General features: G+C 43.6%; 2 protein-coding genes across 2 annotated transcripts; both read right to left on the bottom strand.

Annotated features, from left to right (window-relative positions):
- Positions 1-4584: 4584 nt before the first annotated feature.
- Positions 4585-23012, bottom strand: ZBTB24 (zinc finger and BTB domain containing 24). The gene is made up of 7 exons (XM_038760877.1): positions 22991-23012; positions 20238-20916; positions 19984-20151; positions 18041-18124; positions 15081-15164; positions 11734-11815; positions 4585-5639 (listed from the first exon to the last, which is right to left on the bottom strand). Exons 2-7 carry the CDS (start codon positions 20896-20898, stop codon positions 5099-5101), a joined length of 1620 nt encoding a protein of 539 aa, XP_038616805.1. The 5' UTR covers positions 20899-20916; positions 22991-23012; the 3' UTR covers positions 4585-5098.
- An 18588-nt stretch (positions 23013-41600) lies between these two features.
- On the bottom strand, positions 41601-235964 carry AK9 (adenylate kinase 9). The gene is made up of 38 exons (XM_038761300.1): positions 235951-235964; positions 233456-233590; positions 224568-224631; positions 221116-221168; positions 220920-221016; positions 216694-216806; positions 215361-215540; positions 208354-208479; positions 200198-200272; positions 198471-198572; positions 190126-190265; positions 189559-189739; positions 181301-181445; positions 177931-178047; positions 174522-174673; positions 168643-168799; positions 165434-165548; positions 153802-153878; positions 142886-142987; positions 132724-132930; positions 128824-128954; positions 122076-122288; positions 115944-116204; positions 111551-111675; positions 108026-108245; positions 102439-102504; positions 90520-90732; positions 88921-89139; positions 83945-84158; positions 80663-80864; positions 78318-78464; positions 73938-74158; positions 70396-70592; positions 66876-67045; positions 62462-62560; positions 62278-62380; positions 48898-49012; positions 41601-42228 (listed from the first exon to the last, which is right to left on the bottom strand). Exons 2-38 carry the CDS (start codon positions 233570-233572, stop codon positions 42026-42028), a joined length of 5439 nt encoding a protein of 1812 aa, XP_038617228.1. The 5' UTR covers positions 233573-233590; positions 235951-235964; the 3' UTR covers positions 41601-42025.
- Between the last annotated feature and the right edge of the window lie 6637 nt (positions 235965-242601).

Below are 242601 nucleotides of genomic sequence, written 5' to 3' on the forward strand. Positions count from 1 at the left end.
TGAGCGCTTCCCGAGTACGGAGCACTGTACTGAACGCACATTTTGTGGTGGGCAGAGAATACGTCTGTCCTTGGCACACAGCGCGTGCGCGCGCGCTCAAATATACCACCGATGGCTGCACGATAAAATACTATAAATGGTTTCATGCACCAGTTGAGGTATTTATTGAGCGCTTCCTGTGTGCTGGCACACAGCACGTGCGCGCGCTCAAATATACCACCGATGGCTGCGCGATAAAATATTAGAAATGGTTTCACGCACCAGTTGAGGTGTTTATTGAGTGCTTCCTGTGTGCGGAGCACTGTACTGAACGCACATTTTGGGGTGGGCAGAGAATACATCTGTTCTCAGCACACAGCGTGCGTGCGCTCAAATATACCACCGATGGCTGCATGATAAAATATTAGAAATGGTTTCACGCGCCAGTTGAGGTATTTATTGAGCGCTTCCCGTGTGCGGAGCACTGTACTGAACGCACATTTTGTGGTGGGCAGAGAATACGTCTGTCCCCGGCACACAGCGCGTGCGCGCGCGCTCAAATATACCACCGATGGATGTACGATAAAATAATATAAATGGTTTCACTCACCAGTTGAGGTATTTATTGAGCGCTTCCCGAGTGCGGAGCACTGTACTGAACGCACATTTTGGGGTGGGCAGAGAATACGTCTGTCCCCAGGACACAGCACGTGCGCTCAAATATACCACCGATGGATGCACGATAAAATAATATAAATGGTTTCACGCACCAGTTGAGGTATTTATTGAGCGCTTCCCGAGTGCGGAGCACTGTACTGAACGCACATTTTGGGGTGGGCAGAGAATACGTCTGTCCTTGGCACACAGCACATGCACACGCGCTCAAATATACCACCGATGGATGTACGGTAAAATAATATAAATGGTTTCACTCACCAGTTGAGCTATTTATTGAGCGCTTCCCGTGCGCTGGCACACAGCGCGTGCGCGATAAAATATTAGAAATGGTTTCACGCACCAGTTGAGGCAGAGCATTGATCGGAGCACGGATTTTAATCGTTCTTACGATTGTGCGATTTTGTGCGGTGGGAACACAATCCGTGTCAGAGGAATGAGGACACATCCCGGGTACTTCGGGCGCCACGTTTCCCCGCAACTTCCGTAAGGATCCGACTGTGGATTTTCCCGTTGTCACCAAATCGCTCCCGGTGTTCCTTTCCCGGACCGTTGCTTCCCAACGCGACGAAAATCCCGCCGAGTTCCCCGGCGGTCAACGGGGAAGGTCCGTCCCGCACAACGGAGCGCCGACTGCGGGCTTCCCGTTTCATCCCGTTCCCGATCAATGCTTCCAAACGCGACGAAAATCCCGCCGAGTTCCCCGGCGGTCGACGGGGAAGGTCCGTCCCGCACAATGGAGCGCCGACTGCGGGCTTCCCGTTTCATCCCGTTCCCATTCAATGCTTCCAAACGCGACGAAAATCCCGTCGAGTTCCCGGGCGGTCGACGGGGAAGGTCCGTCCCGCACAACGGAGCACCAACTGCGGGCTTCCCGTTTCATCCCGTTCCCAATCGACGCTTCCAAACGCGACGAAAATCCCGCCGAGTTCCCCGGCGGTCGACGGGGAAGGTCCGTCCCGCACAACGGAGCACCGACCGCGGGCTTCCCGTTTCATCCCGTTCCCGATCAACGCTTCCAAATGTGATGAAAATCCCGCCGAGTTCCCGGGCGGTCAACGGGAAAGGTAAGTCCTGCACAACGGAGCGCCGACTGCGGGGTTTCCGTTTCATCCCGTTCCCGATCAACGCTTCCAAACGCAACGAAAATCCCGCCGAGTTCCCGGGCGGTCAACGGGGAAGGTCCGTCACGCACAACTGAGCGCCAACTGCGGGCTTCCCGTTTCATCCCATTCCCATTCATCCCTTCCAAACGCAACGAAAATCCCGTCGAGTTCCCCGGCGGTCAATGGGAAAGGTCCGTCCCGCACAACTGAGCACCGACTGCGGGGTTCCCGTTTCATCCCGTTCCCAATCAACGCTTCCAACCGCGACGAAAATCCCGCCGAGTTCCTCGGCGGTCAACGGGGAAGGTCCGTCCTGCACAACGGAGCGCCGACTGCGGGCTTCCCGTTTCATCCCGTTCCCAATCAATGCTTCCCAACGTGACGAAAATCCCGTCGAGTTCCCGGGCGGTCAATGGGAAAGGTCCGTCCCGCACAACTGAGCACCGACTGCGGGGTTCCCGTTTCATCCCGTTCCCGATCAACGCTTCCAAACGCGACGAAAATCCCGCCGAGTTCCTCGGCGGTCAACGGGGAAGGTCCATCCTGCACAACGGAGCGCCGACTGCGGGCTTCCCGTTTCATCCCATTCCCTATCAATGCTTCCAAACGCAACCAAAATCCCGCCGAGTTCCTCAGCGGTCAATGGGGAAGGTCCGTCCTGCACAACGGAGCGCCGACTGCGGGCTTCCCGTTTCATCCCGTTCCCAATCAATGCTTCTAAATGCGACGAAAATCCCGCCGAGTTCCTCGGCGGTCGACGGGGAAGGTCCGTCCCGCACAACTGAGCGCCGACTGTGGGGTTCCCGTTTCATCCCGTTCCCAATCAATGCTTCCCAACGCAACGAAAATCCCGCCGAGTTCCTCGGTGGTCAACGGGGAAGGTCCATCCCGCACAACTGAGAGCCGACTGCGGGCTTCCCGTTTCATCCCGTTCCCATTCAATGCTTCCAAACGCGACGAAAATCCCGTCGAGTTCCCGGGCGGTCGACGGGGAAGGTCCATCCCGCACAACTGAGCGCCGACTGCGGGCTTCCCGTTTCATCCCGTTCCCTATCAATGCTTCCAAACGCGACGAAAATCCCGCCGAGTTCCCGGGCGGTCAACGGGGAAGGTCCGTCCCGCACAACTGAGCGCCGACTGCGGGCTTCCCGTTTCATCCCGTTCCCAATCAATGCTTCCAACCGCGACGAAAATCCCGCCGAGTTCCCGGGCGGTCAATGGGAAAGGTAAGTCCTGCACAACGGAGCGCCGACTGCGGGGTTTCCGTTTCATCCCGTTCCCAATCAACGCTTCCAAACGCAACGAAAATCCCGCCGAGTTCCCGGGTGGTCAACGGGGAAGGTCCGTCACGCACAACTGAGCGCCAACTGCGGGCTTCCCGTTTCATCCCATTCCCATTCATCCCTTCCAAACGCAACGAAAATCCCGTCGAGTTCCCCGGCGGTCAATGGGAAAGGTCCGTCCCGCACAACTGAGCACCGACTGCGGGGTTCCCGTTTCATCCCGTTCCCAATCAATGCTTCCAACCGCGACGAAAATCCCGCTGAGTTCCTCGGCGGTCAACGGGGAAGGTCCGTCCCGCACAACGGAGTGCCGACTGCGGGCTTCCCATTTCATCCCGTTCCCAATCAATGCTTCCAAACGCGACGAAAATCCCGCCGAGTTCCCCGGCGGTCAACGGGGAAGGTCCGTCCCGCACAACGGAGCGCCGACTGCGGGCTTCCCGTTTCATCCCGTTCCCTATCAACGCTTCCAAACGCGACGAAAATCCCGCCGAGTTCCTCGGCGGTCGACGGGGAAGGTCCGTCCCGCACAACGGAGCGCCGACTGCGGGCTTCCCGTTTCATCCCATTCCCAATCAACGCTTCCAAACGCGACGAAAATCCCGCCGAGTTCCTCGGCGGTCGACGGGGAAGGTCCGTCCCGCACAACGGAGCGCCGACTGCGGGCTTCCCGTTTCATCCCGTTCCCAATCAATGCTTCCCAACGCGACGAAAATCCCGCCGAGTTCCTCGGCGGTCAACGGGGAAGGTCCGTCCTGCACAACGGAGCGCCGACTGAGGGCTTCCCGGAGTGATTTTATCTCATCCCGTTCCCAATCGAGGGATCGCATCCGCACGTCGCACCCGACACGGTGACATCCGCGCGGGGCCACCAGGACTCCCCAGCTCCTCCGGATTTTTGCGGAAAAATCGCGTTCCCGATAATTCAAGGAGCGCGGCTCCTTCGCCACGGTTCCCGGCGTTAGGGAACTCGGGCCTCGGCCAGGAATTGTTCCAAATTGGAATTACGGTATCTTGGTTTTTTTTTTAACGTCTGTCTTCCCTCCCGGTGCCGAAGCAGCGCTACTTATTAAGCGCTTCCTAAGCACTGCGCTAAACGCCGGGAGAGAGGATATCGGCGGAAATCGGTCCCAGGCCCCGTCCCCGGCGAGTTTCGCGATTCCCGACGCGGAAAGGGCGGTCCAACCGAGGGATGCGGCGTTTGCCGAGTTGGATGGGAAATACACGACGAACCGGAATCACGCCGCTAGAAGGACGGTCAGGCCGAAGGGCGAAACGGGAAATATCCGACAGACGGGATTTCATCCGAGAGCCGGTTCTCGGACGATAATCCCCGCGAATTTCAACGCACGCTGCCGACGGAAGTCCGTGCGATGGCGTTCCTCGGCACACCGCGGGTTACCGCGGTCGACCGGCGGTGCTCCCCTTCCCGGGAAGCCCTCCGCGCGTCCGGGACGGGAAGCGTTCCCCCTTCGGAAAAGCGGATGATGAGTGGTTCTCGAACGATAATCCCCGTGAATTTCATCGCACGCTGACGACGGAAGTCCGTGCCATCGCGTTCCTCGGTTACCGCGGTCGATCGGCGGTGCTCCCCTTCCCGGGAAGCCCTCCGCGCGTCCGGGACGGGAAGCGTTCCCCCTTCGGAAAAGCGGATGACGAGCGGTTCTCGGACGATAATCCCCGCGAATTTCAACGCACGCTGACGACGGAAGTCCGTGCCATCGCGTTCCTCGGTTACCGCGGTCGATCGGCGGTGCTCCCCTTCCCGGGAAGCCCTCCGCGCGTCCGGGACGGGAAGCGTTCCCCCTTCGGAAAAGCGGATGATGAGGGCGTTTTAGAAGCGCTTACTAGGGCTGTCCCGCGTGGGGCTCCCGGCTTAATCCCCGTCGTCCGGATGAGGTCGCCGAGGCCCGGGGAAGCGACCCGCCCCAAGTCCCGGGGCCGAGGCGGGATTTGAACCCGCGACCTCCGACTCCCGAGCCCGGGCTCCTTCCGCCGAGCCGCTTCTCCAAGTCGGCCGGCCGGCGGACCGGACCGTCGGGGCGGCCAGCCGGTCTACGGCCGGGCGGCGTCCGGCTCCCCGGTAAGGTGGATGGCCTGGAGCGTCGCCGCGTCGGGCCGACACGGCTCCCGGGTCGGCTCCGGGGGTAAACCGAGGTCTCCTCCGGCTACCGCGATGACGTGGAGCGGCCCGGGCTGGGCGCTCTCCGGCCGGGCCGAGAGGATCAGAGTCCGCAGCTGCTCCGCGCCGGGATCCGCGCCGGGATCCGCGGCGACGAGGCCCATTCCCGGCCCGGGACCCGGCGCGAAGTCCGTCACCAGGAGTTGGATCTCCGGCTCGGCGGCGGCCAGTTGGTATTCCTGGAGCTGGAGCCCGTTCCGCGCCTCGTCGGGATCCCCGCCGCCCTCCGGGAGACGCCGCTCTTTCCCGTGGATCTTGCGGTGGGCCTTCAGGTTGTCCGGCCGGGAGAACTGCACGTGGCATTCCGGGCAGGAGAAGGGCTTCTTGCCGGTGTGCAAGATACAGTGGCGTCTCTTGGCGCTGGAATCGGAGAAGGACTTCCCGCAGATTCCGCACGAGTACGGCTTTTCCCCTCTGGAAGACAGCGGTTGGGAGGGAGACGGGAGGAGGAGGAGGAGAAAAGGCAGAAAGGGATCCCGTTATTCCTAAGAATAATAATAATAATGATGATGATGATGGCATTTGTTAAGCGCTTACTATGTGCCGAGCACTGTTCTAAGCGCCGAGGAGGTGACAAGGTGGTGAGGTTGTCCCCCGGGGGGCTCCCAGCCTTCACCCCCATTTTCCAGATGAGGTCACTGAGGCTCAGAGAAGTGGCTCGCCCAAGGTCACACAGCGGACGTGTGGTGGAGTTTTGGTTTTCTTTTGTTAGGACGTTTGGTTTGGTTCCCCGTCTCCCCCTTTTAGACCGTGAGCCCGCCGGTGGGTAGGGCCCGTCTCTAGATGTTGCCAATTTGTCCTTCCCAAGCGCTTAGTACAGTGCCCTGCACGTAGTAAGCGCTCAATAAATACGATTGATGAGGAGGAGGAGTCGGGATTCGAACCCATGACCTCCGACTCCAAAGCCCGGGCTCTTTCCACCGAGCCGCGCTCCTAGGCCGTGAGCCCGCCGTCGGGTTGGGCCTGTCTCTAGATGTTGCTGACCTGTCCTTCCAAAGCGCTTAGTACAGTGCTCTGCACATAGTAAGCGCTCAATACGATTGATGAGGAGGAGGAGGAGGAGTCGGGACTCGAACCCATGACCTCCGACTCCAAAGCCCGGGCTCTTTCCACCGAGCCGCGCTCCTAGGCCGTGAGCCCGCCGTCGGGTTGGGCCTGTCTCTAGATGTTGCTGACCTGTCCTTCCGAAGCGCTTAGTACAGTGCTCTGCACATAGTAAGCGCTCAATAAATACGATTGATGATGATGAGGAGGAGGAGGAGTCGGGATTCGAACCCATGACCTCCAACTCCAAAGCCCCGGCTCTTTCCACCGAGCCGCGCTCCTAGGCCGTGAGCCCGCCGTCGGGTTGGGCCCGTCTCTAGATGTTGCCGACCTGTCCTTCCCAAGCGCTCAGTACAGTGCTCTGCACACGGTAAGCGCTCGATAAATACGATCGATGATGATGGAGGAGTCGGGATTCGAACCCATGACCTCCGACTCCAAAGCCCCGGCTCTTTCCACCGAGCCGCGCTCCTAGGCCGTGAGCCCCCGTCGGGTTGGGCCTGTCTCTAGATGTTGCTGACCTGTCCTTCCCAAGCGCTTAGTCCAGTGCTCTGCACATAGTAAGCGCTCAATAAATACGATTGATGATGATGAGGAGGAGGAGTTGGGATTCGAACCCATGACCCCCGACTCCAAAGCCCTGGCCCTTTCCACCGAGCCGCGCTCCTAGGCCGTGAGCCTGCCGTCGGGTTGGGCCCGTCTCTAGACGTTGCCGACCTGTCCTTCCCAAGCGCTCAGTACAGTGCTCTGCACACGGTAAGCGCTCCCCCCCATCTTACCTCCTTCCCTTCCCCACTGCACCTGTACATATGTATATCCCGGCTCCACTAATTGTCAGCTGTGTGACCTTGGGCAAGTCACTTCACTTCTCTGTGCCTCAGTTATCTGTAAAATGGGGATGAAGACTGTGAGCCCCTCGTGGGACAACCTGATCACCTTGTAACCTCACCAGCGCTTAGAACAGTGCTTTGCACATAGTAAGCGCTTAATAAATGCCATTATTATTATTATTATTATATATGTTTGTACATATTTATTGCTCAATTTATTTATTTTACTTGTACATGTCTATTCTATTTATTTTATTTTGTTAGTATGTTTGGTCTTGTTCTCTGTCTCCCCCTTCTAGACCGTGAGCCCACTGTTGGGTAGGGACCGTCTCTAGATGCTGCCAACCTGTCCTCCCCAAGCGCTCAGTACAGTGCTCTGCACATAGGAAGCGCTCAATAAATACGATTGATGATGATAGGAGGAGTCGGGATTCGAACCCATGACCTCCGACTCCAAAGCCCCGGCTCTTTCCACCGAGCCGCGCTCCTAGGCCGTGAGCCCGCCGTCGGGTTGGGCCCGTCTCTAGATGCTGCCGACCTGTCCTTCCCAAGCGCTTAGTACAGTGCTCTGCACGTAGTAAGCGCTCAATAAATACGATTGATAAGGAGGAGGAGGAGGAGTCGGGATTCGAACCCATGACCTCCGACTCCAAAGCCCGGGCTCTTTCCACCGAGCCGCGCTCCTAGGCCGTGAGCCCGCCGTCGGGTTGGGCCCGTCTCTAGATGCTGCCGACCTGTCCTTCCCAAGCGCTCAGTCCAGTGCTCTGCACACAGTAAGCGCTCAATAAATACGATTGATGATGATGAGGAGGAGGAGTCGGGATTCGAACCTATGACCTCCGACTCCAAAGCCCAGGCTCTTTCCACTGAGCCACGCTCCTAGACCCTGAGCCCGCCGTCGGGTTGGGCCCCTGATGTTGCCGACCCGTCCATCCCAAGCGCTCAGTACAGTGCTCCGCACACGGGAAGCGCTCAATAAATACGACCGAACAAATGAGTGGCTGGGAGATTCCCAGACCGACGCGTGGCTCGGCGGCAAGCGCCCGGGCTTCGGAGTCGGAGGACGCGGGTTCAAATGCTGACTCTCCGCCAGACGACTCCCTTCGCTTCTCGGGGCCTCAGTTCCCTCATCTGGAAGATGGGGATGAACGCCGGATCGCCTCGGCACCTCCCCGGCGCTTACAACGGTGCTTTGCGCATAGTAATCAATCAATCAATCGCATTTATTGAGCGCTTACTGTGGGCAGAGCACTGTACTAAGCGCTTGGGCAGTCCAAGTTGGCAACGTATAGAGACGGTCCCTCCCCGACAGCGGGCTCACGGTCTAAAAGGGGGAGACGGAGAACAAAACCAAGCATACTAACAAAATAAAATAAATAGGATAGATATGTGCAAGTAAAATAAATAAATAGAGTAATAAATATGTACAAACATATACACATATATACAGGTAATTTACAGGTAATCTAAAAGGGGGAGACGGAGAACAAAACCAAGCATACTAACAAAATAAAATAAATAGGATAGATATGTACAAGTAAAATAAATAGAGTAATAAATATCTACAAACATATACACATAGATACAGGTAATTTACAGGTAATCTAAAAGTGGGAGACGGAGAACAAAACCAAGCATACTAACAAAATAAAATAAATAGGATAGATATGTACAAGTAAAATAAATAGAGTAATAAATATGTATAAACATATACACATATATACAGGTAATTTACAGGTAATCTAAAAGGGGGAGACAACAGAGAACAAAACCAAGCATACTAACAAAATAAAATAAATAGGATAGATAGGTACAAGTGAAATAAATAGAGTAATAAATATGTACAAACATATACACATATATACAGGTAATTTACAGGTAATCTAAAAGGGGGAGACAGAGAACAAAACCAAGCATACTAACAGAATAAAATAAATAGGATAGATAGGTACAAGTAAAATAAATAAATAGAGTAATAAATATGTACAAACATATACACATATATACAGGTAATTTACAGGTAATCTAAAAGGGGGAGACGGAGAACAAAACCAAGCATACTAACAAAATAAAATAAATAGGATAGATATGTACAAGTAAAATAAATAGAGTAATAAATATCTACAAACATATACACATAGATACAGGTAATTTACAGGTAATCTAAAAGTGGGAGACGGAGAACAAAACCAAGCATACTAACAAAATAAAATAAATAGGATAGATATGTACAAGTAAAATAAATAGAGTAATAAATATGTATAAACATATACACATATATACAGGTAATTTACAGGTAATCTAAAAGGGGGAGACAACAGAGAACAAAACCAAGCATACTAACAAAATAAAATAAATAGGATAGATAGGTACAAGTGAAATAAATAGAGTAATAAATATGTACAAACATATACACATATATACAGGTAATTTACAGGTAATCTAAAAGGGGGAGACAGAGAACAAAACCAAGCATACTAACAGAATAAAATAAATAGGATAGATAGGTACAAGTAAAATAAATAAATAGAGTAATAAATATGTACAAACATATACACATATATACAGGTAATTTACAGGTAATCTAAAAGGGGGAGACAGAGAACAAAACCAAGCATACTAACAAAATAAAATAAATGGGATAGATATGTACAAGTAAAATGAATAAATAGAGTAATAAATATGTACAAACATATACACATATATACAAGTAATTTACAGGTAATCTAAAAGGGGGAGACAGAGAACAAAACCAAGCATACTAACAGAATAAAATAAATAGGATAGATAGGTACAAGTAAAATAAATAGAGTAATAAATACGTATAAACATATACACATATATACAGGTAATTTACAGGTAATCTAAAAGGGGGAGACAGAGAACAAAACCAAGCATACTAACAGAATAAAATAAATAGGATAGATATGTACAAGTAAAATAAATAGAGTAATAAATATGTATAAACATATACACATATATACAGGTAATTTACAGGTAATCTAAAAGGGGGAGACAACAGAGAACAAAACCAAGCATACTAACAAAATAAAATAAATAGGATAGATAGGTACAAGTAAAATAAATAGAGTAATAAATATGTACAAGCATATACACATATATACAGGTAATTTACAGGTAATCTAAAAGGGGGAGACGGAGAACAAAACCAAGCATACTAACAGAATAAAATAAATAGGATAGATAGGTACAAGTAAAATAAATAAATAGAGTAATAAATATGTACAAACATATACACATATATACAGGTAATTTACAGGTAATCTAAAAGGGGGAGACAGAGAACAAAACCAAGCATACTAACAGAATAAAATAAATAGGATAGATATGTACAAGTAAAATAAATGAATAGAGTAATAAATATGCACAAACATATACACATATATACAGGTAATTTACAGGTAATCTAAAAGGGGGAGACAGAGAACAAAACCAAGCATACTAACAGAATAAAATAAATAGGATAGATAGGTACAAGTAAAATAAATAGAGTAATAAATATGTACAAACATATACACATATATACAGGTAATTTACAGGTAATCTAAAACGGGGAGACAGAGAACAAAACCAAGCATACTAACAGAATAAAATAAATAGGATAGATAGGTACAAGTAAAATAAATAGAGTAATAAATATGTACAAACATATACACATATATACAGGTAATTTACAGGTAATCTAAAACGGGGAGACAGAGAACAAAACCAAGCATACTAACAGAATAAAATAAATAGGATAGATAGGTACAAGTAAAATAAACAGAGTAATAAATATGTACAAACATATACACATATATACAGGTAATTTACAGGTAATCTAAAAGGGGGAGACAGAGAACAAAACCAAGCATACTAACAGAATAAAATAAATAGGATAGATAGGTACAAGTAAAATAAATAGAGTAATAAACATATACAAACATATACACATATATACAGGTAATTTCCAGGTAATGCAGGTAATTTCCAGGTAATGCAGGTAATTTCCAGGTAATGCAGGTGATTTCCAGGTAATGCAGGTGATTTACAGGTAATTTACAGGTAATGCAGGTAATTTCCAGGTAACGCAGGTAATTTACAGGTAAGGCGGGTAATTTACAGGTAAGGCGGGTAATTTCCAAGTAATGCAGATAATTTCCAGGTAATGCAGGTAATTTCCAGGTAATGCAGGTAATTTCCAGGTAATGCAGGTAATTTCCAGGTAATGGAGGTAATTTCCAGGTAATGGAGGTAATTTACAGGTAATGCAGGTAATTTATAGGTAATGCAGGTAATTTACAGGTAATGCAGGTAATTTCCAGGTAATGCAGGTAATTTCCAGGTAATGCAGGTAATTTCCAGGTAATGCAGGTAATTTACAGGTAATGGAGGTAATTTACAGGTAATGGAGGTAATTTCCAGGTAATGCAGGTAATTTCCAGGTAATGCAGGTAATTTACAGGTAATTTCCAGGTAATGCAGGTAATTTCCAGGTAATGCAGGTAATTTCCAGGTAATGGAGGTAATTTCCAGGTAATGGAGGTAATTTACAGGTATATACAGGTAATATACAGTTATTATTAGTATTATTATTATTAGACGCGACTCGTTAAATGCCGCCAAGGCCGTACCGGTGGATTCTGATGTGCGTCTGGAGGGAACTTTTGGCCGTGAAAGATTTGCCGCAGATTTCGCACGTGAATGGCTTCTCGCCTAGAAGGAGGAAGAAGAGACGGTTTCCGGCGTAAATCGGAATTCCCGTAAACGTTCAGCTCGCCGCCGACGGCGAGAAAGAGACGGTGAGCCCGCGGGCCGGTGGGGACCGTCTTGGACTTCCCAAGCGCTTAGTACAGTGCTCTGCACACAGCAAGCGCTCAATAAATGCGATTGATTGCGGTTATCAATCAATCAATCGCATTTATTGAGCGCTTGCTGTGTGCAGAGCACTGTACTAAGCGCTTGGGAAGTACAAATTGGCTATCGCTACTGCAGCGCGGCCCGGCGGGGCGAGCCCGGGCTTTGGAGTCGGAGGCCGCGGGTTCAAATCCCGGCTCCTCGCCGGCTGGGTCTGCGCCTCAGTGGCCTCATCCGGAAAATGGGGGTGAAGACCGGGAGCCCCCCGTGGGGACGACCTGATAATAATAATGATGATGATGGCATTTGTTAAGCGCTTACTATGTGCGGAGCACTGTTCTAAGCGCTGGGGAGGTGACAAGGGGATCAGGTGGTCCCACGGGGGGCTCACAGTCTTCATCCCCATTTTACAGATGAGATAACTGAGGCACAGAGAATTATAACAATAATGATGATGGCATTTATTAAGCGCTTACCATGTGCAAAGCACTGTTCTAAGCGCTGGGGAGGTGACAGGGCGATCAGGTGGTCCCCCGGGGGGCTCACAGTTTTCATCCCCATTTTCCAGATGAGGGAACTGAGGCCCAGAGAAGGGAAGTGACTCGCCCCAAGTCACCCAGCTGACAGTTGGCGGAGCCGGGATTTGAACCCGTGACCTCTGACTCCAAAGCCTGGGCTCTTTAATAATAATAATGGCATTTATTAAGCGCTTACTATGCGCAGAGCACTGTTTTAAGTGTTGCGGAGGTGACAAGGTGATCAGGCCGTCCCACGGGGGGCTCACAGTTTTCATCCCCATTTTCCAGATGAGGGAACTGAGGCACAGAGAAGTGAAGTGACTTGCCCAAAGTCACGCAATGATAATGAGTAATAATAATAATAATAATAATGATGATGGTATTTGTTAAGCGCTTACTATGTGCAAAGGACTGTTCTAAGCGCTGGGGAGGTGACAAGGTGATCAGGTTGTCTCACGGGGGGCTCACAGTCTTAATCCCCATTTTCCAGATGAGGGAACTGAGGCACAGAGAAGTGAAGTGACTTGCCCAAAGTCACACAATGATAATGACGAATAATAATAATCATAATGATGGTATTTGTTAAGCGCTCACTATGTGCCAAGCACTGTTCTAAGCGCTGGGGAGGTGACAAGGTGATCAGGCTGTCCCATGGGGGGCTCACAGTTTTCATCCCCATTTTCCAGATGAGGGAACTGAGGCACAGAGAAGTGAAGAGACTTGCCCAAAGTCACGCAATGATAATGACGAATAATAATAATAATGATGATGGTATTTGTTAAGCGCTTACTATGTGCCAAGCACTGTTCTAAGCGCTGGGGAGGTGATCAGGTGGTCCCACGGTGGGGGCTCACAGCTTTCAACCCCATTTTACAGATCGCCTTGTCACCTCCCAGGCGCTTAGAACGGTGCTTTGCACATAGTAAGCGCTTAATAAGCGCACCTGTATATATGTTTGTACATATTTATTACTCTATTTATTTTACTTGTACATATCTATTCTATTTATTTTATTCTGTTAGTCTGTTTGGTTTTGTTCTCGGTCTCCCCCTTTTAGACCGTGAGCCCACTGTTGGGTAGGGACCGTCTCTATATGTTGCCAACTTGGACTTCCCAAGCGCTTAGCACAGTGCTCTGCGCACAGTAAGCGCTCGATAAATACGATTGATTGATTGATTGATCGATCGATTTGAAAGTTCGTCTTCCCCAACTAGACTGTAAGATCCTTCGGGGCCGGCAACTCGCCTACCTCGTCTAGAGCAGCAGCGTGGCTCAGTGGAAAGCGCCCGGGCTCGGGAGTCCGAGGTCCCGGGTAAGCGCTCAATAAATACGATCGATTGATCGATTAATAAATGCCATCACCATCATCATTAAGTCGAGTCATTTGGCCTTGAAGAAAGTCATCCGCCTCCCTTCCCGGTGCCGGAAACTGGCTTGTTCGGAAGTGGCCACGCTCATCACCAATCGTCATCAATCGTATTTATCGAGCGCTTCCTATGTGCAGAGCACTGTACTAAGCGCTTGGGAAGGACAAATTGGCAACATAGAGAGACGGTCCCGACCCAGCAGTGGGCTCACAGTCTAAAAGCTCATCCGTAGCTTACAAAAAAATACGGCTTCTAGGAGCCTCGGATCCCAAAACGACGGGCGGGATGAGGTTTTCCCGCCCAGGCATCCCATCGCTCCGCCGCGCAAACCCCATTTTCGCCGGCCGGTTTCAATCAATCGTATTTATCGAGCGCTTACTGTGTGCAGAGCACTGTACTAAGCGCTTGGGAAGTACACACAGAGACAGTCCCTGCCCAACAGCGGGCTCCCAGTCTAAAAGTCTAAAAGTTTCTGCCAATTCCGGCCCCCGGGCGCGCTCCGGAAATAAAAATTCAGCTCCGGCGGCGGGAAGCTTGCGCAGAGGGGGTAGGTTAAGGAGGCAAATGGGAAAAGTTCAGGTCGCCGCGATAATAATAATAATAATAATTGGCATTTGCTTCCTATGTGCCAAGCCCTGTTCTAAGCGCTGGCAGGGTGATCAGGTTGTCCCACGAGGGGCTCACGGTCTTAATCCCCATTTTACAGATGAGGTAACTGAGGCCCAGGGAAGCTCCCCTCCTCCAGGAGGCCTTCCCAGACTGAGCCCCTTCCTTCCTCTCCCCCTCGTCCCCCTCTCCATCCCCCCATCTTACCTCCTTCCCTTCCCCACAGCACCTGTATATATGGATATATGGTTGTACATATTTATTAACTCTATTTATTTATTTATTCATTTATTTCACTTGCACATTTCTATCCTATTTATTTTATTTTGTTGGTATGTTTGGTTCTGTTCTCTGTCTCCCCCTTTTAGACCGTGAGCCCACTGGTGGGTAGGGACCGTCTCTATGTGTTGCCAATTTGTACTTCCCAAGCGCTTAGTACAGCGCTCTGCACATAGTAAGCGCTCAATAAACACGATTGATTGATTGATTGATTAAGCGACTTGCCCAAGATCACACAGCAGACACGTGGCGGAGTCGGCATTCGAACCCAGGACCTCGGCCTCCAAAGCCCGGGCTCTTCCCACTGAGCCACGCCGCCTCTCTGTCCACGCGGGCGTAGTGGACGCCGCTTACCCGTATGCGTCCTTAGGTGCTTCTTTAACTGGGAGGCGTCCATAAATTTGCGATGGCAGTGGTTGCATTCCGGGAGCGCGCGGCCTGGTCGGGAAAAATATAGAAGAGATCTCAGTGCGCGTGTGCTTCCGCTGCGGGACGGATCTGAGTTCAAAGAACCCCGTTAATAATAATAATAATTATTATAATAATAATAAAATTTATAATTTGTATTTATATTTTTATATATATTTATTTATATTTATAATAATAATAATTTGTTAAGCGCTTACTATGTCATCATCATCATCAATCGTATTTATTGAGCGCTTGCTATGTGCAGAGCACTGTACTAAGCGCTTGGGAAGGACAAATTGGCAACATCGAGAGACGGTCCCTACCCACCAGCGGGCTCACGGTCTAAAAGGGGGAGACAGAGAACAAAACCAAATATACTAACAAAATAAAATAGATATGTACCAGTAAAATAAATAAATAGAGTAATACTATGTGCAGAGCACTGTTCTAGACTGTGAGCCCGCTGTTGGGTAGGGACTGTCTCTATATGTTGCCAACTTGGACATCCCAAGCGCTTAGTACAGTGCTCTGCACACAGTAAGCGCTCAATAAATATGATTGATTGATTGATTGACTATATGTTGCCAACTTGTCCTTCCCAAGCGCTTAGTACAGTGCTCTGCACACAGTAAGCGCGCAATAAATACGACTGATTGTTCTAAGTGCCAGGGAGGGCTCAGTGGAAAAGAGCCCAGGCTTTGGAGTCCGAGGTCACGGGTTCAAATCCCGACTCCGCCAACGGTCAGCAGCGCTAGTCCCCATTTTACAGACGAGGTAACCGAGGCCCAGAGAAGTGACTTGCCTGAAGTCACACGGCTGACAGTTGGCGGAGTCGGGATTTGAACCCACGGCCTCGGACTCCAAACGCTGTGAGCCCGCCATGGGACAGCCTGCTCACCTTGTCACCTCCCCGGCGCTTAGAACGGTGCTTTGCACATAGTAAGCGCTTAATAAATACCATCAGGACCGTCTCTGTTGCCAATTTGTACTTCCCAAGCGCTTAGTCCAGTGCTCTGCACATAGTAAGCGCTCAAAAAATACGATGATGATGACGATGATTATTACAAGGTGATCAGGTGGTCCCACGGGGGGGGCTCCCAGCCTTCACCCCCATTTTCCAGATGAGGTCACTGAGGCCCGGAGAAGTGAAGTGACCTGCCCAGGGTCACACAGCGGACAAAATACGATTGATTGATTGATTGATTGATTGATTGATTGAAGTGGCAGGACCGGGATTAGAACCCAGGCCCGCCCGACTCCCGGGAGCAGCTCTATCCACTGGACCACGCCGCTTCTTCTCACTGAAGAATGAGAGAGGAATGCTTCTCCTCTGCACATAGTAAGCGCTCAATAAATACGATTGATGATGATGATTGAGACGCCAATCAATCGTATTTATTGAGCGCTTACTATGTGCAGAGCACTGTACTAAGCGCTTGGGAAGTACAAATTGGCAACACATAGAGACAGTCCCTACCCACCAGTGGGCTCACAGTCTAAAAGGGGGAGACAGAGAACAGAACCAAACATACCAACAAAATAAAATAGGATAGAAATGTACAAGTAAAATAAATAATAAATAGAGTAATAAATATGTACAACCATATATACATATATACAGGTATAGACTCCAGAAGCTAAACCGAGTAACCGTATTATTAATAACAACTGGGGCCTTTGCGAAGCGCTTACTACGGGAAAAAGCACTGTACTAAACACCGGTACCAATCAATCGTATTTACTGAGCGCTTACTGTGTGCAGAGCACTGTACTAAGCGCTCGGGAAGGACGAGCTGGCAACATATAGAGACGGTCTCAAGTATCGCGCCGATGATGATCGCGTTGGACACGGTCCTTGTCCCTGGCTCACGAGGGAGGAGGATTCCATCCCCGTTTCACAAAACAGGACACCGAGGCGAAGTGACCTGCCCAAGGTCACGCTGCGGACGGGCGGTGAAGTGGGATTTGAACTCGGGCCCCGTGGGTCTTAGCCCCAAATTCTTTCCACCGGACCACGACGCTTCCCTTTCCGTTTCTTTTATTCACTCATTCCATCGTATTTATTGAGCGCTTACTGTGTGCAGAGCACTGGATAATAATAATAATAATAATGACGGCATTTATTAAGCGCTTACTATGTGCAACGCGCTGTTCTAAGCGCCGGGGCGATACACAAGGTCATCAGGCGGCCCCACGGGGGGCTCCCAGCCTTCATCCCCGTTCTCCGGATGGGGTCACTGAGGCCCGGAGAAGTGAAGCGACTTGCCCAGGGTCACCCGGCGGGGCCGGGATTCGAATCCGCGACCTCCGACTCGAAGGTCCGGGCTCTTTCCGCCGAGCCACGCCGCTTCTCTGCCGAAACTAATTTAGCGACGGAGGAGACCGGCTCTCTCGCATTCCCGACGGCACGCGTTTTTAAAATCGACATTTCATTATTTACACACCACTAATCCCAGTGGGGTCAGGGGACCTGGCTTTTAAAGCTTTCCAATTCAGCACGTCCAAACAATAGTTATAATAATGGTATTTGTTAAGCGCTTACTACGTGCAGAGCACCGTTCAAAGCGCCCGATCTTCTTCATACCCATTTAGGCCTAAATTTCCACCCATCGCCACACCGTTATTCCCGTTTCCGAGAAGCAGCGCGGCTCAGCGGAAAGAGTCGGGGGTCGCGGGTTCAAATCCCGGCTCCGCCGACTGTCAGCTGGGTGACTGTGGGCAGGTCCCTTCACTTCTCTGGGCCTCGGTTCCCTCATCTGGAAAATGGGGAGGAAGACTGGGAGCCCCCCGGGCGACCACCTGATCACCCCGTCACCTCCCCGGCGCTCAGAACGGTGCTTGGCACATAGTAAGCGCCTAATAAATACCATTATTATTATTATTATTCTCCACCTTCCTCATACCTGTATGAACTCGGTAATGACTCTTTAATTGCCTCTTCTGGCTGTAATATTTGCCACACTGATCACAGGTGAACGACTTCTGCCCTGCAAAAAATAAGAAAAAAAAAATATGGAGAAATTACCAAAAGCGGTAAAACTAAAGATGACCGTTCTACCGATACTGCGGAAGACATAACTGATCCCTGAAAACTACGGCTTAAATCAAGATGCTGTGAATTGGAACCAACTGTCACGTACAGGACGATGTTATAATTGCAAATTACATTTAGTTTATACATGCACACATATACATGCACGTACACGTATACGTAAACATATGCATATAAATACACATATTTATACATACACACAAACACACACATGCACGCACATACATACATACATACATATATACACACACATGTATAAACTATATTTAGTTTTTATGTGCACATGCACACACATATATACATGTAAATATATATACATGCACATACATATACACACATATACGTACACATACACACATACGTATAAGCTAAATTATATTTAGTTTATATATACACATAGACACATACATACATACACATAAATATATATATACACATAAGCACACATATATACACATATATCTACATATCCATACATTTATACACATATACATGCACGCACACATATATACATATATGTATAAATTATATTTAGCTTATACACACACATACACACACACATATGCATACATACATATATACACACATGCATAAACTATATTTAGCTTATATGTGCACATGCATACACATATATACATGTAAATGTATATACATGCACACACATATACACACACATACGTATAAGCTAAATTATATTTAGTTTATATATACACATAGACATATACATACATATAAATATATATATATATACACATAAGCATATGTATATACACATATATGTACATATCCACACATCTATACACATATAATGCACGCACACATATATACATATATGTATAAATTATATTTAGTTTATACACACATACATATACACATATATGCATGCACGTACACAAATATGTGTATATATATGCATATATATATACACACACACATACATACACACATATAGAATTTACAATGTGTAATTGTAAAGAATAACGTCACAATGGAGAAGCAGCGTGGCTCAGTGGAAAGAGCCCGGGCTTTGGAGTCAGGGGTCGTGGGTTCAAATCCCGACTCCGCCAACGGTCAGCCAGGGGACTTTGGGCAAGTCGCTTTGCTTCTCCGGGCCTCGGTTCCCTCCTCTGGAAAATGGGGATGAAGACTGGGAGCCCGCCCGTGGGGCCACCCGACCACCCTGTAACCTCCCCAGCGCTCGGCACAGAGTAAGCGCTTAATAAATGCCATTATTATTATTGGGCAAGTCACCTCATTCCTCTGGGCCTCAGTTCCCCCATCTATAAATCGGGGATGAAGACCGTGAGCCCCCCGTTGATCAGGGACGACCTGATAACCTTGTATCAGCGATTGGGAAGCGCTTAGTACAGTACATATTTATTACTCTATTTATTTATTTTACTTGTACATATCTATCCTATTTATTTTATTTTGTTGGTATGTTTGGTTTTGTTCTCCGTCTCCCCCTTTCAGACTGTGAGCCCTCTGCTGGGTAGGGACTGTCTCTATATGTTGCCAACTTGTACTTCCCATAGTAAGTGCTCAATAAATACGATTGATGATGACGCTCTGCACATAGTAAGCGCTCAATAAATACGATCGATGATGATTGGGACGTAGTAAGCGCTTCATACCGTTATCACTGCTAATAACGATGATAATAACAGCATTCCTTAAGCGCTTACAACGTGCAAAGCACCGCGCGTTCAGCCCCGCCGCTTCTCCGGTCACCGCGCCCTCCGAACCCGCCCCGCCCTCTCCGTGCCTCGTTTTCCCCCCCGCTCGGCCCCGTACCCGTGTGCAGGCTCATGTGCTCCACGAGCGAGTGCTTGGTGGTGAGCGCCTTGCCGCAGACGGTGCAGGCGTACGGCCGCTCCCCGGTGTGCATCCGCGTGTGCACCAGGAGGGAATGCTTCTGGGAGAAGCCCTTGCCGCACTCGCCGCACTGGAACGGCCGCTCCCCTGCAACGGAGGACGGGGAAAATCAGCCGGCCGGGGGCCGGGAGAGGCGGCCGGCGGCCGGCGGCCCGCGGCGGCGGGGGGCTCACCCGTGTGACTCCGGCGGTGGACGGCCAGGAAGTGACGGTACTTGAACACGCGGCCGCAGTCCTCGCAGCGGGCGCCGCCGCCACGCCGCCTTCCCGCCGCGGCGTCGTCGCCGTCGCCGTCGCCGTCGAGCTTATAGTCCCTGAGCCGGACGGAGCGGCGCGTCCTCCTCCGGCCGGGGCCGCGGGCCTCCCGGTCCGGCTGGGCCCGGCCGGGCCCGGCGTCCCCCGGCGGCCCCTTCCTCGGCCGCCCCCGCTTGCCGCCGGGCCCGCCGGGCCGGGCCGCGTAGGCCTCGGCCAGGTCCTTGACCTGCAGCAGCCGGGCGGCGGCCAGGACGTGGCGGCCCCGCGGCCGGCTGGCCCGGAGGCAGCCCGTGTAGACGAAGTCCAGGAGGAGGCCGAAGGCGTCGGCCGGGGGGCCCTCCAGCGCGTAGACGGGCCGGGCCGCCTCGCCCTCGGCGGCGAACAGGGCCGCGAAGTAGTCGCTGCTGGCGGCCAGCAGCGCCTTGTGGGCCCGGAAGGGCACGTCCTCCACCAGCAGCGTCACGTCGCACAGGAAGCCCCGCCGCCGCTGCTCCTCCAGCCCGGCCACGATGGTGTCGCGGTGGGCGCGGGAGCGGATCACCACCGGCTCCTCCGGGGCGTCGCCACCATCGCCTTCCATTCTCGCCTCGGTCGCGGCCTGAAAACACGGGGGGGGTCATCGTCGATCGTACTTAGCGAGCGCTTACTACGTGCAGAGCGCTGTGCTAAGCGCTTGGGAAGTCCAAATTGGCAACGTATAGAGACGGTCCCTACCCGACAGCGGGCTCACGGTCTAGGAGGGGGAGACGGAGGACAAAACCAAACATACTCACAAAATACAATAAATAGAATAGAGATGGACAAGTAAAAAAATCGTATTTAGCGAGCGCTTACTGTGGGCAGAGCGCTGGACTAAGCGCTTGGGAAGGACAAGTCGGCAACATCTAGAGACGGGCCCGACCCGACGGCGGGCTCACGGTCTAAAAGGGGGAGATGGAGGACAAAGCCGAACATACTCGCGAAATAAAATAAATAGAATTAAGGTAAATAGAGTAACAAATATGTACAAACATATACAGGTGTGGGGAAGGGAAGGAGGTAAGGTGGGGGGGATGGAGAGGGGGACGAGGGGGAGAGGAAGGAAGGGGCTCAGTCTGGGAAGGCCTCCTGGAGGAGGGGAGCTCTCGGCAGGGCCTTGAAGGGAGGAAGAGAGCGAGCTTGGCGGAGGGGCAGAGGGATTGGGGGCATTCCGGGCCCGGGGGATTGATCATCATCAATCGCGTGCAGAGCACTGTACTAAGCGCTTGGGAAGGACAAATTGGCAACATATAGAGACAGTCCCTACCCAACAGTGGGCTCACGGTCTAAAAGGGGGAGACAGAGGACAAAACCAAACGTACTAACAAAATAAAATAAATAGAATAGATAGGTACAAGTAAGATAAATAAATAGGGCAATAAAATATATGTACAAACATATATACATATATACAGGTGCCGTGGGGAAGGGAAGGAGGTAAGATGGGGGGGATGGAGAGGGGGACGAGGGGGAGAGGAGGGAAGGGGCTCAGTGTGGGAAGGCCTCCTGGAGGAGGGGAGCTCTCGGCAGGGCCTTGAAGGGAGGAAGAGAGCGAGCTTGGCGGAGGGGCGGAGGGATTGGGGGCATTCCGGGCCCGGGGGATTGATCATCATCAATCGCGTGCAGAGCACTGTACTAAGCGCTTGGGAAGGACAAACTGGCGGTCCCGGGCTTCAGCCCCATCTTCCAGATGAGGTCACCGGGGCCCAGAGAAGTGACTTGCCGGCTGACGGGCGGCGGAGCCGGGATCGGAACCCGCGACCTCGGCCTCCAAAGGCCCGGCTCTTTCCGCTGAGCCCCGCTGCTTCGCCCTCCCGTGTAAGCCGTTCGATCGTATTTATTGAGCGCTTACTGCGCACGGTCACTTGACTGATTTACCCTATTCCTTCCTTCCTCCATCCCCTCCATCTTACCTCCTTCCCTTCCCCACAGCACCTGGATATATGGATATATGTTTGTACGTATTTATTACTCTATTTATTTATTTTACTTGTACATATCTATTCTATGTATTTTATTTTGTTAGTATGTTTGGTTTTGTTCTCTGTCTCCCCCTTTCAGACCGTGAGCCCACTGTTGGGTAGGGACTGTCTCTAGATGTTGCCAATTTGTACTTCCCGAGCGCTTAGTACAGTGCTCTGCACATAGTAAGCGCTCAATAAATACGATTGATGATGATGACGATGATGATTCATTTTACTTGTACATATCTATTCTATTTTATTTTGTTAGTATGTTTGGTTTTGTTCTCTGTCTCCCCCTTTCAGACCGTGAGCCCACTGTTGGGTAGGGACTGTCTCTAGATGTTGCCAATTTGTACTTCCCGAGCGCTTAGTACAGTGCTCTGCACATAGTAAGCGCTCAATAAATACGATTGATGATGATGATGATGATTCATTTTACTTGTACATATCTATTCTATTTTATTTTGTTAGTATGTTTGGTTTTGTCATCTGTCTCCCCCTTTTAGACTGTGAGCCCACTGTTGGGTAGGGGCCATCTCTATGTGTTGCCAACTTGTACTTCCCAAGCGCTTAGTACACTGCTCTGCACACAGTAAGCGCTCAATAAATACAATTGATTGATTGATTGATTTGAAAGTTTGTCTTCCCCAACTAGACTGCAAGATCCTTTGGGGCAGGGAACTCACCTACCTCGTCTAGAGAAGCAGAGTGGCTCAGCGGAAAGCGCCCGGGCTTGGGAGTCCGAGGTCACGGGTTCGAATCTCAGCTCCGCCACTCGGCAGCTGGGTGACTCTGGGCGTGTCGCTTCACTTCTCTGGGCCTCAGTCCCCTGATCTGGAAAATGGGGATGAAGACTGGGAGCCCCCCATAGGACGACCGGATCAGTCTGTATCCCTGCCGGCGCTTAGAGCGGCGCTTTGCACATAGTAAGCACTTAAACCATTCTATTTATTTTGTTAATGACGCACATCTAGCTTCACTTCTATTTATTCTGATGACTTGGCACCTGTTCACGTTTTGTTTTGTCGTCCGTCTCCCCCTTCAAGACCGGGAGCCCATTATTGGGGAGGGACCATCTCTAGATGTTGCCGACTTGGACTTCCCAAGCGCTCAGTACAGTGCTCTGCGCACAGTAAGCGCTCACTAAATATGATTGAATGAATGAATGAATGAATAGGGACCATCTCTAGATGTTGCCGACTTGGGCTTCCCAAGCGCTCAGTACAGTGCTCTGCACACAGTAAGCGCTCAATGAATATGACTGAATGAATGAATGAATGAATAGGGACCATCTCTAGATGTTGCCGACTTGGACTTCCCAAGCGCTCAGTACAGTGCTCTGCACACGGTAAGTGCTCAATAAATACGATTGAATGAATGAACAGGGACCGTCTCTAGATGTTGCCGATGGACTTCCCAAGCGCTCGGTACAGTGCTCTGCGCACAGTAAGCGCTCAATAAATACGATTGGATGAATGAATGAATAGGGACTGCCTCTAGATGTTGCCGACTGGGACTTCCCAAGCGCTCAGTATAGTGCTCTGCGCACAGTAAGCGCTCAATAAATACGATTGGATGAATGAATGGAGACTGCCTCTAGATGTTGCCGACTGGGACTTCCCAAGCGCTCAGTACAGTGCTCTGCACACAATAAGTGCTCAATAAATACGACAATGAATGAATGAATATGGACCATCTCTTCATGTTGCCGACTTGGACTTCCCAAGCGCTCGGTACAGTGCTCTGCGCACAGTAAGCGCTCAATAAATATGATTGAATGAATGAATGAATAGGGACCGTATCTAGCTGTTGCCGACTTGGACTTCCCAAGTGCTTAGTCCAGTGCTCTGCGCACAGTAAGCGCTCAATAAATACCACTGAATGAATGAATGAATAGGGACCATCTCTAGATGTTGCCAACTTGGACTTCCCAAGCGCTCAGGACGGTGCTCTGCGCACAGTAAGCGCTCAATAAATACAATGGAATGAATGAATCAATAGGTACCGCCTCTAGATGTTGCCCACTTTCACTTCCCAAGTGCTTATTACAGTGTTCTGCGCACAGTAAGCGCTCAATAAATATGACTGAATGAATGAATAGGGACAGTCTCTAGATGCTGCCGACTTGGACTTCCGACTTGGACTTCCCAAGCGCTCAGTCCAGTGCTTTGCGCACAGTGAGCGCTCAATAAATACGACTGACTGAATGAATGAATAAATGACATTATTATTATTATTATCATTATTAGTCTACTCTCCTAAGCGCCTAATCCTGCCACGATCAACAACAAATTCTATCGATTAATTGATTGACGGGCTTATTAAAGGACTCTGCACCCAGAGGGTGTAAAATAAATTCTATTATTACCATCCCACTATTAGCCCCTAATATTCAAACACCACCGACAAGGATCGGCCGAAAACTTGGGTGGCAACTGGAATAAACACCCCTACTCTCGAACGTCCCCATTTTAAGTATGCCCCTCATTGGGCTTCCCAAGCGCTCAGTCCAGTGCCCTGCACACAGGAAGCGCTCAATAAATACGACGGAATGAATGATTGTCTCTGTTGCAGAACTGTCCTTCCCAAGCGCTTAGCCCAGTGCTCTGCACACAGGAAGCGCTCAATAAATACGATGGCATGAATGATTGTCTCTGTTGCAGAACTGTCCTTTCCAAGCGCTTAGTACAGTGCTCTGCACCCCGTCAGCGCCCGATAAATACGATTGAATTGGATGACAACAACTGTACAACTGGCAATTGTATATGTTGCCAACTTGTCCTTCCCAAGCGCTTAGTACAGTGCTCTGCACCCAGTAAGTGCTCAATAAATACGACTGAATGAATGAATGAATGAAAGAAAGAAAACGTACAGTGCTCTGCACCCACTAAGCGCTCAATAAATACAATTGAATGAATGAGTGGATGAATGAAAATGTATTGAGTGCTCACTGGGTGCAGAGCACTGGACTAAGCGCTTGGGAAAGCACTGAGTCCAACTGCAGCAGCGTGGCTTAGTGGAAAGAGCCCGGGCTCTGGAGTCAGAGGTCCTGGGTTCAAATCCCGGCTCCGCCGCTTGTCGGCTGGGTGACTTTGGGCGAGTCACTTCGCTTCTCTGGGCCTCAGTTCCCTCATCTGGAAAATGGGGATGAAGACTGGGAGCCCCCCATGGGACCACCTGATCACCTTGTCACCTCCCCAGAGCTTAGAACGGTGCTTGGCACATAGTAAGCGCTTAACAGATGCCATTTATTATTATTATTATTATTATTATTATTATTATTATCCCAGCTCCACCACTTGTCAGCTGGGTGACTTTGGGCAAGTCACTTCAATTCTCTGGGCCTCAGTTCCCTCATCTGGAGAATGGGGATGAAGACTGGGAGCCCCCCGTGGGACAACCTGATCACCTTGTCACCTCCCCAATGCTTAGAACAGTGCTTGGCACATAATAAGCGCTTAACAGATGCCATTTATTATTATTATTATTATTATTATTATTATTATTATTATTATCCCAGCTCCACCACTTGTCAGCTGGGTAACTTTGGGCAAGTCACTTCACTTCTCCGGGCCTCAGTTCCCTCATCTGGAGAATGGGGATGAAGACTGGGAGCCCCCCGGGGGACAACCTGATCACCTTGTCACCTCCCCAATGCTTAGAACAGTGCTTGGCACATAGTAAGCGCTTAACAGATGCCATTTATTATTATTATTATTATTATTATTATTATTATTATCCCAGCTCCACCACTTGTCAGCTGGGTGACTTTGGGCAAGTCACTTCACTTCTCCGGGCCTCAGTGACCTCATCTGGAAAATGGGGATGAAGACTGTGAGCCCCACGTGGGACAACCTGATCACCCTGTCACCTCCCCAGCGCTTAGAACAGTGCTTGGCACATAGTGAGTGCTTAATAAACGCCATCAATATTATTATTACTATGATTATTCTCTGGGCTGCTTAATAAATGCCATCATTATTATTATTCATTCAATCATATTTATTGAGTGCTTACTGTGTGCAGAGCACTGTACTAACCTGCGCCTCAGTTCCCTCATCTGGAAAATGAGGATGAAGACTGGGAGCCCCCCGTGGGACCACCTGATCACCGTCACCTCCCCAGCGCTTACAACAGTGCTTTGCACATAGTAAGCGCTTAATAAATGCCATCATTATTATTACTATTCTCTGGGCCTCAGTTCCCTCATCTGGAAAATGGGGATGAAGACTGGGAGCCCCCCGGGGGACCACCTGATCACCTTGGCACCTCCCCAGGGCTTAGAACAGTGCTTGGCACATAGTAAGCGCTTAATAAATGCCATCAATATTATTATTATTAATATTATTCTCTGGGCCGCTTAATAAATACCATCATCGTTATTATTATTATTATCCTGTGCCTCAGTTCCCTCATCTGGAAAATGAGGATGAAGACTGGAAGCCCCACATGGGAGCACCTGATCACCTCCCCAGCGCTTAGAATGGTGCTCGGCACATAGTAAGCGCTTAATAAATGCTATTATTATTATTATTATTATTATTATTATTCTCTGGGCCTCAGTGCCCTCATCTGTAAAATGGAGATGAAGACTGGGAGCCCCCCGGGGGACCACCTGATCACCCTGGCACCTCCCCAGGGCTTAGAACGGTGCTTGGCACATAGTAAGTGCTTAATAAATGCCATCGTTATTATTACTAATATTATTCTCTGGGCCGCTGAATAAATACCATCATCGTTATTATTATTATTATTATCCTGTTCCCCAGTTCCCTCATCTGGAAACTGAGGATGAAGACTGGAAGCCCCATGTGGGACCACCTGATCACCTCCCCAGCGCTTAGAACAGTGCTCGGCACAAAGTGCTTAATAAATGCTATTATTATTATTATTATTATTATTATTATTATTATTATTATTATTCTCTGGGCCTCAGTGCCCTCATCTGTAAAATGGAGATGAAGACTTGGAGCCCCCCATGGGGCCACCTGATCGCCTTGTCACCTCCCCAGTGCTTAGAACATTGCTTGGCACATAGTAAGCGCTTAATAAATGCCATCGATATTATTATTACTAATATTATTCTCTGGGCCGCTTAATAAATACCATCATCGTTATTATTATTATCCTGTGCCTCAGTTCCCTCATCTGGAAAATGAGGATGAAGACTGGAAGCCCCCCGTGGGACCACCTGATCACCTCCCCAGGGCTTAGAACAGTGCTTGGCACATAGTAAGCGCTTAATAAATGCCATTATTATTATTATTATTATTATTATTCTCTGGGCCTCAGTGCCCTCATCCGTAAAATGGAGATGAAGACTTGGAGCCCCCCGGGGGACCACCTGATCGCCTTGTCACCTCCCCAGTGCTTAGAACAGTGCTTGGCACATAGTAAGCGCTTAATAAATGCCATTGATATTATTATTACTAATATTATTCTCTGGGCCGCTTAATAAATACCATCATCGTTATTATTATCCTGTGCCTCAGTTCCCTCACCTGGAAAATGACGAAGAAGACTGGAAGCCCCACGTGGGACCACCTGATCACCTCCCCAGGGCTTAGAACAGTGCTCAGCACATAGTAAGCACTTAATAAATGCCATCATCATTATTATTATTATTATTGTTATTATTCTCTGGGCCTCAGTGCCCTCATCTGTAAAATGGAGATGAAGACTGGGAGGCCCCCGGGGGACAACCTGATCACCCTATCACCTCCCCAGGGCTTAGAACGGTGCTTGGCACATAGTAAGCGCTCAATAAATGCCATCGATATTATTATTACTGATATTCAACTAATAATTACTAATATTATTCTCTGGGCCGCTTAATAAATACCATCATCGTTATTATTATTATCCTGTGCCTCAGTTCCCTCATCTGGAAAATGAGGATGAAGACTGGAAGCCCCACGTGGGACCACCTGATCACCTCGCCAGGGCTTAGAACAGTGCTTGGCACATAGTAAGCGCTTAATAAATGCCGTTATTATTATTATTATTATTCTCTGGGCCTCAGTGCCTCATATTATTACTACCATTATTATTCTCTGGGCCGCTTAATACAGACTGTGAGCCCCCCGTGGGACCACCTGATCACCTTGGCACCTCCCCAGCGCTTAGAACAGTGCTTGGCACATAGTAAGCGCTTAACAAATACCACTGTTGTTATTTTTATTATTATATTATTAATATAATATTATATTATTATTATTGTTACTTTACCTCATGGTATTGTATGTCGCTTTGTGTATTTAATGCCGTGAAAAGACACGGGTTAAATACTATTATAAAAGAAACTCTCGTACGACGGCAAGCAACTAGGAAAGCTTGTAGGCTTAGGAGTCTCGTGTCTCCCCCGGCGCCTGTGTGACTTTGGGCGAGTCACTTCACTTCTCCGGGCCTCGGTTCCCTCATCTGGAAAATGGGGATGAAGACCGGGAGCCCCCCGCGGGCCCACCTGATCACCCTGTCACCTCCCCAGTGCTTAGAACAGTGCTTGGCACATAATAAGCGCTTAATAAATGCCATTATTATTATAATTCTCTGTGCCTCAGTTATCTCATCTGTAAAATGGGGATGAAGACTGGGAGCCCCCCGTGGGACCACCTGATCACCCTGTCACCTCCCCAGCGCTTAGAACAGTGCTTGGCACATAGTAAGCGCTTAATAAATGCCATCATTATTATTATTCTAATTCTCTGTGCCTCAGTTATCTCATCTGTAAAATGGGGATGAAGACTGTGAGCTCCCCGTGGGACCACCTGATCACCCTGTCACCTCCCCAGCGCTTAGAACAGTGCTTGGCACATAGTAAGCGCTTAATAAATGCCATCATTATTATTATTCTAATTCTCTGTGCCTCAGTTATCTCATCTGTAAAATGGGGATGAAGACTGTGAGCTCCCCGTGGGACCACCTGATCACCCTGTCACCTCCCCAGCGCTTAGAACAGTGCTTGGCACATAGTAAGCGCTTAATAAATGCCATCATCATTATTATTATATTTCTCTGTGCCCCAGTTATCTCATCTGTAAAATGGGGATGAAGACTGTGAGCCCCCTGCGGGACCACCTGATCGCCCTGTCACCCCCCCAGCGCTTAGAACAGTGCTTTGCACATAGTAAGCGCTTAATAAATGCCATCATCATTATTATAATTCTCTGTGCCTCAGTTATCTCATCTGTAAAATGGGGATGAAGACTGTGAGCCCCCTGCGGGACCACCTGATCGCCCTGTCACCCCCCCAGCGCTTAGAACAGTGCTTTGCACATAGTAAGCGCTTAATAAATGCCATCATCATTATTATTATAATTCTCTGTGCCCCAGTTATCTCATCTGTAAAATGGGGATGAAGACTGTTAGCCCCCCGTGGGACCACCTGATCACCCTGTCACCCCCCCAGCGCTTAGAACAGTGCTTTGCACATAGTAAGCGCTTAATAAATGCCATCATCATTATTATTATAATTCTCTGTGCCTCAGTTATCTCATCTGTAAAATGGGGATGAAGACTGGGAGCCCCCTGCGGGACCACCTGATCGCCCTGTCACCCCCCCAGCGCTTAGAACAGTGCTTTGCACATAGTAAGCGCTTAATAAATGCCATCATCATTATTATTATAATTCTCTGTGCCCCAGTTATCTCATCTGTAAAATGGGGATGAAGACTGTGAGCCCCCCGTGGGACCACCTGATCACCCTGTCACCTCCTCAGCGCTTAGAACAGTGCTTGGCACATAGTAAGCGCCTAATAAATGCCATCATCATTATTATTATAATTCTCTGTGCCCCAGTTATCTCATCTGTAAAATGGGGATGAAGACTGTTAGCCCCCCGTGGGACCACCTGATCACCCTGTCACCCCCCCAGCGCTTAGAACAGTGCTTTGCACATAGTAAGCGCTTAATAAATGCCATCATCATTATTATTATAATTCTCTGTGCCCCAGTTATCTCATCTGTAAAATGGGGATGAAGACTGGGAGCCCCCTGCGGGACCACCTGATCGCCCTGTCACCCCCCCAGCGCTTAGAACAGTGCTTGGCACATAGTAAGCGCTTAATAAATGCCATCATCATTATTATTATAATTCTCTGTGCCCCAGTTATCTCATCTGTAAAATGGGGATGAAGACTGGGAGCCCCCCGCGGGACAACCTGATCACCCTGTCACCTCCTCAGCGCTTAGAACAGTGCTTGGCACATAGTAAGCGCTTAATAAATGCCATCATCATTATTATTATAATTCTCTGTGCCTCAGTTATCTCATCTGTAAAACGGGGGTGAAGACTGAGAGCTCCCCGTGGGACCACCTGATCACCTTGTCACCTCCTCAGCACTTAGAACAGTGCTTGGCACATAGTAAGCGCCTAATAAATGCCATCATCATTATTATTATAATTCTCTGTGCCTCAGTTATCTCATCTGTAAAATGGGGATGAAGACTGTGAGCCCCCCCGTGGGACAACCTGATCACCTTGTCACCTCCCCATTGCTTAGAACAGTGCTTGGCACATAGTAAGCACTTAATAAATGTCATCATCATTATTATAATTCTCTGTGCCTCAGTTATCTCATCTGTAAAATGGGGATGAAGACTGGGAGCCCCCCCGTGGGACAACCTGATCACCCTGTCACCTCCCCAGCGCTCAGAACAGTGCTTGGCACATAGTAAGTGCTTAATAAATGCCATCATTATTATTATTATTACACTTCACCTCATTGTATTGTATGTTGCTTTGTGTATTTAATGCCGTGAAAAAACACGGGCTAAATACTATTATAAAAAAAACCTCGTATGACGGCGAGCAGCTAGGAAAGCGTGGAGGCTTAGGAGTCTCGTGTCTCCCCCAGCGCTTAGAACAGTGCTTGGCACATAGTAAGCGCTTAATAAATGCTATCAATATTAATATTATTCTTCTCTGGGCCTCAGTTCCCTCATCTGGACAATGGGGATGAAGACTGTGGACCACCTGATCACCCTGTCACCTCCCCAGCGCTTAGAACAGTGCTTGGCATATAGTAAGTGCTTAATAAATGCCATTATTATTATCATTACACTTTATTTACCTCATTGTATTGTATGTTGCTTTGTGTATTTAATGCCGTGGAAAAACACGGGCTAAATACTATTGTGTCTTCCCCAGCGCTTAGAACAGTGCTTTGCACATAGTACGCGCTTAATAAATGCCATCAATATGATTATTATTCTTCTCTGGGCCTCAGTTCCCTCATCTGGACAATGGGGATGAAGACTGTGGACCACCTGATCACCCTGTCACCTCCCCAGCGCTTAGAACAGTGCTTGGCACATAGTAAGTGCTTAATAAATGCCATTATTATTATCATTACACTTTATTTACCTCATTGTATTGTATGTTGCTTTGTGTATTTAATGCCGTGAAAAAACACGGGCTAAATACTATTGTGTCTCCCCCAGCGCTTAGAACAGTGCTTTGCACATAGTACGCGCTTAATAAATGCCATCATTATGATTATTATTCTTCTCTGGGCCTCAGTTCCCTCATCTGGACAATGGGGATGAAGACTGTGGACCACCTGATCACCCTGTCACCTCCCCAGCGCTTAGAACAGTGCTTGGCACATAGTAAGCGCTTAATAAATGCCATTATTATTATTATTACACCTTACCTCATTGTATTGTATGTTGCTTTGTGTATTTAATGCCGTGAAAAAACAGTGGCTAAATACTATTATAAAAAAAAAACCTCGCATGACGACAAGCAGCTAAGAAAGCGTGGAGGCTTAGGAGTCTCGTGTCTCCCCCAGCGCTTAGAACAGTGCTTTGCGCATAGTAAGCGCTTAATAAATGCCATCAATATGATTATTATTCCTCTCTGGGCCTCAGTTCCCTCATCTGGACAATGGGGATGAAGACTGTGGACCACCTGATCACCCTGTCACCTCCCCAGTGCTCAGAACAGTGCTTGGCACATAGTAAGCGCTTAATAAATGTCATTATTATTAATATTATTCTTCTCTGGGCCTCAGTTCCCTCATCTGGAAAATGGGAATGAAGCCTGGGAGCCCCACCTGCTCACCTTGGCACCTCCCCAGCGTTTAGAACAGGGCTTGGCACAGAGTCAGCGCTTAATAAATACCACCATCACTATTATTATTATTATCCTGTGCCTCAGTTCCCTCATCTGGGAAATGGGGATGAAGACTGGGAGCCTCCCGTGGGACCACCTGCTCAACTTGGCACCTCCCCAGCGCTTAGAACAGTGCTTGGCACATAGTAAGCGCTTAATAAATGCCATCAATATTAATATTATTCTTCTCTGGGCCTCAGTTCCCTCATCTGGAAAATGGGAATGAAGCCTGGGAGCCCCACCTGCTCACCTTGGCACCTCCCCAGCGCTTAGAACAGCGCTTGGCACAGAGTCAGCGCTTAATAAATACCACCATCACTATTATTATTATTATTATTACCCTGTGCCTCAGTTCCCTCATCTGGAAAATGGGGATGAAGACTGGGAGCCCCCTGTGGGACCAAAGTGTATCCCCGCTCAGCGCTTATTATAGTGCTTGGCGCATAGCTTGCTCTTCACACATACCACCATTATCATCATCATCATCATCAATCGTATTTATTGAGCGCTTACTGTGTGCAGAGCACTGTACTAAGCGCTTGGGAAGGACAAATTGGCAACGTATAGAGACAGTCCCTACCCAACGGTGGGCTCACAGTCTAAAAGGGGGAGACGGAGAACAAAACCAAACACACTAACAAAATAAAATAAACAGAATAGATATGTACAAGTAAAATAGAGTCTCATCATCATCAATCGTATTTATTGAGCGCTTACTATGTGCAGAGCACTGTACTAAGCGCTTGGGAAGTACAAATTGGCAACGTATAGAGACGGTCCCTACCCAACAGTGGGCTCACGGTCTAAAAGGGGGAGACGGAGAACAAAACCAAACATACTAACAAAATAAAATAAACAGCATAGATATGTACAAGTAAAATAAATAAATAGAGTCTCATCATTATCAATCGTATTTATTGAGCGCTTACTATGTGCAGAGCACTGTACTAAGCGCTTGGGAAGGACAAACTGGCAACATCTAGAGACGGGCCCTACCCAACAGTGGGCTCACAGTCTAAAAGGGGGAGACAGAGAACAAAACCAAACATACTAACAAAATAAAATAAATAGAATAGATAGGTACAAGTAAAATAAATAACTGTACTAAGCGCTTGGGAAGGACAAGTTGGCAACATCTAGAGACGGGCCCTACCCAACAGTGGGCTCATGGTTTAAAAGGGGGAGACGGAGAACAAAACCAAACATACTAACAAAATAAACAGAATAGATATGTACAAGTAAAATAGAGTCTCATCATCATCAATCGTATTTATTGAGCGCTTACTATGTGCAGAGCACTGTACTAAGCGCTTGGGAAGTACAAATTGGCAACATATAGAGACGGTCCCTACCCAACAGTGGGCTCACAGCCTAAAAGGGGGAGACGGAGAACAAAACCAAACATACTCACAAAATAAAATAAATGGAATAGAGATGGACAAGTAAAATAAATAACTGTACTAAGCGCTTGGGAAGTACAAATTGGCAACATCTAGAGACAGTCCCTACCCAACAGCGGGCTCACAGTCTAAAAGGGGGAGAAGGAGAACAAAACCAAACATACCAACAAAATAAAATAAACAGAATAGATACGTACAAGTAAAATAGAGTCTCATCATCATCAATCGTATTTATTGAGCGCTTACTATGTGCAGAGCACTGTACTAAGCGCTTGGGAAGTCCAAATTTGCAACGTATAGAGACAGTCCCTACCCAACGGTGCGCTCACAGCCTAAAAGGGGGAGACGGAGAACAAAACCAAACATACTTACAAAATACAATCAATAGAATAGAGACGGACAAGAAAAATAAATAACTGTACTAAGCGCTTGGGAAGGACAAATTGGCAACATCTAGAGACAGTCCCTACCCAACAGTGGGCTCACAGTCGAAAAGGGGGAGACGGAGAACAAAACCAAACATACTGACAAAATAAAATAAATAGAATAGATGTGTACAAGCAAAATAAATAGAGTAATAAATATGTACAAACATATATACATATTACACATGCATATTATATATGTATACATTATACATGTATATATTATATATGTAATTATATATGTACATATTTTACATACAACTATATATAATAATTATCTATTATTATATTATATAATATGAATAAAATATATAATTTATATAATACATTATATATAATTATATGTATGTATTATATGTAATCATATATAATTATTATATATTATTATACTATATAATATATAAAAAATATATAATTTATATAATACATTATATAATAATAATAATAATAACAATGGACCTCACTCATTCCTATTTCCGGAGCACTTACTGGGGGGACCAACTGGGGCGTCCAACGGCCTTTTGTTGCCCCCCGCCCGCCCCGCCCCCCCACACCTGCAGCGCTCAGTACAGTGGCCGGCACCTAGTGGGCGCCTCCCTCCCGCCCTTTATTGCTCCCAATGGCCGCCCTTCCCTCCGAGCGCTGACGGGGTGCGGCGCACTGTGCTAAGCGCTCGGGAGAGCACGGGGGCCGACCACCGTGGCTCGTATCCCCCCCCCCCACCCCAAGCGCTCAGTACAGTGCCTGGCACGTAGTGAGCGCTTACCAAGCGGCGTCTTCACCACCAGGAGAAGGACGAGAGAGACGCCTCAGGCCGCCCGCACCGGAAGTCCCTGAGGCGGCGACGGCGCCCGCCCTTAGCCCGACGCGCTGACGTCACCACGCCGAGCGTCACCAGCCCGGATGGCGACCTCCCTCACCCCGACGTACTGACGTCACCACGCCGAGCGTCACCATAGCGGCCTCCCTGAGCCCGGCGTGCTGACGTCATCACGCCGAACGCCACCAGCCCGGATGGCGACCTCCCTCTCCCCGACGTGCTGACGTCATCACGCCGAGCGTCACCATTGGCCTCCCAGAGCTCGGCGTGCTGACGTCATCACGGCGAACGCCACCAGCCTGAATGGCGACCTCCCTCAGCCCGACGTACTGGCGTCATAACGCCGAGCATTATCGGACCGGATGGCGACCTCCCTCACCCCGACGTACTGGCGTCATCACGCGGAGCGTCACCAGCCCGGACGGCTACGGCGGCCTCCCTTAACCCGACGTGCTGACGCCATCACGCCGAGTGCCGTCCGTACGCCCAAACCTGAAGTCCCTGAGGCGGCGACGGGCTGCCTTAGCCCGACGTGCTGACGTCACCACGCTGAGAGGCATCCGCCCGTTCATACTGGAAGTGACTGAAGCGGTGCCGACGGCCACCCCCCCCAACCTTAGCTCGACGTGCTGACGTCACCACGCCGAGCGCCATCAGTTCGCCCAAACCGGAAGTCCCTGAGTAGACGTTGGCCTCCCTTAGCCCGACGTGTTGACGTCATCGCGTCGAGCCTCATCAGCCCTCCTGCCCATACCGGAAGTGCCTGAGGCGACGGCGGCCGCCCTTTGCCCGACGTGCTGACGTCATCACGCCGTGCGGCACCAGCCCGCCCAAACCGGAAGTGCCTGAGGCGACGGCGGCCGCCCTTAGCCCGACGTGTTGACGTCATCACGCTGAGCGCCATAAGCCCGCCCAGACTGAAAGTACCTGAGGCGACGGCGGCCTCCCTTAGCCCAACGTGCTGACGCCATCGCGCCGAGCGTCATCATCCCGCCCACCCGCCCATACCGGAAGTGCCTGAGGCGACGGCGGCCTCCCTAGGCCCGACGTGCTGACGTCACCACGCCGAGCGCCATCAGCCCGCCCAAACCGGAAGTCCCTGAGGCGTCGGCGGCCTCCCTTGGCCCGACGTGTTGACGTCATCACGATGAGCGCCATAATTTCGCCCAGACCGAAAGTACCTGAGGCGACGGCGGCCTCCCTTAGCCCAACGTGCTGACGCCATCACGCCGAGCGTCATCATTCCGTCCGCCCATATCGGAAGTGCCTGAGGCGACGGCGGCCGCCCTTAGCCCGACGTGCTGACGTCATCACGCCGAGCGCCATCGGCCCTCCTGCCCATACCGGAAGTGCCTGAGGCCACGACGGCCGCCCTCAGCCGACGCGCTGACGTCATCACGCCGAGCGCCATCGGCCCTCCTGCCCATACCGGAAGTGCCTGAGGCGACGGCGGCCGCCCTTAGCCCGACGCGCTGACGTCACCACGCCGCTCGCCATCCGCCCGCCCAATCCGGAAGTCCCTGAGGCGACGGCGCCTTCCCTTAGCCCGACGTGATGACGTCACCACGCCGGGAGCCTGCCCACGGAGCGCGGAATTATGCTACTTACTGAGCGCCTCCCAGGAGCCAGGGACTGTACTGAGCGCCGTGTGGGCGGGGCGGGGGGGGTTCCCACAGTCTCCCTCCCCCTTTTACTGATAAATGAATGAATGGATCAGGTACATAATAATAATAGTAATAATAATATCATCATCATCATCAATCGTATTTATTGAGCACTTACTATGTGCAGAGCACTGTACTAAGCGCTTGGGAAGTACAAATTGGCAACATCTAGAGACAGTCCCTACCCAACAGTGGGCTCATTAAGCGCTTACTATGTGCCAAGCTCTGTTCTAAGCGTTGGGGAATAAATAAATAAATAATAATAATAATAGTAATAATAATAATGATAAATAATAAATAAATAAATACGATTGATGATGATGGGGAGGTGACAAGGTGATCAGGTTGTCCCACTTGGGGCTCCCAGTCTTCATCCCCATTTTCCAGATGAGGGAACTGAGGCCCGGAGAAGTGAAGTGACTCGCCCAAAGTCACCCAGCTGACAAGTGGTGGAGCTGGGATAACAATAATAATAATAAATGGCATCTATTAAATGCTTATTATGTGCCAAGCTCTGTTCTAAGCGTTGGGGAATAAATAAATAAATTAATAATAATAATAAATAATAAATAAATAAATACGATTGATGATGATGGGGAGGTGACAAGGTGATCAGGTTGTCCCACGGGGGGCTCCCAGTCTTCATCCCCATTTTCCAGATGAGGGAACTGAGGCCCGGAGAAGTGAAGTGACTCGCCCAAAGTCACCCAGCTGACAAGTGGTGGAGCCGGGATAACAATAATAAAAATAAATGGCATCTATTAAATGCTTATTATGTGCCAAGCTCTGTTCTAAGCGTTGGGGAATAAATAAATAAATTAATAATAATAATAAATAATAAATAAATAAATACGATTGATGATGATGGGGAGGTGACAAGGTGATCAGGTTGTCCCACGGGGGGCTCCCAGTCTTCATCCCCATTTTCCAGATGAGGGAACTGAGGCCCGGAGAAGTGAAGTGACTCGCCCAAAGTCACCCAGCTGACACGTGGTGGGGCCGGGATAACAATAATAATAATAAATGGCATCTATTAAGCGCTTACTATGTGCAAAGCACTGTTCTAAGCACTGGGGGAGGTTACAAGGTGATCAGGTTGTCCCACGTGGGGCTCACAGTCTTTATCCCCATTTTCCAGATGAGGTCACTGAGGCCCAGAGAAGTGAAGTGACTCGCCCAAAGCCACCCAGCTGACAATCGGCGGAGCCGGGATTCGAACCCGTGATCTCGGACTCCAAAGCCCGGGCTCTTTCCACTGAGCCACGCCGCTTCCATACTTTTCTGCAACTTGCCAGCTTGTCCTTCCCAAGCGCTTAGTACAGTGCTCCGCACACAGTAAGCGCTCAATAAATACGATTGATTGATTGTAGTCTTACTAGGCAAATAGGCGAACTGAATCTCCTCCCATTCAGTGAGAATTCATACCCTTCTCATACCATCTCATATAAATGCCATCGTTATTTTACCAGGTTTTAATTATTTTTCAGCGTTGGCGGAAATGAGTTGTTTGACGCGACTGCAGTTGAACCAAATCGCTTTCATCCTTCAGTGGCATCTGAAAGAGCCTGGGCGACTTACGGTACGGAGTTGGCGGTCACGATCCCTGCCCGCAACGAGCTTACGGTCTAGGGGACGGTGAGTTTCCTTCCTTCCTTCCCGAAATCTCTATGAAATGCCAAGGCCAACAATTTGTGCAAGTTATGCACCACCTGCCCAAGTGTTGGTGTTTTGGAGAGTTGGAAAACCATTTTCTAGGAAACCATTCTCTATGAAATTTCAAAGGCCAACAATTTATGCAAGTTTTGTACCACCTGCCCAAGTGTTGGGGTTTTGAAGAGTTGGAAAACCATTTTGCGTAAAGGCGAATTGTCTGATTTAGAACTTGTAAAACGTCTTCGCTAACGCGGGGCCTCCGCTTATTGAAAGAAAGCTTGCTCACAGCCTAACTTACTCAGATTTTCCCCCTAACTTACCTCCGTCCCCTCCCCACAGCACCTGTATATGTGTTTGTACAGATTTAGTACTCTATTTGTACATATTTACTATTCTACTCTTCCTTCCTGAAATTTCTATGAAATTCTATGAAACGTCAAAGGCCGACAATTTATGCAAGATATGTACCACCTTCCCAAGTGTTGGTGTTTTGGAGAGTTGGAAAACCATTTTCTATGAAATTTCTGTGAAATTTCAAAAACCAACAATTTATGCAAGTTTTGTACCACCTTCCCAAGTGTTGGTGTTTTGAAGAGTTGGAAAACCATTTTGTGTAAAGGCGAATTGTCCGATTTAAAGCTTGTAAAACGTCTTCGCTAACTCGGGGCCTCTGCTTATTGAAAGAAACTTGCTCACAGCCTAACTTACCCAGATTTTCCCCCTAACTTACCTCCGTCCCCTCCCCACAGCACCTGTATATATGTTTGTACAGATTTAGTACTCTATTTGTACATATTTACTATTCTACTCTTCCTTCTTTCCTGAAATTTCTATGAAATTCTATGAAATTTCAAAGGCCGACAATTTATGCAAGATACGTACCACCTTCCCAGGTGTTGGTGTTTTGGAGAGTTGGAAAACCATTTTCTATGAAATTTCTGTGAAATTTCAAAAACCAACAATTTATGCAAGTTTTGTACCACCTGCCCAAGTGTTGGGGTTTTGAAGAGTTGGAAAACCATTTTGCGTAAAGGCGAATTGTCCAGTTTAAAACTTGTAAAATGTCTTCGCTAATTCGGGGCCTCCGCTTATTGAAAGAAAGCTTGCTCACAATCTAACTTACTCAGATTTTCCCCCTAACTTACCTCCGTCCCCTCCCCACAGCACCTGTATATATGTTTGTACAGATTTATTACCCTATATGTACATATTTACTATTCTATTCTACTCTTCCTTCCCGAAATTTCTATGAAATGCAAAGGCCAACAATTTATGCAAGTTTTGTACCACCTGCCCAAGTGTTGGTGATTTGGAGAGTTGGAAAACCATTTTGCGTAAAGGCGAATTGTCCGATTTAAAACTTGTAAAACGTCTTCGCTAACTCGGGGCCTCTGCTTATTGAAAGAAAGCTTGCTCACTGCCTAACTTACTCAGATTTTCCCCCTAACTTACCTCTGTCCCCTCCCCACAGCACCTGTATATGTGTTTGTACAGATTTAGTACTCTATTTGTACATATTTACTATTCTGCTCTTCCTTCCTGAAATTTCTATGAAATTCTATGAAATTTCAAAGGCCGACAGTTTATGCAAGATATGTACCACCTTCCCAAGTGTTGGTATTTTGGACAGTTGGAAAACCATTTTCAATGAAACCATTCTCTATGAAATTTCTATGAAGGCCAACAATTTATGCAAGTTTTGTGCCACCTGCCCAAGTGTTGGGGTTTTGAAGAGTTGGAAAACCATTTTGCGTAAAGGCAAATTGTCCTATTTAAAACTTGTAAAACGTCTTCGCTAACTCGGGGCCTCCGCTTATTGAAAGAAAGCTTGCTCACAATCTAACTTACCCAGATTTTCCCCCTAACTTACCTCCTTCCCCTCCCCACAGCACCTGTATATATGTTTGTATAGATTTAGTACTCTATTTGTACATATTTACTATTTTACTCTTCCTTCCTTCCTGAAATTTCTATGAAATTCTATAAAATATCAAAGGCCAAAAATTTATGCAAGATATGTACCACCTTCCCAAGTGTTGGTGTTTTGAAGAGTAGGAAAACCATTTTCTAGGAAACCATTCTCTATGAAATTTCAAAGGCCAACAATTTATGCAAGTTTTGTATCACCTGCCCAAGTATTGGTGTTTTGAAGAGTTGGAAAACCGTTTTGTATAAAGGCGGATTTTCCAATTTAAAACTTAAAATGGCTTCGCTAACTTGGGGCCAATGCTTATTGAAAGAAAGCTTGCTCACAGCCTAACCAAAATGGGGGTTAAGAGCAGGGATCGAGTCCAACCTTGTATCTACCCCGGCACTTAAAACAGTGCTTGGCACATAGTTAGCGCTCAGTGAGTACATTATTATTAAAGACCGTGAGCCCATCGTCGGGTAGGGGCCGTCTCTCGATGTTGCCGACTCGGACTTCCCAAGCGCTCGGTACAGTGCTCCGCACACGGGAAGCGCTCAATAAATACGACCGGATGAATTATTGTTATTACAGGGGTTGAAAGGAGTTGGGGGAAAGGAGGCCGGAATACGCGGTCTCTTCGAGTTCAGGCGGCGACGGGAGCCGGAAAACGAGGGAATGACGACGTCCGGAGGATGTGACGGGGCGGAGAGGCGATGACCCTTTATGGGGTGACCTGGGCTGGTTTGATTCATTCGTTCAATCGTATTTATTGAGCGCTTACTGGGTGCAGAGCACTGTACTAAGCGCTTGGGAAGGACAAGTTGGCAACATATCGAGACGGCCACTACCCAACAGCTTGTTTGATTCAGTCAGTCGTATTTATCGGGCGCTTGCCGTGTGCCGAGCACCGTGCTAATAATAAAAATAATAGTAATGGCATTTATTAAGCGCCGTTCTAAGCGGCGGGGAGGTCACAAGGCGATCAGGTCGTCCGACGGGGGTGGCTCGCGTCTCCGTCCCCGTTTCCCGGATGAGGTCACCGAGGCCCAGACAGTCGGCGGAGCGGGGATTTGAACCCGTGACCTCGGCCTCCAGAGCCCCGGCTCATCCATTCTATTGATTTTAGTTTGTTAAAATGTTTGGTTTTGTTGTCCGTCTCCCCCTTCTAGACCGTGAGCCCGCTGTCGGGTCGGGCCCGGCTCTAGACGTCGCCGACTTGTCCTTCCCGAGCGCTTAGCCCAGTGCTCCGCACACAGGAAGCGCTCAATAAATACGACTGATTGATTGATTGATTGATTGATTTCCACGCGGCGCTTCATGGCCGGGCGTGCTCATCTTCTAACCCCCCGAAATCACCGAAGCCGGTCGCGAACCGAAGACGAAGCCGCCATTTATTGAAACGAAGGCGGGGGAGATGCGCGCGGCCTTTTCGGTTTTACAAATCAGACGGGCCGGAGGCCTCCGCCCCGACTCCGGTTTCGAACTCAGGGCGTTCAGCGCCCGCTCTTAGGGTCCGATTAAAGCGGCGGCTGACCGTCTCCGATAAAAGCAGTTCATCCGTCTAAGAGCGGAACAAAGACGGCCAACGCTTACGGCGCTCTTTGGATCGTCGGCGGAATTCACGGGAGAAGCGTGAAATTAAATTAAATTAAAGGGACGGCAATGAAAACCAAAAAATTAATCCTGTCCCTGGAGATGCGGCGACCTCGGTGGTCGGCCGACGCGCTCGTCCCCCGAAGATTAACCGGAGACGAGGTCCGCGTTTCTGAGGGAGAAGAAAGTCCTCAATTTATGGTCAAAATCAATGGGTCTGCAGTGAGGTTCCTTGTACTTGAGGCTCATTTGGGTGCCGAGGTACGTTATGAGTCGGCTCCACTCGACAAACTGCCGCAGCTTCTTTTTATACTTCGTCCGGGAATATTCGGACCCTCCGGGGTTGTGCGCTGCAAGAAACGAAACGGAAAGCTCGAAATCCGTCTGGTGGCGGGCGCTTCCGGTGGAATAATAATAATAATGGCGTTTATTAAGCGCTTACTACGCGCAAAGCACTGTTCTGAGCGCCGGGGAGGGTTAAAAGGCGAGCAGATGGTCCCCCGGGGGGCTCGGACCATAAACCCGCTGTGGGCAGGGATTGCTTCTCTATATCAGTGTATTGTACTTTTCAAGCGCTCAGTACAGCGCTCCGCACTCAATAGATACGATTGAATGGATGAATAGATGCACTTGAATGAATGAATGAATGCGCAAATGCCGCTTCGTTAAGCGTTTACTAGGTGACAAGCAATGTTCTAAAGGGTGGGGTAATAATAGTAATAATTACGATGATGATGGCATTTATTAAGCGCTTACTACGCGCAAAGCACTGTTCTAAGTGCCGGGGAGGGTTACAAGCAAGCAGGTGAGTCCCCCGGGGGGCTCAGACCATAAACCCGCTGTGGGCAGGGACTGCTTCTCTTTATCGGTGTATTGTACTTTCCAAGCGCTCAGTACAGTGCTCCGCACTCAGTAGATACGATTGAATGAATGAATAGATGCACTTGAATGAATGAATGAATGAATGCGCAAACGCCGCTTCTCCATGATTATCGCATTTGTTAAGCGTTTACTAGGTGACAAGCAATGTTCTAAAGGGTGGGGTAATAATAGGAATAATTATGATGATGATGATGGCATTTATTAAGCGCTTACTACGCGCAAAGCACTGTTCTAAGCGCCGGGGAGGGTTACAAGGCGAGCAGGTGAGTCCCCCGGGGGGCTCGGACCGTAAACCCGCTGTGGGCAGGGACTGCTTCTCTATATCGGTGTATTGTACTTTTCAAGCGCTCAGTACAGTGCTCCGCACTCAATAGATACGATTGAATGAATGAATAGATGCACTTGAATGAATGAATGAATGCACAAATGCCGCTTCTCCGTGATTATCATCGCATTTGTTAAGCGTTTACTAGGTGACAAGCAATGTTCTAAAGGGTGGGGTAATAATAGTAATAATTATGATGATGATGATGGCATTTATTAAGCGCTTACTACGCGCAAAGCACTGTTCTGAGCGCCGGGGAGGGTTACAAGGCGAGCAGGTGAGTCCCCCGGGGGGCTCAGACCATAAACCCGCTGTGGGCAGGGGCTGCTTCTCTTTATCGGTGTGTTGTACTTTCCAAGCGCTTAGTACAGCGCTCTGCGCTCAATAGATACGATTGAATGGATGAATAGATGCACATGAATGAATGCGCAAATGCCGCTTCGTTAAGCGTTTACTAGGTGACAAGCAATGTTCTAAAGGGTGGGGTAATAATAGTAATAATTATGATGATGATGGCGTTTATTAAGCGCTTACTACGCGCAAAGCACTGTTCTAAGCGCCGGGGAGGGTTACCAGGCGAGCAGGTGAGTCCCCCGGGGGGCTCAGACCATAAACCCGCTGTGGGCAGGGGCTGCTTCTCTTTATCGGTGTGTTGTACTTTCCAAGCGCTTAGTACAGCGCTCTGCGCTCAATAGATACGATTGAATGGATGAATAGATGCACATGAATGAATGCGCAAATGCCGCTTCGTTAAGCGTTTACTAGGTGACAAGCAATGGTCTAAAGGGTGGGGTAATAATAGTAATAATTATGATGATGATGGCGTTTATTAAGCGCTTACTACGCTCAAAGCACTGTTCTAAGCGCCGGGGAGGGTTACAAGGCGAGCAGGTGAGTCCCCCGGGGGGCTCAGACCATAAACCCGCTGTGGGCAGGGACTGCTTCTCTTTATCGGTGTGTTGTACTTTCCAAGCGCTTAGTACAGCGCTCTGCGCTCAGTAGATACGATTGAATGGATGAATAGATGCACTTGAATGAATGAATGAATGCGCAAATGCCGCTTCGTTAAGCGTTTACTAGGTGACAAGCAATGCTCTAAAGGGTGGGGTAATAATAGTAATAATAATGATGATGATGGCATTTATTAAGCGCTTACTACGCGCAAAGCACTGTTCTGAGCGCCGGGGAGGGTTACAAGGCGAGCAGGTGAGTCCCCCGGGGGGCTCAGACCATAAACCCACTGTGGGCAGGGACTGCTTCTCTTTATCGGTGTGTTGTACTTTCCAAGCGCTTAGTACAGCGCTCTGCGCTCAATAGATACGATTGAATGGATGAATAGATGCACATGAATGAATGCGCAAATGCCGCTTCGTTAAGCGTTTACTAGGTGACAAGCAATGGTCTAAAGGGTGGGGTAATAATAGTAATAATTATGATGATGATGATGGCGTTTATTAAGTGCTTACTACGCGCAAAGCACTGTTCTAAGCGCCGGGGAGGGTTACAAGGCGAGCAGGTGAGTCCCCCGGGGGGCTCAGACCATAAACCCGCTGTGGGCAGGGACTGCTTCTCTTTATCGGTGTGTTGTACTTTCCAAGCGCTTAGTACAGTGCTCTGCGCTCAATAGATACGATTGAATGGATGCACTTGAATGAATGAATGAATGCGCAAATGCCGCTTCGTTAAGCGTTTACTAGGTGACAAGCAATGTTCTAAAGGGTGGGGTAATAATAGTAATAATGATGATGATGATGATGGCATTTATTAAGCGCTTACTACGCGCAAAGCACTGTTCTAAGCGCCGGGGAGGGTTACAAGGCGAGCAGGTGAGTCCCCCGGGGGGCTCAGACCATAAACCCACTGTGGGCAGGGACTGCTTCTCTTTATCGGTGTGTTGTACTTTCCAAGCGCTCAGTACAGTGCTCTGCACTCAATAGATACGATTGAATGGATGAATGGATGCACTTTGAATGAATGAATGAATGCGCAAATGCCGCTTCGTTAAGCGTTTACTAGGTGACAAGCAATGTTCTAAAGGGTGGGGTAATAATAGTAATAATGATGATGATGATGATGATGGCATTTATTAAGCGCTTACTACGCGCAAAGCACTGTTCTAAGCGCCGGGGAGGGTTACAAGCAAGCAGGTGAGTCCCCCGGGGGGCTCAGACCATAAACCCGCTGTGGGCAGGGATTGCTTCTCTTTATTTGTGTATTGTACTTTCCAAGCGCTCAGTACAGTGCTCCGCGCTCAGTAGATACGATTGAATGGATGAATAGATGCACTTGAATGAATGAATGAATGAATGCGCAAACGCCGCTTCTCCATGATTATCGCATTTGTTAAGCGTTTACTAGGTGACAAGCAATGTTCTAAAGGGTGGGGTAATAATAGTAATAATTATGATGATGATGATGGCGTTTATTAAGCGCTTACTACGCGCAAAGCACTGTTCTGAGCGCCGGGGAGGGTTACAAGGCGAGCAGGTGAGTCCCCCGGGGGGCTCAGACCATAAACCCGCTGTGGGCAGGGATTGCTTCTCTTTATCGGTGTGTTGTACTTTCCAAGCGCTCAGTACAGTGCTCCGCACTCAGTAGATACGATTGAATGGATGAATAGATGCACATGAATGAATGCGCAAATGCCGCTTCGTTAAGCGTTTACTAGGTGACAAGCAATGGTCTAAAGGGTGGGGTAATAATAGTAATAATTATGATGATGATGGCGTTTATTAAGCGCTTACTACGCTCAAAGCACTGTTCTAAGCGCCGGGGAGGGTTACAAGCAAGCAGGTGAGTCCCCCGGGGGGCTCAGACCATAAACCCGCTGTGGGCAGGGACTGCTTCTCTTTATCGGTGTATTGTACTTTCCAAGCGCTTAGTACAGCGCTCTGCGCTCAATAGATACGATTGAATGGATGAATAGATGCACATGAATGAATGCGCAAATGCCGCTTCGTTAAGCGTTTACTAGGTGACAAGCAATGGTCTAAAGGGTGGGGTAATAATAGTAATAATTATGATGATGATGGCGTTTATTAAGCGCTTACTACGCTCAAAGCACTGTTCTAAGCGCCGGGGAGGGTTACAAGGCGAGCAGGTGAGTCCCCCGGGGGGCTCAGACCATAAACCCGCTGTGGGCAGGGACTGCTTCTCTTTATCGGTGTGTTGTACTTTCCAAGCGCTCAGTACAGTGCTCCGCACTCAGTAGATACGATTGAATGAATGAATAGATGCACTTGAATGAATGAATGAATGAATGCGCAAACGCCGCTTCGTTAAGCGTTTACTAGGTGACAAGCAATGTTCTAAAGGGTGGGGTAATAATAGTAATAATTATGATGATGATGATGGCGTTTATTAAGCGCTTACTACGCGCAAAGCACTGTTCTAAGCGCCGGGGAGGGTTACAAGGCGAGCAGGTGAGTCCCCCGGTGGGCTCACGGTCTCAATCCCCATTTTCCAGATGAGGGAACCGAGGCCCAGAGAAGCGAAGCGACTCGCCCAAAGTCACCCAGCTGACGGGCGGCGGAGCCAGGATTGGAACCCGCGACCTCGGACTCCGAAGCCCGGGCGCTTCCCACTGAGCCACGTTGATGCGGCGGCGTCTCCGTCTCCAGACCGTAAGCTCCTTTCGCCAGCGACTCGGGAGGGAGAGGACCCGGGTGCGAATCCCGGCCCGGAGACTCGTCTCCGCGGCGCCGCGCTTTCCCGGTCTGTAAAATGGGGACGCGGTCCAACGCCTTCACACCTCGACCGTGAGCCCCACGTGGGCAGGGATCGGGTGCAGACGGAGAACCTCGTATCTCCGCGGCTCAGTGGGAAGAGCCCGGGCTTGGGAGTCCGAGGTCGTGGGTTCAAATCCCGGCTCCGCCGCTCGTCAGCTGGGTGACTTGGGGCGAGTCGCTTCACTTCTCCGGGCCTCAGTTCCCTCATCTGGAAAACGGGGATGAAGTCTGGGAGCCCCCCGTGGGACCACCCGATCACCTTGTCCCCTCCCGGGCGCTTAGAACAGTGCTTGGCACATAGTAAGCGCTTAATAAATGCCATCATCATCATCATCATTATTATTACTATTATATTATACTAATACTATTATATTATACTGTTATAATATGCTATTGAGAAGCAGCGTGGCTCAGTGGGAAAGAGCCCGGGCTCTGGAGTCAGAGGTCATGGGTTCGAATCCCGGCTCCGCCACTTGTCAGCTGTGTGACTTTGGGCAAGTCACTTCACTTCTCTGCGCCTGAGTCACCTCATCTGTAAAATGGGAATTAAGACTGTAAGCCCTCCGTGGGACAACCTGATCACCTTGTAACCTCCCCAGCGCTTAGAACGGTGCTTGGCACATAGTAAGCACTTAATAAATGCCATCATTATTATTATTATTATTATTATTATTATTATTATTATTACCCCACCCTTTAGACCATTGCTTGTCACCTAGTAAACGCTTAACAAATGCAATGATAATCACAGAGAAGCGGCATTTGCGCGTTCATTCATTCATTCAAGTGCATCTATTCATTCATTCAATCGTATCTATTGAGCGCTTACTGTGTGCAGAGCACTGTACTAAGCGCTTGGAAAGTACAATACACCGATAAAGAGAAGCAATCCCTGCCCGCAGCGGGTTTACGGTCTGGACGGGGAGACAGGCGTCCGAGCGAGCAAACGGGCATCAATCGAAATAAATAGAATTAGAGATATTTACACACATATATAGATAGATATAAATAGGTAGATATAAATAAATATATAGCTAGGTATAAACATATATATTATATAGATATAAATATATATAAAATATATATATATATAAATATATATATAAAAGTGCCATGGGGCAGGGTGTGGCCTAGCGGATTGAGCCTGGACTTGGGAGTTAAGAGGACCTGGGTTCTAATCCTGGCGCCGCATCTTCGAGAAGGCTCGAGAAGCAGCGCGGCTCAGCGGAAAGAGCCGGGGCTCTGGAGTCAGCGGTCACGGGTTCCAATCCCGACCCCGCCGCTGGTCAGCTGGGTGACCTGGGGCGAGTCACTTCGCTCCTCTGGGCCTCAGTTCCCTCGTCTGGAAAGTGGGGGTGAAGACTGAGCCTCCCGTGGGACAAGCTGATCACCTTGTCACCTCCCCGGCGCTTAGACCATCATCATCATCATCATCAATCGTATTTATTGAGCGCTTACTAGGTGCAGAGCACTGGACTAAGCGCTTGGGAAGTAGAAATTGGCAACATATAGAGACAGTCCCTACCCAACAGTGGGCTCACAGTGCTTTGCACGTAGTAAGCGCTTAATAAATGCCATCTTTATTATTATTATTATTATTATTATTATTATTATTATTATTATCACCGTCCAATAACTAATACTTTATTTGGCAGTCACCCGATCCAACCGCGGCGATCCGCGTTGGGCCCGCGAATACGTATCCACGCCAACCCCACGCCGCCATTTTTAGGTCGCCCTGGTGACTGCCGTTCTCCGCTCCGGGCTAATCCCGAAACCCTTCACTTTGGAATTTTCATCTTCATTCCGACGGCACCCGTCGCGCGCTTGCGACGTGCCGGATGCGAAACGGTGGGATCGGACACGGTCGCCGTCTTCATCCCCGTTTCACGGCCCGCTCGGAGTCGCCCGGCAGGCGGGCGGCCGAGCCGGAATTCAATCCCGGATCCTGCCGGGCCCGTGGCTTATCTCTTCCTTACACGTGGGCTCTCTCCAGATCTTTCCCCTTTCTCAGTCCAGATTAATATACACAGCTGACGTCGCCGGGAACGGCCCACCTTGGAAAACTACAACGCGGCCCGTACCTTTCAGGTGGAAGGCCACAAACAGGAGGGCGGACTTCCCGACGCCGTGGAAGGGCAGCTTGGGTTTTAAACAACCGACTTCGTTCAGGGCCTTGATCAGCGATGAGGCTACGCCCTGCGGAGAGGAGGGAAATCCTTAAAACCGGCAGTTGTCCGGTGGCCGGAGAGATATCCCCCGTTCCCCAATCCCGACGCTTATCCCGGCCTAGACGGGAATCCGGAAGCGCGATCCGTGCCGGGAGCTGCCAACGCTTAGGCCTCGTCCGGTGGCGAGGGTTTCGGGCTCGGTGTGGCCGGGTCCCCGCGTCCTCGGGGAAAGGTCTGGACCCTTTAAGGCCTGCTTGGGGTCGTGGGGAATCGGGCTTCTGGGGGTCCGGGAATTCGGGGTCCCCGACCTGGTGTGAAGCCTTGATCTCTCACATCAGGAAAAATAAGATTTTTAGGTCACATTCCTCTCCTTTCTCTCCTTTCTTCCTTCCTCCCTCCCTCTCCTTCCTTCCTTCCCTTCCTTCTTTTCTTTCTTTCTTTCCTTCCCTTCCTCCCTCCCTCCCTCCCTTCCTTCCTTCCTTCCTTCCTTCCTTCCTTCCTTCCTTTTCCTTCTTTTTTCTTCCTTCCTTCCTTTTCCTTCTTTTTTCTTTCTTCCTTCCTTTCTTCCTTTCTTTCTTTCTTTCTTTCTTTCTTTCTTTCTTTCTTTCTTTCTTTCTTTCTTTCTTTCTTTCTTTCTTTCTTTCCTTTTCTTCCTTCCTTTCTTGCTTGCTTTCTTTCCTTTCTCTCTTTCTTTCTTTCTTTCTTTCTTTCCTTTACTTCTTTTTTCTTCCTTCCTTCCTTTCTTGCTTTCTTTCCTTTTCTTCCTTCCTTTCTTGCTTGCTTTCTTTCCTTTCTCTCTCTTTCCTTCTTTCTTTTCTTTCTTTTCTTTCTTTTCCTTCCTTTCCTTCCTTTCCTTCCTTCCTTCCTTCCTTCCTTCTTCCTTCCTTCCTTCCTTCCTTCCTTCCTTCCTTCCTTTCCTTCCTTCCTTCCTTTCTTGCTTGCTTTCTTTCTTTCCTTTCTCTCTTTCTTTTTCTCTCTTTCCTTCTTTCTTTTCTTTCTTTCCCTTCCTTCCTTCCTTCCTTCCTTCCCTTTTCTTCCTTCCTTTCCTTCTTTTCTTTTCTTCCTTCCTTTCTTTCTTTCTTGCTTCCTTTCTTTCTTTCCTTTCTCTCTTTCCTTTCTCTTTCTCTATGCCTTCCTTCTTTCCTTCCTTCCTTCTTTCTTTCCTTCTTTTCTTTTTCTTTCTTTCTTGCTTTCTTGCTTTCTTGTCTTCTTTCTTTCCTTTCCTTCTTTTCTTTTCTTCCTTCCTTTCCTTCTTTCCTTTTTTCTTTCTTTCCTTCTTTCCTCTCTTTCCTTTCTTTCTTTCTCCCTGCCTTCCTTCCTTCCTTCCTTCCTACATATTTACTGAGCACTTACTGTGTGCAGAGCACTACACTAAGCACTTTGGAGAGTACAACACAACAATAAACAGACACACTGCCTGCCCACAATGAGCTCTTTGCCTTCATCTGTTGAGTGGTAGAGCTATAATCATCATCATCATCATCAAGTTAAGCACTTATCATGTAGCAAGTACTGTTTTAAGCGCTGGGGAGGTGACAAGGTGATGAGGCTGTCCCACGGAGGGCTCACAGTCTCCATGTTTTCCAGATGAGGGAACTGAGGCCCAGAGAAGCCAAGCGACTCGCCCACGGTCACCCAGCGGACAGGTGGCGGAGGCGGGATTGGAACCCACGACCTCCGGCTCCCAAACCCGGGCTCTTCCCGCTAAGCCACGCGGCTTCTCCGTCCCGTATATTGTTTGATCGCCATCCGATCGTGAGCCTCGAAGGGGAAAGGGACAAGGGATGTCTGGCGGACTTTGCTCCTATGAAAGATCGTCCGGAGCGGCGATGCGACGTTTTTTGGACGGCAGATGTTAGGCGCCCATTAATTCCTTCCTTCCTTCATTCATTCATCCATTAATTCATTCATTCCTTCGTTCAGTCGGATTTATCGAGCGCTCACTGTGTGCAGAGCACTGGACTAAGCGCTTGGGAAGGACGAGTCGGCAACATCGGGAGACGGTCCCGACCCGACAGCGGGCTCACGGTCTCGAAGGGTCAAAACCCCACAGGATGGTTTCCCAAAGGAAATGATATAATATAATAATATATAAAATATAATAATATATAACATATATATAATATATATAATATAATACGTTCCTCCCATCCAAATCACGGAAGAAAACGACGGAACTGTACGAAAGGTAGTGACGGAAAAGCGCAACAGATAGAGGGATACGCTCCGATAGCAATGGAAGTGTCAATCGTGAGATATTTGGAATGACATTTTTATGCATCACATAGGCGAACGTTTCATTTTCCAATTATTTCACAGCCAATTCAGAAAAAAAGAGATTCACCTCAGCCTCACAGGACTTCGGTATATACCCTTTGCCGGTTTCCCTATCTGTAATTTATTTTTATTCAATTTATTAATAAATTATTATCTCTCCCCGCCCCACAGCACTTGTGTATGTGTGTACAGATTTATAATTATAATTCTATTTCTTTTTGTTAACGATGTGTACCTTATAGATCTGTACACATCATTAATAAAAATAAATAGAATTATATATTATATTATATTAATTAATATTTATGTTTTATATTATTTATATTTATTAATGTACCTTATAGATCTGTACACATTAGTAAAAATAAATAGAATTATATATATGATGTGTACATATCTATAATTCTACCCTTACCCTTTGCCAGTTTCCCTATCTGTAATTTATTTTCATTCCCTTTATTAATACATTAGTATCTCTCCCCGCCCCACAGCACTTGTGTATGTGTATAGTTTTATAATTATAATTCTATTTATTTTTATTAATGATGTGTACCTTATAGATCTGTACACATCATTAGTAAAAATAAATAGGATTATATATGTGTGTACATGTCTATAATTCTACCCTTACCCTTTGCCAGTTTCCCTATCTGTAATTTATTTTTATGCCCTTTATTAATAAATTAGTATCTCTCCCCGCCCCACAGCACTTGTGTATGTGTGTACAGATTTATAATTATAATTCTATTTCTTTTTATTAACGGTGTGTACCTTATAGATCTGTACACATCATTAGTAAAAATAAATAGAATTATGTATGATATGATGTGTACATATCTATAATTCTACCCTTACTCTTTGCCAGTTTCCCTATCTGTAATTTATTTTCATTCCCTTTATTAATACATTAGTATCTCTCCCCGCCCCACAGCACTTGTGTATGTGTATAGTTTTATAATTATAATTCTATTTATTTTTATTAATGATGTGTACCTTATAGATCTGTACACATCATTAGTAAAAATAAATAGGATTATATATATGTGTACATGTCTATAATTCTACCCTTACCCTTTGCCAGTTTCCCCATCTGTAATTTATTTTTATTCCCTTTATTAATAAATTATTATCTCTCCCCGCCCCACAGCACTTGTGTATGTGTGTACAGATTTATAATTATAATTCTATTTCTTTTTGTTAACGATGTGTACCTTATAGATCTGTACACATCATCAATAAAAATAAATAGAATTATATTATATTATATTTATTAATGTTTATATTTTATATTATTTATATTTATTAATGTGCCTTATAGATCTGTACACATCATTAGTAAAATAAATAGAATTATGTATGATAGATATGATGTGTACATATCCATAATTCTACCCTTACCCTTTGCCAGTTTCCCTATCTGTAATTTACTTTTATTCCCTTTATTAATAAATTATTATCTCTCCCCGCCCCACAGCACTTGCGTATGTGTGTACAGGTTTATAATTATAATTCTATTTCTTTTTATTAACGATGTGTACCTTATAGATCTGTACACATCATTAATAAAAATAAATAGAATTATATATTATATTATATTTATTAATATTTATATTTTATATTATTTATATTTATTAATGTACCTTATAGATCTGTGCACATCATTAGTAAAATAAATAGAATTATATATGATAGATATGATGTGTACATATCTATAATTCTATCCTTATTACCCTTTGCCAGTTTCCCCATCTGTAATTTATTTTTATTCAATTTATTAATAAATTATTATCTCTCCCCGCCCCACAGCACTTGTGTATGTGTGTACAGATTTATAACTATAATTCTATTTCTTTTTATTAACGGTGTGTACCTTATAGATCTGTACACATCATTAGTAAAAATAAATAGAATTATATATGATATGTGTACATGTCTATAATTCTACCCTTACCTTTTGCCAGTTTCCCTATCTGTAATTTATTTTTATGCCCTTTATTAATAAATTAGTATCTCTCCCCGCCCCACAGCACTTGTGTATGTGTGTACAGATTTATAATTATAATTCTATTTCTTTTTGTTAACGATGTGTACCTTATGGATCTGTACACATTAGTAAAAATAAATAGAATTATATATATGTGTACATAGCTATAGTTCTACCCTTACCCTTTGCCAGTTTCCCTATCTGTAATTTATTTTTATTCCCTTTATTAATAAATTATCTCTCCCCGCCCCACAGCACTTGTGTATGTGTGTACAGATTTATACTTCTATTTATTTTTATTAATGATGTGTACCTTATAGATCTGTATACATCATTGGTAAAAATAAATAGTATTATATTATATTAAATTATATTAATAGAATTAATATATATAATTAAATTATATTAAATAGAATTATCTATACCTTATAGATCTGTACACATCATTGGTAAAAATAATAGAATTACATATAATAGATATTATGTGTACATATCTATAATTCTACCCTTACCCTTTCCCTATCTGTAATTTATTTTTATTCCCTTTATTGATAACTTACTATCTCTCTCCACCCCACAGCACTTGTATATGTGTGTACAGATTTATAATTATAATTCTATTTCTTTTTATTAACGATGTGTACCTCATAGATCTGTACACATCATTAATAAAAATAAATAGAATTATATATGATAGATATGATGTGTACATATCTGTAATTCTACCCTTACTCTTTGCCAGTTTCCCTATCTGTAATTTATTTTTATTCCCTTTATTAATAAATTATTATCTCTCCCCGCCCCACAGCACTTGTGTATGTGTGTACAGATTTATAATTATAATTCTATTTCTTTTTATTAACGATGTGTACCTTATAGATCTGTACACATCATTAGTAAAAATAAATAGAATTATATATGATATGATGTGTACATATCTATAATTCTACCCTTACGCTTTGCCAGTTTCCCCATCTGTAATTTATTTTTATTCCCTTTATTAATAAATTATTCTCTCCCTGCCCCACAGCACTTGTGTATGTGTGTAGATTTATAATTATAATTCTATTTATTTTTATTAAAGATGTGTACCTTATAGATCTGTACACATCATTAGTAAAAACAAATACAGTTATATATGATAGATACGATGCGTACATATCCATAATTCTACCCTTACCCTTTGCCAGTTTCTCTATCTGTAATTTATTTTTATTCAATTTATTAATAAATTATTATCTCTCCCCGCCCCACAGCACTTGTGTATGTGTGTAGATTTATAATTATAATTCTATTTATTTTCATTAATGATGTGTACCTTATAGATCTGTACACGTCATTAGTAAAAATAAATAGAATTATATATGCGATGTGTACATATCTATAATTCTACCCTTACCCTTTGCCCCATCTGTACTTAATTTTTATTCAGTTTATTAATAAATTATGAATTATCTCTCCCCTCCCCACCCCAAAGCACTTGGGTATGTGTGTACAGATTCATAATTCTAATTCTATTGATTTTTATCAATGATGTGTACCTTATAGATCTGTACACATCACTAGTAAAAATAAATAGAATTATGTATGATATGATGTGTACATATCTATAATTCTACCCTTACCCTTTGCCCCTATCTGTACTTCATTTTTATGCATTTTATTAATAAATTATGAATTATCTCTCCCCTCCCCACCCCAAAGCACTTGGGTATGTGTGTACAGATTTATAATTCTAATTCTGTTGATTTTTATTAATGATGTGTACCTTATACATCTGTACACATCATTAGTAAAAATAAATAGAATTATGTATGATATGATGTGTACATATCTATAATTCTACCCTTACCCTTTGCCCCTATCTGTACTTCATTTTTATGCATTTTATTAATAAATTATGAATTATCTCTCCCCTCCCCACCCCAAAGCACTTGGGTATGTGTGTACAGATTTATAATTCTAATTCTGTTGATTTTTATTAACGATGTGTACCTTATAGATCTGTACACATCATTAGTAAAAATAGAGTTATATATGATAGATATGACGTGTACATATCTATAATTCTGTTTATATAACGATGCTACCGATGCCTCTTGAGAAGCAGCGGGGCTCAGTGGAAGGAGCCCGGGCTTTGGAGTCCGAGGTCATGGGTTCGAATCCCGGCTCCGCCACCTGTCAGCTGGGGGACTCTGGGCAAGTCACTTCACTTCTCTGGGCCTCAGTGACCTCATCTGGAAAATGGGGATTAAATTAAGACCGGGAGCCCCCCGTGGGACCACCTGATCACCTCGTAACCTCCCCGGCGCTTAGAACAGTGCTGGGCACATAGTAAGCGCTTCTAGCCTGTGAGCCCTTTGTCGAGTAGGGCCCGTCTCTCTATGTCGCCAACTTGGACTTCCCAAGCGCTTAGTCCAGTGCTCCTCACACGGTAAGCGCTCAATAAATACGATTGAATGAATGAATGAATAAATGCTATTATTATTATTATTATTATTATTATTATTTACTCTTTTTGATGACCGTCTCCCCCCTTCTAGACCGCAAGCCCGTCGTGGGCAGGGATCGTCCCTATTCATTGCCGAATTGTCCTTCCCAAGCGCTTAGTCCGGTGCTCTGCCCACAGGAAGCGCTCAATAAATACGATCGATGGAATGAATAACCTGCAAACTCCTCGAGGGCTGAGAGCGAGTCTACCAACTTTTTTATATTACACTTTCCCAAATCAACCAATCAAATTTATTGAGCGCTTACTGTGTGCAGAGCGCTGTACTAAGCGCTTGGGAAGTACAAGTTGGTGCTCAGTACAGCGCTCTATACAGTTAGTGCTCCACAAATACCACTGATGGATTACGGATGCCTCTTGCCAGTTGTTGTACTGTTCTCTCCCAAGCGCTTAGTCCAGTGCTCCTCACACGGTAAGCGCTCAATAAATAAGATTGAATGAATGAATGAATAAATGCTATTATTATTATTATTATTATTATTATTATTATTATTATTTACTCTTTTTGATGTCTGCCTCCCCCCTTCTAGACCGCGAGCCCGTCGTGGGCAGGGATCGTCCCTATTCGTTGCCGAATTGTCCTTCCCAAGCGCTTAGTCCGGTGCTCTGCCCACAGGAAGCGCTCAATAAATACGATCGATGGAATGAATAACCTGCAAACTCCTCGAGGGCTGAGAGCGAGTCTACCAATTTTTTTATATTACACTTTCCCAAATCAACCAATCAAATTTATTGAGCGCTTACTGTGTGCAGAGCGCTGTACTAAGCGCTTGGGAAGTACAAGTTGGTGCTCAGTACAGCGCTCTATACAGTTAGTGCTCCACAAATACCACTGATGGATTACGGATGCCTCGTGCTAACTGTTGTACTGTTCTCTCCCAAGCGCTTAGTCCAGTGCTCCTCACACGGTAAGCGCTCAATAAATACGATTGAATGAATGAATGAATAAATGCTATTATTATTATTATTATTATTTACTCTTTTTGATGTCTGCCTCCCCCCTTCTAGACCGCGAGCCCGTCGTGGGCAGGGATCGTCCCTATTTGTTGCCGAATTGTCCTTCCCAAGCGCTTAGTCCGGTGCTCTGCCCACAGGAAGCGCTCAATAAATACGACTGATGGAATGAATAACCTGCAAACTCCTCGAGGGCTGAGAGCGAATCCTACCAACATTTTTATATTCCACTTTTCCAAATGTTTAGCAGAGCGCTCCGTCCAGTTAGTGCTCAACAAATACCGCTGATGGATTACGGATGCCTTGTGCCAGTTGTTGTACTGTTCTCTCCCAAGCGCTTAGTCCAGTGCTCCTCACACGGTAAGCGCTCAATAAATACAATTGATTGAATAACCTGTAAACTCCTCGAGGGCTGAGAGCGAATCCTACCAACATTTTTATATTACACTTTTCCAGATGTTTAGCAGAGCGCTCCGTCCAGTTAGTGCTCAACAAATACCGCTCATGGATTACGGATGCCTTGTGCCAGTTGTTGTACTGTTCTCTCCCAAGCGCTTAGTCCAGTGCTCCTCACACGGTAAGCGCTCAATAAATACGATTGAATGAATGAATGAATGAATAAATGCTATTATTATTATTATTATTATTATTATTATTAACTCTTTTTGATGTCTGCCTCCCCCCTTCTAGACTGTGAGCCCATCGTGGGCAGGGATCGTCTCTATTCGTTGCCGAATTGTCCTTCCCAAGCGCTTAGTCCAGTGCTCCTCACACGGTAAGCGCTCAATAAATACGATCGATGGAATGAATAACCTGTAAACTCCTCGAGGGCTGAGAGCGAATCCTACCAACATTTTTATATTACAGTTTTCCAAATGTTTAGTAGAGCGCTCCGTCCAGTTAGTGCTCAACAAATACCGCTGATGGATTACGGATGCCTCGTGCCAGTTGTTGTACTGTTCCCTCCCAAGCGCTTAGTCCAGTGCTCCTCACACGGTAGGCGCTCAATAAATACGACTGAATGAAGGACCGTACTCGAGGATTCGTTATTAACGAGGCGCACTAAAGAACCGTCATTAATCTAATGGGGGACAGACAGGAGAAGCAGCGTGGCCCAGTGGAAAGGACACAGGGCTGGGAGTCAAAGGACCTGGGTTCTAATCCCGACTCCACCGCTCGTCTGCGGGGCGACCTTGGGCAAGTCACTGCCCTTCTCCGGGCCTCAGTTCCCTCGTCTGAGACCGTGAGCCCCACGTAGGGCTTGGACTGTGCCCGGTCTCATTGGCCTGCATTCATTCCTTCATTCAGTCGTATTTACTGAGCGCCCACGGCGCTGTACTGGGCGCTCGGGAAGTCCGAGCCGGCAACATCTAGAGGCGGTCCCTACCCGACAGCGGGCTCACGGTCGAGAAATCCTGCTGTACTTTTGGCTATGGGGTAGACGTTATAAATGCTGCAAATTTCTAATACATTCTCGATGAGATTTTGATCAGTTGTACGCTTCCGGTGATCGAATGAGTGAATCAGTCAATCAGTGGTACTTATTGAGTGCCCACTGCGCGCCGAGCACTGTACAAAACACTTGGGAGCATACAGTAGCAGAAGCAGCGTGGCTCAGTGGAAAGAGCCCGGGCTTTGGAGCCAGAGGTCATGGGTTCGAATCTCGGCTCCGCCAATTGTCAGCTGTGTGACTTTGGGCAAGTCACTTCTCTGGGCCTCAGTTCCCTCCTCTGTCAAATGGGGACGAAGGCTGTGAGCCCCCCTGTGGGACAACCTGATCGCCTTGTATCCCCCTCAGCGCTTAGTCCAATGCTCTGCACACAGAGGAAGGAAAATGCTCTGCACAAAGAGGAAGGAAAAAAGGAAAGAAAGAAAAGAGAGAAAGAAAGGAAACAGGAAGAAAAGGAGAGAAAGAAAAGAAGGAAAGGAAAAATGGAAAGAAAGAAAAGAAAGGAAGGAAGGAAGAAAAGGGAAGGAAGGAAAAGGTAGAAAGGAAGAAAAGAAAAGAAGAAAATGAGAGATAAAGAAAGAAGGAAAGAAAGAGAGAAAGGAAAGAGAAAAGAGAAAGGAAAAAAGGAAAGGAAGGAAGGAAAAGGAAAGGAAGGAAGGAAGAAAAAGGGAAAGGAAAAAGAATAAAAGAAAGGAAGGAAGAAAGGAAGGAAGGAAGAAAAGGGAAGGAAGGAAAGAAAGAAAAAGGTAGAAAGGAAGAAAAGTAGAAAATGAGAGATAAAGAAAGAAGGAAAGAAAGAGAGAAAGGAAAGAAAGAAAAGAGAAAGGAAAAAAGGAAAGAAAGGAAGGAAGGAAAAGGAAAGAAAGGAAGGAAGGAAGAAAAAGGGAAAGGAAAAAGAATAAAAGAAAGGAAGGAAGGAAGAAAAGGGAAGGAAGGAAAGAAAGAAAAAGGTAGAAAGGAAGAAAAGAAAAGAAGAAAATGAGAGATAAAGGAAGAAGGAAAGAAAGAGAGAAAGGAAAGAAAGAAAAGAGTGAAAGGAAAAAAGGAAAGAGGAAGGAAGGAAAAGGAAAGGAAGGAAGGAAGAAAAAGGGAAAGGAAAAAGAATAAAAGAAAGGAAGGAAGAAAGGAAGGAAAGAAAGAAAAAGGTAGAAAGGAAGAAAAGAAGGAAAGGAAAGGTAAAGAAAGAAGGAAAGGAAAGAAAAGAAAGAGAAAGGAAGGAAGGAAAGGAAAGAAAGAAAAGAGAGGGAAAAAGGAAAGAAAGGAAGGAAGAAAAAGGGAAAGGAAAGGGAAAAGAATAAAAGAGAAAGGAAAGAAAAGGAAAGGAAAAAAGAAAGAGAGAGAAAGGAAACAGATGAAGGAAGAAAGGGAAAGAAAAGAAAAAAAAGAAGGAAAGAAAGAGAAAGAAAAGAGAAAGAAAGGAAGCAAAGAGGAAGAAAAAAAGGAAAGAAAGAAAAGAAAGGAAACAGGAAAGAAGAAAAGGAAAGAAAGATAAGAAGGAAAGGAAAGAAAGAAGGAAAGGAAAAAAGGGAAAGAAAAGGAAGGAAAGAAAGAAAGAAAAAGAAAGGAAGAAAAGATAAAGAAGGAAAGGAAAGAAGGCAAGGAAAGAGACAGGAAAAAAGGAAAGAAAGGAAGGGAGGAAGAAAAAGGGAAAGGAAAGGGAAAAGAATTAAAGAGAAAGGAAAGAAGGAAAGAAAGAAAAGAGAGAAAGAAAGGAAACAGAGGAAGGAAGAAAAGAAAATAAAGAAAAGAAGGAAAGGAAGGAAGGAAAGAAAGAAGGAAAGGAAAAAAGAGAAAGAAAAGAAAGGAAGGAAAGAAGGAAAGGAAAGAAAGGAAAGGAAGGAAGGAAAGGAAGAAAGAAAAATGTAGAAAGGAAGAAAAGAAGGAAAGGAAAGATAAAGAAGGAAAGGAAAGAAAGAGAGCAAGGAAATAAGGAAAGGAAGAAAAGGAAAGGAAAGAAAGAAAAGAGAGAAAGGAAAAAAGGACAGGAAGGAAGGAAGAAAAGGGGAAAGGAAAGGGAAAAGAATAAAAGAGAAAGGAAAGAAAGGAAAGGAAAAAAGAAAGAGGAGAGAAAGAGAAAGGAAACAGAGGAAGGAAAAAAGGGAAAGAAAAGAAAGAAGGAAAGAAAGAAGAAAGAGAGAAAGGAAAAAAGAGAAAGAAAGGAAACAAAAAGAGGAAGGAAAGAGAGAAAGAAAGGAAACAGAGGAAGGAAGAAAAAGAAAAGGAAAGGAAAGAAGGAAAGGAAGGAAGGAAGAAAAAGGGAAAGGAAAAAGAATAAAACAGAAAGGAAAGGAAAAAAGAAAGGAGAGAAAGAGAAAGGAAACAGAGGAAGGAAAAAGGGAAAGAAAAGAAAAAAGAGAAAGGAAAGAAAGAAGAGAGAGAAAGGAAACCAAAAGAGGAAGGAAAGAAAGAGAGAAAGAAAGGAAACAGGAAGGAAGAAAAAGAAAGAAAAGAAGGAAAGGAAAGAAAGAAGGAAAGGAAAAACGGGAAAGAAAGAAAAGAGAAAGGAAAGAACTGAAAGAAAAGAAAGAAAGGAAGGAAAGGAAAGAAAGAAAGAGAGAAAGGAAAGGAAGGAAGGAAGAAAAAGGGAAAGGAAAGGGAAAAGAATAAAAGAGAAAGGAAAGAAGGAAAGAAAGAAGAAAAGGAAAAAAGAAAGAGAAAGGAAACAGGAAGGAAGAAAGGGAAAGAAAAGGGGAAAAAGAAAGGAAAGAAAGAAGAAAGGAAAGAAAAGAGAAAAAGAAAACAAAGAGGAAGGAAGAAAAGGAAGGAAAGGAAAGAAAGAGAAAGGAAAGAAGGAAAGAAAGGAAAGAAAAGAGAAAGGGAAGGAAGGAAGGAAGGAAGAAAAAGGGAAAGGAAAGGGAAAAGAATAAAAGAGAAAGGAAAGGAAAGAAGGAAAGAAAGAAAAAGGAAACACGAAGGAAGAAAGGGAAAGAAAAGGGAAAAAAGAAAGGAAAGAAAGAAGAAAGAAAGGAAAGAAAAGAGAAAAGAAAACAAAGAGGAAGGAAGAAAAGGAAAGAAAGAAAGAAAAGAGGGAAAGAAAGGAAACAAAGAAGAAGGAAAGAAAGAAAGAAAAGAAACAGGAAGGAAGAAAAGGAAAGAGGAAAGAAGGAAAGGAAAAAAGGGAAAGAAAAAGAAAGAAAGAAAAAGGTAGAAAGGAAGAAAAGAAAAGGAAAGATAAAGGAGGAAAGAAAGAGAAAGAGAGAAAGGAAAGAAGGAAAGGAAGAAAAGGAAAGAAAGAAAAGAGAGAAAGGAAAAAAGGACAGGGAAGAGAAAAGAAAAAAGAAAGAAAGGAAAGAAAGAAAGAAAAGAAAGAAAGAAAGAAGGGAAACAGGAAGGAAGAAAAGGAAATAAAAGAAAAGGGAAGGAAGGAAAGAAGGAAAGGAAAGAAAGAGGAAGAAAAGGAAAGAAAAAGAAGAGAAATAAAGGAAACAGGAAGGAAGAAAAGGAAAGAAAGAAAAGAGAAGGAACAGGAAGGAAGAAAAGAAGGAAAGGAAAGAAGGAAGGAAGAAAAGGAAAGAGAAAAGAAGGAAAGAAGGAAAGGAAAAAAGGGAAAGGAAAGAAAAAGGAAAGAAAAAGAAAAAGGTAGAAAGGAAGAAAAGGAAAGGAAAGATAAAGGAGGAAAGAAAGAGAAAGAGAGAAAGGAAAGAAGGAAAGGAAGAAAAGGAAAGAAAGAAAAGAGAGAAAGGAAAAAAGGACAGGAAAGAGAAAAGAAAAAAAGAAAGAAAGGAAAGAAAAAGAGAAAGGAAAGAAAGAGAAAGGAAACAGGAAGGAAGAAAAGGAAATAAAAGAAGAAAGAAAGAAAAGGGAAGGAAGGACAGAAGGAAACGAAAGAAAGCAGAAAGAGAAAGGAAACAAAGAGGAAGAAAAGGAAAGAAAAAGAAAAGAAATAAAGGAAACAGGAAGGAAGAAAAGGAAAGGAAAGAAAGAAAAGAGAAGGAAGGAACAGAGGAAGGAAGAAAAGAAGGAAAGGAAAGAAGGAAGGGAGGAAAGAAAGAAAAAGAGGGCGGGGGGGGGACAGAGGAGAGAAAAGAAGTAAACCTGCCCAAGGTCTAGAGAGGGAGCGGGGCAGAGCAGAGGGGAAATCTCGGGAAATCTCGGGAAATCTCGGGAAATCTCGGATACCTGCTCCAGGTATCCCGGTAAAGGCAGGCTGCGCAGTAACAGCGGCTCCTTTATTGGAGGGAGTTTATGTGGCAGCTCCTGATCGCAGTACTTCTTCGGCAACCTAGAAAGACGGAACGTCTCACCCTCCGAACGGGATATTTCCAATCGGTTCGGAGTCGCGACGCCCGTTTGCTGTTTTTACCTCAGAAATCTCTGGAGCTTCTCTTCGCTCTCACAGACGTAGATGTGTTTTTGGTACTCGACGGCGTACTCAACGCTGCCGAGCACCAGGGCCTCGTATCTGCCGGGAAGGAAGAGAGGAAAACCCAGGTCGGAGCGACCAGCCAAGGCGAAATCTAGCTCGAATTTGGAGGCCGCTCCGCTGGGGCCCAGCCGCACGGGGAGACGGAAAGACGGGAAGAAAGACGGGAAGATCATCCCACCCCGCACTCCCTGGTGATGACTGAAAAAGGATTTTACTTCACGCCTCTCGACTTCCCTCCGGCCTCTTGGGACCGACAGGCGACGAGGTCGCCGGTTCCGCGTCGCTTGATCCCAGAGAAGCAAGGGTTTTTGCTCCCGACCCATCGATCCACCTTCCGAGCGCTTAAGTCCGGCGCTCGGCACACAGTAAGCGCTCAATAAATACCATTGGATGAATGAATGAATGAGCGCTCAACGAGTGAATGAATGAATAATTGAAATAATGAATTATTTATGACTAATAAATGAATGAATGAGCACTCAGTCAATCCGACTGAAGGAATGGATGAATGAGCGCTCAATAAATGAATGAATGAATAATGAATTCATGAAATAATGAATTATTTATGAATAATAAATGAATGAGTAAATGAATGCATGAGCACTCAATCAATACGATTGAAGGAATGGATGAATGAGCGCTCAATGACTGAATGAATGAATAATGAATTAATGAAATAATGAATTATTTAGGAATAATAAATGAATGAGCAAATGAATGAATGAGCACTCAATCAATACGATTGAATGAATGAATGACTGAGCGCTCAATAAATGAATGAATGAATAATGAATTGTTGAAATAATGAATTATTTAGGAATAATAAATGAATGAGTAAATGAATGAGCACTCAATCAATACGATTGAATGAATGAATGAATGAGCGCTCAATGAATGAATGAATGAATAATGGATTATTGAAATAATGAATTATTTATGAATGCTAAATGAATGAGTAAACGAATGAATGAGCACTCAATCAATACGATTGAATGAATGAATGAATAATGAATTAATGAAATAATGAATTATTTATGAATACTAAATGAATGAGTAAATGAATGAATGAGCACTCAATCTTGAGTGAATGAATGACTGAGCGCTCAATGAATGAATGAATGAATGAATAATGGATTATTGAAATAATGAATTATTTATGAATACTAAATGAATGAGTAAACGAATGAATGAGCACTCAATCAATACGATTGAATGAATGAATGAATGAGCGCTCAATAAATGAATGAATGAATAATGAATTAATGAAATAATGAATTATTTATGAATAATAAATGAATGAATAAATGAATGAATGAGCACTCAATCAATACGATTGAATGAATGAATGATGAATTAATGAAATAATGAATTATTTATGAATAATAAATGAATGAGTAAATGAATGAATGAGCACTCAATCAATACGATTGAATGAATGAATGACTGAGCGCTCAATAAATGAATGAATGAATTGTTGAAATAATGAATTATTTATACTAAATGAATGAGTAAATGAATGAATGAGCACTCAATCAATACGATTGAATGAATGAATGACTGAGTGCTCAATAAATGAATGAATGAATAATGAATTAATGAAATGAAATAATGAATTATTTATGAATAATAAATGAATGAATAAATGAATGAATGAGCACTCAACCAATAAATACGATTGAATGAATGAATGAATGAGCGCTGCGCTAAACGCTTCGGAGAGTAGACTACGATACTAGTCGACTCAAGCCCCGCTCCCAAGGAACTTTGAGACGTGAAAATGAATTACGCATAAGAGAAGCGATCGATTACTAGGAGACGGAGGAGGTGATCTCGACGGGCCTTTGAAGGCGGTGGACGTTCGAGGGGCAGGACAAGTCATTCATTCGTTCAGTCGTATTTATTGAGCGCTCACTGTGTGCAGGGCACTGTACTGAGCGCTCGGGATGAACAGGGAATGAGTCAAGGCCCGGTCACGAGGAGGGTGTTAGGAGAGCGAAGTCCGCTGGCCGGATCGTGGAGGGAGAGGAACGAGACTAGATGGTGCTTAGAACAGCGCTTGGCGCATAGTGAGCGCTTACCAGATACCCTCAGCATTATCATTTCTAGGCCGTGAGCCCATTGTGGCCAGGGATCGTCTCACTCCATCGCTGAACTGTCCTTAAGACTGGGAGCCCCCCGTGGGACCACCTGATCACCTGGTCACTTCCCCGGCGCTGAGAACAGTGCTTTGCACATAGTAAGTGCTTAATAAATGCTATTATTATTATTATTATTATTATTATTCTCATTATTATTATTATTCTCATTATTATTATTATTATTATTATTATTATTATTATTCCCAAGCGCTCAGTACGGTGCTCGGCACATGGTAGGCGCTCAATAAATACGATGAATAGAAAGGGGAGAGTCAGTCTGTCGATCGTATTTATTGAGCACAGAGCGCCACGCCAAGCGCTTGGGAGAGTACGATAGAATAATATGAAGACTAATCTGTTAAGTATATATATACTTATACTTAAGTATATATATACATACTGTATATATGTATATATGTTTGTACATATTTATTACTCTATTTTACTTGTACATATCTATTCTATTGATTTTATTTCGTTAATATGTTTGGTTTTGTTCTCTGTCTCCCCCTTTTAGACTGTGAGCCCACTGTCGGGTAGGGACTGTCTCTATATGTTGCCAACTTGGACTTCCCAAGCGCTTAGTACAGTGCTCTGCACACAGTAAGCGCTCAATAAATAGGATTGATTGATTGATTAAGACTAATATATAATAAAATATGGGAGAGTACGAAATAATAATTCGAAGACTAATCTGTTAAGACTAACATGTGATAATGGAATAATTCAGCGCTTAGAACGGGGCTCGGCACACAGGAAGCGCTTAACAAATACCAACGTTATTAATACAGAGGAGCAGCGTGGCTCAGTGGAAAGAGCCCGGGCTTTGGAGTCCGAGGTCAGGGGTTCGAATCCCGCCTCCTCCACGCGTCAGCTGGGGGGACTTGGGGCAAGTCGCTTCACTTCTCCGGGCCTCAGTTCCCTCATCTGGAAAATGGGGATGAAGGCCGTGAGCCCCCCGTGGGACGACCTGATCACCCTGTCACCTCGCACAGAGTAAGCGCTTAATAAATACCATCATTATTATTATTCTTCTCGGGGCCTCAGTTCCGTCACCTGGAAAATGGGGATGAAGACTGGGAGCCCCCCGTGGGACCACCTGATCACCTTGGAACCTCTCCAGCGCTTGGCACATAGTAAGCGCTTAATAAATGCCATCATTATTATTATTATTATCATTATTAAGTAACAATGATAATTGTATTTTTAAGGGCTTTCTATAATAATAATAATGATGATGGCCTTTATTAAGCACTTACTATGTGCCAAGCACTGTTCTAAGCACCGGGGAGGTTACAAGGGGATCAGGTGGTCCCTCGGGGGGCTCCCAGTCTTAATCCCCATTTTACAGATGAGGGAACTGAGGCCCAGAGAAGTGAAGTGACTTGCCCAAGGTCACACAGCAGACATGTGGCGGAGCCGGGATTCGAACCCCTGACCTCTGACTCCAAAGCCCGGGCTCTTTCCACTGAGCCACGCTGCTTCTCTATCTGCCAGGAACTGGGGTAGAGACAAGATAATCAAGTTGGACACAGTCCCTGTCCCACAGAGGGCTCACAGTCTTAATCCTCATTTTCCAGATGAGGAAACTGAGGCCCAGAGAAGCCAAGTGACTCAATCAATCGTATTTATTGAGCGCTTACTGTGTGCAGAGCGCTGTACTAAGCGCTTGGGAAGTCCAAGTTGGCAACATCTAGAGACGGTCCCTACCCGACAGCGGGCTCACGGTCTAGAAGGGGGAGACAGACAACAAAACCAAACATACTAACAAAATAAAATCAATAGAATAGATATGTACAAGTAAAATAAATAGAGAAATAAATATGTATAAACATATGTACAGGTATATACATATATACAGGTGACTCGCCCAGGGTCACACGGCGGACACGTGGCGGAGCCGGGATTCGAGGAGCGGCGCGGGGCTCGGTGGCGAGAGCCCCGGCTCTGGAGTCCGAGGTCGCGGGTTCCAGTCCCGCGGCCGTGTGACTTCGGGCGAGTCGCTTCCCTTCTCTGGGCCTCGGTTCCCTCCCCTGGAAAATGGGGATGAAGACCGGGAGCCCCCCCCGGGGGAGGACCGGATCGCCTCGTCACCTCCCCGGCGCTTAGAACGGTGCTTGGCACACAGTAAGCGCTATCGTTATTATTATTATTATTATTATTATTATTATTATTATTATTATTATTATTATAATTAAGCCTCGCCGCGGTACCTCTGTTTCCCGTCCAGGTAGGTGACGGGACAGTAGGCCTGCATTTCGGCATTTTGAGGGAACGTCGCCTTCACCTGGGCCACGGTCAGCCTCTTCGGGAGCATCTCTGGAGGAGGGAGAGCATGCGGCGCCAAAGGAGGCACGTACGACTCCGGACTCTTCAAAAACCTCTGTGGCAAGGAAAATTACAGCGGTGATTCGGACCATAAGACAACAGGTGACAACTTGCCCTTCCCAAGCGCTCAGTCCAGCGCTCCGCACACAGGAAGCGCTCAATAAATACGACCGACTGAAGCTCGATTTCCCTGCGGTCGGGCTGAGGCCGGGAGAAAAATCCCTTCTGGCTTATTTGCACCGGATCGGTCCCGAACCGGGACAGAAAGCGGCGTGGCTCAGGGGGAAGAGCCCGGGCTTTGGAGTCCGAGGTCGCGGGTTCAAATCCCGGCCCCGCCGCTTGCCAGCTGGGTGACTTTGGGCGAGTCGCTTCACTTCTCCGGGCCTCGGTGACCTCATCTGGAAAACGGGGATGAAGACTGTGAGCCCCACGTGGGACAACCTGATGACCTTGTATCCTCCCCAGCGCTTAGAACGGTGCTTGGAACATAGTAAGCACTTAATAAATGCCATTATTATTATTATTATTATTATTATTAAGATAACATGACACCTAGATTTTCCTACGATCGGTCTGAGCCCGGGAGAAAAATGGAAGGAGACTTATTTGCACCAGATCAGTCCCGAACCGGGACAGAAAGCAGCGTGGCTCAGTGGGAAGAGCCCGGGCTTTGGAGTCAGAGGTCGTGGGTTCAAATCCCGGCTCCGCCACTCGTCAGCTGGGTGACCACTTGTCAGCTGGGTGACTTTGGGCAAGTCACTTCACTTCTCTGGGCCTCAGTTCTGGAAAATGGGGATGAAGACTCAGCCCCACATGGGAAAACCTGATTAACTTGTATACTCCCTAGTGCTTAGAACAGTGCTTGGCACATAGTAAACGCTTAATAAATGCCATTATTATTATTGTTAAGATAATATGTGACACCTAGATTTTCCTGCCATCGGTCTGAGCCCGGGAGAAAAATCCCTTCCCCTTCCAATGGAGACTTATTTGCACCAGATCAGTCCCAAACCAGGACAGAAAGGAGGACCTTCTTGTCGAGGGCGCTAAAATTGTTCATTTGTCCCAAACTGGGACTATTTAACCAGAAAGGAGACCTTCTTGTCAAGGGCGCTTAAAATCATTCATTTGTCCCAAACCGGGACTACTTAGAAAGGAGACCTCCTTGTCGAGGGCGCTAAAATCGTTCATTTGTCCCAAATCGTTACTATTTAACCAGAAAGGAGACCTTCTCGTCGAGGGCGCTAAAATCGTTCATTTGTCCCAAACCATTACTATTTAACCAGAAAGGAGACCTTCTTGTCGAGGGCGCTTAAAATCGTTCATCTGTCCCAAGCCGGGACTACTTAGAAAGGAGACCTTCTTGTCAAGGGCGCTAAAACCGTTCATTTGTCCCAAACCGGGACTGTTTAACCAGAAAGGAGACCTTCTTGTCGAGGGCGCTAAAATCATTCATTTGTCCCAAACTGTTACTATTTAACCAGAAAGGAAACCTTCTTGTCGAGGGCGCTTAAAATCGTTCATTTATCCCAAACCGGGACTACTTAAACAGAAAAGAGACCTTCTTGTTGAGGGCGCTAAAATCGTTCATTTGTCCCAAACCGTTACTATTTAACCAGAAAGGAGACCTTCTTGTCGAGGGCGCTAAAATCGTTCATTTGTCCCAAACCGTTACTATTTAACCAGAAAGGAAACCTTCTTGTCGAGGGCGCTAAAATTGTTCATTTGTCCCAAATCGCTACTATTTAACCAGAAAAGAGACCTTCTTGTCGAGGGCGCTAAAATCGTTCATTTGTCCCAAACAGTTACTATTTAACCAGAAAGGAAACCTTCTTGTCGAGGGTGCTAAAATTGTTCATTTGTCCCAAATCATTACTATTTAACCAGAAAGGAGAACTTCTTGTCAAGGGTGCGTAAAATCGTTCATTTGTCCCAAACCGGGAATACTTAGAAAGGAGACCTTCTTGTCAAGGGTGCTAAAATCGTTCATTTGTCCCAAACCGTTACTATTTAACCAGAAAGGAGACCTTCTTGTCGAGGGCGCTGAAGTCGTTCATTCGGTTTAAAAAATAAATGTAGAGGCGTCTGATTCTCGTCTGGGAGAAACGGAATCTCGAGTGGCTGACGTTCACTTTTAAAGTCCCGGCGAATGCTCCGTCAGTCCATCGTATTTTCTGAGCACTTGCGGTGTTCCGAGCACTGAACTGAATGCTCGGGAGAGTACGATCAATGCCACTGCTACCTCTTAATAATAATAATAATAATAATAATAATAATAATAATAATAATAATGTTGGCATTTGTTAAGCGCTTACTATGTGCAAAGCACTGTTCTAAGCGCTGGGGGGGGATACAAAGTGATCTGGTTGTCCCATGTGGGGTTCACAGTCTTAATCCCCATTTTACAGATGAGGTAACTGAGGCTCAGAGAAGCTAAGTGACTTGCCCAAGGTCACACAGCAGACATGTGGCGGAGCCGGGATTCGAACCCATGACCTCTAACTCCAAAGCCCGGGCTCTTTCCACTGAGCCACGCTGCTTCTCAATGCGGGGTTGCCGTATGCGACCCCTAAATGAGGCCTTGGGAGAGCGACCGGAGCGGCCGGAGAAGTCGCTCTGCGGAGCGTACGGTGCTCTGCACACAGTAGGCGCTCAATAAATACGATTGAATGAAGTCCCAAGATGGTCTCTGGTCTTGAGAAGCATATGAAGGTGAGGGCCGCAACTTATTTAGTGTAATACGGTGGCATTTGTTAAGCGCTTATTATGTGCAGAGCGCCGTGCTAAGCGCCGGGGAGGTGACAAGGCGATCGGGTCGGCCCACGGGGGGCTCCCACTCTCCATCCCCATATTCCAGATGAGGGAACCGAGGCCCAGAGAAGCGAAGCGACTCGTCTCAAGTCACCCAGCCGACAGTAGGCGGAGCCGGGATTTGAACCCGTGACCTCGGACTCCGAAGCCCGGGCTCTTTCCACTGAGCCACGCTGCTTCTCTACATCCGCTTTTGATCGACTGTCTTCACAGTTTCCATCACGCAGTCGCCCCGTCTGGCGACCGGGTTTGGCAGTGGGGAAGAGGGAGGTGGGCCTTTAATAGCGATGGTATTGATTAAAAATAAAATAAATAAATGATGGTATCTGTTAAGCGCTTACTATGTGCAAAGCACCGTTCTAAGCGCTGGGGAGGATACCAGGTGATCAGGTTGTCTCCTGTGGGGCTCACAGACTTAATCCGCATTTTACAGGTGAGGGAACTGAGGCCTAGAGAAGTCAGGTAACTTGCCCAAAGTCACCCGGCGGGATTGGGGAAATGGGCAATTTGGGAAAGGCCCCCGCACGCCTCCATTTTGGGGCCGCTTCCCGTCACCGAGGTACTTCCCACCGGCCGGCGAGGGGGCCCGCTTACGTCCAAGTCGTCCCGCGAAGCCATTCTGTAGTAGTGGCCCCTGAACTCGGCCGCAAACTCCAGCGAGGGGCTCACGGAGCAGTCGACGAGCTCCCCCTTCTCCGCCAAGTTGACGGGGCAATACTGGGCGAATTCCCCCAGCCGAGAGAGCAGCTCGTGAGGGGCGACGCACAGCTTGTCGATACCGGCCGCTCGCCCTGGTACGGACGGAAGAAATCGCCGTTACTACGATTTTCGGGGGGCCGCCGCCTTCTAAACGTAGACGAAACCCGCTTTTTCAAAAACGGATCCACCGTCGCGCGCTGGGGATACAGAGAGTAACTCGCATTCTTGAGAATATTCATTTACAACGACAATAATAATAATGATGACGGTATTTGCCAAGCGCTTACTACGTGCCGAGCGTCTCAGTTGCCTCGCAGGGAGATATTCAGTAACGGTAACGTCTTCCGTCGACGGAAAACCAAAGCCCACGGACTTTGGTAAGCGCTCAATAAGTACGACTGAATGAATGAATGAATGCCTGTACCATTTGAAGGCTATTTTTTCAAAGCTCCCAATTTTCTATTTCCGCTTTTCCGGCATTCCGTCTAAACGTTTCTTCCGCATCGTCATCATCGTAATAATAATGGCGTTTATGGAGCGCTTACTATGTGCCAAGCACCGTTCTAAGCGCCGGGGAGGTGACAAGGCGATCGGGCCGTCCCATGGCGGGCTCCCGGTCTTCATCCCCGTTTTCCAGGTGAGGTCACTGAGGCCCAGAGAATAATAATAATAATGATGATGATGGCATTTATTAAGCGCTTACTATGTGCCAAGCACCGTTCTAAGCGCTGGGGAGGTGACAAGGCGATCGTGTTGTCCCCCGGGGGGCTCCCAGTCTTCATCCCCATTTTCCAGGTGAGGTCACTGAGGCCCAGAGAATAATAATAATAATAATAATAATGGCATTTATTAAGCGCTTACTATGTGCCAAGCACCGTTCTAAGCGCTGGGGAGGTGACAAGGCGATCGTGTTGTCCCCCGGGGGGCTCCCAGTCTTCATCCCCATTTTCCAGGTGAGGGAACCGAGGCCCGGAGAAGCAAAGCGACTCGCCCAAAGTCACCCAGCTGACAGTCGGCGGAGTCGGGATTTGAACCCACGACCTCTGCCTCCAAAGCCCGGGCTCTTTCCAGTGAGCCACGCTGCTCCTCAATAAGCATTCTATTCCGCAATCTGACATCAGCGGAAAGGTTTTCGGGCCAATTCATCTTTAAATGAAAATAGATGAAGAAATGGAGACTTTTAGACTCCTTGGAACGATTTTTCCGTTACCTGCTCGGATTCTTTCCAGGTAAGTTTTTGGGCAAATTCATCTTTAAATGAAAATAGATGAAGAAATGGAGATTTTTTAGACTCCTTGGAACGATTTTTCCGTTCCCTGCTTGGGTTCTTTCTAGGTACGTTTTTGGGCAAATTCATCTTTAAATGAAAATAGATAAAGAAATGGAGATTTTTAGACTCCTGGGAACGATTTTTCCATTACCTGCTCGGATTCTTTCCGGGTAAGTTTTTGGGCAAATTCATCTTTAAATGAAAACGGATGAAGAAATGGAGATTTTTAGACTCCATGGAACAATTTTTCCGGAACCTGCTCGTAAGTTTTTGGGCAAATTCATCGTTAAATGAAAATAGATGAAGAAATGGAGACTTTTAGACTCCTTGGAACGATTTTTCCGTTCCCTGCTCGGATTCTTTCCAGTTAAGTTTTTGTGTAAATTCATCTTTAAATGAAAATAGATGAAGAAATGGGGATTTTTAGACTCCCTGGAACGATTTTTCCATTCCCTGCTTGGATTCTTTCTGGGTAAGTTTTTGGGCAAATTCATCTTTAAATGAAAATAGATGAAGAAATGGAGATTTTTAGACTCCTGGGAACGATTTTTCCATTACCTGCTCGGATTCTTTCCGGTAAGTTTTTGGGCAAATTCATCTTTAAATGAAAACGGATGAAGAAATGGAGATTTTTAGACTCCATGGAACAATTTTTCCGGCACCTGCTCGTAAGTTTTTGGGCAAATTCATCATTAAATGAAAATAGATGAAGAAATGGAGACTTTTAGACTTCTTGGAACGATTTTTCGGTTCCCTGCTCGGATTCTTTCCGGGTAAGTTTTTGGGCAAATTCATCTTTAAATGAAAATAGATGAAGAAATGGGGATTTTTAGACTCCCTGGAACGATTTTTCCATTACCTGCTCGGATTATTTCCAGGTGAGTTGGGCCAATTCATCTTTAAATGAAAATAGATGAAAAAATGGAGATTTTTAGACTCCTGGGAACGATTTTTCCGTTACCTGCTCGGATTCTTTCCGGGTAAGTTTTTGGACAAATTCATCTTCAAATGAAAACGGATGAAGAAATGGAGATTTTTAGACTCCATGGAACAATTTTTCTGGAACCTGCTCGTAAGTTTTGGGGCAAATTCATCTTTAAATGAAAATAGATGAAGAAATGGAGGTTTTTAGAGTCCTTGGAACAATTTTTCGGTTACCTGCTCAGATTCTTTCCGGGCAAGTTTTTGGGCAAATTCATCTTTAAATGAAAATAGATGAAGAAATGGGGATTTTTAGACTCCCTGGAACGATTTTTCCATTACCTGCTCGGATTATTTCCGGGTGAGTTGGGCAAATTCATCTTTAAATGAAAATAGATGAAGAAATGGAGATTTTTAGACTCCATGGAACGATTTTTCCGTTACCTGCTCGGATTCTTTCCGGGTAAGTTTTTGGGCAAATTCATCTTTAAATGAAAACGGATGAAGAAGTGGAGATTTTTAGACTCCATGGAACAATTTTTCCGGAACCTGCTCGTAAGTTTTTGGGCAAATTCATCTTTAAATGAAAATAGATGAAGAAATGGAGGTTTTTAGAGTCCTTGGAACGATTTTTCGGTTACCTGCTCGGATCCTTTCCGGGTAAGTTTTTGGGCAAATTCATCTTTAAACAGATGAAGAAATGGGGATTTTTAGACTCCCTGGAACGATTTTTCCATTACCTGCTCGGATTCTTTCCGGGTGAGTTGGGCCAATTCATCTTTAAATGAAAATAGATGAAGAAATGGAGATTTTTAGACTCCTGGGAACGATTTTTCCGTTACCTGCTCGGATTCTTTCCGGGTAAGTTTTTGGGCAAATTCATCTTTAAATGAAAACGGATGAAGAAATGGAGATTTTTAGACTCCATGGAACAATTTTTCTGGAACCTGCTCGTACGTTTCTGGGCAAATTCATCTTTAAATGAAAATAGATGAAGAAATGGAGATTTTTAGAGTCCTTGGAACGATTTTTCGGTTCCCTGCTCGGATTCTTTCCGGGTAAGTTTTTGGGCAAATTCATCTTTAAATGAAAATAGATGAAGAAATGGGGATTTTTAGACTCCCTGGAACGACTTTTCCATTACCTGCTCGGATTCTTTCCGGGTAAGTTGGGCCAATTCATCTCTAAATGAAAACAGATGAAGAAATGGAGATTTTTAGACTCCTTGGAACGACTTCTCCGTTACCTGCTCGGATCCTTTCCAGGTACAACTGGACGTGCTTAGTGACGGTCTGGACGTTCTTTAACACTTCATTCCATATCCACCATTTGCTGCGGGAGGCGTCGATGACGCACCAGTTCTGGTGGTGTTCCCGATAGTACGTCCTGATGGCAGGGATAGACTTCTGATAGCTCGCGCTCTTGACGGACAGGATCTGGGAGCTGTCGTGGAGCGGTAATGGGGTACTGACGGGAAAATGGGGGGTGGGGGCGGAGAAACGACTGTTAATAATAATGATAATATTATTAACACAATAACACAATATAATAATATTATGCATTAATATATCTATTATATTGCATTAATATACAGTCTAATTGTATTATATCATATATTAATATAATGCAACAAATATGTTAATATAATGCTATTATATATTGATAAATTTATTGCATCATGTCACTATATAATGTCATAAATATATCAATATAATATTATGATATTATATATTGATATATTTATTACATCATATCAATATATAATGTAGTCTTATTATATATTAATATAATGCAATAAATATATTAATAAATAATGTTGTTATATGCCAATATATTTATTATACTAATATATAATATAATGATATTATAATATCATAATAATGATGATAATAATAATGGCATTTATTAAGCGCTTACTATGTGCCACGCACTGTTCTAAGCGCTGGGAGGGGATCCAACTTGTCCTTCCCAAGCGCTTAGTACAGTGCTCTGCACACAGTAAGCGCTCAATAAATACGAGTGAATGAATGAACGAACGAAATCCAAGGTGATCGGGTGGTCACCCCCATTTTCATCCCCATTTTCCAGATGAGGGCACTGAGGCTCAGAGAAGTGATGTGACCTGCCCAAGGTCACACAGCAGACACGCGGCGGAGCCGGGGTAGATGGGTCTCCTCCTCCCGCTCCCGTCCCGCCGTTTGGAAAGGCGTTTAAGTTCGGGAAAATGAGGTTGTATAGGACAGGGAGGCCGTAAACTAGAACGCAGTGGTGATCTGGGTGCGTGTTTTATCCCAAGCAATCCCCCCGGCACGTATATTTCTGCATTCATACGTACCTATAATTCCGTATTCTGCCAAGCATTCATCTATATCTATATTTCTATACCCTGCCAATAGAGATATGTATATTTCTTTCATAAAATCACCAAACCATTTGGGTGATAGGGCCGAAAGGAGAACGCGGACCTCTGATTCCTTTCTCCTGTTCCATTAGCCGGTCCTCAATTTCTATATCCTACCAATAGAGATATTTATATTTCTTTCATAAAATCACCAAACCATTGGGTGATAGGGCCGAACGGAGAACGCAGACCTCGGATTCCTTTTCCCTGTTCTGTTAGCCGTTCCTCAATTTCTATATCCTGTCAATAGAGATTTTTATATTTCTTTCATAAAATCACCAAACCATTTGGGTGATAGGACGGAAAGGAGAACGCAGACTCTGATTCCTTTTCCCTGTTCTGTTAGCCGGTCCTCAATTTCTATATCCCGCCAATGGAGATATTTATATTTCTTTCATAAAATCACCAAACCATTGGGTGATAGGGCCGAAAGGAGAACGCAGACCTCTGATTCCTTTTCCCTGTTCTGTTAGCCGGTCCTCAATTTCTATATCCTGTCAATAGAGATTTTTATATTTCTTTCATAAAATCACCAAACCATTTGGGTGATAGGGCCGAAAGGAGAACGCAGACCTCTGATTCCTTTTCCCTGTTCTGTTAGCCGGTCCTCAAGTTCTATATCCTGCCAATGGAGATATGTATATTTCTTTCATAAAATCACCAAACCATTTGGGTGATAGGGCTGAACGGAGAACGCAGACCTCTGATTCCTTTTCCCTGTTCTGTTAGCCGGTCCTCAATTTCTATATTCTTCCAATAGAGATATTTATATAGAGATATTTATATTTCTTTCATAAAATCAACAAACCATTTGGGTGATAGGGCCAAAAGGAGAACGCAGACCTCTGATTCCTTTTCCCTGTTCTGTTAGCCGGTCCTCAATTTCTATATCCTGCCAATGGAGATATTTATATTTCTTTCATAAAATCACCAAACCATTGGGTGATAGGGCTGAAAGGAGAACGCAGACCTCTCCTTTTCCCTGTTCTGTTAGCCGGTCCTCAATTTCTATATTCTGCCAATGGAGACATGTATATTTCTCAAATAAAATCACCAAACCGATTGGGTGATAGGGCCGAAAGGAGACCGCAGACCCCTGATTCCTTTTCCCTGTTCTATTAGCTGGTCCTCAATTTCTATATCCTGCCAATAGAGATTTTTATATTTCTTTCATAAAATCACCAAACCATTGGGTGATAGGGCTGAAAGGAGAACGCAGACCTCTGATTCCTTTTCCCTGTTCTGTTAGCCGGTCCTCAATTTCTATATCCTGCCAATGGAGATATGTATATTTCTTTCATAAAATCACCAAACCATTTGGGTGATAGGGCTGAACGTAGAACGCAGACCTCTGATTCCTTTTCCCTGTTCTGTTAGCCGGTCCTCAATTTCTATATTCTTCCAATAGAGATATTTATATAGAGATATTTATATTTCTTTCATAAAATCACCAAACCATTTGGGTGGTAGGGCCGAAAGGAAAACGAAGACCTCTGATTCCTTTTCCCTGTTCTGTTAGCCAGTCCTCAATTTCTATATCCTGCCAATAGAGATATTTATATTTCTTTCATAAAATCACCAAACCATTTGGGTGATAGGGCCGAAAGGAGAACGCAGACCTCTGACTCCTTTTCCCTGTTCTGTCAGCCGGTCCTCAATTTCTATATCCTGCCAATGGAGATAGGTATATTTCTTTCATAAAATCACCAAACCGATTGGGTGATAGGGCCGAAAGGAGAACAAAGACCTCTGATTCCTTTTCCCTGTTCTGTTAGCCGGTCCTCAATTTCTATATTCTGCCAATGGAGACATGTATATTTCTCAAATAAAATCACCAAACCGATTGGGTGATAGGGCCGAAAGGAGAACACAGACCTCTGATTCCTTTCCCCTGTTCTATTAGCCGGTCCTCAATTTCTATATCCTGTCAATAGAGATATTTCTATTTCTTTCATAAAATCACCAAACCATTGGGTGATAGGGCGGAAAGGAGAACGCAGACCTCTGATTCCTTTTCCCTGTTCTGTTAGCCGGTCCTCAATGTCTATATCCTGTCAATAGAGATTTTTATATTTATTTCATAAAATCACCAAACCGATTGGGTGATAGGGCCGAAAGGAGAACGCAGACCTCTGATTCCTTCTCCCTGTTCCGTTAGCCGGTTCTCAATTTCTATATCCTACCAATAGAGATATCTATATTTCTTTCATAAAATCACCAAACCATTGGGTGATAGGGCCGAAAGGAGAACGCAGACCTCTGATTCCTTTTCCCTGTTCTGTTAGCCGGTCCTCAATTTCTATATCCTGTCAATAGAGATTTTTATATTTATTTCATAAAATCACCAAACCGATTGGGTGGTAGGGCCGAAAGGAAAACGCAGACCTCTGATTCCTTTTCCCTGTTCTGTTAGCCGGTCCTCAATTTCTATATCCTGCCAATAGAGATATTTCTATTTCTTTCATAAAATCACCAAACCGATTGGGTGATAAGGCCGAAAGGAGAACGCAGACCTCTGATTCCTTTTCCCTGTTCTGTTAGCCGGTCCTCAATTTCTATATCCCGTCAATAGAGATTTTTATATTTCTTTCATAAAATCACCACACCGATTGGGTGATAGGGCGGAAAGGAGAACGCAGACCTCTGATTCCTTTTCCCTGTTCTGTTAGCCGGTCCTCAATTTCTATATCCTGCCAATAGAGATATTTATATTTCTTTCATAAAATCACCAAACCGATTGGGTGATAGGGCGTAAAGGAGAACGCAGACCTCTGATTCCTTTTCCCTGTTCTGTTAGCCGGTCCTCAATTTCTATATCCTGCCAATGGAGATATGTATATTTCTTTCATAAAATCACCAAACCGTTGGGTGGTAGGGCCGAAAGGAGAACGAAGACGTCTGATTCCTTTTCCCTGTTCTATTAGCCAGTCCTCAAGTTCTATATCCTGCCAATGGAGATATTTCTATTTCTTTCATAAAATCACCAAACCATTGGGTGATAGGGTCGAAAGGAGAACGCAGACCTCTGACTCCTTTTCCCTGTTCTGTTAGCCGGTCCTCAATTTCTATATCCTGCCAATAGAGATTTTTCCATTTCTTTCATAAAATCACCAAACCGATCGGGTGATAGGGCCGAAAGGAGAACGCAGACCTCCGATTCCTTTTCCCTGTTCTATATTAGCCGGTCCTCACTCCTCCTTGGCCCTTTCCGGCGCGCATAGTTACCTCGCGGCGCTTTTCTTTTGCAGCAGCGAGCGTTTAAAAATCTCTTTCGTCGGCACTCGTAACTCAAAGATCTTTATCGGGATGATGCCCTTGGTCTCCAAGACTTCCATCTGTTGCTTGGTAACGGGGTAGCCATCGATGACAATCCTACCAGAGAGGAAGAGGATTTAGAGCCGCGTCGAGCCGCGTGTCATCAACATATATTTCATTATATTTCATTACAGGTAGGTTGGATACCCGTGACGAGCCTCACCTAGTCCTGTCAGTTTAACAGAAGAAATACAGGCCTTGTGTTCGTTCGTTCGTTCGGTCGTATTCATCCCAGGCGCTTAGCACAGTGCTCTGCACACAGCGAGCGCCCAATAAATTCATTCATTCGTTCATTCAATCGTATTTATTGAGCGCTTACTGTGCGCAGAGCACCGGACTAAGCGCTCGGGAAGTGCAAGTTCCCAAGTCAGAGGAGTCAGAGGTCACGGCTTGGAATCCCGACTCCGCCGCGTGTCTGCCGTGTGACCTTGGGCGAGTCGCTTAACTTCTCTGAGCCTCAGTTGCCTCATCTGTAAAATGGGGATTAAGACGGTGAACCCCACATGGGCCAACCTGATCAATCAATCAATCAATCAATCCATTGTATTTATTGAGCGCTTACTATGCGCAGAGCACTGTACTAAGCGCTTGGGAAGTACAAATTGGCAACATATAACAACCTGATCACTTTGTATCCCCCCCAGCGCTTAGAACAGTGCTTTGCACAGAGTAAGCGCTTACCAAATGGCCAACACTGTTACAAGTTGGCGATTGAATGAATTTATCGAGCGCTTCCTGTGGGCAGGCCCTGCGTGGGGCTCACTGTCTCTACCCCCATTCTACAGAGGAGGGAACTGAGGCCCAGAGGAGCGAAGCACCTGGCCCGGGGTCGCCCAGCGGACGAGGGGCCGAGCCAGGATTAGAACCCAAGACCGCCGGACCCCCGGACCTGAGCTCCGTCCGCTTCGCCTCGGGATCCCCCCGCGCCCGTCGTCAGCTCGGTGCTTCCAAAAACCCACCGACACCACTCCCGATCGTCTACGGTCGATGAAAGTACGGACCGTTTTGACAACTCTGTAGCCCCCCATACACCTAGTCGGTGTGAAAATGATAATAATGATAATAATAACGATGGCATTTGTTAAGCTCCTACTCTATGCAAAGCACCGTTCTGAGCGCTGGGGGATTTATTACTTTTTCATTTATTATTTATTTATTTGGTACGTATTTATTAGTCTATTTTATTTGTACATATTTATTCTATTTATTTTACTTCGTTAATATGTTCTGTTTTGTCGTCCGTCTCCCCCTTCTAGACCGTGAGCCCGCTGTCGGGTAGGGACCGTCTCTCTATGTTGCCGACTTGTCCTTCCCAGGCGCTTAGTACAGTGCTCTGCACACGGTAAGCGCTCAATAAATACGATTGATGATGATGATACAAGGTGATCCAGTCATCCCACGTGGGGCTCACGGTCTTCCCCCCCCATTTTCCAGATGAGGTCACTGAGGCTCCGAGAAGTGAAGTGACTCGTCCAGGGGCATACGGCAGACACGTGGCGGAGCCGGGACTCGAACCCATGACCTCGGACTCCAAAGCCCGGGCTCTTTCCACCGAGCCACGCTGCTCAGTGGAAAGCTGGGTGTCAGGGTAACTTCTATATTATTAGATTTCTACTTTTATATTATAAATAGATCAATCAATCAATCAATCGTACTTATTGAGCGCTTACTGTGTGCAGAGCACTGTACTAAGCGCTTGGGAAGTGCAAGTCGGCAACACACAGAGACAGTCCCTACCCAACAGCGGGCTCACAGTCTAGAAGGGGGAGAGTATAGACGTCATACAGATATTTGGAGAAGCAGCGTGGCTCAGTGGGAAGAGCCCGGAGTTCGGAGTCACAGGTCGCGGGTTCAAATCCCGGCTCCGCCACCCGTCAGCCGGGTGGCTCTGGGCGAGTCGCTTCACTCCTCTAGGCCTCAGTGACCTCCTCTGGAAAATGGGGATGAAGACCGGGACAACCGGATGCCGTTGTATCCCCCAGCGCCGCACATAGTAAGCGCTTAACAAACGCCGTCATCGTCATTCTTATCAATCAATCAATCAATCGCATTTACTGAGCGCTTACTATGTGCAGAGCACTGTACTAAGCGCCTGGGAAGTACAAATTGGCAACACACAGAGACAGTCCCTACCCAACAGTGGGCCCACAGTCCTATCATCATCAGAGTCGCCCGACGGGGACGGTTCGGTCCGAGCGGCCCGTGGGAGCCGACGCTCGGGAAAATCGGAGTTTTCCGGGAAAGGGGGGGCCTACCCGACGGTCCTGCACACGTTTTCCAGGAGGGCCTCTTCTAAACACTGGACGGCCAGTACATCGGGGACGGCGAGTCCTTTGTGAAGGTGCCAGTTCAACATGAGGGCCAACTCGCTGTCCGGCCGGGCGCTCAGTATCAGCCGCGTGGCCCCGCCAATCGACAGGCGCGTGAATCCGTAGGTGCTCGCAAACCGCTTGGCAACTGAAACGCATTATCGACAATCGTGAAGATCTTCCCGGTGGTTCTCTCGAAATCCTTCATGACAGTTCAAAAAAATAACGATGACACGAATGGCGGCATTGGTTAGGCGCTCGCCGCGCGCCGGGCGCCGTTTGAAGCGCTGGGGGCCGATACGGGGTCATCGAGGTGGTCCGGCGTGGGGCCTAGTTATAATAATAGTATTTGTTAAGCGCTTACTATGCGCCAAGCACCGTTCTAAGCGCTGGGGGGGATACAGGGTGATCGAGGTTGTCCCACGTAGGGCTCACAGTCTTCATCCCCATTTTAATAACAGTAATAATAATAGTAGTATTTGTTAAGCGCTTACTATGTGCCAAGCACCGTTCTAAGCGCTGGGGGGGGATACAGGGTGATGGAGGTTGTCCCACGTAGGGCTCACAGTCTTCATCCCCATTTTAATAATAGTAATAATAATAGTAGTATTTGTTAAGCGCTTACTATGTGCCAAGCACCGTTCTAAGCGCTGGGGGGGGATACAGGGTGTTGGAGGTTGTCCCACGTAGGGCTCACAGTCTTCATCCCCATTTTAATAATAGTAATAATAATAGTAGTAGTATTTGTTAAGCGCTTACTATGTGCTGGGGGGGATACAGGGTGATCGAGGTTGTCCCATTAGGGCTCACAGTCTTCATCCCCATTTTAATAACAGTAATAATAATAGTAGTATTTGTTAAGCGCTTACTATGTGCCAAGCACCGTTCTAAGCGCTGGGGGGGATACAGGGTGATCGAGGTTGTCCAATGTAGGGCTCACAGGCTTCATCCCCATTTTAATAATAGTAATAATAATAATAGTAGTATTTGTTAAGCGCTTACTATGTGCCAAGCACTGTTCTAAGCGCTGGGGGGGATACAGGGTGATCGAGGTTGTCCCATGTAGGGCTCACAGTCTTCATCCCCATTTTAATAATAGTAATAATAATAGTAGTATTTGTTAATCGCTTACTATGTGCCAAGCACTGTTCTAAGCGCTGGGGGGGATACAGGGTGATCGAGGTTGGCCCACATAGGGCTCACAGTCTTCATCCCCATTTTAATAATAGTAATAATAATAGTAGTATTTGTTAAGCGCTTACTATGTGCCAAGCACTGTTCTAAGCGCTGGGGGGGGATACAGGGTGATCGAGGTTGTCCCATGTAGGGCTCACAGTCTTCATCCCCATTTTAATAATAGTAATAATAATAGTGATATGTGTTAAGCGCTTACTATGTGCCAAGCACTGTTCTAAGCGCTGGGGAGGATACAAGGTGATCGAGGTTGTCCCATGTAGGGCTCACAGTTTTCATCCCCATTTTAATAACAGTAATAATAATGATAATAATAGTATTTGTTAAGCGCTTACTATGTGCTGGGGGGGATACAGGGTGATCGAGGTTGTCCCAGGTAGGGCTCACAGTCTTAATCCCCATTTTAATAATAGTAATAATAATAATAATAGTAATATTTGTTAAGCACTCACTATGTGCCAAGCACTGTTCTAAGCGCTGGGGACGGATGCAGGGTGATCATGGTTGTCCCACATGGGGCTCACAGTCTTAATCCCCATTTTAATAATAATAATGATAATAATAGTATTTGTTAAGCGCTTACTATGTGCCAAGCACTGTTCTAAGCACTGGGGGGGGGGGGGGGGGGGGGGGATACAAGGTGATCGAGGTTGTCCCACGTAGGGCTCACAGTCTTCATCTCCATTTTAATAGTAGTAATAATAATGGTATTTGTTAAGCGCTTACTATGCGCCAAGCACCGTTCTAAGCGTTGTGGGGGAATACATGGTGATCAAGGTTGTCCCACATAGAGCTCACAGTCTTAATCCCCATTTTAATAATAGTAATAATAATAATAATAATAATAATAGTAATATTTGTTAAGCACTTACTATGTGCCAAGCACTGTTCTAAGCACTGGGGGCGGATACAAGGTGATGGAGGTTGTCCCACGTAGGGCTCACAGTCTTAATCCCCATTTTAATAATGGTAATAATAATAATAATAATAATAATAGTATTTGTTAAGCGCTTACTATGTGCCAAGAACTGTTCTAAGCGCTGGGGGGGATACAAGGTGATCAACGTTGTCCCATGTAGGGCTCACAGTCTTCATCCCCATTTTAATAATAGTAATAATAATAATAATAATAGTAGTATTTGTTAAGCGCTTACTATGTGCCAAGAACTGTTCTAAGCGCTGGGGGGGATACAAGGTGATCGAGGTTGTCCCACGTAGGGCTCACAGTCTTCATCCCCATTTTAATAATAGTAATAATGATAATAATAGTAGTATTTGTTAAGTGCTTACTATGTGCCAAGCACTGTTCTAAGCGCTGGGGGGATACACGGTGGTCAAGGTTGTCCCACTTAGGGCTCACAGTCTTCATCCTCATTTTAATAATAGTAATAATAATAATAGTAATATTTGTTAAGCGCCTACTATGTGCCAAGCACTGTTCTAAGCGCTGGGGGGGGATACACGGTGGTCAAGGTTGTCCCACTTAGGGCTCACAGTCTTCATCCTCATTTTAATAATAGTAATAATAATAATAGTAATATTTGTTAAGCGCTTACTATGTGCCAAGCACTGTTCTAAGCGTTGCGGGGGGGGGGGATACAAGGTGATCAGGTGGTCTTTTTTTCCCCTCCACGTTTCCTAGGGAGTGGCAAAACCAGAGCACTTTGAAAGTGGCCTTTTCATTCATTCATTCATTCAATGGTATTTATTGAGCGCTTCCTGTGTGCAGAGCACTGTACTAAGCGCTCGGGAAGTCCCAGTTGGCAACGCAGAGAGATGGTCCCCACCCGACGATGGGCTCACAGTCTAGAAGGGGGCGAGACGGACGACGAAACAGAACACGTGAACAAAATAAAATGCACGGAATAGGAAATATGGACAAGATAATAACGGCATAAAATAAATAGAATAATCAATACGTAGAAGATAATAACGGCTATTAATCACGCCGGCACATTTCGGACGGACGGACGGAGCAGTCGCTACAGAAAGGAAGATTTCTGGTTCGGAATGGCAGTCGACGGCCAACCTCACCTGTAGTTTTCCCGGATTTGGGCGGCCCCACGATCCCGATCCGAACGGGAACGGCGGGCTTGGGCCTGGGCTGCCGGATGTACTTGATCGGGTTCCTCATGAATTCTTCCTTGTTTTCCTTGCTGGATAAAAAATAGATGTACTGCCGGTGGACGACGGGATGACCGGGATTTTGGGGATTCTGGAGAGGCTTGATGGCGTCCCCCTCGCGCAGCTGGGAAAGGCGAGAAAAGAGCGTCGTCGTCTGACACGCTTCCGCCAGCGGGAAAAAGAGCAAACTGGACGTTCGGAAAATAAAACCGGCGGGCGGGTGAAGAGTCACTGCGGCGCTTAGAGCGTAGTAAGCGCTTAATATTATCATTACTACGTCGTGAGCGCTTAACACATACCAACATTAGCATTACTTTGGGTTTCTTCCGAATTTCCAGCTGCACACAGTAAGCGCTCAATAAACACGGTTGAATGAATGAATGAATGAATGAATGAATGAATGAATTTCTCCTCCTGATAATTGACGGTATTTTTTGAGAGCTGACTGTGTGCAAAACTTGTCCTTCCCAAGCGCTCAGTCCAGTGCTCCGCACACAGTAAGCGCTCAATAAATACGATTGAATGAATGAATGAATTTCTCCTCTTACTCATTGACGGTATTTTTTGAGAGCTGACCTAGTGTTCTAAGAGATGAACTTGTCCTTCCCAAGCGCTTAGTACAGTACTCTGTACACAGTAAGCGCCCAGTAAATACGATAGAATGAATTTCTCTTCTTAATCATTGACAGTATTTTCTGAGCGCTGCCTTAGTGTTCTGAGATAAACTTGTCCTTCCCAAGCGCTTAGTACAGTGCTCTGCAGACAGTAAGCACTCAATAAATATGACTGAATGAATGAATGAATTTCTCCTCTTGATCATTGATGGTATTTTTGGAGAGCTGGCTGTGTGCAAAACCTGTCCTTCCCAAGCGCTTAGTACAGTGCTCCGCACGCAGTAAGCGCTCAATAAATACGATTGAATGAATGAATGAATGGATTTCTCCTCTTGATCACTGACGGTATTTTTGGAGAGCTGGCTGTGTGCAAAACCTGTCCTTCCCAAGCGCTTAGTACAGTGCTCTGCAGACAGTAAGCGCTCAATAAATACGATTGAATGAATGAATGAATGAATTTCTCCTCTTGATAACTGACGGCATTTTTGGAGAGCTGGCTGTGTGCAAAACCTGTCCTTCCCAAGCGCTTAGTACAGTGCTCTGCAGACAGTAAGCGCTCAATAAATACGATTGAATGAATGAATGAATGAATTTCTCCTCTTGATCACTGACGGTATTTTTGGAGAGCTGATTGTGTGCAAAATTTATCCTTCCCAAGTGCTTAGTACAGTGTTCTGCAGACAGTAAGCGCTCAATAAATACGATTGAATGAATGAATGAATGGATTTCTCCTCTTGATCACTGACGGTATTTTTGGAGAGCTGATTGTGTGCAAAACCTGTCCTTCCCAAGCGCTTAGTACAGTGCTCTGCAGACAGTAAGCGCTCAATAAATACGATTGAATGAATGAATGAATGGATTTCTCCTCTTGATCACTGACGGTATTTTTGGAGAGCTGGCTGTGTGCAAAACGTGTCCTTCCCAAGCGCTTAGTACAGTGCTCTGCAGACAGTAAGCGCTCAATAAATACGATTGAATGAATGAATGAATGAATGAATGAATGAATTTCTCCTCTTGATCACTGACGGTATTTTTGGAGAGCTGATTGTGTGCAAAGCTTATCCTTCCCAAGCACTTAGTACAGTGCTCTGCAGACAGTAAGCGCTCAATAAATACGACTGAATGAATGAAGGAATGAATGAATTTCTCCTCTTAATCATCGATGGTATTTTTTGAGAGCTGGCTGTGTGCAAAACTCGTATTTCCCAAGCGCTCAGTACAGTGCTCTGCACACAGTAAGCGCTCAATAAATACAATTGAATGAATGAATGAATGAATTTCTCCTCTTAATCATCGATGGTATTTTCTGAGAGCTGACTGTGTGCAAAACTCGTATTTCCCAAGCGCTCAGTACAGTGCTCTGCACACAGTAAGCACTCAATAAATACAATTGAATGAATGAACGAATGAATTTCTCCTCTTAATCATTGACGGTATTTTTGAGAGCTGACTTAGTGTTCTGAGATAAACTTGTCCTTCCCAAGCGCCTAGTCCAGTGCTCTGCACACAGTAAGCGCTCAATAAATACGATTGAATGAATGAATGAATCTCTCCTCTTGATCATCGGCGGTATTTTTTGAGAGCTGACTGTGTGCAAATCTTGTCCTTTCCAAGTGCTTAGTACAGTACTCTGCACACAGTAAGCGCTCAATAAATACAATTGAATGAATGAATGCATGTCTCCTCTTAATCATCGACGGCATTTTTTGAGAGCTGACTGTGTGCAAAACTCGTATTTCCCAAGCGCTTAGTACAGTTCTCTGAACACAGTAAGCACTCAATAAATACGATTGAATGAATGAATGAATGAACGAACGAATTTCTCCTCTTAATCATTGACAGTATTTTCTGAGAGCTGACTTAGTGTTCTGAGATAAACTTGTCCTTCCCAAGCGCTTAGTACAGTGCTCGGCACACAGTAAGCGCTCAATAAATAACGATGGAATAAATGAATGAATTTCTCCTCTTAATCACTGACGGGATTTTTTGAGAGCTGACTGTGTGCAAAACTTGGCCTTCCCAAGCGCTTAGTCCAGTGCTCTGCACACAGTAAGCGCTCAATAAATACGATTGAATAAATGAATGGATGAATGAATGAATGAATTTCTCCTCTTAATCACTGACAGTAATTTTTGAGAGCTGCATCTGTGCAAAATTTTTCCTTCCCGAGCGCTTAGTCCAGTGCTCTGCATACAATAAGCGCTCAATAAATACAGTTGAATGAATGAATTTCTGCTCTTAATCATTGACAGTATTTTTGGAGAGCTGACTTAGTGTTGTAAGAGATAAACTTGTCCTTCCCAAGTGCTTAGTACAGTGCTCTGCACACAGTAAGCACTCGATAAATACGATTGAATGAATGAATGAATGAACATTTATTTTACTTGTACATATTTATTCTATTTATTTGATTTTGTTAATATGTTTGGTTTTGTTGTCCGTCTTCCCCTTCTAGACTGTGAGCCCGCTATCAGGTAGGGACCGTCTCTATAGGTTGCCAACTTGGACTTCCCAAGCGCTTAGTACAGTGCACTGCACACAGGAAGTGCTCGATAAATACGCTTGAATGAATGAATGAATGAACATTTATTTTACTTGTACATATTTATTCTATTTATTTTATTTTGTTAATATGTTTGGTTTTGTTGTCTGTCTCCCCCTTCTAGACTGTGAGCCCGCTGTTGGGGAGGGACCGTCTCTAGATGTTGCCAACTTGGACTTCCCAAGAGCTTAGTACAGTGCTCTGCACGCAGTAAGCGCTCAATAAATACGATTGAAGGAATGAAAGAATATTTATTTTACTTGTGCATATTTATTCTATTTATTTTGTTAATATGTTTTGTTGTCTGTCTCCCCCTTCTAGACTGTGAGCCCGCTGTTGGGTACGGACCGTCTCTAGATGTTGCCAACTTGGACTTCCCAAGCGCTTAGTACAGTGCTCTGCACACAGTAAGCGCTCAATAAATACGATTGAAGGAATGAAAGAATATTTATTTTACTTGTACATATTTATTCTATTTATTTTGTTAATATGTTTTGTTGTCTGTCTCCCCCTTCTAGACTGTGAGCCCGCTGTAGGGTAGGGACCGTCTCTAGATGTTGCCAACTTGGACTTCCCAAGTGCTTAGTACAGTGCTCTGCACACAGTAAGCGCTCGATAAATACGATTGAATGAATGAATGAATGAATGAGCATTTATTTTACTTGTACATATTTATTCTGTTGATTTTATTTTGTTAATATGTTTGGTTTTGTTGTCTGTCTCCCTCTTCTAGACTGTGAGCCCGCTGTTGGGTAGGGACCGTCTCTATATGTTGCCAGCTTGGACTTCCCAAGCGCTTAGTACAGTGCTCTGCACACAGTAAGCGCTCGATAAATACGATTGAATGAATGAATGAATGAACATTTATTTTACCTGTACATATTCTATTTATTTTATTTTGTTAATATGTTTGGTTTTGTTGCCTGTCTCCCCCTTCTAGACTGTGAGCCCGCTGTCGGGTAGGGACCGTCTCTAGATGTTGCCAACTTGGACTTCCCAAGCGCTTAGTACAGTGCTCTGCACGCAGTAAGCGCTCAATAAATACGATTGAATGAATGAAAGAATATTTATTTTACTTGTGCATATTTATTCTATTTATTTTGTTAATATGTTTTGTTGTCTGTCTCCCCCTTCTAGACTGTGAGCCCGCTGTTGGGTAGGGACCGTCTCTAGATGTTGCCAACTTGGACTTCCCAAGCGCTTAGTACAGTGCTCTGCATGCAGTAAGCGCTCGATAAATACGATTGAATGAATGAATGAATGAACATTTATTTTACCTGTACGTATTCTATTTATTTTATTTTGTTAATATGTTTGGTTTTGTTCTCTGTCTCCCCCTTCTAGACTGTGAGCCCACTGTTGGGTAGGGACCGTCTCTATATGTTGCCAACTTGGACTTCCCAAGCGCTTAGTCCAGTGCTCTGCACGCAGTAAGTGCTCAATAAATACGATTGAATGAATGAATGAATGAATGAATGAATGAACATTTCTTTTACCTGTACATATTCTATTAATTTTATTTTGTTAATATGTTTGGTTTTGTCGTCTGTCTCCCCCTTCTAGACTGTGAGCCCGCTGTCGGGGAGGGACCGTCTCTAGATGTTGCCGACTTGGACTTCCCAAGCGCTCAGTACAGTGTTCTGCACACAGTAAGTGCTGAATGAATGAATGAATGAATGAATGATTGAATGAATGAAGGGCGAGCTCTTTCTAGGCGGCGATTACATTACCTTAACGGGATCCCACTGGCCGAAAGAACTTGGAAACTTGTAGGTGAGGCTGAGCATCTTTTCGGCCAGTTGACGAGATATCGGATAGCACTTCTCGAACATGCTCTCCCTGTTCTCCACCAAATGTTTCAGCTTGCTGTATAACAGGTAGCGTACAATGTGCGGTTTCCTCCCTCCGGAAATGGTGATTTGCGGGATCAGCAGTTTTTCCAACTCTTCCTGATTAAGGGAAGCACAAAACACGTCCAAACGGGCTCATTCGGAGACTCGGAATTCCGCCGGGCCCCGCACGTCTAACGCAGCGAGCGGATATCGTCAATTGTTTGAAAAATCAAGGATTCGACCGCGGGCGTTCTGGTCGTCTTTAGGTTCAGAAAAATGCTACAATTCAGCAGACCTCCGTAAGGCGACATTTAAGCGCTTAGTGCTTTGCACAGTAAATGCCATCGTCATCATTATCGTTATCATCATTAGATCGGGCTCTCCTCGACTAAGAATAATAATTAGAACCCGATCCTATGGAAAGCCTCGACTAATACGTTAATTAGAACCCAATCCTATGGAAAGCCTCGACTAATATGTTAATTAGAACCCAATCCTCTGGAAAGCCTCGACTAATACGTTAATTAGAACCCAATCCTATGGAAAGCCTCGACTAATACGTTAATTAGAACCCAATCCTATGGAAAGCCTCCACTAATACGTTAATTAGAACCCGATCCTATGGAAAGCCTCGACTAATACGTTAATTAGAACCCAATCCTGTGGAAAGCCTCCACTAATACGTTAATTAGAACCCAATCCTGTGGAAAGCCTCGACTAATACGTTAATTAGAACCCAATCCTCTGGAAAGCCTCCACTAATACGTTAATTAGAACCCAATCCTATGGAAAGCCTCCACTAATACGTTAATTAGAACCCAATCCTGTGGAAAGCCTCCACTAATACGTTAATTAGAACCCAATTCTCTGGAAAGCCTGGACTAATACGTTAATTAGAACCCAATCCTATGGAAAGCCTCGACTAATACGTTAATTAGAACCCAATCCCGTGGAAAGCCATTCTCCGTCTGGCTCGCCGGGTCAGGCTCATTAATCGGGATTAAATAACATTAATTTACGGATTGAAGCCGAAACGCCCGGCTCTGAGCGAGAAAGCTATCCAAAAATCACGAAATCTTCGCTCCGCGCACATTAAGCGCTCAATAAATACGACCGAGTGAAATCACCGCCCTGGGAATCGACTACAGCATAGAGAAACAGCATAGCTCAGTGGAAAGAGCCCGGGCTTTGGAGTCAGCGGTCATGGGTTCGAATCCCGGCTCCACCACTGGTCAGCTGTGCGACTTTGGGCAAGTCACCACTTCTCTGTGCCTCAGTTCCCTCATCTGTAAAATGGGGATTAAGACCGTGAGCCCCCCGTGGGACAACCTGATCGCCTTGTAACCTCCCCAGCGCTTAGAACAGTGCTTTGCATATAGTAAGCGCTTAATAAATGCTATCGTTATTATTATTATTATTATTACAGCGAACGGGACCCAATTTACCAGTTGTTCGGAAGGCCCTTTCCGAAAAGGGCCGGCAAACGAAAAGATTCACCTGGACTCCCAGCAGGTTATTAGAGTCGACGTCGAACTTGTCTCCGATTTCGTTTTTCAAGCGGTCGATGGCTTCGGCCTCTTGCTCCTCTTCTTCCTCGCTGGCGTCTTCTTCCTCCCTGGGGAACTCTTCCTCCAGGACGGCCTCGATGCTCGTCTCCTCCTCTTCCTCGGGCTCTTCTTCGCTGACTTCTTCCTCTTCCTTGACGAGGCCCTGAAAGAGAAGGCGCGGAGGTGGTGCCAACGACCGGCATCTTCGGGCACCGACGGGACCGTCGGGAAAATTTTGAGAAGCGAAAAGGCCACTTTAATGGCGGGGAGGCGTTTTCCGGCCATCGACGCGACCGTCGGGAAAATTTTGAAAAGCGAAAAGGCCACTTTAATGGCGGGGAGGCGTTTTCCGGCCATCGACGCGACCGTCGGGAAAATTTTGAGAAGCGAAAAGGTCACTTTAATGGCGGGGAGGCGTTTTCCGGCCATCGACGCGACCGTCGGGAAAATTTTGAAAAGCGAAAAGGCCACTTTAATGGCGGGGAGGCGTTTTCCGGCCATCGACGCGACCGGCGGGAAAATTTTGAAAAGCGAAAAGGTCACTTTAATGGCGGGGAGGCGTTTTCCGGCCATCGACGCGACCGTCGGGGAAATTTTGAAAAGCGAAAAGGTCACTTTAATGGCGGGGAGGCGTTTTCCGGCCATCGACGCGACCGTCGGGGAAATTTTGAACAGCAAAAAGGCCACTTTAATGGCGGGGAGGCGTTTTCCGGCCATCGACGCGACCGGCGGGGAAATTTTGAAAAGCGAAAAGGTCTCTTTAATGGCGGGGAGGCGTTTTCCGGCCATCGACGCGACCGTCGGGGAAATTTTGAAAAGCGAAAAGGCCACTTTAATGGCGGGGAGGCGTTTTTCCGGCCATCGACGCGACCGTCGGGGAAATTTTGAAAAGCGAAAAGGCCACTTTAATGGCGGGGAGGCGTTTTCCGGCCATCGACGCGACCGTCGGGGAAATTGTGAAAAGCGAAAAGGTCACTTTAATGGCGGGGAGGCGTTTTCCCGGCCATCGACGCGACCGGCGGGGAAATTTTGAAAAGCGAAAAGGCCACTTTAATGGCGGGGAGGCGTTTTCCGGCCATCGACGCGACCGGCGGGAAAATTTTGAAAAGCGAAAAGGCCACTTTAATGGCGGGGAGGCGTTTTCCGGCCATCGACGCGAGCGGCGGGAAAATTTTGAAAAGCGAAAAGGTCACTTTAATGGCGGGGAGGCGTTTTCCGGCCATCGACGCGACCGGCGGGGAAATTTTGAAAAGCGAAAAGGCCACTTTAATGGCGGGGAGGCGTTTTCCGGCCATCGACGCGACCGGCGGGAAAATTTTGAAAAGCGAAAAGGCCACTTTAATGGCGGGGAGGCGTTTTCCGGCCATCGACGCGACCGTCGGGAAAATTTTGAACAGCAAAAAGGCCACTTTAATGGCGGGGAGGCGTTTTCCGGCCATCGACGCGACCGGCGGGAAAATTTTGAAAAGCGAAAAGGCCACTTTAATGGCGGGGAGGCGTTTTCCGGCCATCGACGCGACCGTCGGGGAAATTGTGAAAAGCGAAAAGGTCACTTTAATGGCGGGGAGGCGTTTTCCGGCCATCGACGCGACCGTCGGGGAAATTGTGAAAAGCGAAAAGGTCACTTTAATGGCGGGGAGGCGTTTTCCGGCCATCGACGCGACCGTCGGGAAAATTTTGAGAAGCGAAAAGGCCACTTTAATGGCGGGGAGGCGTTTTCCGGCCATCGACGCGACCGTCGGGAAAATTTTGAAAAGCGAAAAGGTCACTTTAATGGCGGGGAGGCGTTTTCCGGCCATCGACGCGACCGTCGGGAAAATTTTGAGAAGCGAAAAGGTCACTTTAATGGCGGGGAGGCGTTTTCCGGCCATCGACGCGACCGTCGGGGAAATTTTGAAAAGCGAAAAGGTCACTTTAATGGCGGGGAGGCGTTTCCGGCCATCGACGCGACCGGCGGGAAAATTTTGAGAAGCGAAAAGGTCACTTTAATGGCGGGGAGGCGTTTTCCGGCCATCGACGCGACCGTCGGGAAAATTTTGAAAAGCGAAAAGGTCACTTTAATGGCGGGGAGGCGTTTTCCGGCCATCGACGCGACCGTCGGGAAAATTTTGAAAAGCGAAAAGGTCACTTTAATGGCGGGGAGGCGTTTTCCGGCCATCGACGCGACCGGCGGGGAAATTTTGAAAAGCGAAAAGGTCACTTTAATGGCGGGGAGGCGTTTTTCCGGCCATCGACGCGACCGTCGGGAAAATTTTGAGAAGCGAAAAGGTCACTTTAATGGCGGGGAGGCGTTTTCCGGCCATCGACGCGACCGTCGGGGAAATTTTGAAAAGCGAAAAGGTCACTTTAATGGCGGGGAGGCGTTTTCCGGCCATCGACGCGACCGTCGGGAAAATTTTGAGAAGCGAAAAGGCCACTTTAATGGCGGGGAGGCGTTTTCCGGCCATCGACGCGACCGTCGGGAAAATTTTGAACAGCAAAAAGGCCACTTTAATGGCGGGGAGGCGTTTTCCGGCCATCGACGCGACCGGCGGGAAAATTTTGAAAAGCGAAAAGGTCACTTTAATGGCGGGGAGGCGTTTTCCGGCCATCGACGCGACCGTCGGGGAAATTTTGAAAAGCGAAAAGGTCACTTTAATGGCGGGGAGGCGTTTTCCGGCCATCGACGCGACCGTCGGGGAAATTTTGAACAGCAAAAAGGCCACTTTAATGGCGGGGAGGCGTTTTCCGGCCATCGACGCGACCGGCGGGGAAATTTTGAAAAGCGAAAAGGTCGCTTTAATGGCGGGGAGGCGTTTTCCGGCCATCGACGCGACCGTCGGGGAAATTTTGAAAAGCGAAAAGGCCACTTTAATGGCGGGGAGGCGTTTTCCGGCCATCGACGCGACCGTCGGGGAAATTTTGAAAAGCGAAAAGGCCACTTTAATGGCGGGGAGGCGTTTTCCGGCCATCGACGCGACCGTCGGGGAAATTGTGAAAAGCGAAAAGGTCACTTTAATGGCGGGGAGGCGTTTTCCGGCCATCGACGCGACCGGCGGGGAAATTTTGAAAAGCGAAAAGGCCACTTTAATGGCGGGGAGGCGTTTTCCGGCCATCGACGCGACCGGCGGGAAAATTTTGAAAAGCGAAAAGGCCACTTTAATGGCGGGGAGGCGTTTTCCGGCCATCGACGCGAGCGGCGGGAAAATTTTGAAAAGCGAAAAGGTCACTTTAATGGCGGGGAGGCGTTTTCCGGCCATCGACGCGACCGGCGGGGAAATTTTGAAAAGCGAAAAGGCCACTTTAATGGCGGGGAGGCGTTTTCCGGCCATCGACGCGACCGGCGGGAAAATTTTGAAAAGCGAAAAGGCCACTTTAATGGCGGGGAGGCGTTTTCCGGCCATCGACGCGACCGTCGGGAAAATTTTGAACAGCAAAAAGGCCACTTTAATGGCGGGGAGGCGTTTTCCGGCCATCGACGCGACCGGCGGGAAAATTTTGAAAAGCGAAAAGGCCACTTTAATGGCGGGGAGGCGTTTTCCGGCCATCGACGCGACCGTCGGGGAAATTGTGAAAAGCGAAAAGGTCACTTTAATGGCGGGGAGGCGTTTTCCGGCCATCGACGCGACCGTCGGGGAAATTGTGAAAAGCGAAAAGGTCACTTTAATGGCGGGGAGGCGTTTTCCGGCCATCGACGCGACCGTCGGGAAAATTTTGAGAAGCGAAAAGGTCACTTTAATGGCGGGGAGGCGTTTTCCGGCCATCGACGCGACCGTCGGGAAAATTTTGATAAGCGAAAAGGTCACTTTAATGGCGGGGAGGCGTTTTCCGGCCATCGACGCGACCGTCGGGAAAATTTTGAGAAGCGAAAAGGTCACTTTAATGGCGGGGAGGCGTTTTCCGGCCATCGACGCGACCGTCGGGGAAATTTTGAAAAGCGAAAAGGTCACTTTAATGGCGGGGAGGCGTTTCCGGCCATCGACGCGACCGGCGGGAAAATTTTGAGAAGCGAAAAGGTCACTTTAATGGCGGGGAGGCGTTTTCCGGCCATCGACGCGACCGTCGGGAAAATTTTGAAAAGCGAAAAGGTCACTTTAATGGCGGGGAGGCGTTTTCCGGCCATCGACGCGACCGTCGGGAAAATTTTGAAAAGCGAAAAGGTCACTTTAATGGCGGGGAGGCGTTTTCCGGCCATCGACGCGACCGGCGGGGAAATTTTGAAAAGCGAAAAGGTCACTTTAATGGCGGGGAGGCGTTTTCCGGCCATCGACGCGACCGTCGGGAAAATTTTGAGAAGCGAAAAGGTCACTTTAATGGCGGGGAGGCGTTTTCCGGCCATCGACGCGACCGTCGGGGAAATTTTGAAAAGCGAAAAGGTCACTTTAATGGCGGGGAGGCGTTTTCCGGCCATCGACGCGACCGTCGGGAAAATTTTGAGAAGCGAAAAGGCCACTTTAATGGCGGGGAGGCGTTTTCCGGCCATCGACGCGACCGTCGGGAAAATTTTGAACAGCAAAAAGGCCACTTTAATGGCGGGGAGGCGTTTTCCGGCCATCGACGCGACCGGCGGGGAAATTTTGAAAAGCGAAAAGGTCACTTTAATGGCGGGGAGGCGTTTTCCGGCCATCGACGCGACCGTCGGGGAAATTTTGAAAAGCGAAAAGGTCACTTTAATGGCGGGGAGGCGTTTTCCGGCCATCGACGCGACCGTCGGGGAAATTTTGAACAGCAAAAAGGCCACTTTAATGGCGGGGAGGCGTTTTCCGGCCATCGACGCGACCGGCGGGGAAATTTTGAAAAGCGAAAAGGTCGCTTTAATGGCGGGGAGGCGTTTTTCCGGCCATCGACGCGACCGTCGGGGAAATTTTGAAAAGCGAAAAGGCCACTTTAATGGCGGGGAGGCGTTTTCCCGGCCATCGACGCGACCGTCGGGGAAATTTTGAAAAGCGAAAAGGCCACTTTAATGGCGGGGAGGCGTTTTCCGGCCATCGACGCGACCGTCGGGGAAATTGTGAAAAGCGAAAAGGTCACTTTAATGGCGGGGAGGCGTTTTCCGGCCATCGACGCGACCGGCGGGGAAATTTTGAAAAGCGAAAAGGCCACTTTAATGGCGGGGAGGCGTTTTCCGGCCATCGACGCGACCGGCGGGAAAATTTTGAAAAGCGAAAAGGCCACTTTAATGGCGGGGAGGCGTTTTCCGGCCATCGACGCGAGCGGCGGGAAAATTTTGAAAAGCGAAAAGGCCACTTTAATGGCGGGGAGGCGTTTTCCGGCCATCGACGCGACCGGCGGGAAAATTTTGAAAAGCGAAAAGGCCACTTTAATGGCGGGGAGGCGTTTTCCGGCCATCGACGCGACCGTCGGGAAAATTTTGAACAGCAAAAAGGCCACTTTAATGGCGGGGAGGCGTTTTCCGGCCATCGACGCGACCGGCGGGAAAATTTTGAAAAGCGAAAAGGCCACTTTAATGGCGGGGAGGCGTTTTCCGGCCATCGACGCGACCGGCGGGGAAATTTTGAAAAGCGAAAAGGTCACTTTAATGGCGGGGAGGCGTTTTCCGGCCATCGACGCGACCGTCGGGAAAATTTTGAGAAGCGAAAAGGCCACTTTAATGGCGGGGAGGCGTTTTCCGGCCATCGACGCGACCGTCGGGAAAATTTTGAGAAGCGAAAAGGTCACTTTAATGGCGGGGAGGCGTTTTCGGCCATCGACGCGACCGTCGGGAAAATTTTGAACAGCAAAAAGGCCACTTTAATGGCGGGGAGGCGTTTTCCGGCCATCGACGCGACCGTCGGGAAAATTTTGAGAAGCGAAAAGGTCACTTTAATGGCGGGGAGGCGTTTTCCGGCCATCGACGCGACCGTCGGGGAAATTTTGAAAAGCGAAAAGGTCACTTTAATGGCGGGGAGGCGTTTCCGGCCATCGACGCGACCGGCGGGAAAATTTTGAGAAGCGAAAAGGTCACTTTAATGGCGGGGAGGCGTTTTCCGGCCATCGACGCGACCGTCGGGAAAATTTTGAAAAGCGAAAAGGTCACTTTAATGGCGGGGAGGCGTTTTCCGGCCATCGACGCGACCGTCGGGAAAATTTTGAAAAGCGAAAAGGTCACTTTAATGGCGGGGAGGCGTTTTCCGGCCATCGACGCGACCGTCGGGAAAATTTTGAAAAGCGAAAAGGTCACTTTAATGGCGGGGAGGCGTTTTCCGGCCATCGACGCGACCGTCGGGAAAATTTTGAGAAGCGAAAAGGTCACTTTAATGGCGGGGAGGCGTTTTCGGCCATCGACGCGACCGTCGGGAAAATTTTGAACAGCAAAAAGGCCACTTTAATGGCGGGGAGGCGTTTTCCGGACATCGACGCGACCGGCGGGAAAATTTTGAACAGCGAAAAGGCCACTTTAATGGCGTGGAGGCGTTTTCGGCCATCGACGCGACCGGCGGGAAAATTTTGAAAAGCGAAAAGGTCACTTTAATGGCGGGGAGGCGTTTTCCGGCCATCGACGCGACCGTCGGGAAAATTTTGAAAAGCGAAAAGGCCACTTTAATGGCGGGGAGGCGTTTTCCGGCCATCTACGCGACCGGCGGGGAAATTTTGAAAAGCGAAAAGGTCACTTTAATGGCGGGGAGGCGTTTTCGGCCATCGACGCGACCGTCGGGGAGAAGCCGCGTGGCTCAGCGGAGAGAGCCCGGGCTTTGGAGTCCGAGGTCGTGGGTTCAAATCCCGGCTCCGCCAATTGTCAGCTGGGTGACTCTGGGCAAGTCACTTCTCTGGGCCTCAGTTCCCTCATCTGGAAAATGGGGATTAAGATTGCGAGCCCCCCGTGGGACCACCTGATCACCTTGTCGCCTCCCCAGCGCTTAGAACAGTGCTTTGCACATAGTATAATAAACGCCATCATTATTATTATTATTATTATTCCCTGTCGACAGTGTCTTTGAAAAGGGAAAAGGTCGCGTAAGGGTGGGAAGAGCCGTCGAATCGGCTAGGAAAGATGCCTTTTAAAAAGGAATAAAGCCGGAAAGCGGGACGATGTAGTCATGGGGGTGATAATAATATTATCATCATTACGCGCTAAGCGCTGGGGAGGACACGAGGCCATCAGGTCATCCCCATTTTCCAGATGGGGTCACTGAGGCCCGGAGAAGTGACGTGACAGGCCCCAAGTCACCCAGCTGAGGAGCGGGATTAGAACCCACGACCTCCGACCCCCAAGCGGGGCTCTTCCCGCGGAGACGCGCGCTGCTTCCCTAAGGTACGGGCGTTTTCGCCCGGAAACGGAACGGCCATTTTCCAGTTAAAACAGTTAAAACTTTCCCTCTGCAACTTGGCCCCGCTGGGAAAATTTTCAAGTCAAGTGAACAGATATTATTATCATTATTATTATTGTATCTCCCCCAGCGCTTAGAACATTGCTTGGCACATGGTAAGCGCTTAACAGATAACATCGTCATTATTATTATTATTGTTATCATTATTATTATTATTGTTGTTGTATCTCCCCCAGCGCTTAGAACAGTGCTTGGCACATAGTAAGCGCTTAACAGATACCATCATCATCATTATTATTATTATTATTGTATCTCCCTCAGCGCTTAGAACAGTGCTTGGCACATAATAAGCGCTTAACAGATACCATCGTCATTATTATTATTATTATTATTATTATTATTGTATCTCCCCCAGCAATTAGAACAGTGCTTGGCACATAGTAAGCGCTTAACAGATACCATCATCATTATTATCATTATTATTATTATTATTGTATCTCCCGCAGCGCTTAGAACAGTGCTTGGCACATAGTAAGCACTTAATAAATGCCATTATTATTATTATTATTGCATCTCCCCCAGCACTTAGAACAGTGATTGGCACATAGTAAGCGCTTAACAGATACCATCGTCATCATTATTATTATTATTGTATTTCCCCCAGCAATTAGAACAGTGCTTGGCACATAGTAAGCGCTTAACAGATACCATCATCATCATCATTATTATCATTATTGTATCATCTCCCCCAGTGCTTAGAACAGTGCTTGGTACATAATAAGCGCTTAACAGACACCATCATTATTATTATTATTATTATTATTATTATTATTGTATCTTCCCAGCGCTTAGAACAGTGCTTGGCACATAGTAAGCACTTAATAAATGCCATTATTATTATTATTATTATTATTATTATTATTATATCTCCCCCAGCGCTTAGAGCAGTGCTTGGCACATAGTAAGCGCTTAATGGATACCATAGTCATCATTATTATTATTATTGTATCTCCCCCAGCGCTTAGAACAGTGCTTGGCACATAGTAAGCGCTTAACAGATACCATCATTATTATTATTATCATTATTATTGTATCTCCCCAGTGCTTAGAACAGTGCTTGGCACATAGTAAGCACTTAATAAATGCTATTATTATTATTATTATTATTATTATTATATCTCCCCCAGTGCTTAGAACAGTGCTTGGCACATAGTAAGCGCTTAACAGATACCATCGTCATCATTATTATTATTATTATTATGGTATCTCCCTCAGCGCTTAGAACAGTGCTTGGCACATAATAAGCGCTTAACAGATACCATCATCATCATTATTATTATTATTGTATCTCCCCCAACGCTTAGAACAGTGCTTGGCACATAGTAAGTGCTTAACAGATACCATCATCATCATCGTTATTATGATTATTGTATCTCCCCCAGCGCTTAGAACAGTGCTTGGCACATAATAAGCGCTTAACAGATACCAACATCATCATCATTATTATTATTATTATTATTGTTGTATCTCCCCAGCGCTTAGAACAGTGTAAGCACTTAATAAATGCCATTATTATTATTATTATTATTATTATTATTATTATATCTCCCCCAGTGCTTAGAACAGTGCTCGGCACATAGTAAGCGCTTAACGGATACCATCGTCATCATTATTATTATGATTATTGTATCTCCCCCAGCGCTTAGAACAGTGCTTGGCACATAGTAAGCACTTAATAAATGCTATTATTATTATTATTATTATTATTATTATTATTATATCTCCCCCAGCGCTTAGAACAGTGCTCGGCACATAGTAAGCGCTTAAAAGATACCATCGTCATCATTATTATTATTATTATTATGGTATCTCCCTCAGCGCTTAGAACAGTGCTTGGCACATAGTAAGCGCTTAACAGATACCATCATCATCATCATTATTATTATTACTATTATTATTGTATCTCCCCCAGCGCTTAGAACAGTGCTTGGCACATAATAAGCGCTTAACAGATACCATCATCATCATCATTATTATTATTACTATTATTATTGTATCTCCCCCAGCGCTTAGAACAGTGCTTGGCACATAATAAGTGCTTAACAGATACCATCGTCATTATTATTATTATTATTATTGTATCTCCCCCAGTGCTTAGAACAGTGCTTGGCACATAGTAAGCGCTTAACAGATACCATCGTCATTATTATTATTATTATTATTATTGTATCTCCCCCAGCGCTTAGAACAGTGCTTGGCACATAGTAAGCACTTAATAAATGCCATTATTATTATTATTATTATTATTGTATCTCCCCCAGCGCTTAGAACAGTGCTTGGCACATAATAAGCGCTTAACAGATACCATCATCACCATCATTATTATTATTGTATCTCCCCCAACGCTTAGAACAGTGCTTGGCACATAGTAAGCGCTTAGATACCATCATCATCATCATTATTATTATTATTGTATCTCCCCCAGCGCTTAGAACAGTGCTTGGCACATAGTAAGCACTTAATAAATGCCATTATTATTATTATTATTATTATTACCATTATTATTATTATTATCATTATTATTATTATTATTGTATCTCCCCCAGCGCTTAGAACAGTGCTTGGCACATAGTAAGCGCTTAACGGATACCATCGTCATCATTATTATTAGGATTATTGTATCTCCCCCAGCGCTTAGAACAGTGCTTGGCACATAGTAAGCGCTTAATAAATACCCATTATCATTATTATTATTATTATTATTATTATTATTATTATTATTGTATCTCCCCCAGCGCTTAGAACAGTGCTCGGCACATAGTAAGCGCTTAACGGATACCATCGTCATCATTATTATTAGGATTATTGTATCTCCCCCAGCGCTTAGAACAGTGCTTGGCACATAGTAAGCACTTAATAAATGCTATTATTATTATTATTATTATTATTATTATTATTATATCTCCCCCAGCGCTTAGAACAGTGCTCGGCACATAGTAAGCGCTTAAAAGATACCATCGTCATCATTATTATTATTATTATTATGGTATCTCCCTCAGCGCTTAGAACAGTGCTTGGCACATAGTAAGCGCTTAACAGATACCATCATCATCATCATTATTATTATTACTATTATTATTGTATCTCCCCCAGCGCTTAGAACAGTGCTTGGCACATAATAAGCGCTTAACAGATACCATCATCATCATCATTATTATTATTACTATTATTATTGTATCTCCCCCAGCGCTTAGAACAGTGCTTGGCACATAATAAGTGCTTAACAGATACCATCGTCATTATTATTATTATTATTATTGTATCTCCCCCAGTGCTTAGAACAGTGCTTGGCACATAGTAAGCGCTTAACAGATACCATCGTCATTATTATTATTATTATTATTATTGTATCTCCCCCAGCGCTTAGAACAGTGCTTGGCACATAGTAAGCACTTAATAAATGCCATTATTATTATTATTATTATTATTGTATCTCCCCCAGCGCTTAGAACAGTGCTTGGCACATAATAAGCGCTTAACAGATACCATCATCACCATCATTATTATTATTGTATCTCCCCCAACGCTTAGAACAGTGCTTGGCACATAGTAAGCGCTTAGATACCATCATCATCATCATTATTATTATTATTGTATCTCCCCCAGCGCTTAGAACAGTGCTTGGCACATAGTAAGCACTTAATAAATGCCATTATTATTATTATTATTATTATTACCATTATTATTATTATTATCATTATTATTATTATTATTGTATCTCCCCCAGCGCTTAGAACAGTGCTTGGCACATAGTAAGCGCTTAACGGATACCATCGTCATCATTATTATTAGGATTATTGTATCTCCCCCAGCGCTTAGAACAGTGCTTGGCACATAGTAAGCGCTTAATAAATACCCATTATCATTATTATTATTATTATTATTATTATTATTATTATTATTGTATCTCCCCCAGCGCTTAGAACAGTGCTCGGCACATAGTAAGCGCTTAACGGATACCATCGTCATCATTATTATTAGGATTATTGTATCTCCCCCAGCGCTTAGAACAGTGCTTGGCACATAGTAAGCGCTTAATAAATACCCATTATTATTATTATTATTATTATTATTATTATTATTATTATTGTATCTCCCCCAGCGCTTAGAACAGTGCTCGGCACATAGTAAGCGCTTAACGGATACCATCGCCATCATTATTATTAGGATTATTGTATCTCCCCCAGCGCTTGGAACAGTGCTTGGCACATAGTAAGCGCTTAATAAATACCCATTATTATTATTATTATTATTATTATTATTGTATCTCCCCCAGCGCTTAGAACAGTGCTCGGCACATAGTAAGCGCTTAACGGATACCATCGCCATCATTATTATTAGGATTATTGTATCTCCCCCAGCGCTTAGAACAGTGCTTGGCACATAGTAAGCGCTGAATAAATGTCATTATCATTATTATTATTGTTGTACCATCACCCCCAGCGCTTAGAACAGTGCTTGGCACATAGTAAGCGCCTAACAGATACCGTCATTATTTACGATTCTAGTAGAAGCTACTGAGGATACGGCGCAAAGCAAATCGAAGGGCTTCGTTCTCTCACCTCCGGTTTCCTCTTCCTCTCCTGCTCCGCCACGAGTTCCGCTCTCCTTTTAGAGATCAAATCATCCTGTTGAAAGAACAATAATAATAATATATTAATATAATAGTAATGATGGCATTTATTAGGCGCTTACTACGTGCGAAGCACCGTTCTAAGCGCTGGGCCAAAGAAACCCAACGGCCTCCGCGGACCAAACATTGGACGTGGCCCAAATTTCCGTGTTCATCCCAAATGATACGGCGATTAAGACTCTTGCAAGGTCTATCTTTCTGTAGATACAGAATTAATAATTAACTTATTCATTATTATTATTATTAGATGATTCTGTATCTTTCGGTAGATGCAGAATTAACAAGTAATTAATAAGTTATTTATTAATAATAATTAACGGAGATTCTCTGTCTCCGTTAACGCTTGAGAAAATACTTTTTTTCCTCTATGTTGGAGGGAATCGAGATGCGGCCGACGGTTGGCGGAGCCGGGATTCGAACCCATGACCTCTGACTCCAAAGCCCGGGCCCTTTCCGCTGGCCACGCTGCTTCTCGACCGTCTGTCATTGATTTGAACATCCATTTTCCCTCTCCTCCCTAAGAAGATTGTGATTTGGGATAATCAATCAATCAATCAATCGTATTTATTGAGCGCTCACTGTGGGCAGAGCACTGTACTAAGCGCTCGGGAAGTCCAAGTTGGCAACATCTAGAGACGGTCCCTACCCGACAGCGGGCTCACAGTCTAAATAATCTCCAGCTATTTGACTGTATTGCACCCTGTTAGGCGCTTAGTACAGCGCTCTACCCCCCAGGAAACGCTCAATAGATGATGACGATGATGGCGTTTATTAAGCGCTGACTATGTGCACAGCACGTGGGACCACCTGATCACCTTGTATCCCCGCCAATCAATCGATCACTCGTATTTATTGAGCGCTTACTGTGTCGCTTAGAACAGTGCTTGGCACGTAGTAAGCGCTTAATAAGTAACCAAATAAAATCAATAGAATAGATATGTACAAGTAAAATAGAGTAATAAATATGTACAAAATACATATTGTATTTGGTATGCCCTCCAGCGCTTAGACAGCGCTTGGCACGTAGTAAGCGCTTAATAAGTAACAAAATAAAATCAATAGAATAGACATGTACAAGTAAAATAAATAGAGTAATAAATATGTGCAAAATACGTATTGTATTTGGTATCCCCTCCAGCGCTTACAACAGTGCTTGGCACGTAGTAAGCGCTTAATAAGTAACCAAATAAAATCAACAGAATAGATATGTACAAGTAAAATAAATAAATAGAGCAATAAATATGTGCAAAATACGTATTGTATTTTGTATCCCCTCCAGCGCTTAGACAGTGCTTGGCACGTAGTAAGCGCTTAATAAGTAACAAAATAAAATCAATAGAATAGATATGTACAAGTAAAATAGAGTAATAAATATGTACAAAATACATATTGTATTTGGTATCCCCTCCAGCGCTTAGAACAGTGCTTGGCACGTAGTAAGCACTTAATACGTAACCAAATAAAATCAATAGAATAGATATGTACAAGTAAAATAAATAGAGTAATAAATATGTACAAAATACATATTGTATTTTGTATCCCCTCCAGCGCTTAGAACAGTGCTTGGCACGTAGTAAGCGCTTAATAAGTAACCAAATAAAATCAATTGAATAGATATGTACAAGTACAATAGAGTAATAAATATGTACAAAATACATATTGTATTTGGTATGCCCTCCAGCGCTTAGAACAGTGCTTGGCACGTAGTAAGCGCTTAATAAGTAACGAAATAAAATCAATAGAATAGATATGTACAAGTAAAATAGAGTAATAAATATGTACAAAATACATACTGTATTTGGTATCCCCTCCAGCGCTTAGACGGCGCTTGGCACGTAGTAAGCGCTTAATAAGTAACCAAATAAAATCAATAGAATAGATATGTACAAGTAAAATAGAGTAATAAATATGTACAAAATACGTATTGTATTTGGTATCCCCTCCAGCGCTTAGACAGCGCTTGGCACGTAGTAAGCGCTTACTAAGTAACAAAATAAAATCAATAGAATAGATATGTACAAGTAAAATAGAGTAATAAATATGTACAAAATACGTATTGTATTTGGTATCCCCTCCAGCGCTTAGACAGCGCTTGGCACGTAGTAAGCGCTTAATTAGTAACCAAATAAAATCAATAGAATAGATATGTACAAGTAAAATAAATACAGTAATAAATATGTACAAAATACATATTGTATTTGGTATCCCCTCCAGCGCTTAGACGGCGCTTGGCACATAGTAAGCGCTTACTAAGTAACCAAATAAAATCAATAGAATAGATATGTACAAGTAAAATAAATACAGTAATAAATATGTACAAAATACATATCGTATTTGGTATCCCCTCCAGCACTTAGACAGCGCTTGGCACGTAGTAAGTGCTTAATAAGTGACCAAATAAAATCAATTGAATAGATATGTACAAGTACAATAGAGTAATAAATATGTACAAAATGCATATTGTATTTGGTATGCCCTCCAGCGCTTAGAACAGTGCTTGGCACGTAGTAAGCGCTTAATAAGTAACGAAATAAAATCAATAGAATAGATATGTACAAGTAAAATAAATAGAGTAATAAATATGTACAAAATACGTATTGTATTTGGTATCCCCTCCAGCGCTTAGACAGCGCTTGGCACGTAGTAAGCGCTTAATAAGTAACGAAATAAAATCAATAGAATAGATATGTACAAGTAAAATAAATAGAGTAATAAATATGTACAAAATACGTATTGTATTTGGTATCCCCTCCAGCGCTTAGACAGCGCTTGGCACGTAGTAAGCGCTTACTAAGTAACAAAATAAAATCAATAGAATAGATATGTACAAGTAAAATAAATAAATAGAGTAATAAATATGTACAAAATACATATTGTATTTGGTATCCCCTCCAGCGCTTAGACAGTGCTTGGCACGTAGTAAGCGCTTAATAAGTAACCAAATAAAATCAATATAATGGATATGTACAAGTAAAATAAATAAATAGAGTAATAAATATGTACAAAATATGTATTGTATTTGTTATCCCCTCCAGCGCTTAGACAGTGCTTGGCACGTAGTAAGCGCTTAATAAGTAACCAAATAAAATCAATAGAATAGATATGTACAAGTACAATAGAGTAATAAATATGTACAAAATACATATTGTATTTGGTATCCCCTCCAGCGCTTAGACAGCGCTTGGCACGTAGTAAGCGCTTAATACGTAACCAAATAAAATCAATAGAATAGATATGTACAAGTAAAATAAATAAATAGAGTAATAAATATGTACAAAATACATATTGTATTTGGTATCCCCTCCAGCGTTTAGACAGTGCTTGGCACGTAGTAAGCGCTTAATAAGTAACAAAATAAAATCAATAGAATAGATATGTACAAGTAAAATAGAGTAATAAATATGTACAAAATACATATTGTATTTGGTATCCCCTCCAGCGCTTAGAACAGTGCTTGGCACGTAGTAAGCACTTAATACGTAACCAAATAAAATCAATAGAATAGATATGTACAAGTAAAATAAATAGAGTAATAAATATGTACAAAATACATATTGTATTTTGTATCCCCTCCAGTGCTTAGAACAGTGCTTGGCACGTAGTAAGCGCTTAATAAGTAACCAAATAAAATCAATTGAATAGATATGTACAAGTACAATAGAGTAATAAATATGTACAAAATACATATTGTATTTGGTATGCCCTCCAGCGCTTAGAACAGTGCTTGGCACGTAGTAAGCGCTTACTAAGTAACAAAATAAAATCAATAGAATAGATATGTACAAGTAAAATAGAGTAATAAATATGTACAAAATACATATTGTATTTGGTATCCCCTCCAGCGCTTTGAACAGTGCTTGGCACGTAGTAAGCGCTTAATAAGTAACCAAATAAAATCAATAGAATAGATATGTACAAGTAAAATAGAGTAATAAATATGTACAAAATACATACTGTATTTGGTATCCCCTCCAGCGCTTAGACGGCGCTTGGCACGTAGTAAGCGCTTAATAAGTAACCAAATAAAATCAGTAGAATAGATATGTACAAGTACAATAGAGTAATAAATATGTACAAAATACATATTGTATTTGGTATCCCCTCCAGCGCTTAGACGGCGCTTGGCACGTAGTAAGCGCTTACTAAGTAACCAAATAAAATCAATAGAATAGATTTGTACAAGTAAAATAAATAAATAGAGTAATAAATATGTGCAAAATATGTATTGTATTTGGTATCCCCTCCAGCGCTTAGAACAGTGCTTGGCACGTAGTAAGCGCTTACTAAGTAACCAAATAAAATCAATAGAATAGATATGTACAAGTAAAATAAATAAATCGAGTAATAAATATGTACAAAATACATATTGTATTTGGTATCCCCTCCAGCGCTTAGACAGTGCTTGGCACATAGTAAGCGCTTAATAAGTAACAAAATAAAATCAATAGAATAGATATGTACAAGTAAAATAAATAGAGTAATAAATATGTACAAAATACATATTGTATTTGGTATCCCCTCCAGCGCTTAGAACAGTGCTTGGCACGTAGTAAGCGCTTACTAAGTAACAAAATAAAATCAATAGACTAGATATGTACAAGTAAAATAAATAAATAGAGTAATAAATATGTACAAAATACATATTGTATTTGGTATCCCCTCCAGCGCTTAGACAGTGCTTGGCACATAGTAAGCGCTTAATAAGTAACAAAATAAAATCAATAGAATAGATATGTACAAGTAAAATAAATAGAGTAATAAATATGTACAAAATACATATTGTATTTGGTATCCCCTCCAGCGCTTAGAACAGTGCTTGGCACGTAGTAAGCGCTTAATAAGTAACAAAATAAAATCAATAGACTAGATATGTACAAGTAAAATAAATAAATAGAGTAATAAATATGTGCAAAATACATATTGTATTTGGTATCCCCTCCAGCGCTTAGACAGCGCTTGGCACGTAGTAAGCGCTTAATAAGTAACCAAATAAAATCAATAGAATAGATATGTACAAGTAAAATAAATAGAGTAATAAATATGTGCAAAATATGTATTGTATTTGGTATCCCCTCCAGCGCTTAGACAGCGCTTGGCACGTAGTAAGCGCTTAATAAGTGCCACCATCATCATCATCATCATCATCTCACTAATTTCTAATATCAATTTCAATCATCGGCATAAGACACGCCGTCATCCTCCTCATCACTAGCTCTGCCACTTGCCAGCTGTGCGACTCTGGGCAAGTCACTTCACTCCTCTGGGCCTCAGTTCCCTCATCTGTAAAACGGGGACTAAGACTGTGAGCCCCACGTGGGACAACCTGATCACCTCGTATCTCCCCCGGCGCTTAGAACAGTGCTTGGCACATAGTAAGCGCTTTAACGAATACCATCACTGTCATTACTATTATCCCGTAAATCAGGAAACCGTGGGTCGGGAAACGGGAACCGCGCTCCGGAACGCGCCGGCCGTCGCCGGAGATTTCGCCGCCGTCGGCGGGAATGGGCACCTACTCGGATTTGGGCCTTCAAGTCTTTAATCCTCTGCGCTCGTTCGGCCTTCCTCATCCTCTTCTCCTTCCACTTCTGGAGAGAGGGAGGCAGGAGCCGGGCGGAAACGTCTCCCTCTTGGACCTGGAGGATCACGGCGGCGTCCGGGCACAGGCCCCGCTCGGCGAGGAACCGCACCTCCTCGGAAGTCCGGGGGAACCCGTCCAGGATAAATCCCGTGGACCTGGGCGGGAAAGACACGCATCCCGTCGCCCGCCGTGGGGCTCCCGGTCTTCCCCTCAGCCGGGCGGGGAAACCGAGGCACCGAGGAGTAGGGAGAGCCGCCGGCGGGGATACCTCTGAGGACGGTTGGACGGCGCGCAACTTGGACGATGGCGGCGGCGTCGTCAATCCGATGGGCCCGTCCAAGTCGCGCGCCGTCCAGCCGTCAAGCGGTCGTATTTATTGAGCGCTTCCTGGGTGCGGAGCGCTGTACTGAGCGCTTGGGAAGTCCAAGTTGGCAACATCTAGAGACGGTCCCTACCCGACAGCGGGCTTACGGTCTAAAAGACGGAGAACAAAACCAAACGCACTCACAAAAGAAACAGAACAGAAGGCCCATTTCGCGGAACCGAACACAACGGGGCAGCGTGGCCCGGTGGAGGGAGCCGAGGGCCTGGGTTCTAATCCCGACCCCGGGCAGGTCGCTTAACTTCTCCAGGCCTCAGTCTCCTCGACCCGGCGCACGGCGGGCGCTCAATAAATACGACGGGAAACGGGGACCCCGTCCGAACGAATGGCCGTGGCCTTTCCCCGTCGCCCCGCGCCGAACCGACGCCGAAATCAGTCGGCGGCCTGGAGTACTTTCGGTAGCCCGCTGTCGGGTAGGGACCGTCCCTCTATGTACCCAACTTGGACTTCCCGAGCGCTTAGTACAGCGCTCTGCACACAGTAAGCGCTCAATAAATCCGACTGGTTGACTTCGAGAGCTCGGGCGCCCTTTAAATGGCGGATTTTTCCCGTCCCGAAGTCGATTATTCTGGCCATAATCGGAATTTAGAACAGTGCCTGGCGCGCAGGAAGCGCTTAATCAATGCCATTATTATTATTATTATTATTATTATTATTATTATTGTTATTGTTGTTAAGCACAGGAAGCGCTTAATCCATGCCATCATTATTATTATTATTATTGTTAAGCACAGGAAGCGCTTAATCCATGCCATCATTATTATTATTATTATTGTTAAGCACAGGAAGCGCTTAATCCATGCCATCATTATCATTATGATTATTATTATTGTTAAGCACAGGAAGCGCTTAATCCATGCCATCATTATTATTATTATTATTGTTAAGCACAGGAAGCGCTTAATCCATGCCATCATTATTATTATCATTATTGGTAAGCACAGGAAGCGCTTAATCCATGCCATCATTATTATTTATTATTATTGGTAAGCACAGGAGGCGCTTAATCCATGCCATCATTATCATTATTATTGTTATTGGTAAGCACAGAAAGCGCTTAATCCATGCCATCATTATTATTATTATTATTGGTAAGCACAGAAAGCGCTTAATCCATGCCATCATTATTATTATTATTATTGGTAAGCACAGGAAGCGCTTAATCCATGCCATCATCATTATTATTACTATTATTGTTAAGCACAGGAAGCGCTTAATCCATGCCATCATCATTATTATTATTATTATTGTTAAGCACAGGAAGCACTTAATCCATGCCATCATCATTATTATTATTATTATTGTTAAGCACAGGAAGCACTTAATCCATGCCATCATTATTATTATTATTATTATTATTATTGGTAAGCACAGAAAGCACTTAATCCATGCCATCATCATTATTATTATTATTATTTGTAAGCACAGGAAGCGCTTAATCCATGCCATCATTATTATTATTATTATTGTTAAGCACAGGAAGCGCTTAATCCATGCCATCATTATTATTGTTATTATTATTATTATTGCTAAGCACAGGAAGCGCTTAATCCATGCCATCATTATTATTATTGTTATTATTGTTAAGCACAGGAAGCGCTGAATCCATGCCATCACTATTATTATTATTATTGGTAAGCACAGGAAGCACTTAATCCATGCCATCATCATTATTATTATTATTATTGTTAAGCACAGGAAGCGCTTAATCCATGCCATCATTATTATTATTATTATTGTTAAGCACAGGAAGCGCTTAATCCATGCCATCATTATCATTATTATTATTATTGTTAAGCACAGGAAGCGCTTAATCAATGCCATCATTATTATTATTATTATTATTATTATTATTATTATTATTATTATTGTTAGGCACAGGAAGCGCTTAATCCATGCCATCATTATTATTATTGTTAAGCACAGGAAGCACTTAATCCATGCCATTATTATTATTATTATTATTGTTAAGCACAGGAAGTGCTTAATCCATGCCATCATCATCATTATTATTATTATTATTGCTAAGCACAGGAAGGGCTTAATCAATGCCATCATCATTCTTATTATTATCATTGTTAAGCACAGGAAGCGCTTAATCCATGCCATCATTATCATTATGATTATTATTATTGCTAAGCACAGAAAGCGCTTAATCCATGCCATCATCATCATCATCATTATTATTATTGTTAAGCACAGGAAGCGCTTAATCCATGCCATCATCATCATTATTATTACTATTGTTAAGCACAGGAAGCGCATAATCAATGCCATCATCATTATTATTATTGTTAAGCACAGGAAGCGCTTAATCCATGCCATCATTATCATTATGATTATTAGTACTGTTAAGCACAGGAAGTGCTTAATCCATGCCATCATCATCATTATTATTATTATTATTATTATTATTGTTAAGCACAGGAAGTGCTTAATCCATGCCATTATTATTATTATTATTATTATTATTATTATTATTATTATTATTATCATTATTATTGTTAAGCACAGGAAGTGCTTAATCCATGCCATCATCATAATTATTATTATTATTATTATTATTGTTAAGCACAGGAAGCACTTAATGCCATCATCATTATTATTATTGTTAAGCACAGGAAGCGCTTAATCCATGCCATCATTATTATTATTATTATTATTATTATTATTATTGTTAAGCACAGGAAGCGCTTAATCCATGCCATCATTATTATTATTATTATTGTTAAGCAGAGGAAGCGCCTAATCCATGCCATCATTATTATTATTATTATTGTTAAGCAGAGGAAGCGCCTAATCCATGCCATCATTATTATTATGATTATTATCATTGTTAAGCACAGGAAGCGCTTAATCCATGCCATCATCATCATCATTATTATTATCATTAAGCACAGGAAGCGCTTAATCCATGCCATTATTATTATCATTATTATTAATATAATAATTAATATATTATATATAATATAACAATTAATTATTATTAATAATAATGATAATAATAATGCACCGATGGGGTGTCATTTGGGGAATCCACAGCATCCGAAAGGCTACGGGCGCGGAAACTCGCCTCACCGTATCGGTTCCGCGTGCCACCACTCGGAAACCACGGGATCGAGCGCTTCCGGCGGTAAGGGCTCGTTGTAGGTGAGGTTCGCCCTGATGGCTTCTTCCTCGTCGGTCAGGATGAATTCCTGAACCTAAACGGACGCGCCAAAAAAAAACGGGAAAAGGGGGAATCGCCGCCGAGGAAAACCACCGGCGCGTCGACGTCCGGAGCGACTTTTTCCCCCCCCCTTCGGCCTCCTCCGCTCCACGTTATTTCACGGTCGAGGTCGTTCTTCCGCTCATTCATCCGGTCGGATTTTACCGATTTACTAGGGAAGCGGCGTGGCTCGGTGGAAAGGGTCCGAGGTCGTGGGTTCAAATCCCGGCTCCGCCGCCTGGCAGCTGGGTGACTTTGGGCGAGTCACTTCACTTCTCTGGGCCTCGGTTCCCTCATCTGGGAAACGGGGGTGAAGACTGGGTGCTCCACGTGGGACCACCTGTTCACCTTGTCACCTCCCGGGCGCTTAGAACAGTGCTTGGCACATAGTAAGCGCTTAATAAATGCCATTATTATTATTATTATTATTATTACTGTGTGCAGGGCACTGTACTAAGCGCTTGGGAAGTCCAAGTTGGCAACATCTGGAGATGGTCCCTACCCATTCAATCGTATTTATTGAGCGCTCACTGCGGGCGGAGCACTGTACTAATCAATCAATCAATCAATCAATCAATTGTATTTATTGAGCACATAGTGTGTGCAGAGCACTGTACTAAGCGCTTGGGAAGTCCAAGTTGGCAACATATAGAGACAGTCCCTACCCAACAGTGGGCTCACAGTCTAAAAGGGGGAGGCAGAGAACAAAAAAAAACCAAACATGCTAACAAAATAAAATAAATAGAATAGATATGTACAAGTAAAATCAATCAATAAATAAATAAGTAGAGTAATAAATATGTACAAACATATACATATGTACAGGTGCTGTGGGGAAGGGAAGGAGGTAAGATGGGGGGACGGAGAGGGGGACGAGGGGAAGGGGGTAAGCGCTCAATAAATACGACTGATTGATTGATGGAAAATAGACAGATGCAGGCTCAGATTTTGAGGGTCGTGCAATGGGAATCAAACAATCAATCAATCAATCGTATTTATTGAGCGCTTACTGTGTGCAGAGCACTGGACTAAGCGCTTGGGAAGTCCAAGTTGGCAACATCTAGAGACGGTCCCTACCCAACAGTGGGCTCACAGTCTAGAAGGGGGAGACAGAGAACAAAACAAAACATATTCACAAAATAAAATAAATAGAATAGATATGTACAAGTAAAATAAATAAATAAATAAATAAATAGAGTAATAAATATGTACAGACATATATACAGATATATCTTGTGGAATCTGTTGTGTTGCCGACTTGTCCTTCCCAAGCACTTAGTACAGTGCTCTGCACACAGTAAGCGCTCAATAAATACGATTGATTGATTGATTGATTGATTGTGGAAAGACATTTCTAGACCGTGAGCCCGCTGGCGGGTCGGGGCCGTCTCTAGATGTTGCCGACTTGTACTTCCCGAGCGCTCAGTACAGCGCTCTGCGCACGGGAAGCGCTCAGTAAATGCGACCGAGTGAAGGAATGAATGACGGTTATTTTGATGAGGGCCGGTGGCCGCCATCTCGTTCATTAATAATAATGATGGCATTTATTAAGCTCTTACTATGTGCAAAGCACTGTTCTAAGCGCTGGGGAAGTTACAAAGTGATCAGGTGGTCCCACGGGGGCTCACAGTCTTCATCCCCATTTTACAGATGAGGTAACTGAGGCCCAGAGAAGTGAAGTGACTTGCCCAAAGTCACACAGCTGACAATTGGTAGAGCTGGGATTTGAACCCATGACCTCTGACTCCAAAGCCCGGGCTCTTTTCCACTGAGCCACGCCGCTTCTCTTACCGTTCATTATTTGCGCGGTAAGCAACGTCTACTCTGGAGTCCGGGGTCATGGGTTTTACTTGTTTTATTTTACTTGTCCATATCTATTCTATTTATTTTATTTTGTTAATATGTTTGGTTTTGTCTCCCCCTTTTAGACTGTGAGCCCACTGTTGGGTAGGGACCGTCTCTAGATGTTGCCAATTTGTACTTCCCAAGCGCTCAGTACAGTGCTCTGCACACAGTAAGCGCTCAATAAATACGATTGATGATGATGGTGATGGGTTCAAATCCCGGCTCCACCAACTCTGGGCGAGCCACTTGGCTTCTCTGGGCCTCAGTGACCTCATCTGGAGAATGGGGATGAAGACCGGGAGCCTCCCGCGGGACCACCTGATGGCCTTGGAACCTCCCCGGCGCTTAGAACGGTCCTTGGCACGTAGTAAGCGCTTAATGAATGCCATCGTTATTATTATTATTATTATTATTATTATATATTATATTATATTATTATATTATTATTATAGAAAACAGTGAACTGGCATTACATTCGCTTAGGACAGTGCTTTGCACATAGTAAGCGCTTAATAAACGCCATCATCATTATTATTATTATTCGGCGGGACGGAAAGCGCTTAACGAACGCCATCATTATTATGATGATGATTATAGAGAACAGTGAACTGGCATTACATTCGCTCAGAACAGTGCTTTGCACATAGTAAGCGCTTAATAAACGCCATCATCATTATTATTATTATTCGGCGGGACGGAAAGCGCTTCACAAACGCCATTATTATTATTATTATGATTATAGAGAACAGTGAACTGGCATTACATTCGCTTAGGACAGTGCTTTGCACATAGTAAGCGCTTAATAAATGCCATCATCATCATTATTATTATTCGGCGGGACGGAAAGCGCTTAACGAACGCCATCATTATTATGATTATGATTATAGAGAACAGTGAACTGGCATTACATTCGCTTAGAACAGTGCTTTGCACTTAGTAAGCGCTTAATAAATGCCATCATCATCATTATTATTATTCGGCGGGACGGAAAGCGCTTCACAAACGCCATCATTATTATTATTATGATTATAGAGAACAGTGAACTGGCATTACATTCGCTTAGAACAGTGCTTTGCACATAGTAAGCGCTTAATAAATGCCATCATTATTATTATGATGATTATAGAGAACAGTGAACTGGCATTACATTCGCTCAGGACAGTGCTTTGCACATAGTAAGCGCTTAATAAACGCCATCATCATTATTATTATTATTCGGCGGGACGGAAAGCGCTTAACGAACGCCATCATTATTATGATGATGATTATAGAGAACAGTGAACTGGCATTACATTCGCTTAGGACAGTGCTTTGCACATAGTAAGCGCTTAATAAACGCCATCATCATCATTATTATTATTCGTCGGGACGGAAAGCGCTTAACGCACGCCATCATTATTATGATTATGATTATAGAGAACAGTGAACTGGCATTACATTCGCTTAGAACAGTGCTTTGCACATAGTAAGCGCTTAATAAACGCCATCATCATTATGATTATTATTCGGCGGGACGGAAAGCGCTTCACGAACGCCATCATTATTATGATGATGATTATAGAGAACAGTGAACTGGCATTACATTTGCTTAGGACAGTGCTTTGCACATAGTAAGCGCTTAATAAATGCCATCATTATTATTATTATGATTATAGAGAACAGTGAACTGGCATTACATTCGCATAGGACAGTGCTTTGCATATAGTAAGCGCTTAATAAATGCCATCATTATTATTATTATTATTCAGCGGGACGGAAAGCGCTTAACCAACGCCATCATTATTATGATGATGATTATAGAGAACAGTGAACTGGCATTACATTCGCTTAGAACAGTGCTTTGCACATAGTAAGCGCTTAATAAATGCCATCATTATTATTATTATGATTATAGAGAACAGTGAACTGGCATTACATTCGCTTAGAACAGTGCTTTGCACTTAGTAAGCACTTAATAAACGCCATCATCATTATTATTATCATTCGGCGGGACGGAAAGCGCTTAACGCACGCCATCATTATTATTATTATGATAGAGAACAGTGAACTGGCATTACATTCGCTTAGAACAGTGCTTTGCACATAGTAAGCGCTTAATAAACGCCATCATCATCATTATTATTATTATTCGGCGGGACGGAAAGCGCTTAACGAACGCCATCATTATTATGATGATGATTATAGAGAACAGTGAACTGGCATTACATTCGCTTAGAACAGTGCTTTGCACATAGTAAGCGCTTAATAAACGCCATCATCATTATTATTATTATTCGGCGGGACGGAAAGCGATCTTCCTCCGCGACGTAATGGCGTCGTGTCCGCCGGCCTGTTCCGTCGCTTTCGATTTAGGCGGGAAAAGGAACCCGCTTAAATCGAAAGGGACCAGTTTTAAAAACGATACGCCGGGATTATTACCTCTTTAGGCTTGTTTTTGTCGTCGATTTTGAAATTTGCCTGACTCGCAATGTCCTCGAGCTCTTGCGCGGTGGCCTGGTCTTCCTCGGCTTCTTCGTCGAATTCGGGCCCGACTCTCTTTCCCGTCTTGGGCATGACCCTTTCCTGGAGGCATTCCTCAAACTGGATGTGGAAAAGGCCGAGTTTCTCCGCCAGCCATCGCCCGCCGACGGTTTTCCCGGCTCCGTGGGGGCCCAGGAAGCATAATCTCAAAGGAGGACACTGGAAGGAGAATGGGTGGGGAGAGAATCGATTTCTCGATTTCAGGCCCGTTTTCCAATGCAGTCTGGAAAGAAATGGAAGGTCTGCGTGCTTTTTTTTAAAAAAAATAATAATAATGGTGTTTATTAAGCGCTTACTATGTGCAAAGCACCGTTCTAAGCGCTAGGGAGGTTACAAGGCGATCAGGTGGTCCCACGTGGGGCTCACAGTCTTCATCCCCATTTTCCAGATGAGGTCACTGAGGCCCAGAGAAGTTAAGAACAGTGCTTTGCACATAGTAAGCGCTTAATAAATGCCATTATTATTATTATTATTATTATTATTATTAAGTGCCTTGCCCGAGGACACTGAAAGGAGAATGGGTGGGGAGAGGAAAACGGGAATCAATTTCTCGGCCGTTTAGAGATCATTTCAGGCTCATTTTCCAAGGCAATCTGGAAAGAAATAGAAGGTCCGAGCACTTTTTTTAAAAAAAAAATAATAATAATGGCATTTATTAAGCGTTTACTATGTGCCAAGCACTGTTCTAAGCGCTGGGGAGGTTACAAGGCAATCAGATCGTCCCACGTGGGGCTCACAGTCTTCATCCCCATTTTCCAGATGAGGTCACTGAGGCCCAGAGAAGTTAAGAACAGTGTGCTTAGAACAGTGCTTTGCACATAGTAAGCACTTAATAAATGTTATTATTATTATTATTATTATTATTATTATTAAGTGCCTTGCCCGAGGACACTGAAAGGAGAATGGGTGGGGAGAGGAGAAAGGGAATCGATTTCTCGGCCATTTAGAGATCATTTCAGGCTCATTTTCCAATGCACTCTGGAAAGAAATAGAAGGTCCGCGCACTTTTTTTAAAAAAAATAATAATAATGATGGCATTTATTAAGCGCTTACTATGTGCCAAGCACTGTTCTAAGCGCTGGGGAGGTTACAAGGCGATCAGATTGTCCCACGTGGGGCTCACAGTCTTCATCTCCATTTTCCAGAAGAGGTCACTGAGGCCCAGAGAAGTTAGAACAGTGCTTTGCACATAGTAAGCGCTTAATAAATGCCATTATTATTATTATTATTATTGTTATTATTATTATTAAGTGCCTTGCCAGAGGACACTGAAAGGAGAATGGGTGGGGAGAGGAGAACGGGAATCAATTTCTCAGCCGTTTAGAGATCATTTCAGGCTCATTTTCCAAGGCAATCTGGAAAGAAATAGAAGGTCCGAGCACTTTTTTAAAAAAAAAATAATAATAATGGCATTTATTAAGCGTTTACTATGTGCCAAGCACTGTTCTAAGCGCTGGGGAGGTTACAAGGCAATCAGATCGTCCCACGTGGGGCTCACAGTCTTCATCCCCATTTTCCAGATGAGGTCACTGAGGCCCAGAGAAGTTAAGAACAGTGTGCTTAGAACAGTGCTTTGCACATAGTAAGCACTTAATAAATGTTATTATTATTATTATTATTATTATTATTATTATTATTAAGTGCCTTGCCCGAGGACACTGAAAGGAGAATGGGTGGGGAGAGGAGAAAGGGAATCGATTTCTCGGCCATTTAGAGATCATTTCAGGCTCATTTTCCAATGCACTCTGGAAAGAAATAGAAGGTCCGCGCACTTTTTTTAAAAAAAAAAATAATAATGATGGCATTTATTAAGCGCTTACTATGTGCCAAGCACTGTTCTAAGCGCTGGGGAGGTTACAAGGCGATCAGATTGTCCCACGTGGGGCTCACAGTCTTCATCTCCATTTTCCAGATGAGGGAACTGAGGCCCAGAGAAGTTAAGAACAGTGCGCTTGGAACAGTGCTTTGCACATAGTAAGCGCTTAATAAATGCCATTATTATTATTATTATTATTGTTATTTTTATTATAATTATTAAGTGCCTTGCCCAAGGACACTGAAAGGAGAATGGGTGGGGAGAGGAGAACGGGAATCGATTTCTCGGCCGTTTAGAGATCATTTCAGGTCATTTTCCAAGGCAATCTGGAAAGAAATAGAAGGTCCGCACACTTTTAAAAAATAATAATAATAATAATCATGGCATTTATTAAGCGCTTACTATGTGCCAAGCACTGTTCTAAGCGCTGGGGAGGTTACAAGGTGATCAGGTTGTCCCACGTGGGGCTCACAGTCTTCATCCCCATTTTCCAGATGAGGTCACTGAGGCCCAGGGAAGTTAAGAACAGTGCACTTAGAACAGTGCTTTGCACATAGTAAGCGCTTAATAAATGCCATTGTTATTATTATTATTATTATTATTATTATTAAGTGACTTGCCCGAGGTCACACAGCAGATGTGGCGGAGTCGGGATTCAAACCCACGACCCCTGACCCCCAAACCCTTGCTCTTTCCACTGAGCCACGCTGCGATTTATTTGTTTCACGCATTCGGTCGTATTTATTGAGCGCTTACTGTGTGCAGAGCACTGTCCTAAGCGCTTGGTGCTCAGCGTCTGCCAGGCACCGTACGAGTCACTGGAGCAGACAGAAGGTAATCAGGGTGGACGCGGTCTTAATCCCCATTTTGCAACTGAGGCCCAGAGAATAATAATAATAATAATAATAATAATAATAATAATAATAATAATAATAATAGTGGCATTTATTAAGCGCTTACTATGTGCCAAGCACTGTTCTAAGCGCTGGGGAGGTGACAAGGCCATCAGGTTGTCCCACGGCAGGGATCACAGTCTTCATCCCCATTTTACAGTTCAGGGAAGCGAAGTGACTTGCCCAAGGTCACCCAGCTGACAATTGGAGGAGCCAGGATTTGAACCCGTGACCTCGGACTCCAAAGCCCGGGCTCTTCCCACTGAGCCACGCTGCTTCTCTAAGTGACTCGTCCAAGGTCACACGGCTGACAAGTGGCGGAGCCGGGATTAGAACTCCGGTCCTTTCATTCAATCATTCATTCATTCATTCATTCAGTTGTATTTATTGAGCGCTCACGGTGTGCCGAGCACTGTACTGAGTGCCTGGTGCTGTACTGAGCGCTTGATTCCGACACCCAGGCCCGGGCTTTAGCCATTTCTGTTCCATGGGTAGCAATAATAATAATGATATTATATGTATATGTATATTTATATATATGATTGATATATATTATATATATCATTATAATGATATAATGATATGATATATAATGATATCAATATATAAATAAATATGATTGAATGAATGAATTTAGTACAGTGCTCGGCACACAGTAAGCGCCCAAATACGATTGAATGAATGAATGAATTTAGTCCAGTGCTCTGCACACAGTAAGCGCTCAATAAATACGATTGAATGAATGAATGAATTTAGTCCAGTGCTCTGCACACAGTAAGCACTCAATAAATACGATTGAATGAATGAATGAATGAATTTAGTCCAGTGCTCGGCACGCAGTAAGCGCTCAATAAGTACGATTGAATGAATGAATGAATTTAGTCCAGTGCTCCGCACACCGTAAGCGCTCAATAAATACGATTGAATGAATGAATGAATGAATTTAGTCCAGTGCTCCGCACACAGTAAGCGCTCAATAAATACGGTTGAATGAATGAATGAATTTAGCCCAGTACTCCGCATACAGTAAGCGCTCAATGAATACGACTGAATGAATGAATTTAGTCCAGTGCTCCGCACACAGTAAGCGCTCAATAAATATGACTGAAGTCACTTCACTTCTCTGGGCCTCAGCGACCTCAGCTGGAAAATGGGGATGAAGACTGGGAGCCCCCCGAGGGACCACCTGATCGCCTTGTCACCTCCCCAGCGCTTAGAACAGTGCTTGGCACATAGTAAGCGCTTAATAAATGCCATTATTATTATTATTATTATTATTATTATTATTATTATTACCGAGTAAGATGAGCGTACATTGCCAGACGGCACTAGATTGTGAGTTCCTTCGCCAAGCACCGCTCTCGGCGCTGGAGTAGACGCAAGCTAATCAGGATGTTGCCAACTTGGACTTCCCAAGCGCTTAGTCCAGTGCTCTGCACACAGTAAGCGCTCAATAAATATGATTGAATGAATGAATGAATTTAGTGCAGTGCCCGGCACACAGTAAGCGCTCAATAAATATGATTGAATGAATGAATGAATTTAGTCCAGTGCTCGGCACACAGTAAGTGCTCAATAAATATGATTGAATGAATGAATGAATGAATGAATTTAGTCCAGTGCTCGGCACACAGTAAGAGCTCAATAAATATGATTGAATGAATGAATGAATTTAGTCCAGTGCTCTGCACACAGTAAGCGCTCAATAAATACGATTCAATGAATGAATGAATTTAGTGCAGTGCTCTGCACACAGTAAGCGCTCAATAAATATGATTGAATGAATGAATGAATTTAGTCCAGTGCTCGGCACACAGTGAGCGCTCAATAAATATGATTGAATGAATGAATGAATGAATTTAGTCCAGTGCTCGGCACACAGTAAGCGCTCAATAAATATGATTGATTGAATGAATGAATTTAGTACAGTGCTCGGCACACAGTAAGCGCTCAATAAATATGATTGAATGAATGAATGAATGAATTTAGTGCAGTGCTCTGCACACAGTAAGCGCTCAATAAATATGATTGAATGAATGAATGAATTTAGCCCAGTGCTCTGCACACAGTAAGCGCTCAATAAATACGACTGAATGAATGAATGTAGTCCAGTGCTCTGCACACAGTAAGCGCTCAATAAATACGACTGAATGAATGAATGTAGTCCAGTGCTCTGCACACAGTAAGCACTCGAATAATATGATTGAATGAATGAATTTAGTCCAGTGCTCCGCACACAGTAAGCGCTCAATAAATACGATTGAATGAATGAATGAATTTAGTCCAGTGCTCCGCACACAGTAAGCGCTCAATAAATATGATTGAATGAATGAATGAATGAATTTAGTCCAGTGCTCTGCACACAGGAAGCGCTCAATAAATAGGATTGAGCACTAGATTGTGAGTTCCTTCGCCAAGCACCGCTCTCAGTGCTGGAGTAGACGCAAGCTTATTAGGTCGGACGCGGGCTTACGGGGGGGGCTCACGGGTTTCACTCCCATTTCACAGATGAGGCAGCCGAGGCCCGGAGAAGTGGGCGACTGACCGGAGGTCACCCGGCTGGCGGCTCAGTGGAAAGAGCCCGGGCTTGGGAGCCAGAGGTCACGGGTTCCAATCCCACCTCGGCCGCTCATCAGCTGGGTGACTTTGGGCAAGGCGCTTCCCTTCTGTGGGCCTCAGTGATCCCATCTGGAGAATGGGGGGGAAGACTGGGAGCCCCATGTGGGACCACCTGATCACCTTGCACGTAGTAAGCGCTTAATAAATGCCACCATTAGATAAATCCCGGCTCCACCACTTGTCAGCCGTGTGACCCTGGACAAGTCACTTCACTTCTCCGGGCCTCAGTGACCTCATCTGGAAAATGGGGATTAAGGCCGTGAGCCCCCCGTGGGACGACCCGATCGCCTCGTACTCTCCCCAGCGCTTAGAACGGTGCTTTGCACGTAGTAAGCGCTTAATAAATGCCATCATTAGATAAATCCCGGCTCCACCACTTGTCAGCCGTGTGACCCTGGGCAAGTCACTTCCCTTCTCCGGGCCTCAGTGACCTCATCTGGAAAATGGGGATTAAGGCCGTGAGCCCCCCGTGGGACGACCCGATCGCCTCGTACCCTCCCCAGCGCTTAGAACGGTGCTTTGCACGTAGTAAGCGCTTAATAAATGCCACCATTATTCTTATTATTATTAATAATGGGACTATACTTCGTATATTATTATTAATTATTATTAATATATTATAATTATAATTATTATTGTCAATAATGACGTTGACTGTCGCTTAGCGACACAAAATAAGGAGCGGGCTTCGCTTCTTCTCACCTTGAGAGGTTCTCCGTGAGCCACGTACTCCTCCGGATCTTCCAGAAACTTTTCCCGGGCCTCGGGATTTGCGAAGTAGTAAGTCTTTTCCCGGTACTTGGCGCCACAGTCGGGGATTCCGGGATGGAGGATAAAATCTTCTCTGAGACTCACTGGGCAGAAGTGTCCGGAGTCGCCCAGGTGTCTCCTCTTTTCCTTAAGTTTCTCCTCATCCTGGACGGAGCATCAGAGTTTCAGGAAAGAGGGTCAAGGGGCGGTCGGAGGGAAACGGGAAAGGCGAAGGTTGGTTAGGGATTAGAACGGCGCTTTGCACATAGTAAGCGCTTAACAAATACCATCATTATCATCATTATTATTATAATTATTCCGTTCCGGGAAAAATGAATCCGCCGGGAGTTTTGCCGACGGTTCCGCCTCCTTCCCTCTTCTCCCGTCGTCGCCCTCGTGTTTCCGCCCTTCCATTTTGTTTGCCTTTCCCGCCTACGGAGCCCTTCTGAAATCAAATACTACTACTAATAATGAGTAATAATAATAATAATAATGATAAGTACGTATTTATCAATATTTTATTTGTACGTGTTTATTCTATTTATTCTATTTTGTGAATATGTTTTGTTTTGTTGTCTGTCTCCCCCTTCTAGACTGTGAGCCCCGCTGTTGGGTTGGGACCGTCCAAACTTGTACTTCCCAAGCGCTTAGTACAGTGCTCTGCACACAGGAAGCGCTCAATAAATACGATTGAATGAATGAATGAGTGACGGCATTTATTAAGCGCTGACTATGTGCAAATTTATTTATGTACGTATTTATTTTACTTGTACGTATCTGTTCTATTTATTTTATTTTGTTCATATGTTTGGTTTTGTTCTCTGTCTCCTTCTAGACTGTGAGCCCGCTGTTGGGTAGGGACCGTCTCTAGATGTTGCCAACTTGTCCTTCCCAAGCGCTTAGTACAGTGCTCTGCACACAGGAAGCGCTCAATAAATACAATTGATTGATTGATTGATTGATTGCAAAGCACTGTTCTGAGCACTGGGGTGGATACAAGGTAATCAAGTTGTCCCCCGTGGGGACTTAATCCCCATTTTCCAGATGAGGTCACTGAGGCCCGGAGAAGTGAAGTGACTTGCCCAGAGTCACCCAGCTAAGTGGCGGTGTCGGGATTTGAACCCATGACCTCGGACTCCAAAGCCCGGCCTCTTTCCACTGCGCCACGCTGCTTCCATCTCCTTGAGGAGGCCTTTCCTGATTCTCCACCCTCGGACCCCAAGTGCGACTTTCGCTCTTTCAATCAATCAATCAATCAATCAATCAATCGTATTTATTGAGCGCTTACTGTGTGCAGAGCACTGTACTAAGCGCTTGGGAAGTCCAAGTCTCCTAGGCACTTAAGTACTCACACCCATCCCCGTCCACTCACAAATATAGGCAAATATCTTCAAATTCTACCGCTCCCCCTCGCTTCCAATTTCTTTTCTTGTCTCCGCTAATAATAATAATAATAATAATAATAATAATGATGATGATGATGGTATTTGTTAAGTGCTTATGTGCTGCAGTGATAATAATAATAATGATGATGGTATTTGTTAAGCGCTTCTGTGCTGTAGTAATAATAATAATAATAGTGATGATGATGCTGGTATTTGTTAAGCGCCGCTCCCCCTTGCTTCCAATTTATTTTCTTGTCTCTGCTAATAATAATAATAATAATAAGGATGATGGCATTTGTTTAGCGCTTCTGTGCTGTAGTAATAATAATAATAATAATAATGATGATGATGATGGTATTTGTTAAGCGCCGCTCCCCCTTGCTTCCAATTTATTTTCTTGTCTCTGCTAATAATAATGATAACAATAATAATAATAATAATAATGATGATGATGATGGCATTTGTTAAGCGCTTATGTGCTGTAGTAATACTAATAATAATGATGATGATGATGGTATTTGTTAAGCGCCGCTCCCCCTTGCTTCCAATTTCTTTTCTTGTCTCCGCTAAGAATAATAATAATAATAATGATGATGATGGTATTTGTTAAGCGCTTATGTGCTGTAGTAATAACAATAATAATCATGATGATGGTGGTATTTGTTAAGCGCCGCTCCCCCTTGCTTCCAATTTCTTTTCTTGTCTCCGCTAATAATAATAATAATAATAATAATAATAATAATAATAATAATAATAATAATAATGATGGCATTTGTTAAGCACTTATGTGCTGTAGTAATAATAATAATAATAATGATGATGATGGTATTTGTTAAGCGCCGCTCCCCCTTGCTTCCAATTTCTTTTCTTGTCTCCGCTAATAATAATAATAATAATAATGATGATGGTATTTGTTAAGCGCTTATGTGCTGTAGTAATAATAATAATAATGATGATGATGATGATGGTATTTGTTAAGCACCGCTCCCCCTTGCTTCCAATTTCTTTTCTTGTCTCCGCTAATAATAATAATAATAATAATGATGATGGTGTTTGTTAAGCGCCGCTCCCCCTTGCTTCCAATTTATTTTCTTGTCTCCGCTAATAATAATAACAATAATGATGATGGTATTTGTGAAGCGCTTATGTGCTGTAGTGATAATAATAATAATGAAGATGATGGTATTTGTTAAGCGCCGCTCCCCCTCGCTTCCAATTTCTTTTCTTGTCTCCGCTAATAATAATAATAATAATAATGATGATGGTATTTGTTAAGCGCTTATGTGCTGTAGTAATAATAATAATAATAATGAAGATGATGGTATTTGCTAAGCGCCGCTCCCCCTTGCTTCCAATTTCTTTTCTTGTCTCCGCTAATAATAATAATAATAATAATGATGATGGCATTTGTTAAGCGCTTATGTTCTGTAGTAATAATAATAATAATAATGATGATGATGGTATTTGTTAAGCCCCACTCCCCCTTGCTTCCAATTTCTTTTCTTGTCTCTGCTAATAATAATAATAATAATAATGATGATGGCATTTGTTAAGCGCTTATGTGCTGTAGTAATAATAATAATAATAATGATGATGATGATGGTATTTGTTAAGTGCCGCTCCCCCTTGCTTCCAATTTATTTTCTTGTCTCCGCTAATAATAATAACAATAATGAAGATGGTATTTGTTAAGCGCTTATGTGCTGTAGTGATAATAATAATAATGATGATGGCATTTGTTAAGCGCTTCTGTGTTGTAGTGATAATAATAATAATAATAATGATGATGGTATTTGTTAAGCGCCGCTCCCCCTTGCTTCCAATTTCTTTTCTTATCTCCGCTAATAATAATAATAATAATAATAATGATGATGATGATGATGGTATTTGTTAAGTGCCGCTCCCCCTTGCTTCCAATTTCTTTTCTTGTCTCCGCTAATAATAATAACAATAATGAAGATGGTATTTGTGAAGCGCTTATGTGCTGTAGTGATAATAATAATAATGATGATGGTATTTGTTAAGCGCTTCTGTGCTGCAGTGATAATAATAATAATGATGATGATGATGGTATTTGTTAAGCGCCGCTCCCCCTTGCTTGCAATTTCTTTTCTTGTCTCCGCTAATAATAATAATAATAATGATGATGATGGTATTTGTTAAGCGCTTATGTGCTGTAGTAATAATAATAATAATGATGATGATGATGATGGTATTTAAGTGCCGCTCCCCCTTGCTTCCAATTTCTTTTCTAGTCTCCGCTAATAGTAATAATGATGATAATAATGATGATGATGGTATTTAAGTGCTTATGTGATGTAGTGATAATAATAATAATGATGATGGTATTTGTTAAGTGCCACTCCCCCTCACTTCCAATTTATTTTCTTGTCTCCACTAATAATAATAATATTAATAATAATGATGATGATGGTATTTGTTAAGCACTTATGTGCTATAGTGATAATAATAATAATGATGATTGTATTTGTTAAGCGCTTATGTGCTGTAGTAATAATAATCATAATGATGGTATTTGTTAAGCGCCGCTCCCCCTTCCTTCCAATTTATTTTCTTGCCTCCGCTAATTATAATAATAATAATAATAATAATAATGATGATGGTATTTGTTAAGCGCTTATGTGCTGTAGTAATAATAATAATAATGATGATGATGATGATGGTATTTAAGTGCCGCTCCCCCTTGCTTCCAATTTCTTTTCTAGTCTCCGCTAATAATAATAATGATGATAATAATGATGATGATGGTATTTGTTAAGCGCTTCTGTGCTGTAGTGATAGTAATAATAATGATGATGGTATTTGTTAAGCGCTTCTGTGCTGTAGTGATAATAATAATAATGATGATGGTATTTGTTAAGCGCCACTCCCCCTCGCTTCCAATTTATTTTCTTGTCTCCACTAATAATAATAATAATAATAATAATAATAATAATAATGATGGTATTTGTTAAGCGCTTATGTGCTGTAGTGATAATAATAATAATGATGATTGTATTTGTTAAGCGCTTATGTGCTGTAGTGATAATAATCATAATGATGATGGTATTTGTTAAGCGCCACTCCCCCTCGCTTCCAATTTATTTTCTTGTCTCCACTAATAATAATAATAATAATAATGATGATGGTATTTGTTAAGCACTTATGTGCTGCAGTGATAATAATAATAATGATGATTGTATTTGTTAAGCGCTTATGTGCTGCAGTGATAATAATAATAATGATGATTGTATTTGTTAAGCGCTTATGTGCTGTAGTAATAATAATCATAATGATGATGGTATTTGTTAAGCGCTCCTCCCCCTCGCTTCCAATTTATTTTCTTGTCTCCGCTAATAATAATAATTATTATCTCTGGGCCTCAGTGACCTCATTTGTACTTCCCAAGCGCTTAGTACAGTGCTCTGCACCCACTAAGAGCTCAATAAATACGATTGAATGAATGAATCTGTCAAATGGGGATGAAGACTGGGAGCCCCCCGTGGGCCGACCCGATCACCTGGTCACCTCCCCAGCGCTTAGAACAGTGCTTGGCACATAGTAAGCGCTTAATAAATGCCATCATTATCATTATCATCTCTGGGCCTCAGTGATCTCATCTGTAAAATGGGGATGAAGACTGGGGGCCCTCCGTGGGCCGACCCGATCGCCTTGTATCCTCCCCAGCGCTTACAACAGTGCTGGGCACCTAGTTAGTAAGCACTTAACAAATACCATTATTATTATTATTGTTATCATTATTATGATCATCATTGTTATTATTTTATTATCGTCATTGTTATCATTATTATTATCATCATTGTTATTATTTTATTATTGTCATTGTTGCTATCATTATTATCATCATTATTGTTACTATCATTGTTATTATCATCATTGTTATTATTTTATTATTGTCATTGTTATCATTATCATCATTATTATTTTATTATTGTCATTGTTATCATTATTACTATCATCATCGTTATTATTTTATTATTGTCGTTATCATTATTATCATCATTATTGTTACTATCATTATTATTATCATCATCATTGTTATTATTTTATTATTGTCATTGTTGCTATCATTATTATTATCATCATTGTTATTATTTTATTATTGTCATTGTTATCATTATCATTATCATCATTGTTATTATTTTATTATTGTCATTGTTGCTATCATTATTATTATCATCATTGTTATTATTTCATTATTGTCATTGTTATCATTATTATTATCATCGTTATTATTTTACTATTGTCATTGTTATCATTATTATTATCATCATTGTTATTATTTTATTATTGTCATTGTTATCATCATTATTATCATCATTGTTATTATTTTATTATTGTCATTGCTGTTATCATTATTATTATCATCATTGTTATTATTTTATTATTGTCATTGTTATCATTATTATCATCATTGTTATTATTTTATTATTGTCATTGTAGTTATCATTATTATTATCATCATTGTTATTATTTTATCATTGTCATTGTTATCGTTATTATTATCATCATCGTTATTATTTTATTATTGTCATTGTTATCATTATTATTATCGTCATCATTATTATTTTATTATTGTCATTGTTATCATTATCATTATCATCATCGTTATTATTTTATTATTGTCATTGTTATCATTATTATCATCATTGTTATTATTTTATTATTGTCATTGTAGTTATCATTATTATTATCATCATTGTTATTATTTTATCATTGTCATTGTTATCGTTATTATTATCATCATCGTTATTATTTTATTATTGTCATTGTTATTTTTATTATCGTCATCATTATTATTTTATTATTGTCATTGTTATCATTATCATTATCATCATCGTTATTATTTTATTATTGTCATTGCTGCTATCATTATCATCATCATTGTTATTATTTTATTATTGTCATTGTTATCATTATCATTATCATCATCGTTATTATTTTATTATTGTCATTGCTGCTATCATTATCATCATCATTGTTATTATTTTATTATTGTCATTGTTATCATTATCATCGTCGTTATCATTCTATTATTGTCATTGTTGCTATCATTGTTATCATCATCATTGTTACTATTTTCTTATCGTCATTGCTGCCACCATTATCATTATCATCATTGCTATTATTTTCTTATTGTCATTGTTATCACCATCACCATTGTTATTTTATTACTGTCATTGTCGTTATTATTATCATCATCACTGTTATTATTTTATTATTGGTATTGCTATTATCACTATTATTGTCATTATTCTCATTGTTATTCTTCTTCTTGAAAACGAGGGGCTTACGTCTTCATCCCCGTCTTCTCGTTCCTCCTCCTCCTCCACATCCTCCTCGGCCTCGGCTTCGGCCAGCAGATCGTCCGTCTCCTCGTCCAGATCTTCCCCGGCGACCTCCCAGCCGCCATATTTCAACGGTTCTGGAAGGAGGAGAGACCCGTCATCGTTCATTTTCCTTTCCCCTCCCCGCTTTCTTCGCTAGAAGCGGCGGGATTCGAACCCATGACCGCTGACTCCAAGGCCTGCGCTCTGCCCGCCGGGCCACGCCGCTTCTACGGTCGGAGTAGGAGGGATAACAGGTATTTCATCCCCATTTCACCCTTGAGGACACTGAGGCACGGAGAAGTCGAGTGACTGGCCCAGGGTCACTCAACAATCAGTCAATCAGTCAATCCATCGTATTTATTGAGCGCTTCCTGTGTGCTGAGCGCCGCTTCTACAGTCGGAGTAGGAGGGAGAAGAGGGATTTCATCCCCATTTTACCCTTGAGGACACTGAGGCATGGAGAAGTCGAGTGACTGGCCCAGGGTCACTCAACAATCAGTCAATCAGTCAATCCATCGTATTTATTGAGCGCTTCCTGTGTGCTGAGCGCCGCTTCTACAGTCGGAGTAGGAGGGAGAAGAGGGATTTCATCCCCATTTTACCCTTGAGGACACTGAATAACGGAGAAGTCGAGTGACTGGCCCAGGGTCACCCAACAATCAATCAATCAATCGTATTTATTGAGCGCTTCCTGTGTGCTGAGCGCCGCTTCTACAGTCGGAGTAGGAGGGAGAAGAGGGATTTCATCCCCATTTTACCCTTGAGGACACTGAGGCACGGAGAAGTCGAGTGACTGGCCCAGGGTCGCCCAACAATCCATCAATCAGTCAATCCCCACTGTTGGGTAGGGACCGTCTCTATATGTTGCCAACTTGTACTTCCCAAGCGCTTAGTACAGTGCTCTGCACACGGTAAGCGCTCAATAAATATGATTGATTGATTGATTGAGCGCTTATCGTGTGCAGAGCGCCGCTTCTACAGTCTTGAGTAGGAGGGAGAAAAGGTATTTCATCCCCATTTTACCCTTGAGGACACTGAGGCACGGAGAAGTCGAGTGACTGGCCCAGGGTCACCCAACAATCAATCAATCCATTGTATTTATTGAGCGCTTACTGTGTGCTGAGCGCCGCTTCTACAGTCTTGAGTAGGAGGGAGAAGAGGGATTTCATCCCCATTTTGCCCCTGAGGACACTGAGGCACGGAGAAGTCGAGTGACTGGCCCAGGGTCACCCAATAATCAATCAGTCAATCATCTATCGGATTTATTGAGCGACTTGCCCAGGGTCACTCAACAATCAATCAATCCAGCGTATTTATTGAGCGCTTACTGTGTGCTGAGCGCCGCTTCTACAGTCTTGAGTAGGAGGGAGAAGAGGGATTTCATCCCCATTTTACTCTTGAGGACACTGAATAACGGAGAAGTCGAGTGACTGGCCCAGGGTCACTCAACAATCAATCAATACATTGTATTTATTGAGCGCTTACTGTGTGCTGAGCGCCGCTTCTACAGTCTTGAGTAGGAGGGAGAAGAGGTATTTCATCCCCATTTTACCCCTGAGGACACTGAGGCACGGAGAAGTCGAGTGACTGGCCCAGGGTCACTCAACAATCAATCAGTCAATCATCTATCGGATTTATTGAGCGACTTGCTCAGGGTCACTCAACAATCAATCAATCCATCGTATTTATTGAGCGCTTACTGTGTGCTGAGCGCCGCTTCTACAGTCTGAATAGGAGGGATAACAGGTATTTCATCCCCATTTTACTCTTGAGGACACTGAGGCACAGAGAAGTCGAGTGACTGGCCCAGGGTCACCCAACAATCAATCAATTCATCGTATTTATTGAGCGCTTACTGTGTGCAGAGCGCCGCTTCTACAGTCGGAGTAGGAGGGAGGAGAGACCCTTCATCGTTCGTTTTCCTTTCCCCTCCCCACTTTCTTAGCTAGAAGCGGCGGGATTCGAACCCATGACCGCTGACTCCAAGGCCTGCGCTCTTCCCGCCGGGCCACGCCGCTCCTACGGTCGGAGTAGGAGGGAGAAGAGGAATTTCATCCCCATTTTACTCTTGAGGACACTGAATAACGGAGAAGTCGAGTGACTGGCCCAGGGTCACTCAACAATCAATCAATACATTGTATTTATTGAGCGCTTACTGTGTGCTGAGCGCCGCTTCTACAGTCTTGAGTAGGAGGGAGAAGAGGGATTTCATCCCCATTTTACGCTTGAGGACACTGAGGCACGGAGAAGTCGAGTGACTGGCCCAGGGTCACCCAATAATCAATCAGTCAATCATCTATCGGATTTATTGAGCGACTTGCCCAGGGTCACTCAACAATCAATCAATCCATCGTATTTATTGAGCGCTTACTGTGTGCTGAGCGCCGCTTCTACAGTCTTGAGTAGGAGGGAGAAGAGGGATTTCATCCCCATTTTACTCTTGAGGACACTGAATAACGGAGAAGTCGAGTGACTGGCCCAGGGTCACTCAACAATCAATCAATACATTGTATTTATTGAGCGCTTACTGTGTGCTGAGCGCCGCTTCTACAGTCTTGAGTAGGAGGGAGAAGAGGTATTTCATCCCCATTTTACCCTTGAGGACACTGAGGCACGGAGAAGTCGAGTGACTGGCCTAGGGTCACCCAATAATCAATCAGTCAATCATCTATCGTATTTATTGAGCGACTTGCCCAGGGTCACTCAACAATCAATCAATCCATCGTATTTATTGAGCGCTTACTGTGCGCAGAGCACCGCTTCTACGGTCTGAGTAGGAGGGAGAAGAGGTGTTTCATCCCCATTTTACCCTTGAGGACACTTAATAATGGAGAAGTCGAGTGACTGGCCCAGGGTCACTCAACAATCAGTCAATCAGTCAATCAATCATATTTATTGAGCGCGTCCTGTGTGCAGAGTGCCGCTTCTACAGTCTGAGTAGGAGGGAGAAGAGGTATTTCATCCCCATTTTACCCTTGAGGTCACTGAGGCATGGAGAAGTCAAATGACTGGCCCAGGGTCACCCAACAATCAATCAATCAATCAATCCATCGTATTTATTGAGCGCTTCCTGTGTGCAGAGCGCCGCTTCTACAGTCTTGAGTAGGGGGGAGAAGAGGTACTTCATCCCCATTTTACCCTTGAGGACACTGAGGCACGGAGAAGTCGAGTGACTGGCCCAGGGTCACTCAACAATCAGTCAGTCAGTCAGTCATATTTATTGAGCACTTCCTGTGTGCTGAGCACCACTTCTACAGTCGGAGTAGGAGGGAGAAGAGATATTTCATCCCCATTTTACCCTTGAGGACACTGAGGCACGGAGAAGTCGAGTGACTGGCCCAGGGTCACTCAACAATCAGTCAATCAATCGTATTTATTGAGCGCTTCCTGTGTGCAGAGCGCCGCTTCTACAGTCTTGAGTAGGGGGGAGAAGAGGTACTTCATCCCCATTTTACCCTTGAGGACACTGAGGCACGGAGAAGTCAAGTGACTGGCCCAGGGTCACTCAACAATCAATCATCCATCGTATTTATTGAGCGCTTCCAGTGTGCAGAGCGCCGCTTCTACCGTCGGAGTGGGAGGGAGAAGAGGGATTTCATCCCCATTTTAGCCTTGAGGACACTGAATAATGGAGAAGTCGAGTGACTGGCCCAGGGTCACCCACCAATCCATCATATTTATGGAGCGCTTACTGTGTGCAGGGCACTGTACTAAGCGCTTGGGAAGGCCAAGCTGGCAAGAAGCCATCGCACCCCAGACGGCCCGACCGGTCCCCGCTCCGGCGCGTACCCCGGTTCTTTCCCTCCGTTAGGCCGCACGGCCCCTCCAACGGTCAATGCCCAATTCCGGCCGGCCGGGACTTACTCTCCATGGCGTCCGCCACGCTCCGAAGCAGGTCCCGCGGAGTTTTCCCGGCGATTTCCAGGTTGAGCGTCTGAACGTGGGGAAATTCGGCGACCGCCACCTCGAACTGCTGCCACTCGTTGGCGAAGGCGGCCATCTTCTCCCGGAGCGGCTCCATTTCCGCCACCTCCGGGTAGCCGTCGTCGGGAAAGTCGGGCAAGGCGATTTCTGCCGAGCAGTGGCAAGGGAAAAGCGCGCTCAGTGCCGGGGCCCTCCTCGGATGGCGGATAATAATAATAATGATAATAATGGTGGCATTTATTAAGCGCTTACTACGTGCAAAGCACTGTTCGAAGCGCCGGGGAGGTGACAAGGTGATGGGGTTGTCCCACAGTGGGGGCTCCCAGTCTTCATCCCCATTTTCCAGATGGGGGGACTGAGGCCCGGAGATCATCATCATCAATCGTATTTACTGAGCGCTTACTATGTGCAGAGCACTGTACTAAGCGCTTGGGACGTACAGATTGGCAACGTATAGAGACGGTCCCTACCCAACAGGGGGCTCACAGTCTAAGAGATCTAAGAGATGTGAAGTGACTGGCCCAAAGTCACCCAGCTGACGAGTGGCGGAGGCGGGATTGGAACCCGTGACCTCGGACTCCAAAGCCCGGGCTCTTGCCGCTGAGCCACGCCGGATCCCACCCGTCGGATTTTCAAATCGGCTGTGGAAGGCGTGGGAGGGCGCGGGGTCCGTAAGCGGTCGGCTAGCCCAAGGAAGAACACGTCTACGCAGTTCCGAACCTTAATATAAACCTTATATAAACCATATATATCTATATCTATAGATAGATAGATGATAGATAGATGACAGATAGATAGATAGATAGATAGATAGATAGCATAAATGAGGGAACTGTACAAATGAGGGAACTGAGGCCCAGAGAAGTGAAGTGACTGGCCCAAAGTCACCCAGCTGACGAGTGGCGGAGGCGGGATTGGAACCCGTGACCTCGGACTCCAAAGCCCGGGCTCTTGCCGCTGAGCCACGCCGGATCCCACCCGTCGGATTTTCAAATCGGCTGTGGAAGGCGTGGGAGGGCGCGGGGTCCGTAAGCTAGCCCAAGTAAGAACACGTCTACGCAGTTCCGAACCTTAATATAAACCTTATATAAACCATATATATCTATATCTATAGATAGATAGATGATAGATAGATATAGATAGATGACAGATAGATAGATAAATAGATAGATAGATAGATAGATAGATAGATAGATGGATAGATAGATAGCATAAATGAGGGAACTGTACAAATGAGGGAACTGAGGCCCAGAGAAGTGAAGTGACTGGCCCAAAGTCACCCAGCTGACGAGTGGCGGAGGCGGGATTGGAACCCGTGACCTCGGACTCCAAAGCCCGGGCTCTTGCCGCTGAGCCACGCCGGATCCCACCCGTCGGATTTTCATATCGGCTGTGGAAGGCGTGGGAGGGCGCGGGGTCCGTAAGCTAGCCCAAGGAAGAACACGTCTACGCAGTTCCGAACCTTAATATAAACCTTATATAAACCATATATATCTATATCTATAGATAGATAGATGATAGATAGATATAGATAGATGACAGATAGATAGATAAATAGATAGATAGATAGATAGATAGATAGATAGATAGATAGCATAAATGAGGGAACTGTACAAATGAGGGAACTGAGGCCCAGAGAAGTGAAGTGACTGGCCCAAAGTCACCCAGCTGACGAGTGGCGGAGGCGGGATTCGAACCCGTGACCTCGGACTCCAAAGCCCGGGCTCTTGCCGCTGAGCCACGCCGGATCCCACCCGTCGGATTTTCAAATCGGCTGTGGAAGGCGTGGGAGGGCGCGGGGTCCGTAAGCTAGCCCAAGGAAGAACACGTCTACGCAGTTCCGAACCTTAATATAAACCTTATATAAACCATATATATCTATATCTATAGATAGATAGATGATAGATAGATATAGATAGATGACAGATAGATAGATAGATAGATAGATAGATAGATAGATAGATAGATAGATAGCATAAATGAGGGAACTGTACAAACGAGGGAACTGAGGCCCAGAGAAGTGAAGTGACTGGCCCAAGGTCACCCAGCTGACGAGTGGCGGAGGCGGGATTGGAACCCGTGACCTCGGACTCCAAAGCCCGGGCTCTTGCCGCTGAGCCACGCCGGATCCCACCCGTCGGATTTTCAAATCGGCTGTGGAAGGCGTGGGAGGGCGCGGGGTCCGTAAGCTAGCCCAAGTAAGAACACGTCTACGCAGTTCCGAACCTTAATATAAACCTTATATAAACCATATATATCTATACCTATAGATAGATAGATGATAGATAGATATAGATAGATGATAGATAGATAGATAGATAGATAGATAGATAGATAGATAGATAGCATAAATGAGGGAACTGTACAAATGAGGGAACTGAGGCCCAGAGAAGTGAAGTGACTGGCCCAAAGTCACCCAGCTGACGAGTGGCGGAGGCGGGATTCGAACCCGTGACCTCGGACTCCAAAGCCCGGGCCCTTTCCGCTGAGCCACGCTGCTTCTCTGTGGTTCTCTTCTACACATACATATATGTATGTGTATACCATGCATATATGGTATGGTATGTATGTATGTGTTTATATTAAAGTTTGGAAATGCCCAATAAATGAAATATAAAATAAAATAAATCCATGTAATTAGTTTGGCATTTCCAAACCTTAATGCAAACCTTATATAAACCATATATATATGTGGTATGTATATTTACACATGTAGTATGTTTGGTTTTGTTCTCTGTCTCCCCCTTTTAGACTGTGAGCCCACCGTTGGGTAGGGACCGTCTCTAGATGTTGCCAATTTGGACTTCCCAAGCGCTTAGTACAGTGCTCTGCACACAGGAAGCGCTCAATAAATACGATTGATGATGATTGATGATATATGTATACCATGCATATATGGTATGGTATGTGTGTGTATATATATATAATATAATATATATTATTTATTGAGCGCTTAGTACAGTGCTCTGCACACAGTCAGTGCTCAATAAATACGATTGAGTGAATGAAAAATGAGTATATATATATGGTTTATATTAAGGTTTGGAAATGCCAAATTAATCATTATATTATTATATTTTATAATATAATATATGTACACACGCACATATATATGCATACATATATACATGTATATATATATATATATACATATGGTTTATATTAAGGGTTGGAAATGCCAAATTAATTACATGGATTTATTTTAGATTTTATTTCATTTTATTTTATATATACCACATATACATGACATACATATACATATATACATGTATACATATACATGCCGTATATATATATATATATATATATATATATATATATATATATATATATATATGGTTTATATAAGATTTATATTAAGGTTTGGAAATACCAAATTAATTACATGGATTTATTTTTGATTTTATTTTATATAAATTCATATATATATATATATATATATAAACCGCATATATATGGTTTAGTAGGGTTTATATTAAGGTTTGGAAAGCCAAATTAATTACATGGATTTATTTTAGATTTTATTTTATATAAATTATATAAATTCATTTATATATATATAAACCATATATATATATATATATATATGTTGGGTAGGGGCCGTCTCTATATGTTGCCAACTTGTTCTTCCCAAGCGCTTAGTACAGTGCTCTTCACACAGTAAGCGCTCAATAAATACCATTGAATGAATGAAAAATGAATATATATACATATGGTTTATATTAAGGTTTGGAAATGCCAAATTAATTACATGGCTTTATTTTAGATTTTATTTTATATAAATCCATTTTTATATATATATAGGGTAGGGACCGTCTCTACATGTTGCCAACTTGTACTTCCCAAGCGCTTAGGACAGTGCTCTGCACACAGTTAGCACTCAATAAATAGAATTGAATGAATGAAAAAGGAATATATATATATATATATATATATATATATATATATATATATGGTTTATATTAAGGTTTGGAAATGCCAAATTAATTACATGGATTTATTTTAGCTTCTATTGTATATACATTTTATATATATATATATATATATATATATATAATAATGGCATTTATTAAGCGCTTACTATGTGCCAAGCACTGTTCTAAGCGCTGAGGAGGTGACAAGGTGATCAGGTAGTCCCACGGGGGGGCTCCCAGTCTCCATCCCCGTTTTCCAGATGAGGGAACTGAGGCCCGGAGAAGTGAAGTGACTCGCCCAAAGTCACCCAGCTGACGGTTGGCGGAGCCGGGATTTGAACCCATGACCTCGGACTCCAAAGCCCGGGCTCTTTCCACTGAGCCATGCATGAATTAGCTGGGTGACTTGGGGCAAGTCGCTTGACTTCTCTGGGCCTCAGTTCCCTCATCTGGAAAATGGGGATGAAGACTGGGAGCCCCACGTGGGACAACCTGACCACCTCGTATCCCCCCCGGGCGCTTAGAACAGTGCTTTGCACGTAGTAAGCGCTTAGTAAATGCCACCATTATCATTATTATTATTAACTTCTCCGGGCCTCAGTTCCCTCATCTGTAAAATGGGGATGAAGACTGAGAGCCCCCCGTGGGACCACCTGATCACCTTGTCACCACCCCGGCGCTTAGAACGGTGCTTTGCACGTAGTAAGCGCTTAATAAATGCCATTATTATTATTATTGTTGTTATTATTATTATTATTATTATTATTATTATTATTATTATTATTACAGTGCTCCGCACTCGGAAAGCGCTCAACAGACACCTGTCTCCATGTTTTGTTTTGTCGTCTGTCTCCCCCTTCTAGACTGTGAGCCCGTTGTTGGGGAGGGACCGTCTCCAGATGTTGCCGACTTGTCCTTCCCAAGCGCTCAGTACAGTGCTCTGCACACAATAAGCGCTCAATAAATACGACTGAATGAATGACTAGATACCAGTGACCCTACAGTTAGGACTGAGTAAATATAAATGAAGGAAAGCGGTTCGTTTCCGCAGGTTTTCCAAGCCAGCTGCCAGCTGCAAGATTGAAGCGCTCAGTACAGTGCTCCGCACACTGTAAGCGCTCAATAAATAGGACTGAAAGAATGACTAGATACCAGTGACCATACAGTTAGGACTGAGTAAATATAAATGAAGGAAAGTGGTTCGTTTCCGCAGGTTTTCCAAGACAATTGCCAGCTGCAAGATTGAAGCGCTTAGTACAGTGCTCTGCACACGGTAAGCGCTCAATAAATAGGACTGAATGAATGACTAGATACCAGTGACCCTACAGTTAGGACTGAGTAAATATAAATGAAGGAAAGCGGTTCGTTTCCGCAGGTTGTCCAAGACAGCTGCCAGCTGCAAGATTTAAGCGCTCAGTACAGTGCTCTGCACACTGTAAGCGCTCAATAAGTAGGACTGAATGAATGACTAGATACCAGTGACCATACAGTTAGGACTGAGTAAATATAAATGAAGGAAAGCGGTTCGTTTCCGCAGGTTGTCCAAGACAGCTGCCAGCTGCAAGATTGAAGCGCTCAGTACAGTGCTCTGCACACTGTAAGCGCTCAATAAGTAGGACTGAATGAATGACTAGATACCAGTGACCATACAGTTAGGACTGAGTAAATATAAATGAAGGAAAGTGGTTCGTTTCCGCAGGTTTTCCAAGACAGCTGCCAGTCGCAAGATTGAAGCGCTCAGTACAGTGCTCCGTACACTGTAAGCGCTCAATAAATAGGACTGAAAGAATGACTAGATACCAGTGACCATACAGTTAGGACTGAGTAAATATAAATGAAGGAAAGTGGTTCGTTCCTGCAGGTTTTCCAAGCCAGCTGCCAGCTGCAAGATTGAAGCGCTCAGTACAGTGCTCCGCACCCTGTAAGCGCTCAATAAATAGGACTGAAAGAATGACTAGATACCAGTGACCCTACAGTTAGGACTGAGTAAATATAAATGAAGGAAAGTGGTTCGTTTCCGCAGGTTGTCCAAGCCAGCTGCCAGCTGCAAGATTGAAGCGCTCAGTACAGTGCTCCGCACACTGTAAGCGCTCAATAAATAGGACTGAAAGAATGACTAGATACCAGTGACCATACAGTTAGGACTGAGTAAATATAAATGAAGGAAAGCGGTTCGTTTCCGCAGGTTTTCCAAGACAGCTGCCAGCTGCAAGATTGAAGCACTCAGTACAGTGCTCTGCGCACTGTAAGCGCTCAATAAATAGGACTGAAAGAATGACTAGATACCAGTGACCATACAGTTAGGACTGAGTAAATATAAATGAAGGAAAGCGGTTCGTTTCCGCAGGTTTTCCAAGACAGCTGCCAGCTGCAAGATTGAAGCGCTCAGTACAGTGCTCTGCACACGGTAAGCGCTCAATAAGTAGGACTGAATGAATGACTAGATACCAGTGACCATACAGTTAGGACTGAGTAAATATAAATGAAGGAAAGTGGTTGGTTTCCGCAGGTTTTCCAAGACAGCTGCCAGCTGCAAGATTGAAGCGCTCAGTACAGTGCTCCGCACACTGTGAGCGCTCAATAAATAGGACTGAAAGAATGACTAGATACCAGTGACCATACAGTTAGGACTGAGTAAATATAAATGAAGGAAAGTGGTTCGTTTCCGCAGGTTTTCCAAGACAATTGCCAGCTGCAAGATTGAAGCGCTTAGTACAGTGCTCTGCACACGGTAAGCGCTCAATAAATAGGACTGAATGAATGACTAGATACCAGTGACCATACAGTTAGGACTGAGTAAATATAAATGAAGGAAAGCGGTTCGTTTCCGCAGGTTTTCCAAGACAGCTGTCAGCTGCAAGATTGAGGCGCTCAGTACAGTGCTCCGCACACTGTAAGCGCTCAATAAATAGGACTGAAAGAATGACTAGATACCAGTGACCCTACAGTTAGGACTGAGTAAATATAAATGAAGGAAAGTGGTTCGTTTCCGCAGGTTGTCCAAGCCAGCTGCCAGCTGCAAGATTGAAGCGCTCAGTACAGTGCTCCGCACACTGTGAGCGCTCAATAAATAGGACTGAAAGAATGACTAGATACCAGTGACCATACAGTTAGGACTGAGTAAATATAAATGAAGGAAAGCGGTTCGTTTCCTCAAGTTTTCCAAGCCAGCTGCCAGTTGCAAGATTGAAGCGCTCAGTACAGTGCTCTGCACACGGTAAGCGCTCAATAAGTAGGACTGAAAGAATGACTAGATACCAGTGACCATACAGTTAGGACTGAGTAAATATAAATGAAGGAAAGCGGTTCGTTTCCGTAGGTTTTCCAAGACAACTGCCAGCTGCAAGATTGAAGCGCTCAGTACAGTGCTCTGCACACTGTAAGCGCTCAATAAATAGGACTGAAAGAATGACTAGATACCAGTGACCCTACAGTTAGGACTGAGTAAATATAAATGAAGGAAAGTGGTTCGTTTCCGCAGGTTGTCCAAGCCAGCTGCCAGCTGCAAGATTGAAGCGCTCAGTACAGTGCTCTGCACACGGTAGGGGCTCAATAAGTAGGACTGAAAGAATGACTAGATACCAGTGACCCTACAGTTAGGACTGAGTAAATATAAATGAAGGAAAGTGGTTCGCTTCCGCAGGTTGTCCAAGACAGCTGCCAGCTGCAAGATTGAAGCGCTCAGTACAGTGCTCTGAGCACTGTAAGCGCTCAATAAATACGATTGAATGAATGACTAGTTACCAGTGACCATACAGTTAGGACTGAGTAAATATAAATGAAGGAAAGTGGTTGGTTTCCGCAGGTTGTCCAAGCCAGCTGCCAGTCGCAAGATTGAAGCGCTCAGTACAGTGCTCCGCACACTGTAAGCGCTCAATAAATAGGACTGAAAGAATGACTAGATACCAGTGACCATACAGTTAGGACTGAGTAAATATAAATGAAGGAAAGCAGTTCGTTTCCGCAGGTTTTCCAAGACAGCTGCCAGTCGCAAGATTGAAGCGCTCAGTACAGTGCTCCGCACACTGTAAGCGCTCAATAAGTAGGACTGAATGAATGACTAGATACCAGTGACCATACAGTTAGGACTGAGTAAATATAAATGAAGGAAAGCGGTTCGTTTCCGTAGGTTTTCCAAGACAACTGCCAGCTGCAAGATTGAAGCGCTCAGTACAGTGCTCTGCACACTGTAAGCGCTCAATAAATAGGACTGAAAGAATGACTAGATACCAGTGACCATACAGTTAGGACTGAGTAAATATAAATGAAGGAAAGTGGTTCGTTTCCGCAGGTTGTCCAAGCCAGCTGCCAGCTGCAAGATTGAAGCGCTCAGTACAGTGCTCTGCACACGGTAGGGGCTCAATAAGTAGGACTGAAAGAATGACTAGATACCAGTGACCATACAGTTAGGACTGAGTAAATATAAATGAAGGAAAGTGGTTCGCTTCCGCAGGTTGTCCAAGACAGCTGCCAGCTGCAAGATTGAAGCGCTCAGTACAGTGCTCTGAGCACTGTAAGCGCTCAATAAATACGATTGAATGAATGACTAGTTACCAGTGACCATACAGTTAGGACTGAGTAAATATAAATGAAGGAAAGTGGTTGGTTTCCGCAGGTTGTCCAAGCCAGCTGCCAGTCGCAAGATTGAAGCGCTCAGTACAGTGCTCCGCACACTGTAAGCGCTCAATAAATAGGACTGAAAGAATGACTAGATACCAGTGACCATACAGTTAGGACTGAGTAAATATAAATGAAGGAAAGCAGTTCGTTTCCGCAGGTTTTCCAAGACAGCTGCCAGTCGCAAGATTGAAGCGCTCAGTACAGTGCTCCGCACACTGTAAGCGCTCAATAAATAGGACTGAAAGAATGACTAGATACCAGTGACCATACAGCTAGGACTGAGTAAATATGAATGAAGGAAAGTGGTTCGCTTCCGCAGGTTGTCCAAGACAGCTGCCAGTTGCAAGATTGAAGCGCTCAGTACAGTGCTCTGCACACTGTAAGCGCTCAATACATACGATTGAATGAATGACTAGATACCAGTGACCATACAGTTAGGACTGAGTAAATATAAATGAAGGAAAGTGGTTGGTTTCCGCAGGTTGTCCAAGCCAGCTGCCAGTCGCAAGATTGAAGCGCTCAGTACAGTGCTCCGCACACTGTAAGCGCTCAATAAATAGGACTGAAAGAATGACTAGATACCAGTGACCATACAGTTAGGACTGAGTAAATATAAATGAAGGAAAGCGGTTCGTTTCCGCAGGTTTTCCAAGACAGCTGCCAGTCGCAAGATTGAAGCGCTCAGTACAGTGCTCCGCACACTGTAAGCGCTCAATAAATAGGACTGAAAGAATGACTAGATACCAGTGACCATACAGTTAGGACTGAGTAAATATAAATGAAGGAAAGTGGTTCGTTTCCACAGGTTTTCAAAGACAATTGCCAGCTGCAAGATTGAAGCGCTCAGTACAGTGCTCTGCACACTGTAAGCGCTCAATAAGTAGGACTGAATGAATGACTAGATACCAGTTAGGACTGAGTAAAAAGAAATGGCACAGTAGCCCTCCCAGGGATTTCGAGATGAAGGAAAGTGGTTCGTTTCCACAGGTGTCCAACACAGCTGCCAGTTGCAAGATTGAAGCGCTCAGTACAGTGCTCCGCACACTGTAAGCGCTCAATAAATAGGACTGAAAGAATGACTAGATACCAGTGACCATACAGTTAGGACTGAGTAAATATAAATGAAGGAAAGTGGTTCGTTTCCACAGGTTTTCAAAGACAATTGCCAGCTGCAAGATTGAAGCGCTCAGTACAGTGCTCTGCACACTGTAAGCGCTCAATAAGTAGGACTGAATGAATGACTAGATACCAGTGACCATACAGTTAGGATTGAGTAAATATAAATGAAGGAAAGCGGTTCGTTTCTGCAGGTTTTCCAAGACAGCTGCCAGCTGCAAGATTGAAGCGCTCAGTACAGTGCTCTGCACACTGTAAGCGCTCAATAAGTAGGACTGAATGAATGACTAGATACCAGTGACCATACAGTTAGGACTGAGTAAATATAAATGAAGGAAAGTGGTTGGTTTCCGCAGGTTTTCCAAGCCAGCTGCCAGCTGCAAGATTGAAGCGCTCAGTACAGTGCTCCGCACGCGGTAAGCGCTCAATAAATAGGGAGAGTGGCTTCTTACCCGCTTCGGGCTCGGCCTCCACCTCCACTTTGGACGCCTTGGAAGAAGGAGGTTGGATCTGATGTTCTTCCGGATTCAAGGGATCTTTGGTCTCTTCGTATTCTGGAAGAAAAACAATCCCCCGCTCATTAAATCCGGAAAATGGGGATGAAGATTGGGAGCCCCCCGGGGGGCAACCTGATCGATCAGTCAATCAATGGTATTTATTGAGCGCTTCCTGTGTGCAGAGCACTGTACTAAGCGCTTGGGAAGTACAGGTGGGCAACATATACAGTCCCTACCCAACAGTCTAAAAACCTGATCACCTTGTCTCCTCCCCGGCGCTTAGTACAGTGTTGGAACTTGTCCTTCCCAAGCGCTTAGTACAGTGCTCTGCACACCGTAAGCGCTCAATAAATACAATTGATTGATTGATTTGCGCATAGTGAGTGCTTAATAAATGCCATGATGATGATGATGATGCTGCTGAAGCAGCAGCGTGGCTCAGTGGAAAAGAGCCCGGGCTTTGGAGTCTGAGGTCACGGGTTCGAATCCAGATGTGTGACTTTGGGCCAGTCGCTTCACTTCCCTGGGCCTCAGTTCCCTCATCTGGAAAATGGGGAAGCAGCGGGGCTCAGTGGAAAGAGCCCGGGCTTTGGAGTCAGAGGTCGCGGGTTCGAATCCAGCTGTGCGACTTTGGGCCAGTCGCTTCACTTCTCTGGGCCTCAGTTCCCTCATCTGGAAAATGGGGAAGCAGCGGGGCTCAGTGGAAAGAGCCCGGGCTTTGGAGTCAGAGGTCGCGGGTTCGAATCCAGCTGTGCGACTTTGGGCCAGTCGCTTCACTTCCCTGGGCCTCAGTTCCCTCATCTGGAAAATGGGGAAGCAGCGGGGCTCAGTGGAAAGAGCCCGGGCTTTGGAGTCAGTGGTCATGGGTTCGAATCCAGCTGTGCGACTTTGGGCCAGTCGCTTCACTTCCCTGGGCCTCAGTTCCCTCATCTGGAAAATGGGGAAGCAGCGGGGCTCAGTGGAAAGAGCCCGGGCTTTGGAGTCAGTGGTCACGGGTTCGAATCCAGCTGTGCGACTTTGGGCCAGTCGCTTCACTTCCCTGGGCCTCAGTTCCCTCATCTGGAAAATGGGGAAGCAGCGGGGCTCAGTGGAAAGAGCCCGGGCTTTGGAGTCAGAGGTCACGGGTTCGAATCCAGCTGTGCGACTTTGGGCCAGTCGCTTCACTTCCCTGGGCCTCAATTCCCTCATCTGGAAAATGGGGAAGCAGCGGGGCTCAGTGGAAAGAGCCCGGGCTTTGGAGTCAGAGGTCACGGGTTCGAATCCAGCTGTGCGACTTTGGGCCAGTCGCTTCACTTCCCTGGGCCTCAATTCCCTCATCTGGAAAATGGGGAAGCAGCGGGGCTCAGTGGAAAGAGCCCGGGCTTTGGAGTCAGAGGTCACGGGTTCGAATCCAGCTGTGCGACTTTGGGCCAGTCGCTTCACTTCCCTGGGCCTCAGTTCCCTCATCTGGAAAATGGGGATTGACTGTGAGCCCCCCCCACCCCCCCCCCCCCGTGGGACCACCTGATCACCTTGTGACCTCCCCAGCGCTTAGAACAGTGCTTTAAGTAAGCACATAGTAAGCGCTTAATAAATGCCATTATTATTATGGGGATGAAGACTGGAAGCCCCCCGTGGGACCACCCGATCACCTTGTAACCTCCCCAGCGCTTAGAACAGTGTTTTGCACATAGTAAGCGCTTAATAAATGCCATTATTATTATTATTATTATTATTATTATGGGTTCAAATCCCGGCTCTGCCAATTGTCGGCTGGGTGACTTTGGACAAGTCAATTCACTTCTCTGGGCCTCGGTTCCCTCATCTGTAAAATGGGGATGAAGACTGTGAGCCCCCCGTGGGACAACCTGATCACCTTGTATCCTCCCCAGCGCTTAGAACAGGGCTTGGCACATAGTAAGCGCTTAACAAATGATTACGATTATGAATTCCCATTTTCCAGATGAAGTTAGGCAAGTCACCTCACTTCTCTGGGCCTCAGTTACCTCATCTGGAAAATGGGGATTAAGACTGTGAGCCCCCCGGGGGACCACCTGATCGCCTTGTCACCTCCCCAGCGCTTAGAACAGTGCTTGGCACATAGTAAGCGCTTAATAAATGTCATTCTTCTTATTATTATTAAGTCACTTCACTTCTCTGGGCCTCGGTTCCCTCATCTGTAAAAGGGGGATGAAGACTGTGAGCCCCACGTTGGACAACCTGATCACCTTGTAACCTCCCCAGCGCTTAGAACAGTGCTTGGCACATAGTAAGCGCTTAACAAATATGATTACGATGAAGAATTCCCATTTTCCAGACGAAGTTAAGCAAGTCACTTCCCTTCTCTGGGCCTCAGTTAGCTCATCTGTAAAATGGGGATTAAGATTGTGAGCCCCCCGGGGACAACCTGATCACCCTGTATCCTCCCCAGCGCTTAGAACAGTGCTTGGCACATAGTAAGCGCTTAATAAATGTCATTCTTCTTCTTCTTATTAAGTCACTTCACTTCTCTGGGCCTCAGTTCCCTCATCTGGAAAATGGGGATTAAGACTGTGAGCCCCCCGGGGACAACCTGATCACCCTGTATCCTCCCCAGCGCTTAGAACAGTGCTTGGCACATAGTAAGCGCTTAACAAATATGATTACGATGAAGAATTCCCATTTTCCAGACGAAGTTAAGCAAGTCACTTCACTTCTCTGGGCCTCAGTTCCCTCATCTGTAAAATGGGGATTAAGACTGTGAGCCCCCCAGGGGACAACCCAATCGCCTTGTCACCTCCCCAGCGCTTAGAACAGTGCTTTGCGCATAGTAAGCGCTTAACAAATATGATTATGATTATGAATTCCCATTTTCCAGACAAAGTTAAGCAAGTCACTTCACTTCTCTGGGCCTCAGTTCCCTCATCTGTCAAATGGGGATGAAGACTGGGAGCCCCCCGGAGGACCACCTGATCGCCTTGTAACCTCCCCAGCGCTTAGAACAGTGCTTCGCGCATAGTAAGCGCTTAATAAATGCCATTATTATTATTATTATTATTATTATTATTATTATTATTATTATGGGTTCAAATCCCGGCTCTGCCAATTGTCGGCTGGGTGACTTTGGGCAAGTCACTTCACTTCTCTGGGCCTCGGTTCCCTCATCTGGAAAATGGGGATTAAGACTGTGAGCCCCCCGGGGGACAACCCGATCACCTTGTCACCTCCCCAGCGCTTAGAACAGTGCTTGGCGCATAGTAAGCGCTTAACAAATATGATTACGATGAAGAATTCCCATTTTCCAGACAAAGTTCAGCAAGTCACTTCACTTCTCTGGGCCTCAGTTCCCTCAACTGTAAAATGGGGATGAAGACTGTGAGCCCCACGTTGGACAACCTGATCACCTTGTAACCTCCCCTGCGCTTAGAACAGTGCTTGGCACATAGTAAGCACTTAATAAATGTCATTCTTATTATTATTATTAAGTCACTTCACTTCTCTGGGCCTCGGTTCCCTCATCTGGAAAATGGGGATTAAGACTGTGATCCCCCCAGGGGACAACCTGATCACCTTGTCACCTCCCCAGCGCTTAGAGCAGTGCTTGGCACATAGTAAGCGCTTAACAAATATGATTACGATGAAGAATTCCCATTTTCCAGACAAAGTTAAGCAAGTCACTTCACTTCTCTGGGCCTCAGTTCCCTCATCTGGAAAATGGGGATGAAGACTGTGAGCCCCACGTTGGACAACCTGATCACCTTGTAACCTCCCCTGCGCTTAGAACAGTGCTTGGCACATAGTAAGCACTTAATAAATGTCATTCTTATTATTATTATTAAGTCACTTCACTTCTCTGGGCCTCGGTTCCCTCATCTGGAAAATGGGGATTAAGACTGTGATCCCCCCAGGGGACAACCTGATCACCTTGTCACCTCCCCAGCGCTTAGAGCAGTGCTTGGCACATAGTAAGCGCTTAACAAATATGATTACGATGAAGAATTCCCATTTTCCAGACAAAGTTAAGCAAGTCACTTCACTTCTCTGGGCCTCAGTTCCCTCATCTGGAAAATGGGGATGAAGACTGTGAGCCCCACGTTGGACAACCCGATCACCTTGTAACCTCCCCTGCGCTTAGAACAGTGCTTGGCACATAGTAAGCACTTAATAAATGTCATTCTTATTATTATTATTAAGTCACTTCACTTCTCTGGGCCTCGGTTCCCTCATCTGGAAAATGGGGATTAAGACTGTGATCCCCCCAGGGGACAACCTGATCACCTTGTCACCTCCCCAGCGCTTAGAGCAGTGCTTGGCACATAGTAAGCGCTTAACAAATATGATTACGATGAAGAATTCCCATTTTCCAGACAAAGTTAAGCAAGTCACTTCACTTCTCTGGGCCTCAGTTCCCTCATCTGGAAAATGGGGATTAAGACTGTGAGCCCCCCGGGGGACCACCCGATCGCCTTGTCACCTCCCCAGCGCTTAGAACAGTGCTTGGCACATAGTAAGCGCTTAACAAATATGATTACAATGATGAATTCCCATTTTGTTAATATATTTGGTTTTGTCGTCCGTCTCCCCCTTCTAGACTGTGAGCCCGCTGCCGTCTCTAGATGCGGCCAACCTGGACTCCCCAAGCGCTCAGTACAGCGCTCGGCACACGGTAAGCGCTCAATAAATACGATTGAACAAATACGATTACGACGACGAATTCCCATTTTCCCATTTTGTTAATATATTTCGTTTTGTCGTCCGTCTCCCCCTTCTAGACTGTGAGCCCGCTGCCGTCTCTAGATGCGGCCAACCTGGACTTCCCAAGCGCTCAGTACAGCGCTCTGCACACAGTAAGCGCTCAATAAATACGACTGAATGAATGAAGGAAGGAATTTGAATCGATAAAGGCGGCGGCGAAACACAGGCCTTCGGATCTCCGGCCCGATCGCCAAGTGGACGAGAAATGGATTCCCGTGGAAATTGTTTTCCATGCTTGCCGGCTTGTCCTTCCCAAGCGCTCAGTACAGCGCCCTGCCCGCAGTAGGCGCTCAATAAATACGCCGGACGCTTCTGGAGGTTTCGAAAGATCTGAGAAAGCGATACAGATATCGATCGGGGGGCATCTGGTAAGTCGGCCGAAGCCGGAGTAAGATATAAAATAATCAGTCCCCGGCCTACATAGGGCTCTCATTCATTCAGTCGTATTTATTGAGCGCTTCCTGGGTGCGGGGCACTGTACTGAACGCTTGGGAAGTCCAATTTGGCGACATCCGGAGACGGGCCCCACTCGACAGCGGGCTCGCGGCCTAGAAGGGGGCGACGGACGGCAAAACAAAACGTGCGAACAGCGTAAAATAAATGGAATAAATATGTACGAGTGACCGAAATAAAATAAATAGAATAAATATGTAAATAAATCGAGGAATAAATAGAATTTATAAAATAAATTTGAATAACAAGTTCTTCAGATGCCTTCTCGCCCAAGGATGGGGACACGGTGACCAAAAGAAGGAGCAACAGAGTAAGACTAATCATAATCATAATGAGGGTATTTGCTAAGCGCTTACTACTAATAATCATCATAATGATGATGGTATTTGTTGAGCGCTTACTACTACTGCTACTAATAATAATGATGGCATTTGTTAAGCGCTTACTACTAATAATAATCATGATGATGATGGTATTTGTTAAGCGCTTACTACTACTGCTACTAATGATGGTATTTGTTAAGCGCTTACTACTAATAATAATCAGAATGATGATGGTATTTGTTAATCGCTTACTACTAATAATAATCATAATGATGATGGTATTTGTTAAGCGCTTACTACTACTGCTACTAATAATAATGATGGTATTTGTTAAGCGCTTACTACTAATAATAATCATAATGATGATGGTATTTGTTAAGCGCTTACTACTAATAATAATCATAATGATGATGGTATTTGTTAAGCGCTTACTACTACTGCTACTAATAATAATGATGGTATTTGTTAAGCACTTACTACTAATAATAATCATAATGATGATGGTATTAAGCGCTTACTACTACTGCTACTAATAATAATGATGGTATTTGTTAAGTGCTTACTACTAATAATAATCATAATGAGGATGGTATTTGTTAAGCGCTTACTACTACTGCTACTAATAATAATGATGGTATTTGTTAAGCACTTACTACTAATAATAATCATAATGATGATGGTATTTAAGCGCTTACTACTACTGCTACTAATAATAATGATGGTATTTGTTAAGCGCTCACTACTAATAATGATCATAATTATGACGGTATTTATTAAGCGCTTACTACTACTGCTACTAATAATAATGATGGTATTTGTTAAGTGCTTACTACTACTAATAATCATAATGATGATGGTATTTGTTAAGCGCTTACTACTACTGCTACTACTAATAATGATGGTATTTGTTAAGCACTTACTACTAATAATAATCATAATGATGATGGTATTTAAGCGCTTACTACTACTGCTACTAATAATAATGATGGTATTTGTTAAGCGCTCACTACTAATAATAATCATAATGATGATGGTATTTGTTAAGCGCTTACTACTACTGCTACTACTAATGATGATGGTATTTGTTAAGCACTTACTACTAATAATAATCATAATGATGATGGTATTTGTTAAGCGCTTACTACTACTGCTACTAATAATAATGATGGTATTTGTTAAGCAATTACTAATAATAATAATCATAATGATGATGGTATTTAAGCGCTTACTACTACTGCTACTAATAATGATGATGGTATTTGTTAAGCGCTCACTACTACTGCTACTAATAATAATGATGGTATTTGTTAAGCGCTTACTACTAATAATAATCATAATGATGATGGTATTTGTTAAGCGCTCACTACTGCTACTAATGATAATGATGGTATTTGTTAAGCGCTTACTAATAATAATAATCATAATGATGATGGTATTTGTTAAGCGCTTACTACTACTGCTACTAATAATAATGATGGCATTTATTAAGCGCTTACTCTGTGCCAAGCACTGTTCTAAGCACTGGGGAGGTGACAAGGTGATCCGGTGGTCCCCTGTGGGGCTCCCAGTCTTCATCCCCATTTTCCAGATAATAATAATAATAATAATAATAATAATAATAATAATAATAATAATAATAATAATGACATTTATTAAGCGCTTACTCTGTGCCAAGCACTGTTCTAAGCGCTGGGGAGGTGACAAGGTGATCCGGTTGTCCCACGGGGGGTGCTCACAGTCTTCATCTCCATTTTCCAGATAATAATAATAATGATATAATAATAATAATAATAATAATAATAATAATAATAATAGCATTTATTAAGTGCTTACTCTGTGCCAAGCACTGTTCTAAGCGCTGGGGAGGTTACAAGGTGACCAGGTGGTCCCACAGGGGGCTCCCAGTCTTCATCCCCATTTTCCAGATAATAATAATAATAATGATGATGGCATTTATTAAGTCCTTACTATGTGCCACGCACTGTTCTAAGCGCTGGGGAGGTGACAAGGTGACCAGGTGGTCCCACAGGGGGCTCCCAGTCTTCATCCCCATTTTCCAGATGAGGGCACTGAGGCCCGGAGAAGTGAAACGACTCGCCCCCAAGTCACCCAGCTGCTCAGTGGCGGGGGCGGGATTCGAACCCACGACCTCGGACTCCCAAACCCGCACTCTTCCCACTGAGGCACACTTCAGTGCGATTGAATGAATAAATGAATGAATTGGGGGGCTTTTCGATTCTCCCGTAAATCAATCAATCAATCAATTGCATTTATTGAGCGCTTACTGTGTACAGAGCACTGTACTAAGCGCTTGGGAAGTCCAAGTTGGCAACATCTAGAGATGGTCCCTACCCAACAGTGGGCTCACAGTCTAAAAGGGGGAGACAGAGAACAAAACCAAACATACTAACATTAATATTAATAATTATATTGTAATTATTGTAATCATCATCATCATCATCAGTCGTATTTATTGAGCGCTTACTGTGTGCAGAGCACTGGACTAAGCGCTTGGGAAGGACAGGTTGGCAACATATAGAGACAGTCCCTACCCAGCAGTGGGCTCACAGTCTAAAAGGGGGAGACAGAGAACAAAACCAAACAGACTAACAAAATAAAATAAATAGAATAGATATGTACAAGTAAAATAAATAAATAAATAAATAGAGTAATAAATATGTATAAAACATATATCCATCTATACAGGTGCTGTGGGGAAGGGAAGGAGGCAAGGTGGGGGGGATGGAGAGGGGGACGAGGGGGAGAGGAAGGAAGGGGCTCAGTCTTCTTATTATATACTATATATATTATATATATATACTATATATATTATATACTATACTATATACTATATAGTATATACCATACTATATATATTATATATAACATATATATAATACTTATAACAGTAATATTATCGTTATTATTATTATTAACAACATAAAATAAATAGAATAGATATCAGAATAATAGAAATCAGAATAGAACAGAATAGAATAGACTAGAATAGAATAGAATAGAATAGGAGTAATAGAAATCAGTCACATGTAACGAAATCAAATGACTTCATACAGTGTACAGTGTACACTGTGCCCAGTGCTCTGCACACAATCAATCAATCGTATTTATTGAGCGCTTCCTGTGTGCAGAGCACTGTACTAAGCGCTTGGGAAGGACAAGTTGGCAACATCTAGAGACAGTCCCTACCCAACAGTGGGCTCCCAGTCTAAAAGGCTGTGACAGAGAACAAAACCAGACATACTAACAAAATAAAATAAATAGAATAGATATGTACAAGTAAAATAAATAAATAAATGGAGTAATAAATATGTATAAAACATATATACATATATCCAGGTGCTGTGGGGAAGGGAAGGAGGTAAGATGGGGGGATGGAGAGGGGGACGAGGGGGAGAGGAAGGAAGGGGCTCAGTATTATTATTATATACTATATATAATATATATATACTATATATACTATATATATTATATAGTATACTATATATTATATACCATACTATATATTATATATAACATATATAATACTTATAACAGTAATATTATCGTTATTATTATTATTAACAACATAAAAGAATAGATATCAGAATAATAGACATCAGAATAGAATAGAATAGAATAGAATAGAATAGAATAGGAGTAATAGAAATCAGTCACATGTAACGAAATCAAATGACTTCATACAGTGGACAGTGGACACTGTGCCCAGTGCTCTGCACACAATCAATCAATCGTATTTATTGAGCGTTTCCTGTGTGCAGAGCACTGTACTAAGCGCTTGGGAAGGACAAGTTGGCAACATCTAGAGACAGTCCCTACCCAACAGTGGGCTCCCAGTCTAAAAGGGGGAGACAGAGAACAAAACCAAACATACTAACAAAATAAAATAAATAGAATAGATATGTACAAGTGAAATAAATAAATAAATAGAGTAATAAATATGTATAAAACATATATCCATATATACAGGTGCTGTGGGGAAGGGAAGGAGGCAAGGTGGGGGGGGATGGAGAGGGGGACGAGGGGGAGAGGAAGGAAGGGGCTCAGTCTTATTATTATATACGATATATATTATATATATATACTATATATATTATATACTATACTATATACTATATATTATATACCATACTATATATATTATATATAACATATATATGATACTTATAACAGTAATATTGTCGTTATTATTATTAACAACATAAAATAAATAGAATAGATATCAGAATAATAGAAATCAGAATAGAACAGAATGGAATAGAATGGAATAGAATAATAGAAATCAGTCACATGTAACGAAATCAAATGACTTCATACAGTGTACAGTGGACACTGTGCCCAGTGCTCTGCACACAATCAATCAATCGTATTTATTGAGCGCTTCCTGTGTGCAGAGCACTGTACTAAGCGCTTGGGAAGGCCAAGTTGGCAACATCTAGAGACAGTCCCTACCCGACAGCGGGCTCACAGTCTAGAAGGGGGAGACAGACGACAAAACCAAACATACTAACATTAATAGTAATAATTATATTATAATTATTATAATAGTAATATTATTGTTATTATTATTATTAACAACATAAATAGAATAGATGTCAGAATAATAGAAATCAGAATAGAAGAGAATAATAGAAATCAGTCAGTCGCATGTAACGAAATCAAATGACTTCGTACAGTGTACAGTGCACACTGTGTCCAGTGCTCTGCACACAATCAATCAATCAATCAATCAATCGTATTTATTGAGCGCTTCCTGTGTGCAGAGCACTGTACTAAGCGCTTGGGAAGGCCAAGTTGGCAACATCTAGAGACGGTCCCTCTCCAACAGCGGGCTCACAGTCTAGAAGGGGAAAAAAGACGACAAAACCAAACATACTAACATTAATATTAATAATTATATTATAATTATTATAATAGTAATATTATTGTTATTATTATTAACAACATAAATAGATGTCAGAATAATAGAAATCAGAATAGAATGGAATAATAGAAATCAGTCAGTCGCATGTAACGAAATCAAATGACTTCGTACAGTGTACAGTGCACACTGTGCCCAGTGCTCTGCACACAATCAATCAATCGTATTTATTGAGCGCTTACTGTGTGCAGAGCACTGTACTAAGCGCTTGGGAAGGCCAAGTTGGCAACATATAGAGACGGTCCCTACCCAACAGCGGGCTCACAGTCTAGAAGGGGGAGACAGACGACAAAACCAAACATACTAACAAAATAAAATCAATAGAATAGATATATACAAGATAAATAAATAAATAGAGTAATAAATATGTACAAACATATATACATATATACAGGTGCTGTGGGGAGCTCAATAAATACGACATTGATTCCAACTTTACGCACCTTCGGGTTTCTCTTCAATGGCCTCTAAAGTTTTCTGCTTTTCTTCTTGTAACCGCAGCATCTCTTGCACCTGTTTTCTGAAACGCAGAAGGCCCAGATTTCAGGCTTTTTTGACAGAAAAAAGGATAAATAATTGGGATTTCGGGCAGGGATCGGGATCGATCAGTACAGAGTAGGAAGGATAAGGCATTTGGAGGCCTTTTATATAGGGCAAGTCATTTGGATTCAAGGCAGGGAGTATGAAATATTGATTTAAATCCCGTTTTATTCTAACTTGGACTTCCCAAGCGCTTAGTGCAGTGCTCTGTGCACAGTAAGCGCTCAATAAATACGATTGATTGATTAATTGATTGATTAGGAGGTCCTGTGGCGTGTTTATGTACTTGCCCTTGAATGTGTGTGTAAAATTATGTGTAAAATAAGGTTTGCGGTGTCTGTATTTGTCTGTCCCTTTCTCTAAGCCCCCCTCTATAATCATAATAATAATGGCATTTGTTAAACTTTTACTATATGCTAAGCGCTGGGGTAATAATAATAATGATAATAATGATGATACTTGTTAAGCGCTTACTATGTGCCAAGCACTAAGCGCTGGGGTAATAATAATAATGATGGTATTTGTTAAGTGCTTACTGTGTGCCAAGTACTAAGCACTGGGGTAATAATAATAATCATAATAATAATGGCATTTGTTAAATGCTTACTATATGCTAAGCGCTAAGCGCTGGGGTAATAATAATAATGATAATAATGATGGTACTTGTTAAGTGCTTACTATGTGCCAAGCACTAAGCGCTGGGGTAATAATAATAATGAGGGTATTTGTTAAGTGCTTACTATGTGCCAAGCGCTAAGCAATGGGGTAATAATAATAATCATAATAATAATGGCATTTGTTAAACGCTTACTATATGCTAAGCGCTAGGCGCTGGGGTAATAATAATAATGATAATAATGATGATACTTGTTAAGCGCTTACTATGTGCCAAGTACTAAGCGCTGGGGTAATAATAATAATGATGGTATTTGTTAAGTGCTTACTGTGTGCCAAGTGCTAAGCACTGGGGTAATAATAATAATCATAATAATAATGGCATTTGTTAAATGCTTACTATATGCTAAGCGCTAAGCGCTTGGGTAATAATAATAATGATGGTACTTGTTAAGCACTTACTATGTTCCAAGCACTAAGCGCTGGGGTAATAATAATAATGATGGTATTTGTTAAATGCTTACTATGTGCCAAGTGCTAAGTACTGGGGTAAAATAATAATCATAATATTAATGGCATTTGTTAAACGCTTACTATATGCTAAGCGCTAAGCACTGGGGTAATAATAATAATGATAATAATGATGATACTTGTTAAGCGCTTACTATGTGCCAAGCACTAAGCGCTGGGGTAATAATAATAATGATGGTATTTGTTAAGTGTTTACTGTGTGCCAAGTGCTAAGCACTGGGGTAATAATAATAATCATAATAATAATGGCATTTGTTAAATGCTTACTATATGCTAAGCGCTAAGCGCTGGGGTAATAATAATAATGATAATAATGATGGTACTTGTTAAGTGCTTACTATGTGCCAAGCGCTAAGCGCTGGGGTAAAAATAATAATGAGGGTATTTGTTAAGTGCTTACTATGTGCCAAGTGCTAAGCACTGGGGTAATAATAATAATAAATAATAATGGCATTTGTTAAATGCTTACTATATGCTAAGCGCTAAGCGCTGGGGTAATAATAATAATGATAATAATGATGATACTTGTTAAGCGCTTACTATGTGCCAAGCACTAAGCGCTGGGGTAATAATGATAATAATGATGGTACTTGTTAAGCGCTTACTATGTGCCAAGCGCTAAGCGTTGGGGTAATAATAATAATGATAATAATGAGGATGGTACTTGTTAAGTGCTTACTATGTGCCAAGCGCTAAGTGCTGGGGTAATAATTATAATAATAAGGATGGCATTTGTTAAGCGCTTACTATGTGCCAAGCGCTAAGCGCTGGGGTAATAATAATAATAATAATAATAATGGCATTTGTTAAGCACTTACTATGTGCCAAGCGCTAAGCATTGGGGTAATAATAATAATAATAATAATGATGATGATGGTATTTGTTAATTGCTTACTGTGTGCCAAGCGCTAAGCGCTGGGGTAATAATAATAATAAGGGTGGTATTAGTTAAGTGCTTACTATGTGCCAAGCGCTAAGCGCTGGGCTAATAATAATGATAAGGATGGCATTTGTTAAACGCTTACTATATGCTAAGCGCTAAGCGCTGGGATAATGATAATAATGATGATACTTGTTAAGCCCTTACTATGTGCCAAGCACTAAGCGCTGGGGTAATAATAATAATCATGATGGTATTTGTTAAGCGCTTACTATGTGCCAAGCGCTAAGCATTGGGGTAATAATAATAATGACAATAATGATGGTACTTGTTAAGTGCTTACTATGTGCCAAGCACTAAGTGCTGGGGTAATAATATTAATAATAAGGATGGCATTTGTTAAGCACTTACTGTGTGCCAAGCGCCAAGCACTGGGGTAATAATTATAATAATAATAATGATGGTATTTGTTAAGCGCTTACTATGTGCCAAGCGCTAAGCACTGGGGTAATAATAATAACAATAATAATGGCATTTGTTAAACGCTTACTATATGCTAAGCACTAAGCCCTGGGGTAATAATAATAATGATAATAATGATGATACTTGTTAAGCGCTTACTATGTGCCAAGCACTAAGCGCTGGGGTAATAATAATAATCATGATGGTATTTGCTAAGCGCTTACTATGTGCCAAGCACTAAGCGCTGGGGTAATAATAATAATGATGGTATTTGTTAAGCGCTTACTATGTGCCAAGCGCTAAGCACTGGTGTAATAATTATAATAATGATAATGATGATATTTGTTAAGCGCTTACTATATGCCAAGCGCTAAGCGCTGGGGTAATAATAATAATAATAATAACAATAATAGTGGCATTTGTTAAACGCTTACTATATACTAAGCGCTAGGCACTGGGGTAATATTAATAATCATAATAATGATGATACTTGTGAAGCACTTACTATGTGCCAAGCACTAAGCACTGGGATAATAATAATAATGATGGTATTTGTTAAGCACTTACTATGTGCCAAGCACTAAGCACTGGGGTAATAATTATAATAATGATGGTATTTGTTAAGCGCTTACTGTGTGCCAAGCGCTAAGCACTGGGGTAATAATAATAATAATGATGGTATTTGTTAAGCGCTTACTATGTGCCAAGCGCTAAGCATTGGGGTAATAATAATAATGATAATAATGATGGTACTTGTTAAGTGCTTACTATGTGCCAAGCGCTAAGTGCTGGGGTAATAATAATAATAATAATAATAATAATAATAATAATAATAAGGATGGCATTTGTTAAGCACTTACTGTGTGCCAAGCGCTGTGTCACACAGATTATATTATATTTAAGTTTCCTCCGGAGTAAATTTGATGCTCACTCAAAGTATCACACAGATTATATTATATACGAGTTTCCTGCGGAGTCAGTTTGATGCTCACTCAAAGTATCACACAGATTATATTATATACGAATTTCCTCCGGAGTAAATTTGATGCTAATTCAAAGTATCACACAGATTATATTACATATGAGTTTCATCTGGAGTAAATTTGATGCTCACTCAAAGTATCACACAGATTATATTATATACGAGTTTCCTCCAGAATAAATTTGATGCTAATTCAAAGTATCACACAGATTATATTATATGTGAGTTTCCTGTGGAGTAAATTTGATGCTCACTCAAAGTATCACACAGATTATATTATATACGAGTTTCCTGCGGAGTCAGTTTGATGCTCACTCAAAGTATCACACAGATTATATTATATACGAATTTCCTCCGGAGTAAATTTGATGCCAATTCAAAGTGTCACACAGATTATATTATATACGAGTTTCCTGTGGAGTCAGTTTGATGCTCACTCACAGTATCACACAGATTATATACGAGTTTCCTTTGGAGTAAATTTGATGTTAATTCAAAGTATCACACAGATTATATTATATATGAGTTTCCTCCGGAGTAAACTTGATGCTAATTCAAAGTATCACACAGATTATATTATATACGAGTGTCCTCCGGAGTCAGTTTGATGCTCACTCAAAGTATCACACAGATTATATTATATACGAGTTTCCTCCGGAGTAAATTTGATGTTCACTCAAAGTATCACACAGATTATATTATATATGAGTCTCCTCCAGAATAAATTTGATGCTAACTCAAAGTATCACACAGATTATATTATATATGAGTTTCCTCCGGAGTAAATCTGATGCTAATTCAAAGTATCACACAGATTATATTATATACGAGTGTCCTCCGGAGTCAGTTTGATGCTCACTCAAAGTATCACACAGATTATATTACATACGAGTTTCCTCCGGAGTCAGTTTGATGCTCACTCAAAGTATCACACAGATTATATTATATACGAGTTTCCTCCGGAGTAAATTTGATGCCAATTCAAAGTATCACACAGATTATATTATATACGAGTTTCCTGTGGAGTCAGTTTGATGCTCACTCAAAGTATCACACAGATTATATTATATACGAGTTTCCTTTGGAGTAAATTTGATGTTAATTCAAAGTATCACACAGATTATATTATATATGAGTTTCCTCCAGAGTCAATTTGATGCTCACTAAAACTATCACACAGATTATATTATATACGTGTTCCCTCCGGAGTCAATTTGATGCTCACTCAAAGTATCACACAGATTATATTATATACGAGTTTCCTCTGGAGTCAGTTTGATGCTCACTCAAAGTTTCACACAGATTATGTTATATACGAGTTTCCTCCGGAGTCAATTTGATGCTAATTCAAAGTATCACACAGATTATATTATATACGAGTGTCCTCCGGAGTCAGTTTGATGCTCACTCAAAGTATCACACAGATTATATTATATACGAGTTTCCTCCGGAGTAAATTTGATGTTCACTCAAAGTATCACACAGATTATATTATATATGAGTCTCCTCCAGAATAAATTTGATGCTAACTCAAAGTATCACACAGATTATATTATATATGAGTTTCCTCCGGAGTAAATCTGATGCTAATTCAAAGTATCACACAGATTATATTATATACGAGTGTCCTCCGGAGTCAGTTTGATGCTCACTCAAAGTATCACACAGACTATATTACATACGAGTTTCCTCCGGAGTCAGTTTGATGCTCACTCAAAGTATCACACAGATTATATTATATACGAGTTTCCTCCGGAGTAAATTTGATGCCAATTCAAAGTATCACACAGATTATATTATATACGAGTTTCCTGTGGAGTCAGTTTGATGCTCACTCAAAGTATCACACAGATTATATTATATACGAGTTTCCTTTGGAGTAAATTTGATGTTAATTCAAAGTATCACACAGATTATATTATATATGAGTTTCCTCCAGAGTCAATTTGATGCTCACTAAAACTATCACACAGATTATATTATATACGTGTTCCCTCCGGAGTCAATTTGATGCTCACTCAAAGTATCACACAGATTATATTATATACGAGTTTCCTCTGGAGTCAGTTTGATGCTCACTCAAAGTTTCACACAGATTATGTTATATACGAGTTTCCTCCGGAGTCAATTTGATGCTAATTCAAAGTATCACACAGATTATATTATATACGAGTGTCCTCCGGAGTCAGTTTGATGCTCACTCAAAGTATCACACAGATTATATTATATACGAGTTTCCTCCGGAGTAAATTTGATGTTCACTCAAAGTATCACACAGATTATATTATATATGAGTCTCCTCCAGAATAAATTTGATGCTAACTCAAAGTATCACACAGATTATATTATATATGAGTTTCCTCCGGAGTAAATCTGATGCTAATTCAAAGTATCACACAGATTATATTATATACGAGTGTCCTCCGGAGTCAGTTTGATGCTCACTCAAAGTATCACACAGACTATATTACATACGAGTTTCCTCCGGAGTCAGTTTGATGCTCACTCAAAGTATCACACAGATTATATTATATACGAGTTTCCTCCGGAGTAAATTTGATGCCAATTCAAAGTATCACACAGATTATATTATATACGAGTTTCCTGTGGAGTCAGTTTGATGCTCACTCAAAGTATCACACAGATTATATTATATACGAGTTTCCTTTGGAGTAAATTTGATGTTAATTCAAAGTATCACACAGATTATATTATATATGAGTTTCCTCCAGAGTCAATTTGATGCTCACTAAAACTATCACACAGATTATATTATATACGTGTTCCCTCCGGAGTCAATTTGATGCTCACTCAAAGTATCACACAGATTATATTATATACGAGTTTCCTCTGGAGTCAGTTTGATGCTCACTCAAAGTTTCACACAGATTATGTTATATACGAGTTTCCTCCGGAGTCAATTTGATGCTAATTCAAAGTATCACACAGATTATATTATATACGAGTGTCCTCCGGAGTCAGTTTGATGCTCACTCAAAGTATCACACAGATTATATTATATACGAGTTTCCTCCGGAGTAAATTTGATGTTCACTCAAAGTATCACACAGATTATATTATATATGAGTCTCCTCCAGAATAAATTTGATGCTAACTCAAAGTATCACACAGATTATATTATATATGAGTTTCCTCCGGAGTAAATCTGATGCTAATTCAAAGTATCACACAGATTATATTATATACGAGTGTCCTCCGGAGTCAGTTTGATGCTCACTCAAAGTATCACACAGATTATATTACATACGAGTTTCCTCCGGAGTCAGTTTGATGCTCACTCAAAGTATCACACAGATTATATTATATACGAGTTTCCTCCGGAGTAAATTTGATGTTAATTCAAAGTATCACACAGATTATATTATATATGAGTTTCCTCCAGAGTCAATTTGATGCTCACTAAAACTATCACACAGATTATATTATATACGTGTTCCCTCCGGAGTCAATTTGATGCTCACTCAAAGTATCACACAGATTATATTATATACGAGTTTCCTGTGGAGTCAGTTTGATGCTCACTCAAAGTATCACACAGATTATATTATATACGAGTTTCCTTTGGAGTAAATTTGATGTTAATTCAAAGTATCACACAGATTATATTATATATGAGTTTCCTCCAGAGTCAATTTGATGCTCACTAAAACTATCACACAGATTATATTATATACGTGTTCCCTCCGGAGTCAATTTGATGCTCACTCAAAGTATCACACAGATTATATTATATACGAGTTTCCTCTGGAGTCAGTTTGATGCTCACTCAAAGTTTCACACAGATTATGTTATATACGAGTTTCCTCCGGAGTCAATTTGATGCTCACTCAAAGTATCACACAGATAATATTATATACGAGTGTCCTCCGGAGTCAGTTTGATGCTCACTCAAAGTATCACACAGATTATATTATATACGGGTTTCCTCCGGAGTAAATTTGATGTTAATTCAAAGTATCACACAGATTATATTATATATGAGTTTCCTCCGGAGTAAATTTGATGCTCACTGAAAGTATCACACAGATTATATTATATACAGGTTTCCTGTGGAGTAGATTTGATGCTCACTCAAAGTATCACACAGATTATATTACATACGAGTTTCCTCCGGAGTCAGTTTGATGCTCACTCAAAGTATCTCACAGATTATATTATATACGATTTTCCTCCGGAGTCAATTTGATGCTCACTCAAAGTATCACACAGATTATATTATATACGGGTTTCCTCCGGAATCAGTTTGATGCTCACTCAAAGTATCACGCAGATTATATTATATACGGGTTTCCTCCGAAGTCAGTTTGATGCTCACTCAAAGTATCACACAGATTATATTATATATGAGTTTCCTCCGGAGTAAACTTGATGCTAATTCAAAGTATCACACAGATTATATTATATACGAGTGTCCTCCGGAGTAAATTTGATGCTCACTCAAAGTATCACACAGATTATATTATATACGAGTTTCCTCTGGAGTAACTCTGATGCTAATTCAAAGTATCACACAGATTATATTATATACGAGTGTCCTCCGGAGTCAGTTTGATGCTCACTCAAAGTATCACACAGATTATATTATATACGGGTTTCCTCCGGAGTCAATTTGATGCTCACTAAAACTATCACACAGATTATATTATATACGTGTTCCCTCCGGAGTCAGTTTGATGCTCACTCAAAGTATCACACAGATTATATTATATACGAGTTTCCTCTGGAGTCAGTTTGATGCTCACTCAAAGTTTCACCCAGATTATATTATATACGGGTTTCCTCCAGAGTAAATTTGATGCTAATTCAAAGTATCACACAGATTATATTATATACGAGTTTCCTCCGGAGTCAGTTTGATGCTCGCTCAAAGTATCACACAGATTATATTATATATGGGTTTCCTGCGGAGTAAATTTGATGCTCATTCAAAGTATCACACAGATTATATTATATACGATTTTCCTCCGGAGTGAATTTGATGCTCACTCAAAGTATCACACAGATTATATTATATACGGGTTTCCTCCGGAATCAGTTTGATGCTCACTCAAAGTATCAAGCAGATTATATTATATACGGGTTTCCTCCGAAGTCAGTCTGATGCTAACTCAAAGTATCCCACAGATTATATTATATACGAGTTGCCTCCAGAATAAATTTGATGCTAATTCAAAGTATCACACAGATTATATTATATACGAGTTTCCTCCAGAATAAATTTGATGCTAATTCAAAGTATCACACAGATTATATTATATACGAGTCTCCTGTGGAGTAAATTTGATGCTCACTCAAAGTATCACACAGATTATATTATATATGAGTTTCCTCCGGAGTAAATTTGATGCTAACTCAAAGTATCACACAGATTATATTATATATGGGTTTCCTGCAGAGTAAATTTGATGCTCACTCAAAGTATCACACAGATTATATTATATACGAGTTTCCTGCAGAGTAAATTTGATGCTCACTCAAAGTATCACACAGATTATATTATATACGAGTTTCCTCCGGAGTCAGTTTGATGCTCACTCAAAGTATCTCACAGATTATATTATATACGAGTTTCCTGTGGAGTCAGTTTGATGCTCACTCAAAGTATCACACAGATTATATTATATACGAGTTTCCTCCGGAGTAAATTTGATGTTAATTCAAAGTATCACACAGATTATATTATATACGAGTTTCCTCCAGAGTAAATTTGATGCTAATTCAAAGTATCACACAGATTATATTATATACGAGTTTCCTCCGGAGTCAGTTTGATGCTCACTCAAAGTATCACACAGATTATATTATATACGAGTTTCCTCTGGAGTAAATTTGATGCTCACTCAAAGTATCACACAGATTATATTATATAAGAGTTTCCTCCGGAGTCAGTTTGATGCTCACTCAAAGTATCACACAGATTATATTATATACGAGTTTCCTCCGGAGTCAGTTTGATGCTAATTCAAAGTATCACACAGATTATATTATATATGAGTTTCATCTGGAGTAAATTTGATGCTCACTCAAAGTATCACACAGATTATATTATATATGAGTCTCCTCCAGAATAAATTTGATGCTAATTCAAAGTATCACACAGATTATATTATATACGAGTTTCCTCCGGAGTCAGTTTGATGCTCACTCAAAGTATCTCACAGATTATATTATATACGAATTTCCTCCAGAGTAAATTTGATGCTAATTCAAAGTATCACACAGATTATATTATATACGAGTTTCCTCCGGAGTCAGTTTGATGCTCGCTCAAAGTATCACACAGATTATATTATATATGGGTTTCCTGCGGAGTAAATTTGATGCTCATTCAAAGTATCACACAGATTATATTATATACGATTTTCCTCCGGAGTGAATTTGATGCTCACTCAAAGTATCACACAGATTATATTATATACGGGTTTCCTCCGGAATCAGTTTGATGCTCACTCAAAGTATCAAGCAGATTATATTATATACGGGTTTCCTCCGAAGTCAGTCTGATGCTAACTCAAAGTATCCCACAGATTATATTATATACGAGTTGCCTCCAGAATAAATTTGATGCTAATTCAAAGTATCACACAGATTATATTATATACGAGTTTCCTCCAGAATAAATTTGATGCTAATTCAAAGTATCACACAGATTATATTATATACGAGTCTCCTGTGGAGTAAATTTGATGCTCACTCAAAGTATCACACAGATTATATTATATATGAGTTTCCTCCGGAGTAAATTTGATGCTAACTCAAAGTATCACACAGATTATATTATATATGGGTTTCCTGCAGAGTAAATTTGATGCTCACTCAAAGTATCACACAGATTATATTATATACGAGTTTCCTGCAGAGTAAATTTGATGCTCACTCAAAGTATCACACAGATTATATTATATACGAGTTTCCTCCGGAGTCAGTTTGATGCTCACTCAAAGTATCTCACAGATTATATTATATACGAGTTTCCTGTGGAGTCAGTTTGATGCTCACTCAAAGTATCACACAGATTATATTATATACGAGTTTCCTCCGGAGTAAATTTGATGTTAATTCAAAGTATCACACAGATTATATTATATACGAGTTTCCTCCAGAGTAAATTTGATGCTAATTCAAAGTATCACACAGATTATATTATATACGAGTTTCCTCCGGAGTCAGTTTGATGCTCACTCAAAGTATCACACAGATTATATTATATATGAGTTTCCTCTGGAGTAAATTTGATGCTCACTCAAAGTATCACACAGATTATATTATATACGAGTTTCCTCCGGGGTCAGTTTGATACTTACTCAAAGTATCACACAGATTATATTATATACGAGTTTCCTCTGGAGTAAATTTGATGCTCACTCAAAGTATCACACAGATTATATTATATAAGAGTTTCCTCCGGAGTCAGTTTGATGCTCACTCAAAGTATCACACAGATTATATTATATACGAGTTTCCTCCGGAGTCAGTTTGATGCTAATTCAAAGTATCACACAGATTATATTATATATGAGTTTCATCTGGAGTAAATTTGATGCTCACTCAAAGTATCACACAGATTATATTATATATGAGTCTCCTCCAGAATAAATTTGATGCTAATTCAAAGTATCACACAGATTATATTATATACGAGTTTCCTCCGGAGTCAGTTTGATGCTCACTCAAAGTATCTCACAGATTATATTATATACGAATTTCCTCCGGAGTCAGTTTGATGCTCACTCAAAGTATCTCACAGATTATATTATATACGAGTTTCCTGCGGAGTCAGTTTGATGCTCACTCAAAGTATCTCACAGATTATATTATATACGAGTTTCCTGCGGACAGATTATATTATATACGAGTTTCCTCCGGGATCAGTTTGATGCTCACTCAAAGTATTTTCAGAGACACAAAACACGGGCGAGACAGGGCGGCTAACATTCCGTTTCAAAAACAGCTCGTTATACCGTAAAACGCTCAAAAACGTCACTGGAAACGCGATAAATTTAGGAAAGAGTCGATCGTTCGCCGCGTCCCGGCCCGCTCTCACCTGGTGGCCTCATCTTCCTGTTTCTTCCTCAAGTGCTCGTCCGTGAGACGCTGCAGGACCTTGGAATTGATTTCATCTTTTCTCTCCAAGTACAGCCGACGAAGTAAAAATCTTCCTGTGATCCAAAGCGAGGAGAAGCGTATTAACGGAGTCGCCGCTTCACCCGGAAACCGCGACGTGGGAGTCTCAACCGCGTGTCGTTCCCGCCTCTCCGGGATCTCCGGAAGCGGTCGCCCTCCGCCTCGGAGAGAAATTCCCCGCCGCCGTCGGGATGGAATCCGTCTCCCAACCTCTCTGATCTCCGATCCCGGCCTACACGCTCCGCTCCCCCGCCATCTTACTCGGGGCGTCTCGTCTACGTCCCCGCCGACCCCTCTCCCACCTCCGGGCCTGGTTAGAAAGGAACTTGGAGCACCGCTCGAAGGGACCGTCTCTAGATGTTGCCAACTTGGACTTCCCGAGCGCTTAGTACAGTGCCCTGCACACAGTAAGTGCTCAGTAAGTACGATTGAATGGATAGGGAGCGCCTCTAGATGTTGCCGACTCATCCTTCCCGAGCGCTTAGTACAGTGCTCTGCGCACAGTAAGCGCTCAATAAACACGATTGAATGGGTAGGGACTGTCACTAGATGTTGCCGACTTGTCCTTCCCGGGCGTTTAGTACAGTGCTCCGCACACAGTAAGTGCTCAATAAATACGATCAAATGGGTAGCAACCGTCTCTAGATGTTGCCGACTTGTAGTTCCCAAGCGCTTAGCACAGTGCCCCGCACACAGTAAGCGCTCAATAAATACGATCGAATGGGTAGGGACCGTCTCTAGATGTTGCCGACTTGTAGTTCCCAAGCGCTTAGTACAGTGCCCCGCACACAGTAAGTGCTCAATAAGTACGATTGAATGGATAGGGAGCGTCTCTAGATGTTGCCGACTTGTCCTTCCCGAGCGCTTAGTACAGTGCTCTGCACACAGTAAGCGCTCAATAAACACGATTGAATGGGCAGGGACCGTCTCTAGATGTTGCCGACTTGTCCTTCCCGAGCGCTTAGTACAGTGCCCCGCACACAGTAAGCGCTCAATAAATACGATCGAATGGGTAGGGACCGTCTCTAGATGTTGCCGACTTGTAGTTCCCAAGCGCTTAGTACAGTGCCCCGCACACAGTAAGTGCTCAATAAGTACGATTGAATGGATAGGGAGCATCTCTAGATGTTGCGGACTTGTCCTTCCCGAGCGCTTAGTACAGTGCCCTGCACACAGTAAGTGCTCAATAAGTACGATTGAATGGATAGGGAGCGTCTCTAGATGTTGCCGACTTGTCCTTCCCGAGCGCTTAGTACAGTGCCCCGCGCACAGTAAGCGCTCAATAAACACGATTGAATGGGTAGGGACTGTCACTAGATGTTGCCGACTTGTCCTTCCCGGGCGTTTAGTACAGTGCTCCGCACACAGTAAGTGCTCAATAAATACGATCAAATGGGTAGCAACCGTCTCTAGATGTTGCCGACTTGTAGTTCCCAAGCGCTTAGCACAGTGCCCCGCACACAGTAAGCGCTCAATAAATACGATCGAATGGGTAGGGACCGTCTCTAGATGTTGCCGACTTGTAGTTCCCAAGCGCTTAGTACAGTGCCCCGCACACAGTAAGTGCTCAATAAGTACGATTGAATGGATAGGGAGCGTCTCTAGATGTTGCCGACTTGTCCTTCCCGAGCGCTTAGTACAGTGCTCTGCACACAGTAAGCGCTCAATAAACACGATTGAATGGGCAGGGACCGTCTCTAGATGTTGCCGACTTGTCCTTCCCGAGCGCTTAGTACAGTGCCCCGCACACAGTAAGCGCTCAATAAATACGATCGAATGGGTAGGGACCGTCTCTAGATGTTGCCGACTTGTAGTTCCCAAGCACTTAGTACAGTGCCCCGCACACAGTAAGTGCTCAATAAGTACGATTGAATGGATAGGGAGCATCTCTAGATGTTGCGGACTTGTCCTTCCCGAGCGCTTAGTACAGTGCCCTGCACACAGTAAGTGCTCAATAAGTACGATTGAATGGATAGGGAGCGTCTCTAGATGTTGCCGACTTGTCCTTCCCGAGCGCTTAGTACAGTGCCCCGCGCACAGTAAGCGCTCAATAAACACGATTGAATGGGTAGGGACTGTCTCTAGATGTTGCCGACTTGTAGTTCCCGAGCGCTTAGTACAGTGCCCCGCACACAGTAAGCGCTCAATAAATACGATCGAATGGGTAGGGGCCGTCTCTAGACGTTGCCGACTTGTAGTTCCCGAGCGCTTAGTACAGTGCCCCGCACACAGTAAGTGCTCAGTAAGTACGATTGAATGGATAGGGAGCGCCTCTAGATGTTGCCGACTCATCCTTCCCGAGCGCTTAGTACAGTGCTCTGCGCACAGTAAGCGCTCAATAAACACGATTGAATGGGTAGGGACTGTCACTAGATGTTGCCGACTTGTCCTTCCCGAGCGTTTAGTACAGTGCTCCGCACACAGTAAGTGCTCAATAAATACGATCAAATGGGTAGCAACCGTCTCTAGATGTTGCCGACTTGTAGTTCCCAAGCGCTTAGCACAGTGCCCCGCACACAGTAAGCGCTCAATAAGTACGATCGAATGGATAGGGAGCGTCTCTAGATGTTGCCGACTTGTCCTTCCCGAGCGCTTAGTACAGTGCCCCGCACACAGTAAGCGCTCAATAAATACGATCGAATGGGTAGGGACCGTCTCTAGATGTTGCCGACTTGTAGTTCCCAAGCGCTTAGTACAGTGCCCCGCACACAGTAAGCGCTCAATAAGTACGATCGAATGGATAGGGAGCGTCTCTAGATGTTGCCGACTTGTCCTTCCCGAGCGCTTAGTACAGTGCCCCGCACACAGTAAGTGCTCAATAAATACGATCAAATGGGTAGCAACCGTCTCTAGATGTTGCCGACTTGTAGTTCCCGAGCGCTTAGTACAGTGCCCCGCACACAGTAAGCGCTCAATAAACACGATCGAATGGGTAGGGGCCGTCTCTAGACGTTGCCGACTTGTAGTTCCCGAGCGCTTAGCACGGTGCCCCGCGCACAGTAAGCGCTCAGTAAATACCACCGAATGAATATTAAGCGCGGACTATGTGCTGGACACGCCGGAAAGCTGTCCATCGCCCGGCCCACGGGTGACGGGCGCCTCGTTGGCGGCGCCGAAAGATTCACCGACCTTGGTTTTCGGAGTCCTGTAAGCAGACGACGACGTCCGGAAGAATTCCCTTCTCGGAAAAGGCCATCCACTGGTCCCGGGATAAGGGGCAGTTGTCCAGCACCCAGCCTCCGAATTCCGGCGCTCCGGGAAAACGCTCCTTGTTCTCCTTGGAAAGCTGGGGGAATGACAACCATCAGTTCCGCCGCGCTATCACCCGCTGAACTATCGACGGTGTGCTCTGCACCCGGTAAGCGCTCAATAAATACGGATTGATTGATTGATAGTTCTTATCGATATATGGATATTATTACTCTATTTATTTATTTGACTTGTACATATTTATTCTATTTATTTTATTTGGTGAATATGTTTGGTTTTGTCGTCCGTCTCCCCGTTCTAGACCGTGAGCCCGCTGTTGGGTAGGGACTGTCTCTCTATGTTGCCAAGTTGGACTTCCCGAGCGCTTAGTACAGTGCTCTGCACACAGTAAGCGCTCAGTAAATACGATTGACTGATTGATCGATCGATAGGGCGCCTCGCTGATTTCCAGGCGTTCGGATTCTATCAAGACAGGGGATCTTCTCAATCAATCAATCAATCAATCGTATTTATTGAGCGCTTCCTGTGTGCAGAGCACTGTACTAAGCGCTTGGGAAGGACAAGTTGGCAACATCTAGAGACGGGCCCTCCCCGACAGTGGGCTCACAGTCCAAAAGGTGGGCTCACAGTCGTATTTATTGGGCGCTTCCAAACGGCATCATAATCAGAATGGCGTCTATTAAGCGCTTACTATGTGCCAAGCACTGTTCTAAACGCTGGGGTGATCAGGTGGTCCCACGGGGGGCTCCCAGTCTTCACTCCCATTTTCCAGATGAGGGAACTGAGGCCCAGAGGCGTGAAGTTTATTTATTTATTTATTTATTTATTATTCTATTTATTTTATTTTGTTAATATGTTTGGTTTTGTTGCCTGTTTCCCCCTTCTAGACTGTGAGCCCGCTGTTGGGGAGGGACCGTCTCTAGATGTTGCCAACTTGGACTTCCCAAGCGCTTAGTACAGTGCTCTGCACACAGGAAGCGCTCAATAAATATGATTGATTGATTGATCGATAGGGCGCCTCGCTGATTTCGAACCCGCCGCCTGATTTCCAGGCGAAAGCGTTCGGACTCTAGAGGGGATCTTTTCATTCAGTCGTATTTATTGGGCGCTTCCAAACGGCATCATAATCAGAATGGCGTCTATTAAGCGCTTACTATGTGCCAAGCACTGTTCTAAGCGCTGGGGTGATCGGGTCGTCCCACGGGGGGCTCCCAGTCTTCACCCCCATTTTCCAGATGAGGGAACTGAGGCCCAGAGGTGTGAAGTTTATTTATTATTCTATTCTATTTATTGTATTTTGTTAATATGTTTGGTTTTGTTGCCCGTCTCCCCCTTCTAGACCGTGAGCCCGCTGTTGGGGAGGGACCGTCTCTATGTGTTGCCGACTTGGACTTCCCAAGCGCTTAGTACAGTGCTCTGCACACAGTAAGCGCTCAATAAATACGATTGGCTGATTGATTGATCGATAGGGCGCCTCGCTGATTTCGAACCCGCCGCCTGATTTCCTGCCGTTCGGATTCTATCAAGACGGGGGATCTTTTCATTCAGTCAATCAATCAATCAATCGTATTTATTGAGCGCTTCCTGTGTGCAGAGCACTGTACTAAGCGCTTGGGAAGGACAAGTTGGCAACATCTAGAGACAGTCCCTACCCAACAGTGGGCTCACGGTCTAAAAGGTGGGCTCACAGTCGTATTTATTGGGCGCTTCCAAACGGCATCATAATCAGAATGGCATCTATTAAGCGCTTACTATGTGCCAAGCACTGTTCTAAGCGCTGGGGTGATCAGGTGGTCCCATGGGGGGCTCCCAGTCTTCACCCCCATTTTCCAGATGAGGGAACTGAGGCCCAGAGGTGTGAAGTTTATTTATTTATTTATTTATTATTCTATTATTTATTTTATTTTGTTAATATGTTTGGTTTTGTTGTCCGTCTCCCCCTTCTAGACCGGGAGCCCGCTGTTGGGTAGGGACCGTCTCTAGATGTTGCCAACTTGGACTTCCCAAGCGCTTAGTACAGTGCTCTGCACACAGGAAGCGCTCAATAAATACGATTGATTGATTGATCGATAGGGCGCCTCGCTGATTTCGAACCCGCCGCCTGATTTCCAGGCGAAAGCGTTCGGATTCTCTCAAGAGAGGGGATCTTTTCATTCAGTCGTATTTATTGGGCGCTTCCACGTAATTAATTTGGCATTTCCAAACCTTAATATAAACCTTACCAATCCCTATATATATGGTTTATATATATATATATATATATATATATATATGGATTTATATAAAATAAAACCTAAAATCAATCCATGTAATTCATTTGCCATTTCCAAATCTGAATATAAACCCTATATATATGGTTTATATAAATATATAAATGAATTTATATAAAATAAAATCTCAAATCAATCCACGTAATTCATTGGGCATTTCCAAACCTTAATAGAAACCCTACATATAGGGTTTATATAAATATATAAATGGATTTATATAAAATAAAATCTCAAATCAATCCACGTAATTCATTTGGCATTTCCAAACCTGAATATAAACCCTATACATATGGTTTATATAAATATATAAATGGATTTATATAAAATAAAATCTCTAATCAATCCACGTAATTCATTTGGCATTTCCAAACCTTAATACAAACCCTATATATATGTGGTCTATATAAATATATAAATGGATTTATATAAAATAAAATCTCAAATCAATCCACGTAATTCATTTGGCATTTCCAAACCTTACTATAAACCCTACCAAACCCTATATATATATGTAAATGGATTTATATAAAATAAAATCTAAAATCAATCCATGTAATTCATTTGGCATTTCCAAACCTTACTATAAACCCTACCAAACCCTATATATATGGTTTATATATATATATATATATATATATATAAATGGATTTATATAAAATAAAATCTAAAATCAATCCACGTAATTCATTTGGCATTTCCAAACCTGAATATAAACCCTATATATACGGTTTATATAAATATACAAATGAATTTATATAAAATAAAATCTCAAATCAATCCACGTAATTCATTTGGCATTTCCAAACCTTAATAGAAACCCTTACATATATGGCTTATATAAATATATAAATGAATTTATATAAAATAAAATCTCAAATCAATCCACGTAATTCATTTGGCATTTCCAAACCTTACTATAAACCCTATATATATGGTTTATACAAATATATAAATGGATTTATAGAAAATAAAATCTCAAATCAATCCACGTAATTCATTTGGCATTTCCAAACCTTACTATAAACCCTATATATATGGTTTATACAAATATATAAAAGAATTTATAGAAAATAAAATCTCAAATCAATCCACGTAATTCATTTGGCATTTCCAAACCTGAATATAAACCCTACCAAACCCTATATATATATGGTTTATATATATATATATATATATATATATATGGTTTATATATATATATATATGGTTTATATATATATAAAATTGGATTTTTATAAAATAAAATCTCAAATCAATGCATGTAATTCATTTGGCATTTCCAAACCTGAATATAAACCCTATATATATGGTTTATATAAATATACAAATGAATTTATATAAAATAAAATCTCAAATCAATCCACGTAATTCATTCGGCATTTCCAAACCTTACTATAAACCCTATATATATGGTTTACATAAATATATAAATGAATTTATATAAAATAAAGTCGTAAATCAATCCACGTAATTCATTCGGCATTTCCAAACCTTAGTATAAACCCTATATATATGGTTTATATAAATATATAAATGGATTTAAAGAAAATAAAATCTCAAATCAATCCATGTAATTCATTTGGCATTTCCAAACCTTACTATAAACCCTATATATATGGTTTATACAAATATATAAAAGAATTTATATAAAATAAAATCTCAGATCAATCCACATAATTCATTTGGCATTTCCAAACCTTACTATAAACCCTATATATATGGTTTATATAAATATATAAATGGATTTACAGAAAAGAAACTCTCAAATCAATCCACGTAATTCATTTGGCATTTCCAAACCTTACTATAAACCCTACCAAACCCTATATATATGGTTTATATATATATATATATATATATATATATACACAAACACACACACACACACACACACACATATAAATGGATTTATATAAAATAAAATCTCTGATCAATCCACATAATTCATTTGGCATTTCCAAACCTTACTATAAACCCTATATATATGGTTTATATAAATATATAAATGGATTTACAGAAAAGAAAATCTCAAATCAATCCACGTAATTCATTTGGCATTTCCAAACCTTACTATAAACCCTACCAAACCCTATATATATGGTTTATATATATATATATATATATATATATATATATATACACAAACACACACACACACACACATATAAATGGATTTATATAAAATAAAATCTCAAATCAATCCACGTAATTCATTTGGTATTTCCAAACCTTACTATAAACCCTATATATATGGTTTATACAAATATATAAAAGAATTTATATAAAATAAAATCTCAAATCAATCCACGTAATTCACTTGGCATTTCCAAACCTTACTATAAACCCTATATATATGGTTTATACAAATATATAAAAGAATTTATATAAAATAAAATCTCAAATCAATCCACGTAATTCACTTGGCATTTCCAAACCTTACTATAAACCCTATATATATGGTTTATACAAATATATAAAAGAATTTATATAAAATAAAATCTCAAATCAATCCACGTAATTCATTCGGCATTTCCAAACCTTACTATAAACCCTATGTATATGGTTTATATGAATATATGAAAGAATTTATATAAAATAAAATCTCAAATCAATCCACGTAATTCATTTGGCATTTCCACACTTTACTATAAACCCTATATATACGGTTTATACAAATATATAAATGGATTTATAGAAAAAAAAATCTCAAATCAATCCACGTAATTCATTCGGCAGTTCCAAACCTTACTATAAACCCTACCAAACCCTATATATATGGTTTATATATATATATATGTATACACACACACACACACACATATATATATATAAAAGGATTTATATAAAATAAAACCTAAAATCAATCTATGTAATTCATTCGGCATTTCCAAACCTTAGTATAAACCCTCTATATATGGTTTCTATAAATATATAAATGGATTTATAGAAAATAAAATCGCAAATCAATCCACGTAATTCATTTGGCATTTCCAAACCTTACTATAAACCCTATATATATGGTTTATATATATATATATATATATAAACCATACATTATATATCTATATATATATATATAAATGGATTTATATAAAATAAAATCGCAAATCAATCCACGCAATTTATTTGTCATTTCCAAACCCTAACGTAAACCCTACCAAACCACCACCCCGTCACCTCCCCAGCGCTCAGACCAGTGCTGGGCACGCGGTAAGCGCTCGGCAGACGCCATCATCAGCGGAAAGAGCCCGGGCTTTGGAGCCGGAGGTCACGGGTTCCAATCCCGGCCCCGCCACTCGTCAGCCGGGTGACTTTGGGCGAGTCACTTCACTTCTCTGGGCCTCAGTTCCCTCATCTGGAAAATGGGGATGGAGATTGGGAGCCCCACCTGGGACAACCCGATCACCTCGTAACCTCCCCGGCGCTTAGGACGGTGCTCGGCACATAGTAAGCGCTTAATAAATGCCGTCGCCATTATTATTATTATTATTCTTATCGTGATTTTGGGAAAACACCTGGGCCGCTCACCTCCTTGAGGACCTCCTCCAGCACCGCGGCCTGCGAGTCGGCCGACAGGACGGTGGGGGAGTTCATCACAAACTTCAAGGCGGCCTCCACCGCCGACCGGACCTCCGGGTGCTCCGCCGTCACCTGGATTTCGGGCGCCGCCGCCTCCGCGTCTGCGGGAAGGAACCGGATCAACCGATCAATCAATCAATCCTATTTATTGAGCGCTTCCTGTGTGCAGAGCGCTGTACTAAGCGCCCGGGAAGTCCAAGCTGGCGACACATAGAGGCGGTCCCTACCCGACAGCGGGATCGGTGACCCTCTGAGGCGCCGCCGTCGAGGAGGCGTCCGCGCCCCTCGTTTAGCCGGGGGAACCGAGGCAGGGCACTCGCTGGCGCCGACTTTTCCTCCCCAAGCGCTTAGTCCAGTGCTCTGCACACAGTAGGCGCTCAATAAGTACGATTGACGGATTGATCGACTTCGGTGGGCCTCGGTTTCCCCGCCTGGAAGTGCGCCCGGCCTCGCCATCCATTCGGTCGCGTTTATTGAGCGCTCGCTGCGTGCAGAGCGCTGGACTGGGCGCTTGGGAAGGACAAGTTGGCGACCCAAAGAGACGGTCTACACAGTCCAGAAGCAGCGTGACTCAGTGGACCGAGCCCGGGCTTTGGAGTCCGAGGTCACGGGTTCAAATCCCGCTCCGCCACTCGTCGGCTGGGTGACTTTGGGCCAGTCTCTTCAGTTCTCCAGGCCTCAGTGACCTCATCTGGAAAACGGGGATGAAGACTGGGAAAATTTGATGATCTCGTATCTCCCCCAGTGCTTAGAACAGTGCTTGGCACATAGTAAGCGCTTAACAAACACCATCAGCGTGGCTCAGTGGAAAGAGCCCGGGCTTTGGAGTCCGAGGTCACGGGTTCAAATCCCGGCTCCGCCACTCGTCAGCTGGGTGACTTTGGGCCAGTTGCTTCGCTTCTCCGGGCCTCAGTGACCTCATCTGGAAAACGGGGATGAAGACTGGGAAAATCCGATGACCTCATATCTTCCCCAGTGCTTAGAACAGTGCTTGGCACATAGTAAGCGCTTAACAAACACCATCAGCGTGGCTCAGTGGACCAAGCCCGGGCTTTGGAGTCAGAGGTCACGGGTTCAAATCCCGGCTCTGCCACTCGTTGGCTGGGTGACTTTTGGGCCAGTCTCTTTGGTTCTCCGGGCCTCAGTGACCTCATCTGGAAAACGGGGATGAAGACTGGGAAAATCTGATGACCTCCTATCTCCCCCAGCGCTTAGAACCGTGCTTGGCACATAGTAAGCGCTTAACAAACACCACCAGCGTGGCTCAGTGGGAAGAGCCCGGGCTTTGGAGTCCGAGGTCACGGGTTCAAATCCCGGCTCCGCCACTCGTCAGCTGGGTGACTTTGGGCCAGTTGCTTCGCTTCTCCGGGCCTCAGTGACCTCATCTGGAAAACGGGGATGAAGACTGGGAAAATCCGATGACCTCATATCTTCCCCAGTGCTTAGAACAGTGCTTGGCACATAGTAAGCGCTTAACAAACACCATCAGCGTGGCTCAGTGGACCAAGCCCGGGCTTTGGAGTCAGAGGTCACGGGTTCAAATCCCGGCTCCGCCACTCGTCAGCTGGGTGACTTTGGGCCAGTCGCTTCGCTTCTCCGGGCCTCAGTGACCTCATCTGGAAAACGGGGATGGAGACTGGGAAAATCTGATGATCTCGTATCTCCCCCAGCGCTTAGAACAGTGCTTGGCACATAGTAAGCGCTTAACAAACACCATCAGCGTGGCTCAGTGGAAAGAGCCCGGGCTTTGGAGTCCGAGGTCACGGGTTCAAATCCCGGCTCCGCCACTCGTCGGCTGGGTGACTTTGGGCCAGTTGCTTTGCTTCTCCAGGCCTCAGTGGCCTCATCTGGAAAATGGGGATGAAGACTGGGAAAATTTGATGACCTCCTATCTCCCCCAGCGCTTAGAATGGTGCTTGGCACATAGTAAGCGCTTAACAAACACCATCAGCGTGGCTCAGTGGACCAAGCCCGGGCTTTGGAGTCCGAGGTCATGGGTTCAAATCCCGGCTCCGCCACTCGTCGGCTGGGTGACTTTGGGCCAGTCGCTTCGCTTCTCCGGGCCTCAGTGACCTCATCTGGAAAACGGGGATGAAGACTGGGAAAATCTGATGACCTCCTATCTCCCCCAGCGCTTAGAACGGTGCTTGGCACATAGTAAGCGCTTAACAAACACCATCAGTGTGGCTCAGTGGAAAGAGCCCGGGCTTTGGAGTCCGAGGTCACGGGTTCAAATCCCGGCTCCGCCACTCGTCGGCTGGGTGACTTTGGGCCAGTCGCTTCGCTTCTCCGGGCCTCAGTGACCTCATCTGGAAAACGGGGATGAAGACTGGGAAAATCCGATGACCTCCTATCTCCCCCAGCGCTTAGAACGGTGCTTGGCACATAGTAAGCGCTTAACAAACACCACCAGCGTGGCTCAGTGGAAAGAGCCCGGGCTTTGGAGTCCGAGGTCACGGGTTCAAATCCCGGCTCCGCCACTCGTCGGCTGGGTGACTTTGGGCCAGTCGCTTCGCTTCTCCGGGCCTCAGTGACCTCATCTGGAAAACGGGGATGAAGACTGGGAAAATCAGATTGACTCCTATCTCCCCCAGCGCTTAGAACAGAGCTTGGCACATAGTAAGCGCTTAACGAATACCACAATTATCGTTATTATTATTAGCACCTTCGACCGTTCGCCTTCTTCCGCACCGCCGCATCCGAAAATTGGGAAAAAACCCTTCTCATCCTCATGGGTCCCTCCGGCGATCGCGCCATCTCCCCCAACCTGCTCCTCTCCAATCAATCAATCAATCAATCGTATTTATTGAGCGCTTACGGTGTGCAGAGCACTGTACTAAGCGCTTGGGAATCAATCAATCATATTTATTGAGCGCTTACGGTGTGCAGAGCACTGTACTAAGCGCTTGGGAATCAATCAATCGTATTTATCAATCAATCGTATTTATTGAGCGCTTACTGTGTGCAGAGCACTGTACTAAGCGCTTGGGAAGGACAAGTTGGCAACATACTCTCCAGACACCTTTAGTGAGTCGTCTACATCCGCTGCCTCGGTTTCCCCTCCTCCGAGTCTTTCCTTCACCCGCCTCCGGCCCGGTTTTCCGCCCCCGTCACTCCATGGAATCTCCCTTCTCCGGGGTCGTAATGCCCGGTGGTCGAAAACATCTCAATTTCTACAAAACTCAGTGGAGACGAAAGGGCGAAAACATTGGCAAGGCCAACGACACCCGTCCCAGCGCTTAGAACAGTGCTTTGCACATAGTAAGCGCTTAATAAATGCTATTATTATTATTATTATTATTATTATTATTATTATTATTATTATTATTATTATGTCGACGGCAGAAAGGTACTTTACCGCGTCGGCTTCTTGCCGTCCGCGCTTCCGAAGCGTTTTCCGTCAAGTCCTTCTCTTCCTCGGGGTTGTCTTCGACGGCATCGTTTTCCTTGGAGGATTTTCCGATATCTAATGAGGCTGGAGGGTTTTAAAGTTTAATGAGTGCTTAATGGAGGCGGATACGTTTGGAAAAACAAATTAACGGCATTTATCTCTTCGAGAGATGCGTGGGAAAAGACGAGGGAAAAGCTGACTTTGTGCTTTACGTCTTCGCAAGGAGGAAGGCATGAATCTGTGGTAGAACAGTGCTTTGCGCGTGGCAAGCGCTTAATAAATGCCATCACTATAATAATAATAATAATAATGGCATTTATTAAGCGCTTACTATGTGTCAAGCACTGTTCTAAGCGCTGGGGAGGTGACAAGGCGATCAGGTGGTCCCACAGTCTTAATCCCCATTTTCCAGATGAGGTAACTGAGGCACAGAGAAGTGAAGTGACTCGCCCAACGTCACACAGCTGACACTTGGCAGAGCCGGGATTCGAACCCATGACCTCTGACTCCAAAGCCCAGGCTCTTTCCATTGAGCCACGCTGCTTCCCCTTATTACAATACTAATATAATAATAATTATTATTATTATTCTCTGGGCCTCAGTTCCCTCATCTGGAAAATGGGGATTAAGACTGGGAGCCCCATGTGGGACAACCTGATCACCTTGTGTCTCCCCAGCGCTTAGAACAGCGCTTGGCACATAGTAAGCGCTTAATAAATGCCATCACTATTATTATTATTATTATTATTCTCTGGGCCTCAGTTCCCTCATCTGGAAAATGGGGATTAAGACTGGGAGCCCCATGTGGGACCACCTGATCACCTTGTATCCCCCCAGTGCTTAGAACAGTGCTTGGCACATAGTAAGTGCTTAATAAATGCTATTATTATTATTATTATTAAAATGGGGATGAAGACTGCAAGCCACACGTGGGACCACCTGATCACCTTGTATCCCCCCTGGCGCTTAGAACAGTGCTTGGCACATAGTAAGCGCTTAACAAATACCGTCATTATTATTATTATTATTATTATTATTATTGTTATTAAAATGGGGGTGAAGACTGTGAGCCGCACGTGGAACAACCTGATCACCTTGTATCCCCCCCAGTGCTTAGAACAGTGCTTGGCACATAGTAAGCGCATAACAAATACCATCATTATTATTATTGTTATTAAAATGGGGATGAAGACTGTGAGCCGCACGTGGGACAACCTGATGACCTTGTATCCCCCCCAGCGCTTAGAACAGTGCTGGGCACATAGTAAGCGCTTAACAAATACCATTATAATAATTATTATTATTATTGTTATTAAAAGGGGGATGAAGACTGTAAGCCGCATGTGGGACAACCTGATCACCTTGTATCCGTCCCAGCGCACATAGTAAGCGCTTAACAAATACCATTATTATTATTGTTATTATTATTATTGTTATTAAAATGGGGATGAAGACTGTGAGCTGCACGTGGGACAACCTGATGACCTTGTATCCCCCCCAGTGCTTAGAACAGTGCTTGGGACATAGTAAGCACTTAACAAATACCATTATAATAATAATTATTATTATTATTGTTATTAAAAGGGGGATGAAGATTGTGAGCCACATGTGGGACAACCTGATCACCTTGTATCCGCCCCAGCACACATAGTAAGTGCTTAACGAATACCATTATTATTATTATTATTATTATTATTATTATTATTGTTATTCAAATGGGGATGAAGACTGTGAGCCGCACGTGGGACAACCTGATCACCTTGTATCCCCCCCAGCGCTTAGAACAGTGCTTGGCACGTAGTAAGCGCATAACAAATACCATCATTATTATTATTATTGTTATTAAAAGGGGGGTGAAGACCGTGAGTCCCATGTGGGACCACCTGATCACCTTGTATCCCCCCCAGCGCACATAGTAAGCGCTTAACAAATACCATCATTATTATTATTGTTATTAAAATGGGGATGAAGACTGTGAGCCCCAGGTGGGACAACCTGGTGACCTTGTATCACCCCCCGCAGCGCTTAGAACAGTGCTTGGCACATAGTAAGCGCTTAACAAATACCATCATTATTATTATTATTGTTATTAAAATGGGGATGAAGACTGTGAGCCCCACGTGGGACCACCTGATCACCTTGTAGCCCCCCCAGCACACATAGTAAGCGCTTAACAAATACCATCATTATTATTATTATTATTGCTATTAAAATGGGGATGAAGACTGTGAGCCGCACGTGGGACAACCTGATGACCTTGTATCCCCCCCGGCGCTTAGAACAGTGCTTGGCACATAGTAAGCGCTTAACAAATACCATCATTATTATTATTATTGTTATTAAAATGGGGATGAAGACTGTGAGCCACACGTGGGACCACCTGATGACCTTGTATCCCCCCCGGTGCTTAGAACAGTGCTTGGCACATAGTAAGCGCTTAACAAATACCGTCATTATTATTATTATTATTATTATTATTATTAAAATGGGGATGAAGACTGTGAGCCGCACGTGGGACCACCTGATCACCTTGTATATCCCGCAGCGCACATAGTAAGCGCTTAACAAACACCATTATTATTAGTACTATTATTATTGTTATTAAAATGGGGATGAAGACTGTGAGCTGCACGTGGGACCACCTGATGACCTTGTATCCCCCCCGGCGCTTAGAACAGTGCTTGGCACATAGTAAGCGCTTAACAAATCCTGTCATTATTATTATTATTATTAATTATTATTATTATTATTAAAATGGGGATGAAGCCTGTGAGCCGCACGTGGGACCACCTGATCACCTTGTAGCCCCCCCAGCGCACATAGTAAGCGCTTAACAAATACCATCATTATTATTATTGTTATTAAAATGGGGATGAAGACTGTGAGCCCCAGGTGGGACAACCTGGTGACCTTGTATCACCCCCCGCAGCGCTTAGAACAGTGCTTGGCACATAGTAAGCGCTTAACAAATACCATTACTATTATTACTGTTATTAAAATGGGGATGAAGACCGTGAGCCCCACGTGGGACCACCTGATCACCTTGTAGCCCCCCCAGCGCACATAGTAAGCGCTTAACAAATACCATCATTATTATTATTGTTATTAAAATGGGGATGAAGCCTGTGAGCCGCACGTGGGACCACCTGATGACCTTGTATCCCCCCTGTGCTTAGAACAGTGCTTGGCACATAGTAAGTGCTTAACAAATCCCGTCATTATTATTATTATTATTATTATTAATTATTATTATTATTATTATTATTATTATCATTATTATTATTATCTAGCCAGAAACGCAAACAAGCTCCTGGAACTGTTCTTTGAGGCGATTCACCTTGCTTTTTCAGTGACGCCTCAATCTCCACCTGATCTTTGACCCTCCGGATGGCCTGCTCCGTTGCATCCGAGCGAACTTGCTCGATGAAATCATCCTGCGCCATTTTCAATCGCGGCTCGATCAGTTTGGCCAAGTCGAGAACCTAGAGGGAACCGGCGGGGAAAGGGGAGCGGAGCCGCCCCGGCCCCATCCATCGCTAGATCGGTCGCTCAGTCAGTCCGTCCTGTTTATTGACGGACTGTACTGAGCGCTTCGGAAGGACAAGCCGGCAACATCTAGAGACGGGCCCTTCCCGACAATCAATCAATCAATCGTATTTATTGAGCACTTACTGTGTGCAGAGCACTGGACCAAGCGCTCGGGAAGGACAATCCGGCAACATCTAGAGACAGTCCCTTCCCAACAATCGATCAATCGATCAATCGTATTTATTGAGCGCTTACTGTGTGCAGAGCACTGGACTAAGCGCTCCGGAAGGACAATCCGGCAACATCTAGAGACGGGCCCTTCCCGACAATCAATCAATCGATCAATCAATCGTACTTATTGAGCGCTTACTGTGTGCAGAGCACTGGACTAAGCGCTCGGGAAGGACAATCCGGCAACATCTAGAGACGGGCCCTTCCCGACAATCAATCAATCAATTGTATTTATTGAGCACTTACTGTGTGCAGAGCACTGGACCAAGCGCTCGGGAAGGACAATCCGGCAACATCTAGAGACAGTCCCTTCCCAACAATCGATCAATCGATCAATCGTATTTATTGAGCGCTTACTGTGTGCAGAGCACTGGACTAAGCGCTCCGGAAGGACAATCCGGCAACATCTAGAGACGGGCCCTTCCCGACAATCAATCAATCGATCAATCAATCGTACTTATTGAGCGCTTACTGTGTGCAGAGCACTGGACTAAGCGCTCGGGAAGGACAATCCGGCAACATCTAGAGACGGGCCCTTCCCGACAATCAATCAATCAATTGTATTTATTGAGCGCTTACTGTGTGCAGAGCACTGGACCAAGCGCTCGGGAAGGACAATCCGGCAACATCTAGAGACAGTCCCTTCCCAACAATCGATCAATCGATCAATTGTATTTATTGAGCGCTTACTGTGTGCAGAGCACTGGACTAAGCGCTCGGGAAGGACAATCCGGCAACATCTAGAGACGGGCCCTTCCCGACAATCAATCAATCGATCAATCAATCGTACTTATTGAGCGCTTACTGTGTGCAGAGCACTGGACTAAGCGCTCGGGAAGGACAATCCGGCAACATCTAGAGACGGGCCCTTCCCGACAATCAATCAATCAATTGTATTTATTGAGCGCTTACTGTGTGCAGAGCACTGGACCAAGCGCTCGGGAAGGACAATCCGGCAACATCTAGAGACAGTCCCTTCCCAACAATCGATCAATCGATCAATTGTATTTATTGAGCGCTTACTGTGTGCAGAGCACTGGACTAAGCGCTCCGGAAGGACAATCCGGCAACATCTAGAGACGGGCCCTTCCCGACAATCAATCAATCGATCAATCAATCGTATTTATTGAGCGCTTACTGTGTGCACAGCACTGGACCAAGCGCTTGGGAAGGACAATCCGGCAACATCTAGAGACGGGCCCTTCCCGACAATCAATCAATCGATCAATCAATCGTACTTATTGAGCGCTTACTGTGTGCAGAGCACTGGACTAAGCGCTCGGGAAGGACAATCCGGCAACATCTAGAGACGGGCCCTTCCCGACAATCAATCAATCAATTGTATTTATTGAGCGCTTACTGTGTGCAGAGCACTGGACCAAGCGCTCGGGAAGGACAATCCGGCAACATCTAGAGACGGGCCCTTCCCGACAATCAATCAATCAATCAATCGTATTTATTGAGCGCTTACTGTGTGCAGAGCACTGGACCAAGCGCTTGGGAAGGACAATCCGGCAACATCTACAGACAGTCCCTTCCCGACAATCAATCAATCAATCAATCAATCGTATTTATTGAGCGCTTACTGTGTGCAGAGCACTGGATTAAGCGCTCAGGAAGGACAATCTGGCAACATCTAGAGATGGGCCCTTCCCAACAATCAATCAATCAATCAATCGATCAATCGTATTTATTGAGCGCTTACTGTGTGCAGAGCACTGGACTAAGCGCTTGGGAAGGACAATCCGGCAACATCTAGAGACGGGCCCTTCCCGACAATCAATCAATCAATCAATCGTATTTATTGAGCGCTTACTGTGTGCACAGCACTGGACTAAGCGCTCCGGAAGGACAATCCAGCAACATCTAGAGACGGGCCCTTCCCAACAATCAATCAATCAATCGTATTTATTGAGCGCTTACTGTGTACAGAGCACTGGACTAAGCACTTGGGAAGGACAATCCGGCAACATCTAGAGACGGGCCCTTCCCGACAATCAATCAATCAATCAATCAATCGTATTTATTGAGCGCTTACTGTGTGCAGAGCACTGGACTAAGCACTTGGGAAGGACAATCCGGCAACATCTAGAGACAGTCCCTTCCCAACAATCAATCAATCAATCGCATTTATTGAGCGCTTACTGTGTGCAGAGCACTGGACTAAGCACTTGGGAAGGACAATCCGGCAACATCTAGAGACGGGCCCTTCCCAACAATCAATCAATCAATCAATCGTATTTATTGAGCACTTACTGTGTGCAGAGCACTGGACTAAGCGCTCGGGAAGGACAATCCGGCAACATCTAGAGACGGGCCCTTCCCGACAATCAATCAATCGATCAATCAATCGTATTTATTGAGCGCTTACTGTGCGCACAGCACTGGACCAAGCGCTCGGGAAGGACAATCCGGCAACATCTAGAGACGGGCCCTTCCCAACAATCAATCAATCAATCAATCAATTGTATTTATTGAGCGCTTACTGTGTGCAGAGCACTGTACTAAGCGCTCCGGAAGGACAATCCGGCAACATCTAGAGACGGGCCCTTCCCAACAATCAATCAATCAATCAATCAATTGTATTTATTGAGTGCCTACTGTGTGCAGAGCACTGGACTAAGCGCTTGGGAAGGACAATCCGGCAACATCTAGAGACGGGCCCTTCCCAACAATCAATCAATCAATCAATTGTATTTATTGAGCGCTTACTGTGTGCAGAGCACTGTACTGAGCGCTTGGGAAGTCCAAGTTGGCAACATATAGAGACGGTCCCTACCCAACAACGGGCTCATTCATTCATTCCTTCATTCATTCATTCAATCGTATTGATTGAGCGCTTCCTGTGTGCAGAGCACTGGGCTAAGCGCTTGGGAAGTCCAAGCTGGCAACATCTAGAGATGGCCCCTACCCGACAGCGGGCTCACAGTCTAGAAGGGGGAGACAGACGACAAAACAAAACGTATTAACAAAATAAAATAAATAGAATAAATATGTACAAATAAAATAAATAAATAAATAAAGTAATATAAATAAATAGAGTAATATAAATACACTATATCCCCTTCCTTCCTCTCCCCCTCCTCCCCCTCTCCATCCCCCCCGCCTTACCTCCTTCCCTTCCCCACAGCACCTGGATATATGGATAGATGTTTGGACGGATTTATTACTCTATTTATTTATTTATTTTACTTGTGCATCTCTATTCTATTTATTTTATTTTGTTAGTATGTTTGGTTTTGTTCTCTGTCTCCCCCTTCTAGACCGTGAGCCCACTGTCGGGTAGGGACTGTCTCTAGATGTTGCCAACTTATACTTCCCAAGCGCTTAGTCCAGTGCTCTGCACACAGGAAGCGCTCAATAAATATGATTGGTTGATTGATCGATTGACTGATTGATTGAGTACTATTAGTCCTGGGTCCTAATCCCTATTCCGCTGCTTACTTGCTGTGTGACAACGAGACAAAACATATTAACAAAAGAAAATCAATAGAATAGATATGTACAAATAAAATAAATGAATGAATAAATAGAGTAATATAAATAGAGTAATACAAATACATAGAGTAATAATAAATAGGGTAATATAAATAGAGTATATCCCCCTCCTTCCTCTCCCCCTCCTCCCCCTCTGCATCCCCCCCGCCTTACCTCCTTCCCTTCCCCACAGCACCTGGATATATGGATAGATGTTTGGACAGATTTATTACTCTATTTATTTATTTATTTGACTTGTACATATCTATTCTATTGATTTCATTTTGTTAATATGTTTGGTTTTGTTGTCCATCTCCCCCTTCTAGACCGGGAGCCCACTGTCGGGTAGGGCCCGTCTCTAGATGTGGCCGACTTGTCCTTCCCGAGCGCTTAGTCCAGTGCTCTGCACACAGGAAGCGCTCAATAAATACGACTGATTGATTGATCGATTGACTGATTGATTGAGTACTATTAGTCCTGGGTCCTAATCCCTATTCCGCCACTTACTTGCTGTGTGACAACGAGACAAAACATATGAACAAAAGAAAATCAATAGAATAGATACGTACAAATAAAATAAATGCATAAATAAATAGAGTACTATAAATAGAGTAATAATAGAGTAATATAAATAGAGTAATAATAGAGTAATATAAATAGAGTAGTATAAATAGAGTATATCCCCTCCTTCCTCTCCCTCTCCATCCCCCCCACCTTACCTCCTTCCCTTCCTCACAGCACCTGTATATATGTAGATATGTTTGGACGTATTTATTACTCTATTTATTTATTTGACTTGTACATATCTATTCTATTGATTTTATTTTGTTAATATGTTTTGTTTTGTTCTCTGTCCCCCCCTTCTAGACCGTGAGCCCGCTGTCGGGTAGGGCCCGTCTCTAGATGTGGCCGACTTGTCCTTCCCGAGCGCTTAGTCCAGTGCTCTGCACACGGGAAGTGCTCAATAAATACGATTGATTGATTGATTGATTAATATTAGTCCCGGGTCCTAATCCCTATTCCGCCACTTACTTGCTGTGTGACAACGAGACAAAACATATTAACAAAATAAAATCAATAGAATAGATATGTACAAATAAAATAAATGAATAGAGTAATATAAATAGAGTAATATAGAGTAATATAAATAGAGTAATATAAATAGAGTAATATAAATAGAGTATATCCCCTCCTTCCTCTCCCCTTCCTCCCCCTCTCCATCCCCCCCCCCACCTTACCTCCTTCCCTTCCCCACATTACCTGTATATATGTAGATATGTTTGGACGGATTTATTACTCTATTTATTCATTTTACTTATACATATCTATTCTATTGATTTTATTTTGTTAATATGTTTCGTTTTGTTGTCTGTCTCCCCCTTCTAGACCGGGAGCCCACTGTCGGGTAGGGCCCGTCTCTAGATGTTGCCGACTTGGACTTCCCGAGCGCTTAGTCCAGTGCTCTGCACACAGGAAGCGCTCAATAAATACGACTGATTGATTGATCGATTGACTGATTGATTGAGTACTATTAGTCCTGGGTCCTAATCCCTATTCCGCCACTTACTTGCTGTGTGACAACGAGACAAAACATATGAACAAAAGAAAATCAATAGAATAGATATGTACAAATAAAATAAATGCATAAATAAATAGAGTACTATAAATAGAGTAATAATAGAGTAATATAAATAGAGTAATAATAGAGTAATATAAATAGAGTAGTATAAATAGAGTATATCCCCTCCTTCCTCTCCCTCTCCATCCCCCCCGCCTTACCTCCTTCCCTTCCCCACAGTACCTGTATATATGTAGATATGTTTGGACGTATTTATTACTCTATTTATTTATTTGACTTGTACATATCTATTCTATTGATTTTATTTTGTTAATATGTTTTGTTTCATTCTCTGTCCCCCCCTTCTAGACCATGAGCCCACTGTCGGGTAGGGCCCGTCTCTAGATGTGGCCGACTTGTCCTTCCCGAGCGCTTAGTCCAGTGCTCTGCACACAGGAAGCGCTCAATAAATACGACATTGATTGATCGATTGACTGATTGATTGAGTACTATTAGTCCTGGGTCCTAATCCCTATTCCGCCACTTACTTGCTGTGTGACAACGAGACAAAACATATGAACAAAAGAAAATCAATAGAATAGATATGTACAAATAAAATAAATGCATAAATAAATAGAGTACTATAAATAGAGTAATAATAGAGTAATATGAATAGAGTAATAATAGAGTAATATAGAGTAATATAAATAGAGTATATCCCCTCCTTCCTCTCCCTCTCCATCCCCCCCACCTTACCTCCTTCCCTTCCCCACAGTACCTGTATATATGTAGATATGTTTGGACGTATTTATTACTCTATTTATTTATTTGACTTGTACATATCTATTCTATTGATTTTATTTTGTTAATATGTTCTGTTTCGTTCTCTGTCCCCCCCTTCTAGACCGTGAGCCCGCTGTCGGGTAGGGCCCGTCTCTAGATGTGGCCGACTTGTCCTTCCCGAGCGCTTAGTCCAGTGCTCTGCACACAGGAAGCGCTCAATAAATACGACTGATTGATTGATCGATTGACTGATTGATTGAGTACTATTAGTCCTGGGTCCTAATCCCTATTCCGCCACTTACTTGCTGTGTGACAACGAGACAAAACATATGAACAAAAGAAAATCAATAGAATAGATATGTACAAATAAAATAAATGCATAAATAGAGTAATATAGAGTAATAATAAATAGAGTAATATAAATAGAGTAATATAAGTAGAGTATATCCCCTCCTTCCTCTCCCTCTCCATCCCCCCCACCTTACCTCCTTCCCTTCCCCACAGCACCTGTATATATGTAGATATGTTTGGACGTATTTATTACTCTATTTATTTATTTGACTTGTACATATCTATTCTATTGATTTTATTTTGTTAATATGTTTTGTTTCGTTCTCTGTCCCCCCCTTCTAGACCGTGAGCCCACTGTCGGGTAGGGCCCGTCTCTAGATGTGGCCGACTTGTCCTTCCCGAGCGCTTAGTCCAGTGCCCTGCACACGGGAAGCGCTCAATAAATACGATTGATTGATCGATCGTCTTCCCCTTCTAGACCGTGAGCCCGCTGTCGGGTAGGGCCCGTCTCTAGATGTGGCCGACTTGTCCTTCCCAGGCGCTTAGTCCAGTGCTCTGCACACGGGAAGCGCTCAATCAATCAATCAATCAATCAATCGTATTTATTGAGCGCTTACTATGTGCAGAGCACTGTACTAAGCGCTTGGGAAGTACAAATTGGCAACACATAGAGACAGTCCCTACCCAACAGTGAGCTCAATAAATACGATTGACTGATTGATTGATTGATTGATTAATATTAGTCCCGGGTCCTAATCCCTATTCCGCCACTTCCTTGCTGTGTGACCTTGGGCAAGTCACTCACCGTCCCCGTGTCTCCATCCCTCACCTTCTAGGCCGCGAGCCCGCCGTCGGGCCGGTCTCTCGACGTTGCCGACTTGGCCTTCCCGAGGCGCTTCGCCCAGCGCTCTGCCCACGGGAAGCGCTCGATCAAGACGATCGATCGACCGGTGGATGATGATGATGGTATTTGTTAAGCGCTTACTATGTGCAAAGCACTGTTCTAAGCGCTGGGGGGATACAAGGTGATCAAGGTGTCCCACATGGGGCTCACAGTCTTCATCCCCATTTTACAGGTAGGGGAACTGAGGCTCTGAGAATTTCAGTGACTTGCCCAAGGTCACACAGCAGACACGTGGCGGAGTCGGGATTCGAACCCATGACCTCTGACTCCAAAGCCCGTGCTCTTGCCATCGAGCCACGCTGCTTCTCAATGGTATTTACTGAGCACTCACTCCGGGCTTGTTATTTTGGAGTCTCCCAGGCCTAGACAGAAAGCGCTCAATAAATACAACCGATCGATTCGGAGAGTACGATACCACGGGGGAGAAAGAGACGACCCTTCCCCTCAAGGACAAAGGGGGAGATGGATATAAAAATGAATTTGACGTACGGAAATGCCGCGGGGCTAGGGGAGGAATACCGGAGCGCTTCGGGGAGCAGACCAAATCCACGGATGACGCCGGAGGAGACGGGGCGAAGCAAGTTTTGTCAAGAAAGATCCGGGATTTTTAGCCAGGATTTGAAGACAGGGAGAGGAGTGGGCCGTCGGTCGGCTACGACGGGGTTGGCGGTGGAAGAGAAGACCCCCTCTTAACGCCTTAAACCTCCATCGAGGGTATTTATTGAGCGCTCATTACGTGCCGAGCACCGTACCAAGCGCTCGGGAGAGGGGACGCTACGGCAGAATCAGCAGTCGAGATGGATGATTTATTAGGCGTACTCACCTTTCCTTTATACCTGCTGGCGATCAAGTCGCAGAGGCTCGTCTTCCCCGAGGACGGAGGGCCGCACACCAAAACTTTACATGGCGGCAGGGGCATGGGCGGGAGGAGGTACGGGCGCGGGTTCCGCGAGAACGCTTCGAGGGCGTCTTCGGAGGACAGCAGGTACATTTTCCCGAGGAAACTGAGGGGAAGCGGCGAGGAAGAACGGGATGAGGCCCTTCCCGGGCCCGACGGCGGCGTAGCCACGGCCCGGGAATCGGATAGAAAATAAACAAGCAAAATAAAACCAATAGAATAGATATGTATAAGTAAAATGAATAAATAGAGTAATAAATCCGTCCAAACATATCTACATATATACAGGTGCTGTGGGGAAGGGAAGGAGGTAAGGTGGGGGGGGGGACGGAGAGGGGGAGGAAGGGGAGAGGAAGGAGGGGATATACTTTATATTACTCTATTTATATTACTCTATTTATTATTACTCTATGTATTTATATTACTCTATTTATTCATTTATTTTATTTGTACATATCTATTCTATTGATTTTCTTTTGTTAATATGTTTACCTCACGGCCAGCTCCGGCAGGCCCAGCCGAATGTTTCCCGCCTTTAAGGCCACGGGACACGCTCGGCCCCATCGGCTTCGACGCCATCGGTATCGGGGGGCGACCAACTTGTAGGCCGAGAGGGCCCGGAACAGTTCGTCCTGTTGGAAAGGTGTGTGAGCGCTCAATAAGTGCCGTCATTATCATCATTATTATTATTATTATCTGCACACGCGCTTAATAAATGCCGTCATTATTATCATCATTATTATTATTATCTGCACACGCGCTTAATAAATGCCATTATTATCAGTATTATTATTATCTGCATACGCGCTTAATAAATATCGTCATTATTATCATCATTATTATTATTATCTGCACACGCGCTTAATGAATGCCATTATTATCATCATTATTATTATCTGCACATGCGCTTAATAAATGTCGTCATTATTATCATCATCATTATTATTATCTGCACACGCGCTTAATAAATGCCGTCATTATTATCATCATTATTATTATTATCTGCACACGTGCTTAATAAATGCCATTATTATCATTATTATTATTATCTGCACACGCGCTTAATAAATGTCATCATTATTATCATCACTATTATTATTATCTGCACACGCGCTTAATAAATGCCGTCATTGTTATCATTATCATTATTATTATTATTATCTGCACACGCGCTTAATAAATGTCGTCATTATTATCATCATCATTATTATTATCTGCACACGTGCTTAATAAATGCCATTATTATCATTATTATTATTATCTGCACACGCGCTTAATAAATGTCGTCATTATTATCATCATTATTATTATTATGATCTGCACACGCGCTTAAGAAATGCCGTCATTATTATCATTATTATTATTATCATTATTATTATTATCATTATTATTATTATCTGCACACGCGCTTAATAAATGCCGTCATTATTATCATCATTATTATTATTATCTGCACACGCGCTTAATAAATGCCGTCATTATTACCATCATCATTATTATTATTATCTGCATGCGCGCTTAATAAATGCCATTATTATCGTTATTATTATTATCTGCACACGCACTTAATAAATGCCGTCATTATTATCATTATTATTATTATTATTATCTGCACACGCGCTCAATAAATGTCGTCATTATTATCATCATCATTATTATTATCTGCACACGCGCTTAATAAATGCCATTATTATCATTATTATTATTATCTGCACACGCGCTTAATAAATGTCGTCATTATTATCATCATTATTATTATTATCTGCATACACGCTTAATAAATGCCGTCATTATCATCATCATTATTATTATTATTATTATCTGCACACGTGCTTAATAAATGTCGTCATTATTATCATCATCATCATTATTATCTGCACACGCGCTTAATAAATGCCATTATTATCATCATTGAGCGCTCAATAAATCCGATCGAATGAATGAATGAATGAATGAATGAATGAATGAAAAGTGGAGGCTAATTTGCTCCCTGTGATCTTTAATTAATAAGAAGAATGGCGCTCACTGCGTGCAATAATAATCACCTTGTAAATTCCCCAGCGCTTAGAACAGTGCTCTGCACATAGTAAGCGCTTAATAAGTACCATTATTATTATTATGATGATGATGATGGCATTTATTAAGCGCTTACTATGTGCAGAGCACTGTTCTAAGCGCTGGGGAGGTTACAAAGTTTTTTTTTCTGTAGGGAAGGCAGCTTATATATAGCTTATATGTAGTTGTACAGATTTATTACTCTATTTTACTTGTACATATTTACTGTTCTATTAATTTTGTTAATGAGCTGACGGTCCAGGGGGTGAGACAGATATGAAAATAAATCGCAGATATGTACATAATCACTCTAGGGGGGAGAGTAGGGGGGACTCTCAAGTGTTTAAAGGGTACAATAATAATAATAATGTAATAATGATTACATTAATAACATATTGATACATATAATAATAATAATGATGATGGCGCTTAAGCGCTTACTATGTGCAGAGCACTGTTCTAAGCGCTGGGGAGGTTACAAAGTTATTATTAATAATAATAAGGGCATCTATTAAGCACTTACTACGTGCCAAGCACTGTTCTATGTGCCGGGGGAGTTACAAGGCTGTCCCACGGGGGGTTCACAGTCTTCATCCCCATTTTCCAGATGAGGGAACTGAGGCCCAGAGAGGTGAAGTGACTCGCCCAAAGTCACACAGCTGAAAATGGGCAAAGCCGGGATTTGAACCCGCGCTGGGGAGGATACAAGGTCATCACGTTGTCCCTGAGTGAAAAATGAAGGCTAATTTGCTTCCTGTAATCTTTAATTAATAATAATAATAATGGCGCTTACTACGTGCAATAATAATAATAATGGCATTTATTAAGCACTTACTATGTGCCAAGCACTGTTCTAAGCGCCGGGGAGGTTCCAAAGTGATCAGGTGGTCCCACGGGGGGCTCACAGTCTTAATCCCCATTTTCCAGATGAGGTCACTGAGGCCCAGAGACGTGAAGTGACTCGCCCAAAGTCACACAGCTGAAAATGGGCAGAGCCGGGATTTGAACCCATGACCTCGGACTCCAAAGCCCGGGCTCTTTCCCCTGAGCCGCGCAAAGCACCGTTCTAAGCGCTGGGGAGGAGACAAGGTCATCACGTTGTCCCTGAGTGAAAAGTGAAGGCTAATTTGCTTCCTGTAATCTTTAATTCATAATAATAATGGCGCCGGCTATGTGTAATAATAATAATAATAATAATAATAATAATAATAATAATAATGGCATTTATTAAGCACTTACTATGTGCCAAGCACTGTTGGGGAAGTTCCAAAGTGATCAGGTTGTCCCACAGGGGGCTCACAGTCTTAATCCCCATTTTACAGATGAGGTCACTGAGGCCCAGAGACGTGAAGTGACTCGCCCAAAGTCACACAGCTGAAAATGGGCAGAGCCGGGATTTGAACCCATGACCTCGGACTCCAAAACCCGGGCTCTTTCCCCTGAGCCGCGCAAAGCACCGTTCTAAGCGCTGGGGAGGAGACAAGGTCATCACGTTGTCCCTGAATGAAAAGTGAAGGCTAATTTGCTTCCTGTAATCTTTAATTCATAATAATAATGGCGCCGGCTATGTGTAATAATAATAATAATAATAATAATAATAATAATAATAATGGCATTTATTAAGCACTTACTATGTGCCAAGCACTGTTCGGGGAAGTTCCAAAGTGATCAGGTTGTCCCACAGGGGGCTCACAGTCTTAATCCCCATTTTACAGATGAGGTCACTGAGGCCCAGAGACGTGAAGTGACTCGCCCAAAGTCACACAGCTGAAAATGGGCAGAGCCGGGATTTGAACCCATGACCTCGGACTCCAAAACCCGGGCTCTTTCCCCTGAGCCGCGCAAAGCCCCGTTCTAAGCGCTGGGGAGGAGACAAGGTCATCACGTTGTCCCTGAGTGAAAAGTGAAGGCTAATTTGCTTCCTGTAATCTTTAATTAATAATGATAATGGCGCTTACTACGTGCAATAATAATAATAATGGCATTTATTAAGCACTTACTATGTGCCAAGCACTGTTCTAAGCGCCAGGGAAGTTCCAAAGTGATCAGGTTGTCCCACAGGGGGCTCACAGTCTTAATCCCCATTTTCCAGATGAGGTCACTGAGGCCCAGAGACGTGAAGTGACTCGCCCAAAGTCACACAGCTGAAAATGGGCAGAGCCGGGATTTGAACCCATGACCTCGGACTCCAAAACCCGGGCTCTTTCCCCTGAGCCGCGCAAAGCCCCGTTCTAAGCGCTGGGGAGGATACGAGGTCATCACGTTGTCCCTGAGTGAAAAATGAAGGCTAATTTGCTTCCTGTAATCTTTAATTAATAATAATAATGGCTCTTACTACGTGCAATAATAATAATAATAATAATAATGGCATTTATTAAGCACTTACTACGTGCCAAGCACTGTTCTAAGCGCCGGGGAGGTTCCAAAGTGATCAGGTTGTCCCACAGGGGGCTCGCAGTCTTAATCCCCATTTTCCAGATGAGGTCACTGAGGCCCAGAGAAGTGAAGTGACTCGCCCAAAGTCACACAGCTGAAAATGGGCAGAGCCGGGATTTGAACCCATGACCTCGGACTCCAAAGCCCGGGCTCTTTCCCCTGAGCCGTGCAAAGCCCCGTTCTAAGCGCTGGGGAGGATACAAGGTCATCACGTTGTCCCTGAATGAAAAGTGAAGGCTAATTTGCTTCCTGTAATCTTTAATTCATAATAATAATGGCGCCGGCTATGTGTAATAATGATAATAATAATAATAATAATAATAATAATAATAATGGCATTTATTAAGCACTTACTATGTGCCAAGCACTGTTCGGGGAAGTTCCAAAGTGATCAGGTTGTCCCACGGGGGGCTCACAGTCTTAATCCCCATTTTCCAGATGAGGTCACTGAGGCCCAGAGACGTGAAGTGACTCGCCCAAAGTCACACAGCTGAAAATGGGCAGAGCCGGGATTTGAACCCATGACCTCGGACTCCAAAGCCCGGGCTCTTTCCCCTGAGCCGCGCAAAGCACCGTTCTAAGCGCTGGGGAGGAGACGAGGTCATCACGTTGTCCCTGAGTGAAAAATGAAGGCTAATTTGCTTCCTGTAATCTTTAATTAATAATAATAATAATGGCGCTTACTACGTACAATAATAATAATAATGGCATTTATTAAGCACTTACTATGTGCCAAGCACTGTTCTAAGCGCCGGGGAAGTTCCAAAGTGATCAGGTTGTCCCACGGGGGGCTCACAGTCTTAATCCCCATTTTACAGATGAGGTCACTGAGGCCCAGAGACGTGAAGTGACTCGCCCAAAGTCACACAGCTGAAAATGGGCAGAGCCGGGATTTGAACCCATGACCTCGGACTCCAAAACCCGGGCTCTTTCCCCTGAGCCGCGCAAAGCACTGTTCTAAGCGCTGGGGAGGATACGAGGTCATCACGTTGTCCCTGAGTGAAAAATGAAGGCTAATTTGCTTCCTCTAATCTTTAATTAATAATAATAATGGCGCCGGCTACGTGCAGAGCGCCGTTCTAAGCGCTGGGGAGGATGAACACGGGCTTTGGAGTCAGAGGTCATGGGTTCAAATCCCAGCTCCGCCACTTGTCAGCTGTGTGACTTTGGGCAAGTCACTTAACTTCTCTGTGCCTCAGTTCCCTCATCTGTAAAATGGGGATTAAGACTGTGAGCCCCCCGTGGGACAACCTCATCACCTTGTAACCTCCCCAGCGCTTAGAACAGTGCTTTGCACATAGTAAGTGCTTAATAAATGCTATTATTATCATTATTATTATTATTACAAGGTCATCACGTTGTCCCTGAATGAAAAGTGAAGGCTAATTTGTTTCCTGTAATCTTTAATTAATAATAATAATGGCGCCAGCTACGTGCAGAGCGCCGTTCTAAGCGCTGGGGAAGATACGAGGTCATCACGTTATCCCTGAATTCATTCGTTCAATCGTATTTATTGAGCGCTTACTGTGTGCAGAGCACTGTACTAAGCGCTTGGGAAGGACAAGTTGGTAAAGTGAAGGCTAATTGGTTTCCTGTAATCTTTAATTAATGATAATAATGGCACTGGCTACGTGCAGAGCGCCATTCTAAGCGCTGGGGAGGATACAAGGTCATCACGTTGTCCCTGAATTCATTCATTCAATCGTATTTATTGAGCGCTTACTGTGTGCAGAGCACTGTACTAAGCGCTTGGGAAGGACAAGTTGGCAAAGTGAAGGCTAATTTGTTTCCTGTAATCTTTAATTAATAATAATAATGGCACTGGCTATGTGCAGACCGCCGTTCTAAGCGCTGGGGAGGATACGAGGTCATCACGTAGTCCCTAAATTCATTCATTCAATCATATTTATTGAGCGCTTACTGTGTGCAGAGCACTGTACTAAGCGCTTGGGAAGGACAAGTTGGCAAAGTGAAGGCTAATTTGTTTCCTGTAATCTGTAATTAATAATAATAATGGCGCCGGCTATGTGCAGAGCGCCGTTCTAAGCACTGGGGAGGATACAAGGTCATCACGTTATCCCTGAATTCATTCATTCAATCATATTTATTGAGCGCTTACTCTGTGCGGAGCACTGTACTAAGCGCTTGGGAAGGACAAGTTGGCAAAGTGAAGGCTGATTTGCTTCCTGTAATCTTTAATTAATAACAATAATGGCGCCGACTATGTGCAGAGCGCCGTTTTAAGCGCTGGGGAGGTCCCAAGGTGATCCAGTCATCCCCCGGGGGGCTCCCCGTCTTCATCCCCATTTTCCAGATGAGGTCACTGAGGCCCGGAGAAGTCCAGCGACCCGCCCAAAGTCGCCCGGCTGACGGTCGGCGGAGCCGGGATTTGAACCCGTGACCTCGGACTCCGAAGCCCGGGCTCTTTCCGCTGCGTCTCTTATTTCTTCAATCTTCCTAGATAATCTAGTGGCTAACAATTGGGGTCTTCCTTTGCTGAGCAGTCCGCTTTTTATTTACTTATTTTACTTGTACATATTTATTCTATTTATTTTATTTTGTGAATATGTCTTGTTTTGTCGTCCGGGAGCCCGCCGTTGGGTAGGGCCCGTCTCTCGATGTTGCCGACTTGTCCTTCCCAAGCGCTTAGTACAGTGCTCTGCACACAGTAAGCGCTCAATAGATAGGATTGAATGAATGAATGAATGCTGTGCTTAAAAGATTGTAATTTTCAATAATGATAATGATGATGATGATGGCATTCGTTAAGCGCTTACTACGTGCAAAGCACCGTCCTAAGCGCTGGGGAACTTTTTCCCGCTTCTTTAACGGATCAATTCAAGGAAAACTACATAGGATAGGAGGTGATACGGGCCAATAAGCTGCGACCTTGAGCACTAATCTTTTCGGCGCCTCAGTTTCCCCATTCGTTCATTCAGTCGTCTTTATCGAGCGCTTACTGGGTGCCGAGCACTGTACTAAGCGCTTGGGAAGTCCAAGTCGGCAACATATGGAGACGGTCCCTGCCCGACAGCGGGCTCACCTCATCGAGAGGGAGTCCCATGGAGACCGCGAGCCCCCCGTGGGACGACCCGTTCCCCCCCGGCGCTTAGAACAGTGCTCGGCACATAGTAAGCGCCTAACAGATGCCAATATTATTATTATTAGAACGGGTACCGCGTCCGATCCGATTCACTTGTCTCTATCCAAGCGCTCAGTACCGTACCGGGCTTATCGGAAGCGTTTAACGAATGCCGTGATTATCGCATCTTCTAGACCGTGAGCCCGCTGTCGGGTAGGGACCGTCTCTAGATGTTGCCAGCTTGGACTTCCCAAGCGCTTAGTACAGTGCCCTGCACACAGTAAGCGCTCAATAAATACAACTGATTGATTGATTGATTGATTTAAGAGCTTTATAAGCTCACCTCTTCAAAAATGATCGCTAAAACACAAGGCCTCGTGAGCCCGCTGTTGGGTAGGGACTGTCTCTAGATGTTGCCAACTTGGACTTCCCAAGCGCTTAGTACAGTGCTCTGCACACAGTAAGCGCTCAATAAATACGATTGATTGATTGATTGATTTAAGCGCTTTATAAGCTCACCTCTTCAAAAATGATCTCTATAGCACAAGGCCTCGTGAGCCCACTGTCGGGTAGGGACCGTCTCTAGATGTTGCCAACTTGGACTTCCCAAGCACTTAGTACAGTGCGCTGCACACAGTAAGCGCTCAATAAATACGATTGATTGATTGATTGATTTAAGCGCTTTATAAGTTCACCTCTTCAAAAATGATTGCTAAAACACAAGGCCTCGTGAGCCCACTGTCAGGTAGGGACCGTCTTTATATGTTGCCAACTTGGACTTCCCAAGCGCTTAGTACAGTGCACTGCACACAGTAAGCGCTCAATAAATACGATTGATTGATTTAAGCGCTTTATAAGCTCACCTCTTCAAAAATGATCACTAAAACACAAGGCCTCGTGAGCCCATTGTTGGGTAGGGACCGTCTCTAGATGTTGCCAACTTGGACTTCCCAAGCGTTTAATACAGTGCGCTGCACACAGTAAGCGCTCAATAAATACGATTGATTGATTGATTAAAGCGCTTTATAAGCTCACCTCTTCAAAAATGATCTCTAAAGCACAAGGCCTCGTGAGCCCGCTGTCGGGTAGGGACCGTCCCTAGATGTTGCCAACTTGGACTTCCCAAGCGCTTAGTACAGTGCGCTGCACACAGTAAGCGCCCAATAAGTACGGTTGATCGATTGATTGATTCAGTGAAATTCGCTAGACGCGGGCTAGTCCTTTCAACGGGCAGTTCTAGACATTCGAAAAAAAGAAAACTTGCGTTTTCCAAGCTCTCCGACAGGTCTTCCTCTGTTGAACTCTGAAGTCTGGTTATAAGGGCTCCGTTTCTTAATCCCAGGGATCGCAGCTGGGAAATCACCGCCTAAATGGAAAGAACGGACGTTGGGATACGAGAAAGAAAAGGAAAGAGAAAGAGAAAGAGAGAAAGGGAAAGAGAGAAAGAGAGAGAGAAAGAGAGAAAGAAAAGAAAGAAAATGAAGAAAGAGAAAGAAAGAAAGAAAAAGGAAGAGAGAAAGAAAAGAGAAAGAAAAAGAAAAAGAGAGAAAGAAAAGGAAAGAGAAAGAGAAAGAAAGAGAAAGAGAGAAAGAAAAGGAAGAGAGCAAGAGAAAGAAAGAGAGAAAGAAAGAGAAAGAGAGAAAGAGAGAAACAAAAGAAATAAAGAAAAGGAAGAAAGAGAAAGAGAGCTAAAGAGAAAGAAAGAAAGAAAGAAAGAAAGAAAGAAAAAGAGAGAAAGAAGAAAGAGAGAAAGAAAAGGAAGAAAGAGAACGAAAGAGAAAGAAAAGAAACAGAAAGAGAAAGAAAGAAAAAGAGAGAGAGAAAGAAAAGGAAGAAAGAGAAAAAAAGAAAGAAAAAGGAAGAGAGAAAGGAAGAGAAAGAAAGAAAAGGAAGAAAGAGAAAGAAAGAGAAAGAGAGAACAAAAGAAAGAAAGAAAAGGAAGAAAGAGCTAAAGAGAAAGAAAGAAAGAAAAAGAGAGAAAGAAGGAGAAAGAGAGAAAGAAAAGGAAGAGAGAAAGAAAAGAAACAGAAAGAGAAAGAGAAAGAAAGAAAAAGAGAAAGAAAGAGAGAAAGAAAAGAGAGAGAGAAAGAAAGAAAAAGAGAGAAAAAGTGAGAAAGAAAAGGAAGAAAGAGAGAGAAAAGAAAGAAAAGAAAGGAGAAAGAGAGAAAGAAAAGGAAGAAAGAGAAAAAAAGAAAGAAAAAGGAAGAGAGAAAGGAAGAGAAAGAAAGAAAAGGAAGAAAGAGAAAGAAAGAGAAAGAGAGAACAAAAGAAAGAAAGAAAAGGAAGAAAGAGCTAAAGAGAAAGAAAGAAAGAAAAAGAGAGAAAGAAGGAGAAAGAGAGAAAGAAAAGGAAGAGAGAAAGAAAAGAAACAGAAAGAGAAAGAGAAAGAAAGAAAAAGAGAAAGAAAGAGAGAAAGAAAAGAGAGAGAGAAAGAAAGAAAAAGAGAGAAAAAGTGAGAAAGAAAAGGAAGAAAGAGAAAGAGAGAAAAGAAAGAAAAGAAAGGAGAAAGAGAGAAAGAAAAGGAAGAAAGGGAAAGAGAAAGAGAAAGAAAGAAAGAAAAGAAACAGAGAGAGAAAAAGAGAGAGAGAAAGAAAGAAAAGGAAGGAAGGGAGGAAGGAAGGAAGGAGGGAGAGAAGGAAGGAAGGAAGGAAGGAAGGAAGGAAGGAAGGAGGGAAGGAGGGAAGGAAGGAAGGAGGGAAGGAAGGAAGGAGGGTTGGAGGGAAGGATGGAGGGAAGGAAGGAAGGAAGGAAGGAAGGAAGGAAGGAGGGAAGGAGGGAAGGAAGGAAGGAAGGAAGGAAGGAAGGAAGGAGGGAAGGGAATACAAGTAAGAAATAAGAAATACAAACATTCTTCTACTGCCCGTCTGATTCAGGTTCATCTGGGCACCTATTCATTCATCCGGTCATATTTACTGAGCGCTCACTGTGTGCAGAGCGCTGTACTGAGCGCTCGATTTCAAGTAGAAAGCGCTCCAGGAACGCCAGACTTACAGTGAAGAGTTCTTCTACGGGCTTATTTCCATCCAGTTCGATAAGAAACTGAGAATTGTGGTCGGCCATCAGTTCCTGTGGGTGCCAAAATGGGGGAGAAACCAATTAGGCCCCGACTGAACCGCGGGCGAGTCGCTTCACGCCTCTGGGCCTCGGTTCCCTCATCTGTGAAATGGGGATGGCATTCATTCATTCATTCGTTCGTATTGATGGAGCGCTCACTGTGTGCAGAGCACTGGACTAAGCGCTTGGGAAGGACGAGTCGGGATGTCGTCCGGGAGCCCCACGTCGGGCAGGGACTGTCTCCAACCCGGTTAGCTCGCATCCGCCCCAGCGCTCAGTACGGCGACCGGCACATAGTAAGCGCCTAACAAATGCTAGAATTATTATTATTAATTATCGAGGGGCCTCCGGCCCAGTCGGAGGAGGGTGTGTGTGAAAAAGAGAGAGAGAGAAAGAAAAGAAAGAAAGAAAAGGAAGAAAGAGAAAAAAAGAAAGAAAAAGGAAGAGAGAATGAAAGAGAAAGAGAGAAAGAAAAGGAAGAAAGAGAAAGAGAGAAAAAGAGAAACAAAAGAAAGAAAGAAAAGGAAGAAAGGGAAAGAGAGCTAAAGAGAAAGAAAGAAAAAGAGAGAAAGGAGAGAGAAAGAAAAGGAAGAAAGAGAAAGAGAGCTAGAGAAAGAGAGAAAGAAAAAGAAGAAAGAGAAAGAGAGAAAGAAAAGGAAGAAAGAGAAAGAGAGAAAGAGAAAGAGAGAAAAAGAGAAACAAAAGAAAGAAAAGGAAGAAAGAGAAAGAGAGCTAAGAGAAAGAAAGAAAGAAAAAGAGAGAAAGGAGAGAGAAAGAAAAGGAACAGAGAGAAAGAGAGAAAGAAAAGGAAGAAAGAGAGAGAAAGAGAAAGAGAAAAAGAGAAACAAAAGAAAGAAAGAAAAGGAAGAAAGAGAGAGCTAAAGAGAAAGAAAGAAAGAAAAAGAGAGAAAGGAGAGAGAAAGAAAAGGAAGAGAGAGAAAGAGAGAAAGAAAAGGAAGAAAGAGAGAGAGAAAGAGAAAGAGAAAAAGAGAAACAAAAGAAAGAAAGAAAAGGAAGAAAGAGAAAGAGAGCTAAAGAGAAAGAGAGAAAGAAAAGGAAGAAAGAGAAAGAGAGAAAGGAAAGGAAGAGAGAGAAAGAGAAAGAGAAAAAGAGAAACAAAAGAAAGAAAGAAAAGGAAGAAAGAGAAAGAGAGCTAAAGAGAAAGAAAGAAAGAAAGAGAAAGGAGAGAGAAAGAAAAGGAAGAGAGAGAAAGAGAGAAAGAAAAGGAAAGAAGAGAGAGAAAGAGAAAGAGAAAAAGAGAAACAAAAGAAAGAAAGAAAAGGAAGAAAGAAAGAGAGCTAAAGAGAAAGAAAGAAAGAAAAAGAGAGAAAGGAGAGAGAGAAACAAAAGAAAGAAAGAAAAGGAAGAAAGAGAAAGAGAGCTAAAGAGAAAGAGAGAAAGAAAAGGAAGAAAGAGAAAGAGAGAAAGGAAAGGAAGAAAGAGAGAGAAAGAGAAAGAGAGAAAAAGAGAAACAAAAGAAAGAAAGAAAAGGAAGAAAGAGAAAGAGAGCTAAAGAGAAAGAAAGAAAGAGAAAGGAGAGAGAAAGAAAAGGGAGAGAGAGAGAGAGAGAAAGAGAAAGAGAAAAAGAGAAACAAAAGAAAGAAAGAAAAGGAAGAAAGAGAGAGCTAAAGAGAAAGAAAGAAAGAAAAAGAGAGAAAGGAGAGAGAAAGAAAAGGAAGAGAGAGAAAGAGAGAAAGAAAAGGAAGAAAGAGAGAGAGAAAGAGAAAGAGAAAAAGAGAAACAAAAGAAAGAAAGAAAAGGAAGAAAGAGAAAGAGAGCTAAAGAGAAAGAGAGAAAGAAAAGGAAGAAAGAGAAAGAGAGAAAGGAAAGGAAGAGAGAGAAAGAGAAAGAGAAAAAGAGAAACAAAAGAAAGAAAGAAAAGGAAGAAAGAGAAAGAGAGCTAAAGAGAAAGAAAGAAAGAAAGAGAAAGGAGAGAGAAAGAAAAGGAAGAGAGAGAAAGAGAGAAAGAAAAGGAAAGAAGAGAGAGAAAGAGAAAGAGAAAAAGAGAAACAAAAGAAAGAAAGAAAAGGAAGAAAGAAAGAGAGCTAAAGAGAAAGAAAGAAAGAAAAAGAGAGAAAGGAGAGAGAGAAACAAAAGAAAGAAAGAAAAGGAAGAAAGAGAAAGAGAGCTAAAGAGAAAGAGAGAAAGAAAAGGAAGAAAGAGAAAGAGAGAAAGGAAAGGAAGAAAGAGAGAGAAAGAGAAAGAGAGAAAAAGAGAAACAAAAGAAAGAAAGAAAAGGAAGAAAGAGAAAGAGAGCTAAAGAGAAAGAAAGAAAGAGAAAGGAGAGAGAAAGAAAAGGGAGAGAGAGAAAGAGAGAAAGAAAAGGAAGAAAGAGAGAGAGAAAGAGAAAGAGAAAAAGAGAAACAAAAGAAAGAAAGAAAAGGAAGAAAGAGAAAGAGAGCTAAAGAGAAAGAAAGAAAGAAAAAGAGAGAAAGGAGAGAGAAAGAAAAGAAAGAAAGAAAAGGAAGAAAGAGAAAAAAGGAAGAAAAAGGAAGAGAGAAAGAGAAAGAGAGAAAGAAAAGGAAGAAAGACAAAGAGAGAAAGAAAAGGAAGAAAGAGAAAGAGAGAAAGAAAAAGAGAAACAAAAGAAAGAAAGAAAAGGAAGAAAGAGAAAGAGAGCTAAAGAGAAAGAAAGAAAGAGAAAGGAGAGAGAAAGAAAAGGAAGAGAGAGAGAGGAAGAAAGAGAAAGAAAGAGAGAGAGAAAAAGAGAAACAAAAGAAAGAAAGAAAAGGAAGAAAAAGAGAGCTAAAGAGAAAGAAAAAGAAAAAGAGAGAAAGGAGAGAGAGAAAGAAAAGGGAGAGAAAGAAAACAGAAAGAGAAAGAGAAAGAAAGAAAAAGAGAGAAAGAAAGAGAGAAAGGAAAGAGAGAGAGAGAAAGAAAGAAAGGGATCATCTGGACCCCCTTTTCCTCATCAATAGAGACAATCCCTGCCCACATCGGGCTTACAGTCTAGAAGTGGGGAGACAGACATCAAAACAAATAGGCATCAATATAAATAAATAGAATTATAGCTATGGACAGAGATATAGAAGAGCTGTGGGGTGGGGAGAAGTGGGTAGAGCAAAGGGAGCGACAAAGAGTCCTAAACCAATATAAATTTGGGAAATCCTGTGGGCGATCCCATATTTTTATGGAGAAGCAGCGTGGCTCAGTGGAAAGAGCCCGGGCTTTGGAGTCCGAGGTCATGAGTTCAAATCCTGGCTCCGCCAATTGTCAGCTGTGTGACTTTGGGCAAGTCACTTCACTTCTCTGGGCCTCAGTTCCCTCATCTGGAAAATGGGGGATTAAGACCGTGAGCCCCCCGTGGGACAACCTGATCACCTTGTAACTTCCCCAGCGCTTAGAACAGTGCTTTGCACATAGTAAGCGCTTAATAAATGCCATTATTGTTATTATTATTATTATTATTATTATATTTGTATCAACAAAAAAGTAATTAATGCCGCTACCAAATTCTGCTACCCAGATTGATGCATCAGTCAATCAAGAAATGCCATTTATTGAGGTCTTACTAGGGGGAGAGCACTCGGGGCAGTTGGAAGAGGACGATAGCGTTCTGTAATAATAATAGTGATCGCGTTTGTTAAGCGCTTACTATGTGCCAAGCACTGTTTCAAGCACCGGTGTGGATTCGAGGTGATCAGGGGGTCCCACGTGGGGCTCCCAGTCTTAATCCCCATTTTACAGATGAGGGAACTGAGGCCCAGAGACGTGAAGTGACTTGGCCAAAGTCACACAGCTGACAAGTGACAAGGCTGGGATTAGAACTCACAACCTCCTCGCTTCAGATCGTCCTCGATTCGCTCCTTCCTCCCCGCCCCACGGCGCTTACGGATATATGATAGTGATGATGGCGTTTATTAAGCGCTTACTACGTGCCGAGCACTGTTCTAAGCGCTGGGGAGGTGATCAGGTGGTCCCTCGGGGGGCTCCCGGTCTTCACCCCCATTTTCCAGATGAGGTCACTGAGGCCCGGAGAAGGGAAGCGACTGGTCACTCCAGTTTCCAATAAACCGTCCACGTGTTGGTCTTAATAATAATGATAATGATGGGATTTATTAAGCGCTTACTATGTGCCAAGCACTGTTCTAAGCGCTGGAGAGGTTACAAGGTGATCGGGTCGTCCCCCGGGGGGCTCCCAGTCTTCATCCCCATTTTCCAGACAAGGGAACTGAGGCCCGGAGAAGCGAAGCGACTGGCCACTGACAAGTGGCAGGACCAGGATTCGAACCCATGACCTCAGACTCCAAAGCCCGGGCTCTTCCCACTGAGCCACGCCGCTTCTCTGGACCTCTCTCTGGTGATATCTCTTCTAGACTGTGAGCCCATTATTGGGTAGGGGCCGTCTCATATATGTTGCCAACTCGTCCTTCCCAAGCGCTTAGTACAGTGCTCTGCACACAGTAAGCGCTCAATAAATACGACTGAATGAACGAAAAGTCGGGACTGGGGTGGCTACGGGAAACGCCATCAAAATAAGCGTGTCACTTCCTTTTATTGATACGGGACTAATTAAATACGTGAGCTATAAGCGATCACGGCGCAGGGAGGATAAATACTCCAGTTTCCAATAAACCGTCCACGTTTTGGTCTTAATAATAATGATAATAATGATGGTATTTATTAAGCGCTTACTATGTGCCAAGCACTGTTCTAAGCGCTGAGGAGGATACAAGGTGATCAGGTGGTCCCACATGGGGCTCCCAGTCTTCATCCCCATTTTCCAGACGAGGGAACTGAGGCCCGGAGAAGCGAAGCGACTGGCCACTGACGAGTGGCAGGGACAGGATTCGAACCCAGGACCTCGGACTCCAAAGCCCGGGCTCTTCCCACTGAGCCACGCCGCTTCTCAGGACCTCTCTGGTGATATCTCTTCTAGACTGTGAGCCCACTGTCGGGTAGGGACCGTCTCTATATGTTGCCAACTTGTCCTTCCCAAGCGCTTAATACAGTGCTCTGCACACAGGAAGCGCTCAATAAATACGATTGAATGAATGAATGAATTTAGTCCAGTGCTCTGCACACAGGAAGCGCTCAATAAATATGATTGAATGAATGAATGAATTTAGTACAGTGCTCTGCACACAGTAAGCGCTCAATAAATACGATTGAATGAATGAATGAATTTAGTCCAGTGCTCTGCACACAGGAAGCGCTCAATAAATATGATTGAATGAATGAATGAATTTAGTACAGTGCTCTTTACACAGGAAGCGCTCAATAAATATGATTGATTGAATGAATGAATGAATTTAGTACAGTGCTCTGCACACAGGAAGCGCTCAATAAATATGATTGATTGAATGAATGAATGAATTTAGTCCAGTGCTCTGCACACAGGAAGCGCTCAATAAATACGATTGAATGAATGAATGAATTTAGTCCAGTGCTCTGCACACAGGAAGCGCTCAATAAATACGATTGAATGAATGAATGAATTTAGTCCAGTGCTCTGCACACAGGAAGCGCTCAATAAATATGATTGAATGAATGAATGAATTTAGTCCAGTGCTCTGCACACAGGAAGCGCTCAATAAATACGATTGAATGAATGAATGAATTTAGTCCAGTGCTCTGCACACAGGAAGCGCTCAATAAATACGATTGAATGAATGAATGAATTTAGTACAGTGCTCTGCACACAGTAAGCGCTCAATAAATATGATTGATTGAATGAATGAATGAATTTAGTACAGTGCTCTGCACACAGGAAGCGCTCAATAAATATGATTGAATGAATGAATGAATTTAGTCCAGTGCTCTGCACACAGGAAGCGCTCAATAGATATGATTGATTGAATGAATGAATGAATTTAGTACAGTGCTCTGCACACAGGAAGCGCTCAATAAATACGATTGAATGAATGAATGAATTTAGTACAGTGCTCTGCACACAGGAAGCGCTCAATAAATATGATTGAATGAATGAATGAATTTAGTGCAGTGCTCTGCACACAGGAAGCGCTCAATAAATACGATTGAATGAATGAATGAATTTAGTCCAGTGCTCTGCACACAGGAAGCGCTCAATAAATATGATTGAATGAACGAATGAATTTAGTGCAGTGCTCTGCACACAGGAAGCGCTCAATAAATACGATTGAATGAATGAATGAATTTAGTCCAGTGCTCTGCACACAGGAAGCGCTCAATAAATATGATTGAATGAATGAATGAATTTAGTCCAGTGCTCTGCACACAGGAAGCGCTCAATAAATATGATTGAATGAATGAATGAATTTAGTACAGTGCTCTGCACACAGGAAGCGCTCAATAAATATGATTGATTGAATGAATGAATGAATTTAGCACAGTGCTCTGCACACAGGAAGCGCTCAATAAATACGATTGAATGAATGAATGAATTTAGTCCAGTGCTCTGCACACAGGAAGCGCTCAATAAATACGATTGAATGAATGAATGAATTTAGTCCAGTGCTCTGCACACAGGAAGCGCTCAATAAATACGATTGAATGAATGAATGAATTTAGTCCAGTGCTCTGCACACAGGAAGCGCTCAATAAATATGATTGATTGAATGAATGAATGAATTTAGCACAGTGCTCTGCACACAGTAAGTGCTCAATAAATACGATTGAATGAATGAATGAATTTAGTACAGTGCTCTGCACACAGGAAGCGCTCAATAAATATGATTGATTGAATGAATGAATGAGGGTGGCTACGGGAAACGCCGTAAAAGTAAGCGCGTCGCTTACTATCACATCGTATCCCCCCCAGCGCTTAGAACAGTGCTTTGCACATAGTAAGCGCCTAACAAATGCCATTATTATTATTATTATTATTACTATTATTGATACGGGACTAATTAAATACGCGAGCTGTAAGCGATCACGGCGCAGGGAGGATAAATATTCCAGTTTCCAATAAACCGTCCACGTTTTCGTCTTAATAATAATAATAATAATGATGGCATTTGTTAAGCGCTTACTACGTGCAAAGCACTGTTCTAAGCGCTGGGGGGGATACAAGGTGATCAGGTTGTCCCACGTGGGGCTCCCAGTCTTAATCCCCATTTGACAGATGAGGTAACTGAGGCACAGAGAAGTTAATAATAATCAATCAATCATCCACATTTTCGTCTTAATAATAATAATAATGATGGCATTTGTTAAGCGCTTACTACGTGCAAAGCACTGTTCTAAGCGCTGGGGGGGGATACAAGGTGATCAGGTTGTCCCACGTGGGGCTCCCAGTCTTAATCCCCATTTGACAGATGAGGGAACTGAGGCACAGAGAAGTTAATAATAATCAATCAATCATCCACGTTTTCGTCTTAATAATAATAATAATGATGGCATTTGTTAAGCGCTTACTACGTGCAAAGCACTGTTCTAAGCGCTGGGAGGGGGATACAAGGTGATCAGGTTGTCCCACGTGGGGCTCCCAGTCTTAATCCCCATTTGACAGATGAGGGAACTGAGGCACAGAGAAGTTAATAATAATCAATCAATCAATCATCCACGTTTTCGTCTTAATAATAATAATAATAATGGCATTTGTTAAGCGCTTACTACGTGCCAAGCACTGTTCTAAGCACTGGGGTGGGGGGATACAAGGTGATCAGGTTGTCCCACGTGGGGCTCCCAGTCTTAATCCCCATTTGACAGATGAGGGAACTGAGGCACAGGGAAGTTAATAATAATCAATCAATTAATCAATCGCATTTATTGAGCGCTTACTGGGTGCAGAGCACTGTACTAAGCGCTCGGGAAGTCCAAGTTGGCAACATATGGAGACGGTCCCCTACCCGACAGTGGGCTCACAATCTAGAGAATAGAATTACTTCTATTAATAATAGAATGTATTATTAATCAATCAATCGTATTTATTGAGCGCTTACCGTGTGCAGAGCACTGAATAATAATAATGGTATTTATTAAGCGCTTACTACGTGCCAAGCACCGTTCTAAGCGCCGGGGAGGTCGCAAGGTGATCCGGTGGTCCCCCGGGGGGCTCCCAGTCCTCATCCCCATCTTCCAGATGAGGGAACTGAGGCCCGGAGAAGCGAAGCGACCGGCCGACGAGTGGCGGGGCCGGGATTCGAACCCAGGATCCGGGGGCATCTCACCTCCAGATGCCGCAGCATCGTTTCCCTGTACAATTTGATATTGGCTTCGATGTTTTCCAGGAAATCCTCCGGCCTCTGGATGAGGTGCGGTAAGAGCTCGGCCATCGTCTGCATCTCCGCCGCTGCCTGGAAAGGAGGAGAGGGATTGTTTGAACGCCTCTTTTTGGCCAGAACCACCACCGCGGCGCTCGTTGGGCGCCAAGTTGGCCGGCCCGCTTCTCCGGCCCGGTTCGATCGGATCTGCCGGACGCGGAGCGCTGTACTGAGCGCTTGGGAGAGAAGCGGCGTGGTTTTGGAGTCCGGGGTCGTGGGTTCAAATCCCGGCTCCACCACTTGCCCGCTGTGTGACTCGCTTCACTTCTCCGGGCCTCAGTGACCTCGTCTGGAAAATGGGGATGAAGACTCTGGGCCTCAGTGACCTCATCTGGAAAATGGGGGTGAAGACTGGGACTTCCCTCCCGTGGTGTGTGACTCGCTTCACTTCTCCGGGCCTCAGTGACCTCATCTGGAAAATGGGGATGAAGACTGGGAGCCCCCCCGTGGTGTGTGACTCGCTTCACTTCTCCGGGCCTCAGTGACCTCGTCTGGAAAATGGGGATGAAGACTGGGAGCCTTCCTGTGGTGTGTGATTCTCTTCACTTCTCCGGGCCTCAGTGACCTCATCTGGAAAATGGGGATGAAGACTGGGAGCCCTCCTGTGGTGTGTGACTCGCTTCACTTCTCTGGGCCTCAGTTCCCTCATCTGGAAAATGGGGATGAAGACTGGGAGCCCCCCGTGCTGTGTGACTCGCTTCACTTCTCCGGGCCTCAGTGACCTCATCTGGAAAATGGGGATGAAGACTGGGAGCCCCCCCGTGGTGTGTGATTCGCTTAACTTCTCTGGGCCTCAGTGACCTCGTCTGGAAAATGGGGATGAAGACTGGGACTTCCCTCCCGTGGTGTGTGACTCACTTCACTTCTCCGGGCCTCAGTGACCTCGTCTGGAAAATGGGGGTGAAGACTGGGAGCCCCCCGTGGTGTGTGATTGGCTTCACTTCTCCGGGCCTCAGTGATCTCATCTGGAAAACGGGGATGAAGACTGGGACTTCCCTCCTGTGGTGTGTGACTCACTTAAGTTCTCCGGGCCTCAGTGACCTCATCTGGAAAATGGGGATGAAGACTGGGAGTCCCCCGTGGTGTGTGATTTGCTTCACTTCTCCGGGCCTCAGTTCCCTCATCTGGAAAATGGGGATGAAGACTGGGAGCCCCCCATGGTGTGTGACTCGCTTCACTTCTCTGGGCCTCAGTGACCTCATCTGGAAAATGGGGATGAAGACTGGAAGTCCCCCCGTGGTGTGTGATTCGCTTCACTTCTCTGGGCCTCAGTGACCTCATCTGGAAAATGGGGATGAAGACTGGGAGCCCCCCGTGGTGTGTGACTTGCTTCACTTCTCTGGGCCTCAGTGACCTCATATGGAAAATGGGGATGAAGACTGGGAGCCCCCCATGGTGTGTGACTCACTTCACTTCTCTGGGCCTCAGTGACCTCATCTGGAAAATGGGGATGAAGACTGGGAGTCCCCCCCATGGTGTGTGACTCAACGTCTCTGGGCCTCAGTGACCTCATCTGGAAAATGGGGATGAAGACTGGGAGTTCCCCCCCATGGTGTGTGACTCGCTTCACTTCTCTGGGCCTCAGTGACCTCATCTGGAAAATGGGGGTGAAGACTGGGAGCCCCCCGTGGTGTGTGATTGGCTTCACTTCTCCGGGCCTCAGTGACCTCATCTGGAAAATGGGGATGAAGACTGGGAGCCCCCCATGGTGTGTGACTCGCTTCACTTCTCTGGGCCTCAGTGACCTCATCTGGAAAATGGGGATGAAGACTGGGAGTCCCCCCGTGGTGTGTGATTCGCTTCACTTCTCTGGGCCTCAGTGACCTCGTCTGGAAAATGGGGATGAAGACTGGGAGCCCCCCATGGTGTGTGACTCGCTTCACTTCTCTGGGCCTCAGTGACCTCATCTGGAAAATGGGGGTGAAGACTGGGAGCCCCCCGTGCTGTGTGATTGGCTTCACTTCTCCAGGCCTCAGTGACCTCATCTGGAAAATGGGGATGAAGACTGGGAGCCCCCCGTGGTGTGTGACTTGCTTCACTTCTCTGGGCCTCAGTGACCTCATATGGAAAATGGGGATGAAGACTGGGAGCCCCCCATGGTGTGTGACTCGCTTCACTTCTCTGGGCCTCAGTTCCCTCATCTGGAAAATGGGGGTGAAGACTGGGAGCCCCCCGTGGTGTGTGATTGGCTTCACTTCTCCAGGCCTCAGTGACCTCATCTGGAAAATGGGGATGAAGACTGGGAGCCCCCCGTGGTGTGTGACTTGCTTCACTTCTCTGGGCCTCAGTGACCTCATATGGAAAATGGGGATGAAGACTGGGAGCCCCCCATGGTGTGTGACTTGCTTCACTTCTCTGAGCCTCAGTTCCCTCATCTGGAAAATGGGGATGAAGACTGGGAGCCGCCCATGGTGTGTGATTCGCTTCACTTCTCCGGGCCTCAGTTCCCTTATCTGGAAAATGGGATGAAGACTGGGAGTCCCCCCCGTGGTGTGTGACTCGCTTCACTTCTCCGGGCCTCAGTTCCCTCATCTGGAAAATGGGGATGAAGACTGGGAGCCGCCCATGGTGTGTGATTCGCTTAACTTCTCCGGGCCTCAGTTCCCTTATCTGGAAAATGGGGATGAAGACTGGGAGCCCCCCCCGTGGTGTGTGACTCGCTTCACTTCTCCGGGCCTCAGTTCCCTCATCTGGAAAATGGGGATGAAGACTGGGAGCCGCCCATGGTGTGTGATTCGCTTAACTTCTCTGGGCCTCAGTGACCTCATCTGGAAAATGGGGATGAAGACTGGGAGCCCTCCATGGTGTGTGACTCGCTTCACTTCTCCGGGCCTCAGTGACCTCATCTGGAAAATGGGGATGAAGACTGGGAGCCCCCCGTGCTGTGTGACTCGCTTCACTTCTCCGGGCCTCAGTGACCTCATCTGGAAAATGGGGATGAAGACTGGGAGCACCCCGTGCTGTGTGACTCGCTTCACTTCTCCGAGCCTCAGTGACCTCGTCTGGAAAATGGGGGTGAAGACTGGGAGCCCCCCGTGGTGTGTGATTCGCTTCACTTCTCCGGGCCTCAGTTCCCTCATCTGGAAAATGGGGGTGAAGACTGGGAGCCCCCCGTGGTGTGTGACTCGCTTCACTTCTCTGGGCCTCAGTGACCTCATCTGGAAAATGGGGATGAAGACTGGGAGCCCCCCGTGCTGTGTGATTGGCTTCACTTCTCTGGGCCTCAGTGACCTCATCTGGAAAATGGGGATGAAGACTGGGAGCCCCCCGTGGTGTGTGACTTGCTTCACTTCTCTGGGCCTCAGTGACCTCATATGGAAAATGGGGATGAAGACTGGGAGCCCCCCGTGGTGTTTGACTTGCTTCACTTCTCCGGGCCTCAGTTCCCTCATCTGGAAAATGGGGATGAAGACTGGGAGTCCCCCCCGTGGTGTGTGACTCGCTTCACTTCTCCGGGCCTCAGTTCCCTCATCTGGAAAATGGGGATGAAGACTGGGAGCCCCCCGTGGTGTGTGATTCGCTTCACTTCTCCGGGCCTCAGTTCCCTCATCTGGAAAATGGGGGTGAAGACTGGGAGCCCCCCGTGGTGTGTGACTTGCTTCACTTCTCTGGGCCTCAGTGACCTCATCTGGAAAATGGGGATGAAGACTGGGAGCCCCCCGTGGTGTGTGACTCGCTTCACTTCTCTGGGCCTCAGTGACCTCATATGGAAAATGGGGATGAAGACTGGGAGTCCCCCTGTGGTGTGTGATTTACTTCACTTCTCCGGGCCTCAGTGACCTCATCTGGAAAATGGGGATGAAGACTGGGAGCCCCCCGAGGGACGACCGGATCACCTTGTCACCTCCCCAGCGCTTAGAACAGTGCTTGGCACATAGTAAGCGCGTAACAGATACCATCATCATCATTATTATTACCACGGAACAAGAAACGGACCACGGTGAGTTTACGGTCTAGAGCCGAGCTTACGGTTTAGAGATTACTCATTCATTCATTCATTCACTCATTCATTCAATTGTATTTATTGAGCGCTTACTGTGTGCAGAGCACTGTACTAAGCGCTTGGGAAGGACAAGTCGGCAACACACAGCGACGGTCCCTACCCAACGCGGGCTCAATCTCGTTTTCTTTAACGCCTCGATTGAAGTAATGGTCGCCCCCGAGGCGATCTTTGTTGCCAATTTGTACTTCCCAAGCGCTTAGTACAGTGCTCTGCACATAGTAAGCGCTCAATCAATATGATTGATTGATTGATTGATAATAAATACGATGGAATGAATGACTCCCAAGCCCCGCTGCTTCTCTCTCTAACACTATTAAACAGGGAGAATTTTCAAGGCCCTTGAAATGTCGTAAACCGCCCGAAAATACATCTCCTTCATTCATTCATTCATTCAATCGTATTTATTGAGCGCTTACTGTGTGCAGAGCACTGTACTAAGCGCTTGGGAAGGACAAGTCGGCAACACACAGCGACCGTCCCTACCCAACACAGGCTCAATCTCGTTTTCTTTATCGCCTCGAATGAAGTAGTGGTCGCCCTCGAGGCGATCTTTGTTGCCAATTTGTACTTCCCAAGCGCTTAGTACAGTGCTCTGCACATAGTAAGCGCTCAATCAATATGATTGATTGATTGATTGATTGATAATAAATACGATCGAATGAATGACTCCCAAGCCCCGCTGCTTCTCTCTCTAACACTATTAAACAGGGAGAATTTTCAAGGCCCTTGAAATGTCGTAAACCCCCCGAAAATACATCTCATTCATTCATTCATTCATTCATTCATTCAATCGTATTTATTGAGCGCTTACTGTGTGCAGAGCACTGTACTAAGCGCTTGGGAAGCACAAGTCGGCAACACACAGAGACGGTCCCTACCCAACGCGGGCTCAATCTCGTTTTCTTTATCGCCTCGAAGGAAGTAAGGTTCGCCCCCGAGGCGATCTTTGTTGCCAATTTGTACTTCCCAAGCGCTTAGTACAGTGCTCTGCACATAGTAAGCGCTCAATCAATATGATTGATTGATTGATTGATAATAAATACGATTGAATGAATGACTCCCAAGCCCCGCTGCTTCTCTCTCTAACACTATTAAACAGGGAGAATTTTCAAGGCCTTGAAATGTAAACCTCCCGAAAATACATCTCATTCATTCATTCATTCATTCATTCATTCAATCGTATTTATTGAGCGCTTACTGTGTGCAGAGCACTGTACTAAGCGCTTGGGAAGGACAAGTCGGCAACACACAGCGACGGTCCCTACCCAACGCGGGCTCAATCTCGTTTTCTTTAACGCCTCGATTGAAGTAATGGTCGCCCCCGAGGCGATCTTTGTTGCCAATTTGTACTTCCCAAGCGCTTAGTACAGTGCTCTGCACATAGTAAGCGCTCAATAAATATGATTGATTGATTGATTGATAATAAATACGATCGAATGAATGACTCCCAAGCCCCGCTGCTTCTCTCTCTAACACTATTAAACAGGGAGAATTTTCAAGGCCTTGAAATGTAAACCTCCCGAAAATACATCTCATTCATTCATTCATTCATTCATTCATTCAATCGTATTTATTGAGCGCTTACTGTGTGCAGAGCACTGTACTAAGCGCTTGGGAAGGACAAGTCGGCAACACACAGCGACGGTCCCTACCCAACGCGGGCTCAATCTCGTTTTCTTTAACGCCTCGATTGAAGTAATGGTCGCCCCCGAGGTGATCTTTGTTGCCAATTTGTACTTCCCAAGCGCTTAGTACAGTGCTCTGCACATAGTAAGCGCTCAATAAATATGATTGATTGATTGATTGATAATAAATACGATCGAATGAATGACTCCCAAGCCCCGCTGCTTCTCTCTCTAACACTATTAAACAGGGAGAATTTTCAAGGCCCTTGAAATGTCGTAAACCCCCCGGAAATACATCTCATTCATTCATTCATTCATTCATTCATTCAATCGTATTTATTGAGCGCTTACTGTGTGCAGAGCACTGTACTAAGCGCTTGGGAAGCACAAGTCGGCAACACACAGAGACGGTCCCTACCCAACGCGGGCTCAATCTCGTTTTCTTTATCGCCTCAGAGGAAGTAAGGTTCGCCCCCGAGGCGATATTTGTTGCCAATTTGTACTTCCCAAGCGCTTAGTACAGTGCTCTGCACATAGTAAGCGCTCAATCAATATGATTGATTGATTGATTGATAATAAATACGATTGAATGAATGACTCCCAAGCCCCGCTGCTTCTCTCTCTAACACTATTAAACAGGGAGAATTTTCAAGGCCTTGAAATGTCGTAAACCCCCCGAAAATACATCTCATTCATTCATTCATTCATTCATTCAATCGTATTTATTGAGCGCTTACTGTGTGCAGAGCACTGTACTAAGCGTTTGGGAAGCACAAGTCGGCAACACACAGAGACGGTCCCTACCCAACGCGGGCTCAATCTCGTTTTCTTTAACGCCTCGATTGAAGTAATGGTCGCCCCCGAGGCGATCTTTGTTGCCAATTTGTACTTCCCAAGCGCTTAGTACAGTGCTCTGCACATAGTAAGCGCTCAATAAATCTGATTGATTGATTGATTGATAATAAATACGATCGAATGAATGACTCCCAAGCCCCGCTGCTTCTCTCTCTAACACTATTAAACAGGGAGAATTTTCAAGGCCTTGAAATGTCGTAAACGCCCCGAAAATACATCTCATTCATTCATTCATTCATTCATTCATTCAATCGTATTTATTGAGCGCTTACTGTGTGCAGAGCACTGTACTAAGCGCTTGGGAAGGACAAGTCGGCAACACACAGAGACGGTCCCTACCCAACACGGGCTCAATCTCGTTTTCTTTATCGCCTCGAATGAAGTAAGGGTCGCCCCCGAGGCGATCTTTGGGAAAATAGGGATCAGTTTACCTCTTCCTCCTCTTCTTCCTCTTCCGTTTCCTCCTCTCCAGCTTCTTTCGCCGATTCCCTCTTCTTTTTCCTATGCTTTTCGAGAAAATCCAGGTCCCACTGGTCCCGCTGATAGATATCCCCGGTGATGGCGTGCTGCCTTTGTCCCGAAAGTCTCTGGCCCAAGTCGTAATCGGAAGACTTCAAATGAAAAAAAACCAACAGCCACGAAGGACACCCAATAAATAACCTTCCCATTCTTTAGCGCTTAGAACAGTGCCTCGCGATCGATCGATCAATCAATCAATCAATCGTATTTATTGAGCGCTTCCCGTGTGCGGAGCACTGGACGAAGCGCTTGGGAAGGACAAGTTGGCACCATATTCATTCATTCATTCAATCGTATTTATTGAGCGCTTGGGAAGTACAAGTTGGCAACACATAGAGACGGTCCCTACCCAACAGTGGGCTCATGTTGCACATAGTAGACGCTTAGAGAAGCAGCGTGGCCCAGTGGAAAGAGCCCGGGCTTGGGAGCCCGAGGTCGTGGGTTCGACTCCCGCTCCGCCACGTGTCGGCTGGGTGACTTTGGGCGGGTCGCTTCGCTTCTCTGGGCCTCAGTGACCTCATCTGGAAAAGGGGGATGAAGACTGGGAGCCCCCCATGTGACCACCTCATGACCTTGTATCCCCCCCCAGCGCTTAGAACAGTGCTTTGCACATAGTAAGCGCTTAACAAATACCATCATTATTATTATTATTATTCTCTGGGCCTCAGTTCCCTCATCTGGAAAATGGGGATGGAGACTGTGAGCCCCCCGTGGGACCGCCTGATCGCCTTGTCACCTCCCCGGCGCTTAGAACAGTGCTTTGTACATAATAGGCACTTAATAAATGCCATCATTACTATTATTATTATCTATCGCGGCGCTTAGAACAGTGCTTGGAGCATAATAAGGGCGTCACAAATACCACAATTATTATTATTAATAAATACCATCAGGATAAAATGATGACTGCCAACTTGTTGCCAACTTGTACTTCCCAAGCGCTTAGTACAGTGCTCTGCACACAGTAAGCGCTCAATAAATACGATTGATTGACGGATGACTGTTTCACATAATCCAATCGTATTTATTGAGCGCCTTCCTGGGTGCCGAGCACTGTACTAGGCGCCGAATGAAATGAAACAATGAAATAGCGAAAGGGTGTTTCTCTGAATCACACACACCGCGGAAGGAATCATCGAAATGCTGTCCAAGTATTCATTCATTCATTCACTCAATCGCATTTATTGAGCGCTTACTGTACTGAGCGCTTGGGAAGTACAAGCTGGCACCATAAGTAGTTTTTACCTTTATATTAATGATAATATCCGGTTTCAATTTCAGGTTTTTAATGATCTCCACCTGCTCCGGGATGGTCATGCACTCCTCCGAGAGGACCGGGAACGCGCTGAGAACGTAGCCTGGAAAAGGAAACGCCTTTCAAATTCTGGAATATCGCACGGTCGTCCGAGCACGGATTTTTGCGGCAATCGTCATCCGGGAATGATGTGTCACAGGATTGTTGGAGAGACTAAAAAATTACTTTGGGTTCTTTCCAAGGTTTAGCATCGTCAATGACGGTATTTATTGAGCACTTACGCTAGGCCCAGCACTGTACTAAGCGCTTGGGAGGATACGACAGAGTCGGCGGACTCGTTCCCTGCCCACAGGTGAGTTTACGGTCTAGAGGGGGAGGCAGATGTTAACGGACATAAATTATTTAGAATAATTTATAATTATTTAGAATAATAATATAGAATTTAAAGATATGTGTTCGTATGGATTAAGTCCCCTGTGCCGTCACCTCGCAGTGGTTGAAACGTCTCCAACTGCGATGGCGATTTTGAGAGGAGCAACAGCGGTGGAAGGGAATTTGAGAAGTAATTTAGACGGCGATAATGACGACGGCATTTGGTAAGCGCCTACTATGCGTTGGGCACTGTACTAAGCGCTGGGGTGATGATAATAATAACGATGGCATCTATTAAGCGCTTACTATGTGTAAAGCACTGTTCTAAGCGCCGGGGAGGTTACAAAGTGATCGGGTTGTCCCACGGGGGGCTCCCAGTCTTCATCCCCGTTTTCCAGACGAGGCCCCTGAGGCCCAGAGAAGTGAAGCGACTCGCCCAAAGTCACACAGCAGACAAGTGGCAGAGGCGGGATTAGAACCATGGCCTCCGACTCCTACTCATTCATTCAATCATATTTATTGAGCGCTTACTGTGTGCGGAACACTGTACTAGGCGCTTGGGAAGACTCCTAAGCCCGGGCTCTTTCCACGCTGCTGTTTCCGCCCTAATAATAACTATTATATTATGTTATCATCATTATTATTATAATGCCATAATAATTATAATAATTTATTGTTATTATTATCATTATTAAGGGAGTTGTTATTCCACAAGCAGTGACTTAAGGGAATGAACAGCTCCGAATGGGTTTGAATGCGGAAATAAAATGATGTTCTTCTTACAATTTATAATAGAAGATAGAGGAGGCTGGAAATTTATTACTGATTGTCTACAGAAGGTCATATCAGCAGATCAGTTAACGATCCGATCGTTAATGTATGATTACTTTGGTAGATAAATAAAGCAAAAAGACCTCCCTAAATGGGGAACTTCCCAAGAGTTGAGCTTCTCGATCCGATCGTTAAAGTATGATTACTTTGGTAGATTCATATAGCGAAAAGACTTAGGTAAGTTTAGGTAAATGGGCAACTTTCGGAGAGTTGAGCTTCTCGATCCGATCGTTAAAGTATGATTACTTTGGTAGATTCATATAGCGAAAAGACCTACGTAAATGGGCAACTTCCGGAGAGTTGAGCTTCTCGATCCAATCATTAAAGTATGAGGCTTCTCGATCTGATCATTAAAGTATGATTACTTTGGATTGGATGATTGTAATTGATGATGTAATTGGATGATGACTTTACTGTTTTCATATAGCGAAAAGACCTACCTAAATGGGCAACTTCCGGAGAGTTGAGCTTCTCGATCCGATCGTTAAAGTATGATTCCTTTGGTAGATTCATATAGCAAAAAGACCTACCTAAATGGGCAACTTCCAGAGAGTTGAGGTTCTCGATCCGATCGTTAAAGTATGATTACTTCGGTAGATTAATATAGCAAAAAGACCTACCTTAAATGGGCAACTTCCCAAGGGTTGAGCTTCTCGATTCGATCATTAAAGTATGATTACTTTGGTAAATTCATATAGTGAAAAGACCTACCTAAATGGGCAACTTCCAGAAAGTTAAGCTTCTCGATCCGATCGTTAAAGTATGAAGCTTCTTGATCCGATCGTTAAAGTATGATTACTTTGGTAGATTCATATAGTGAAAAGACCTACCTAAATGGACAACTTCCGGAGAGTTGAGGTTCTCGATCCGATCGTTAAAGTATGATTACTTTGGTAGATTAATATAGCAAAAAGACCTACCTTAAATGGGCAACTTCCGGAGAGTTGAGCTTCTCGATTCGATCATTAAAGTATGATTACTTTGGTAAATTCATATAGCAAAAAGACCTACCTAAATGGGCAACTTCCAGAAAGTTAAGCTTCTCGATCCAATCATTAAAGTATGAAGCTTCTTGATCCGATCGTTAAAGTATGATTACTTTGGTAGATTCATATAGTGAAAAGACCTACCTAAATGGGCAACTTCCGGAGAGTTGAGCTTCTCGATCCGATTGTTAAAGTATGATTACTTTGGTAGATTCATATAACAAAAAGACCTACCTAAATGGGCAACTTCCGTAGAGTTAAGCGTCTCGATCCGATCGTTAAAGTATGATTACTTTGGTAGATTCATATAGCGAAAAGACCTACATAAATGGGCAACTTCCGGAGAGTTGAGTTTCTCGATCTGATCGTTAACGTATGATTCCTTTGGTAGATTCATATAGCAAAAAGACCTACCTAAATGGGCAACTTCCAAAGAGTTGAGGTTCTCGATATGATCGTTAAAGTATGATTACTTTGGTAGATTCATATAGCAAAAAGACCTACCTTAAATGGGCAACTTCTGGAGAGTTGAGCTTCTCGATCTGATCGTTAAAGTATGATTACTTTGGTAGATTCATATAGCAAAAAGAACTACCTAAATAGGCAACTTCCGAAGAGTTGAGCTTCTTGATCCGATCGTTAAAGTATGAAGCTTCTCGATCCGATCATTAAAGTATGATTACTTTGGTAGATTCATATAGCCAAAAGACCTACCTAAATGGGCAACTTCCGGAGAATTGAGCTTCTCGATCCGATCGTTAAAGTACGATTACTTTGGTAGATTCATATAGCGAAAAGACCTACCTAAATGGGCAACTTCCGGAGAGTTGAGCGTCTCAATCCTATCGTTAAAGTATGAAGCTTCTCGATCTGATCATTAAAGTATGATTACTTTGGTAGATTCATATAGCGAAAAGACCTACCTAAATGGGCAACTTCCAGAGAGTTGAGCTTCTCGATCCGATCGTTAAAGTATGAAGCTTCTTGATCCGATCGTTAAAGTATGATTACTTTGGCAGATTTATATAGTGAAAAGACCTACCTAAATGGGCAACTTTCAGAGAGTTGAGCTTCTCGATCTGATCGTTAAAGTATGATTACTTTGGTAGATTCATATAGCGAAAAGACCTACCTAAATGGGCAACTTCTGGAGAGTTGAGCGTCTTGATCCGATCGTTAAAGTATGAAGCTTCTCGATCTGATCATTAAAGTATGATTACTTTGGTAGATTCATATAGCGAAAAGACCTACCTAAGTGGGCAACTTCTGGAGAGTTGAGCTTCTCAATCTGATCGTTAAAGTATGAAGCTTCTAGATCCGATCGTTAAAACATGATTACTTTGGTAGATAAATATAGCGAAAAGACCTACCTAAATGGGCAACTTCTGGAGAGTTGAGCGTCTCGATCCGATCGTTAAAGTATGAAGCTTCTCAATCCGATCATTAAAGTATGATTACTTTGGTAGATTCATATAGCGAAAAGACCTACCTAAATGGGCAACTTCCGGAGAGTTGAGCTTCTCGATCTGATCGTTAAAGTATGAAGCTTCTCGATCCGATCGTTAAAACATGATTACTTTGGTAGATAAATATAGTTGAAAAGACCTACCTAAATGGGCAACTTCCGGAGAGTTGAGCTTCTCGATCTGATTGTTAAAGTATGAAGCTTCTCGATCTGATCGTTAAAGTATGATTACTTTGGTAGATTCATATGGCAAAAAGACCTACATAAATGGGCAATTTCTGGAGAGTTGAGCTTCTCAATCCGATCGTTAAAGTATGAAGCTCCTCAATCCGATCATTAAAGTATGATTACTGTGGTGGATAAATATAGTGAAAAGACCTACCTAAATGGGCAACTTCCGGAGAGTTGAGCTTTTCGATCCGATCGTTAAAGTATGATTACTTTGGTAAATTCATATAGCAAAAAGACCTACCTAAATGGGCAACTTCCAGAGAGTTGAGCTTCTCGATCCGATCGTTAAAGTGTGATTATTTTGGTAGATAAATATAGCAAAAAGACCTACCTAAATGGGCGACTTCCGGGGAGTTCATCTTCTCCAATAACATCTTGGCGACCAACTCCTCCGGAATTTCGTGGCCTTTGACGAGTAAATCCTGAAGCTAAAGACAACCAGAGACGGCCACACGTTGCTTTCGCGTTTCGGCCCGTTGGGTCTCCTCACGGTCAGAGTATCTTAACGGGACGCTTCCTTCACTTACCGTCCGTCCGGATTCGGCATTGCCGGCCATGTTATCTTCGATAACTTGTAGAGCTGAGAACGCAGGCGGGACAAAAAACACAGACGGGTTAGGATTTTCCTTTTTCCTCTCCTCCTCCCCACCGCCCCTCCGCCCTACCTCCTTCCCCTCCCCGCGGCACCTGTATGTATGTTTGTACAGATTTATCGCTCTATTTATTTTACTCGTCCGTATCTACTATTTATTCTGTTAACGATGCGCAACAGTAAGCGCTCAATAAATACGACTGAATGAATGAACGAATGAATTTAGCTTTGATTCTATTTGTTCTGACGACGTGACACCCGTCCACGGGTTTTGTTTTGTCGTCCGTCTCCCCCTTCCAGGCCGTGAGCCCGTTGTTGGGTAGGGACCGTCTCTCGATGTTGCCGACTTGTACGTCCCAAGCGCTTAGTACAGTACCCAGTAAGCGCTCAATAACTACGACGGAATGAATGAATGATTGCTTAGCAGAACCCCTGAAAAACAGCTTTTTCCGACAGGTGCAGCGTCGACTGAGGCGTCGACCGTTATTCCGCGGATTGAATCCGGAGAAGAAGTTCCCGCCCCGGGCCGAATCTGGGGTTGCTTTCTTGTATTCCCGCGATATGGGGATGAGAGGATCGACCGCTCCGTCGGATTCGACGCCCTGCAAGGATTCCCGCCTGGGCCATCACTGGTTCACCCTCACAAACGGCGAAGGTAAATAATCAGTAATACAAAAAAAACCCATTCATTCCTTCATTCATTCAATCGTATTTATTGAGCGCTTACTGTGTGCAGAGCACTGTACTAAGCGCTTGGGAAGTCCAAGTCGGCAACATCTAGAGACGGTCCCTACCCGACAGTGGGCTCACAGTCTAGAAGGGGGAGACAGACAACAAAACAAAACATATTAACAAAGTAAAATAAATAGAATAAATATGTACAAATAAAATCAATCAATAAATAGAGTAATAAATACATACAAACGTATATACATATATACAGGTCCCAACCCGGATAAAGCCAAGCCGGCAATCAGTGGCATTTGTTGAGTGCTTCCTGGGCAAAAAGCATTCATTCCGGCGTATTTATTGAGCGCTCGTCGTGTGCAGAGCACTGTCCTAAGCGCTTGGAAAGTCCAATTCGGCAACAGAGAGAGGCGATCCCTACCCAACAACGGGGTTAAAAGCGATCTTGGGAGAGTACGATCCAACAGATGTGGTAGAGACTCCCCTGACTACGAGGAGTTGACAATCTATGAATTTATATGAATATAAATGCTACGGGGCTCAGGGTGGGGTGAATATTAATGCCCATAATAATAATAATTATTATTCTGGCAGTTGTTAAGCGCTTACTATGTGCCAAGCAGTGTTTTAAGCGCTGGGGTAAATACAAGATAATCAGGCTGTCCCACGTGGGGCTCACAGTCTCCATCCCCATTTTCCAGATGAGGTCACTGAGGCCCGGAGAAGTGCAGTGACCTGCCTAAGGTCCCGCGGCGGACAAGTGGCGGAGCGGGGATTCGAACCCACGACCTCGGACTCCCAAGCCCGGGCTCGTGGGTCCAGACATGGACGGACGGGTGATGCAGAAAGGAGAGGACGAAAGGAAAATGAGGGCTTAGTAGGGGAAGACCGACGAAATCTTAATCAGACTCTGAAGGCGGGGAGGGTGGTTATGGTATTTGTTAAACGCTTACTATGGGCCGGGCGCTGTACTAAGCGGCGGGGTGGATACAGGCGAATCAGGTTGGACCCAGTGCCTGTCCCACGTGGGGCTCACGGATTCAATCCCCATTTTCCAGATGAGGGAACTGAGGCCCAGAGAAATGAAGTCACCCGGTAGACAGGCGGCGGAGCCGGGATTAGAACCCGGGACCTTCTGCATCCCAGGCCCGGGCTCTACCCACTAAGCCCTGCTGCTTCTCAGTGAAGAGAGGGAGAGTTCTGGGTCAGAGGAATAATAATAATAATAATAATGATAATAATAATAATAATGGCATTTATTAGGCGCTTACTATGTACAAAGCACTGTTCTAAGTGCTGGGGAGGTTACAAGAATACGAGCAAGAGTTCAGCAGCAACACGGACAAAATCGAGGTACAGTGAGTGGTCTGGAGGAGCGAAGCACCGGGGACGGAGGTAGAAAATCAAAAATTAAGATCGGAAAGGGTGAGCTGATTAAATGCTTTGCATTTGCTGCCGAATTGTACTTTCCAAGCGCTTAGTACAGTGCTCTGCACACGGTCAGCGCTCAATAAGTACGATGGAACGGATGAATAAGGAGTTTCTGATTCTCCTTTCCCTTTCACATCTCTCCCCGGTTTCAAAGCTCTTGTGAAATCACATCTCCTCTGGATAATGGTAATAATAATAATAATAATAATAATAATAATAATAATAATAATAGCATTTATTAAATGCTTACTATGCGCAAAGCACTGTCACATCTCCTCTGGGTAATAGTAATAATAATAATAATAATAATGGCATTTATTAAGTGCTTACTATGTGCAAAGCACTGTCACATCTCCTCTGGGTAATAGTAATAATAATAATAATAATAATGATAAGAATGGCATTTATTATTATATTTATTATTTATTATGTCACATCTCCTCTGGGTAATAGTAATAATAATAATAATAATAATGGCATTTATTAAGTGCTTACTATGCGCAAAGCACTGTTCTAAGTGCTGGGGAGGTTGTCCCCCATGGGGCTCCCAGTCTTCATCCCCATTTTCCAGACGAGGGAAATGAGGCCCAGAGAATAATAATAATAATAATTTTAGTATTTGTTAAGCGCTTACTATGTGCAAGGCACTGTTCTAAGCGCTGGGGAGGATACAGAGTGATCAGGTGGTCCCATGTGGGGCTCCCAGTCTTAATCCCCATTTTCCAGATGAGGTCACTGAGGCCCAGAGAAGTGAAGTGACTTGTCCAAAGTCACACAGCTGACAAGCAGAGAAGTGAAGTGACTCTCCCCAAGTCACCCGGCTGACAAGTGGCGGGGCCGGGATTCGAACCCGTGACCTCGGACTCCAAAGCCCGGGCTCTTTCCACTGAGCCACACTGCTTCTCTAGGCCTACCTAGCACGAGAGGTACGGCCTATCTGAGGGAAGGTACATTCATTCAGTTGTATTTATTGAGCGCTTACCTTGGGCAGGGCACTGTACTAAGCGCTTGGGAGGTACGACTAAGCGCTAGGTACATGTTCTGTTTATCTTGATTTTGACAGTAAGGTGTGAGACGGCTGTTGGGTAGGGACCGTCTCCATATGTTGCCAACTTGTACTTCCCAAGCGCTTAGTACAGTGCTCTGCACACAGTAAGCACTCAATAAATACGACTGAATGAATGAACGAATGAATACAAAGGAAATCCAAGACTGGAAATCAGAAAGTACCAGTATCCCGATGATATTTACCGTACGGATGATAGTTACCTTCGATGCATTTGCATTTCCACGACTGCGATATTTTTTGGGCTAATGTGGTCTTTCCAATCCCCTAAAAAAAAGACGTTTTAATTACTATGAAGTCATATTAATGAATATTACTACGATGTAATAAGCATAAAGAGAAAATGCAAGTTAAATAACTATCCCTCTAAAGATACTTCAAAATAACTTTTCTCTATCAGGACATATAACAGGTTTCCTCTCTGTGCCTTCAGTAAATTTTACATATACATTCGTGGCAATATAATATAATATACCATGTCACCTCACAAATTATCCACTGATCCCTTAACCAGTTATTCGATCAATAACTGTCCCTCTAAAGATACTTCAAAATAACTTTTCTCTATCAGGACATATAACAGGTTTCCTCTCTGTGCCTTCATTAATTTATATATAGATTCGTGGTAATGTAAGCGCTCAATAAATACAATTGAATAAATAATATACCATAAGTCATCTCACAAATTATCCAGTGATCCCTAAACCAGTTATTCGATAAATAACTGTCCCTCTAAAGATACTTCAAAATAACTTTTCTCGATCAGGACATATAACAGGTTTCCTCTCTGTGCCTTCATTAATTTATATATAGATTTGTGGTAATATAATATGCCATAAGTCACCTCACAAATTATCCACTGATCCCTTAACCAGTTATTCGATCAATAACTGTCCCTCTAAAGATACTTCAAAATAACTTTTCTCTATCAGGACATATAACAGGTTTCCTCTCTGTGCCTTCATTAATTTATATATAGATTCGTGGTAATGTAAGCGCTCAATAAATACGATTGAATGAATAATATACCATAAGTCACCTCACAAATTATCCAGTGATCCCTTAACCAGTTATTCGATCAATAACTATCCCTCTAAAGATACTTCAAAATTACTTTTCTCGATCAGGACATATAACAGGTTTCCTCTCTGTGCCTTCAGTAATTTATATATAGATTCGTGGTAATATAATATACCATAAGTCACCTCACAAATTATCCAGTGATCCCTTAACCAGTTATTTGATCAATAACTATCCCTCTAAATATACTTCAAAATAACTTTTCTCTATCAGTACATATAACAGTTTTCCTCTCTGTGCCTTCATTAATTTATATATAGATTCGTGGTAATATAATATGCCATAAGTCACCTCACAAATTATCCACTGATCCCTTAACCAGTTATTCGATCAATAACTGTCCCTCTAAAGATACTTCAAAATAACTTTTCTCTATCAGGACATATAACAGGTTTTCTCTCTGTGCCTTCAGTAATTTATATATATATTCATGGTAATATAATTTACCATAAGTCACCTCACAAATTATCCAGTGATCCCTTAACCAGTTATTCGATCAATAACTATCCCTCTAAAGATACTTCAAAATAACTTTTCTCGATCAGGACATATAACAGGTTTCCTCTCTGTGCCTTCAGTAATTTACATATACATTCGTGGTAACGTAAGCACTCCATAAATATGATTGAATGAATAATATACTATGTCACCTCACAAATTATCCAGTGATCCCTTAACCAGTTATTCGATCAATAACTATCCCTCTAAAGATACTTCAAAATAACTTTTCTCGATCAGGACATATAACAGGTTTCCTCTCTGTGCCTTCAGTAATTTATATATACATTTGTGGTAATATAATATACCATAAGTCACCTCACAAATTATCAAGTGATTCCCTTAACCAGTTATTCGATCAATAACTATCCCTCTAAAGATACTTCAAAATAACTTTTCTCGATCAGTACATATAACAGGTTTCCTCTCCGTGCCTTCAGTAATTTACATGTCCATTCGTGGTAATGTAAGCGCTCAGTAAATCCGATTGAATGAATAATATACCATAAGTCCCCTCACAGATTATCCAGTGATCCCTTAACCAGTTATTCGATCAATAACTATCCCTCTAAAGATACTTCAAAATAACTTTTCTCTATCAGGACATATAACAGGTTTCCTCTCTGTGCCTTCAGTAATTTATATATACATTTGTGGTAATATAAAAATTTATATATACATCCGCGGTAATATAATATACCACGTCACCTCACAAATTATCCAGTGATCCCTTAACCAGTTATTCGATCAATATCTATCCCTCTAAAGATACTTCAAAATAACTTTTCTCTACCAGGACATATAACAGGTTTCCTCTCTGTGCCTTCAGTAATTTTTACATATACATTTGTGGTAATGTAAGTGCTCAATAAATACGATTGAATGAATAATATACCATAAGTCACCTCACAAATTATCCAGTGATTCCTTAACCAGTTATTCGATCAATAACTGTCCCTCTAAAGAGTCTTCAAAATAACTTTTCTCGATCAGGACATATAACAGGTTTCCTCTCTGTGCCTTCAGGAATTTATATATACATTTGTGGTAATACAATTTACCATAAGTCACCTCACAAATTATCCACTGATCCCTTAACCAGTTATTCGATCAATAACTGTCCCTCTAAAGATACTTCAAAATAACTTTTCTCTATCAGGACATATAACAGGTTTCCTCTCTGTGCTTTCAGTAATTTATATATATATATTCATGGTAATATAATTTACCATAAGTCACCTCACAAATTATCCAGTGATCCTTTAACCAGTTATTCGATCAATAACTATCCCTCTAAAGCTACTTCAAAATAACTTTTCTCGATCAGGACATATAACAGGTTTCCTCTCTGTGCCTTCAGTAATTTACATATACCTTCGTGGTAATGTAAGCGCTCAATAAATATGATTGAATGAATAATATACTATGTCACCTCACAAATTATCCAGTGATCCCTTAACCAGTTATTCAATCAATAACTATCCCTCTAAAGATACTTCAAAATAACTTTTCTCGATCAGTACATATAACAGGTTTCCTCTCTGTGCCTTCAGTAATTTATATATACATTCGTGGTAATATAATAATTTATATATACATTTGTGGTAATATAATATACCATGTCACCTCACAAATTATCCAGTGATCCCTTAACCAGTTATTCGATCAATAACCATCCCTCTAAAGATACTTCAAAATAAATTTTCTCTATCAGGACATATAACAGGTTTCCTTTCTGTGCCTTCGGTAATTTATATATACATTTGTGGTAATATAATATACCATAAATCACCTCACAAATTATCCAGTGATCCCTTAACCAGTTACTCGATCAATATCTATCCCTCTAAAGATACTTCAAAATAACTTTTCTTGATCAGTACATATAACAGGTTTCCTCTCTGTGCCTTCAGTAATTTACATGTACATTCGTGGTAATGTAAGCGCTCAGTAAATACGATTGAATGAATAATATACCATAAGTCACCTCACAAGTTATCCACTGATCCCTTAACCAGTTATTTGATCAATAACTATCCCTCTAAAGATACTTCAAAATAACTTTTCTCTATCAGTACATATAACAGGTTTCCTCTCTGTGCCTTCAATAATTTATATATAGATTTGTGGTAATATAATATACCATAAGTCACCTCACAAATTATCCAGTGATCCCTTAACCAGTTATTCGATCAATAACTATCCCTCTAAAGATACTTCAAAATAACTTTTCTCGATCAGGACATATAACAGGTTTCCTCTTTGTGCCTTCAGTAATTTATATATAAATTCGTGGTAATATAATATACCATGTCACCTCACAAATTATCCACTGATCCCTTAATCATTCATCCATTCATGCATTCAATCGTATTTATTGAGCGCATACTGTGTGCAGAGCACTGTACTAAGCGCTTGGGAGCCAGTTATTCGATCAATAACTATCCCTCTAAAGATACTTCAAATTAACTTTTCTCGATCAGTACATATAACAGGTTTCCTCTCTGTGCCTTCAGTAATTTATATATAGATTCGTGGTAATATAATATACCATAAGTCACCTCACAAATTATCCATTGATCCCTTAACCATTCATTCATTCATGCATTCAATCGTATTTACTGAGCGCTTACTGTGTGCAGAGCACTGTACTAAGCGCTTGGGAACCAGTTATTCGATCAATAACTATCCCTCTAAAGATACTTCAAAATAACCTTTCTCTATCAGGACATATAACAGGTTTCCTCTCTGTGCCTTCAGTACTTCATATATAGATTCATTGTAATATAATATACCATAAGTCACCTCACAAATTATCCACTGATCCCTTAACCATTCATTCATTCATGCATTCAATTGTATTTATCGAGTGCTTACTGTGTGCAGAGCACTGTACTAAGCGCTTGGGAGCCAGTTATTCAATCAATAACTATCCCTCTAAAGATACGTCAAAATAACTTTTCTCTATCAGGACATATAACAGGTTTCCTCTTTGTGCCTTCAGTAATTTATATATAGATTCGTGGTAATATAATATACCATAAGTCACCTCACAAATTATCCACTGATCCCTTAACCATTCATTCATTCATGCATTCAATCGTATTTACTGAGCGCTTACTGTGTGCAGAGCACTGTACTAAGCGCTCGGGAGCCAGTTATTCAATCAATAACTATCCCTCTAAAGATACTTCAAAATAACTTTTCTTGATCAGTACATATAAAAGGCTTCCTCTCTGTGCCTTTGGTAATTTACGTATACATTCGTGGTAACGTAAGCGCTCAATAAATACGATTGAATGATTATATATAGATTTGTGGTGATATAATATACCATAAGTCACCTCACAAATTATCCACTAATCGCTTAACCAGTTATTCGATCCTCACATATTATCCAGTGATCCCTTAACCAGTTATTCGATCAGTCGTTCATTCATCCAATCGTATTTATTGAGCGCCGCCTGTGCGCAGAGCACTGTACTAAGCGCTTGGAAAGTACAATTTTGCCGCGCTTTTTCTTAGCCCTTGAAGATTGCCAGCTAATGAAATTTCTTGCCGAATTTCAGAGCATCAGTAATATGAATAATGGTGGTATTGGCTAAGCGCTTCCTCTGTGCCGAGCACTGTTCTAAGCGCTGGGGTAATCGGGCTGTCCCGCTTGGGGCTCGCCTGCACACAGTAAGCGCTCAATAAATCCGACTGACTGGCTGAATGAGTGGAGATGAAGAATGGAATCGGAGGGAGGAAAGGGAAAATCATATTTCCACATAGGCCGGGAAACGGTAGGGATTTGCAGGCCGGAGGGAGGATAATAATAATAATAATTATAATAATAATGATGGTATTTGTTAAGCGCTTACTATGTGCCAGGCACTGTTCTAAGTGCTGGGGAGGTGACAAGGTGATCAGGTTGTCCCACGGGGGGCTCACAGTTTTAATCCCCATTTTACAGATGAGGGAACTGAGGCCCAGAGAAGTGACTTGCCCAAAGTCACACAGCTGACCGTTGGCGGAGTCGGAATTTGAACCCATGACCTCGGACTCCAAAGCCCGGGCTCTTTCCTCTGAGCCACGCTGCTTCTCATAATAATAATGATGGCATTTGTTAAGCGCTTACTATGTGCCAGGCACTGTTCTAAGCGCTGGGGAGGTGACAAGGTGATCAGGTGGTCCCATGGGGGGCTCACAGTTTTAATCCCCATTTTACAGATGAGGTAACTGAGGCCCAGAGAAGTGACTTGCCCAAAGTCACGCAGCTGACCGTTGGCGGAGCCGGGATTTGAACTCATGACCTCGGACTCCAAAGCCCGGGCTCTTTCCTCTGAGCCACGCTGCTTCTCATAATAATAATGATGGCATTTGTTAAGCGCTTACTATGTGCCAGGCACTGTTCTAAGCGCTGGGGAGGTGACAAGGTGATCAGGTTGTCCCACGGGGGGCTCACAGTTTTAATCCCCATTTTACAGATGAGGGAACTGAGGCCCAGAGAAGTGACTTGCCCAAAGTCACGCGGCTGACCGTTGGCGGAGCCGGGATTTGAACCCATGACCTCGGACTCCAAAGCCCGGGCTCTTCCCTCTGAGCCACGCTGCTTCTCATAATCAATCAATCATATTTATTGAGCGCTTACTGTGTGCAGAGCACTGTACTAAGCGCTTGGGAAGTACAAGTTGGCAACACATAGAGACGGTCCCTACCCAACAGTGGGCTAATGATGGCATTTGCTAAGCGCTTACTATGTGCCAAGCACTGTTCTAAGCGCTGGGGGAGATACAAGGTGATCGGGTTGTCCCACGTGGGGGCTCCCAGTCTTCATCCCCATTTTACAGATGAGGGAACTGAGGCACAGAGAAGTGACTTGCCCAAGGCCACACCGCAGACATGTGGCGGAGCCGGGATTCGAGGCAAAGGATCGGCCGGGAATACGTTGGAATTGCAGGAACAGAGTTTGCGGACTGGGATGTCGTAGGAAAGCAGCCCGGTAAGGTAGGAGAGGAAGCAGCGGGGCCTAGTGGCTCGGGAGCCGGAGGTGGTGGGTTCTAATCCTGCCTCCGCCGCGTGTCTGCTGTGGGACTTTGGGCCAGTCGCTTCCCTTCTCTGGGCCTCGGTGACCTCATCTGGAAAATGGGGATTGAGACCGTGAGCCCCACCTGGGACCACCTGATCACCTTGTATCTACCCCGGTGCTTGGCACGTAGTAAGCGCTTAATAAATACCATATTTTTTAAAAAAGCTGAATGCTTTAAAGCTAGGGGTAAGGAGTATATAATAAGCGCTTAACAAATCCCATTATTATTATTATTATTATTATTGTTATTATTATTATTATATTATTATTATTATTATGTTCGAGGTACATAGCAGACTCACTATCTACACACCTACTTGTTTTGTTTCGTTTTGTCGTCCGTCTCCTCCCTTCTAGACTGTGAGCCCGCTGTCGGGTAGGGACCGTCTCTAGATGTTGCCAACTTGGACTTCCCAAGCGCTTAGTACAGTGCTCTGCTCACAGTACGCGCTCAATAAGTACCATTGAATGAATGAAATAATAATAATATTTTTTTGGTCTTCTTAACCTAGGCAGCGTGACCCGCTCTCATAGCTAATCTAGAGTTGCGGTGACAATACTACTACTACTACTACTAATAATGGCATTTATTAAGCGCTTACTATGTGCCAAGCACCGTTCTAAGCGCTGGGGAGGTGACAAGGCGATCAGGTGGTCCCACGGGGGGCTCCCAGTCTTCATCCCCGTTTTCCAGATGAGGGAACTGAGGCCCGGAGAAGTGAAGTGACTTGCCCAAAGTCACCCAGCTGACGAGTGACAGAGGCGGCATTTGAACCCCTTACCTCGGACTCCAAAGCCCGGGCTCTTTCCACTGAGCCATGCTGCTTCTCCATTGTGATAATAATAATAATAATGATGGCATTTATTAAGCGCTTACTATGTACAAAGCACCGTTCTAAGCGCTGGGAAGGCTACCAGGCGATCAGGTGGTCCCATGGGGGGCTCCCAGTCTTCATCCCATTTTCCAGATGAGGGAACTGAGGCCCGGAGAAGTGAAGTGACTTGCGCAAAGTCACCCAGCTGACAAGTGGCGGGGGCAGGATTTGAACCCCTGACTTCGGACTCCAAAGCCCGGGCTCTTTCCTCTGAGCCACGCTCCTTCTCCATTGTACTTTCCAAGCGCTCAGTACAGTGCTCTGCACGCGGTAAGCGCTCAAGAAATACGACTGAATGAATGATTGATCGAATAACCGGTTAAGTGATCGCTGGATAATTTGGGAGGTGACTTATGGTATAATATAATACCACGAATCTATATATTCCCCCCTTCTAGACTGTGAGCCCGCTGTTGGGTAGGGATCGTCTCTATATGTTGCCAACTTGGACTTCCCAAGTGCTTAGTACAGTGCTCTGCACGCAGTAAGCGCTCAATAAATACGATTGAATGAATGAATGAATATCATTTAGAGATTTCAGGTCCAAACCCCACAGGGCTGGCTATCAGCATCAATGAGGCCAAAGTCTATTTTATTAATAAGAATTAACCAAATAATTCGCTAGACTAGCCAGAATTGGTGGAAAAGGTTACCCGGGGGGGATCGGCTAACTTCTCTTTCCCCAGAAAACGTTAAAATAGGAGAGATAACTACTTTTCGTGGATATTGCAGGGATGGTCTTTTTTTTTTTCTTTTAATGGTATTTATTAAGCACTTACTATGTGCCAAGCACTGTTCTAAGCGCTGGGGGGGATACAAGGTGATCAGGTTGCCCCACGTGGGGCTCACAGTCTTCATCCCCATTTTACAGATGAGGGAACTGAGGCACTGAGAAGTGAAGTGACTTGCCCAAAGTCTCACAGCTGACAAGTGGTGGAGCCGGGATTTGAACCCATGACCTCTGACTCCAAAGCCCGGGCTCTTTTCCACCGAGCCACGATTTGGGAGAGACGAAACCCTTGAATTAATTACCCCGGGGGGACCTTTCCCGGTTCGATTCCGGAAGGAGCGGCTTTACGTCTTCGAATGATTCATTAGGTTGCGGCAAATCCCCGGAATTTGGCCGGAAGGGATAAAATCCAACAGCGAAAAGCAGAATGGGCAAGTGGGAAAAGAACAGGGGAGTTCGAGGGCCTGGGTTCTAATCCCACTTGTCCGCTGTGTGGCCTTGGGCAAGTTACTTCACTTCTCTGGGCCTCCGTGACCTCCTCTGTAATGATAATGATAAGAATAATAGCATTTGTGAAGTGCTTACTATGTGCCAAGCGCTGGGGCTCTGGAAAATGGGGATTAAGCGTGTGTTCATCCCGATTATCTTGCATCTTGCTTAGTACGCGGTCCGTGCTGACCAAATATCGCGGAAAAGAAATGAGAACTGATAGACTGTGAGCCCACTGTTGGGTAGGGACTGTCTCTATATGTTGTCAATTTGTACTTCCCAAGCGCTTAGTACAGTGCTCTGCACATAGTAAGCGCTCAATAAATCCGATTGATGATGATAGCTCACCGGTTTTCCGAATACGATCATGCAGACAGGTTTGGAAAGCAAAAAGGCCTCCTCGGCTTCATCTTCCCCAAATATATCTACGAACGGACCAGTCTGGGTTTCTCCTTTCGATGCCATAACGACGTCGGGATGACCCTGCGCGACAAGGGGAAACCGAGGGGTGAGGAAAAAGCAAGAAAAACCGGGTCGTTGCCAACCACTTTCTGCTCCGGGCCACGCTTAAAGCCTTCCGAGTCGTAGTGTGAAATCACCAAAATATCATGTAATGGACGTAGGAGACGAAGACACACGTAAGAGGATGATGTGAAAACATAAATATTAAAAAATAAACGTAAAGGACGGCCAAACGGTGTGCGCCGTTTACTTGTTTTGATGTGTATTAAATTCTATTTATTTCTACTGACGCCCGTTTACTCGTTTTGAGGCCTGTTTCCCCGCTCCTCGATGGCGATCCCGCTGTGGGCCGGGATTGTCTCTCGCGATTGCGGAATTGTACTTTCCAGGCGCTCAGCACAGCAGTAAGCGCTCCCAAAATCCGATGGAATGAGTGAACGAATCATTCCGGCTTCGCCACTCGTCTGCTGTGTGACCCTGGGCGAATCATTTCACTCCTCCAGGCCTCAGTTCCCTCATCTGTAAAATGGGGATGGAGACTGGGAGCCCCCCGGGGGGCAGGGACTGCGTCCATCCCAGCGCTTGGTGATAATTTTGGTATTTTGAGTATTTATTTTGGGTATTTATTACTCTATTTATTTATTTATTATATCACTCTATTTATTTATTTATTTATTTATTTATTTATTTATTTATTTTACTTGTACATATCCATCCTATTTATTTTATTTTGTTAGTATGTTTGGTTTTGTTCTCGGTCTCCCCCTTTTAGACTGTGAGCCCACTGTTGGGTAGGGACCGTCTCTATATGTTGCCAATTTGTACTTCCCAAGCGCTTAGTACAGTGCTCTGCACATAGTAAGCGCTCAGTAAATACGATTGATGATGATGATGATTTATGAGAAGCAGCGTGGCGCGGTGGAAAGAGCCCGGGCTTTGGACTCAGAGGTCGTGGGTTCAAATCCCACCTCCACCACCATCGGCTGTGTGACTCTGGGCAAGTCACTTCGCTTCTCTGGGCCTCAGTTCCCTCATCTGAAAATGGGGATGAAGCCTGTGAGCCCCACGTGGGACAACCTGATGACCCTGTATCTCCCCCAGTGCTTAGAACAGTGCTTGGCACCTAGTAAGCGCTTAACAAATACCATTATTATTATTATTATTGTTATTAATTTGGGGATGAAGGCTGTGAGCCCCACGTGGGACAACCTGATGACCTTGTATCTCCCCGAGCGCTTAGAACAGTGCTTGGCACATAGTAAGCATTTAAATACCATTATTATTATTATTATTGTTATTAATTTGGGGATGAAGGCTGTGAGCCCCACGTGGGACAACCTGATGACCTTGTATCTCCCCGAGCGCTTAGAACAGTGCTTGGCACATAGTAAGCATTTAAATACCATCATTATTATTATTATTGTTATTAAAATGGGGATGAAGATTGTAAGCCCCACGTGAGACAACTTGATCACCTTGTATCTCCCCCATTGCTTAGAACAGTGCTTGGCACATAGTAAGCGCTTAACAAATACCATTATTATTATTATTGTCATTAAAAAGGGGATGAAGGCTGTGAGCCCCACGTGGGACAACCTGATGACCTTGTATCTCCCCCAGCGCTTAGAACAGTGCTCGGCACATAGTAAGCGCTTAACAAATACCATTATTATTATTATTATTGTTATTAAAATGGGCATTAAGGCTATGAGCCCCACGTGGGACAACCTGATGACCTTGTATCTCCCCTGGCGCTTAGAACAGTGCTTGGCACCTAGTAAGCGCTTAACAAATACCATTATTATTATTATTATTGTTATTAAAATGGGGATGAAGACTGTAAGCCCCACGAGGGACAACCTGATGACTTTGTATCTCCCCCGGCGCTTAGAACATAGTAAGCGCTTAACAAATACCATTATTATTAATATTATTATTATTGTTTCAGAAAGGCCAAACTCCTCCTCCTCCTCTCCCAACTGCTCAGCACACAGTGAGCGCTCACTAAATACGCCTGGTTCCAAATGGCCAGACTGCTCCGACTCTCCCAAGCGCTTAGTACAGTGCTCTGCCCACAGTGAGCGCTTAATAAATAGCCCTGATTCCGAAAGGCCAAACGGAATTGGTGGGAAAGATGTCTTAGGGCTGATCCCGGCCAACTTTGGAGGGGGCGAAAGCGGGAATAACTGGGGGGGTGGAAAGATTCAGTCATTGATTCGGATTTATTGAGCGCTTCCTGGTTGCAGAGCACTGTACTAAGCGCTTGGGAGAGTCCAATACAGCAATCCAGAGGGCCCAGGCTTGGAAGGAGGATGAAGGATCGCTTTTCCCGGGCCTGGGAGGCTGAAGGAGACTCGATTAAAGGGGGAAAAGTCACTTACTGGGCGGCTCGACCGGCGGGTACCAGGAATCCTCGGCGTCCTGGTGGATGCCGCCGTTGCTATGGCAACGGGAGCAACCGCCGGGGATGGGGGGGGGGGGGGGGGGCGAGGAGGCCAGTCCAGTCGAGAACCGAATTGCACTTTTTCTGCAAATCCTAGCCGAGATGGGAAAAAAAAGGGCGTTCTGGACATAATCATCACAATAATATTAATATTAATGATAATAATAATAAGCCTGATGGCCTTGGTGAAACTCTTACTGTGTTATCATCATCATCACGCTCTTTGTTATGCTCTTACTAGGTTAAAATAGGAATAATGATGGCATTGGTTAAGCGCTTACTGTTAAAATAATATTGATGATTATGATGGTATTTGTTAAGCCATGTTACAATAATAATGACGGTATTTGTTAAGCGCTTAGTGTTATAATAATATTGATCATTACGATGGTATTTGTTAAGTTCTTGCTGTTATAATAACATTGATGATTATGGTGGTATTTGTTAAGCTCTTACTATGTTATAAAAATAGGGGTCTTTGTTGAGCTCTTACTGTTATAATAATAATAATGGTATTTATTAAGCACTTACTATGTGCAAAGCAGTGTTCTAAGCGCTGGGGAGATACAAGGTGATCAAGTTGTCCCATGGGGGGCTCACAGTCTTAATCCCCATTTTACAGATGAGGGAACTGAGGCCCAGAGAAGTTAAGTGACTTGCCCAAAGTCACCCAGCTGACAAGTGGTGGAGCCGGGATTTGAACCCATGACCTCTGACTCCAAAGCCCGTGCTCTTTCCTCTGAGCCACACTGCTTCTCATAATACTGATAATTATGATGGTATTTGTTAAGCTCTTACTGTTATAATAGTATTGATAATTACGATGGTATTTGTTAAGCTCTTACTGTTATAATATTAATAATAATGATGATCATGATGGTCTTTGTGAAGCTCTTACTGTGTTATCATCAGCAGCAGCAGCAGCATGGGCTTTGCTAAGCTCTTACTATGTTAAAATAGTAATAATGATGGTATTTGTCAAGCGCTTACTGTTATAATAATATTGATGATTACGATGGTATTAGTTAAGCTCTTACTATGTTCTAATAACAATGGTCTTTGCTAAGCTCTTAGTTATAATAGTATTGATAATTATGGTATTTGTTAGGCCATTGGTTAAGCTATGGTATCTGTTAATACTATTACTGTTATAATAGTATTGATAATTATGATGGTATTTGTTAAGCTCTGTTATAATATTAATAATAATGATAATCACGATGGTATTTGTTAAGCTCTTACTGTGTTATAATCATCATCATCATGGGCTTTGTTAAACTCTTACTATGTTATAATATAATGATGGTATTGTCAAGCTCCTACTGTTATAATAATATTGATGATTATGGTGGTATTTGTTAAGCTCTTACTATGTTATAAAAATAGTGGTCTTTGTTGAGCTCTTACTGTTACAATAATACTGATAATTATGATGGTATTTGTTAAGCTCTTACTGTTATAATAGTATTGATAATTATGACGGTATTTGTTAAGCTCTTACTGTTATAATATTAATAATAATGATGATCATGATGGTCTTTGTGAAGCTCTTACTGGGTTATCATCATCGTAGGGACTGTCTCTATGTGTTGCCAATTTGTACTTCCCAAGCGCTTAGTACAGTGCTCTGCACATAGTAAGCGCTCAATAAATACGATTGATGATGATGATCATCATCATCATGGGCTTTGTTAAGCTCTTACTATGTTATAATAGTAATAATGATGGTATTTGTCAAGCGCTTACTGTTATAATAATATTGATGATTATGATGGTATTAGTTAAGCTCTTACTATGTTATAGTAACAATGGTCTTTGTTAAGCTCTTAGTTATAATAGTATTGATAATTATGGTATTTGTTAAGCCATTGGTTAAGCTATGGTATTTGTTAATACTATTACTGTTATAATAGTATTGATAATTATGATGGTATTTGTTAAGCTCTGTTATAATATTAATAATAATGATAATCACGATGGTATTTGTTAAGCTCTTACTGTGTTATAATCATCATCATCATGGGCTTTGTATAAGCTCTTACTATGTTATAATATAATGATGGTGTTGTCCAGCTCCTACTGTTATAATAATATTGATGATTATGATGGTATTTGTTAAGCTCTATGTTATAAAAATAATGGTCTTTGTTAAGCTCCTACTGTTATAATAATATTGATAATTATGATGGTATTCGTTAAGCTCTTACTGTTATAACAGTATTGATAATTATGATGGTATTTGTTAAGTTCTTACTGTTATAATATTAATAATAATGATAATCACGATGGTATTTGTTAAGCTCTTACTGTGTTATCATCATCATCATGGGCTTTGTTAAACTCTCACTATGTTATAATATAATGATGGTATTGTCAAGCTCCTACTGTTATAATAATATTGATGATTATGGTGGTATTTGTTAAGCTCTTACTATGTTATAAAAATAGTGGTCTTTGTTGAGCTGTTACTGTTACAACAATACTGATAATTATGATGGTATTTGTTAAGCTCTTACTGTTATAGTATTGATAATTATGATGGTATTTGTTAAGCTCTTACTGTTATAATATTAATAATAATGATGATCATGATGGTCTTTGTGAAGCTCTTACTGGGTTATCATCATCGTAGGGACTGTCTCTATGTGTTGTCAATTTGTACTTCCCAAGCGCTTAGTACAGTGCTCTGCACATAGTAAGCGCTCAATAAATACGATTGATGATGATGATCATCATCATCATCGGCTTTCTTAAGCTCTTACTATGTTATAATAGTAATAATGATGGTATTTGTCAGGCGCTTACTGTTATAATAATATTGATGATTACGATGCTATTAGTTAAGCTCTTACTATGTTCTAATAACAATGGTCTTTGTTAAGCTGTTAGTTATAATAGTATTGATAATTATGGTATTTGTTAAGCCATTGGTTAAGCTATGGTATTTGTTAATACTATTACTGTTATAATAGTATTGATAACTATGATGGTATTTGTTAAGCTCTGTTATAATATTAATAATAATGATAATCACGATGGTATTTGTTAAGCTCTTACTGTGTTATAATCATCATCATCATGGGCTTTGTTAAACTCTTACTATGTTGTAATATAATGATGGTATTGTCAAGCTCCTACTGTTATAACAATATTGATGATTATGATGGTATTTGTTAAGCTCTTACTATGTTTTAATAATAATGATGGCATTTGTTAAGCTCTTAGTGTTATAATAATATTGAAAATTATGATGGTATTTGTTAAGCTCTTACTGTTAAATAGTATTGATAATTATGATGGTATTTGTTAAGCTCTTACTGTTATAATATTAATGATAATGATAATCATGATGGTATTTGTCAAGCTCTAACTGCGTTATAATCATCATCATCATGGGCTTTGTTAAGCTCTTACTATGTTATAATATAATGATGGTATTTGTCAAGCGCTTACTGTTATAATAAGATTGATGATTATGATGGTATTTGTTAAGCTCTTACTATGTTATAATAATAATGATGGTATTTGTTAAGCTCTTACTATGTTATAATAATAATGATGGTATTTGTTAAGCTCTTACTGTAATAATAGTATTGATAACTATGATGGTATTTGTTAAGTTCTTACTGTTATAATAATAATAATGATAATCATGATGGTTTTTGTTAAGCTCCAACTGTGTTATAATCATCATCATCATGGGCTTTTTTAAACTCTTACTATGTTATAATATAATGATGGTATTGTCGAGCTCCTACTGTTATAATAATATTGATGATTATGATGGTATTTGTTAAGCTCTTACTACGTTATAAAAATAATGGTCTTTGTTGAGCTCTTACTGTTATAATAATATTGATAATTATGATGGTATTTGTTAAGCTCTTACTGTTATAATGGTATTGATAATTATGATGGTATTTGTTAAGCTCTGTTATAATATTAATAATAAAGATAATCATGATGGTATTTGTTAAGCTCTTACTGCGTTATAATCATCATCATCATGGGCTTTGTTAAACTCTTACTATGTTATAATATAATGATGGCATTGTCAAGCTCCTACTGTTATAATAATATTGATGATTATGATGGTATTTGTTAAGCTCTTACTATATTATAAAAATAATGGTCTTTGTTGAGCTCTTACTGTTATAATAATATTGATAATTATGATGGTATTTGATTATTATTATTCTAACATCGCTTAGAACAGTTCTTGGCACATAGTAAGCGCTTAATAAATGCCATTATTATTATTATTATTGTAACCTCCTCAGCGCTTAGAACAGTGCTTGGCACCTAGTAAGCGCTTAATAAATGTCATTATTATTATTATTGTAACCTCCTCAGCTCTTAGAACAGTGCTTGGCACCTAGTAAATGCTTAATAAATGCCACTATTATTATTAGTATTGTAACCTCAGCGCTTAGAACAGTGCTTGGCACATAGTAAGCGCTTAATAAATGTCATTATTATTATTATTGTAACCTCAGCGCTTAGAACAGTGCTTGGCACCTAGTAAGCCCTTAATAAATGCCATTATCATTATTGTAACCTCCTCATCGCTTAGAACAGTGCTTGGCCCATAGTAAGCGCTTAATAAATGTCATTATTATTATTATTGTAACCTCCTCAGCGCTTAGAACAGTGCTTGGCACCTAGTAAATGCTTAATAAATGCCACTATTATTATTATTGTAATCTCAGCGCTTAGAACAGTGCTTGGCACCTAGTAAGCACTTAATAAATGCCATTATTATTATTATTATTGTAACCTCCTCAGCGCTTAGAACAGTGCTTGGTACCTAGTAAGCCCTTAATAAATGCCATTATTATTATTGTAACCTCCTCATCGCTTAGAACAGTGCTTGGCACCTAGTAAATGCTTAATAAATGCCATTATTACTATTATTATTATTATTGTAATCTCAGCGCTTAGAACAGTGCTTGGCACATAGTAAGCGCTTAATAAATGCCATTATTATTATTATTGGAACCTCCTCAGCGCTTAGAACAGTGCTTGGCACCTAGTAAGCGCTTAATAAATGTCATTATTATTATTATTATAACCTCAGCGCTTGGAACAGTGCTTGGCACCTAGTAAATGCTTAATAAATGCCATTATTATTATTATTGTAACCTCCTCAGAGCTTAGAACAGTGCTTGGCACCTAGTAAGCACTTAATAAATGCCATTATTATTATTATTATTGGAACCTCCTCAGAGCTTAGAACAGTGCTTGGCACCTAGTAAGCACTTAATAAATGCCATTATTATTATTATTATTGGAACCTCCTCAGAGCTTAGAACAGTGCTTGGCACCTAGTAAGCACTTAATAAATGCCATTATTATTATTATTATTGGAACCTCCTCATTGTTTAGAACAGTGCTTGGCACCTAGTAAGCACTTAATAAATGCCATTATTATTATTGTTGTAACCTCAGCGCTTAGAACAGTGCTCGGCACCTAGTAAATGCTTAATAAATGCCATTATTATTATTATTGGAACCTCCTCAGAGCTTAGAACAGTGCTTGGCACCTAGTAAGCACTTAATAAATGCCATTATTATTATTATTATTATTATTGTAACCTCCTCAGCACTTAGAACAGTGCTTGGCACCGAGTAAGCGCTTAATAAATGCCATTATTATTATTATTTTAACCTCCTCATTGCTTAGAACACTGCTTGGCACATAGTAAGCACTTAATAAATGCCAGCACGTAGTAAATACCATTATTATTATTTTCTGGGCCTCAGTCGCCTCAGCTGGAAAATGGGGATGAAGACTGGGGGCCGACCTGCTGACCTTGGATCTCCCCCAGTGCTTAGAACAGTGCTTGGCACCTAGTAAGCGCTTAATAAATGCCATTATTATTTTTATTGTAACCTCCTCAGCGCTTAGAACAGCGCTTGGCACATAGTGAGCGCTTAATAAATGCCATTATTATTATTTTCTGGGCCTCAGTCGCCTCAGCTAGAAAATGGAGGCCAACTTTCTGATCTTGGATCTCCCCCAGTGCTTAGAACAGTGCTTGGCACCTAGTAAGTGCTTAATAAATGCCATTATTATTACTATTATTGTAACCTCCTCGTTGCTTAGTACAGTGCTTGGCATATAATAAGCACGTAATAAATGCCATTATTATGATGATTGTAACCTCCTCCGTGCTTAGAACAGTGCTTGGCACCTAGTAAGCGCTTAATAAATGCCATTATAATTATTATTGTAACCTCCTTAGTGCTTAGAACAGTGCTTGGCACCTAGTAAACGCTTAATAAGTACCACTATTATTATTTTCTGGGCCTCAGTCACCTCAGCTGGAAAATGGAGGCCAACCTGCTGATCTTGGATCTCCCCCAGTACTTGGCACCTAGTAAGCGCTTAATAAATGCCATTATTATTATTATTGGAACCAACCCAGCACTTAGAACAGTGCTTGGCACCTAGTAAACGCTTAATAAATACCATTATTGTTATTTTCTGGGCCTCAGTCGCCTCAGCTGGAATATGGAGGCCAACCTACTCATCTTGGATCTCCCCCAGTGCTTAGAACAGTGCTTGGCACCTAGTAAGCGCTTAATA

This window comes from Tachyglossus aculeatus, chromosome 19, assembly GCF_015852505.1.
Source record: "Tachyglossus aculeatus isolate mTacAcu1 chromosome 19, mTacAcu1.pri, whole genome shotgun sequence".
Taxonomy (NCBI): Eukaryota; Metazoa; Chordata; class Mammalia; order Monotremata; family Tachyglossidae; genus Tachyglossus; species Tachyglossus aculeatus.

Bases quoted from the DNA above. Each gene is read 5' to 3' on its own strand.
- AK9 (XM_038761300.1), bottom strand. From the start codon at position 233,572: ATGGCATCGAAAGGAGAAACCCAGACTGGTCCGTTCGTAGATATATTT. The intron at 174,674-177,930 runs GTAAAGTACCTT...TCCTTCCCGCAG, and splicing joins GACGGCAAGAAGCCGACGCG to ACGCGGAGGCGGCGGCGCCC. The intron at 102,505-108,025 runs GTAGGTGCCCAT...TTCTTTCAACAG, and splicing joins ACTTGAAGGCCCAAATCCGA to GATGATTTGATCTCTAAAAG.
- ZBTB24 (XM_038760877.1), bottom strand. From the start codon at position 20,898: ATGGAAGGCGATGGTGGCGACGCCCCGGAGGAGCCGGTGGTGATCCGC. The intron at 20,152-20,237 runs GTGAGCCCCCCG...CCTCCGTTGCAG, and splicing joins CCACCGCCGGAGTCACACGG to GGGAGCGGCCGTTCCAGTGC. The intron at 5,640-11,733 runs GTACGGCCTTGG...GCTGTCTTCCAG, and splicing joins ACGCACATCAGAATCCACCG to AGGGGAAAAGCCGTACTCGT.